At 42.9% G+C, this 288,358-nt stretch overlaps 2 protein-coding genes across 10 annotated transcripts; one reads left to right on the top strand and one right to left on the bottom strand.

Annotated features, from left to right (window-relative positions):
• The first annotated feature begins 4,656 nt into the window (after positions 1–4,656).
• Positions 4,657–216,993, top strand: lrch1 (leucine-rich repeats and calponin homology (CH) domain containing 1). Of its 8 annotated transcripts, XM_041211007.1 has the most exons (23): positions 4,657–4,992; positions 120,675–120,819; positions 129,841–129,967; positions 136,936–137,041; positions 137,128–137,264; positions 144,957–145,087; positions 148,529–148,616; positions 155,554–155,659; positions 158,255–158,364; positions 160,163–160,230; positions 164,738–164,824; positions 167,517–167,612; positions 169,143–169,191; positions 170,401–170,442; positions 179,472–179,588; positions 181,112–181,153; positions 186,464–186,548; positions 189,162–189,278; positions 196,222–196,331; positions 197,221–197,358; positions 198,859–198,936; positions 211,621–211,671; positions 216,666–216,993. In XM_041211007.1, exons 1-23 carry the CDS (start codon positions 4,758–4,760, stop codon positions 216,720–216,722), a joined length of 2,322 nt encoding a protein of 773 aa, XP_041066941.1. In that variant the 5' UTR covers positions 4,657–4,757; the 3' UTR covers positions 216,723–216,993. The 8 variants fall into 8 exon arrangements, with proteins under 8 accessions (XP_041066941.1, XP_041066940.1, XP_041066945.1 ...); XM_041211006.1 differs by having other exon boundaries at positions 211,621–216,993; XM_041211013.1 differs by lacking the exon at positions 4,657–4,992 and adding an exon at positions 77,302–77,417 and having other exon boundaries at positions 211,621–216,993.
• A 29,729-nt stretch (positions 216,994–246,722) lies between these two features.
• esd (esterase D/formylglutathione hydrolase) lies at positions 246,723–279,072 on the bottom strand. 2 transcript variants are annotated; one of them, XM_041211919.1, is made up of 9 exons: positions 278,965–279,072; positions 268,625–268,700; positions 261,081–261,169; positions 253,174–253,272; positions 252,700–252,824; positions 250,759–250,878; positions 249,210–249,308; positions 247,232–247,399; positions 246,723–247,127 (listed from the first exon to the last, which is right to left on the bottom strand). In XM_041211919.1, the coding sequence occupies exons 1-9, from the start codon at positions 279,014–279,016 to the stop codon at positions 247,047–247,049; spliced, it is 909 nt and encodes a 302-aa protein (XP_041067853.1). In that variant the 5' UTR covers positions 279,017–279,072; the 3' UTR covers positions 246,723–247,046. The 2 variants fall into 2 exon arrangements, with proteins under 2 accessions (XP_041067853.1, XP_041067855.1); XM_041211921.1 differs by lacking the exon at positions 250,759–250,878.
• Positions 279,073–288,358: the final 9,286 nt, after the last annotated feature.

The raw sequence follows: 288,358 nt of genomic DNA on the forward strand, positions 1-288,358 counted from the left end.
GTCAGAACACAGAGCGCCTAGGTTTCTACTTTGTGGCAAATGAAATAACGGTGGAGGAGAAACAGAAGGCAATTCTCCTAAGTATCTGTGGGAGAAAATCACATAACCTAACCCGTAGTCTGACGGCTTTGAACACGCCAATTTCCAGATCCTTCAATGAGCTAGTCTACCTCATGTAGGTACTTTTTCAGCCTAAACCATTGGTGATCATGCAAATATTCAAGTTCAACTCTAGATCGCAACATACATCGCAAAGTTGAAACAGTTAATGGAGCACTGTGACTTCAATGATGCTCTAAATAACATGTTGCAAGAACGCTTGGTTTGTGGCGTACTCAATGATGTCATTATGTCATTTAGCGCTGTTTACTTGCAAAAGTTAATACAGACCTGAACTGTGCCTTGTGGATAATGCTAGCAATGGAGAGTGCTGAGAGGGTCTCACAGGCTTTGCAGAGTGTGCAACATAGCGCCGTTCTGCAGATAGGGTGGGGACCTACCGCCGGGTGAGGCATGAAGACCCGGGAGGCTACCACGAAGCAGGACACAGTCCTTACTGCTCGATAAACAAAGAGAAATACTGGAAGCAGCTCACCAGTAATTCAGAAATTAAAGTGTTACCGATGTGGGGGTAATCATGTACTGGAAACCTGCAGATTTAAAGAGGCAGAATGCCATTACTGTCACAAAAAAGGCCATGTTGTAAAACACAACAGGACAAGATGAGGCAGACAGCAGGCCAAGTTAATGAAAGTGTACAATATACATGAACCAGAAACTGCTGATCCTGATATCTATTCCCTATGCAATCTTAAGGCCAGGAAAACTGAACCAATCACTGTTGCCATTCAAGTAAATGGAAAGCCTCTAGTCATGGAGGTTGACACAGGAGCATCGACTACAGTGGTGGGAGAACACATCTTTAAATACCTCAGAGAAGGTACCCAGCCTTTGGAGCAAACCATGGCTCAGCTAAATACATATATTGGAGAGACAACACAGGTGAAAGGCATCGCCTCTGTACCTGTGTCCTACAAGCAACAGACAGCCCAGCTGCCAATAATTGTTGTAATAGGTGAAGGTCCTAGCCTTCTGGGACAAGATTGGTTGAAAAAAATTAAACTCAACTGGTCGGAAATTTTTATAATCATAACAGGAGGAATTCCTGAGTTGTTAAAAACATATGACAGAGTATTCAGAGGTGAATGGGGAAAAATAAAAGGTCTACAAACTAAAATATACGTTGATTCTGGAGCAACACCCTGGATTTTTTAAGGCAACGCCCGTGCCTTATGCCCTGAAGGGAAAGGTGGGTGTGGAATTGTGCCGTTTGGAGAAGTTAGGAATAATCCGGCCAGGCCAATTTTCAGAATGAGCAGCACCCATAGTCCCTGTGATGAAACCAGATCAAACCATTCACATCTGTGGAGATTGTGAATTAACTATGAACAAGATTGCTAAATTATACAAATACCCAATCCCAAGGATTAAAGACCTGTACACTAAACTTGCAGGAGGAAGATCCTCTCACTAAACTAGACATGAGCCAGCCAATACCAACAGCTACAACTGGACAACACATCAAGCGGGTATGTCACCATAAGCACACACAAGAGCCTGTATCAATATACATGCCTACCCTTTGGTGTGTCATCTGCCTGTGCGCTTTTCCAAAGAACCATGGAAAGCCTATTGCAAGGACTTTCCTGAGTCATAGTGTACCTGGATGACGTCCTGGTCACAGGATCCATGGAAGCAGAACATATGGCCAACCTAGAAGAGGTTCTGAAGAGATTTTTAGAGCCTGTTGTTTGTTTAAAAAAGTGCACCTTCCAAGCAAAGGAAGTTATGTACCTGGGTCATCAAGTGGATACCCAAGGGTTGCATTCATTAAAGGAGAAAGTCAGAGCAATCAAGGAAGCGTCCTCTCCTACCAACGTCACACAGTTCAAGTCTTTTCTCAGCATGATAAATTATCACAGTCACTTCTTGCCCAATTTATCTGCAGTATTAGCCCCTTTACACTTATTATTGAAGAAGAACCACAGATGGTCCTGGAAGGCACAGCAAGAGGAAGCCTTCATAAAAGTCAAGAAGCTTTTACACTCATTATGTCTGCTCTTAAACTATGACCCGTCTAAGGAATTGATACTCACTTGTGATGCATATCCCTATGGAGTGGGAGTGGTATTGTCACACAAGATGGAGGATGGATCTGAAAGGCCAATAGGATATGTATCCGGAACCCTCTCTGCAGCTGAGAAGGGTTATTCACAAATTGAAAAAGCTTTATCAATCATATTTAGAGTAAAGAAGTTGCATCAATATTTGCATGGTCAACATTCACCATGGTGTCAGATCACAAGCCACTGTTGGGTTTGTTTAGTGAAGATAAAGCAAAGCTGCTGATAGCCTCTGCTAGAATTCAAAGATGGGCTTTAATTTTATCAGCACGAGTACACTTTTATGCACCGTCTGGGAGTGCATATAGCAAATGCAGACACCCTCAGTTGTCTTCCTTTCCCAAATAGCATTACACATGCTCCAGTACCTCAAGAAGTTGTACTTGTGTTGAATTTCCTGGACTCCTCACCGGTCTGTGTGAAGCAGATAAAGAATTGGATAAACCAGGATCCAATTTTAGCAAGAGTCCGAGAACAGATATTGCAAGGATGGTCAATACACAAGTCTCTGAAGAATTAAAACCATTCCATGTCCATAGATCTGAACTGAGTGGTCAAGATGGTATCTTGTTTTGGGGAGCAAGAGTCGTCATCCCTTTGTAAGGAAGGGAACCACTGTTGATGGAGCTTCTTAGCGCGCACCTTGGTATTTCGAAAATGAAGATGCTCACACAAAGTTATATCTGGTGGCCAGGTATAGACTGTGATATAGAAAAAATGGTTAAACATTGTCTCCAGTGTCAGCAACAATAGAAGTTGCTTTCTTCAGCTCCACTGCATCCGTGGGAGTGACCTGGTTGACCCTGGGTTAGACTACGTATAGACTATGTAGGTCCATTTTTAGGTACTATGTTTAGGTACACACATTTAAGGTGGATGGATGTGTATGAAGTGAGATCACCTACATCATGTGCAACTATTGAAAAACTGCACCAATATTTTAGTGTACATGGCCTACTAGAAGTTATTGTGTTGGATAAATGGTACTGCTTTCACTAGCACAGAATTCCAGAGATTCATGAACCTAAATGGGGTTAAACATGTCAAAACAGCACCATATCATCCCTCATCCAATGTGTTAGCAGAAAGAGCAGTAAAAACCTTTAAAACAGGTATGAAGAAACTAATGGAACAAACACAAATTTCAAGATTTCTTTTCAACTATTGCACAACTCCTCATGCAACCACAGGTTCAACACCTTCTGAATTGCTAATGGAGTGTTGCCTTCATACAAGATTGAGTCTAGTATTCCCGATCTTAGAGGGAAAGGTGGACAAAAACCAGAGTAGTCAGAAAGTGAATCATGATGTTCACAGTAAAGACCGAAAATTTATTGTGGGAGAGACAGTTTTTGTGTGAAATTTTGCAACTGAACTGAGGTGGGTCCCTGGTACAATCGTCTCTGAAACAGACCCTCTGTCATATTGAGTGGAAATGGAAAACAGGATTGTTAGGAAACACGGGGCTCATCTCAGAAGTCGAGAGACACCAACAACCAGTTACTCCACCTGAAATCAAAGTTGAACATTTGATCCCTGAGGTGCCAGATTGACATAGAATAGACATATGTGATGTCTCTGTTGAAGTAAATAGTTCTGAACTGCCATTGTCTAGGGATGTCCCTGATGCTGCAGTTCCTTGTCAAGTCGATCCAATGGAAGAATCTCCAGTTCTAGAGTCGTGTCACCCTACCCAATCAGAAAACCTGCTCAAAGACTAAGTTTATAATGCATGGACTGTATATATTTGTGTATGATATGAGTCAAGATATTTTCATAAATAAGAGGGTAAAACAAAATTACAAGGGGAGGAATGCAGTAATTGTCAGTTAACCCTTTCATACTATTTTGGGGATCATATGACTGTACAGACAAATCAGCCCCAAGCACAGGTAATCTTAGGGGCGGAGCGTCCTAGCCTTGGTCTCTGTACAAGTATGTAGCTTCATCAGGAGCTCTGTAATTAAAATTTACTGTTTCTAAGAAACCTGCCTGGTACACCAAGTTTATTACAAGTTTATAGTTTTCCTCCATTCTCTCCTTCAGTTACACTGTCCCCCAATGGGTGTCAGTGTCTCTCCACTCTCCCACCTGCAGTTACACTCTTCCTCCCATTGGGTGTCAGTCCCTTTCCACCCTCCCGCCTGCAGTTACACGCTTCCTCCAGTGGGTGTCAGACCCTCTCCACTCTCCCACCTGCAGTTACACTCTCCCCCCAGTGGGTGTCAGACCCTCTCCACTCTCCCACCTGCAGTTACACTCTTCCCCCAATGGGTGTCAGTCCCTCTCCACTCTCCCGCCTGCAGTTACACTCTTCCCCCAGTGGGCGTCAGTCCCTCTCCACTCTCCCACCTGCAGTTACACTCTTCCTCCAGTGGGCGTCAGTCTCTCTCCACTCTCCCACCTGCAGTACCTTTCGCCGCCTCCAGGCTCCGCCGCCGCTTCGCCGGCTCCTGGTTTCCGCCTCAGTTGCCTTGTGTTTCCCGGGCGGTTCGCAGCGGGGAATGAGAAGCGGCGGCTCGGCGGGGCCCAAGTGACGGAGGCGGTAGTGAAGCGGGCGGGCTCTGGGTGTGAATGGCGGAGGCCGAGGGGCCGGGTCCGGGCCCGGGAGCGGCCGGAGGCCCCGTGGTTGGAGCTGGAGCTGGAGCCGGGCCGGGCTCCGGGCCGGGAGCAGCGCCGCTTCCCCGCTCCCTGGAACGGGCCCTGGTGGAGGCCGCGGGCTCCGGGCTCCTCAGTCTGAGCGGCCGCAAATTGAAGGAGTTCCCGAGAAGCGCAGCCGGACTGGACCTGAGCGACACGGTGGAGGCAGGTGGGTAACAACGCTTAACTAGCCGCTAACTAGCATAACTGACATAACTAGCGTAGTTTGCCGAGGCCAGCGATCTCAGCAACTGTCCAAACAAGGTGGGTAAGTTAATATAACTAGTTAATAGCTGCAGGTGTCACTGTTAACTATTAAAGTAATTGGTGTTCACTCGTGTAACTAGTATAACCACTGATGATTTAGCCTACATCAGAAACGAGCATGGTGACAGGTGCCTCAGTCTAACCAGTGTAACTCCCACCTTAACTAAAATGACTAGTATAATACAATCTATTGGAAAGGGGTGAAAGATCACAGACTCGCTGATTCTGCTAACTTTAACTAGTATTGTGCATTTGCTGGCAATCGTTTGCAGAGAACAAAGTTGTCTTTGGGGCTACAAAACCAGTGTAACTAAAATAACTAATGGAGGTAATGATTTTTCACATGTAACTAAACAGGACCGGAGAATGTCAGTGGCCAGGAACAGGTCTGGAGTGACTTTATTATTTTCCTGTGGTTCAGTATGAGAAGGATGATAATGTTTTGTGTCTTATATCATCCCAGTAACTGCAAGAGCTGCACAATAGCAATGGTGATAAACTAGGAGCCATCCATTCAAACTGTGGGTGTCGATCAGTGGCGCACTAGCTGGCTGTTTTTGACCAAGACACTTGTCTGATCACTGCCTGTTAATGTACAGGATCCTGAATAAACTCTGTTCTGTACAACGTCTCCCCTTGCTCATATTCCATCAATCAGCAAGTTCATAAAGTTACTCATCATGGAAAGCAATTTGAGAGTTTGACCTAATGAGACGCTGTATGTGTTAGACTGAGGAGAGTAACTCATATTAGCTGCATAGACAGTGTGGGTGAGATTCCTGTCTGTCCTGTGTACAGTGTGGGTGAGATTCCTGTCTGTCCTGTGTACAGTGTGGGTGAGATTCCTGTCTGTCCTGTGTACAGTGTGTGTGAGATTCCTGTCTGTCCTGTGTACAGTGTGGGTGAGATTCTTGTCTGTCCTGTGTACAGTGTGGGTGAGATTCCTGTCTGCACTGTGTACAGTGTGGGTGAGATTCTTGTCTGTCCTGTGTACAGTGTGTGAGATTCCTGTCTGTCCTGTGTACAGTGTGGGTGAGATTCCTGTCTATCCTGTGTACAGTGTGTGTGAGATTCCTGTCTGTCCTGTGTACAGTCTGGGTGAGATTCCTGTCTGTACTGTGTACAGTCTGGGTGAGATTCCTGTCTGTCCTGTGTACAGTGTGGGTGAGATTTCTGTCTGTCCTGTGTACATTGTGGGTCAGTTCCCTATCTGTTCTGTGTACAGTTTAGGTGAGGATATAGTCTGTCTTGTGTATAGTGTGGAGAGTTTCCTGTCTGTCCTGTTTACAGTGTAGGTTAGATTCATGTCTGTCCTGTGTACAGTGTGGGTGAGATTCCTGTCTGTCATGTTTACAGTGTAGGTTAGATTCATGTCTGTCCTGTGTACAGTGTGGGTGAGATTCCTGTCTATCCTGTGTACAGTGTGGTTGAGATTCCTGTCTATCCTGTGTACAAGGTGGGTGAGGTTCCTGTCTGTCCTGTGTACAGTCTGGGTCAGTTCCCTATCAGTTCTGTGTACAGTTTAGGTGAGGATATAGTCTGTCTTGTGTATACTGTGGAGAGTTTCCTGTCTGTCTTGTGTACAGTGTAGGTTAGATTCATGTCTGTCCTGTGTACAGTATGGGTGATGTTCCTGCTCTCCTGTGTACAGTCACTGTCGAGGGTGAGGGTCTGTTGCAGGTTCATGTCTGTAAGCACTGGGCTATGATTTGGCATTGCTCTGTCCCTGTGTATACCATTTTGAATAGCCCTCTCACTGGCCAGACTGCTAAGAGATCAGGGCAAGATCAGAATATTAACAGCAAAAGAAATGCATTGGGATTGAGAAAGCGATTGGGTGAGCGATGTTAGGTGAGTGTGCAATGTACCTGCTGGCCTGAGCAATCATTTGCTCTGCCCCTGAGCCTGTACTGGCATGGAGTGCCTCTTTAGTATGGTTCCCACTACTTTTTCAGTGCTGCTGTTGGGGATGAGGGCATTGTTGTGTTGGTTTTACACAGCACTAATGGGCTCCCCATTCTCTCCATTTCAAATGCCCGAATTTGCTGCTAGCTCCAAATGCTGCTGTCTTCATCGCCACCACTTTAGTCTGCTTTGAGACATTTGAACATTAAGCACAGCACTGGGAGTTAGTTCATGGCTGTATAAAGTGTTTGGAGTGAGGCGACAGCTGTTATACACAGCGTCTGTAGTAAGGAGACAGCTGTTGTACACAGCATCTGGAGTAGGCAGACAGCTGTTGTACACAGCGTCTGTAGTAAGGAGACAGCTGTTGTACGCAGCATCTGGAGTGGGCAGACGGTTGTACGCAGCGTCTGGAGTGGGCAGACGACTTCTACGCGGTGTCTGGAGTGGGCAGATGGTTGTTGTATGCAGCATCTGAAGTGGGCAGACGGCTGTTGTACACAGCGTCTGGAGTGGGCAGATGGCTGTTGTATGCAGTGTCTGGAGTGGGCAGACGGCTGTTGTACACAACATCTGGAGTGGGCAGACGGCTGTTGTACACAGCGTCTGGAGTGGGCAGACGGCTGTTGTACACAGCGTCTGGAGTGGGCAGATGGCTGTTGTATGCAGCGTCTGAAGTGGGCAGACGGTTGTTGTACGCAGCATCTGGAGTGGGCAGACAACTGTTCTATGCGGCATCTGGAGTGGGCAGACGGTTGTTGTACACAGCGTCTGGATGGGCAGACGACTTCTACACGGTGTCTGGGGTGGGCAGATGGTTGTTGTATGTAGTGTCTGGAGTGGGCAGACGGCTGTTGTACACAGCTTCTGGAGTGGGCAGATGGCTGTTGTGTGCAGTGTCTGGAGTGGGCAGACGGCTGTTGTACACCGCGTCTGGAGTGGGCAGACGGCTGTTGTACACCGCGTCTGGAGTGGGCAGACGGCTGTTGTACACCGCATCTGGAGTGGGCAGACGGCTGTTGTACACAGTGTCTGGAGTGGGCAGATGGCTGTTGTATGCAGCGTCTGAAGTGGGCAGACGGTTGTTGTACGCAGCGTCTGGAGTGGGCAGCCAACTGTTCTATGCCGGATCTGGAGTGGGCAGATGGCTGTTGTATGCAGCGTCTGAAGTGGGCAGACAGCTGTTGTACACAGCGTCTATAGTGGGCAAACGGCTGTTGTACACAGTGTCTGTAGTGGGCAGATGGCTCCTGTACAAAGCGTCTGGAGTGGGTAGATGGCTGTTGTATGCAGTGTCTGGAGTGGGCAGACGGCTGTTGTACACAGCGTCTGGAGTGGGCAGACGGCTGTTGTACACAGCGTCTGGAGTGGGCAGATGGCTGTTGTATGCAGCGTCTGAAGTGGGCAGACGGTTGTTGTACGCAGCATCTGGAGTGGGCAGACAACTGTTCTATGCGGCATCTGGAGTGGGCAGACGGTTGTTGTACACAGCGTCTGGATGGGCAGACGACTTCTACACGGTGTCTGGGGTGGGCAGATGGTTGTTGTATGTAGTGTCTGGAGTGGGCAGACGGCTGTTGTACACAGCTTCTGGAGTGGGCAGATGGCTGTTGTGTGCAGTGTCTGGAGTGGGCAGACGGCTGTTGTACACCGCGTCTGGAGTGGGCAGACGGCTGTTGTACACCGCGTCTGGAGTGGGCAGACGGCTGTTGTACACCGCGTCTGGAGTGGGCAGACGGCTGTTGTACACAGTGTCTGGAGTGGGCAGATGGCTGTTGTATGCAGCGTCTGAAGTGGGCAGACGGTTGTTGTACGCAGCGTCTGGAGTGGGCAGCCAACTGTTCTATGCCGGATCTGGAGTGGGCAGATGGCTGTTGTATGCAGCGTCTGAAGTGGGCAGACAGCTGTTGTACACAGCGTCTATAGTGGGCAAACGGCTGTTGTACACAGTGTCTATAGTGGGCAGACGGCTCCTGTACAAAGCGTCTGGAGTGGGTAGATGGCTGTTGTATGCAGTGTCTGGAGTGGGCAGACGGCTGTTGTACACAGCGTCTGGAGTGGGCAGACGGCTGTTGTACACAGCGTCTGGAGTGGGCAGACGGCTGTTGTACACAGCGTCTGGAGTGGGCAGACAACTGTTCTATGCGGCATCTGGAGTGGGCAGACGGTTGTTGTACACAGCGTCTGGAGTGGGCAGACGACTTCTACACAGTGTCTGGAGTGGGCAGATGGCTGTTTTATGCAGCGTCTGAAGTGGGCAGACGGCTGTTGTACGCAGGGTCTAGAGTGGGCAGACGGCTGTTGTACGCAGCGTCTGGAGTGGGCAGACGACTTCTACGCGATGTTTGGAGTGGGCAGATGGTTGTTGTATGTAGCGTCTGGAGTGGGCAGATGGTTGTTGTATGTAGCGTCTGGAGTGGGCAGACGGCTGTTGTACACAGCGTCTGGAGTGGGCAGATGGCTGTTGTACGCAGCGTCTGGAGTGGGCAGACGGCTGTTGTACGCAGCGTCTGGAGTGGGCAGACGGCTGTTGTACGCAGCGTCTGGAGTGGGCAGACGGCTGTTGTACGCAGCGTCTGGAGTGGGCAGACGGCTGTTGTACGCAGCGTCTGGAGTGGGCAGACGGCTGTTGTACGCAGCGTCTGGAGTGGGCAGACGGCTGTTGTACGCAGCGTCTGGAGTGGGCAGACGGCTGTTGTACGCAGCGTCTGGAGTGGGCAGACGGCTGTTGTACGCAGCGTCTGGAGTGGGCAGACGGCTGTTGTACGCAGCGTCTGGAGTGGGCAGACGGCTGTTGTACGCAGCGTCTGGAGTGGGCAGACGGCTGTTGTACGCAGCGTCTGAAGTGGGCAGACGGCTGTTGTACACAGTGTCTATAGTGGGCAGACGGCTCCTGTACAAAGCGTCTGGAGTGGGGAGACGGCTGTGGCTTTGTCTGCTTGTAGCACATAGGAAAACATGGCCTTTTGCCCACAGGAGTCCAACCAATTAAAACAATTCTAGATTTGGACTGAGAGTGAGTGAAAATCTGTCTTTGTCACATAGTTTCCCAGGATCTTTACAGGATTAGGGAAAAGGCTTTTCTTCCCATCAGCCTATGATGAAACCAGACCCCTGGCTTGGATTATGTGGATTCCCACCGGATGTTTATGGCCAGTCAGGAACTTAATGTGTGTGGATTTATAACAGAGAAGCTGTGCTGTGGAACATGGCAACAATACCCTGGAGTGCTGTACTGTCGTGCTGTCATGGAAACAGGATTGTTGTAATACAGAGAGCTGCACCTTCCAACCCAAACCCGGCCTACACATCCCAACCCAACTCCAGCCTACCCATTCCAACCCAACCCCGGCCTACCCATTCCAACCCAACCCCGGCCTACCCATTCCAACCCAACCCCGGCCTACCCATTCCAACCCAACCCCGGCCTACCCATTCCAACCCAACCCCGGCCTACCCATTCCAACCCAACTCCGGCCTACCCATTCCAACCCAACTCCGGCCTACCCATTCCAACCCAACTCTGGCCTACCCAGCCCAACCCTGGCCTACCCAACCCAACCCAATCCCGGCCTCCCCAACCCAACTCAACCCCGGCCTACTCAACCCCGGCCTACCCATTTCAACCCAACCCCGGCCTACCCATTCCAACCCAACCCCGGCCTACCCATTCCAACCCAACCCCGGCCTACCCATTCCAACCCAACCCCGGCCTACCCATTCCAACCCAACCCGGCCTACCCATTCCAACCCAACCCCGGCCTACCCATTCCAACCCAACCCCGGCCTACCCATTCCAACCCAACCCCGGCCTACCCATTCCAACCCAACCCCGGCCTACCCATTCCAACCCAACCCCGGCCTACCCATTCCAACCCAACCCCGGCCTACCCATTCCAACCCAACCCCGGCCCACCCATTCCAACCCAACCCGCCCGGCCTACCCATTCCAACCCAACCCCGGCCTACCCATTCCAACCCAACCCCGGCCTACCCATTCCAACCCAACCCCGGCCTACCCATTCCAACCCAACCCCGGCCTACCCATTCCAACCCAACCCCGGCCTACCCATTCCAACCCAACCCCGGCCTACCCATTCCAACCCAACTCCGGCCCACCCATTCCAACCCAACTCCGGCCCACCCATTCCAACCCAACTCCGGCCCACCCATTCCAACCCAACTCCGGCCCACCCATTCCAACCCAACTCCGGCCCACCCATTCCAACCCAACTCCGGCCTACCCATTCCAACCCAACTCCGGCCTACCCATTCCAACCCAACCCCGGCCTACCCAACCCAACCGAACCCAACCCCGGCCTACGCAACCGAACCCAACCCCAGCCTACGCAACCGAACCCAACCCCGGCCTACGCAACCGAACCCAACCCCGGCCTTACCAACCGAACCCAACCCCGGCCTACGCAACCGAACCCAACCCCGGCCTTACCAACCGAACCCAACCCTGGCCTACCCAACCCAACCCAACCCCGGCCTATGCAACCCAATCCAACCCAACCCCGGCCAACCCAATCCCGGCCTACCCATTCCAACCCAACCCCGGCCTACCCATTCCAACCCAACCCCGGCCTACCCATTCCAACCCAACCCCGGCCTACCCATTCCAACCCAACCCCGGCCTACCCATTCCAACCCAACCCCGGCCTACCCATTCCAACCCAACCCCGGCCCACCCATTCCAACCCAACTCCGGCCCACCCATTCCAACCCAACTCCGGCCCACCCATTCCAACCCAACTCCGGCCCACCCATTCCAACCCAACTCCGGCCCACCCATTCCAACCCAACTCCGGCCCACCCATTCCAACCCAACTCCGGCCTACCCATTCCAACCCAACTCCGGCCTACCCATTCCAACCCAACTCCGGCCTACCCATTCCAACCGAACCCAACCCCGGCCTACGCAACCGAACCCAACCCCGGCCTACGCAACCGAACCCAACCCCGGCCTACGCAACCGAACCCAACCCCGGCCTACGCAACCGAACCCAACCCCGGCCTACGCAACCGAACCCAACCCCGGCCTACGCAACCGAACCCAACCCCGGCCTACGCAACCGAACCCAACCCCGGCCTACGCAACCGAACCCAACCCCGGCCTACGCAACCGAACCCAACCCCGGCCTACGCAACCGAACCCAACCCCGGCCTACGCAACCGAACCCAACCCCGGCCTACGCAACCGAACCCAACCCCGGCCTACGCAACCGAACCCAACCCCGGCCTTACCAACCGAACCCAACCCCGGCCTACGCAACCGAACCCAACCCCGGCCTACGCAACCGAACCCAACCCCGGCTTACGTAACCGAACCCAACCCCGGCCTACCCAACCCAACTCAACCCTGGCCTACCCAACCCAACCCAACCCAATCCAACCCCGGCCTACCCAACCCTGGCCTACCCAACCCAACCCAACCCCGGCCTACCCAACTCAACCCCAGCCTAATCCATCCAACCCAACCCTGGCCTACGCAACCCAACCCAACCCTGACCTACCCAACCAATTCCAACCAACCCCGGCCTAATCAATCCAACTCAACCCCAGCCTAATCAATCCAACTCAACCCCAGCCTAATCAATCCAACTCAACCCCAGCCTAATCAATCCAACTCAACCCCAGCCTACCCATCCAACCCAACCCCGGCCTACACAACCCAACCCAACCCCGGCCTACCCAACCCATTTCAACCCAACCCCGGCCTACCCAACCCATTTCAACCCAACCCCGGCCTACCCAACCCAATCCAACCCTGGCCTACCCAACCCAACCCCGGCCAACCCAACCCAACCCAACCCGGCCTACCCAACCCAACCCAACCCTGGCCTACTCAACCCAACTCAACCCCGGCCTACCCAACCCAATCCAACCCAACCCCAGCCTACCCAACCCAACTCCGGCCTACGCAACCGAACCCAACCCCGGCCTACGCAACCAAACCCAACCCCGGCCTACGCAACCAAACCCAACCCCGGCTTATGCAACCAAACACAACCCCGGCCTACCCAACCCAACTCAACCTCGGCCTACCCAACCCAACTCAACCCTGGCCTACCCAACCCAACCCAACCCAATCCAACCCCGGCCTACCCAACCCTGGCCTACCCAACCCAACCCAACCCAACCCCGGCCTACCCAACTCAACCCCAGCCTAATCCATCCAACCCAACCCTGGCCTACGCAACCCAACCCAACCCTGACCTACCCAATCCAACCCAACCCCGGCCAACCCAACCCTGGCCAACCCAACCCAACCCTGGCCTACCCAACCCAACCCAACCCCGGCCTATGCAACCCAATCCAACCCAACCCCGGCCAACCCAATCCCGGCCTACCCAACGCAACCCAACCCTGGCCTACTCAACCCAACTCAACCCCGGCCTACCCATTCCAACTCAACACCGGCCTACCCATTCCAACCCAACCCCGTTCTACCCATTCCAACCCAACCCCGGCCTACCCATTCCAACTCAATCCCAGCCTACCCATCCAACCCAACCCCGGCCTACACAACCCAACCCAACCCCGGCCTACCCAACCCATTTCAACCCAACCCCGGCCTACCCAACCCATTTCAACCCAACCCCGGCCTACCCAACCCAATCCAACCCTAGCCTACCCAACCCAACCCAACCCCGGCCAACCCAACCCAACCCAACCCCGGCCTACCCAACCCAACCCAACCCTGGCTTACTCAACCCAACTCAACCCCGGCCTACCCAACCCAATCCAACCCAACCCCGGCCTACCCAACCCAACCCAACCCAACCCAACCCCGGCCTACCCAACGCAACCCAACCCTGGCCTACTCAACCCAACTCAACCCCAGCCTACCCATTCCAACTCAACACCGGCCTACCCATTCCAACTCAACCCCGGCCTACCCCTTCCAACCCAACCCCGGCCTACCCATTCCAACCCAACCCCGGCCTACCCATTCCAACTCAATCCCGGCTTACCCAATCCAACTCAACCCCGGCCTACCCAATCCAACTCAACCCCGGCCTACCCAATCCAACTCAACCCCGGCCTACCCAATCCAACTCAAACCCGGCCTACCCAATCCAACTCAACCCTGGCCTACCCATTCTAACTCAACCACAGCCTACCCATTCTAACTCAACCCCGGCCTACCCAATCCAACTCAACCCCGGCCTACCCATTCTAACTCAACCACAGCCTACCCATTCTAACTCAACCACGGCCTACCCATTCCAACTCAACCCAGGCCTACCCATTACAACTCAACCCCGGTCTAGCCATTCCAACCCAATACAACCCTGGGCTACTCAATCCAACCCATTTGAATCCAACCCACCCCAGGCTTGTCCTCATTACAGGAGAGTTCACACCCTGATGATCGGTGTCAGCACCCACAGGGTGAAGAAGTTTCTCTTGCAGTTTCAGCTTTATCAAGCATATTTAAGCACCAATTTAACCCGAATTATAAACAAAAACCTTATGGTTTTGCTGTTTCTAAGTGTAAACTGCCTGTAGGTGTGGTTATATGACACTGCGCAGCGCTGGAGGGTAAAGGGTACAATTCATTTTCACCCTCAAAATGACTTTACTCTGATGAGCCTGTGCATCACCCGTGTTCCATTCTGTGATTGTTTCTATCACTCCACCTCAATGTAGCGATACATTGGTAACAGACGAATGTAAATGGAGCTGACTGTGTGTGTTCATTGAGGGCAGTGGCTCCCTGTTTAACATGTGTCAGTGGCTTCCCAGAGAATCACTCACATATTGTATTACTAGTAGTACAAACTGGGTCAGGGTGTGCCAGGATACAGCAATGAGGGTTAAGACCAGCCCAGGATACAACAATGAGGATGAAGACTGGCCCAGGATACAGCAACCAGGGTTAAAACTGGTCCAGAATACAGTAATGAGGGTGGGTTGGGTTGGATTGGATTAGGTTGGAATGGGTTGGGTTGGGTAGGCCGGGGCTGGGTTGGGTTGGGTAGGCCGGAGTTGGGTTGGGTTGGGTTGGGTAGGTTGGGTAGGATAGGCCGGGGCTGGGTTGGGATGGGTAGGCTGGGGTTGGGTTGGGTAGGCCAGGGTTGGGTTGGGTTGGGTAGGCCGGGGTTGGGTTGAGTTTGGTAGGGTAGGTTGGGTAGGATAGGCCGGGGCTGAGTTGGGTTGGGTAGGCCAGTGGTGGGTTGGGTAGGTTGGGTTGGGTAGGCTGGGGCTGGGTTGGGTTGGGTAGGTTGGGGTGGGTTGGGTTAGTTAGATGTGCATTGGGCCAGTGTAGAGTTTCCCCTGTAGGTAAATGAGTGTTCTCTCTCTCTCTCTTTCTCTGGATCTATCCTGGTGTCTGGAATATTTTGTACATGTGCCTTAAATCATGTGACCTCAAATTATACGTGATTTATTGATTTTAAATGTGCTTTTGGGTTTATTTTTAAATGAGGTCCTTCTGGTTACAAACTCTTTGTAGTAAGTATGGTTCTGGTACTGCCCTGTCAATGACATTGTTTGATGTAGAAAGTCGGGTATACATACAGTTTGCAATGTTTGTGCCACCCAGTGGGTGAGCTGTTTACACCCCTAGTGTAAACACATGATGAGCGTTCCTGCTGATGGGGGTTTTGGCCTCATCACATTCACATCTGGAACTGCCACAGTGAGCTGAAGGGATATTTAGAGTTAATAACTGAGCAGGAAGAGATGATATAGTGCTAGTGTAGAAGGCTCAGTACTACCAGGAACACTCAATCTTTCTGACTCAACACCCCCCCCCCCCCCCCCCACCAAATTCACCAAATACAATTTTGCTCTGTCCCTGTTTCCAAAACTCTTTCTTGAGGTTATACAGCCTCAGCTCATCAGCTGCTGAAACTCTCATCCATACCTTTATCACTCTAGATTTGACTATTCTAAAGTACTCCTGGCTGGCCTCTTACATTCTACCCTCCACAAGCTTGGTCATTCAAAACTTTGCTGCCTGTGTCCTAACTCACACCAAGCCCTGCTCACGCGTCACCCCTGCTCACGCGTCACCCCTGCTCACTGACCTCAGATCCCTTCATGGCCTTGCCGCTCCCAAGCTCTGTAAGTACCTTTAGCCCTACAACCCTGCCAAATCCGGCCTCTTGTACATCCGCGATTTTAATTACTCCACCGTTGGTTTGTTTTATTCATGAGTTGTGGGTACCGCTGGCTAGGCTAGCATTTATTGCCCATCTCTAATTGCTGTGGGTCTGGAGTCACATGCAGGCCAGGCCAAGTAAGGGCAGCAGATTTCCTTCCCTAAAGGACATTAATGAACCAGATGGGTTTTTACAACAATCGACAATGATTTCATGGTCACCATTAGACTTCTAATTCCAGATTTTTATTGAATTCAAATTCTACCATCTTCCCCGGGTCTCTTAATTACCAGTCCAGTGACAATACCAATGCGTCCCCACCTCCTCAGTGGCTGTGCTTTCAGTTGCCTAGGCCCCAAGCTCTGGAATTTCCTCCCTACACCTCAGTACCTGGCTTTCCTCCTTTAACACGTTTCTTAAAGCCTACCTCTGACCAAGCTTTTGGTCATCTGGTCTAATATCTCCTTATATGGCTTGGTGTCATACTTCATTCCGTAGTGCTCCTGGGGTTTGTTGTTTTACATCGGACACAGTTCTGTTTTTGTAAGTACTTCTTTCTCGTGAACAAGTTCTGATTGTTCTGACCTCCTGCAGTATGTCTGTGCTGGGACTGCTGTTTATCTCTGAGTTCAGGATGAAGTTTGCCATTTTCGCATTGACACTGCACCACAACTCTGTTTAGGAGAAGTTGATTCAAAACCAATCTCGTTCACTGCAGGGTAACCTGCTCAAACCAGGATCCCCTTTATATCTAATAATACAGACATCTGAGGAGGCTTCACAGACAGGCTATGGTCCTGAGCAAATCACATGGGGGAAGTTAGCTAATGATATTAAACAGCAGCTGTACTGTTCAGAAGGTGCTCTGAGCTGCTCAGACAGCTGCTATGACTGGAGCTTGTTCATCTCTGCAGGTAAACAATCATTCGATTGCATCTGTGTTGAACAGCAGCCCATAGGCCTGCAATTAAACTGTGAATCACACTTACTTTGAGGGAACATCTGTCAAAAGTGATTTCAGCCCACAGATGAAGATGGAAAACACCAGGGCCCTTGATTAGAATTTCCTGGTCCTGTTTGGACAACCCCACGAGTTCAGATCCTTCCTCTTCGCAGCTGGCAAAAAAAAGCAGCTAACTATTTTTAAAAAAAAAACGCAGCAACACTTTGAAATGTTTTTACAAAGAGACTCCCATTTCATTTAAGCTCCTGTTCAGGTCTCAAGGATGTGCAAAGTGTTTTAGTAAAGAATTAAAGAATTTAGTGCAGTCACCATGGAGACAAAAACAACATCCATTTTTGCATAAAGCAAGATTCCACAAACAGCAAGAAGAGAAGTGACTGGTTATCTTGTCTTTTTGGCATTTTCCTTGATTGTGCAGGGCATGTTAGCCAGGATACTGGGGAACTCCCTGCAGTTACAGTACTGTGAGATTTTTCAGTTTAACGTTATCCTCCATTACTGCACTGAGCTGCTGCCCTTGATTATGTATTCACGTTCTGGAGTGGGACTTGAACTCACGACCCTCTGTCTTGGGAAAGGCTGTTACCGTATGAGCCATAGCTGACAGGGTGCCCGAGTGTGGGGCTTGAACCTACAATCTTCTGACTCAGAAACGAGAAGGATACAGATCGAGCCCAGGCTGACAGTGTTCTTAAAAATGAAACTCCTGACAAATGGGCTATGAAATATCCAATTAAAAAGGGATTGAATTATGACCAATTAATTAGCTTTGATTTGAATGTTGAATTGCACTGATGAGACCCCCCCAGATGAAATTGGTAACTGTCCGTGTGATTAAGAAAGATTAAAGGAAGCAAGCAAAATGATTAATTCCAGCATGAATCTGTACCAGCTTGATCTCAATCTGCAACCAAATACTTTCTGTGGGCAGCGGACATTAAACCAGTGGTTATGTTGTTTATTCCAACCCTCTGGGTTCTCTCCCCCCACCACCCTCGGGGTGCTACAAACCCTTCCCTCACTCCAGTGTTTTGTCATGTGTTGTGTTGCTGCTTGTCAGTGTTGAATTAGCTGTGATAAGGCAGCTAGAGCGACATTATAATCTGACTGGTATCCTGTTCCTGCTATTCTAAAGGAGATGTTATCTTCAAGGGAAGAAAAGAATCAGCTGGTGACCTACCTCGCATGTTCAATCATTGATCTATATTGAAGGTTTGGTTGTATTTTGCGCTTTTACGTGGTATTTAAAATGTTGCATGTAGTCTGCTTGCCCACCCACCCAACCCCATGCCACACAGACACCTCCCAAATTATAGCCATGAGCCCAGGCGCTGGATGAAGGGAGTGTGGGAACAAAGGGGCAGTTTTAACATTGCAGCTAGTGACTATGAAATTAAGATGCTGTACTCCAGGGATGTTCTGGCCCCATTGACACCAATCAACAGAGCGCTGTCACACACACAACTGAGTTAGATCATTTTGAAACCGACAAAGAGGTCCCATAGCCATTGCTCAAAGATACATTGGCTTCTGAGTCACCCCATTTTACCAGGCCCAACACATCCCAAGAATACATACAGTGACATCGTTGAGCTGTTTGATTGAAGGTATACAGCAGCACTGTGCTGTACGATGGTGTACACAGCACTGTGCTGTACGATGGTGTACACAGCACTGTGCTTTATGATGGTATACACAGCACTGTGCTTTACGATGGTATACACAGCACTGTGCTTTACGATGGTATACACAGCATTGTGCTTTACGATGGTATACACAGCACTGTGCTTTACGATGGTGCACACAGCACTGTGCTTTACAATGATATACACTGCACTGTGCTTTAAGATGGTATACACTGCACTGTGCTTTACGATGGTATACACAGCACTGTGCTTTACGATGGTGCACACAGCACTGTGCTTTACGATGGTGCACACAGCACTGTGCTTTACGATGATGCACACAGCACTTTGCTTTACGATGGTGCACACAGCACTTTGCTTTACGATGGTGCACACAGCACTTTGCTTTACGATGGTGCACACAGCACTTTGCTTTACGATGGTGCACACAGCACTGCGCTTTACGATGGTGCACACAGCACTGCGCTTTACGATGGTGCACACAGCACTGCGCTTTACGATGGTGCACACAGCACTGCGCTTTACGATGGTGCACACAGCACTGCGCTTTACGATGGTGCACACAGCACTGCGCTTTACGATGGTGCACACAGCACTGCGCTTTACGCTGGTGCACACAGCACTGCGCTTTACGCTGGTGCACACAGCACTGCGCTTTACGATGGTGCACACAGCACTGCGCTTTACGATGGTGCACACAGCACTGCGCTTTACGATGGTGCACACAGCACTGCGCTTTACGATGGTGCACACAGCACTGCGCTTTTCGATGGTGCACACAGCAGTGCGCTTTTCGATGGTGCACACAGCAGTGCGCTTTACGATGGTGTACAGTAATTAAAAACAGTTTGAAGGAAGATTCATTGATGTTTCAGTCAGCTGTGTGGTTCAGGATATACTGCCCTGATGTCAACTCTGATGAGAGCTCGTTTAAATGTTTACAAAAGTAGATTTTGGTTCAAGACATGAAAGGATCAACTGATCAGGAATTGCAGTTTTAGAAGCTTTTTCTGTCCTCAGCTCAGAGAATTGCTTTGAAATCATATACATTTTAAACCTGCTGCAGCTGTGTGGGAGTGTCACAGTGTTGTGGTTGTCTTTCGCTGTTGACAGCTCTGCATGTATATCAACAGTTAAACAGAGTGCTAAGTCCAGGTCTTTATTGCACTACTGTTATTTTAAAACGTAGTAATTGTGCAGTGTCCAGTTGAAACACAGCTACAAGTGTACAGTGTCCAGTTGTCGCTCTCACAGCTGTAAGTGCACAATGTCCAGTACACTCTTACACAGCTGTAAGTGTACATTGTTCGATTGTTGCTTTCACAGCTTTAAGTGTACAATGTCCAGTTGTTGCTCTCACAGCTGTAAGTCTACAATGTCCAGTACACACACACACAGCTGTAAGTGTACAATGTCCAGTACACACTCTCACAGCTGTAAGTATACAATGTCCAGTACACACTCACAGCTGTAAATGTACAATGTTCAGTACACACTCTCACAGCTGTAAGTGTACAATGTCCAGTTATTGTTCTCACAGCTGTAAGTGTACAATGTCCAGTTGTTGCTCTCACAGCTGTAAGTGTACAATGTCCAGTACACTCCCACACAGCTGTAAGTGTACATTGTTCGATTGTTGCTTTCACAGCTGTAAGTGTACAATGTCCGGTTCTCTCTCTCTCAGCTGTAAGTGTACAATGTCCAGTTGTTGCTCTCACAGCTGTAAGTGTACAATGTCCAGTACACTCCCATACAGCTGTAAGTGTATATTGTTCAATTGTTGCTTTCACAGCTGTAAGTGTACAATGTCCGGTTCTCTCTCTCTCTCAGCTGTAAGTATACAATGTCCAGTTCTCTCTCTCACAGTTGTAAGTGTGCAATGTCTAGTTCTCTCTCACACAACTGTAAATGTGCAATGTCCAGTTCTGTCTCACACAACTGTAAATGTGCAATGTCCAGTTCTCTCTCTCAGCTGTAAGTGTACAATGTCCAGTTCTCTCAGCTGTAAGTGTACAATGTCCAGTTCTCTCTCTCTCAGCTGTAAGTGTACAATGTCCAGTTCTCTCTCTCACCTGTAAGTGTACAATGTCCAGTTCTTTCTTTCTCACCTGTAAGTGTGCAACGTCCTGTTCTCTCTCTCATACCTGTAAGTGTGCAATGTCCTGTTCTCTCTCTCATACCTGTAAGTGTGCAATGTCCTGTTCTCTCTCTCATACCTGTAAGTGTGCAATGTCCAGTTCAGACTTTATATTTGAGGACTGCACAAATAACAAGTGCAAAGTGTTGGATCGCCTGCCTAATCCTATTCAATGGAACTTTATAAAAAGCTGTTTCCATTATACACTGGTGTCCCAATGTTTCAAATTTAACATTTTCATCCTGGCATTTTGACCCCTTCATGGTTATGCCCCTCGCTATCTCTGTAGTCTTGTTGAGCTCTGCAATTCTCTCCCTGCCACCCCCAGCCCCAGAACACTGTGTCTGTCTAACCTGTGCATTGCTCCTCCATAGCTGCAGCACTGGCAGCCGTGCCCTCAGTTGTCTTGGCCCCATGCTCTGGAATTCTGTCTTTAAGCCCCTTTCCCTCTGTCTCCTCCTTTAAGATATTCCTTATAACTAACCTCTGACTAAGCTTTTGGTCACCTGTCCTAATATCCCTTTTGCCTCAGAGTCCATTTTTGTCTGTTTATATCTCCATGAAGTACTTAAGCGCACTTTTCTACACTAAAGTGGTGATATTAGTAGAAGTTGCTGTGTCAGTGCAGAGTGATGTCTTTCTCCGGGGTCTCCAAACAGAAGGAAAGTTCAAAACAAGAACTTACCCTGAGGGAAATCACTGATGTAAATCCAACCGTTGGGGAGGGAACTTTGAACATTAAACATTTTCCTGTTTAGTTAAGAAACAAATGTCTCTTTTCACCACTCCCACACAAGAGCTTTAATTTACTTACTGCAACCCTACAGTTACCTGACCTTGATATTATTATGGATGCTGTCTATATCAACTAGCAAGTTTGGTTGCAGTCTTTTGTAATTAAGGCTGTCTCTCTGTTTCCTTTTCTCCCAGTAGCCACGCTTGTGGAATCTTACATGTTGCTGATCTGTTTCCTTCGAGGTTACTCATACCCAAAATGGCTCACACCCAATACCTGGACTGATTTAACTTTGTCCCCATTACTAATTTCAATAAACGACAGGTTTCTTTTTGAGTGGGGCTCTTGCACCCAATGTATAGAGAGAAGCATTTCACCACATTTGTTTGAGCTGGATTCGAGCAGTTGATCCAAAAAGTCAAACCCACTGCTTGCTACTCGTGTTTCCTCGTCAATTTGAAAACTCTGAATGTAAGAAAAGTGAATGAGTGTCACATGCAGGGAAAGCAGGCGATTGGATTATGTTCTTGGGCCCTGATATGATAGAGTTCTAACCTGTGAGTGTGTGCACCATCTGTAATCACCTTCCATACAGATTTGATTTATTGCAATGTTCCATTTCTGTACATATTAGAGGTGAGGGTTCTTGATATTTGAGCTTTTGCTGGTAGATAGTAGTTTGAGTGCTACCCAACAGTTCAGTTTTGTGGAACAGCTCCTGTGCTGTGAAGAATTCCAACAAAAATTTGTTTTGGATAAATTGGGTTGTGGGTGAGGAATGTGACAAGATTAGCTGACAGAGTGTTGCTAAAATCTAATCCTTGGTGTGTAATTACTATTTGAGCAGACCTGCAATATTAATTGGGCATCCTAGTTATCCATCATGTTGACCCAATCAAATATAAGATTCTTTGAAGTCTGCAGAAGCTGCTTGGCTGTCATTGAAATGCTGCCATATTTGATGCGTCATTGGTGTGTGGATAAATGAAACGCCTTAAAGAAGGAAATTCATTCAGATCCAAGTGCTCCCCAACATAACAAAATCACCAGAGTTTTATGAAGCATTGAATTGATCCTGTGCCAACATCACTGTTGCATGCCACTGTTGAGTACACTCTAAATAAATGTCACTACTGATGTGCCACATATTTATCGGATAAGCAATGTTTGATTGGAAAGTGGCTGTTTGAGAAGCAGTGTGATGCTGTGGCTCCTTCTAAAGTGATGTGATATAACCTGATCAGTATGTGACGTGGGAACATATTTCGACAGTTTTTTGATGTATGAGTTGATGTGTTTAGATTGACTTCAGCCAGTATTGTGAACTCTTCCTACTCAGGAATGTCAGCAATTTCTCTTCTCCCAACTGAATTTAGACACATTAGGGTACAGGTCAGGAGGATGTTAATGGAAAACTGGATCAGGGGTATGCACTGTCTGAAGACTCAGCTCCTGTAAGAGTACGATTGGAGCACACTGTCAGCTCCTGTAACACTGTACCATAGGACCATACCATCAGCTCCTGTAACACTGTACTATAGGATCATACCGTCAGCTCCTGTAAGACTACGATAGGAGCACGCTGTCAGCTCCTGTAACATTGTACTATAGGACCATACCGTCAGCTCCTGTAACACTGTACTATAGGACCATACCATCAGCTCCTGTAACACTGTACTATAGGATCATACCGTCAGCTCCTGTAAGAATACGATAGGAGCACGCTGTCAGCTCCTGTAACACTGTACTATAGGACCATACCGTCAGCTCCTGTAACACTGTACTATAGGACCATACCATCAGCTCCTGTAACACTGTACTATAGGACCATACCATCAGCTCCTGTAACACTGTACTATAGGACCATACCGTCAGCTCCTGTAAGAGTACGATAGGAACACACCGTCAGTTCCTGTAACACTGTACTATAGGAGCATGCCATCAACTCCTGTAAGAGTATGATAGGAGCACACTATCAGCTCATGTAAGAGTACGATAGGAGCATACTGCCAGCTCCTGTAAGACTGTCCTATAGGATCACACTGTCAGCTCCTGTAAGACTATCCTTTAGGAGCACACTGTCAGCTCCCTGTAAAATGGTACTATAGGACCACACTGTTGCTCCCGTAAGACAACTGTAGGATCACACTGTCAACTCTTGTAAGACTGTCCTAAAGGAGCACAATGTCAGCTCCTGTAAGACTGCATTATAGGAGCACATGTCAGTATGTGTAAGACTGTACCAAAGGAGCTCATGTCAGTGCATGTAAGACTGTACTATAGGAGCACACTGTCAGCTCCCTGTAAGATGGTACTATATTTGCACACCGTCAACTCCAGTAAGACTGTACTATAGGAGCACACTGTCAGTACCTTTAAGACTACTATAAGGGCACACTGTCAGTACCTGTAAGACTGTACTATAGGAGCACATGTCAGTCCCTGTAAGACTGTACTATAGGAGTACAGTGTCAGTGTGTCTCAAGGGTGGACCATTCCATTCCACTTCAATCCATTTTTTTGAGAAAGTTGTTAAATCTGTTTCTGAGCTCAGGAGAATTAGTGCTACAGTACATGCAACAGGCTCAAAAGTTAATTTAGAAATGTTATACTTCATAACTTGCAAATGTTAGGGTGACCTCAGGTTATAAGTAGATTCATATACATATCTGAGAGTTTCATCTGAAACGTGTATATTATAGTGACAGCGTAGGAACAACACCTTCACACTGGAGTGAGGAATGAAGCTGCTCCATTCATCCATTCAAACTGCTCACCTTCATTTTTATGCCTCAGGTTTTCAGACCTTCTTTAATAATGTTGTTTCATATTAAATCTTATTCCAAGAGTGTTGAACTGGAATAAAATCTCCAAGTGTGGGGTTGGAGGATGCTCTGTATGATGCTGCATTCTTGGGCCAGCTTTACTTGCAGTGGCCAATGTATCCATTGACTGTGATGCCTAACTCAGCTAGCGTTGTATGTGTAGGATCAGTGTGGCTTGGGATTTCTGTCAGATTAAAATCCAGTTTAATCTCCATGCTCTCTGTTTTATGTTGAAGTCTCTTTGGTGTTGGTGGGTAATTTGAGGTAGACCGGGCACCTTTTGGCTCCAGAAATGGCAGCCTTTGGCCCATTTGTTTAATTTAGAATGTTGTGGATTTTCTCTGCTACTGTGGTGGAATTTGTCACAGCTGTCAAAATATCAGCAGAGTTTTCAGAGCAGGTTGTGGATTAACCTGAAGCATCTTCAGTGAGACGGAAGCTCTTAATAAAGAGATTTATTTTTTCAGCTTTGTAGTTCTTTTTATTCATTCATGGGATGTGGGTTTCACTGGCAAGGCCAACATTTATTGCCCATCCCTCACTGCTCTTGAGAAGGTGGTGGTGAGTTGCCTTCTTGAACTGCTGCAGTCCCTGTGGTATAGGTACACCCACAGTGTTGTTAGGGAGGCAGTTCCTGGTTTTTGACCCAGCGACAGTGACGGAACATAATACCAAGTCAGGATGGTGAGTGGCTTGAAGGAGAATTCCAGGTGGTGGTGTTCCCATGTATCTGTTGCCCTTTCCCTTCTAGATAGTAGCGGTCGTGGGTTTGGAAGGTGCTGCCTAAGGAGCCTTGGTGAGTTTCTGCATGCGTCTTGTAGATGGTAGACACTGATGCCACTGTTCATAAGTGGTGGAGGGAGTGAATGTTTGTGGATGTGGTGCCAATCAAGCGAGCAGCTTTTCCCTGGATGTTGTCAAGCTTCTTGAGTGTTGTGGGAGCTGCACTCACCCAGGCAAGTGTATTGCATCACACTCCTGACTTGTGCTTTGTAGTTGGTGGGAGTCAGAAGGTGAGCTACTCACCACAGGATTCCTAGCCTCTGACCTGCTCCTGTAGCCACAGTGTTTATATAGCTAGTCCAGTTCAATTTCTGGTCAATGTTAACCCCCAGAATGTTGATAGTGGGGGATTGAGCGATGGTAATGTCATTGAATGTCAAGGGGCAATGGTTAGATTCTCTCTTGTTGGAGATAGTCGTTGCCTGGCACTTGTGTGGTGCGAATGTTCCTTACCACTTGTCAGCCCAAGGCTGGGTATTGTCCAGGTCTTGCTGCATTTGGACATGGACTGCTTCAGTATCTGAAAAGTCAGGAATGGTGCTGAACATTGTGCAATCATCAGCGAACATCCCCACTTCTGACCTTATGATAAAAGGAAGGTTATTGATGAAACAGCTGAAGATGGTTGAGCCTAGCACACTACGCTGAAGAACTCCTGCAGTGATGTCCTGGAACTGAAATGTTTGACCTCCAACAATCACAACCATCTTCCTTTGTGCTAAGTATGACTCCAACCAGTGGAGAGTTTACTTCCTGATTCCCATTGACTCCAGTTTTCCTAGGGCTCCTTGATGTCACACTCGGTCAAATGAGGCCCTGATGTCAAGGGCAGTCGCTGTCACCTCTCCTCTGGAGTTCAGCTCTTTTGTCCATGTTTGAACCAAAGTTACAGAGCATCAGCCAGGCAGGTAAACGTCTCAAGGAAGAGCTGCCTAATTGTGCTCATGTTGAGTTAACACTGCATGGTGGAGTTACGTACTTGACTGAGTGCCCTTTTTGCTTGTTAGAAATAAAATGCTTTAGGATTTTCTGTGGTTGTGAAAAGCACTATTTCAAAGCTCTTCTTTTTGTCTTCCTCCCCTTTCTTTCTTTTGCCTCCCGTTTCTCTCTCTCTCTAAAGTCATTCATGTTTCAAAGTATAAGGTGTTTTTTTTTCTAGGCTAAAACACCTCAGCTAATTCCAGCAAGTAAACCTAATGCACTGTTGTTGCCTTCAAAGTTGCCAGTTGTCATTTTGGTGCTTCTCTGGTCAGTATTTGTTTATTTGTGCACAGTGACTGTACAGAGATTCTGTGCTGCTTCACAACAGGCTTTGATATCTCTGAATCGCTCCGTTAATTAGATGATAAATTGATGACAAACACATTGCCAAATGCAGACTTAATGCTCAGTTTCAGCATCTGGTATGTTCCAGTATTGAGCAATCTGTAAAATGGCGGAAGAACATCAACTAGATTTTACTTCAGTTATTTTATAAAAAGAATGTTTTGGGGAGGACTCTTAGCAGCTCCCAATTTTAAATTAAGCCTTCTTAAAAATTATCTCCATTTAAAAGAAGAGTCAAATCTTTAGCTGCTGCGTTGGATCTTCCCACTGCTAGACTACTCTACAGAGCCTCCAACTGGTTAAGGTCTGGAACAATTCCATGAAGCTAGCTCAAGAGCCAGTCTGGAGCCTATCAACTGCAGGAAACCATGAATGCAGATTGTGAGTGCTTTGAATAAGTGACTCCTCAAAAACACTCAGTCAAGTCAGAGAAAAGGTCAGTAGACTAGTGAAGTTTGTCCATCTTTAACTTTAACCCTCCCACACCAACATCCAAATATGTTTCTGAAAGCTCCTAATTTCCTTTAATCACAGCATTTGGAACAATCAAAGATTTTTGATATTTCCCTCTGAGTAAAAACAGATTCTACAATCTGCTTAAATTAACTTTGCTTGCTTAAATTTGCGTCTCTGGCCCTTCATGCTGACCTACTCTGAAATAATAATCTAGATTTCCTTTATCTTCACTATTTGGAGCTTTGTACTGTAAAGAACCTATTTTTTTTTAATTTTTCTTGGACTGTGGCTTTAAAATGGGACTGTGGCTTTAAAAACTACCAAGGCACTTGAAAGACATGTTCACTGGAGCAGGGTGAGGAATATCTACAATGTTGTTATCCTGGAACAGAGGGTGCCATAAAAGAACAACATGGTGCCAGAAAGGAGTCCTGGACTAAGGGGAACTGCCTGACGATAGCATTTTAATTGGCTCCTGACCAGGTGACTATGGTTTTGTATGGTAACAGTGCAGGGAGAACAGTTCCTAGCCTGCAAAGAGGGAAGACCTGAAACCCCTCTCTCCTGTGTTTGTAAGATTCCAGTAATTCTGCCATAGTAGCTAGCTGGCTATTCCTCATATCTCTGTAACCTGCTTTCTCTGAAAACCTTTGTCAAGAGGAAAAGGGGAAAAATCACCAGGAGAGACATTGAAAAGTAAATTTTTCAACCAGTGGACCACAGACTGAAAGTGCTGGGAGACCACCTCATGTTACGTAGGATAAATAAGATTAGAGAGGTAGATGTGTGGCGCAAAGATTGATGTGGGAGAAATGGATTCTGATTCATGGGGAAGGAGAGAGCTGTTCTGTTGGGAAGGGCCTTACTTGAACCATGCTGGGACCAGTGTCCTGGTGAATCGTATAACTAGGGTTGTAGATAGGACTTCAAACTAATTGGGGGGTGGGGGGGTGCAGGGTTCACTTGAAGGAAAGTTTAAAAAATCAAAAAGAAACAAGAGAGCAGAGGAGCAGGGTAGTGAAGAGATGAACGATAGTCAAAGTGTGACAGGAAGGGACAGAAAATATAAGCAGAAGAATGCAGTAGAAACCAGAATGAGCAATAATGGTAAGAAGCTAAAACTTTTAAGGCTCTTTATCTGAATGCACACAGCATTTGTAACAAAATTAGATGAGTTGATGGCACAAATAGAAATAAATGAATATGACTTTATAACTATTACAGAGACGTGGTTGCAGGGTGACCAAGGCTGGGAACTCAATATTCAAGGGTATTCGACATTCCAGAAAAATAGGCAAAAAAGAAAAGGAGGTGGGATAGCTTTGTTAATAAAGGAAGGTATCAGAGCGGTAGTGAATGGTGATATAGGTGCAATAGATTGTGATGTGGAATCAGTTTGGATCGAAATAAGAAATAGCAAGGGGAAAAAGTCACAGGTGGGAGTCGTCTATAGGCCCCCGAGGAGTTGCCTCACTGTAGGACAAAGTATAAATCGGGAAATAATAGAGGCATGTAAGAAGGATGCAACAATTATCATCGGTGATCTTAATCTGTATACTGACTGAACAAATCAGTTTGGCAGGAGTAACATGGAAGATGAATTTGTAGAGTGCATCAGGGATTGTTTCTTAGAGCAATACGTTGCAGAACCTACCTGAGAACAGGCTATTTTAGATCTATTAATGTGTAATGAGGTGGGATTAAAAGAGATATCATAGTTAAGGATCCTCTAGGGGTTGGTGATCATAACATGGTAGAATTTCAAATTCAATTTGAGGGCGAGCAACTCTGGTCTCAGACCAGTATCCTCAACTTAAATAAGGGCAATTACAGAGGTATGAAGAAAGAGTTGTCTAAAGTGGGCTGGGAAAATAGACTAAGGGGAAGGTCAGTAGATGAGCCATGGCAGACATTTAAGCAGATATTTCATAATGCTCAGCAAAAACTTATCCCGGTCAAAAAGAAGGACTTGATGAGAAGGATAAACCACCCGTGGTTAACAAAGGTGGTCAAGGAGAGTATCCAATCAAAAACTAAGGCATACAAAGTGGCGAAAACTAGTGGTTGACCAGAGGATTGGGAATTTTTTAGGAACCAGCAGCAAATGACTAAAAAGCTAATAAAGAGGGAGAAAATTGATTATGAAAGTAAATTGGCGAGAAATATAAAAACAAACAGCAAGAGCTTCTATGGATATATAAGAGAAAGAGAGTGGCTATATTGAGCATGGGACCCTTGGAAGATGCGACTGGAGAATTGATATCAGGGAACAGGGAAATGACAGATAATTTAAACCAATATTTTGCATCAGTCTTCAAGGTGGAGGACACTATAAACATCCCAAAGATATCCTAAGCGAGGAGCTAATGGGAGGAAAGATCTTGTAACAGCCTCTATCACAAGGGACAAAGTATTTGACAAACTAATGGGACTAAAGGCAGACAAGTTGCCAGGACCTGATGGCCTGCATCCAAGGGTTTTAAAGGAAGTGGCTGCAGAGATAGTGGAGGCATTGGTTGAAATATTCCAGAACACTCTGGATTCTGGGAGGGTCCCAGCGGATTGGAAAACCGCTATTGTGACGCCCCTGTTCAAGAAGGGAGGGAGACAAAAAGCAGGAAACAATAGGCCTGCCAGCTTAGCATCTGTCGTTGGGAAAATGCTAGAGTCCGTTATTAAGGAAGAAATGGGAGATTTAGAAAAGCTTTTGAATCAAAGAGTCAACTTGGTTTTGTGAAAGGGAAATCATGTTTGACAAATTTGCTAGAGTTCTTTGGGGATATAACAAGCAGAGTTGATGAAGGGGAACTGGTAGATGTGTATTTGGATTTCCAGAAGGCAATTGATAAAGTGCCGCATAAAAGGTTATCACACAAGATTGGGGCTCACGGTATTGGGGGTAATAAATTAGCTTGGATTGAGGATTGGTTAACACACAGGAGACAGAGAGTCGGGATTAATGGGCCTTTTCCAGGTTGGAAAAACATAACTACTGGAGTGCCACAAAGATCAGTCCTAGGGACTCAATTATTTACTATCTATACTAATGACTTAGAGGAGGGGGCAGAGTGTAATGTATCCAAATTTGCTGATGATACAAAAATAGATGGGCGAGCATGATGTGATGAGGACATGTGATGAGGAAATAAGGAATCTGCAAGGGGATATAGACAGGTTGAGTGAGTGGGCAAAAAACTTGGCAGATGGAGTTTAATGTAGGAAATTGTGAGGTCATGCACTTTGGTAGGAAGAATCAAAAGGCAGATTATTATTTAAATGGAAAGAGATTCCAAAAAAGTGCAGGACAGAGGGATCTGGGTGTTCTTGTGCATGAAACACAAAAAGTTAGCATGCTGGTGCAGCAAGTAATTAAAAAGGCAAATAGAATTTTGGCCTTTATTGCTAGGGGGTTGGAGTTTAAAAATAGGGAAGTCTTGTTACAACTGTACAGGGTGTTGGTGAGGCCGCACCTTGAGTATTGTGTGCAGTTTTGGTCCCTGTATTTAAGAAAGGATATACTGGCGTTGGAGGCAGTTCAAAAGAGATTCACTAGGCTGATTCCTGGGATGAAGGGGTTGACTTATCAAGAATGGCTAAGCCTTTATTCATTATAGTTTAGAAGAATGAGGGATAATCTTATTGAAACATACAAGATTCTGAGGGGGCTTGACAGAGTAGATGTTGAGAAGATGTTTCCACTAGTGGGGGAATCTCAAACTAGGGGACGTAGTTACAGAATAAGGGGACACTCATTTAAAACACATGCGAAGGAATTTATTCTCTCAGAGGCTGGTGAATGTCTGGAGTTCTCTACCATAGAATGTTGTGAAGGCTAGATCGCTGAAAGAATTTAAAGAGGAGGCAGATAGATTTTTGAAACATCGGGAAGTTGAAGGCTATGAGGAGCTGGCACGAAAGAGAAGTTGAGGCCTGGGGCATATCAGCCATGATCTTATTGAATGGCGGGGCAGGCTTGAAGGGCCGAATGGCCTACTCCTCCTATTTCTTATGTTCTTATCAATGACAAACTGCAAGGAATTTGGAAGACATTAATCAAAATCAAGCCATCTAATCCTGTACCCCAGATTGGTGCTATTGAACTGTTTCATCTCACCCTTAAAACCCTTAAAATGTTTTTGTGTTTGTGTATAATGGTTTAAGAAGGGGTTAGGGTATAGTTTAAGTTATAGAATTTAGCAGTTTATATTTCTTTCTTTTGCCATTAGCTAAGGATAGTTTGTTTAATAAACAGCTATTTACTTGTTAAGTTTACAAATCTGGCGCTCGTATTCTGTTAACCTAACTTAAACAGGTAGAATTGTGGCAATTTGGTTGATCAAACTTTTCACATTTGTCATGGATCGGGCAACAGTGGGGCTTGATATCATAGCACACTATCCCCAGTGAGTTGTGACAATTTACCTTGACAAAGTCTCACTTTAATCAATCACCAGAGTTTTGGCCTCTCTGACCTTTCATTGTAGCTCATCCCTATCACATTGGGGCCCATTCTTGTTGCTGTCCCCCACTCAATCTTCCACTCATGTGTGACTTTTTAGTAAATTGGAAACAAAAGTTGTACTCCAGATGCAGTCGCACAAATGTACGACAATGCTTTGGCATAACCTCTGCAGCCTTTTGTCCTATTGCTCTGATTGTATATCCCTTTTATGTTTGCTGTCATCATTCCCTCCTTAAAAAATGCATCCTTGACTCTTCTTTGCCTCTGACAGCTACATTTCTAACCCTACCCCTTGCCTTTTTAAGTTTCTTCGTATCTACCATTACCTTTCACAACATTCCAGGTTCAAAGTTTTTTGGCCTGAAGAAGAGCAAGAATTTCTAACGTTTATAGAGCGCTTTTCAGGACCTCCAGTCATCCCAAAGTGCTGTACAGCCAATTAGTACTCTTTTTTGTTTGAAGTGTATTGATTGTTGTAGGAAACGTAAGAAATTTACACACAGCAAAGCCTCATAAGCAACAATGAGATAGCTAGCAAATTGTATGTTTCTAGGTGTTGGTTGGAGGGGTAAATATTGGCCAGGAGACTGGGGAGAATTCCCATGCTTTTCTGGGGCAGGCTTTATGGATTACCCCCACACACACACCTTAAACCAGCTTATATTTCAACTCTTCCTTGGACTCGAATCAAGTTCTGAAAAAGGGTCATGAGGACTCGAAACGTCAACTCTTTTCTTCTCCGCCGATGCTGCCAGACCTGCTGAGTTTTTCCAGGTAATTCTGTTTTTGTTTTTGTTTATGGATTACCTGTTCTTTTCCTGCTTATTATTTTCCGATGATTGTACGAATAGTGCCATGGGATCTTTTTACATCCACCTGTGGCGGTTGATGGGCCTTTGGTTTAATGTCTCATCTAAAAGATGGCACATTCAAAGATGCAGCATGCTTCAGTACTGCACTAGAAGTGTCAGCCTAGGTTATATGCTCAAGTTTTTGAAGTGGGCTTTGAACTCACAACCTTCTGACTGAAGAGGTTAGAGTGCTACCACTGAGCCAAGGCTGATAGCTTTCACAATAACAGCACTGCCATGTTGAAGATTCTCAGTGATATCCTGTTGATTGGGACTGTGATATATTACCCCTTCACCTCTTTACCACTATGGATTTCAATGTGGTTGACTGCTCAATTAAATAACCCGGAATTTGCAGTGGAAATAACAGTAAGATTATCAGCACTCACCTTAATTAAGGAGTAAATTAAACAGCAACTTCTGACATCTGCAAATACGAGGTTAAATATTGGAAATCAGGAAGTTGGATTTATGGTATTTGATAGATCCCATTGAACATGCCAGAAAATGCTAGGGCTTGTCTTTTTTAGTAAAATTCTTTGAAAGTAAATTATTAAGACTGTGTTAAACTTTAGTTACTGCCAAATAACCTTTCTGACGCTGAAAATTAACTTTTATAAATAATGAGCATCATTCATAGGAATGTAGGACTTAGGAGCATAAGTAGGTCATTTGACCCTTCGAGCCTGTTCTGCCATTTGATAGGATCATGCCTGATCTGATGTGGTCTCAACTCCACCTTCCTGCTTGACACCCCCTAACCCTTGACTCCCTTGTCTATCTAAAATCTATCTAATTCACCTGTTATCTACCCTATCGGGTCCCCTCAGGATTTTATATGTTTCAATAAGATCACCCCTCATTCTTCTAAACTCTGATGGACATAGGCCCAAACCTGTTCAACCTTTCTTCATAAGATAAGCCCTTCATCTCAGGAATGAGTTGAGTGAACCTTCTCTAAACTGCTTCTAATGCAGTTATATCCTTTTTCAAACAAGGAGACCAAAACTATACACAGTTCTTCGGATGCTGCCTCACTAGGGCCCTGTACAACTGCAGTAAAATTACCTTATTCTAGTCCATTCCCCTTGCAATAAACACCAACTTTCCATTTGCCATAGTAATTACTTTCTGTACTTGTGTACTAACATTTTGTGATTCATATACCAGGACACCAAGGTCCCTCTGTACCACCAAGTTCTGCAATTGCTCACTATTTAAATGTTATACTGCTTTTCCTGCCAAAATGGAGAAGTTCACATTTTTCCAAATAACACTGCATCTGCCAAATTTTTTCCCACACACTTAACATATCCATATCCTTCTGAACACCCTTTAACATCTTTTGACAACTTGCTATTCTACTACCTTGGTGTCATTGGCAAATTTAGCTACTATGCATTCAGCCCCTTCATCTAGGTCATTGATGTAGATTGTAAATATAGGCCCCAACACTGAACCCTGTGGCACTCCACTAGTTACAGCTTGCCGACCTGAAAAAGACTCATTTATCCCTGCTTTCTGCTTGTTAGCCAACCAATCCTTTACCCATACACCATGAGCTTGTATTTTGTGTAGTAACTTTGATGTTGCACTTTATCAAAAGCCTTTTGGAAATCCAAATACATCACATCAACAAGTTCCCCTTTATTCACCTTTTCTGTTACTTTCTCAAAAACTCTAATATATTAGCTAAACAAAATTTTTGTTTCACAAAACCATGTTGACTTTACTTGATCCCATTATGATTTTCTAAGTATCCTGCTATAACCTCCTTGATAATGAATTCTAGCAATTTTCCTATGACAGATGTTAGACTAACTGGCTTAGTTTCCTGCTTTCTGTTTCCCTCCTTGAATAAAAACATTACGTTTTCTGTTTTCAAATCTGTTGGGACATTTTCAGAATCTAAGGAATTGTGGAAGATTATAGCCAATCCTTCTACTATCTCTGCAGCCACTTCTTTTAAGATCTGAGGACCCAGGTCATCTGGTCCTGGGTACTTGTCAGTGTTTAGGTCTAATAGTTTTCCCAGTACCTTTTCCATTGTGATGGTGATTGTGTTGTTTCTCCTTGCCTTTCACTTGATTTTCAGGTATCTGTGGAAAGCTTCTTAAGTTTTCTACAATTAAGATTCTTCAGATTTTAATTATTGTTGGAGATATTTAAAAATATCAAGTAATTTTTTAACTTATTCCTTCTGTCACTTTTCTCTCTCTCAATCACTTATTTCTTTCCTTCTCTTTATTTCACTTTCTGTATATGATTTTTCATTAAATTAAATATTCTAACTTCTATTTCCTGGCTTAGACTCTTGTTGCTTATTAACAATTCTCCAATCTGATTGGTGAAGGAGATACCCAGTTACTTGCCCTGTTCACACAAGCCCCAGATCCCATGTAGCAGCTGCTGTGCTGTTTCAGCTCTTTCATCTCAAATTCCAGTGCAAAAGTCAGCATAAGTGGAATAAATGGCTGGTGTGGTTCCTTCACCACTGACCGCACATCTGTCCCATTGGATAGTGCTGCCATTTTCACATTATAGCACGGAGAAGATTATGTTGCATTTGCTATGTGGCTGCCACTGATGGCTTCTTTGCCCCACTTTCTCTGACTCTCCTTATATGAAATGAGAGTTTGGGCCAAGCTGCCGTTTGAGTTCCAAGAGAAATATCTGTGTGCTGATCATTAACTAAATCATTTTAAAGGAAAAACCAGTTATCCTCATAACATTAAAGCTGCTCCTTCCCTTTTCTACTGCCTGACTCAAAAAACTGATCAGGGTACAATCATGTGGTCCAAGGCAGCAGAATGATAGTACGTTGGTATCTTCAGTATGGGCTGTGTCTCATTACGCAGACGTGCACTTTCAGAAGTAAATAATAGGGTACTGTGTTTGTGATGAAGTAACATAATGCACATAAAGTATTCACCTCAGTTACTTGTGAGGTTCAAGTTCCTTTTGTTTTTATACATTGTGGCTAGTTTGACAGAAATAACTAAGTGTACCTAACTGTGCAATCCTTTTGTGGCTGTGGCACTAGATCTGAAGGTTAAACAAGCTTAGGAATCTTATGAAAGAGTAACATGCCAGTCTACAGATATTCTGACTTCTCTGCTCACCTCACCCCTTGGGGGAAAAAATAATCTGTTCTCTGACCCCCCTGACTGCATAATCTGGGGAGGAGGGAGTATAATGTAACTTTCCAGTTTTCAATTAAAATGTATTTTCCAAGTGTGGAGGATGTTTAATGTTCTAAGTAGTACTTAAATATTGCCTAGTTGACTGCTTGCCTAGTACAGGGAGGGAACCATCTGACTAGAGAGATTAAAGCTGTTCCTGACAACAGGCAAGTCAGGATCTAGGTCCCTTAAGCATTAGACTGAGCTGCCTTGTGTTGATAGACTCCACCATAACAGAATAACGATACAGGTTCTTAGCAGTACAGTGAATTATTAGTGGTTTGATTTTCTCATTTGTTACTGCATTGGAATGATCCAGAATGTTTGTGTAGTTGTGTAGTTTGCTTTTTACCTTTGGGCTGACCTACCCTACTGTAATGGGGGCTGAAATTAGTCATTCAAAAGAACCAAGCTATAAAACTGGCTGTAAAGCCATATGTGTAAACTTTAACATTTGTTTAAATGTAAGAGAAATTATTGAGCACTTGGAGTATCAGAAAGATTCAAGACAGCTGCTCTTTCTTTGTTTCACTTCTCTCTCTCTCTCTCTCTCTCGTTGTTCCCCCACCCCCTCCGGTCCTGCTTTAAGATGCTGCATTCCTGGCCTGCCCTTTGCATTTTTCACATAAGTAGCTAGAGATATTTACCAGAATTGAGATCTGGAGGTAATTTGAACATAGCATAGAAAAGATCCTATTCAGAAGGAAGAAAAATGCAGTCTGACAATATTCATGGGCCATCCAAAAGCTTCACTTTGCCCAGCATGAAATCATGCTGTGTGGCAATAATGCTTGAGCTGATCATTGGTGCTGTGTAAGGACAGTGGTCAGTTGAAAGAGGAGTAGCTGAGGGCACAAGGTGTTTTTTCAATGAGTGGCAGAGCGGTACAGATCAGGGAAGTGCCAGGTTCAGACCTCAGACTGCACTGCATGAGCACTCACAGCTGAGTGGTGTTTGGGTCCTGCTGTTGACCTCAGTGAGATCAGAGTGGCTGCAATCCTCTTCTGGTTGCCATTAAGTTACCTTTTGCTAGAAAAGCACATATGTGAACGTCAGGTGAAAATGAGACCTGGTTTGGGTGTGATGCCACCAGTGCTGAATAGCCCAACATTACTTGCGGCTAGGACTGCCACCGTAAATAATGGTGCCTTAGCCCAGCAAGAAACCAACAAGGGAGGGGGACGTCATGGTGATGAAAATAAAAATTGAATCTCCACTGTCAGCCTTGAAAGGTTAGTTAGCCAAATAATATCCAGTATAAAACAAAAACAGAATTACCTGGAAAAACTCAGCAGGTCTGGCAGCATCGGCGGAGAAGAAAAGAGTTGACGTTTCGAGTCCTCATGACCCTTCGACAGAAATATCCAGTATAGATGAGATGGCACTATCGCTGCTGATGCACTCAGGCTGTGTTTCCACCACTTTCTGTTTTTTATTTTTGCTCTGAAAGTGATCAGTGTAACCTTTGCAAGAACAAGTGGGGAAATGCACCACATCCTTCAAAACACCAAAGCCATTTCCAAGTTTCTGTGGTACAGTGAATAGCTCTCCCTGAACATGGAAGTTCAGGCTGATGCTTGGAATCTGTTCAGTTTAACTTAGTACTTCACATAAGGTGACCATTTTCATTAGCTTCATCCGTTGGCAGACGTAGAATTTACTCGTAGCATGCAGGAGGAATGTAGGGAATGCCCAAATTTAGGGTAAGCTGCAGATATTGCTGCATTTACTGTGTACTGTGATTAAAATAAGTGCAAGTTGGCATTTAGTAGATAAAATTCAGTTGTGTGAGATGTGTAATACTGGCCTCTGCACAATGGGTTGTAGTGCTGATTTCCCTGGTTATTTTATTCTAAAACCTGAATAGAAACGTCAAACGGTGACAAAAACAGTAGAAGATGACTTTATACCTGCAGCATCCATCTTGAATGAATTACTAATATGCCGAAGGTTTTGAGGGTTTTATTTCCTGATGAGGCAGCAATACTTGAGAATGAAGCAATGCAAGCTTCTCAGCCATGCCTGGCATCTAGTTCTTTGAGATTATCGGAGGTCAAGGAGCAGCAGTTCTCTTGGACAGTAAACTTGGCAGAAAATTGAAGAAGAACAATGTAAAAGCCCGTCTCAGTAAGCAGAATAGAGATTAAGCACCCTGACCAGAAGTACAACTGACCATTTATCTCTCAGGTGTGAAGTGCAGTTGCTACTTGGTTACAGACTGCTCAGGTTTTCACTGATTGATGAAAACTCCAACCATCCCAGTGCAGTTCTCCAGGATGAGAACATGGACAGCCAGTTTAATGGAGTTCTACAATATGCAGCTTCCAGTGAAATATCGGAACCTCCAACACCATGTGGCACAGCTGCTCTGATTCCCCTGTCGGCCATGCTAAGTGTATATCTGTTTTAGAATACCAACAATGGGAATATTTGTGTGTGCATATGTGTCTGAAACCTCTTCTTTGACCTACCTTGTCGAACACTTTGGATGTAACTGAAAGACTTTGACTAAATCAGCATTCTGGTTCTAATAATTACACCAAGTTAGTATATTATGGTAAACAAAAACAGAATTACCTGGAAAAACTCAGCAGGTCTGGCAGCATCGGTGGAGAAGAAAAGAGTTGACGTTTCGAGTCCTCATGACCCTTCAACGGAACTGATTTTTCTTTATAATGAGAGGGGTGAAATATAAGCTGGTTTAAGGTGTGTGTGTATGTGTGTGTGTGTGTGTCTGTCTGGTGGGGGGAGAGGAGGAGGAGAAGTGGGGGGGGTGAGTGGAGGAGGAGAAGTGGTGGGGGGTGGTGTAGTTGTAGGGACAAGCAAGCAGTGATAGGAGCAGATCATCAAAAGATGTCACAGACAAAGAAACAAAAGAACACAGAGGTGTTGAAGTTGGTGACATTATCTAAACGAATGTGCTAATTAAAAATGGATGGCAGGGCACTCAAGGTATAGCTCTAGTATATTATGGTGTTGGATGAGATCTCCACCCAGGTTAAATTCAGGTTCAATTGGGGGAGGTGGTGGTGCAGTGGTTTTGTCACTGGACCAGTAATCCAGGGATCCAGGGTAATGCTCTGGGGACCTGGGTTCAAATTCATGATGGTGAAATTTGAATTCAATAAAAACCAGGAATTAAAAGTCTAATGATGACCCTGAAACCATTGTCGATTGTTGTGAAAACCCAGCTGGTTCACTAATGTCCTTGAGGGAAGGAAATCTGCAGCCTCACCTGGTCTGGAATCCATGTGACTCCAGATCCACAGTAATGTGGTTGACTCTTAAATGACCCCCCAGTTGTACCAAGCAACGACAAAGCCTAAAAGGAATGAAACTGGATGGACCACCCAGCATCAACCTAGGCATTGGAAATGACAATGAGTACCTTAGTCCTGTCGACTCTGCAAAGTCCTCCTTACTAATATCTGGGTTAACATTTGACGAGTGCCAAAATTGGGAGGGATGTCTCACAGACTAGTGAAGCAACATTCTGACATAGTCATATTCACGGAATCATAACTTACAGACAATATCCAAGACACCACCATCACCATCCTTGAGTATGTCCTGTCTCACCGGAGAGCAGAGGTGGAGGCACAGTGGTATATAGTTGGGAAGGAGTTGCCCTGGGAGTCCTCAACATTGACTGTGGACCCCATGAAGTCTCATGGCATCAGGTCAGACATAGGCAAGGAGACCTCCTGCTGCTTACCACATACCTCTACAAATCCCTCCCACACCCCACCCCCCACCTCGCACCTCCCAGCTGATAAATCAGTGCTCCTCCATGTTGATCACCATTTGGAGGAAGCACTGAGAGTGGCAAGGGCGCAGAATGTACCCTGGGTGGGGGAATTCAATGTCCATCACCAAGAGTGGCTCAGCACCACTACTGACCAAGCTGGCCAAGTCCTAAAGGACGTAGCTGCTAGACTGGGTCAGCGGCAGGTGGTGAGGGAACCAAGAAGGCGGGGGGGGGGGGGGGTGGGGGGGGGGGGGCGGGGGGGGTGGGGGGGGGGGGGGGGGGGTGGTGTGTGTGTGTGTGTGTGTGTGTGTGTGTGTTTGTGTGTTTGTGTGTGTGTGTGTGTGTGTGTGTGTGTGTGTGTGTGTGTGTGTGTGTGTGTGTGTTTTCATGGCATAGTGGTAATGTCATTGGGCTAGTAATCCAGGCTAATGGTCTCAGGACATGGATTCAAATCCCACCATGGCAACTGATGGAATTTAAATTCTGTTAATGAAACCTGGAATTGAATACTAGTCTCAGTAATGGTGACCGAGACTATCATTGTTGTCAAAACCCATCTGGTTCACTAATGCCCTTTAGGGAAGGAAATCTGTCATCCTAATCTGGTCTCGCTTGCATGTGACTCCAAACCCACAACAATGTGGTTGATTTTTAACTGCTCTCTGAAAGGGTCCAGCAAGCCACTCAGTTCAAGGGCAAGTAGGGATGGGGAACAAATGCTGGCCTTGCCAGTGATGCCCACATCTCATGAATGAATTAAAAAAAACTTGACCTCATCCTCACCAATTTGCCTGCCACAGATGCATCTATCCGTGACAGTATTGGTAGGAGTGATCTTGTGGAGACGAAGTCCCGTCTTCACAGTAAGGATATCCTCTATATGAGGATATCCTCACTCTGTGGCACCGCCGTCATGCTAAATGGGATAGATTTTAAACAGATCTAGCAAGTCAAGACTGGGCAACTATGAGGCGCTGTGGGTCATTAGCAACAGCAGAATTGTACTCAACCAGAATCTGTAATCTCATGGCCTGGCATATCCCCCACTCTATCATTACCACCAAGCCAGGGGATCAACCCTGGTTCAATGAAGAGTGCAGGAGGGCATGCCAGGAGCAGCAGCAGGCATACCTAAAAATGAAGTGTCAACCTAGTGAAACTGTAACACAGGAATACTTGCATGCCAAACAGCATAAGCAGTAAGTGATAGATAAGAGCTAAGCGATTCCACGACCAACGGATCAGATCTAAGCTCAGTCAGTCCAGTCATGAATGGCGGTGGATAATTAAACAACTCACAGGAGGAGGCAGCTCCACAAATATCCCCATCACCAATGATGGGGGAACACAGCACAATAGTGCAAAATATGAGGCTGAAGCATTTGCTCAGCCAGAAGTGCTGAGTGGATGATCCATCTCGGTCTCCTCCGGAGGTCTCCAGCATCACAGCTGCCAGTCTTCAGACAATTCGATTCACTTCACGTGTTTTCAAGAAACAGCTGAAGGCACTGGATGCTGCAAAGGCTATGGGCCCTGACAATATCCTGGCAATAGTGCTAAAGACTTTTGCTCTAGAAACAGCTGCGCCCCCTGGCCAAGCTGTTTCAATACAGTTACAACACTGGCATCTCCCCAACAATGTGGGAAATTATTCAGATATGTCCTATACACAAAAAGCAGGACAAATCCAATTACCGCCCCATCTATCATTAGTGAAGGGATGGAAGGGGTCATCAACAGTGCTATCAAACGGCACTTGCTTAGCAATAACCTGCTCACTGATGCTCAGTTTGGGTTCCACCAGAGCCACTCATTACAGCCTTGTTCAAACATGGACAAAGAAGCCGAACTCCAGAGATGAGGTGAGAGTGGCTGGCCTTGACATCAAGACAGCATTTGACTGAGTGTAGCATTAAGGAGCCCTAGCAAAACTGGAATCAGTGGGAATCGGGGGAAAACGCTCTGCTGGTTGGAGTCATACTTAGCACAAAGGAAGATGGTTGTCATTGTTGAAGGTCAATCATCTCAGCTCCAGGACATCACTGCAAGAGTTCCTCAGAGTAGTGTCCTAGGCCCAAACATCTTCAGCTGCTCCATCAGCGACCTTCCTTCCATCATAAGGTCAGAAGTGGGGATATTCACTGATGACTGTACAATGTTCAGCACTATTTGTGACTACTCAGATACTGAAGCAGTCTATGTCAAAATGCAGCAAGATCTGGACAATATCCAGGCTTGGGCTGACAAGTGGCAAGTAACACAAGTGCCAGACAATGACCATCTCCAATAATAATAAGATGAAAGCAAAATACTGCGGATGCTGGAAATCTGAAGTAAAAACAAAAACTGCTGGAAAAACTCAGCAGGGCTGGCAGCATCGGTGGAGAGAGAAACAGAGTTAACGTTTCGAGTTCGTGTGACTCTTTTTCAGAGCTGTTCTTCAGACCATCTCCAACAAGAGAGAATCTAACCATCACCCCTTGATATTCAATGGCATTATCATTGCTGAATCCCCCACTAACAACGTTCTGGGGGTTACCATTGACTAGAAACTAAACTGGACTAGCCATATAAATACTATAAATACAAGAGCAGGCTAGAGGTTAAGAATCCTGCAGTGAGTAATTCACCACCTGACTCCCCAAAGCCTGTCCACCATCAACAAAGCACAAGTCGGGAGTGTGATGGAATACTTGCTACTTGCCTGGAGGAGTGCATCTCCATCAACACTCAAGAAGCATGACACCATCCAGTACAAAGGAGCCCACTTGGTTGGCACCCCATCCACACCCTCCACCACTGATGCACAGTGGCAGCAGTGTGTACCATCTACAAGATGCACTGCAGGAACTCAACAAGCCTCCTTCGACAGCACCTTCCAAACCCATGACCACTACCGTCTAGAAGGACAAGAGTAGCAGATAGATGGGAACGCCACTAGCTGGAAGTTCCCCTCCAAGTCACTCACCATCCTGTCTTGGAAATATTATCACCGTTCCTTCACTGTCACTAGGTCAAAATCCTGGAACTCCCTTCCTAAGAGCACAGTGGGTGTACCTACACCACATGGACTGCAGCAGTTCAAGAAAGCAGCTCACCACCACCTTCTCAAGGGCAATTAGGGATGGGCAATAAATGCTGGCCTCGCCAGTGACGCCCACATCCCATGAAGAATTTTTTAAAAGTACCCTAAAGATAAAGTGTCATATTCTCACTCATGCTTTGACCCACATGTATTGCAGGACTGACCAAGTGCAGTCCTCAAAAGCACGCCTATCTGTGCTTATATTTCTTATTGCTCGTTTTCCCCATTTGAATTTTGTGTGTTGCGAGTGTTTGGAAAGAACTTCTCATTGATGGATAAACTCTTAATCAGAACATCAAACTTGAGATATCTGCAAATTATTGGGAACATGGAATTAAACTTTATATGTGGTCACCATAGCTCCATAGTGTGCACCAGTACAGCCCATGAAGTTGGTAAGCTTGAGCACCCCTCTCGTTGTGCACTAATTTGAATGTTCCCGTTTCTTGATGCCATTTCAGAATGAGATCACAGGTTTGTGGTTACATTAATGATGCGGATTTCTGAACATGCTCCCTGCGTTGTTGCTGCTGCTGCTGAAACTTACTATTGGTGGATAGAGACTTTGACCTCCTCAATCCTGCTTTGCTGAGATTAGAGGGCAGTGTACTATCCACCCGTTCCCTTAAAAGTGGTACGTTTTGCACTGATTAAATTATGACTCGGATTTCAAATCATAAGGGGAGACAGGTTTGTTGGTGGCAATATCATTAGGCTAGTAATCCAAAGACTCAGGCAAATGGCCTAGGGACAGTTTCAAATCCCATTAATGCAACTGGTGGAATTTAAATTAAATAAATAATTCTGGAACTGAAAGCTAATCTCAGTGATGGTGACTATGAAAACTCATTGATTGCCATAAAAACCCATCTGGTTCACTGGTAAATCTGCTGTCCTTACTTGGTCTGGCCTACATGTGACTCCAGCCCCACAACAATGTGGTTGTCGCGGAAAAACAGAGTGAACACTCAGACCCTGGAGGCTTGTCTAGGAAGTTTTTATTAAAATCGTGATATCACAGAGAGCCTAACGCATACAACGGAGTGAACCAGTTTCTGACTAACACCTCTTTACACACATAGATATAGCAAAAGGTTCATGACAGAAACTTGGGCAATTACAGTAGTTTCAAATGGCTTCAAAGGATAGCGATCAGTGTTAATGATTTAACATTTAGACAGGACAATGTCAGTGGTTCAGCAAATAGATAGTGTTAATGGTTACATATCCTGGGCAATGCACACACAATAGTTTTTTCTCTCTCTTAGATTTTGCCACCGTATCTGACATCCAGAGCCCCTTAGTCTGGGAAGGTAGCACTGGCCCTTTGATTTGCTAATTTATGTGCTGGTTGCGTGACTGTTTGGGGACATTCTACAGTAATTTCATTATACATGTATTTTAATTTCCTTTCCCAAGTATACGTGTAGTTTATTTCATTCACAATTATACCCGTATTTTATTTCATTCACAATTATACATTATTTTATTCCTCCACAGTCCCTCCTTGTTAATCTTTTCTTTTAGATTAACACCAGTGAGGAATAATATCTTCATCATCATATGGGGGCTCATAACCATGAGGGAAGGGCCGGTCCCTGGTGGGATAAACTTTCTCTCCCCACCAGTGGGCTTCGCTGGGGCCAGTGCACATCATTTGGGGAATGATTGGGGCATCCCCTAATCCAGTAAAGACACTATTGATAATCTGGGAGCAGCAGATCTGTAAAGTAACAGACGCACAGCACCCTATGATACATGCTACGACTATCCCGATTAAAAAGTATAACAGCCAACTTCCCCAACCAGAAAACCAACCTAATATTGTAGACCACTGAGAATCTTTTTTATAAAAATTGCTCGAACTTTCCCCAGCCTTCTTTATTTCTTGTACCTTGTCCATGACATGCTGTCCCAAGTCAGTGATATTTTCAGAGACATTGGGTACATAAGTGCAGCATTCTGAGCCTATCATAGCACAAGTGCCAACACTTTCAGCTAAAAGGAAGTCAAAGGCCACCCTGTTTTGTAATACGGTTAGGCGTAATGCTATCATTTCAGTGGTGCTAACTGAGATCTGCTTCTGTGTTTTAATCAGAGCATCAGCCGTTGAATTAGCGACTTTTTCAAGCACAGCTGCCAGGTTGATAATTTCACGTGAATTACGAGCCGATCCATAAGGGGGCAAAGCAATCATCCAGAATCGTTTGGATTCCGAGATGCCACGGCGATGTAGGCGCTGATGTGGGTGCATTCTGATTTACCTATATGGAGAAGATAGGGATTTAAGTATGCTAGGTAGCAACAGCCACTCCAGGTGGGAGTGGTTTCTGAATTTTCCTACAGGCACATTAGAGAAAAGGGATAGTTGAGGCATCCCAGGCAACCAGGGGTAAGCTTTATCTCCTCAAACCCAGTATGTACCATTAAGAGATGGTGGATGTTCAGTACCGGCAGGCTTTCGAACAGATAGCTCAAAGAGGTATGATACTGTAGTATGACAGGAGCTTCGTCCCAGATCATAAGTGCTGAGTGTAAGGTTGGAACACCAACAGGTGGCGTTTACCGGCTCCAGTGGGGGTCTAATTCTAATCCCATGTTCTGTTTGGTTCCATCCATTGGCAGGTGGAGAGCGACGGGACCAACCCCAAACATATTGTGCTACGGTGTTACAATATTAAAAGTTCGAACGTCAGCATACTCAGTGTCATTTAGAGGAACAGCACGCCAATTACTCGTCTCTCTCCCATGTTGGGGAGTCTGGGTGCATATCCAGCAGGCACCCTGTCCTACCTCTCTAGCATTGGTTGGCATAGAGACAAAAAGGTGTTTGGGTGAGGGTCCCTTGGGTATACCCCGCGGAATATAACAAAGGACAGTGTCCAATACATAATACAAGTTAAATCACTTAGTATCAGTTGCTATACTATCGCCGGACAATGTTTTTTACAGCGGGTGACGTGGATCCAGTCTTCCTTCCCTTCAACCTTCAAAGCTGTCCGAGCTATTAGCAACATGAGGTAGGGTCCTTTCCACCTAGGAGAAAGAGAGTCTTTATTTAGATTTTTTTACATACACTTGATCACCTGGCTGGAAGTTGTGTATAGGAGTATCTTCTGCGGTCACCTGAGCCTGCCTTACCCTCTCTTGCAATTCAGCTCCAGTTTTGCATAGTGCTTGGGCGTAAGCCAACGTCTGTTCATCGTTCCATACTAAGGCTAATTTTTCAGCACATACAGGGGGCTGGGCTCCGGTAGTCATAGGACGTCCCATAAGAGCTTCATGGGGCGTTATTCCAGTGACTCTATTTTTTCTATTTCACATAGCATAAAGCACTACTGGGAGTGCTTCTGGCCATGGGAGTTTATTATCCTGACAAACTTTAGACAGGGCATTTTTAAATTCCCCATTTACTCTTTCTACCATCCCTGAGGACTGTGGCTGGTAGGGAATATGCAATTTCCACTGAAATCCCATAACCTGCGCTAAGTCTTTTACTATCTTTCCGGTAAAGTGAGTCCCTTAGTCATTATTTATTCCCATAGGTATTCCATATCTAGGTATTATTTCTTTCCACAATATTTTCTCTACCGTTCGAGCATCATCTTTTCGTGTGGGATAAGCTTCTACCCATCAGGTGAACATGTCTACTATCACTAACATATACTTATATCCCAAGGCCGGGGGCATATGTACAAAATCAATTTGTAAATTTTCGAAGGGTATCTTGGGCTTCGGGAGGTGATCATACTTGGCTGCTGGTCCTTTGTTATTCTGCTGGCAAATTGAACAAGAGCGAGTGACTTTTTTTGTATGGTTGGGGTTATGCCTGGCGCAAACCATTGTTGGTTAATCGCATGTTGCATCCCTCCTTTGCCCATGTGTGCCTGTGCATGCACTAGGCGACACAGGGGCAAAAACAGACTTCGGGGACATACCACCCGCCCATCTGGATGAAACCAAACTCCTTCCTTAGTACTGCATTGTGCCCGCTCCCATATCCGCTTTTCCTGTTGAGTAGAGTTTTGTTGCGCTGTCTATAGTTCAGAAGACTCTAAAACAGGGATGGGAGGGTGGCTGGAGACGTGGAGAGCTTGCAGGAGAAGTACTTGTGCGGCAGCTATTCCCTTGGCTGCCTGGTCAGCGCAGGCATTCCCTTTGGAGACATCATCAGTTAAATTAGTGTGTGCTTCACATTTAATAATTGCCAGGCGTTTGGGCAACTGAATTGCTTCGAGGAGGTTTAATACAAGTTGGGAATGCTTGATGGACTTTCCCACTGATGTAATAAGACCCCGATTTTTCCATATCTGTCCGAAGTCATGCACAACACCAAAGGCATAGCAGGAATCGGTGTAAGTATTGGCTGCCTGATCACTGGCCAGGATGCAGGCTTGGGTGAGGGCAAAAAGTTCCGCTGCCTGTGCTGAAGTGCCGGGGGCAATGCATAGGCTTCCACAGTGCGGTGCGGGTCCACAATAACATAACCGGCGAGGAGTAAATAGTCTCTTGGTCGATCAGAAGAGCTGTCGGTGTAAAAGATAACATCTGGATCGAGCAGGGGGTCCATCCGCAGATCCTCCCTGGGGGAAGTGGTTCGTTCGACCACTGTGAGGCAGTCATGCTCCGCATTAGTTGAGGGCTCTGGCACAAAGGTGGCAGGATTAGTCGCAGGCGATCGGCAGTAAGTGTAATTGGGGTGTGATAGCAAAATTACTTCGTATCCTGTAGGTCGTGAGGCAGTAAAATGTTGTGTAGCAGCGGAGTTTAAAAGTAACATGACAGCATGGGGTACTCGCACCTTACAAGGGTGGTCGAGGACCAACGGTAAAGACTTGTTGACCATGGCAGCGGTGGCTGCGACGGCACAGAGACAAGCAGGTATTCCCAGTACTACAGCAAGGAGAGCCGTAGAATAGTAAGCAACTGACCTCCTTCCTCCTCCATGGTCGTGTGTAAGCACTCCCGTGGCAATTCCTTCCTTCTCACAGACGTGTAACTGAAAAGGGCGCACATAGTTAGGTAGCCACAAAGCTGGGGCTGTTGTTACAGCTGTCTTGAGGGCTCGGAATGCTGACTCCCGTTCTGGAGTCCATTGAACGAGTGCGGGAGCTTCTTTCAGAGTAGCAGCACGGAGGACAGCAAACGCAGGCGATAATCGGGTATCCATTTTCGACAATAGCCAACCATGCCTAGAAAAGAAAGGACTTCTTTTTTAGTCTTAGGAGGGGGTATTCGTAGGATAGCCTGTACTCGCTCAGGTCCTATTTGTCGAGTTCCAGCCTTCAAGGTGAATCCCAGGTACTGGACTTGCGACTGGCAGAACTGTAGTTTAGACCTCGATACCCTGTGGCCTCTTGTAGCTAAGAATTGGAGCAAAGTCACTTGAGTCCTCTACACAGTCTTCCAGGGTAGGTGAGGCCACTAAAAGGTCATCAGCATACTGTATCAAAGTAGAGTTTCCATTCAGACAGCATTCTTCCAAATCATATTTCACAGCAGGGCTCTCTGTATACCCTTGGGGAAGCCGTGTCCAGGTATACTCGTCCTTTATATGTAAAAGCAAACAAATACTGGCTATCAGGATGGAGAGGGATGGAAAAGAATGCAGAACACAAGTCAACCACAGTGTAGACCGCAGCTTCAGACGGGATAGAGGATAGAATCACATTTACATCGGGCACCACCGGGTTATGGGAATCACGATGTTATTTACAGCTCTCAAGTCCTGCACAAAACGCCATTCATCTGGCCGTCCAACTTTAGGTATAGGCAGCATTGATGTGTTATAGGTGCTGACAGTAGGCTTGAGAACCCCTTGTTGGAGCAGGGAGTCTGTGACTGATGCAATGCCCGCCTCGGCTTCAGGGGTCTGTTGGTGCTGTTGAACGCAGGGCAGCACAACATCCTTTCGTAGTATGACACGGTGGTCTGAGGCGGTGAACACTCGGCCTACATGAGTCTTGTGCAGGGCCCACAAATCGCTATTGATTATGTCCAATGCTGGAGGGCCAACAAGGCTGAGCTGCCCAGGGGGCTGCTGCCGCTGAAATTCAGCAAGAGGGTCGATTACCTAACAGGATATACCAGGGAGGTATATCCTACCCTCAGCAGGTCCAAACCATTCAAAAGATCCAATGCATTCAAAGGTAGAGGCCGACTGTAACCGCTTAATCATAGGACCTATGTGCTTTGCCAGGGCGCTGAATCAAGGTCCATACGGAACAGGGGCTGCTGCTCTGTGCTGAGGTGCACTGGGACGCCTATGCCCGCTTCTCCGAAATAAAGGTAGGGGTTGGGGCTGATGGAGGTTAATTGTCCTGCAAGAGCATTGTACCTTCGGTGATACTCAGGGCCATCTTTCATTGTAATCCACGCAGTACAGTGTAAGCGAGAGTAATACTGCACCACCTGTAACAGGCTTTTCAGAGTCCTAACAGGAGTTAAAAATGGCAGCTTATCAATTTTCTGTCACAAGCGGCCCATCTTTGCTGCATAAGGGTTACCCTCAAGTTGCCAGCAGTATAAGGTCGGTTCGGGCTCAGCTTCAGGGGTAAAGAGTAGGGACACTAACTGATGGGTCTGGGGTGAGGGTACCTCCATATACATGCCCTGAGGGGTGCAGTAGATAGTGGCTCCTAATTTACACAGGGTCTGGCATCCTAGTAAGGGTAAGGGAGTGGTTACTGATACTATCAGTGTCTCCTCTACACAGTTGTCTTTTAATGACAAAACAACCCGTTTTGATAGGGGCTCTGATAAAGGAACACCAGACACTCCCAAAGTCACTACCCTGTTCTGACTGAGGGCTAATCATAGGGAGGGGGGTACAGAGGACAGGGTAGCGCCAGTGTCCACCAAGGCTGGTAGATGAGTATCTCCTATTCTAAAGGTTACCATAGGTTGTGCTTCCGAGTCTTGGAAAAGGGATATAACTGCTCCCTGTACCATAACCTCCCCTGGGCCCCGCTAATCTTGCGGAAAAGGGTTATTATAAGTAAAGGAGGGAACCGCGGTTATCAGCTGCCTGTATGACATAGCAAGCTCCTTGGGGGAGTAGATTGGCAGTCCCTGGCCCAGTGCCCTTTCTTCCCGCACTTACGGCACATGTCTTGGGATTTGTTCTGTCTCGGACCCCTAGCCTGTCCCTTATGTCTGCCCTGTTCCTGACAATAGAATTGGGTCTTTTGTTGTTTGGGGCTCTCCCGGGGGCTGGCGAACAGTCCCTCACGGTCCATATTGACCAAATTAGTGGTAATTTCGGACCAGTGCATAGTTTGCCAATTTAGATTTTGCATCTTAAAGGCCTGGGCTTGTTGGGGCAGCATACAGTTCAGCAGCATCTGAATAGCCAAGGGCCTGTTGCCCTCCAAGGGAACACTTGCATACTCTTCCCAGGTATTACGGAATCTGGCAATAAAATCAGGGGCGCCCTCATCTTTCCTCTGCAAATACCGAGTTACTTCCCCCCAAGTCCCCATGTCTCTGTGCTGCCCCCATAATGGCAATTCGTCCCCTCCCTCACAACCAATGCTCTAAACTTTCATATCCCATGTCAGCTTGCTCCTCATCGGACCGCCAATCCCCATTTTCCCCAGGTGGCACTGGAATGGTATCCCTCAGTGTGGCCCAGGAGCTACCATAAGCAAATTTTAACAAGGCTTGTAAGTCGCCTGGGAGGGGTTGATAAATTGCACACGTTTGCTCCAACCAATTGAGGAAGGCTGCGGGATGTTTAATGGGGTTGGGTGCCTTGGCTACTATGGCGCGAGCCTCAGCTGGGGTCCAAGGTTTAAGTATGGCCTTTTCTCCAATCATTATTTTAGGGGCCTGAAATGCACGAGAGGCAGAGTCAGCTGTTATCTGTCCAGAGAGGCTTCGCGTGATGGCTCCATTTATCTGAGTCGCTTTCTTACCTTCGCTATCAGATTCCGACCCCCTGAATCGGGAAGGGTGTTTACACCGGTCGTCAGTCGGGACCGGATTTGATGGTCCCGGACCTGCTTCTGTCTCTGCTCCAGCTTCCACACCCGGTCTCGCCATTCTATTAGACTGTCTCCAAGCCGCTACCATCTCTATTAGTTCTTCTGTCAGGGTATCAGGGAGAGGAGGCTGACAAGGGCTGTCAGAAACAGGCAACATGAGACTAGGGAACTGACGATAAAGCCCCAGTAGTCCGCAGTTAGTGGGATAAGGCGGAGGGGCAGAGGGGTTTTCAGGCTCTGGAGCAGGAGTTTTCTCCTTTAGGGTGGTATCAGGGGTACCCCTTCAGTTGGTTGGGGTTTCATTATCAGAAGCCAAACCCTCCGGTTTATTCTTTTGTTTGGGGGGCTGATGCCACTTTGCTACCTCCTTCCATTTTTCAAAACAACCCAGCATATAATCAAAATCCCAAGTAGGATCTCCGGCCCCATTCGCAACTCCATCCCACCAGGTCTGGATGAGGGGTCATTTAAAACTGCTGCCATACGGCCATTCCCCTTGTGTCCAGCCATATAAGTCACTAATAAAAGGCACCGCATAGTGCCGGGGGGGGGGGGGCAGCGGGTCTCCTACCTTCTGCCGAGCCCTGGTTACCATTTTCATACGTTTTTCCGTTCTCTTGCCCATCTTCAAAGTTCCTGATTTGGGTTCTGGCTTCGGTCTGTTTTTGAATTCCCGTGGAGCCAGGGGTGCGGCAGATGCCTCTCTGCTGCTACGATTTCCCATTTTATCTGGAAAGGAAACACAATTAAACAGCGCAGCGCATTTTCCCTACCTATGCGTTCACCGGTGTTTAAGAGTTCCTCAACAAGTCCTCCAACTCTTTGGGACTTTCAAATCTTTTCGGTTGGTAGCTACCCTTTTTACTCGCAGTGCCCCTTTCAGCTGGGACGCTAATTCACTGCAATCCCCCTTTCAGCTAGGATGCAGTTCATACTCTCCCCAACTTAGGAGAGTCTCTCCCTTTCTCCGCGAGGGTTCTTTTTCAGAGATCCGACGGTCCAGGTTTTCAATTACCTCTCCAACTTAAGAGGTTACCTCTCCAACTTAAGAGGCCACTGGACTTCAGTCGGCTCCCACCTTTGTCGCCATCTGTCGCAGAAAAACGGAGTGAACCCTCAGACCCTGGAGGCTTGTCTAGGAAGTCTTTATTAAAGTCGTGATATCACGGAGAGCTTAGTTGCATACAACGGAGCAAACCAGTCTTTGACTAACACCTCTTTACACACATAGATATAGCAAAAGGTTCATGACAGAAACTTGGGCAATTACAATAGTTTCAAATGGCTTCAAAGGATAGCGATCAGTGTTAATGATTTAACATTTAGACAGGACAATGTCAGTGGTTCAGCAACTAAAAAAACAAAAAACTGCGGATGCTGGAAATCCAAAACAAAAACAGAATTACCTGGAAAAACTCAGCAGGTCTGGCAGCATCGGCGGAGAAGAAAAGCGTTGACGTTTCGAGTCCTCATGACCCTTCAACAGAACACTCTTTTCTTCTCCGCCGATGCTGCCAGACCTGCTGAGTTTTTCCAGGTAATTCAGATATGTTAATGGTTACATATCCTGGGCAATGCACACACAATAGTTTCTTTTCTCTCTTAGATTTTGCCACCGTATCTGACATCCGCAGCCCCTTAGTCTGGGAAGGTAGCACTGGCCCTTTGATTTGCTAATTTATGTGCTGGCTGCGTGACTGGGGACATTCTACAGTAATTTCATTATACATGTATTTTAATTTCCTTTCCCAAGTATACGTGTAGTTTATTTCATTCACAATTATACCCGTATTTTATTTCATTCACAATTATACACGTATTTTATTCCTCCACAGTGGTTGACTATTAGCTGCCATCCAAGATGGCAAGCCTGTCAGTTCAAAGGCAACTAGCCATGGCCTTGGCAGTGATGCCCATATCCCATAAAAGAATATATATTTTTTTAAAATTTGATTGAAAATCTGAGCAGCACATTCAGTGCAATAGCTGTTCTATTGTACTCATATAGCTCAATAATGCTAGAGGACTTATGGGGATATCCTGGTACTTTTTCCTATTTCACTGGGTTTGTTTGCTTCAGGAAAGCACCAGGGTTAGTTCCAAGTGTTTTTGGAACTGGCTCAATTTATGTGAGGAATTTGTCCTTGTGCAAGTTAGGTGATTTCCAGCTTTCATTATAAATAAGGAATTGAAATCAGTCTTGCCAGCAAGGCTTCAGATGGTGCAAGACATTCAATTGCGCAGAGTGAAGTGACCTCAACAATGTGACTACCCAAAGCTGCGTGTCATTGTTGGAAGTTATGTAGTAATTAACAGTGTTGTGTGTTGTGTATTCGTGTCACATATAATAGTGACACCCAATTTAACTTCTAATTACATGATCCAGTGCAGAGCTTTCAAACTGAGTCCTTTACAGTGTTTTAATTTGTAGGTTTATCCTGGTGCTTTGTACCTGGGTGCCGTGTATCCACACATCCAGTTACTGTTGTACTGTTGTGCATCAATAGAATGCCGCTGAGTTTTGCCAGCAGGCTGTTTTTAATGTGCTTTGGTTTTGGGTGGGGGGGTGGGGTGGAGGTGGTGAAGAATCTTCCTGAAGGCCTTGTGTCTGTGTGATGTAAACCATTTACATTTCTGTTGTAGAACAATGGGAGGCTGACATCCATTCCTGATGCCATTCTGGGGACATGTTGATGTTGGCCAAGGCTCTGATTATCCTGAACCATTTCTGTGCACGATTCTTCCCAATCTGCTGTGGCTTCCACTCTATTTCCTGTAACAGGTTCACAGGCAGTTAGTTAGGCACTGCTCAGAAATCTGTTTTTCTAACTTCCTCCAAATCCCAGTCATTGTAATGCAGGTGCACTACAATGAAGCTCCTAGCCTTTTGTTTTGTTCCAGGCATTATTTGCATGTATGATATGGATGGTGGGGTGTGAGGGAACAGTCTGGTTGAGAAGGTGTTTTACATAGTGAACACAGCAGCAGTGTGCCCTGCATGTTTCAGACCCTTTCCATTCAATTTCTATTTCTTCCCCACCCCCACACCCCCTCTCTTTTTCTGAGGCTGCACACATACTGGTTGCTTGTGCTGCAGGCAGGGTCAATTGGCCATTGTTTTATCCTGAGTATTTGTGGCCTGGTTAACCATGGGGTGGGAGAGGGTGAAGGACCAGGGTGCTGAGCCTGGACTTGTGTTCAAACTCTCACCCACGTTCAGTCTGACCCAGCTGGAGTGAAGTTGCCAAGTACAAACTAGGGATTCAAAGCTGGGTGTTTTCTGCTCTGAATGACTATTTCATTGGCCCACAAACAGTTTTGGGGGAGGACCTTGTTGAATCTTTCCAGACATTTCTATGATGCTGCTTAGCCCTCAGAACTATTCCTGTGCTGATACAGCAGTGTACAGAACACTGTGCAGAGGGCAGAGGTGATTGTGTTAATCTTCCCAACCACTTCTCTTCACTGTTCTCTTTGTAGACACACCACATGCTGCTGGCTCTCCTTTCACTTCTCTTTTCTGAATTACTCTTGTTTTCTTATCTGAGATTGTAAAATAATCAGCCCTCATATCAGTTTTGTCTCTTTTGAAAGGTGACATAATCAAAATATTTGCCTCAGACCAAATTGGGATTAAAACAATTCATTGATTTCCAGTGTATGGAGCACATACAAGGTTTATATGATGTATGATTGTATGATGTAGATTTTTCAAAGTAATCTTAACTGTAGTGTCTATCCTGATAGTGTGGCTGCTTGGTTCAGAGATAACATTCCTCTCTTGAGTCAGAAGGTGAATAGTTCAAGCCCCAGTCCAAGATTGGAGCACGTAATCTACCTGACTTGTTAGTGCAGCATTGAGACATAGCACATGGCAAGTATGACATGCTTGGGAGGAATAAGTTGGATCAATGGTTCTCAAAGCTTTCCACCACTGGAGTTTTCCTTGTGTCGCTTCTGAGTCAACTATGGACTAATTCATAGAATTTGATAACCATGATTAGTCAACAACAGTATTATCATTGTATCATGTGACTAGCAGAATGGTAGATGAACTAGATGGATCTAGGTGATTCTTCTCATTTAGCAATTCCTGTGAGGGTAAGCTGCATTTCTGGAGGGACTGTTCTTGTGTTAAGACGTTAAACTGAGTCTTTGCTTGCCTGTTCTATGATGAAGATTGAAGATCCCATGACACTCTTTGAAGGATATGGTGTGTTGTCCAACATTCCGCCCTCAACCACCACCATCTCCAAGGGTGACTGGCCGGTCACTTGCACTTTCCTACAGAGTAATAGTCGCTGCTCCCAAAATCAAATATTGTGTCAAGTGATTGAGAGTTTTTGTGAGAGACATAGTAAAGTGTTTTATAAATACTAATTTTCCTTTTAATTATTTGGGTGGGAATTAATTGTCCCCACATCGCTCTCAAACTCTGCCTGGAACTGCTGCATATGACTTGTTCAATTGAATCTTTTCTGATTTCTATATTGCATTGTTTACCCTGATTATTTGTAGTGGCTTCAGTAATTGGAAGATGTCCCACACAGCCTGCACCAATTCTACTCTGGTACCTTGTGCTGTCTCTGAGCTCTTCCTATCAGCAAGATGTGCTCTCAGCTCTTGCTGGTCTGTGATACCTTTTATTTTGGCTTGATGTCTCTGTGCACCACGCTGAATTACTTCTTAAATTACACAGAAATGTGCGCAACCAACTCATGTTATGTTATATTGCTTTCCCTTGCAAGAAGCTGGCTTGGACCTGGGCACTCCAAGAACCTCGATTATTATTATGACACAGTCGATGGTAAAGGCTGAGTTGTTCAAATCCCAGAGAGAAACTTGAAACAACTGTCACAACACTTTTTTGCAATTTGTTTGCTTTGAGTTACAGGCTTTGAATTCAGTAGTAATAAGACCACTGAGTCTCAAGAGGTTTTTTTGTAAAACTAAATTAAATATTTATTAATACAAGAAAGATTGTAAACACATACATTGGTCTACAAAATTACTATTATAATAACCATAAAAATCCCCTAATTAATCTGACTCTCAGTTACACCCCTGGCAAGGCAACAGTAAATCTCTCAGATTTAAAGAGACACCTGGCAAAGCACACCCTGGACAGTCACATACAAAATGAGTTTCTTTCAGCTTTGGGTCCTTGCAGCCAACAGCTTGAGGCTTACAAGCTGGTGGCTTCTCACACTTGTTGGATCTTAAAATGCCTCTATCTTACACACAATCTCCTTTCTCCTTTATACATAACTTTCTCTTTGAATAAAAACAAAAAACTGCGGATGCTGGAAATCTAGTTCTGTTGAAGGGTCGTGAGGACTCGAAACGTCAACTCTTTTCTTCTCTGCCGATGCTGCCAGACCTGCTGAGTTTTTCCAGGTAATTCTGTTTTTGTTTTTTCTTTCTCTTTGAATGTCTATTTTCCATCATATCACTAGGCTTTTAACTTTATTTCTGCTATCAATAACATCCTTTCATCCCACCAATTTTATTGGTAAGCTGAAAAAATAAACACATTGCCTAGTGTCTTCTAGCTAGGTGCAAGATTTCACCCGCAGTCTTGAATGGTTTATTTTAACAAATGCAAATTTATACTTTACTTTCCACCCTCCTTACGCTTTTTTAATTAACACCTCAAAACTACTATATATCAAAGCACCCAGACTAGCTGGCTTTAATCCAATTAAGACACACACGTAGACATAGACACAGACCTCACTAGAATTCTATTTTAAAATAATTTCCAATAACATTATTATATCTTTTTGACAATTTGCGAAGTTTGATTATTTGGTGGGATGAGTTGCAGTACTGTACTTGAGCGACTGATCGAATCCTGTTTTTGCTGAGGGAGCTCTTCGAACAGGGTAGCTGCTGGTCTTTTACCCCTCTTTCCGTGCACCCCCCCCCCTCCCCAACCCAGCATAAGCTTCATATGTGTTGTATAGTAAGCAGAAGTCACCACAGTTTTAGCCTAATGCCTTTTCACAGGCAATCTGAGATGCTGTTGTTACTTCGTCCAACATTTTCAACTCCTTTCATTTTCAAATATAAAACATTCATTTTCTGCTAATTCCATGCCCTGTCCCTTTGTGAGTGATTGCCCTTTACGTACTCATTCCTGTTACCCGTTCTTTCTTCACTTTTCATTTAGGTCTCTTCCTCTTTCATTTGTAATGAGCTTTTCTGCTCAATAATAAATAGCTGATTTTCCTGCCTTATGTACCTAGTCTTGCTGCTTAATTTCCGAACTGGAAGGTGGTCTGCAAACCGGGTTTCTGATGGCTATTCATAGCCTGACTGAAATGATCTTTGCTTATCACTCAGCACTTTCACCTCTTCCCAGTTTTTGTGACAATGAAGTGTGACAAGAAATTCTCAAGTGTTTTTCTAGGGCAATTTGAAAGAAGCAACTCAAACATGAACTGAAACCGTTCCAATCATATCACTGAAAACATTTTTTCAATTTTTTTTTAGTTGCCATTTTGGTGTTAAGGCAGAGGATACCAAAATGTTGAAAATAATGTTTCTTAATAATAGACGTTCATAGTAACTTGATTAAACTGGCCTAGAACTTGCCTTTTGGGAAACCTTCATTAAAGTTTTGGCTCCTTGACCACACGCAGCCCCTCTAGAAAGTTTGGGTTTTGAGTTGATATTCTTTCACAAACTATTACTCTGACAGTAAAAAGATTTACAGCTCCATCTATGCTTTTTTCAGCTCGCTCGAACCCGAGCACTGGCGCTACAGGGATTCCCTCGAGGAATATGTACAACACTCAAAATATGTCTTCCTTCAGACAGTAACTGTAATTATTGCTTTGTTTTTCAAATACTTTAAAACAAGCCAGAATATAATCTCTAACCTTATTTTGAGGTAACTTTGACAAGAACACTATTTTCAAATGGCTATTTTTACTTGCAAGGGGGTTGATGACCTTAGAGTGAATTCTGTATATTTTCTAATATGTTAAATGGTTACTGGAAGCACTGTACCTTCTTGTTCTTAATGAGAATTCAGTGGTGTCTGTCAGGCACTGAACTGATGATTTTTCAGGAGCCAATGAAAAAGAAATTGCTTCACCACCTCTGGATACAACTCCTACAAAATTCTTTCCAAATTCTTTAACTTGAGATGGTCATTTCCCACTTTCGTGGTAACACTGTAACTCTTGACCCACCATGAACAGGAGATGTGAATGGATATAAATAGATATTTTTGATAAAGGACTTCTTTATATTTGAAGTAGCTCATCAAGTTGAGGAATGTAAGTTTTGCTGAATGGAATTTTTTTTTCAGTTTTAACTTCCACTGTGTGCAGCACTATGATAACCAGATGCAGGGTGAAGCTTTCTCTGTTCTGCTCCTAATACTGTCACACTAACACTCCAAAAATAATTCACTGAAGCACTGTGAGGTATATTGGCAAAATGTGATGAGGTGTTATATAAATACAAGTACCTCTTCAACAGACACTGGGCAGTGAGTATATATCCCTTTTGAACAGAGTGATGTTAGAACATGTCAGTGAGCAAGAAGCAGAGTCAAAGGGGAAAAGTTCGTAATGACTGAACTGTTAAAAACTTATGAGCTGTTTTTATTAATTCAAATAAAATTAAAGGGAGGAACAAAAACGTTCTAAGTGGACCCTATTCTGCTTGCATTATGCAAAGCTGAGAAAAATTCAGGTTGCAGCTCACTAGGTTTGAAGAATTAACTTGTACGGATGTTCGAAACTGTATCTTATGACCCCTTTCTGAAGCTGATTTTCAAGCACTTGACATCCTGATTTACTGGAATTATAAGGCGGCTCGGGATAAATGATAAGAATTTGAAATGACAGTGGTTGGGGAGGGGATTCACTTTCCAGCCCTCTGTGTGATTGAGTCAGATCTTCTATTGGACTCTCAAAATGTTTGGGCACTAACTTCAGCATCAGCGTGATGCAGACCGTGTAATTGAACCCTTGGGCAAGTAACCTAGAGTTACCGTCTCCTCTCAGCATCTCAACAGACTGCTTTCGTACAAACAGGAGTCTTTGATGAATCTCACTTCACAACTGCACCTGTCACTTGCAGAGCATTATCCACTGGTTACCCTAACCCTTCATCATGTTCACTGAGAGAGCCAAAATGAACTGTTGCTTTGAAGAACACATTCAAACAGGTGCACTTGGCGTTTTATTTGGGTGATGCATTTCAGAGGCACCAGATGGAGTCTGGTCAGAGGGTTCTGTGGCATTCAGCAGATCCATTCTGCTGTTTTGTTTAAAATTGCACAGTTTAGGCAAATTGGGGATATTTGACTGTAAGGACAATGGGTAGTGTTTCCTAACCAGTTAAATAATAGAACCTGATGAGGTTCTGGGAAATCCATGCTTTGTAATCTTGTGATAATTTATTGTGCCTGGAGCTTTGTGTATTATTGCATTGTGTGGAGTTTGTGCAATTAGGAGTCTTTAAATTGCTCAATAGACTGTAAAATAGGAGGCCTTGTAGCGCAGTGGGTAGTGTCCCAATTTCTGAACCAGAAGCTCCAGTTTGAGTCCCATCTCAGGACTTGATGGCCACGGAAGGTATGTTCATTGCGTGGCCAAGCGGGTTGATTGTCAACCTGTAAATCCTTCCAATATGCCTATGGCAGGTGGTAAGAGTGGGAGAGATTCCTCGTCAGCGAGAACTGTGCAACCGCCTCGCCATGTTAAAAGACTCCACGTACAAGCTCTTGCCAAGAGCTCTGTGGCAAGAGTCTTCCTCACTTCGCGAGACTGCGAGAGAGAAAGTGAGACTGTACGATGCTTTGCAATGCCTTGTGGTATGAAAGATGCTGTATTAATACAAATTGATTAGATTGTTCTCTAAATTTGACCTATAGTGCATCCGTCCACTCCCAGCATTTCTGGCAGAGCCTCCTGCTGTGTAAATCCCACATTCCGGAATTCTTTCCCTTAACATCTCGCAATCTCCCTCTTTAAAAACTTTCTCTAAACCCATCCCTTGGTCCAAGGCTGGCCATCCAAGCTCCACCTCCCTCCTACCCACCTACCTGTGAAGTCCTTTGTATGTTGTTTATATTGAAGGCATTGTATAAAAGCAAAAGCAAAATACTGAGGATCATGAAATCTGAAATAAAAACAAAGTGCTGGAAAAGCTCAGCAGGTCTGGCAGCATCCATGGAGAGAGAAACAAACGTTCTGGAAACGTTAACATCAAATAAAAGCAGTGTGCTAAACTTTCCACCATTGGTAAAATGGGAATGTAGCAATAGCAGCTGACATGGTCTGTTTGCTGAGAGAGACAATGCTCTTATGAATGTGCTAAAAAAGGGAAGAAACATTTTGTTACTGTGAAGGTGTGACAGATTTTTGTTTTTTTTTGCTAATCTTGTTTTACTGGTTTTGATGCTGTGACAACAATCTAGCAGCAGCAAGCTGACCCAGGGACTTTCCAAGTTGAAGGCTGAAACTCTTTCTGTTTCTCTGGCTGTGTAAATCCCCTCTCCTCTACAAAAGAGCTGCAGTCATGGCAGATTTACACTGGTTATTCTCCCCCATCTTTCTCCTCATATTCCAGTATGGTGAAAACTGGTAGTCAATTAATGGGGAACTGGTTAATACTGTGGGCTAGAATAGCAGTCTCTTGCCCTGCGATCCAATTATGAATGCAGCACGTACTGATGCAGTCAAATCTTGTACTGATCATAAAGGACCAATGTAAAATTAATCATTTCCTTGTACTGACATCTCTCACTTGTAGTAGGGATATTAACATTTTATGAGGCTATTAGCGTGCAAAAAGCACAGCCTCCGATCCATTTTCAAGGATAAAATACAGCTGTAGCATTCTCCCTCGAGTGCTGAAAAAGATTGCTTGAGGTTGCTTGAGAAGTGTCCTGTCTCGTGGATGTTTGATAGATGTGGGGCTGTGTTCATACTGGTTCATTCATAACTGATTTGAGACTTTACTACATCATCGAAAATTTCTCTCCTGTACTGTGCTCGGTCAGCCCACAGCTAGAACAAGGACTTTTCAGGTTTAGCAAAGAAAGTGCTTCTTGTATTTTCTGTGCTTCTCCTGAAATGTAATTCATTCACCACAAAATTCCTCCATCTATGAAAGGCTTTACTGTAAGGGCGAAAGGATCTATTTTTATTCGTTTAGCTCTGTACCAGGTTGGAAATGAGGACCTGCAATCCACAATTCCATTTGTGTTCATGAAAAATGTTCCATTCTCTAGAAGTCAGTGCGAGTGTTTGTGTGAAGTTTCCTTCACAGATTAGTATTGATGGTCCTGTTTTAAAATGATCTATAGAGAGGCAGTGCCTCTCAATTCCTGCAGTCGTTTCCTCGAGCATCAGTATTTTTAGCCCTGCTGTAATCAGTATTGTTCCCGGGACCCACTTCCTGCCTATAGCTGTTTGTTCAAGCTCAGGCTAGACTGAAACTTAAATTGCAAAGAAAACTGTTCGGTTAATGGCTTCCATTTTGATCTGTCTGGAAGAAAAAAATGAATTGTGTTGTACTTTGGCAGCTGCTGATCTTGAAAAGGAGCTGTGTTTGAGGAGTTGCTGTTTCCCTTGAATAACCAGGAGAACTGGTGCTACTGCTGATAGGTACAACACAAAGAGAAAGCTGTGGCTAGCATTTTCAGGAGGTTAGAAAGTCGATCATAGCAATTCCCTGCTTGATTTAAAAAAAAATTTCTGACCTGAATGAACTTCACCTTCCTCTCTGCTTAAACAGTTCCTCAAACTCTGCTGGTCATTCTTGAGAAATCCTTTGCTATATCTTTGAAGGAGGCATACAAAGTAACATGAATATCCTTACTCTCAATATTTTATTTTTGAAAAGAAGTATCTGTGACAGGACTGTAAATATGAAATTCTAGTGTAAATTCTGCCTGTTATTTAAATTGGTAAGTCTTTAATGTCAGCGCTTGTCAGATGTTGCAGTAGACCAGCTGTCAACATGGCTCCCAGCTGGCCATGCTCATGCAGCAGAGGCGACAATGAAGTAAAAAGAAACCGGGCAGCCACTTGGGCTCCCATTGCCTGGAGAAAACTTACCTGTCCCCTTTTCCCTGTGAGGTGTTAGCAGCTCCCCCATGGGATGTTTGTTATGTGATAGCGTGGTTCTTGTACATTGTAGTTGTACGGTTTTAGTTAGTATTTAATGAAAATGAGTGATTCTAATCGTGATTTTGGCCCTTCTCTCCATTCAACAGAAATCAAATGATCTTGGGTGAGTTAAAGTCTATTCACCTATTCTTGACACTTATTCCTGTAATGAGAATTAAACATGCTAGACATCTTTCTAAATTGTAAATGAGCTCTATAACTGAGTTCTATCACAGCTTGGGCCCATCATTGTGGATTGTTACTTGTTGGCAGCCTCCTCCCATTCTTTCTACAGTGTGTAGTAAAGGATTAGTGGAGATAGTGTCATTGATAGGGATCTCATTCCAGGTGAGCTCAGTGGGAGAAATCTGTAAAAGTTGACCGCTTTTTCTTCCATCCCCAATGCTGCCATTCAAACTTCTAACCTGAGAAGTTGAGGCCACTCCCTGTGCCATGGACCAGCAACATTGCAACAGTGCATCAGAGTGAAGGGACTGAAGCAAGTGTGGTGTAGAGAAAAAAACAAAAAAACTGCGGATGCTGGAAATCCAAAGCAAAAACAGAATTACCTGGAAAAACTCAGCAGGTCTGGCAGCATCGGCGGAGAAGAAAAGAGTTGACGTTTTGAGTCCTCATGACCCTTCGACAGAGAGGGGTCATGAGGACTCGAAACGTCAACTCTTTTCTTCTCCGCCGATGCTGCCAGACCTGCTGAGTTTTTCCAGGTAATTCTGTTTTTGTGGTGTAGAGAACCTTGTTAAAGGAGGAAAGAGAGCAGAACACTGGCTTGAGAACCCTTTCCTCGGGGCAGCTCTTGTCCTTTCTGCCCAAAGACCTGTGGCTCCAGGATTGATCTGCTGAGACACCTGAGGACACATAAATCATAAGCCTGGCTGACATTATCTTCATTTCAAGGGACTGATGGTGACTACAGACCATGTTTGTCTGCAATTCTCATCTCCATATTATTGAAAGAATATAAAGGCACTCGAGAAGGTGCAAAAATGATTTACAAGGATGATACAGAACTGAGAGATTAGACTGGCCAGGAAAGAGTGAACAGGCTATAGCTCTTGTCTCCAGAAAGGAGAAGACAGGGGTGACCTGACAGAGGTTTTTAAAATTATGAAGGGGGGTTCGCAGGGTAGATGGAGAGAAGATGTTTCTACTTGTGGGAGAGTCCAAAACTAGGGGCCATAACTATAAGATAAACACTTATAAATCTGACAGGGCATTCAGGGGAAACCTCTTTACTCAGAGTAAAGGAGTAGTTGAGGCAAATATAGATGCATTTAAGGAGAAGCTATATAAGTACACAAGGGAGAAAGGGACAGAAGGATATATTTTATTATGATGATGTGAAGAGGGGTGCTTGGAGGCTCCTATGGAGTCTGGCTGTAAATTCAATGCAATTCTCTGAGCTGGACATGACTTTGCCTTTCTACTTACCATCTTTCCTATTCCACAATGGCACGGAGGCAGACCCATACTGGACTAATTATATTCAAGGGGACGGAAGAGACCGGTAATTCATAAGCTCTGTATAGTTCACATTCAAATGGATTTAGGTCTGAATTGTGAAATAAAGCTATATTTTGTGTTTTATGCTGCAGAGTAAATCATACATACATTACAAATATTAAACTAAATATAAGATAAACACTTATAAATCTGACAGGGAATTCAGGGGAAACTTCTTTACTCAGAGTAAAGGAGTGGGTGGCGTAGTGGTACTTTCACTGGACTGGTAATCCAGAGTAATGCTCTGGGAACCCAAGTTTGAATCCCAGATGGTGGAATTTGAATTAGGGATGTGAGCAAAACTTTTTTTACCCAGACGGTGGTGACGATCTGGAATGCGCTGCCTGGCAGGGTGGTGGAAGCGGGTTGCCTCACATCCTTTAAAAAGTACCTGGATGAGCACTCGGCACGTCATAACATTCAAGGCTATGGGCCAAGTGCTGGTAAATGGGGTTAGGTAGGTCAGGTGTTTCTGACGTGTCGGTGCAGACTCGATGGGCCGAAGGGCCTCTTCTGCACTGTGATTCTGTGAAAAAGGCAGCCAGTGATGAGATGAATTGCTCTCCCATTAAGAATTTGGTGGTAGTACACCACTGGTCTGGGTTTGTTGACACATTATTATCGAACAATTAGAAGTAACAGCGTCACACACAGCACTGTTGTGTCAGCATCACTGACTGGCAGCTGTCATCTTGACTTCATCAGAAAACTAGGATAAAGGTTGGGAAGTTTGAGGGTGGAGATGAGAACTCAATTTGCTGTTAATTCTTCCTGTGGCTTGTTGATCAGCAAGACAACAACAAAACTTGCATTTACTTAGCACCTTTCACAGGAGCATTATCAAACAAAATATGACACCAAGCCCCATACAATTTGGTTGAAGAGGTAGATTTAAGGAGTGTCTTAAAGGAGCTGAAAGTAGTAGAGACAGAGAGGTTCAGGAGGGAATTTCAGAGCTTGGGACCCAGGCAGTTGAAGGCATTACAACCAGTGGTAGAGGGATGAAAATCAGCAATGCTCAGGATGCCAGAATTGGAGGACAGGAGTAAATGGAGGCCTGTGATTGACCATTCAATCACAGAGATATTCTGCACTATGATCTTTAATTGGACAGTGCAATATACTTTATATACCGGCACAGATAGATGCTTACTAATAGGTTTATTCTTATTTTGGAACATTCAGAAGAGATTGTCATTGCTAATCTGCTCAATGCAAATAATAAGTCCACACATTGAATGAAGAAACATTTCTCCATAAGGTTTGCCATTTTCAGTAACTTCAACAGTGTTATAATCTTGGAAATTAGGATCAATTCTAGTTTTCTCTCATCTCTGCATCTTGAGTTTTGGTTACTGCAAGTAGCACATTAATTTTGAATAATTTTGATCTTATCATTTGTTCCTAAATTTTAGTCATGTTTTAGTCTGGGGAAAGAGAACTTCAGTTGAAAAAATATAGAGCTTCTGTTACCCACACCAATCAGGGTCACTCTTCTTAACTAATAAACTGAGATTCAACGAATTATTCTGAAAATTGAGCATTCACTGACTACTTTTAGCCCTAAAAATAATTGAATTGTTATTTTTCATTTCATCTCTGTCTCAAATGTTAGTTTTAATTTAGTTGTCACATTTATTTCAGCTGAATACTTTCCTCAGTTCAATTGATTAAAATATACTTTATTGGTATTTCTTGAAAAGGGCTTCCAGTCGAGCAGTGATGCTGGAAGTGAGGGAATGAATGCAGCCAATAAACATCTTCTATCTTAGTGCTAACTTTTGCCAGTTTATGATGACATAAAGCTTGGATTGTGGTACTTCACAATATACATGAGCCCAGAGGTTGGTTTAGCAAACACCGAACCCCCTGTTCACCCTCTTGAGTTTAGGCTGATGTGAGCTAAAAAAGGGAAAAACCCTGTTGTGCCTTGCTGTATAAAAAAACCCCACTCCCGATCACTTGAAAAATTCTGTATTGCATTCCTGTGCACCAGGAATGAACTGAGACCTGCGAACAACCACAACACCTGTGTGGACTTGACAGTAATGCGCAAGTTTAGACCAAGCCTGAAATTTGAAATGGAATGCTGTGTACCAGCTTGAGACTGTGTTTGCACTATGAATTCATTACAGCTCTCAAGCACAAATAAAACACTAATCAATGTAGAATTAGTGAGAAAGATGTAGAGGATTCGCAATGTAGAATCATAGAACGGTTACAGCACAGAAGGAGGCCATTCAGTCCATCGTGTCTGCGCTGTGCTGGCTTTCTGGAGGCAATTCACCTCCAGTGCCACTCTCCTGCCTTCTCTCCCCATAGGCCTGCAAATTCCCCTTTTCAGATAATCTTGAATGTTTTGAATAAACCTGCTTCCACTCTCAGGCAGTGTATCCCAGATCCTAACCACTTGCTGTGTGGAAAATCTTTCCTCATATCTCCAATGCTTCTTTTTTCAAATAACTTAAATCTGTGCCCCTGGTTCTCGATCCTTCCACCAATGGGAACAGTTTCTCCCTGTATACTCTGTCCAAACCCCTCATGATTTTGAATTCCTCTCTGAAATCTCCTCTCAACCTTATCTTCTCCAAGGAGTACAGTTCCAAATTCTCCAATCTATCTATGTAACTGAAGTTGCTCATCCCTGGAACCATCCTCGTGGATTTTTTTTCTCACCCTCTCTAATGTCTTCACATCCCTCCTAAAGTACGAAACCCAGAACTGGACACAATACTCCAGTTGAGGCCGCATCAGTGTTTTATACAAGTTTAACATACCTTCTTGGTTTATGTACTCTCTGCCCCTATTAATAAAGCTTAGGATGCTGTATGCTTTATCAACTTGCCCTGCCACCTTCAATGATTCATGCCCATATATACTCAGATTCCTCTGCTCCTGCACCCCCTTAAGAGTTGTACCCTTTATTTTATATTGTGTTTTTGTGTTCTTTCTACCATAATGAACCACTTCACACTTCTCTGCGTTCAGTTTCATCTGCCACTCGTCCACTTATTCCACCAGTCTGTTAATGTCTTTTTGAAATTCTATGCTATTCTCCTCATAGTTCACAATACTTCTAAGTTTTGTATCATCCACAAATTTTGAAATTGTGCCCATATACTAAGATCGAGGTCATTAATATAAATCAGGAAGAACAGGGGTCCTAACACTATCCCCAATCCCTGAACCTTCCTCCAGTCCGAAAAACAATCACTGCTCTCTGTTTCCTGTCACTCAGTCAATTTCGTATCCATGTTGCTACTGTCCCTTTTATTCCATGAGCTCTAACTTTGCTTTGTTGCGCGGCACTTTTATCAAATGCCTTTTGGAAGTCCATGTGCACTACATCAACAGTGTTACCCTAATCAATTCTCTTTGTTACCCCTCAAAACCTGAAGCAGGTTCGTTAAATATGATGTTCACTTAATAAATCCGTGCTGGCTTTCCCTAATTAACCTATATTTGCCCAAGTGACTATTAATTATGCCCCAAATTAGTTTTTCGAGAAACCTCCCCACTACCGAGGTTAAACTGACTGGCCTGAAGTTTGCTGGGCTTATCTTTACACCCTTTTTTGATCAAGGAGGCAACATTTGCAATTTTCAAACCCACTGGCACCAACCCTGAGTTGAAGGAAGATTGGAAAATTCTGATCAAAGCCTCTGCATTTTCCACTCTCACTTCCCTCCGTATCCTTGGATGTATCTTGTCCAGTCCTGGTGTCTTATTAACGTTAAGTACAGATAGCCTATCCAATAACTACTCCTCATCAATTTTAAACCCTTCAAGTGTCTACCTCCTCAAGAACTAGCTCCTCTTTCACCATGTCCTGTATAGTATCTTCTTCCATGGTAAAAGCCGTTGCAAAGTATTCATTTAATTGCTCAGCCATGGTCCCTGCCTCCATTTGTAAATCCTCTTTTTGGTCACTAATCAGCCCCACTCCTCCTTTTACTATTTATATATCTATAGAAGACTTTGGGATTCCCTTTTATGTCAGCTGACAGTCTCTTATTGTGCTTTCTCTTTGCTTCTCTTATTTACTTTCTTAATTTCCTTCTGAACCTTCTACATTCAGCCGGGTTCTCGGTTGTATTAACCACCTGACATCTATCAGAAGCATTTTTTGTTTCTTCATCTTAATCTCTTTTGTCGTCCACGGAGCTCTGGATTTGTTTGCCGTCCCTTTCCCCTTCATGGGAATATATCTTGACTGTGCCCAAACTATCTCTTCTTTAAAGGCAGCCAGCCGATTATTCATTTACAGCCTTGCTTGCCAACCTTTGCTTCCAATTTATCTGGGCCAGGTCTATTCTTACCCCATTGAAGAATTATCTGGCTCTCCCCCAGTTAATTACTCTTTCTCTGGATTATTCCTTGTCCTTTTCCATAGCCAACCTAAACCTTATGATACAATGATTACTGTCCCCTAAATGTTCCCCTACTGACAATTGATCCACTTGGCCCACCTCCTAAGAACCAGATCTAGCAATGCCTTGTTTCTCGTTGAACTGAAAAAACACTACTGTAGAAAATTCTCCTGAATACACCCTAGAAGCTATTGCCTCTCCCTGCCATTTACACTGCTAATATCCCAGGCTATGTTCAGATAATTAAAATCCCCCATTATAACTACTCTATAGTTCTTGCTCTCTGTACTCTCTCTGTAATTTCCTTACAAATTTGTTCCTCTACATCCTTTCCACTTGTTGATGGCCTATTGTCATGAAGCCATTAATGTATATAATATTATTGGAAAACATTTTTCTTTTAAAATAGAGGTATAGTCTGTGGATGTGTCTTAATTGGATTAAAGCCAGCTAGTCTGGGTGCTTTGATGTGTATTAGTTTTGAGATGTATGAGAGGTAGAGCATTTGTTTGAATAGAGCATTCAAGAAGTGGGTTGAAATCTGGCACCTAGCAAGCAGAGACCAAGCGATATGTTTATATTACCAATAAAATTGGTACTATGAAAGAGGTTTTATTGTTAGAAGAGGTGGAGTTCAAAGAGGCTGGTGATACAATGAGAATTTACATTCAATGAGATGTGCTGGATATAACCGATAGCAATTTTCGTGTGTGCAGGGCAGAGGCAATGTAAGATCAAAGCAGCTGTAGGCCTCCAACTGTCTCCACAGGAACCAAAGTGAAAAGAAAAGGGAAAATGCTTTGCCTGGTGTCTGTTGAAAGTCTATGGGTTGTTGTTGCTGCCTTAATGGAGATTAGTTTGGGAATTTGTTAAAAGTTATGATAGTCGTAATTTATAGCCATGTATATATATTTAACTCGTTTATATTAATAAAATTCAGTTGGTTTAATATAAAACCCCTCGAGAACTGGTGGCCTGATTCCTGAATTTACAGCTGCATCTCAAACATACAAAAATAAAATATAGATTATGACAGTTGTTTAAAGTTTCCCTCTGGGATTTTTAAAAGCTCAGCTTTACCACCTACTGGGTCATAATAATATAGACTACACAAAACAATGTAATTCCACCTTTTTTGTTCCTTAGCTCTAGCCAAATAGATTCTGTCCTTGACCCCTCTGGGATATCTTCTCTCCCCAACTCTGCAATATTCTCCTTAATTAATACTAACACCTCTCCCTGCTTTCATTTCCTATCTTTCCTGAACACCTTGTATCCAGGAATATTTAATAGTCTTGCCCTTCTTTGAGCCAGGTCTCTGTTATAGCCACGGCATCATATTCCCACATAGCTATCTGTGCCTATAACTCACCAATCTTATATCCCACACCCTCTGTATTCGCATTCATGCACATTAACCCTCATTTAGACTTTACTATTTGTCCCCTTACTCTGAACCCACCTAATAACTTATTATTTCATACTGTAGTGCTACATTGTCTCTCCCAGTATTCTGTGTACCTTGGTGGTCCTCTCTAGTATGACCTCTTGGTTCCCACACCCCTGCCAAATTAATTTAAACCCTCCCCAGCAGCTCCATCAAGTCGCCTTGCAAGAAGATTGTACAGCTCTGTTTAGGTGCAAGTTGTCTGACTCGTACAGGTCCCATCTCCCCGCAAACTGATGTCAATGTACCAGGAATCTAAAATCCTCCTCCAGCCCCTTCTCTCCAGCCACACATTCATCTGCTTTATCCTCCTATTTTTATAGTCACTTGCGCATGGCGCTGTGAATAACTCGAAGATTACTACTTTTGAGCTTCTGCTCTCCAATTTCCTACCTAGCTCCCTAAATTGCTAGACCACATCCCTCTTTCTACCTATTTTGTTGGTATCAATGTGGACCACAACTGCTGGATGTTCACCTTTCCCCACACCCCTCTCCACCCACAGGGTGCTCTGCAGCCATTCAGTGATGTAATTGACCCTCACCAGGAAAACAACATACCATCCTGGCCTCACATCTGTGGCTGTAGAAATGCCTGTCTGTTCCCCTAACTATTGAATCTCCGATCGCTATTGCTCTTCCAGTCTTCTTTGTGACTCTCTGTCTTGATTCAGATTTTTTGGTCCCTTCTACCATTGTTTTGAGTTTTTTTTTAATTTAAATGCTTTTGCCTCCAATTCCTGGCCATATTGTTGAAAGTTTAGCATTCAGTTTGCTATGTGAGCTCCTCTTGTTCCATTCCTGTGTGATCTCCATGAACAGATTAGCTGTGTGTAGTGAAGGTGGAGCTCCCCCTGATGGCCTGGCAAGTAGGTGCAGCACAAACCAAGGTCTCCTGAGCAAAGTGAGCTGACATTCACCAAACTGGCATTGTAAGCGCTACGTTTCTCTCAGCATCTTTGGAGTCATGAAGTGAAAGTAAACCCAGCTTCTTGCTCCTGGTCATCAGTCGGCCATCCTGCTGGAATGTCGACATTGGCAGTCAGGTTTAGGTTGGTCTGTGATATTGTTCTGATCAAATAGTGATCCAAAACACACAGGAACATTGAACGTTACATCACTGAAACAGGCTGTCAGCCTGTGTAGGTGTTTGTCTCCACACAAACCCCCACAAGTCTAAATGCACTTTTCTGTAAGCTCTCAATACACTTCAGTCTTCCTCCACATCAAGAGATTATCTAATTCCGTTTGAAGTTAATGGATCCTACATCGACAGCAGTTTGTGCCAGAGAACCCACATTCTAGTCACCCTCATTTCTTTTTCATAATCTCTTGGGATTATATTTGTGATGTCTGACCAACAATTTATCAGTATTTATTTATTCACCCTGTGTAACCTGTGCAGTCTGTGCACTGATAGTTACTGGCAGTTAGGCAGATCGAGCAAAGCTATTGGCAGAAAGATTCTCACATCTTTCTCCACTTTCTCTCCTATCTCCTCTTATGCCCACTCTGAGTTCATCTTGTCCATGAGACCCACCTCTACTCCCTTGACCCTATTCCCATTAAACTACTGACTGCTTAATGTCCCTCAGAGACTTCAGTGTCAGTTGATATATTGTTAATGGTGCTTTCTGCTTAGTTTCGATCCACTTTTCCTTCAGATTTGCTGTCATCAACTCTCTCGTCAAAAAAAAGTAGCCCTTGACCTTCTGTCTTTGCTAACATTTGTCACATCTCCAATCTCCCGATCCCTTTCAATGTCCTTGAATATGTTTGCGCCCTCCAGATTCATGCCCGTCTTTCTGGAATTCCATGTTTGAATCCCTCCAATCAGGTTTCTGCTTCTGCCACAGTACTGAAACAGCTCTTATCAAAGTCACAAATGACATCTTATGTGACTGTGACAAAGGTAAACTTTCCCTCTTCCTCCTCCTCGATCTATCTGCAGCCTTTGACACAGTTAACCACCCATCCTCCTCCAACGCCTTCCCACTGTCATCCAGCTGGGTGGGACTGCACTCACATGGTTCCATGCTTATCTATCTAATCAGAGCTAGAGAATCACTTGCAATGGCTTCTCTCCTTGATCCAACACAGTTACCTCTGATGTCCCCCATGGATCTGTGCCCCCCCCCCCCCGCCCCTTTCCTATTTCTCATCTACATGCTGCCCTTGGAAATATTATTCAACAGCATGGCTTCAGTTTCCACATGTATGCTGGTAACATCCAGCAATACTTCACCACTATCTCTCTTAACCCCTCCACTGTGTTGAAATTGTCAGGTAGGTTGTCTGACATTAAATACTAGATGAGCAAGAATTTCCTCCAACTAAACATTGGGAAGACTGAACCCATTGTCGTTTTTCCCCACCTTAAAGATCGTTCCCTAGCCACTAAATCCATCACTGTCCTGGCCACAGTATGAAATTGATCCAGACCTTTGCAACCTTGGTGTCATACGATATTTAGCCTTTCGATGAGATTCCGACTACATACCCATGCCATCGCTAAGATTGCCTACTTCCAATTCCACAATGTCGCCTGGCTCAGCCCCAACTCAGCTCTTCTGCTGCTGAAATTTTCATCCATATCTTTGTTACCTCTGGATTGACTGATCCAACACATTGCTTGCCAGCCCCCCCACGTTCTACCTTTCAGAAACTTGAGGTCATCCAGAACTCTGCTGTATGTATCTGAACTGGATCCTAGATCTGTTCACCCTTCATCTCTATCATATTGGCTCCCAGCTAAGTAATAACTTAGTTTTAAAATTCTCATCTTTATTTTCAAATCCCTCAATGACCTCACCCCTCCCTATTTCCTCTGAGGTATCTACACTCCTCCAATGATGCCCTAGAGATTTGGGAAATTAACACTCCTCTCTACATCTTTGCCTCCTTGAAAACACTTCTTAAAAGCCATCTCTTTGACTAAACTTTTGGTTACCTGCCCGAATAGCTCCTTACCTGGCTTGGTATCAATTTTTTGCTTTATAATGTTGCTGTGAAGCACCTTGGGATGTTTTATTATGTTGGTAGGCACTATATAAATAGCTTATAAATATATTGTTAAAGAGAGGCACAGTGGTGCATCAGGTGTAGGTAGAGTTGGTAGGACCATTGCCACACAGAATCATTGAGCTGGTAAGGATATGTAAGGAAAATTTGCTGCATTGAGAATTCATTTGGTTTGAATATGAAAAATTGCTATGATTTAAAGTGACAGATGTATGACAGAGTGTGATGGTGCTCATTATACGCAAGACTTCTAATATATTATCTGGCTGGTTTTCCATGGTGTACTCACAATGAATGAAAGGATGTGCTGTTTTATGTAATCTGACGTATATTAGAGCTGCTGCTTTATGTTAATGGACTCATTGAAAGTGCATTTCTATTGCAAACTTTTATAGGTGTGTTAAAGTCCTTGAATAAAAGGGAGATGATAAGGGAAAGGCTACATATGTTGCAGGGAAATGTAGAAACAGTGAGAGGGAAAAGGGCTTTTTTAAGGTTTAATAGGGTTGGTAGAGAAGTTAAGAGTGAGGTAGCAGTGGGAGGAGGTTTGAGGGAAGACTGGAGGAGGATTCTTGGGACAGAGTAGCTGGGGTATAGGAGGATTGGGAGATGTATCCTGGAGTGTGGAGTATTGGGAGATGTATCCTGGGGTGTGGAGTATTGGAAGGTGTATCCTGGGGGGTGGAGTATTGGGAGATGTATCCTGGGGTTTGGAGTATTGGGAGATGTATCTTGGGGTGTGGAGTATTAGGAGGTGTATCCTGGGGTGTGGAGTATTGGGAGATGTATCCTGGAGTGTGGAGTATTGGGAGATGTATCCTGGAGTGTGGAGTATTGGGAGATGTATCCTGGAGTGTAGAGTATTGGGAGATGTATCCTGCAGTGTGGAGTATTGGGAGGTGTATCCTGGGGTGTGGAGTATTGGGAGGTGTATCCTGGGGTGTGGAGTATTGGGAGATGTATCCTGGGGTGTGGAGTACTGGGAGGTGTATCCTGGAGTGTGGAGTATTGGGAGGTGTATCTTGGAGGGTGGTGTATTGGGAGGTGTATCCTGGAGGGTGGATTATTGGGAGGTGTATCCAGGATGGTGGAGTATTGGGAGGTGTATCCTGGAGGGTGGAGTATTGGGAGGTGTATCCTGGAGGGTGGAGTATTGGGAGATGTATCCTGGAGTGTGGAGTATTGGGAGGTGTATCCTGGAGGGTGGAGTATTGGGAGGTGTATCCAGGAGGGTGGAGTATTGGGAGGGGTATCCTGGGGTGTGGAGTATTGGGAGGTGTATCCTGGAGGGTGGAGTATTGGGAGATGTATCCTGGAGTGTGGAGTATTGGGAGATGTATCCTGGCGTGTGGAGTATTGGGAGATGTATCCTTGGGTGTTGAGTATTGGGAGATGTATCCTGGGGTGTGGAGCATTGGGAGATGTATCCTGGAGGGTGGAGTATTGGGAGATGTATCCTGGGGTGTGGAGTATTGGGAGATGTATCCTGGAGTGTGGAGTATTGGGAGGTGTATCCTGGGGTGTGGAGTATTGGGAGATGTATCCTGGAGTGTGGAGTATTGGGAGATGTATCCTGGCGTGTGGAGTATTGGGAGATGTATCCTGGGGTATGGAGTATTGGGAGGTGTATCCTGGAGGGTGGAGTATTGGGAGGTGTATCTTGGAGGGTGGAGTATTGGGAGGTGTATCCAGGAGGGTGGAGTATTGGGATTTGTATCCTGGAGGGTGGAGTATTGGGATTTGTATCCTGGAGGGTGGAGTATTGGGATTTGTATCCTGGAGGGTGGAGTATTGGGAGATGTATCCTGGCGTGTGGAGTATTGGGAGATGTATCCTTGGGTGTGGAGTATTGGGAGATGTATCCTGGGGTGTGGAGCATTGGGAGATGTATCCTGGAGGGTGGAGTATTGGGAGATGTATCCTGGGGTGTGGAGTATTGGGAGATGTATCCTGGAGTGTGGAGTATTGGGAGATGTATCCTGGGGTGTGGAGTATTGGGAGCTGTATCCTGGAGGGTGGAGTATTGGGAGGTGTATCTTGGAGGGTGGTGTATTGGGAGGTGTATCCTGGAGGGTGGAGTATTGGGAGGTGTATCCTGGAGGGTGGAGTATTGGGAGTTGTATCCTGGAGGGTAGAGTATTGGGAGTTGTATCCTGGAGGGTGGAGTATTGGGAGATGTATCCTGGATGGTGGAGTATTGGGAGGTGTATCTTGGAGGGTGGAGTATTGGGAGGTGTATCCTGGGATGTGGAGTATTGGGAGATGTATCCTGGGGTGTGGAGTATTGGGAGATGTATCCTGGGGTGTGGAGTATTGGGAGATGTATCCTGGAGTGTGGAGTATTGGGAGATGTATCCTGGAGTGTGGAGTATTGGGAGATGTATCCTGGAGTGTGGAGTATTGGGAGATGTATCCTGGAGTGTGGAGTATTGGGAGATGTATCCTGGGGTGTGGAGTATTGGGAGATGTATCCTGGAGGGTGGAGTATTGGGAGATGTATCCTGGGGTGTGGAGTATTGGGAGATGTATCCTGGAGTGTGGAGTATTGGGAGGTGTATCTTGGAGGGTGGAGTATTGGGAGGTGTTTCCTGGAGGGTGGGGTATTGGGAGGTGTATCCTGTTGGAGGGCGGAGTATTGGGAGATGTATCTTGGAGGGTGGAGTATTGGGAGGTGTTTCCTGGAGGGTGGAGTATTGGGAGGTGTATCCTGGAGGGTGGAGTATTGGGAGGTGTATCTTGGTGGGTGGTGTATTGGGAGGTGTATCCTGGAGGGTGGAGTATTGGGAGGTGTATCCAGGAGGGTGGAGTATTGGGAGGGGTATCCTGGAGGGTGGAGTATTGGGAGGTGTATCCTGGAGGGTGGAGTATTGGGAGATGTATCCTGGAGGGTGGAGTATTGGGAGGTGTATCTTGGAGGGTGGAGTATTGGGAGATGTATCCTGGGGTGTGGAGTATTGGGAGATGTATCCTGGGGTGTGGAGTATTGGGAGATGTATCCTGGAGTGTGGAGTATTGGGTGATGTATCCTGGAGTGTGGAGTATTGGGAGATGTATCCTGGGGTGTGGAGTATTGGGAGATGTATCCTGGGGTGTGGAGCATTGGGAGATGTATCCTGGAGTGTGGAGTATTGGGAGGTGTATCTTGGAGGGTGGAGTATTGGGAGGTGTTTCCTGGAGGGTGGAGTATTGGGAGTTGTATCCTGTTGGAGGGTGGAGTATTGGGAGTTGTATCCTGTTGGAGGGTGGAGTATTGGGAGTTGTATCCTGTTGGAGGGTGGAGTATTGGGAGGTGTATCTTGGAGGGTGGAGTATTGGGAGGTGTTTCCTGGAGGGTGGAGTATTGGGAGGTGTATCCTGGGGTGTGGAGTATTGGGAGGTGTTTCCTGGAGGGTGGAGTATTGGGAGGTGTATCTTGGGGTGTGGAGTATTGGGAGGTGTATCTTGGAGGGTGGAGTATTGGGAGGTGTTTCCTGGAGGATGGAGTATTGGGATGATGTATCCTGGGGTGTGGAGTATTGGGAGATGTATCTTGGAGGGTGGAGTATTGGGAGGTGTATCTTGGAGGGTGGAGTATTTGGAGGTGTTTCCTGGAGGGTGGAGTATTGGGAGGTATATCCTGGGGTGTGGAGTATTGGGAGGTGTTTCCTGGAGGGTGGAGTATTGGGAGGTGTATCTTGGGGTGTGGAGTATTGGGAGGTGTATCTTGGAGGCTGGTGTATTGGGAGGTGTTTCCTGGAGGATGGAGTATTGGGATGATGTATCCTGGGGTGTGGAGTATTGGGATGATGTATCCTGGGGTGTGGAGTATTGGGAGATGTATCTTGGAGGGTGGAGTATTGGGAGGTGTATCTTGGAGAGTGGCTAAGGGGATTGAAGGTGCTGTTGTGAAAAGAAGTTTAATGCAGTTTGCAGCTGTAATCTGAAACCTGGGTGCAGATTATTTCAAGTGCACACTGCATTTTGCTCTCTTAGTAAATGCGCAGTTGGAGTTTTGAATAACTTAAAATCAGTCTTGAAGTTAAGATCAGGCTTATTTTAGAGGACCTTCAATGAGTGAAGAAGTTAGAAAGGCTTGAGGCTAGGTCAAATAATTAAATCAAATGAGATGATCCACGCAATGTGGGAAAGTGCGACATGTTGTTCATTTAAATAATTACTTGGATATATATTGTCCCATTTGAACAAACTGACTCTAATCATAACTGTTGGTCCAACTGCAATAGGTGGATCACCTGGTAACCCATTTCCTCCCTCCTGCCTGCCCCCCTGCCCCCTACAGGACTGTCCAGCCACCCAAAACTCTCCAATGCCAGCCAATAAAATCTAATATACTATACATACTGCACACGGTATATAGTGAAGATCAAATGCAGATTACATGATCGCTTTGCCAAGTACCTTGTCAGTGAGACTATGATCTCCTTGTACCTCCACATACTCCTCAGTTCAAATGATCTGATCATTCAGGTATTCTTTAGCATCCTACATTACAACAGAGACCACACTTCAAAAGTATTTTGTTGGTTGTTTGGGATGTGCTGTGATTCATGAAAGGCATTGTTGAAATTCTATTGAACTCTTGATTTTGCTGTACTTTTATATTGCTTAATTCAAATCATTTAGATCATTTTTTTTGTAAAGAAAACTTATCGATCGTCAACTGTCCTAATGTCCCGTCCCGTTGATGGGACTGTGATTTGAACTCTGGCCTTGTAAGCTAGTGTACATCTCTTCACCAAATACATCTTTAAATGTTTGTCTTTTTGAAAATGCAAACAGTTTCCAAATGCTGTTTTGTTGCTTGTATACTGTGCTGGTTACAAGTGTTTTAAACTGAGTTGTGTATTTTGTAGGAAGTCTCTTGCATTAAGTTGGCATATCCTGTGTTTGTAACTGCTTTTTGGAGAGTTACTTATTCTCCAGGCTGGCAAACCTTCAACAATACACAGACTATCTTTGTTCTTTCCCACGATGTAAGAAAATCGTTGCAGCAATCAAGCAATACTGCAATCACCATGGCTACATGCAAATCATTTTTCTACTTATTAGGGGGTGTTTGTTCACAATTATAAACGTTGCATGTTATTTTTCACAGTAGAGTCTAGAATGATATGTTGTTTTTGTCTCAAGTATCTTTGCACTTGAGAAATGGAGAACAGAATTTGTGGGCAAATACTGTGGTGCAGATCTTTGGTATTCCTGAACTGTAAACATAGGAGGTTGGGAACACATGAAAACAGATTGAATCTTGCCAAGATATTGCAAAATCAAATAGAGAAGCTGTAAAGGAGCCTGGGAAGTTTTGTTTTGGCGTCACTAGATTTGATCTTTTAATAGTTAGTACAGCTCATGAGAGATATGGGAAATGTCATTTCAATGTCTTTGCCTCATATGCTGGGAGTCAAAGCACCATCAGTTGTCTGTGTAGGCTGAACTAAGAGTGCGATTGTTTCCACATCCTATGGGTTGCTTTGTGCCGTTCTGTTCATGGACACGACGTTCTGCAAGTGTTGGCTTGGTGCAGTGTTGGAACTTGTTATCAGTTGCCATTACCCACTCACTTTGGGAAAGGCTGAGCTTCTTCTGGGTGATGTAGCCTAATAACCTGGTTATCACTTTTGATGGTGGTAAGGTCGCATTACTCAGCCATTCATTATTCTTAGTTGCTGGAACAGTGTTATCAATGCAAAAATGTCATATTGGCCAAAGTGAATGGGCTACACTCATTGTGAGTTGAATTTGATGTAAGCTTATGCAAAGTTGTCTGAAGGATCAGAGTATTTGTTCAGCATTGGTTGTGGTCAATGATGTTACACTATTGGGATACCTGGAGCCTTATTTACGTTCTCTGTATACACATGTAGTGAAGTGTTCAGTCAGCACTTTAGTGATGGGATTGACTTCCTCCATCATTTCTGGTCCGTCACTTTTAGAATCCCCTTGTCCAGTGACAATCTGGGACAAGGACGAGCATTTAGCTGAGGCACCATTCATCTGTCTATTTTGATCATGAGTGATTTTTAGTCCCATCAATATAGACATTTTGTGTTCTAGGTGCGTGTCTTCACTTCATGCTTTGTGTTTTGTGTCAGGAGGAAATATTCCGGCAATTGTCTGAAGGGGAAGCTTTCATCCCAATAGATCAAGTGTCCCTTTAAAATAAAATAAACCATGTACATAGCCTGTGCTGCTCAGATTTATCTTATTATGGGATGCTATCCCAGTAACTCAAAAAATGATTTTGCATTTTACCAGACCATATGCTGCCTGGGATGAAACATTTAAGCTATGAAGAGAGGTTGGATAGACATGGGCTGTTTTCGTTGGAGCAGAGAAGACTGAGGTGTGACCTGATCGAGGTGTACAAGATTATGAGGGGCATGGACAGGGTGGATAGGGAGCAGCTTAGTTGAAGGGTCAGTCACAAGGGGGCATAAGTTCAAGGTGAGGGGCAGGAGGTTTAGGGGGGATGTGAGGAAAAACTTTTTTACCCAGAGGGTGATGACGGTCTGGAATGCACTGCCTGGGAGGGTGGTGGAGGCGGGTTGCCTCACATCCTTTAAAAAGTACCTGGATGAGCACTTGGCAGGTTATAACATTCAAGGCTATGGGCCAAGTGTTGGTAAATTTGATTAGGTAGGTAGGTCAGGCGTTTCTCACCTGTCCCTGAAGACTCGTTGGGCCGAAAGGCCTCTTCTGCTCTATGATTCTGATGGGCTGAGACTGAGGAGATTCTCAACTGGCCATTAGTACTTCCAGAGATAGTGTTTTTGAAAATAACCAGACAAGCTTTAATAATTTTGCAAGCAAGGGATTTGACCTTTTAGTAAATTTACCCCCCAGATGTCAGGAGGTCCTTGCCAGTTTATTACTTCATGCCAACCTTGATAGAGGCATTGTCCTAACGCTGTTCATATTATTCTCTGACACTCCAGCCTACTTTTCTAGCTAGTTTGACAATATTTGTAATCTGCAAAGCAAGGCCTAAAGTTTTCAAATTTGATGTTTAATAATTGGCACCTAAATTTTAACTCCCCTTTCCTGACTTGTTCTATAATAGAGTTGTTGACAGGATTGAATATATTTTGATAACAGTAAAGTCCAATTGGGTCACAGCTCAAGGTGCCATGTTCTAGTACGATAGAATATATCCCTTGTGCCATTTGATCTATTAAACATCACAATATAAAAGATATATTCTACTGAGTCCAGTTGTGCTCTCTCTGTACTTCTCAGGCTAGCAACTCATTGTTCCCATAATCCGGTTCAGTAAAGTCACAAAATTGGAAGGAAACCCAATGATGCATTTAAGGAGATGCTAGATAAACATGAGGGAGAAAAAAAACAGAAGGATAGGATGAAGCGATGGGCCAAATGGCCTGTTTCTGTGTTGTAAATTCTATCAGATCCTATGCAGAGATTTATTAGCAACATGGACTGCCTCTGAAATTCACCAATTCAGAAGTCGCTAAATTGTTTGTCTCAATTATCTGCGTGACTTCTGCAACTGTAAAGCTGCACGCAAGTGTTTTGTCCTCTCTGCTACGGCCCTTAACTTTATATCAACTTGTGGTCTGCTCTAACAGTCTTCCCATTTTAGAAATTTTTGAAGCTGCAGATTACCATTTATAAGGATGCACCCACATTAACAGGGGACTGTAGTTTCAAAATATTAAGGAGACAAATCTCATAAATGTTCATGCAGTTCTGTCTCGAGCCCTCGAGTGGGATGACATCATTTCTTGTTTTTTAAAAGAAAGGAAATCAAAAAGTGCTTCCTTGGAACTCTTAAGCTCTAATTTACGACTTTAACTTCAACGTGTTCCGATGGAGGGAATCTTCAGATTCTTTGTGTTCCTGTGTCATGATGTTGCTATTTCTTGTTCTTGGCAAAATGTGAATGATTTCTTTAATAAGGTGGCAAACTTTGAAAACTCTCTGGAAAGAATTGGCAAACCAGAAAGAAACCCATTCTGAGGGACAGAGCTTACACCTGCTGTCCTGCTAATGAAAGTAGTTTGCTTCATACCGTTGTTCAGAGCAGAGGTTTTCTTGTGCCTTGCTGTATGACGAATGCCTGCAACTATTCAAATATTTATGGGGAAAAAAGACAAAGACTTGTGTTTACATAGTGCCTTGCATAATGTTCCAAGGCACTTCACAGCCAATGAAGAACTTTTAAATATAGTCCCTGTTGTAATGCAGGAAATGCAGCAGCTAATTTGTGCAGTTAGGCCCCATTATCAGGAATTTAATAATGATCAGATCTGTTTTAGTGATGCTGGTTGAGAAAGAAATAATGGCCAGGACACCAGAAGTTGTCATCCTTCAAAATAGTGCCATGGAATCTTTTAGGCCCACCTGAGAGGGCACATGGAGCCTTGTTTTAATGTCTCATTCAAAAAAACAGAACCTCTAACAGTGCAGCACTCCTTCAGTATTGCACTGGGTTGTCATCTTAGATGATATGTTCAAGTCTAGGGAGTGTGACTTGAACCTACAACCTTCTGAGGCGAGAATACTACCACTGAGCCCAATGTCAGGCCATCTATGACTTGATATTGGAAAGGTAGCCTAATAGCACACAGATGATTGTTGGTTTGAAAGAAGTGGTGGAGAGGTACAGCTGGAAGCCATCGGCATAAAAATCTTGATTTGCTTTAAAAGTAGCTTTCTTCAGCCAGAATTGTGATTTAATTGTCTCATTTTAAATCTTTCAACTTTAAGCTCTTCGATCTAACTGGCTTGTCCAATTGAAGCCAAATGTACAGAATGCATTCAGATAAGTTTCATATGTCCCTCTGCCTGGGAACAAATGATTGACTATATGAACTTGCCTAAGGAGGCTGGCCTTTATGAACTGTTTATGAAACCAAAACACACTGGGATGGACTATGTGGAGTGCTATTTTGGTTAGTTTTAGGAAGGTAAAACTTTGAACTCGTTCAAAGGGAAGCAGTAAGGATAAGATAGTATTGCCCATTGTGAGATGTTTGCAAGTTTGGAGCTGGACCAAACATTGGCTAGGAAGAGAGCACTGTGTTGCTGATCTGAGACTCAAAGCGTAAGCTTTATGAGATGACTGACAAAATTATCTGGTAGCAAAAGAACCAATAATATAGATTCATTGAGATCTTGCCCTATGCTTTTGGAATAATCTTCAGGAATGTGCTCTTCATGACTCTGCATTAGAGTTTCAGTATGACCTGCTTCAGGTCTGGATTTCCACATAGCACCGAGAATTTTTTTGGCTTCCTTTTTAACATGATACTCTAAAGACTGAGAAATAACGATGATTTAAGATCACAAGTCGTGCTGGTAGTCCAGTAAATGTGATTACAGCATGCGATCGAGTGTTGTGTGTGTCAGACTTGTCTTTTGGAATTATACTCTGTGCGAACTTTTGATCATTGTGGATCCTGTGGCAATTTGCATAAAGTTGCTGTTTGCATTTTGATAAATGAACTTTTAAGCTGGAAATGCTGCTTTGTAATTTTTTGTGTATTTTTTCAACAATGATTCCTAGTGCAACGACTGATAAAAGGGGAGCCTTGGATTTAGCATCGAACGCAGAGCTGTGTATAACCTAGCTTGCCCCATTAACGCTATCACTGATGGAGTCACGATACTAAATAGGCACAGCCTGAGGTCAGTTGTTGAGGGGAGCTTTGTATCAGTTGCAAGCAGTTTAAATCTTTGGCTTCTTCCATGAAGGAAGGGGGAGACCAGGTTCTCAAGATGATTAAAAAAAAGTTAAAAACTTTTCTTTTTTAATGCTCTGGGGCATTGGGACATTTTCCAGAAAGTTTAACTACAAATATGATAGCTCAATTTGATAAATATGGAATGTTGTCTGGGCATTTCTAGCACCTTAAATGGCCAGGTATTTTTGATGTTAATGATTGATGTGGGTCCCAGGCACCCAGACTGTTTTAACAGATCCGGAATGCTTAATGCATTCAATTGGTGGCCTCACTATTGAATCTTTTCCTATCCAAATGTGTACACATTTAAAAAGTATATGTATTCTGAGTCTTTCACAAAAGCCTGTAATGAATTTCACTTGCATGCCATTGGTTGATGGAAGCCTGTGTGATAAAGCAGCCCTTCTTGTTGTGTTCTGTGTGAGTAATTTCATCACCCCCACTCATAGTTGTTCTTCTGGCTCACTGGTGTCTTTTTTTGTCTAAACTAAGGCACTATTTGCTATCTTAATCTTCTCAAATAAATGCAGGATCACCCATCATCGGGAAAAGCCCCATGCTTTTCAGAATGTCAGCTGTGGCTCAGTTTATGCCACATTTGTCCCTGGGTCAAAAAATTGTGGGTTCAAGTTCCACTCCAGAGACTTGAGCACAAAAGCTAGACTGCAGTCTAGGCTGCCACTCCAGTGTGGCACTGAGAGTGTGCAACACTGTTGAAGGTGTCGTCCTTCGGATGAGATGTTAAACCAAGATCCTCTCCAGTGGGCATAATAGATCCAAGGACACTGTTTTAAAGAAAAGCAGGACAGCTCTCCCAAGACCCAAGCCTAAAACAGATTTCTAGTCATTATCACATTGCTGTATGTGGGAGCTTGCTATGTGCAAAATTGACTGTTGCATTCCCTGCATTACAACAGTGATTACACATAAAATGTAAAGCAGTTTTTCCAGGTAATTCTGTTTTTGTTTTGGACTTCCAGCATCCACAGTTCTTTTGTTTTTAAAAATGTAAAGCAGTCTTTGTTCATCAGTGTAGACTGACATACTGTTTTAGTCATTTATATTTGTTTGTAGAATAAGTTCGGAAACCGATTCTACCTACCTTCAGAACCAATCAGTTTTCTAATTAGTAATGAGAGTTTGTTTAAAGGGCCAGAATTAAGCTAATTATAGGTACTTCATTATTGTCCACATCTCCTGATAGCTGCCATCTGGGAAATGTCTTCTTGCTTCCATTAAGTTGTAATCCTAAATGCACTAAAACATCTCTGGCTTAAAAGAGAGACTGTTAACTTAGTGCAGTTTAACCTGATTGTTTGCATTGCTGAAAGGCTACATATCTTGCATAGACCTGTAATCTATAATGCTTCCAGGCACGAACATTTTCCAAATGGTTAAACCTGATGCGTGGGTGGAGATTGCTTCATCCTGATCTCTGCCCATTTAATTTTCCATTCGGATTTTCAAGAAGCATCAGAAAACACCCGTCAGTTTCACAGTTGCAACTTATTAAGAGATGCCAATCATGTCATTTAAATACCCACGCAATTTCCCAGAGATTGTACTGTAGTAGTACTGAGTCACAAATCCTCCCATATAAAATAATTGGCAAGCTTGCTCAGGGCTTTGTGTTGTCCTTGAAAGTTTTTTGAAAGAAGCCAATAAGGAGACCAACTGCTGCATAAAACTTCCTTACTTTATTTATCTCCGCAGTTTTCCTGTGGATTTTGTGCCAAGTGTTTAGGCATTTCTATTTTGGTACAGTGCATAGTGTTGGCACAGTGGGTCATTCCATGGGAAATCTGCCTTATGTGCTTTGGAGCAGGCATTTGATCCAATTGCACTAGAGGCATTCTGTTCCCCTCCAGTGATACTGTCACATTAACACTTACAGGCAGAAGCACATTACCTGGATTTGCCAGAGGAGTTGTGCCACCTGCTGCCAGGACACCTGCAGCTAAAGGTCAGCTATGCCCTCAGCTTCTCTGCCTCCAATTCCTTCTACACATACTTCCTGGGTGATGGTAAGGCCTCGCTCCTCACTGTTATCTCAGGTAGCATTACCTCCAGCTTGCCAACTATCAAATGGAGGATTGGAGTCTGTCACCAGTCCATCCCTTCATCAAAGATTTGGTTTTGTCCTTCCCCATTTATTGTGCCAACCATTCTTTGTTAAGGCTACCAACCATTTTGTCTCCATTTACCCTTCCTTATAAGTTACTAAATCTCTCCAATTTTACCTACCTCATTTAGCGGGTGTTTTTATGCTCTTTTCTCTCCCTTCAGATTTGTCCCCCAAACCTGGCTAATTATGAGCCAGTTGCTCATAAAGGTTGTGGAAATTACAATTTCCAAATTAAATGGGGTCACCTCATTAAATATTAATAATAAAGCAGCTCACTAATACTTTAATCTCCCTGATGCTGCAAAGACTCCCTTTTTAAGATTCCAGAACTGTTTCTGGGGGAGTCCTACCTAAAGTGGCACATTGGTAAATTGTAAATTGTTCCTACTTGTCACCAATCTGTCCTTTCAAATGGCATAGAATAATGAAAGTTTTAATTAGATATTTTCATTTTCATTTTTGGATATAACTAGCTGCAAAGCTGCTTTTAGGGAGGTATGTACAACACTCTGTACAAAGTTCAGTATGGTGTTGAAGGTTGAGGTACAGGCGAAGGATAGAAAGTGTAACTGTAATACTTGATTCTGTGGTGCTCCTCGTATCAGGAAGACATTGAAAAGCATTTCACATTAATACAGAGAAATTGTGGATGTTAATTAGGAGGGTGAAAGGGGAAAGCTGAGAGAACAAAACGGAGGAGGAGGTTTGTGAAAATTATGGGAGGTGTCAAGGCCAAGAGGCAGAGTGTTCCACAGAACGGGAATTTTGTAGCTCAATGAGGAGCCATCATTGAAGAGGCAGGAAACAAGGAGAAGACCAGCATTAACAAAGTGAAGGATATACAGTAGCTGAAAGAATGACCTTCAGGAGGGACAGGAGATGAGGAGAAGCCTGGTATTGGCAAAAATGGTGATATTTGAAAACAAGGATAGGAGATCACCATTGAAAGTGAGGAAATTAATTTTGAAGTTGGATTTTCTGAGTGGAGTTAGACGGGGTGATGTGGGTATCGACAGAACATCAGCATTTTGAATGAGTCTTGAGATGGGGGAGAGCTTTAGAGAAGTAACTGTAATCTGCAATTAACAGTCAAAGCTTGAATTCCTTTTAGAAGTGGCTTGAATTTTTCAAAATGTACTATGAAAGTGCTGTTGCTTGCTTGTTAATGCATAATATATCGTTTCAATATTTAAATAAACTTCCACTTCTGTGATGTGGAGAGACCTTGTCTTTTGTAATACTTGCTTTGCACGTGGCTGGCTTTTCTTTTTGCGTTCTAGTTCAGTTATAGGCCCAGTTTGATGTTAAATGTAATGCTTGATTAATCTGCAGATTATATGATGCAAAGCTGAGTATTTAGAATAGTGCATTAATTGCCATGTGAGAGATGGTGCCTGGAAGAGGTGCACATAAGTAATCATAAGATAGATTTGGCTGGGGAAGGCCATTTGATCCATTTTGGCACAACCATTCAGAGAAGAGAGCAATTCCCCCTCACAGGGTACAAGTGCTCTGACTCCAATATCCTGTCTTCTTTCATGCGAAGATCACTATAAGAAAGAGCTTCTGCATTTTATTCCTGGTTATACCTTTTACCAGTTTGAACCCACCTGATAGTCCCCTTGGCCTAATTTTGTAATTTAATTTGAAGTAATGATTTGAATTTAATTTGCCCATGCTGTTTACTATCTCCTGTACCTCTGGTGGTCTTCTATGGGTCTTCGTCATCCCCTGTTGAGACTGATTCTCTTAACTCAGTGCTCTGATACTAACAGTCAGTCTTGTGGCTCTCTGAACTGCCTCCAGCACTTGAATACCTCTGCAGCTAGACTGGGCTCCAGTTGCAATCTGATAAGACATTTGAACAATTTGACTATCTGACTTGTATATTTGACTGTTCTAACTCCATCAGCATTCTGTTTGCTTTGGCGATTGTTGCCCTACAGTGATTGTATGTGTTGAGTCTCAAAAGTTTTCCTAGATTCAACATCATCCTTAATTATTTTGACATCATTCATGGAATGAAGGCCTCGATTATCCATTTTTCCATGTGCAGTCCTTAGCTGTATTAACTTCCATTTCATCTCCTGTTACCCACTTACGTGCTGAAAGCTCATTTGTGTGATCCTTGAACTCTCTTCTCAAACTCATCTGGCCCTCTTAGTTTGCTGTTGCCTGTGAATTTGACTATTTTACATTAACAACTTGGGTTTAGAAGTTTAATGTAAATTAAAAGCAGGGGTCCCAACACTGAGAACAGAGGCACCCTGCATAGCGCGGTCTCTCTCTCTCTCTCTCTCTCTCTCTCTCTCTCCCTCCCTCACTCCCTCTCTCTCTCTCTCTCTCTCTCTCTCTCCCCCCCCCTCCAATAACTAACACCTACTGCCCAACCTCAACCAATATACCTATTTCAGGGACTTAAATGTACAGTGCCATGTGTGACACTACACTATTTCAGTTGAGTTTAAATATTAGAATAATCAGCAGTTTGTGATTGTTGCAAGACTGCTAACTTGATAACATCAATAGCATTTGTTCCGGATTCTTAAACCATAAACTTGACTATGTTCATGCTGCTACAGTTTGTGTAAAGTTTTCTGAACATAAATTTCAGGGCCTTTGGAAAGGCACTACTGTACTAAGGGCATAGCAGTTAAAACAGTACACCTTAGGTTCCTTAATAGAGTAAATGTAGAGGCTGCTAACATTGACTAGAGAGATTGTTGAAGGTTGGAGGGTGATTAACATGACCCAATTATGTATAAAATATTGAGGCATATCTGGAAACTGTAAATGGGTAAGTTTAAGTTTGACTGGGGAAATGTCTTTGAAACAATCTTGAGAGATGCAGAGAGTGGAGTCTAATGAGCACAGATTCAGGAAGGTGGTGTCATGTGTAAAAAAAAAACTTGGGAGTTTCTGCCGAGTTTTTGGCAGCAAAGATAAAAAAGCATATTATCTAAATGGTGAGAGATTGCAGAGCTCTGACATTCAGAGGGTTCTGGTGTCCCAGTGCATGAATCACAAAAGGCTAGAATGCAGGTACAGCAATTAATTAGGAAAGCTAATAGAATGTTATCATTTTTTGTGAGGAGAATTAATTACAAAAGTAGGGAGGTTATGCTTTAGTCATACAGGGCACTGGTGAGACCATATCTGGAGTACTATACAGTATTAGTCTCCTTATTTAAGAAAAGGTGTAAATGAGTTAGAAGCAGTTCAGAGAAGGTTTACTAGACTATTATCAGGACAGGCTAAGCTTGTATTCATTGGAGTTTAGAAGAGTAAAAGATGACTTGATTGAAACCTTTAAGATTTTGAGGGGTCTTGACAGAGCGGATGTGGAGAGGATGTTTCCTCTTGTGGGAGAATCTAGAACTAGGAGGTCATGATTTAAAATAAGGGGTTGCTCTTTTAATACAGAGATGAAGAGAATTTTTTTCTCTCAGGGTCATGAGTCTTTGGAACTCTCTTCCTCAAAAGGCAGTGGAAGCAGGGTCTTTGAATATTTTTAAGGCAGAACTGCATGGATTCTTAATTAACAAGGGGTGGAAAGATTATTCGGGGTAGGCGAGAGGTTACAATCAGATCAGCCATGATCTTATTGAATGGTGGAGCAGGCTTGAAGGGCTGAGTGGCCTACTCCTGCTCCTAGTTCATATGTATGTTCATATAATCTCAATGGATAAAAGAAAAATAATTATTACATAGAATCAAAGAGACATACAGCACAGAGGGGGAGACCACTTGGCTCATTGTCCTCTTGTGGGCTCTTTTTTCAAAAAGAGCTACCTAATTATCCCATTTCCCTGCTATTTCACCAAAGTCCTGCATTTATTTGAATCTTCATGAAAACTTCAATGTGGTTTCATAATCAATGATCAGTGCGTTATTCACTGTAGGAGCACTTGCTGTTTTAATTTAAATGACTTGTACATGTGGACAGCATGAAAAGGTTTGTACTTGAAGGGAGGCAGTAAAAATACCGAGAAACAATGTAACTCAGTGCAGACTTTACATGCAAGCATAGAAAACGAAAATATTCAAAGACCCTGCTTTCACTGCCTTTTGAGGAAGAGAGTTCCAAAGACTCACGACCCTGAGAGTAAAAAATTCTCTTCATCTCTGTATTAAATGAGCAACTCCTTTTTTTAAATCACAATTGTTCTCTTTGCGAACAGCGCAATCTCCTGCACCTCAATTTTCCTCACAAGTAATGCTAAACTCTGAGGAATTCTTGCCTGGCTTCCTAGTGTGATCACACAAGTTCCAGCTGACCATGGTTATCCATGGTCTTGCCTAGTTAATAAAACTAAGGTTTTTCGGACAACTGGTCCAACACATGTCAGCTACAAATCAATATGATTAGTGTAAGATAATTGGTATGGCAATAGGGAACCGAGAGAGTTGTGTGCATTAAACAGATCATTGTGCTGCTCTCTGAAATGTTCGACAACTGGTTCAGTTACAGTAATCAAAACATATTTGCCACATTCGTACGGAGAGGTGTCAGCTTTGGTTAGCAGTAACACTCCTGAGATTTCAGCACGTCACCTTTCCTGACACTCACGTGCAGCGCTGAGGGAGTGCTGCACTGCCACAATTGATGTTCTTTGGATACGGTGTTATCCTCTCTGGTGGATGCAAAAGATTCTGTGGCACAACTTTGAGGAGGAGCAGGGGAGCCCTTAATGGCCTTGTCAATATTTATCCTTCAACCATTACCTAAACCAGATGGTCTTATCTTTTCTCTTGTAGGAGCTTGCTGTGCCCAAATTGGCTATTGTGTTTCAGACGTTACAACTTGACTACATTTTGAAAATAGTTCAGTGGCTGTAAAGCACTTGGACATATCCTGAGGGTGTGAAAGACCCTTAAAATGTAAAGCTAGAGAGGTTGTGGAATAAATCCCATATTTCTAGCAAGATAAGAACCAAGGCTGTGTAGAAAACAGGAGGTAACCATTTTCCTTTGAGTAATACAGTTTTTTTTTTGCACTGGGGAGAATTAGCTCTTTGAATTATGCCCAATTCAGACCATAGGAGGCAGAGGGTGATGACAGAAGGATGCTTTAGTAACTGGAAGCCAGTGTCCAGTGACGTACCACAGGGTTCTGTGCTCGGTCCCCTATTATTTGTCATTAATATAAACAACATAGATGACTATGTGGGGGGTAGGATTACTAAGTTTGCAGTTAACACAAAGATTGGCTGGGTGGTTAACAGTGAGTGTATTGGACAACAGGAAGTTATAGACGGGATGGTCAAACGGGCAGATAAGTGGCAGATGGAATTTAACCCTGAAATGTGTGAGGTGATACAATTGGAAGGAGTAATTTGACAAGGAAGTACTTAATGAACGGCATGACACTAGGAAGTTCTGAGGAACAAATTGACCTTGGCGTGTGTGTCCATAGATCTCTGAAGGCAGAGGGGTATGGTAGTGGGTTGGTGAAAAAGGCATATGGGACACTTGCCTTTATCAATCGAGGCATAGATTACAAAAGTAGGGAGGTCATGTTGGAGTTGTATAGAACCTTGGTGAGGCCACAGCTGGAGTATTGTGTACAGTTCTGGTTGCCACATTATAGGAAGGATGTGATTGCACTGGAGGGGATACAGAGGAGATTCCCCAGGATGTTGCCTGGGATGAAACATTTAAGTTATGAAAAGAGGTTGAATAGACTTGGGTTGTTTTCATTGGAGCAGAGAAGACTGAGGGGTGACCTGATCGAGGTGTACAAGATTATGAGGGGCATGGACAGGGTGGATAGGGAGCAGCTGTTCCCCTTAGTTGATGAGTCAGTCACAAGGGGGCATAAGTTCAAGGTGAGGGGCAGGAGGTTTAGTGGGGATGTGAGGAAAAACTTTTTTACCCAGAGAGTGGTGACGGTCTGGAATGCACTGCCTGGGAGGGTGGTGGAGGCGGGTTGCCTCACATCCTTTAAAAAGTACCTGGATGAGCACTTGGCACATCATAACATCCAAGGCTATGGGCCAATTGCTGGTAAATGGGATTAGGTAGGTAGGTCAGGTGTTCCTCATGTGTCGATGCGGACTCGATGTGCCAAAGGGCCTCTTCTGCACTGTGATTCTATGATTCTGCTACTTACTGAGCTGCACCATTATATTTTTGAAGAGGCAGGTGAATGAAATGTGAGGCTATCAGCTCAATCACTAGGACAGGGTGAAATGGAGTATAAAAGCAAAAAACTGCAGATGCTGGAAATCCAAAACAAAAACAAAAATACCGGGAAAAACTCAGCAGGTCTGGCAGCATCTGTGGAGAGGAACATAGTTAACGTTTTGAGTCCGCATGACTCTTCAACAGAAATGGAGTGTGCCTGCTGGAGGCTTCATTCCCACCTTGGAGGGGAAAGCAGCCCTTATGGTCACATGATCCATTTGGAGCAAAGACAAGATCCTGTCAAAAATCCCAACATCCTGAACCCCCGTCTCAAATGAGGCTCAATTTTACTGAGAAATCACGTCTGCCCCCCCTGATCAATTTGCAAGAGCTGGCAGGTATGCTTCAGGTCTATTCATCTGATCTCTAATTGGAAAGCCACTGAGAATAGAAAAATCCTGTGTTTATATACCATCAATTACAACCTAAGGATACCCCAAAACCCTTCATAGCCAGTTTAGTATTTTTACAGTGTAGTCACTGTTATAAGGTAGGAAACCTGAACTAGTGTGCTGGCATCTGCTAGTTTATTGCCTGTAGCTATTGTGTGGCTGCAGAACTGCAGTTCAAGTAACAAACATCTCAGCCAATCATGATCCTGACATTTAAGTTCCTACTATCCTAAGACATAACAACAGCCAAAATTTCTGAATCAGCTGTCCTTGCATTCAGAATGGTTTTTCCTCAGTGTTTACCTATAACTGTTCTGTGATTGTAGTCGGTAAATTTTCCATAGCAGATTACCAGCTAAATCAGTCCGTATTGGTAATGTTGAATCTTACAGTGCAGAAGGACGACATTTGCCCCATTGTGGCTGTGCTGCCTCTTTGAAAGAGCTGTGCAATTTAGCCCCTCACTCCAACTTTTTCCCCATAACCCTACAAATTAGACCCCGTCAAATTCACATCCAGTTGTCTTTTGAAAGTTCCTATGGAATCTGATTCCACCACACTTTGAGGTAGTGTGTTCCAGATCATAGCAACCCCTGTTAAAAGCTGGATGGCTTCATCAGAACGGTCTGTTCCTAGAAGTCAAAAATGATTGTGTTCTCTTATTGACCTTATATCATGTTGACAAGAGCCATAAGACATTGCTTCGTCACACTCTCTATTACTGAGCCATGATGAAACAGAGCCAAATTGTCATGATGTCTCATGAAGATAAGGTGGCACCAACAAGTTGACTTCTACACACCCCTCCACCCCCCAACGTTTTGACCATTTAGTTTCATTTATAATGCTATTGCATAATGGAAATTTTTTTAACTCTGAATGAAGTGATAAAAGATTTAATATCAATCTGATAGGTTTGGCTGAACATGTTTATGCAGTTTTCTGCAGTGTAAGTTAGTTGTTGTTTCAAGCTGTCTACTTGGCTTGTGTAGATGAGGAGCACAAGAAATTTGTTGTGATGTCCTCCTTCCTCCCCACTCCCAGTTTATTGCCGTAATATGGGCTCGTTATAATGTTTTTGTGTTTATGTTGCTGGACTAGCAATCCTGAGAAATTGAGTTCAAATCCCACTATGATGATTAGTGAATTTTAATTCAAGTTTTAAAAAAGAAGTCTGGAAGTGAAAACCTGGTATTGTTAAAAGTGTCGGATTATCTTAAAAACCCATCTGGTTCACTAATGTTAGGGAAGAAAGTCTGTTGCCCTGACTCAGTCTGTTCTATATGTGACTTCAGTCCCACATCAGTTTGACCCTTAACTCTTGAAGTGATCAAACAAGACACTCAGTTGTATCACTCTGACCACAGTGGTTCAGGAAGGCCAATCACCACCATCCTCTGAGAGTAACTGGAGATTGCTGGAGATGCTTACATCCCTAGAGTGAATAAAAACAAACTTTGATTTTAAATTTGTCGGATGGAGCAGACTTGTAAGCAGCAACTCAAATTCACGCTAATAAGATAACTTCTAATAGACTTATTTAGGTTGTGCTCTGTGTGGAAACAAAATATTTTGCTTTGATTTGGATATGTCCCTTTTGAAAGTTAAATTTATAATTTTTATTAATTGCTTGAAATTTCTCATTTTAGTAACAACACAAATTGATATTAATTGCTGTAGCTAGTTTGGTAAACGATTGTATCCTAAATTGATACCATTCAGCTATTTGACTAAAGGTATATGAGTTCCATCGTTGATATGACACTCAAGGGTACAACACTAAAATAGCTCACCTGCTGATATTAAAAATGCTAAACAATAATGTATCACTTGAGTTTTCGTTTGACCTGGCACATCCTCACAGATGTATAGTGAACCCCACAGTTAGTTATTTGCAGTGTCAATATAGATGCTCACATTTTACTGATCCAATAAATGCAAAGAAAAAAAGTCCCCATCAAGCCTTCCTGCATCAAGAAAGATGCCAAAAGCAAAATACTACGAATGTTGGAAATCTGGAAAAAAAACAAAGATGTAGGAAACATTCAGCAGGTTAGGCAACATCTGTGGAGACAGAAACAGAATTACTGTCGATGGCCTTTCATTCTGACGAAATATCACTGACCTGAAATGTAACTTTGTTTCTCTGTCTTCAAGAAAGATGGCATAGATCTCCTGGCCTCTACAATGGAAGACAGCAATGAACTGGGCAAGAGAAAGAGAGAAGTACAGTTTCTCAGGTTTTCCTTCTTGAGGTTGGAGTACTCTTCTACATGTGCTCTACTCTAATACACTTCAGGTGAAAGCCAAAGTACAAAGAGAACTGTGCTTGCGGCTACCTGGGAGAATGGTATGTGTATGACTTGATGAACAGCTTAAAGGTTTTCTTTGAATCTGTCCATACTTGGTATCAAGGTCTAGCTATGTGCTGTATAGATGATGAGAAGGTGACAGAGGCACAAAGGAGACTGGTTTTCATTTCTTTACCTTTCGAATGTGTAGTTCTGCTTTACCTGATTCTTTTCAGTTGGTCTCTGATTATTGTTCAGGCGGTGGTCACAATGCCCATATATTTGGTTGGGGATCATAGGAACTAGGAGCAGGAGTAGGCCATTTGGCCCTTCGAGCCTGCTCCCCTATTCATTATGATCATGGCTGATCATCCAACTCAATAGCCTGCTCCCGCTTTCTCTCCATATCCTTTGATCCCTTTCACCCCAAGAGCTATATCTAACTCCTTCTTGAAAACATACAATGTTTTGCCTCAACTACTTTCTGTGGTAGCGAATTCCACTGGGTCACTACTCTCTGGGTGAAGAAATTTCTCCTCATCTCAGTCCTAAATGGTCTACCCCATATCCTCAGACTGTGACCCCTGGTTCTGGACTCCCCCACCATCAGGAACATCCTTCCTGCATCTACCCTGTCTAGTCTATGAGATTCCCCCCCTCATTCTTCTGAACTCCAGCGAATATAAGCCTAATCGACTCAATTTCTCCTTATATGTCAGTCCCGCCATCTCAGGAATCAGTCGGGTGAACCTTCGCTGCACTCCCTCTTTATGCAATAGACTCTTTAAGGTCACACATACCCATGGCTTTGGACCTTGTAAATAAGTTTTTTTATAATTCATTCATAGGATGTGAGCTTTGCTGTCTGGGCCAGCATTTATTGCCCATCCCTAGTTGCCCTTGAGAAGGTGGTGGTGAGCTGCTTTCTTGAGCCGCTACAGTCTATGTGGTGTAGGCACACCCACAGTGCTGTTAGGAAGGGAGTTCCAGGATTTTGACTCAGTGACAGTGACGGAACGGCGATATATTTCCAAGTCAGGATTGGGGAGGGGGGGAAACTTCCAAGTGGTGGTGTTTTCATCTATCTGCTATTCTTGTACTTCTAGGTGGTAGTGGTCATGGGTTTGGAAGGTGCTGTCTAATGAAGCTTTGTGAGTTCCTGCAGTGCATCTTGTAGATGGCACACACTGCTGCTACTGTGGTTCGGTGGCGGAGGCAGTGAATGTTTGTGGTTGTGTTGCCAGTCAAGCAGGCTGCTTTGTCCTGGACAGTGTCAAGCTTCTTGAGTGTTTTGGGAGCTGCACTCATCCAGGTAAGTGGGTAGTATTCCATCACACTCCTGACTTATGCATTGTAGATGGCGGACAGGCTTTGGGGAGTCAGGAGGTTAGTTATTCCTAACTGGATTCCTAGCCTCTGACCTGCTCTTGTAGCCACAGTATTTATATGGCTAATCCAGTTTAGTTTTTGGTCATTAGTAACACCCAGGATGTTGATAGTGGGGGATTCAGTGCTGGTAATGCCATTGAATGTCAAGGGGAGACAGTTAAATTCTCTCTTGTTGGAGATGGTCATTGCCTGGCACTTGTGATCGTTACTTACCACTTGTCAGCCCAAGCCTAGATATTGTCCAGGTCTTGCTGCATTTGGACATGGACTGCTTCAGCATCTGAATTGTTGTGAATGGTGCTGAACATTGTGCAATCATCAGCGAACATCTCCACTTCTGACCTTATGATAGAAGGAAGGTCATTGATGAAGCAGCTGAAGATGGTTGGGCCAAGAACGTAGGTAACTTTTGCCACTCTCTATCACATATGAGGATGCTTTGGTTGTCAGCTGTGTCTCAGTGGTTGTGCTTTCGCCTCTGAGTCAGAAGATTATGAGTTCATATCCAACTTTTAGAGATTTCATCACATGATCTAGGCTGACATGCCAGTTGGTACTGGTGGATCCCCTACTTTCTGTTGTGCCATCATTCAGATGAGACATTAAGCCAAGGCTTCTTATGCCCTGTCTGGTGTACATAAGATATCTCATGGCACTATTTCAAAGAAGAACAGAGGGGCTTCTCCCTCAGGTCTGGCCAATATTTATCCCAACTAACATTGTTAAAATAAACAGATTATCTGGTCAATAAGCTGTTCATGAGAGCTTTCAGTGTCCTGATTGTCAGCCTTTGTATGCAGTCAGTTTCAGGTACTGATGGTGATCCTGTGGTATTTGTGTTCTGATACTCAATCTCACATTGGAAACTACTTTTCATCCACTATTCCTCTTGTGTCACTGTTGGTTGAAGGACTGAGCAAGAGCTAGGCGGCTCTTCTTCATGAGGAGAGGAAAGGTTCAGATGTCATTGCGTTTGAGAGCTCCCTAGTGGCCAGCTGAAGTGTTTCATTAATGTGCCTCTTGGCCACTTGAGAGAATTTGACATTCGACCTCAGAAAAGCTATGCAAAGGAAAATGAGAGTAAGTTCAAGAATCACATTTCAGATACTTCTGATACTAACACCAATACAAAGTTTTTGTAGCTGTAAATCAAGCAGGAACTTTACCTTCCAGTTCACAGGTCAGAGTTAAAGAAAGAACTTCAGCTTATATAATGCCTTTCATCTTCACAGGATGTTCTGGAGTGCATCTCAACAAATTAATTACTTTTGAAGTGTAATCACTGTTTTAGTGTAGGCTGGCATGGCAGCCAAATAGTGCACAGCAAGATGTCTCAAACAGCAATAAGGTAAATTACAAGTTTATTAGTGTTAATGCTGTTGAGTGAGGGAGGGATATTGGACAGGACATTGGGAGAACTTTTCTCCTCTTCTTTGAGTGGTGCTCCAAGAACTTGAATATTGGAAAGATGGTGCCTCCAGTAGTGCAGCGCTTCCTTTACTGCCCTGGTGTGTCAGCCGAGATTATGTCCCCAAGTGTTTGGAGTGGGGCTTGAGCCCTGATCTTCTGTCAGTAGTGACGATGCTACCACTGAGCCAAGGCTGACAGTATTCATTCTGTGGAAGCATAAAGATTCTTAATGTTTTCTGCATCTGTGGTGAGAGTTTTTTGCACCTTAAATTAACTTTATTGCCAATTCCGATAGCTCAAGGGGTAGATACATTGCTCATGTGGTTTTTTTTTAAATTCACTCATGGGATGTGGGCATCACTGGCTGGTCCAGCATTTAATGCCCATCCCTAATTGCCCTTGAGAAGTTGGTGGTGAGCTGCCTTCCTGAACCACTGCAGTCCATGTGGTGTAGGAACACCCACGGTGCTGTTAGGGAGGGAGTTCCAGGATTTTGACCCAGTGACAGTGAAGGAACAGTGATATTGTTCCAAGTCAAGATGGTGAGTTACTTGGAGGGGAACTTCCAGGTGGTGGTGTTTCCATGCGTCTGCTGCCCTTGTCCTTCTAGGTGACAGTGGTCATAGGTTTGGAATGTGCTCCCTAAGGAGGCTTGGTGAGATCCTGCAGTGCATCTTGTAAATGGTCCACACTGCTACCACTGTCCGTCGGTGGTAGGGAGTGAACGTTTGTGGCTGGGGTGCCAATCAAGCAGGCTGCTTTGTTCTGGATGGTGTCAAACTTCTTGAGTGTTGTTGGATCTGTACTCATCCCGGCAAGTGGAGAGTATTCCATCACATTCCTGACTTGTGCCTTACAGATGGTGGACGTACTTTGGGGAGACAGGAGGTGAGTTAATTACTGCAGAATTCCCAGCCTCTGACCTGTTCTTGTAGCCACAGTATTTATGTGGATAGTTCATTTAAGTTTCTGGTCAATGGTAACACCTGGGATGTTGATGGTGGGAGAATTTAGCAGTGAAAATGCTGTTGAATGTCCACAAGTTACACTTGTGTGGCATGGATGTTACCTGCCACTATCAGCCCAAGTACATGCACAGACTGCTTTAACGTCTGAGGAGTTGTGAATGTACTGAATAATGTGCAACTATCAGTGAACCTCCCCGCTCTGATCTTATTTTGGAAGGGGGGTCATTGATGAAGCAGCTGAAGATGGTTGGCCCAGGACACTCTCCTGACGAACTCCTGCAGTGATGTCCTAGGGCTGAGATGACTGACCCTCAACAACTACAGCCATCTTCCTTTGTGTCAGGTATAAGTCTAACCAATGGAGAGTTTTCCCCCTGATTCCCTTTACTTCAATTTTGCTGTGGGCTCCTTGATGCCACACTTGGTCAATTGTGGTCTTGATGTCAAGGGCACTCTCACCTCACCTCGGGAGTTCAGCTCTTTTGTCCATGTTTGAACCAAGGCTGTAATGAGGTCAGGTAACTAGTGACCCTGGTGGAACACAAACTGAGCCTCAGTGAGCAGGTTGTTTCTGAGTAAATGCTGCTTGATAGCATGATTGACAGCCCCTTCCCATCACTTTGATGATCAAGAATAGACTGATGGTGCAGAAATTGATTGGATTGGATTTGTCCTGTTTTTGTGGACAGGGCACACCTGGGCAATTTTCCACATTGCTGGATAGATGCCAGTGTTACAGCTGTACTGTAACAGCTTAGCTTGGGATGTGGCTAATTCTGGACCACAGGTCTGTTCAGTACTGCTGCTGGAATTTGTCAGGATCCATAGCCTTTGCTATATCCAGTGTCTTCAGCCAATTCTTATTATCACTTGGAGTAGATCGAATCATCTGAGCACTGGCGCGTGTGATGCTGGGGACTTCAAGAGGAGGCCTAGATGGATCACCCCCTTAGCATTTCTGGCTGAAGGTGACCAATCTTCCTTTTGTACTCAAATGCTAGGCTTTCCCATCATTGTGGATGAGGATCTTTTTGAAACTTCCTCTTTTGGTTATTTATTTAATTGTCCATTACCATTCATGACTGAATGTGGCAGGACAGGGGACCTCTGATCTGATCCACTGGTTGTGGGATCCTTAGCTCCGTCTATCACATGTAGCTTCTGCTCTTTAGCATGCAAATAGTCCTGTTTTGCAGCTTCATCAGGTCGGCACCTCATTTTTAGGTATGACTGGTACTGCTCCTGGCATGCTCTCCTGCACTCCTCGTTGAACCAGGGTTGCTCCCCGAGTTTGATGGTAATGATAAAGGTGAGGGATATGAGGTTACAGATTGTAGATGACGACAATTCTGTTGCTGCTGATGGCCACATTACCTTATAGGATCTCCATTTTCAGGTGGGAGTGCCACACAATATGATGGAGGGTATCCTCAGTGTAAAGATAGGACTTTTGTCTCCACAAGAACTGTGCGGTGGTTGTCCCTACCAATACTGTCATTGACAATACTGTCTGTGACAGGTAGATTAGTGAGGGTGAGATAAAGTGGGATTCTCCCTCTTGTTGGCTCTCTAATCACCTGCCGCAGGCCCCATCTGGCAGATACGTCCTTTAGGACTTAGCCAGCTTGGTCAATAGTGGTGCTACAAAGCCACAGCTAGTGATAGACATTGAAGTCCCCAACCATAGTGACATTCTGTGCCCTTGCTACCCTCAGTGCTTCTTCCAAGTGGTGTTCAGCACGGAGGAGTACTGATTCATCAGCTGAGCGGGGATGGGGGTGGACCTTAGGTGGTAATCAGCAGGAGTTTTCTTTCCATGTTTGACCTGATGCCTTGAGATTTTATGGGGTCCAGAGTTAATGTTGAGGGCTCCCATGGCAACTCCCTCCTGACTATGTACCACTGTGCCACCACCTCAGGTGTGTCCAATGTCAGGGACAGTACATACTTAGATGGTGATGGAGGTGGCTGGGACATTGGCTCTAAGGTATGATTTGGTGATGGAGGTGGCTGGGACATTGGCTCTAAGGTATGATTTGGTGATGGAGGTGGCTGGGACACTGGCTCTAAGGTATGATTTGGTGATGGAGGTGGCTGGGACATTGGCTCTAAGATATGATTTGGTGATTATGACTATGTGAGATTGTTGTGTGAATTGTCTTGCACAGATTTCTAGAAGTTAGTGATGAAAGCATTGCAAGGTCAACTGGTCAGTGCGTGCCTTTGTTGTTCTGGTGCCTAGGCCGATGCTAGTGGTCCATTTGTTTTTATTTTTTCAACTTTTCTGTGGTGATTTTATACAACTTAACAACTTGCTAGACTATTTCAAAGGGCACTTAAGAATCAACCTCGTTGTTGGGGCTTTGGAGTCACATGTAGACCAGGCCCGGTAAGCACAGCAGATTTCCATTCCTGAAGGGCGTCAGGGGAACCTTGTGTCTTTTACAACAATCTTATAGGTCCATGATCATTGTTAATGAGACTAGATTTTATTCCAGATTTATTAATTAATTGAATTTAAACTCCCCCTTTTACCATTTGAACTTATGTTTCTGGAGCATTAATCTGGGCCTCTGGATTACATCCAGTAACATTACTACTATGCTACCATCCCCTACTTGACCTCATTCAATGTATTTTGTCCTATTCTCTAATTACCGAGTTTCTTCGTCTAATTAAATACAGGTGTTGCTTATGAACATAGAAATAGGAGCAGAAGTAGGTCATTTAGCCCCTCGAGCCTGCTTCGCCATTCAATAGGATCATGGCTGTTCTGTTTGTGTTTCAAATTCTACATACCGATCTATCCCCGATAACCTTTGATTTCCTTGCCTAACAAGAATCTATCTACCTCTGCCTTAATAATATTCAGTAACCCTGCTTCCACTGCCTTCTGAAGCAGAGTGTTCCAAAGTCGCATAGCCCTCTGAGAGAAAATATTTCTCCTCATCTCTGTCCTGAAAGGGCAACCCCTAATTTTATAACAGTGTCACCTAGTTCTGAACTCACCCTCAAAAAGAAACATCCTTTCCACATCCACCATGCCAAGACCATTCAGGATCTTATATACTTCAATAAAGTCACCCCTCAATCTTCTAAGCTCCAGTGGAAACAAGCCCATCCTGTCCAACCTATCCTCATAAGACAACTCACTCATTCAGTGCAGGCCCCTGCAGGACTCCACTAGCCATATCCTGCCAGTCAGGAAAAGATCTCTGTTTTCTGCCAGCCAGCCTATCCTCCATCCAGGCTAATTTGTTACCCCCTACACCATGAGCTTTTATTTTCTACATTAATGTTTGATGTGACACCTTATCAAATGCCTCCTGGAAATCCAAGTACAGTACGTTTACAGGCTCCCCTTTATCCACAGCACATATTACTCCTTCAAAGAACTCTAATAAATTGGTTAAACATGTTTTCCCTTTCACAAAACCATGCTGACTCTTCCCGATTACCTTGTGTTTTTCTCAGTGCCCTAGCTATAATCTCTTTAATGATTGAATCTAACACTTTCCCCATGACAGACGGCAAGTAAACTGGCCTATGGTTCCCTGTTTTCTGTCTCCCTCTTCTTGAATAGAGGGTTTATATTTGCTAGTATCCAGTCTGATGGAACCTTTCCAGAATCTAGGGAATTTTGGAAAATTAACATCAACGCATCTACTACCTCATGAGTCACCTCTTTTTAGACTCTGGGATGAAGTACATCTGGACCCGAGATTTGTCAGCCCGCAGCTCCATCAGTTTGCTCAGTACTGCTTCCCTAGTGATTGTAATTTCACCAAGTTCCTCTCTCCCCTCCACTTCCTGATTTACAACCAATACTGGAATGTTATTTGTATCCTCTAGTGAAGACAGAGGCAAAATATTTGTTCATTTCATCTGCCATTTCCTTATTATTTACTATTAACTCTTCGTTCTCACTCTCTAGAGGACCAACACTCACTTTACCTACTCTTATCCTGTTTAAATACCTGTAGAAACTTGTGCTATCCATTTTTACATTTCTAGGTAGCTTCCTCTCATTCTCTTAATTTCTTCCATCTGATTAACCTTTTCGTCATTCTTTGCTGTTCTTTAAATTCTGACCAATTATCTGACCTGCCACTCATCTTTGTGCAGTTGTATGCTTTTTCTTTAAGTTTGATGGTTTCCCAAACTACTTTAGTTAACGAAGGAAAGCGGGTCCTCCCCATAGAATTTTTCTTTAGAATAGGGATATACTTATTCTGAGTATTCTGAAAGATCCCCTTAAATACCTGTCACTGCTTCTCTATTAATCTATCCCCTAACCCAGTATCCCAGTTAACTTCAGCTAGCTCAGCTTTCATATCCACATAGTTGTTCTTATTTAGGTTTAAAATACTAGACCCACTTGTCTCCCTTTCCTATTGGATGTAAAATTCAATCTCGTTGTGGTCACTGCAACAAAGGGTGCCTTTACCCTGAGGTCATTAACTAATCCTGTCACATTACACAACATCAAATCTAAAATAACCTGCTGTCTCTTGGTTGCTCTAAGAAACTATGTCAAAAGCATTCTATGGACTCCTTATCGAGGCTACTACTGCCAATCTGATTTTTCCAGTTTACATGTAGATTAAAATCACCCATGATTATTGTCGTTCCTTTATCACAAGCATCCAATATTTCTTCTTCTATACTTTGTCCTGCATCGTGGTTACTGTTAGGGGACCTGTAGACCACTCCCACTAGTGACTTCTTTCCCCTGCTATTCCTTGTCTCCACCCAAGCCAATTCTACATCCTGATCTCCTGAACCAAGGTCATCTCTAACTATTGCACTAATGCCATCCTTGGTTAACGCCTTCACCTAGCTTCCTATTCTTATTGAAGGTCATATACCCCTCAATATTCAGGACCCAATCCTTGTCATCCTGCAGCTACATCTCCGTAATCGGTATTGGATCATTTTTTTTACTTCAATGTACACTATCAGTTCGTTTACTTTGTTATGAATGCTATGTGCATTCAGATACAGAGCCTGTAGTTTTGTGTTTTTGTTATCATTGTGACATCTAGTCTTGATTCTTGGTGCATTCTTAGGTTTGTTCTCTCTGTCCCTTCCTGCCGTTCTCTGACCCTCATTTCCAATATTACTATTCTTCTCTCTTACCTTGTCTACTCTTTGATGCACCACATCTTTCCACAATTGATCCCTTGCCCCCACTATTTAATTTAAAACCCTCCCTACATCCCTAGTCATGCTGTTTGCAAGAACACTGGTCCCAGCATGGTTCAGGTGTAGACCCTCCCAATGGTACAGCCCCCACTTTCTCCAGTGCTGCTGCCAGTACCCAAAAACCAGAACCCACTTCTCCCACACCATCTTTGAGCCACGTGTTCACCTCTCCCAAGTTTATGTAGCCTATGCTAATTTGCACTCGTCTCAAGTAATAATCCAGAGGTTCTCACCTTTGAGGTTCTACTTTTCAATTAACTCCTCATGTTCTCTATGCAGAACCTTTTTCCTAATTCTGCCTATATCATTGGTACCTACATGGACCATGACAGCTGGATTCTCCCCTTCCCACTGCAAGTTTCTTTGAGCAGATGTCCTGAACCCTGGCACCAGGCAGGCAACACAGCCATAATCAAAAATAAAAATACCTGGAAAAACTCAGCAGGTCTGACAGCATCTGTGGAGAGGAACAAAGTTAACGTTTCGAGTCCGTATAACTCTTCAACAGAACAAAGGAAAAATAGAAAAAAGGTAAAATGTAAGCTGGTTTAAGGGGTGTGGGACAGGTAGAGCTGGATAGAGGGCCACTGATAGGTGGAGATTGCCAAAAGATGTCATAGACAAAAGGACAGAGAGGTGTTGAAGGTGGTGATATTATCTAAGGAATGTGCTAATAGGTGACATTAAGGGTAGAAAGCAGGACGAGCAAGGTACAGATAGCCCTAGTGGGGGTGGGGTGGGGGGAAGGGATCGAAATAGGCTAAAAGGTAGAGATAAAACAATGGATGGAAATACGTTTAAAAATAATGGAAATAGGTGGGAAAATAAAAATTTATATAAATTATTAAAAAAAGGGGGATCGGAAAGGGGTGGGGATGGAGGAGAGAGTTCATGATCTAAAATTGTTGAACTCAATATTCAGTCCGGAAGGCTGTAAAGTGCCTAGTCGGAAGATGAGGTGCTGTTCCTCCAGTTTGCGTTGAGCTTCACAGGCAACACAGCCATCTGGACTCTCGCTCTTTGCTGCAGAGAACTATGTCAATCCCCCTCACCATACTGTCCCCCCTACCACTTCATTCCTTTTTTCTCCCCTGCTTGATTGGCTTCCTGTACCACAGTGCCGTGGTCAGTTTGCTCATCCACCCGCATTCCCCGCTCTCATCCAAACAAGTTGAGAGAACCTCAAGCCTATTGGACAATGCTGAAGCTCACAATCCTGCCCTTAGGGGTCCCCTTAACCTGCCTCACTTGTAGTCATGCCTTCCTGATCCTGACCACTGACCAACTCGGAAGACCCTATCCCAAGTGGAGTTAATGCCTCCTGATACAAAGCATCTAGGTAACTTCCCTCTCCCTGATGTGCCGCAGAGTCTGCAGCTCAGTGACTCTGAGCTGAAGTTCCTCGAGCTGCAAACGTGTTTCCTTGGATCACGATGTTATCCAGGAGCTCCCACATGCTGTCGTCTTGATACATTACCTGTGCTGCTATCCTTAATGTGTTTTAAATAATTACTTAGTTATATTGTTCACTTATTTATGTTGCTTTTTTATATATTTTATTAATTTTACCACCAATTTCTGTACTATTTTAAACTTAGGAATAGAACAGAACTTAGCCACTCATCAAATGCTCATCAAAGAGCTAGTTCTTTTCCTGTAGTAGAGCAAGAACCAATTCCTACAGGGTGAGAAAGATAGAAAAAGGAAACAAGCACCTTCTTTCCCCTATATAAAAACAAAAAAACTGCGGATGCTGGAAATCCAAAACAAAAACAGAATTACCTGGAAAAACTCAGCAGGTCTGGCAGCATCGGCGGAGAAGAAAAGAGTTGACGTTTTGAGTCCTCATGACCCTTCGACAGAACTTGAGGTCGAGTCCAAGAAAGAGTTGAAATATAAGCTGGTTTAAGGTGTGTGTGTGGGGGGCGGAGAGATAGAGAGAGAGAGAGAGGTGGGGGGGGTGTGTGGTTGTAGGGACAAACAAGCAGTGATAGAAGCAGATCATCAAAAGATGTCAACGACAATAGTACAATAGAACACATAGGTGTTAAAGTTAAAGTTGGTGATATTATCTAAACGAATGTGCTAATTAAGAATGGAATAACCCTTTCTTCCAATCCCAACCCCAGCCGTGTATTCACTATACCCCCTGACCTTCCCCTCTCCGACGCTGAACGTTCAGTGCTCAGCAAAGGACTTAGTTTCATACCCTTACGCCCTCACCTCAATGAATTTCGGGCTCGGCATGGTACTGAACTCTTCTTCCGCCGTCTTCGTCTCCGGGCTCACTTCTTTGGGCAGGAGTCCTCTCCCAGTTCAACGGATCCTTTTACCCATCTCCAATATTCTCCCTCCACCTGGACCCCTCCCTCTGGATTCTTACCTTCTCTCGATCTTTTCATTGAGAACTGTTGGCGCGACATTAGTCGTCTCAATTTCTCTGCTCCTCTCACCCATTCTAACCTGTCTCTCTCTGAACTTACTGCACTCCATTCTCTCAGGTCCAACCCTGACATTGTCATCAAACCCGCTGACAAGGGTGGTGCTGTTGTTGTCTGGCGCACTGACCTCTACCTTGCGGAGGCTGAGCGTCAACTCGCAGACACTTCCTCCTACCTCTCCCTGGACCATGACCCCACCACTGAACATCAAGCCATTGTTTCCAGGACTGTCACTGACCTCATCTCCTCTGGGGATCTCCCTCCCACAGCTTCCAACCTGATAGTCGCCCAACCTCGGACGGCCCGCTTCTATCTCCTACCCAAAATCCACAAACAGAACTGCCCCGGTAGACCGATCATCTCAGCTTGCTCCTGTCCCACAGAACTCATTTCTCGTTATCTTGACTCCCTTCTCCCTCCCCTTGTCCAGTCCCTTCCCACCTACATCCGTGATTCCTCTGACACCTTACGTCACATCAACAATTTCCAGTTCCCTGGCCCCAACCGCTTCCTCTTCACCATGGACGTCCAATCCCTCTACACCTCCATCCCCCACCAGGATGGTCTGAGGGCCCTTAGCTTCTTCTTCGAACAGAGGCCCGAACAATCCCCATCCACCACTACTCTCCTCCGTCTGGCTGAACTTGTTCTCACGCTGAACAATTTCTCCTTCAACTCCTCTCACTTCCTCCAAATAAAAGGTGTGGCTATGGGTACCCGCATGGGCCCCAGCTATGCCTGTCTCTTTATGGGGTATGTGGAACATTCTTTGTTGCAGTCCTACTCCGGCCCCCTTCCACAACTCTTTCTCCGGTACATCGATGATTACTTCGGTGCCGCTTCATGCTCTCGTCGGGACTTGGAAAAATTTATTAATTTTGCTTCCAATCTCCACCCCTCCATCATTTTCACGTGGTCCATCTCTGACACTTCCCTTCCCTTCCTTGACCTCTCTGTCTCAATCTCTGGTGATAGGCTGTCCACCAATATCCATTACAAACCCACCGACTCCCACAGCTATCTCAACTACAGCTCCTCACACCCCGCTTCCTGTAAGGACTCCATCCCATTCTCTCAGTTCCTTCGCCTCCGTCGCATCTGTTCCGATGATGCTACATTCAAAAACAGTTCCTCTGACATGTCCTCCTTCTTCCTTAACCGAGGTTTTCCACCCACGGTCGTTGACAGGGCCCTCAACCGTGTCCGGCCCATCTCCCGCGCATCCGCCCTCACGCCTTCTCCTCCCTCCCAGAAACATGATAGGGTCCCCCTTGTCCTCACTTATCACCCCACCAGCCTCCGCATTCAAAGGATCATCCTCCGCCATTTCCGCCAACTCCAGCATGATGCCACCACTAAACACATCTTCCCTTCACCCCCCTTATCGGCATTCCGTAGGGATCGCTCCCTCCGGGACACCCTGGTCCACTCCTCCATCACCCCCTACTCCTCAACCCCCTCCTAAGGCACAACCCCATGCCCACGCAAAAGATGCAACACCTGCCCCTTCACTTCCTCTCTCCTCACCGTCCAAGGACCCAAACACTCCTTTCAAGTGAAGCAGCATTTCACTTGCATTTCCCCCAACTTAGTCTACTGCATTCGTTGCTCCCATTGTGGTCTCCTCTACATTGGAGAGACCAAACGTAAACTGGGCGACTGCTTTGCAGAACACCTGCGGTCTGTCCGCAAGAATGACCCAAACCTCCCTGTCGCTTGCCATTTTAACACTCCACCCTGCTCTCTTGCCCACATGTCTGTCCTTGGCTTGCTGCATTGTTCCAGTGAAGCCCAACGCAAACTGGAGGAACAACACCTCATCTTCCGACTAGGCACTTTACAGCCTTCCGGACTGAATATTGAATTCAACAACTTTAGGTCGTGAGCTTCCTCCCCCATCCCCACCCCCTTTCTGTTTCCCCCTTCCTTTTTTTCCCAATAAATTATAAAGATTTTCCTTTTCCCACCTATTTCCATTATTTAAAAAAAAAACCCCACTAGAGCTATACCTTGAGTGCCCTACCATCCATTCTTAATTAGCACATTCGTTTAGATAATATCACCAACTTTAACTTTAACACCTATGTGTTCTATTGTACTATTGTCGTTGACATCTTTTGATGATCTGCTTCTATCACTGCTTGTTTGTCCCTACAACCACACCACCCCCCCCCCCCACCTCTCTCTCTCTCTATCTCTCCGCCCCCCCACACACACACCTTAAACCAGCTTATATTTCAACTCTTTCTTGGACTTGAACTCAAGTTCTGTCGAAGGGTCATGAGGACTCGAAACGTCACCTCCTTTCCCCTCTTCACCAAACTCCCCCTCTCAGCAAACTCCACAAGTCTGCACTCCTTTTCTGTACTTTTCCTAAGTACAGCAAGAAGTGACTGGAGTTAAGGAATAAGATCCCATTATTTAGACTTTCTTTGGCCCTTATAGAAAACTGAGAACATTTTAAAATGTGTGTTATCCCTTTGTGGACTCTTGTAATTAGGGTGAGCTGGGAAAGCCCAAGTGACTTTGAGTGCAGGATCCATGGTGTTGTATAATATGCTGCTCAGCACTTCCTCCCTCTGTGAACGAGTGGCCTAACTGCTACTTACCCTCTGTGTCAGCCAGTAGTCACCTGTATTGTATTTGTATAATTAGAAACATGGGTTCTCAGCTTTACAAGGTAAGTACCCGTCTTGCTCTGCTGCACCTCGATTTAAACATTTCTACTCCTGAAGGATGGGTTTTGCAAGAGGCCACTCAAGAATTTCAGTGCATGAAGCTTGGAGTGTATTTCAGTTTTCTCAGCAGGGCAGTCATTCTTGATGACTCAAGAAAATACCTTCTGGAATTGCAACAGAATACCATATTTTAAATTGTCCTATGTGAAGAGGGCACTTTAACCTTTGGTGTCTTTGACAAACTTCAAGTTCCTGACACAAAGGAATAATGATTTTTTTGGTATTATTGCCAATATCTGAGGGTCTGAACCCAACAATGCACTGCTTGGCTTTCCTTCTTCCAGTTTTTTGGTACAATGTTACTTACAATGACTCTTTATACGAAGGAATCAAAAGAAAGGCAGTAAGGATGTGATGTAATCTTGACCGCCCATATCCTTCAAAGAGGGCTACAGGCTACTGCTTGCTACCTCCGCACAGTGTACACTCTAGAATTACATTATCAGATACTGTGAGCAGGAAAACAATGCTGTGTTTCCTCCTCCACCCTCTTCCTGAATCCTAAGATATATTGGTCATTAGGCCACGATCACTTTCATCTAAACACTACCTAAGAGCCACAGGCTGATAAATCATCCAATCCACTAACTATATGTCACACAATTTAAAGTTTACTCCGAAACCTATGCAGCATAGGTTTTAAAATTTGCCCACTTTACAGTAATGACTGCACTTCAAAAATAATTCACTAGCTTTTTCTTGTACATATCAGTGATTTAGACTCAAATGTCATGGGCATGATTAAGAAAACTGCAGCTGATGTACAATTTGATATTGAGGAGGAAAGCTGTAGACTATAGAAAGCTAGCAATAGACTGGTCAGATGAGCAGTAAAGTGGCAAATGAAGTTCAGTCTGGAGAAGTGTGAAGTAATGTACTTGTGGAGGACAAACAAGGCAAGGGAATACACAATAAGTGGTAGGATACCGGTTACTGTAGATCAGCAAAGAGACCTTGGAGTACATGTCCACACATCACCAAAAGTAGCAGGACAGGTAGATAAAGTAGCTAAGAAGGCATTCTGGATACTTTATGATCTAAGACATAGAATCTAACGGCGAGGAGGTTATGGTAGAACGTATAAAACAAGAGTTAGGCCACAGGTTGTTGTATTGTGTACAGTTCTGGTCGCCGTATTACAGGGAGGATGTGATCACACTAAGAGAGGGTGTGGAGGAGATTTACAAGAATGTTGTCAGGAATGGAAAATTTTTGCCAAGTGGCAAGATTGAATAGGCTGGGGCTTATTTTGGAACACAGGCTGAAAGGGAGATTTAATTGAGGTGTTACAAAATTACCAGGGTTCTAAAAAGAGTGGATAGGAAATAATTGTTTCCTTTAGCAAAGAGGTCAACAACAGAAGACATAGAGTCAAAGTATTTGGATTTGGTATTTGGTATTTAGAAGGATTAGAAAGGATTTGAGGATAAACTTTTTTCATCCAGACGGTTTGGGGGTTGGAGGTAGTCTCTGTAACTCACTGCCTGAAAAGGTGGTAGAGATAGAAATACTCATCGTATTTTAAAAAAAACTTGGATATGCTCTTGAAGTGCCATAACCCACAGGGCTAAGGGCCAAGAGTTGAAAAGTGGGATTCGGCTAGATGGCTCTTTTTCAGCTGCCGCTGACAGGTTGGGCCAAATGGCCTCCTTCTGCGCTGCAAATTTCTATTATTCTAAATGTTTTGCCATGTTCTCAGGACATAAAAGACGTTGTATAAATACGAGTTTGTTTTTCTTAAACATTCATTGCATACAGCATGAACTCCAGTTTCATTATTACCCATATGTACCGGTTACACAGTTAAATATTAGTGTTCACTGGAATATTGTTCCGACTTCAGTTGTGTTTAGTTGAGTAATAGCACTGGGCATTGTGTTCCTAATGCTGGGTTACGATTGGTCCTCAGTGAATTGCTACTCACTTACTGTCCCAGCAACTTGTCTTTATATTGCCATTGCAATTTTTCCTTGTCTTCACCTCATCAAACATTTCCATATACTCAGAGATTGATTTTCATAAGTCCATTTTGAATGTCCTGAAGCGCTCCTTCATTAAATCCCATAACTCCTAGAATGGAATATTAAGTTGTGATTATAAACTGGTGTATTGGCTGGCTTCTATTTCCCCGTGTCTCACTGTGAAACAAGACAGTATTATTTCACATTGAGATGCACGTGTTTATTAACCCTTGCTCAAATTTTTTTGTAAATTGTACTTCATTGGAAAGCCTAATTGGTCAGGTAATTGGACTTCACGGTTTTAAAAAAGTGTTTTTTTTTTTTACCTAGGTATTGCGAAACCGGTACTGGCACAAATAGATAAAAACAAAAAAATAGATAAAAACAAAAAACTGCGGATGCTGGAAATCCAAAACAAATACAGAATTACCTGGAAAAACTTAGCAGGTCTGGCAGCATCGGCGGAGAAGAAAAGAGTTGACGTTTCGAGTCCTCATGATCCTTCGACAGAACTGGGTGAATCCAAGGAGGGGGTGAAATATAAGCTGGTTTAAGGTGGGGGGTGGGGGGGTTGGTGGGGGGGGGGGGGGGGGGGGGTGGGTGGGGGTTGGGTGGGGGGAGAGAAGTGGAGGGAGGTGGTGTGGTTGTAGGGACAAGCAAGCAGTGATGGGAGCATCAAAAGATGTCACAGACAAAAGAACAAAAGAACACATAGGTGTTGAAGTTGGGGTGATATTATCTAAACGAATGTGCTAATTAAGAATGGATGGTAGGGCACTCAAGGTACAGCTCTAGTGGGGGTGGGGGGGGCATAAAAGATTTAAAAATAATGGAAATAGATGGAAAAAGAAAAATTTATATAAATTATTGGAAAAAAACAAAAGGAAGGGCGAAGAAACAGAAAGGGGATGGGGATGGAGGAGGGAGTTCAAGATCTAAAGTTGTTGAATTCAATATTCAGTCCGGAAGGCTGTAAAGTGCCTAGCCGGAAGATGAGGTGCTGTTCCTCCAGTTTGCATTGGGCTTCACTGGAACAATGCAGTAAGCCAAGGACAGACATGTGGGCAAGAGAGCAGGGTGGAGTGTTAAAATGGCAAGCGACAGGGAGGTTTGGGTCATTCTTGCGGACAGACCGCAGGTGTTCTGCAAAGCGGTCGCCCAGTTTACGTTTGGTTTCTTCAATATAGAGGAGACCGCATTGGGAGCAACGAATGCAGTAGACTAAGTTGGGGGAAATGCAAGTGAAATGCTGCTTCACTTGAAAGGAGTGTTTGGGTCCTTGGACGGTGAGGAGAGAGGAAGTGAAGGGGCAGGTGTTACATCTTTTGCGTTGGCATGGGGAGGTGCCTTAGGAGGGGGTTGAGGAGCAGGGGGTGATGGAGGAGTGGACCAGGGTGTCCCGGAGGGAACAATCCCTACGGAATGCCGACAGGGGAGTGAAGGGAAGATGTGTTTAGTGGTGGCATCATGCTGGAGTTGGCGGAAATGGCGGAAGATGATCCTTTGAATGCGGAGGCTGGTGGGGTGATAAGTGAGGACAAGGGGGACTCTATCATGTTTCTAGGAGGGAGGAGAAGGCGTGACCTATTTCCATTATTTTTAAATCTTTTATGCCCCCCCACCCCCACTAGAGCTGTACCTTGAGTGCCCTACCATCCATTCTTAATTATCACCAACTTCAACACCTCTGTGTTCTTTTGTTCTTTTGTCTGTGACATCTTTTGATTATCTGCTCCCATCACTGCTTGCTTGTCCCTACAACCACACCAGCCCCCTCCACTTCTCTCCCCCCACCCAAGCCACACACACACACACACACACACACACACACACCCCCACCACCTTAAACCAGCTTATATTCCACCCCTCTCCTTGGATTCACCCAGTTCTGTTGAAGGGTCATGAGGACTCGAAACGTCAACTCTTTTCTTCTCCGCCGATGCTGCCAGACCTGCTGAGTTTTTCCAGGTAATTCTGTTTTTGTACTGGCACAAATAGACTAGATATAGTGAGTGCTGTAATGGTTCAGAATAGATTTGATATAGTAAACGCTGTAATAGTACAGAATAAACTATATGTAGCAAACCCTGTAATGATTCAGAATAGACTAGATATAGTAAACCCTGTAATGGTTCAGAATAGACTAGGTATGGTGATCCCTGTTTTTCTGTCAAATAGCTAAGTTTTCAGGTTTAGAGAAATTGTGTGCCATTGATAATTAAAATTTTGAAAAGTCACAATCACTTCCAGATTTGGGAATAGAATTGCTCACTGGTTCCCTAATTTGCATCATTGTATTGTGGAATTCAACAGAAATGCTGTACAAAGCAACACTAATACAGCTGAACAGGCAGATATAGAATAATGTACAGAAAGAAAATGGAAAGAAAAGACCAACCTGTTCATCCAGGCATGGCACAACCTTCACAACAACAACTTATATTTATATAGCAAATTTTAAATCTCTTTCAATTCTGGCCTCTCGAGCATCTCCGATTTTAATTGTTCCACAACTAGTGGCTGTGCGTTAAGCTACCTTGGCCCTAAGCTCTGGAATTCTATCCCTAAACCTCTCTGTCTCTACCTCTCTTTTTCCATTAAGGCACTTCTTAAAACCTACCTCTTTGACCCTAATTTTGACCATTTGCCTTAATATTTGCTTAAGTGTCTCAGTGTCATATTTTGCTTTATGATGTTCCTGTGAAGTGCCTTGGAATGTTTTATTATGATAAAAGTGCTATATAAATAAAAGGTGTTGTTGTAGCAAAACATTCCAAGATGCTTCACAAGAGCATAATAAACCAAAAATTGACACAGAGCCAAAGGAGATGTTCGGACAGGTGACTAAGCGCATCCTAAAGGGGGAGAGGGACAGGCAAAGAGATTTGGGGAAGAAATCCCAGAACTTAGGGCTTAGACAACTGAAAGCAAGTTGCCAATGGTTAGGCCAAGGAAGTGAGGTACGCACCAAGGAGCAGAGTTTCATGCACTACCATCCTTCCCCAGTCACACAATCCCCTGGGAAATGCAAAAGAACGGTGACTGATATCACTCATCATAGTTAGCCCCGGTCCCTCTAAAACTCGAAGACTTCGACTAAAGAGATTAATCCAGCTCATTTTTAAAGACTCCTGGCACATGTATTCTAACCACACATTCTGGAAAGTGCTTCCATGGCTGATCTAATTTTAGTGCTTCAGTATTTTATGCTGATGTCCTCTTGCCCTTTCCTCCCTACGCAGCTCAAATAACCTTTGCACTAGAATAGAGCCTATTTCCTTTATTAATTTAAAGACATAGTCATATCTCTTCAAAGTCTTCACTTCTCCAATAAAAAAATCCCCAGATCATTGGCAACTAACAGTCCTAAGAATTTAATATAATTCTGGTGACCCTGCTCTCCAACTTCTCCAAGTCCTTGCTTTCCCCCACCATGTGAGACAACCTAAACTTGGCACAGTAGTCTAGATATAGCTGTACAAAGGCAATTATTGTTTTGTAGCTTTATGTTGAACTTACACTAACTGCACTCCCTGATCACTTACCCGAAAACCAACATCCCTTATGGATCTTGAGTTTTTTTGTAAACTATGAATCCTTCGTCCTTGTCTTCTCCCATGCCACAGCTTTAACCCTGCGTGCTGTCAATATACCTGAACTACATCAGGCTGCATTTCTTCAGACTGAAGTACATCTGCTACAGCTGGGCCCATTTTCCCCCCGCCACCCGTGCCCTGACCACTGTGTCCAGATCAGCCTTGAAATCTACTTTTTTTAACCTAAAGCCTTAACTCCTACATACATAAACGAACTGAAGAATTGTTCATCCAGTGCCTTCCTGCATTTCATTGATTATAGTGGTGAAGAACAGTGAACCCAAACAGACCTTTGCAGGGCTCCTCTAGTGAACAGACCATATCCAGAGCTGCTTTCATTCACAACCACCCTCCACATTTGCCAATGCAAGCAATTTGCTTAAGCTAACCTCACAGGACTTGTTATCAAAAGGCTTTTTGCAAATTGTGATGCACAATATCTCGCCCACCAACTTTGTGGTTGCTTCAAGAATTCCAAACAAGTTGGTGAGACAGTGTGCCATCACGAACAAATGTAAATACCCATTGTGAGCTGCCTGGCTGCCATTTCTGTTTCAAGCTGGAAGACGGCCCAATGCTCAGCTTGGTCACAAAGGCAAAGTCTGTAGATTTTGCATAGCTTGCTTACTGGACCTTTCCCAAGTATGGAGAAAGATTCCTGGCCAGAAAATAAAAGTCAGTATGAATCTGTCAACTAACAATGCAACCACTTCTTTCTCAGTTGTCAGCAATGCTTTGGAATTGTCCGCTACACATGTGTGTTCTTTTCTACGTCACAACATTCATGCTGAACTATCCTGAGAAGTTTGCAATTTGAAGAGGGCCTGAGATTTTACAGAATGTGCAATCAAAGTTTTGTATGATAAATCTATAGATTTGTGGATTGAGACTATTTTTTTTAGGTTCACTTGATGCTTGTAAATCAATTATAGTTGTCAAGGACACTCCTATCTATTCCCCTATAACCTGCTAAAGGAACTAACCTCAACATCTGGCTATGTAGATTTGAGCTGCAGTGATTTGACGGAAACATTGCCTTTGCTTTCTCTAACACAGTCAATGCAGAAAGAATTCTGAACTTCCAAGCTATGTAAACATGTTTGTATGCTCAGTTTGGAGTTTGTGGATGTAACAAGAGCATAGGAATTACACATTGTGAGCAGTCTATTCAAGGCACAATCAGTCCTTTGAACTCTGGATGTGTGAATTGGAAAACCATATTGTAATTCATTGAGTCAACAGAGCCAGAAACATCTAGACAGTTTTCTTTGGAAAATTGTGGAATTTCCTGCAATATATAGGAGTGATAAATCAGGTTTCTGCTCTACCATAGGCACTGAAATGTCACAAATGACATCCTTTGTAATTGTGTTACATGATCTCCCCTCTACCTCCTTGACATTTCTACAACCTTTGACACAGTTTACTCCACCACCCTCCTTCCACAGCACTCTGTCCAGTTCAGTAGGACTGTCCTCGCCTGGTTCCACCTTACCTAACTAACCAAAGCAGCTCCAGCTTATCATCCCTGCCCTTCTTCCCAACCCGTTATGTCCAAAATCATTAGGGGATCTGTCCTTGACCCACTCCTCTTTCTCATCTACATGGTTCCTCTTGGAGACATTATCCAAAGCCATGGAATTAACTTCCACAGAAACACCGACGACACCCAGCTCTACCTCTCCACCACCTTTTGACCGCTGCTGCCATGTTCTCAGACCACTGGTCCAATATCTGGTTTTGGATGAGCTGTAGTTTCCTCCTGTTAAGCATTGGGAAGACCAAAGCCATGGTCTTCAGCTCCTGACATAAACTCCATATTATTGCTACCAATTCAAATCCCCTCCCTGGCCACTATCTCATTTTGAACCAGACTTTGCAATTCCAGCTCCCTAAGTGAACCTGAGCTGAACCTCCAATCCCATATCCACTGTATTAGAAAGATGGTCAACTTCTAGCTCCAAAACATTGCCTACCATTACTCCTCCTTTAGCCTGCCTTCTGCTAAGACCTTCATCCCTGCCTTAAGTACCTCCAGCTATTCCAAAGCATTCTTGGCTGGCTTCTCATCAACAGTAACTCATCCGAAACCTTGTTGCTTGTAGACCATCCGGCACAAACTCCCTCTGACTGTCACATTGGTCCTTGCTGACCTACATAAGCTCCCAGCCTCCCTCAGCCTCCAATTTAAAATTCTCATTCCTCTCATCCAGATGGTCCACAAGTTGATGAAAAAGAAATACCTCAGTCTTTTCCAGGACAACACTGCATTGGTTATGGGATGTGTAGGATTCTGAAGGCGTTCAGCACTATCGGGATTAAACAATTAAATTATCTCATTAAATTGGTTTTTGCTTGAAGCAAAATTTTTAACTGAAATTAAATTTAAAAATAATGATCTTTAGCAGCTTGCAAATGGAGTTAGTTATTGGAGTAAGGCGCGTGAAGCTGATCAGAATGTAGGTCATGCAGAGTTGATCACGTTGAGTCACAAGCTGAACTTTGTGTATGTGGTGCAGATGGTGAATACTGCAAAGGAATCTGCTGAAGAATCTCACATTGCTTGTTTTACTGGAGATGGGGTTACCAAAAATACATGGACCCCATCTTTCCAGCCCGTGATTTCAACCTGACTGCCAATGACACCCAATGGCTTTATAACAAGATATGTAAATAACGCATTTCACTGTCATAAGTAGACAACTATCTTGAAGTTCCCTATCATGGAAGTTGATTGACTAAGTCAACCTGATCTGTTGACCAGAGCCGTCCCCTGATGCGTGGGGTGGGGGAGGGGTGGATGGAGATTGATTCCATCTGTCTTGATCGCATGGCTAGTTCAGAGATAGGCAGAGGCCAAGGAAAGACACCTTCTGGGCTCTCATCTTTGTGAAGAGCGAGAGCAATGTTTTATTGTTAAACATTTACAACCATTTCAGCCAAAAGTGCCTAGAGGAGCCTTCTGAGATCCCCTGCTTCATAAATGCCAGTTTTCAGTCAATTTGATTCAGTGCACATGATATCAAGAAACGGCTGAAGGCACTGGATTCGGCAAAAGGCCATGAGCCCTAACCACATCCAGACTGTAGTACTGAAGATTTGTGTGCCAAAACTAGCCACACCCGAGCCGAACTGTTCCACTACTTCTACAATCCTGGCATTTAAGCGACAATATGGAAAATTGCCCAGGTACGTCCAGCCCACAAAGAGCAGGACAAATCCAACCCGACCAATTATCTCCCATCAGTCTACTCTCAATCATCAGCAAAGGGCAAAGTGATAGAAGGTGTCATTGATAGTGCTGTCAGGCAGCACTTTCTCAGTAATAAGCTGCTCATCAATACTTAGTTTAGGTTCTGCCAGGACCAGACAGCTCCAGACATGGACAAAAGAATTGAACTCAAGAGGCGAGGAGAGAGCGACTGCCCTTGGCATCAAGGTAGCATATGACTAAGTGTGGTAGCAAGGAGCCATAGCAAAACTGAAATCAATGGGAATCGGGGAAAACTTTCCACTGGTTGGAGTCATACCTAGCACAAAGGAAGATAGATGGTTGTGCTTGCTGGAGGTCAATCTTCTTAGTCTGGGGACATTGTTGCAGGGTAGTGTCCTAGGCCCAACCACCTTCAGCTGCTTCATCAATGACCTTCCCGCCATTATAAGGTCAGAAGTGGGATGTTCGCCAATGATTGTGCAATGTTCATTACAATTTGCAGCTCCCCAGATACTGAAGCTGTCCATGCCTGCATACAGCAAGGATTTTGGCTGATAAGTGGCAAGCAATCTTCGCACCACACAAGTACCAGGCAATGACCATCTTCAACGAGAGAATCATGTCACCTTGATGCTCAACAACATACCATCAGTAGGTCCCCCACCATCTACATCCTTGGCATGCCACTGACCAAAAACTGAACTGGACCAGCCATATAAATGCTATGACTACAGGAGCAGATTAAAAGGTTGGGAATTCTGCAGAGAATAACTCACCTTCTGACTCCCCAAAGCCTGCTCACCATTTATAAGGCGCAAGTTAGGGGTGTGATGGAATACTCTCCATTTGCCTGGATGAGTGCAGCTCCAACAATACTCAAGAACTTCAACAACATTCAGCACAAAGGAGCCTGTTTGATCGGCACCTCATCCACCATCTTAGGTTCCTGGGTCAAAATCCTGGAACACCCTCACAGCACTGTGGGTGTACCTACACCAAATGGATTGCAGTGGTTCAAGAAGGCATTCATCACCACCTTCTCAAGGGCAGTTAGGATGGGCAATAGATGCAGGCCTAGCCAGTGACGCCCACATCCCATGAATGAATAAAAGAATCTTAGACATTGATCCCCTCAGCCACCAGTACACAGTGGCAGCAGTATGTACTATCTACAAGATGCACTGCAACAACTTGTCAAGCCTCTTTCGACAGCAACTTTTCAAACCCACAACCTATATCATCTAGAAGGATAAGGACAGGAGATGTGTGGGAACGCCACCACCTGCAATTTCTCCTCCAAGCCATACACCATCTAGACCTGGAACTTCATCGCTGGGTCAAAATCCTGGAACTCCCTCCCTAATAGCACTGTGGGTGTACCTACACCGCATGGACTGCAGTGGTTCAAGAAGGCAGCTCACCACTACCTTTTCAAGAGCAATTAGAGATGGGCAGTAAATGCTGGTCGTGCCAGCGATGCTCACAATCCATGAAAGAATTAAAAAAAAAATACATGTAATGTTGTGAACCATAATGCTGCTAGCTGCTTCTGTTTCTGGATTATTCTGATGTATTTTTGAGGTTACTAGTTTGAATTCAAGCTTTCGCGCATTCAGCTTTGTGTCCTCAATGGGTAAGAAAAAGAGGTCGACGTCCATTTATATCGCACCTAACATGACCACCAGACATCTTAAAGCACATTGCAGCCAATGAAGTGCTTTTAAAACGTGGTCACTGTTGTTGTGTAGAAAACGAGGTAGCCAATTTGTACATAGCAAGCTCCCACAATAGTAATGCGTAATGATCAGTTAATCTGCTTTTATGATGTTTATTGAGGGATAAATATTGGCCAGGACATTGGGATAACACCCCTGCTCTTCTTTGAAAAGTGCCATGAGATTTTTACATCCACCTGAGAGCGCAAACTTGGCCTCAGTTTAACATCTCATCCAAAGGACAGCACCTCCAACACTGCAGCACTTCCTTGATTGTGTCAGCCTTGATTTTGTGCTGAAGTCTTGGAGCTGGACTTGAGCCCACAACCTTCTGATTGAGAGGCAAGAGTGCTAGCAACTGAGCCACGGCTGACACCTAAATCTGATATCTTAATCTATTCAGTACAGTTGTATTGAATGCTTTGCAGAAAAGAACTGACATATCCGAGGAGGAAGAATGACCGTGAGAGTGGGATATTGCTGATACTGCTTTGGACTTATGTAGACATCTCCCAGTGATTCTGTCTGAGTGAACTGTCGTTGATTTGCTTGACTTGTCACACAAGGATATTCTGAATCGTGCTTTAGGATGCAATTAGGTGTGAAAAAATATTACGTGGTATAGGACACTGCAGCCAGGTTTTCGTGTGTTAATGCATGGGATATGGCTTTCAGTCACCCAACTTTATCTCTTTGCTTTGTGAGCCCTGGTTCTTGCACACAATGGTTTGGGTCATTTTCTTCTGCTGTAAACATATAATTTTTATTAACCAGAATAAGGGTGCTGTTAAGTAACATGACAAGCTTTCAAGCAATTGTGCTCAGACAGCAAAGACCCTTAAGCTTGAACCATCCATGACTGTGCAGTATGTCACCTTTCCAAATATCAGAGATTTCTACTGGTGTTTTATTCATCAAATGTAGCCAGGCTAATTGAAGACAACACCAAATTTTCCCTGAATCCCAGACAGTTGGTGGAGAGCATATGTATCATCCATTGGCCTTCGCTGAAATCTGATTGTTCAGGGTGGTGGTCTTTCATTTGGAGTGACTGAATCCCAGGTAGCTCCACAATGACATTGAATACTAATGGCTCCTTCTGGGTTAGAGCAAAGCTACTTGCATATAAAGCTATTCATTTACTTCAGTTCAGAGTCGGAAACTGTACAGGGTTCATGTCTATAAGAAGGATTGATGACAACACATGTTTAGCTGGAGGAAACCCTGCCAAGATGAAAAGGACATTGAATGTGGACTCTACCACCCTGAAGTTATACCATGAGCAGATCCAAACTCATTAGCAGCAAATGCAATATATGATCCTGAGAATTGTACAATATACCCAGAATGGAAGAGGTCCCATAAGCTATAAAGAAGTTACAAAATAGTCATGTTTCTGGACTCAACTGTATTGAACCTCTTGAATGTGGCATGGAGCTCACAAGCACAACACAACACAACTTGGACTTCTGGAAAGGTGGCAGGAAGTAGGAGGAAAGGATTATTATCTCCCTTTGAAAAGGTTCCGACTGTGCTAGTTTCGCAAGTAATGTGGCTCACAAGAAGGTTTTTGGTAATTGGTTCTAATCTTTTTCAGTTGCTGATTAATCTTTTGTGTATGTTTTCCTGTTTCTGATCGGATTTTATTGTGCCTGTTGATTAGTTTTGACCTGTAAATAAGTTTTTTTTTGTGCATCACAAGTTGTGGAGGCTGATTGTGAATGAACCTAAAGATGAGATAAAGCCATAGAGAGATCTATTGAAGCTCCTTATATTGACTCTTGGGTCATGGCCATCTAACTGTGCTTTGTATAATGAATTGTTGTGCATCATTGCCTTCCTTGGTAGCCTGGCATAAACATTCACTCTCTTCCAACAGACATTTTTCTTGATCACTCTATTTTCAATCATTACTGTTTTTGACCTCTGGTCCTGTTTCATGCTGTACTTTTAGGTTATCTGTGGTTGCTTTATCTGTGCCATTTCTTTATATTTTATATACTTGGGAGCTTCTATTTAATTACTTTTCCAGACTGTAGAGCTTGCTCTTCTCTTTCCTGAATGGTGAGCACTCAGTACTCTTGTCTGAAGAAAGGAGAGACAGTGAAAATTAGTTGAAACCATCGATTTCAATATGGGTCACATATTTATTGCACAGTACCCCAGGAGGAGAGGTTTCATACCTACTGAAATTTGCAGGAGGCGTGTAGAGGGCCACAGCAGCAGGGTGTGACATGGCTTGGGCATAGAGCATTGCCTGGCTGCTGCTTTGCTAATAAATAATTGTGCACAGAAAAATGCAGATTTAACAATAATTAGTTTGACTTAGAACTTGATCCTAATTTGCATCTTTGTGAAATAAACCTTGGAGTGAATTTTCACACCAGTATTAAGGATTCTGAGATTTTCTTTTGGGGCGGGGGTTTAAAAAAAGAAATTGTCAGAATAACAATCAGTATTCTAGGAAGATGTGACAAACATTTTTATAAACAAGCTTTCCTTTATGTTACTTGATGCTATGGCACTCGATACCTCTGATACAAATTGAACGCTGTTTTTCCAATATTACAATAGCTACATTCAGTAAGTAATTCCAGTATTTTAGGATAACCTGAAAATGAATAAGATGCTATATAAATGTGAGTTATTTTTTGCTCCTTCCCTTCTTGTAGCCACTTTCCTCCTTTATCATGAATGTGAAATCTTCATATCAAGCTTAGTTGTTTAAAGGAGTTGACTGCTTCATGAATAATGCATAAAACTCTTCTCAATTTTTCCAACACGATACATTCACATGGGGAGGTGGTGGCATATTGGTATTGGACTAGTAATGCAGAGACCCAGGGCCTGGGGACCCGGGTTCAAATTTCACAATTTGAATCCAATATATAAAAATCTGGAATTAAAAGTCTAATGATGACCATAAAACCCATCTGGTTAACTAATGCCCTTTAGGGAAGGAAATCTCCTGTCCTTACTTGGTCTGGCCTACATGTGACTCCTGACCCACAGCAATGTGGTTGACTCTTACAATGCCCTCTGAACAAGGGGCAATTAGGGATGGGCATAAATGCTGGCCTAGCCAACTGTGCCCACATCCCATGAATAAACAAAATAAGTAAAAAAATGTCCACCTACAGTGGATGTTTTCCAGTTACTAGACTCCTGAAAGCATGGCTTTCTCAAAGTACACATCAGATCACTAAAGTGTTTCTGTTAATCCAGAATGGCTTGTGCTCAATGTACAGTGCTGCAAACAAACCATTCTGTCATAGATTAATTTTGAAGTTCCCAGAAATTTAAGAGTGTTTGGTATATTGATTTTGGGGTACCAGACTTGGTATTTTAAATTTCCTTAGAAGTATTATTCCGTCGCTGAGAGCATTTCATGCAAATGCTGGAAAAATGATGTCCAGTCTTGTAACAAATCACATGGAGCAATGTATATCCAATCGTTCTGCTGTCTGGCTGTTGCTGTATGCATCATATTCATTTATTTTGCCGTGTCGCTTAAAACTTGCTTCTAAAATATGCATTATTTTTTGGCAGATCTGTCAAAGAACAGACTGAGTGAAATTCCGCTGGAACTGTGCCACTTTGTCTCCTTGGAGATGTTAAACCTGTATCACAATTGCATCAAAGTCATTCCAGACTCAATCATCAATCTACAGACGCTGACCAATTTAAACTTGAGGTGAGTTCAGTCAGTGATCAGATTGAAAGGGTCTGGAGAAATATGGTGGAATTAATATCCACAATATCAACAATTCATATTGCAGCTTTCACAGCTCATGTAGTGTAGGAGCAAGCAGCAGTTTATTCCTTTCTTGGAATAGTTTTATTGTTTCAAACCTTTTCAAAACAATCTGGACTTCTGGTGACAATGTTATTCTAGAGTTTCTACACTTTGATCTTGAGTGTTTGTCCTCCAGCCATCTTTGCCATTGATACTTTTGTATTCTTTTTCTGGACCTCTGCAGTTGGGTTTATTGTTATCCAACTTGTGTTTGGCCATATTTTTTTCATTGAGCCACTGCAGGTCTGCTCCTCAAGCTGCCAGCTGACACTCTGCTTCTCGACACTCCTACTCCAACAAGCACTACCCCCTCCTCATGTCTGTCTCCACCACTGGAGGTATATTCAAGCAAAGTGTAATTAAATCTCCAGGGCTGTTGGAGCCAGTTTTGTGTTACGTTTCTACCTGCCTTACTTCCCACTATGTAGGCTCCTCGCATGTTTCCTGTGTCTCATTAATGCTTGTAGTTAGTTGATTTTTATTCTCATTATGCCTTTACTGTTTCATACTAATATCACTTCAGACAATTAACCATCTCCTGTTTTCCACATGTACACCCTGAAAGCTGTTACTTCTCTTGTCTGTGTTTTCCTCTCTCCTCCTTTGCTCTTCTATTTTAAATTCTGTTCCTGAGCAATACCTTCCATTTCTGATGAAAGTTCCACATCTGAAATATTAACTCACCTGTTCACTCCACCAATGCTGACTTGACCTGCTGAGTGTTTCCCGGCACTTTGTGTCTCTATTTCAGATTCCCAATGTCTGTAGTTTCCTTTTTAATGAAAATAGTTCCCATCTCTCTTCATTTAAGACATTCCTTAAAATCGAACACTTTGGCCAAGTTTTTGGTTACCTGCTCTAATATCTCCTTATGTGACTTGGCATCAGATTTCCTCTGATAATGTTCCTGTGCGGTGCCTTTAGACATTTTACTATGTTGAAAGTCTATAAATGCAAGTTATTGCTGACAGTTAGAGCTACCCAACTTCAGTGTTTCACTACATCTGCATGTCTTCCGACATAATGTCCACCAAGGAGGGAGAAGTAATGAGCAAAAGGGGAAGCCAGTAAAGTGGGTCAAGGTAAAAGCAAAAGCATAATAAAAAAGGAAAAGAGGGACAGAGTAAGCCAGCAGCTTGTTTCTGCACCTGCGATCCCTGAGGGATCGATGATATCGCCAGAAGAGACTAAAACCACCTCCCCCAAGGCAGCAGAGACTATTGTTGGTTAAAAAAACACCAGCTTCTCTCAGCTCTTCCAGCTGCGGGTACTGTATCAAGGTGCTGCACAATTTCTGTTACAAGGAGAAAAACCAAAGATGAAAAACAGAGCAGAGCAGAATGGGAAGAAAGTCAGAGAGAGCAAAGGAAGGGAAAAGAGAGGAAGGAAGAGTTAAAAGTATAAGCTGTTCAGAGATGAAGGCCCAAACTTCTGTTTCCTGGGGGGGGTTGTACACCAGAAGATGTGCTGGGGGATCTCCCGGAATTCCCAGGAGGACCGCAGTGGAATTGCCTGGGAAGTTTAAGATTCTGATGGGCAATTATCCTGCACCTGGAACCATCTGATATTCTGAGTTAGTTACCCAGGGAATGTTAGAAGGATTGAAACCATTTCTACCTCCTGGGTAACTATAGTACTGAACACCCCCGAACCCCCCACTGGACCTTCCACCTACCTTCCTGACTGCCCATCCCGGATCACACCATCACCTGGACCACACACCCACTCACCCCGGACCATTCCCCCGCTCCCCACCATGTAACAACCCCCGAGTACACCCACTCCCCGACCACTGCCCCACTCCCCGACCGCCCGCCGGCCCCCCTCTGAGTACCCTGCCATGCCCACCCCCCGCCCGACTACCCTGCCACTTCATGGATGTTTGGGTCAAAGAAAATAAGGCATGATGGACCTAGGTAATGGCTGTATCTGAGTTTGTCCCCACCCCCACTCACCTGTTCACCTCACCAATGCTGACTTAACCTGCTGAGTGTTTCCCAGCACTTTGTGTCTATATTTCAGATGCCCAATGTCTATAGTTTCCTTTTTAATGAAAATAGTTCCCAACAAAACTGTCTGTCCTCACACTGTTTTTGTTCTACATTTCCTCAAGTTTCACTATAACGATGCTGGGTTTATGGAAGAAGGGAAAAGGAATGTTTCGAATCAGTTGAACACTAACAACTCCTTGTATTTCTACATGCTTCACATTCAGGGAAACTTATCAATCTTCTTAAACATCACATGAACAAAATGGTGGACCAAAAGGAAATAGGGAAAATTGGTGCCGGTTTGGATTGGGATCGAAGGCATGTATGAAGTTTTGAAAGCAAGGAGGGAGTAAGAGGAAGTTAAGTTGAGAGTCTCGATGGGGAAGAACAACATGGCTGATTGAGCAGCAAACAATGTGGGGAATGAATGCTCGAGGGCTGGGAAGCGTGTACAAGAACGCAAGACAAGAGGTCACTAAGTTGGAATCAGATGAGGTCATGGAGGACTTGAAAATAAGGACACAAATTTTCAAGTCATTTCACAGAGGCATGAAAACCAGCGAAGTCCACAGTAGAGGAGGATTGATAGACCTGAGTATTTAATCCAGTTAACGACACTGGTATCATCGCTTTGTTTGCATTGAAGGTTGTGTAAGGCTGAGACAATAACTTTAGCTTGGACAGTGTGCAGCAGGTTCATCAACAAAGGCATGCAGGTGCTTGCAGGAAGTGAGGGCTTCATTCTAACCAACATTAATCTGGAGGAAATACTGATTCATCCAGATCTTATTAACCAAACCGTTAGTCCAGCAAGAGTCTTTGGATCGATGGCGAAGGCAGAGAAGTAGGCATAGGTATCATCAATATCTGTATAGAAGTTGATCCCATTATGATCTCACAAAGGGTTAACACGCAGATTTTGAAGAGGAAGGGAACACAAATAGATCCTGGGGACACTGAAGTGATAGAGAGCAGAGGAGAAGATGTCATTGGATACAACATAGCTGTGTCACATCAAGTGTGACTGGGATTAAGATAGAGAAAGGCACTGGAAAAGAACTTTAAAGGCAATATATTGGAGGAGAATGCAGAAATGAGCAACCCTGAATGTGTCACTGTCACATTTGCACTGAGATAAAAACAAAACTGTGATTGGCCTCTAAACAGAGCTATTGCATTGCCCTCCTGGGAGGTCTCCCATCTTCCCCCTATATAAGCTTGAACTTGTACAAAACTCTGCTGCCTGTATCCTGACTTCAGGTGCTGTTCACCCATCACTTTTGTGTTTGCTGATCTAAGTTGACACCCAGTCCAGCAACACCCTGCTTTTTAAATTCCTATCCTTGTTTTCAAATCTCTTTGTGGCCTCACCCTTCCCTATCCCTCTAACTTCCTCCAGACCTACAATACTGAGATCTCAGCACTTTTTAAGTCCAGCTTCCTTGTGACATGTGCTACATAAGAGGAGGATTAGGGAATTCAGCCCCTCAAGCCTTTTGCTTCACTATTCACTTAGATCATGGCTGATCTTTATCTTAATTCCATTTACCCGCCATTATATAACTTCATGCCCTTACTCACATAAATCTTATCAGAGTCTTGAACATTTTAATTAACCAGTATCCAAGTGTAGCATGTCTACCATTGCCCAACTGAGATCAGCTAACTCAGCACAGAGCAGGAACTCAATCAATGATGTTTCTGTCTCAGTGCCAAACATCATCTGAGTCATTAGGGAACAACATTTATATTTAAATTATTTTATTGTTGCTTCCTTACTTCCTGAAGCTTTGGGATTCTCTATCCCAGAAAGCTGTGGATGCTCAATTGCTGAGATTATTCAAGACAGAGATTGATAGATTTTTGGATCATAACGGATATAGGGACAGTGCGGGAGTTGAGGTAGGAGGTCAGCCATGCATGTATTCAATGGCGGAACAGGCTTGAAGTGCCAAATGGTCTGCGCCTGCTCCCATTTCTTATGCTCCCTGCTGTGCTGTCTCCCCTGGTCTCTGATGCTCCATTTCTGGCCTTAGTCTAACCTTTTAATGATTCAAATATTTATGTCAAGACTTTTTGTTAAATCTGCAATCAAGGTTAAATAGGCAATGGAGGACTAGTAAGTATACTCATTACCTTGCTTCAGTGGTTATGCACCCCTAACCAAATAGCTCTGCTCGCGCATTGTGTATGTCTGATTTCCACCGATGCTTGCACTTTTGGCATTGATGCACCAAGTTGGCAGTAACTGTGCAGTCTAATGATGATACTTACATTGTTTATCATGATCACTGGGTCCCTGTGAATGATGTTTTCTCAACCTCTAACAAGCTCTATTGCCAGCAGATAACACACAAATAGATAAAATGGGGGGCATTTGCTGTAAATGAGAAATCCTGATTTCAAAATACACTGTTGTCTTGGTGAATCACTACAGTGCTTAGTTTGTTTGCAGTAAAACAGAACTTAGTTGTTTCAGTAATTAAAGGGAGCACTTCAGGCAAGGTTTTAACAAAAAGCATATTGCTAAATGTAGCCTGTAACTGCAAAGCCCTTTGTGTAAAAGCTGAAATTAAAAAATGATTGTGTTTGTTGCAGAAAGATTCAAAATTCCAATGGTTCCACTTATGATCTTGTCCTTGGTTATCTTCCCTCTTTAGATAGGAGTGGGTGAAAGAGAAGCCACTTAATCTCTGTATCCCTGATATCACCTTGGTGTGAGTTAATTAAAAGTAAATTTGATGTAAAAGTTTTTCTGCCAATTATTTTTTACTATTTCATGAACTATGCATTTAGAAAATTATATAACATTTGGTTTTGGTGTTTCCACTTGCCAGCTGGCGCATTTTTGAAGCTTGAATTATTTCAGCTAGCTGGCCAAGTGTTGAAGCGGTGTCCAAGGATTCAGACGTATCTTCAAGCTGGAATGGTACTAAAATGGCTGCAGGAGGATTTTAATAACTAAATTTATCTTACTGCAACAGGCAGTGTAGGGGAAAATACAGAGAAATTTATTTTTATGTTTTTACTTCAGGCGAAATTTCTCCCTGCAGCAAGCTACCTGAGTATGGAATGCTGTGCCACGGAAAGTAGAGAGTGGTTGAGATAAAGGCCACTGCATCGTATAAAGGCATCAATATTTAAACATTTGAAGCAGAGTAAGAAACAGAGCCAAGGGAGGTTAGCAAGGGGAATAATTTTGGATTGCATTAGTGAAGAGGGGACAGATACATTGATGGATGGTACTATTCAAACGGGTAATGGCTATGGTAGTGGCAGCCTTCTGTCTCTTAAAATGATGGTTTGCACCATGGTGGTCAACTCTGTGTTAAGCATCTCCTGGTGTGGTTCAGGAACCCCACTCTGGCATGGCAGTTTCTGCTGCATTTAATGCAGAGGAAGACGGTGAGCTGAAAGGATGCACGATTCACTGGCCTCTGTTTTTTCTGGGCCGCCTTCTTGGCCAGCTGAACTTTCCATTTCTGCTCGCCTCTTCCAATGCCCTTCCAAACAATCAGCCTCCAGAGGTCACGGCTGTCAGCAACTGTCTCCCAATTGTCAGCATCCGCCATCTTTGAAATGGAAGTGAAAGTGGGGAAGGAAGTCAGGAAAATTACAGTCACCAGAGAAGTGGTACTGAGTAAATTGTTGGAACTGCGGGCTAACAAGAGCCCAGGTCCTGATGGACTTCATCCTAGAATCTTAAAAGAAGTGTCTTGTGAGGTAGTTGATGCATTGGTTTTAATTTTCCAAAACTCCCCAGATTCGGGGAAGGTTCCATTAGATTGGAAGGTAGCAAATGTAACTCCATTATTCAAAATGGGAGGGAGACAGAAAGCGGGAAACACAGACCAGTTAGCTTAACATCTGTCATAGCGAAATTGTTAGAAGCTATTATTAAAGAAGTTATAGTAGGGCACATGGATAAGCTCAAGGTTATCAGGCAGAGTCAACATGGTTTTGTGAAAAGGAAATAATGTTTAACCAACGTATTGGAGTTCTTCGAGTAAGTAACGTGCTGTGGATAAAGGGGAACCGGCGGACGTACTGTACTTAGATTCCCAGAAGGCATTTGATGAAGTGCCGCATCAAAGGTTATTGTGGAAAATAAAAGGTCATGGTATAGGGGTAACGTATTGGCATGGATAGAAGATTGGCTGGCTAATAGGAAGCAGGGAGAAGGCATAAATGGGTCTTTTTCAGGTTGGCAAGATGTAACAAGTGGTGTGCCACAGGAATCACTGTTTAAAATTGATATAAATGACTTGGGTGAAGGGATGGAAGGGATGGTTGCCAAATTTTATGATGACACAAAGATAGGTAGGAAAGTAAGTTGTGAAGAGGACGTAAGGAGGCTACAAAAAGACATAGATTAAGTGAGTGGGCAAAGGTCTGGCAAATGGAGTATAACGTGGGAAAATGTGAAAATGTCCATTTTGGCAGGAAGAATAAAAGAGAAGCGTATTATCTAAATGGTGAGAGATTGCAGAGCTCTGAAGTGCAGAGGGATATGGTTGTCCTATTGCATGAATCACAAAAGCATGCAGGTGCAGCAACTAATTAGGAAAGCTAATCAAATGTTATAATTTATTGCGAGGGGAATTGAATACAAAAGTAGGGAGGTTATGCTTCACTTGCACTAGTGAGACCACATTTGGAGTACTGTGTACAGTATTGATCACCTTATTTAAAGAAGGATGTAAATGCGTTGGAAGCAGTTCCGAGGTTTACCAGCCGAATACCTGGAATGGGTGGGTTGCCTTATGAGGAAAGGTTGGACAGACTAGGCTTGTATCCGCTGGAACTTAGAAGAGTAACAGGCGACTTGATTGAAACATGAGAGATCCTGAGGGGGCTTGACAGGATGGATGTGTAGAGGATGTTTCCTCTTGTGGGAGACTCTAGAGTTAGGTGTTGCCCATTTAAAACAGAGATGAGAAGAAATCTTTTCACTCAGAGGGTAATGAGTCCTTGGAACTCTCTTCATGAAACGGTGGTGGAAGCAGAGTCTTTGAATATTTTTAAGCAGAGATGGATAGATTCTTGGTAATCAAGGGAGTGATAGGTTATCGGGGATAGGTGGGATGCAGATTTCAGGTCACTATCAGATCAGCTGTGATCTTATTAAACAGTGGAGCAGGCTCGAGGGGCTCAATGGCCTACTCCTGCTCCTTGTTCGTATCTGCATTACTTGTTTGCAGGTATCCTTGTAGTGGAGGTGTGGGCTCCCAGGAGGCCGTGACCCAGTGGCCAGTCTTTGGCTACATGGTCGTCATCTATTCGATGCACATGGCCCATCCTGCGCAGACGATGTTGGCTTAGCAGTGAGCGTATGCTGATGGAATTAACATGCTCCAGGACATTTGAGTTTGTGATCTTGTCCTGCATCTCTTCAGCAAAATCTAGTGATCAGATTAGTGAGGGGTAAAATTAAATTAAATTGCAGGACAATTTAGGTCTTAATGCGTTTGTTTTCTTTAAGAAAAGAACAATTTATGGTGAGTGGGAGGATTTTTTTATTTTATCTCTACTTGTGGCAATGATGTACAACCTATTCAACGGTTTCACCTTTGTCTTTTGTCATTTACACCCTTCTTCCTTTCACTCTACCTCATCAGATAATGTGAGATGGTCCAGCCTGTGCATTTTTCCACTGATGCTGCGCCGACCTTAAAGCACTTCTGACAGAAGCATGGAAGCGAAATTGACGCACAAGTGCTTTTTTTAACAAAAGGTTCTTCCTCTAACCACAGCATACTGTTTCATGATATATCCCTTTTCCTGTTTTAACTTTGTTACTTTTTGAACAGTTTCGAATCAATAACACCTTGTACTCTGCAGCTAAATGCTTTTCTGATCCTGACTTGCGTTACTGTATTCTTTTTATGATGGCTTGGTGGCAGGGTTGAGTGAAATTATAGGATCAAATGTTGCTGCTTAAAAACTAGAAAAGGCCCATTATGAATGGCAGTAGATCACTGGTGCATTTGATAATGGCACAACAAGTGGGAGCCTGTATTGAGTGAGAATCTCCTGCTGTAATCTATCATCTCAGCAAAGTAATAAAAACAGTATTTTTGCAAACAAAGGTTCCCACATTTGGCATTTGTGATTCCAAACTGATTTGATTTCATGGACATGTGGTTTAGTTACATAGAATGGCTGTTATGTGTTCCTCCTTCCCTCTGCACACTGCTTACTCACAACTAATTCTCAAGGAAAAAAGGTTAGGGCTGAATGAGGGTGAACTTCAGCTGTTGGAGTAAATAAAGTGAGGGAGGGAGGGAGGAAGGAATAGATTGCTGTGGTTTCAAATTGCAGTGGACCCTGTTGGGGTCCATGGCAATGAAATTAATACATCATATAAAACTGTTAAGTAGTTTAAAGTGTAAATAATTCTATATTTTGCAACATGTGTGTTAATGGCTGTACCTTAGAACATTGTCTAAACAGACACAAGGAGATAACCAATCCGAGAAACTGTCAAGACATTTTACACAAATTTGGGTTTATTTTTGGAACTAGTTTTCCAGTTTTGTTATCCCTGAGGTATATTTTTGGATGGACCTGTCAAGCTGCAGAGAGAGATGATCGGAGTTTTAATAAAATATAAAGCAAGTAATGTAGAAAACAGCGAGTGCAGTGGAAGTGAAAGTTATTCTGAAATGTAGTCATTATATTTATCCAAAAAAAGTTATACACTTTATTCATAAAATATCTGAAACAACACTACAAAACATTTCAACATGGCCATCACAAAAAGTGCAATCAGATTCAAGTTTTCCACATTGATTGTATTGAAGCACCTCATGATCTATGAACATTATAGACATTTCAACATGGTCATTACAGTCAGACAGAGCAATGGTATTCAAATGTAGTCATTATATAACAGTCTTAAGTTTGTGGCTTTGTTCTTTTGTTCCAGTCGAAATCAACTCTCCACATTACCATTGTGCCTCTGTGCTCTTCCTCTTAAAGTCTTGATAGCCAGTAACAATAAGTTAGTGTCGCTTCCAGAAGACATTGGACAGCTGAAGTGTTTAATGGAACTGGTATGTATTTTATTATGAACTATGTTTAATAAGTCTTATCTTTATGACTGCAAAGTCACCTAGAGTTCATCAGCATTGCTCTTTAATACTATATGTACATTTTAACAGTGTTGACCAATGAACAGCACTGTCACACTTCAGCTTAACTTTCTGTAAAGAGCCATGTCGACATTGTGAAGTAATATACTTGCACAAAATACAAATGCAAGACAGCCTGGTCCAAAATATTACCAGTGTTTTGAATTCTTGGTGCACCATGGTTATTTTGAATTAGGGGAGTACTTCTAAGCATTTTTCTTGAAAGTTTGACGTTTCTAGATTTCATTAATTGAGAATCCAAAGCAAAGGACCTTAGCTCATACTGTGTGACATTTATTTTAAACCATGGTGATGAGGCAGGCAACAAATCAGGAACTAAGTGACTCCAATATTGTTCTTATAAGTGCAAAGATAATAGTGAGAAGGAAGGAAGGAGGAAGGCAAGAGATTACATAGTTTTGATGTCCTAGGAAAGATGGAGTTAGTGTGGAAACGAACAGGTCTTGATTTCAACACTCAAGACATAAGAAGAACTGGAGAGGAAACCTCGAGGATGCATGTTCAATAAGATAAAGGCAGAGAGAGAGAGAGAGAGAGCGCAAGAGATTGGGCATGAGAAACAAGTTTTTCTTGTTCAGGATTACATCCTTCCACAATCTCAAAATATCCCAAATATCCTTGCAGCTAATTATGTACATTTAAATGTAATCACTGCTGCAATGTAGGGAATCAAGGCAATCAGTGTATGTACAGTAAAGTCCCACTGAGAAAAATGAAATAAATGGCCAGACAATCTGTTTTAGTGATGATGGTTGAGGGATAAATGCTGGCCCAGTTACCAGTTTGGTAACTGGCCAAACCGTTTTTGTTCTACTTTAAAGCAGTGCTATGGGATCTTACATGTCCATGAAGCCCCAGATGGGACCTCAGTTTAATGTCCCATCTAAAGGGCAGAACTTCTAACAGCGCAGCACTCCCTTAGTACCACACTGATATGTTGACCTTGGTGCTGTGCTGAAGTCTCTGGAGTGGGACTTGAATTCATGATCTACTGACTTAGAGGTGAGTGCTACCCACTGAAACAAGGCTGATTTGAATTTAGAGGAAAATGTGAAACCAGAAATATAGGTGAGTGAAGGAGGACTAAGGCAGTATCTGTGGGGAGGTAGCATGACAGAAATCATACCCTACATTAGTTGTTATAATTAATTACTGTCTGCATTGCTCTTCTAGTATGATGGCCATTGTATATTCTGGATTGAATTTATGTAGTCCAAGAAAATTTACATTATGCCATTTATATTTCATCCCACAAATTAATTGCAATGATCTTAATTTCAAGATTGCATTAAGCAGTACTATGGAAATAGAATACTATAAGCTTCATTGTTCAAGAATATAACATATGATTCAGTATAACAGCATTCTCATAATAGATCAGGCAACTATTTCTTCATATGATAATAGATTGACCTTAGTGTACTCATGGGAGGCTGTGCTGAGCTGTGTGGGATAGAGATTAGGAAAGGAGGGAAAATGGAAAGTGTCTCAGCACTGCATCTAGGACTACTTTCTAGTTTTAGTCCAACAAGAGAGGTAGCTGGATTTAGTTCTGAGACATGAAGTGGAGCAAGTAGGTAATATAAGGATAGGCCTGGATGCAGCCAGGTAACTTGGATATGAAACTTGAAAAGCTGAGGCAACAGTCAGTTAAAGATACTTGGCTGATAAAAAGGAAAATAAATCATCCCTGATAAACTGGAAAGAAAAATTGCTGGTTGAGACAGTGGAGAAATGCAATAAGAATTTGCATTATATAGAAAAAAACACAGCAAAGCTTTCAAACACAATCACTGTACAATGCTATAGGAAGTTGTGAGGAACTAGAAAAGGCTTTGAACACAAATTTTCAAACAAACCTGGGTATAGAACTTGAGAGAATTGGAGGGTTGACAAAAGTGACATTTCGGCTCAAGAAGAAAGGGATAAATTGGGCTTGGAAAGCACAATATGAACATTTCTTAAACCCATACAGATCATTGGCTTGGCTGCAGTTAGACTATTGCATCCTGTCTTAGGTGCCCTACTTTGGAAGGATATCAAGACCATTGAGATGAAGCACATGGCATTTCACAGAATCAGAATTTTAATGGCACAGAAGGTGGCCATTCGGCCCACCTTCTCTGCACCGGCTGTCCAAATGAGCATTATGACTTAGTGTCATTACCCTGCCTTTTCCCTGTACCCTTGCACAGTCACCTAATGCCCTCTTGACTGCCTCCACCACACTTCCAGGCAGTGCTTTCCAGACCCAAACCACAGAAAAGTTTTCTCACATCACATTTGCTTCTTTTGCAAATCACTAAATCTGTACCTTCTCATTCTTGATCCTTTTATGGACAGGAACAGCTTTTTCCCCCCCATCTACTCTGTCCTGCCCCCTCATTATTTTGAATATCTCTATCAAATCTTAGCCTTCTCTCCAAGGAGAACAGTCCCAATCTCTCCAATCTATCCTCATAGCTGAAGTTTCCCTGGAACCATTCTTGTAAACCTCTTCTGCATTCTCTCCAATGTGTTCGCATCCTTCCTATAATATGGTACCCAGAACTGTACACAATATTCCAGGTCTAACAAGTGTCTTATATAAATTCAGCATAACCTCCCTGCTCTTGTATTCAATGCCCCTATTAATAAAGCCCAGGAGACTATATATGCTTTATTAACTGCTCTCTCCACCTGCCCTGCCACCTTCAATGATTTATGCACATATACACCCAAGTCTTTCTGCTCCTGCACCCCCTTCAAAATTTTACCCCTTATTTTATATTGCCTCCCCATGTTCTTCCTAACAAAATGCATCACTTCACTTCTTCGCATTAAACTTCATCTGCCACTTATCTGTCCACTCCACCAACTCGTCCATGTCCTCTTGCAGTTCCACACCATCCTTCTCCAGCTCACAACACTCCCAAGCTTTATATTATCTGCAAACTTTGAAATTGTCCCCTCCACATGAAGATCTAGATCATTAATATATATCATGAAAAGCAAGGGTCCCAATACCGACCCCTGGGGAACTCCACTACCAACTTTCCTCCGGCCCGAAAAATATCCAATTGACCATTACTCCCTGCTTCCTATTTTTCAGCCAGTTTTGTATCCGCGTTGCTACTGTCCCTTCTATTCCGTGAAGGATAACTTTTCTCAAGTCTGTTGTGTGTCACTGTGTCAAATGCGTTTTGAAAGTCCATGTACACTACATCAACAGCATTATCCTCAACCTTTTCTGTTCTCTCATCAAAAAACTCCAGCTAGTTAAACACAATTTCCCCTTTAGAAACCTAAGCTGGCTCTTCCTTATCAACCCATATTTTTCCATGTGACTACTAATTCTATCCCAAATTATTTCTAGAATCTTGTCCACCACTGAAGTTAAACTGACTGGTCTGTAATTGCTGGGCTCATCCTTACAATCTTTTTTGAACAAGGGCATAATGTTTGCAATCTCCAGTCCTCTGGCATCACCCAAGTCTAGGGAAGACTTAAAAGATTATGGCCAGTGCCCCTGCATTTTCTACTCTCCCTTCAGTACCCCTGGATGCATCTCATCTTGTCTCAGTGCCTTGTCAATTTTAAGTACCGACAGTTTATTCAACACATGCTCTTGTCAATTTTGAACCCTTCTATGGCCTGGGTGGCATCTACTTCCTTGGTAAAGACAGATGCAAAGTATTTATTTAATACCTCAGCCATGGCCCTTTCGTCCACGTGTAAATTCCCTTTTAAGGTCCCTAATTGGCCCTAGTCCTCCTCTTACCACCCTTTTACTATTTATATTTCTATAGAAGACTTCGGGATTCCCCTTTATGTTGGCTGCCAGTCTTCTATAATCCCCTCTTTGCTTCTCTAATATGCTTTTTCACCTCCCCTCTGAACCTTCAGTATTCCTCTTGGTTCTCAATTGTATTTTCTCCCAGACACCTGTCATAAGCACACTTTTTCTTCTCTATCCCAATTTCAATCTCCTTTTTCTTCTCTATCTCAATTTCAATCTCCTTTTCCATCCAGGGAGCTCTGGATTTGTTTGCCCTACCTTTCCCTTTCAATGGGATATACCTTGGCGGTGCAGAATTAATTATTTTTTTAAAAAAGGTAGCAGTTTTTCCTCCCAATCTTTTGTTCCCGTCTCTGGGCCCAGCTTGCCCCATTGAAGTTGGCTCTTGTCCAATTAAATATTCTTACTCTGGATTGCCTGTCATTTTTTTCTATCATCCTAAAACATACGATGCAATGATTACTGACTCCTAAATGTTCCCCCACTGACAGTTGATCTTGGCCCAACTCATTTCCAAGAACCAGGTCCAACAGTGTGTCTTTTCTTGTTAGATTGGACACATACTGCTGTAGAAAATTCTCCTGAATACTTTTTCCCTTCTCTGCCCTTTACACTACCACTGTCCCAGTCTACATTCGGGCAATTAAAGTCCCCCATTATAATTACTCTATAATGCTTGCATTTCTAATTTCCCTGCACATTTGTTGTTCTATGTCTTTCCCACTAGTTGGCAGTCTATAGACTACACTGAGCAATTTCATTACACCCTTTTTGTTCCATAGTTCTAGCCACATTGATACTGTCCTTGAACCCTCTAGGACATCCTCTTTCTCCAACAATGCTCTCCTTAACCAATACCACCACCCCTCCTCCTTTCCTATCTCTTCTGAACACATTGTATCCAGGAATACTTAACACCCAGTTCTGCCCTTCCTTGAGCTAGGTCTGTTATCACCACAACATCATATTTCCACATGGCAATCTGCACCTGTAAACCCCCCCAGTCTTATTTACTATACTCCGTGCATTCACATACATGCGTAGTAACCCTGATTTAGATTGTTACTTTCTCTCCTCACCCCCCCCCACCCCCCACCGAGCCAGCCCCAGTGTACCAGGAATCTAAAGCCCGCCCTCCTGCACCATCTTTCCAGCCATGCCTTATTCTGCCTTATTCCCCTATTTCTGTACTCACTAGCACATGGCACTGAGTAATCCGGAGATTACTACTTTTGAGGACCTGCTTGTTAATTTTCTACCGAGCTCCCTAAATTCTGATTTCAGGACCTCATCCCCCTTCCTACCCAAGTCGTTGGTACCAATGTGGACCACGACCTCTGGCTGATCACCCTCCCCCAGAAGAACGTCCTGCAGCTGCTATGTGACATCCTTGACCCTGGCACCAGGGAGGCAACATACCACCCTGGAGTCATGTCTACAGCCACAGAAACGCCTGTCTGCTCCCCTAACCAATGAATTCCCCTATCACTGTTGCTCTTCCTTTCTTCTTCCTCCCCTCTTGTACAGCCAAGCCGCTCATGGTGCCACAAACTTGGCTCTGACTGCACTCCGAGAAACTGGTACCCTCATCAGTTTCCAAAACGGAAAACCGATTTGTGAGCAGGACCCCAGGGGACTCCTGCTATACCTGCCTGCTTCCCTTGGACTGCCTGGTGTCTCCAGGCCCTTAAGCTGCAGTGTGACCATCTCTCTCAACGTGCTATCCACATAGCTCTCAGCCTCGCGGATGCATCACAGTGACTCCAGCCGCCACTCAAGCTCTGAAACCTGGAACTCAAGTTTCTGCAGCTGACAGCACTTCCTGCACATGTGGTCATCTAGGACACTGGTAGCATCCATGACTTCGCACATATTACAGGACATGCATTCCACTCAACTGCCATATCTTAACTCTACTTCCCTTACATTAACTTTGTTCTACTTTGGATTATTTATATTACTTTATTATATTGGCCCTACATTTTCCTTATTCCTGTGCTTCTCAGTTAAATCCAAGTATAGCAACTTGTTTAAAAATATTACGCTTTTCTAATTTACTCACCAGATCCTACTTACCAAGGCTGCCACTCTTCTTTCTGAGGGAAGGTAGAACAAGAAAAGAGCACCTCCTCACTAAACTCCAGTTGAAGCTCTCTACTGCAGCCAAGACAAAGTCAACACTATAAGATAGCCTACTTTTATATTCTCTGAACTTAGCCTCTGAAAACCTGATTAAGCCAGTTATCTAATTAACTAGCTGCAGCTGCAAGCAGAGCCTGTATGAGCCCCGTTTTAAGGCTGGGCTAAAACTCACCTCTTCCAACCCTAACAGTAACTTTTAGTTAATTGTTAAATTAAAGAAAGACAAGACTTTAGATAGAATTTAACTCTTAAACACTCTCAGTCAACAAACTCCAACTGAAGCACTCACGCCTCTGAAGATTGTGATTCAAGCCACTCTTAGGAATCTAGGCTGACACTCCAGTGCAGTACTGAAGGAGTGCTGCATTGTATGAGGTGCCAAATTTCGAATGAGATATTAAACCTGCTCTCTCAGGTCCATGGCATCAAGAATCTTGAGGATCCTGTGGCATTATTTCGAAGAAGAGCAGAAGAGTCCTGGCCAATATTTATCCCTCAATCCACATCGCTAATAATACATTGACTCTACATTTCATTACTACATTGCTGTTTGTGGGATTTTGCTGTGCACAAATTGGCTGCTGCTTTTTCTACATGATAGTGACCGCACTTGAAAAATAAACATTTACTGTAAAGTGCTTTGATCTGTAAAGTCCTGAGATTGTAGACCATGAAAGGCGTTATTTACCTATATGCATTCTAGTGCATATTTCCATGCATTCTTTCTCTTGTGTGCTCTCTCTTCTGCTGTCCCTCGTGCACTCTCAGCATCTCCATCTCTTGTGCTCTCTTTTGCATTCACTCTTACTGTAATAGAAATGTTAGAGCTGTAATCTCTTTAAGTTGATTGTCGTTTCTGTACAATTCATATAGCTCTTTATGGAACCAGATTGTAATTTCAGAAATAAATCTAATGATTACTTTGTTTTTGCTCCCTTTTAATATTCAGGATGTGAGCTGCAATGAAATTACAGCTTTGCCACAACAGATGGGACAACTTCAGTCGCTCAGAGAGTTGAACATAAGGCGAAATTATCTGCAGATTTTGCCAGAGGGTGAATTTCTCAATATCTTTCTTAGTCTACAACAAACAGTGAAATAATTTTTAAAATACTAAATTCATTTGATTCTTTTCCTGCAGAGCTAGCAGACCTCCCGCTTGTGAAATTAAACTTTTCCTGTAATAAGGTTGTGTCAATACCAATCTGCTACAGGAATATGAGGCATCTACAGACAATAGAAATGGATAATAATCCACTGCAGTCTCCGCCAGCACAGGTCAGTCGTTTTTAACAGAAAAAAATCAAGAATACAGAATAAGTTCTAAATTTCCTTTGAAATGATATTAGATACAGACGTGTAACATGTTGCTGAGGCCATTCAGTGCTTGAGTGGACCTGATGGTTGGGACTGACAGGTCATTTTATCTGAGAAGAATTTGGTTTCAACTCCTGTAGTCCTACTAGTAGTAGAAATTGTATGCCAGCACCCTGAGCCTTAATGGCACCTGTTTCAGTGCTACAGTAACCTGTGCATGTGTGCATATTAGTGCATATGAGTATCTAAAAATCTGTGACCTGCATGCACTAAATCTGTTGAAGGGTCACAAACCCTATGTATTGAACTCAAGGTTGTTGTGCAGTAGTTTACGTTCTATCAAATATTCAGTGTTACCCCACAACATGAGCCAACATACATATGTGACCATGTCCCTGTGTTAATCAAGTTTAATAAATTATATTTTGAAAAGCGAAGGGAAATCTTGCACCTTGACTCCAAATGAATCATTCTTTGCCTTGGTTTGTGCCAGTGCTCAGTTTGAATATGTGTGCTATTTGTCTGAATGCTTTCCAGTGCTAGGCACCCGCCAACACAGCTCACATTATCTGGTAACTATCATCGTTTCCTGATGGTGTTCGGCTCAGCCCAGGGGTCTATCAGGAAGATCAGGAAGAAAGAAATGCTCCAATTTTATGTAGACTGCAACAGTTTTGCGCACAGATATACCTGGTGTTCTAGCTCTTCAAAGAAGTAGAACACCAACTGCAGGTAAAATTGGGAATTGTTTTCTGGTTTCAGCTTCTGTGAGACTGTAGAACCAACTGAATCACATTCCACTCAAATAAAGCATCTCATGCAACTTGAATTATGTAACTACCCGGTCCAGGAAGTTAATGATCACTTGGAGGCATGTTGAAAACCTGAAGAACAGTCGAGCAGCCTGAGACATCAAGATTATTATGCTTAATTTGTGGAGCACAAACCAACCTTTGCTGAAACCATAGTGTAGAAATCAACTCTTGTATTGGTAGCTGAGCCAACATTCAGAAGGGAATAGTGTGAAAGAATTGGATGATAAGGAGGAGAGGACGATTCCCATCTGAAGCCTGCATCTAACCAGAATGTCGTCTTGAATTTGGTGGACACTTACAGTCCAACTAATTTGGTAGGTTTTCGTATTCCTGGTTAATCCAGACATGGGTGAAAGAGTTAATTGTTAGAGGAGAAGAACCTGCTCTTGATATCGAGGCAGAACGGAGATCGACAAGGATCAAAAAAAGTGCCTCCTGTGGCTGGAGTCAAACCTGACACAAAGGAGATGGCTGTCACTATTGGAAGTGACTCACTCCTTAGGGAAACATCCTTGATTCAATCACTTTTAGCTGCTTTGTCAGTGATGAATCTTAAGTGCTCAGCTCCAGATACGACTCCAATAATAATGCTTCCTGAACCAGCCTACTGCAGAACCTCGAATAATGTCCAGGCTTGGGCTATATAAGCAATGACCATCTCAAATAAGGCAAGCAAAGGTGGCAGATCAGCCATGATCTCACCGAATGATGGAACAGGCTTGAGGGGCTAAACTTTTCTTGTAACATTACTAAGAGAAAACCCAACCAACCCTCCATAACCTTCAAGGACACCACAATCGGCAACACCCCGCCATCAATGTCTTAGGGTTACCAGATGCTTAACTGGACTTATCTTAGTAACACAGGTGCAGGGAAGAGGCTAGGTACTCTCCAATGAATGGCTCACCTCCTGATTCTCTCATAGTCTCTCATCCATCTGCATGGTTCAAAGACAAGTGTGGTGGACTATTTGCTGCTTACCTGGTTAGATGCAACTGAACACTTTAGAAGTTTGATATAATCTGGGACAGAGAGGCTCACTTGTTTAGTACCCCTGCCACTAGACTCAGTATCCATCCCTCCACTACAGATACAGTCTATGTATCTTCAGAATGCATTACAGCAATTTACCAAAGTCACTTCAACACCATTTCCCTCCTTGTGATCTCTCCCACTGAGAAGTGAAAGAGGGGTAATATTGTGGCAACATTATCACAACCTGTGTGGACAAAAATGAGGTCTGCAAGGTGGTTGAGCAGGTTGGTCATGGTACAGGAAGCAGTTCAAGCAGGGAGAGAAAACAGGAGTGTAGTGGTAGCAGAGGACAGTATAATGAGGGGGATTGATCATTTTCTGCGGCAAAGTACGAGAGTCCAGAAGGCCGTGTTGCCTGCCCAGGTCAAGGGTTCAGGACATCTGCTCAGGGCTGGAGAGGAATTTGCAGTGGGGTGGGGGTTAGGGAGGATCCAGTTGTCATGGTCCATGTAGGTACCAAGGACGTAGGCAGGACAAGGAAGGAGGTTCTGCATAGTCAGTAAGAGGGGCTAGCTACCAAATTAAGAAGCAGAGCTTCAAGGGTAATAATCTTTGGATTATTACCTGAGCCACATGCAAATTGGTATAAAGCAAATAAGATTAGAGCGATGAATGAATGGCTGAAAGCCTGGTGTAGGAGAAGTGGGTTCAGGTTCATGGGGCACTGGCATCAGTACTGGAAAAAGTAGGGGCTGTCTGTTGGGATGCTCTACACCTTACATCAAGCCATTGTTTCCAGGACTGTCACTGACTTCATCTCCTCTGGAGATCTTCCTTCCACAGCTTCCAGCCTCATAGACTCCCAACCCCAGACAGCCCACTTCTATCTCCTTCCCAAAATCCACAACCAGGACTGTCCTGGTAGAAACATCGTGTCAGCCTGTTCTTGCCCCACAGAACTAATTTCTTCCAATCATGACTCTGTTCTCTCCCCTTGACCAGCCTCTTTCACCTACGTCTGCGATTCCTCTGATGCTTTATGTCGTATCAACAATTTCTTGTTTCCTGGCCCTAACCACCTCCTCTTCACCATGGACGTCCAGTCCCTCTACACCTCCAACCCCACCAGGGTGTTCTGAGGGCTCTCCACTTCTTCCTTGAACAGAGGCCCGAACAATCCCCATTCACCACCACTCTGGCTGAACTACTTCTTTCACTGAACAATTTCTCCTCCAACTTGTCTCACTTCCTCCAAATAAAAGGTATGGCTATGGGTACCCACGTGAGCCCCAGTTATGCCTGTCTTTTTATGGGGTATGTAGAACATTCCTTGTTCCAGTCCTACGCAACCCCCCTCCCAGAACTCTTCTTTTGGCACATTGATGACTGTTTTGGTACCGCTTCATGCTCTCGCCTGGACCTGGAAAAATTTTTATTTTGCGCCCAATTCCCACCCCCTATCACCTTCACATGGTCCATCTTCGACACTTCCCTCCCCTTGACCTCTCTGTCTCAATTTCTGGTGATAGACTGTCCACCAATATTCATTACCAGCCCACCGACTCCCACAGCTACCTCGAATGCAGCTCCTCACACCCTGCTTCCTGTAAGGACTCCATCCCATTCTCTCAGTTCCTTCGCCTCCGTTGCATCTGTTCCAATGATGCCACTTTCCAAAACAGTGCTTTTGACATGTCTTCCTTCTACCTTAACTGAGGTTTCCCATCCACTGTGGTTGACAGGGCCCTCAGCTATGTCCGACCCATCTCCAGTGCCTCTACCCTCACACCTTCCTCTCCCTCCCAGAAACATGAAAGGGTCCCCCTTGTCCTCACTTTTCACCCCACCAGGCTCCGCATTCAAAGGATCATCCTCTGCCATTTCCACCAACTCCAGCATGATGCCACCACCAAACCCATCTTCCCCTTACCCCACCTGTCAGCATTCTGTAGGGACTATTCCCTCCAGGACACTCTGGTCCACTCCTCCATCACCCCCAACACCTCATTCCCTTCCCATGGCACCTTCCCATGCAATCACAGAAGGTGCAACACCTGCCCCTTTACCTCCTCCCTCCTCACCGTCCAAGGGCCCAAACACTCCTTTCAGGTGAAGCAGTGCTTCACTTGCATCTCCTTCAATTTGGTCCACTGCATTCGCTGCTCCCAATGCCGTCTGCTCTACACTGGGGAGACCAAATGCAGACTGGGTGACCGTTTTGCAGAACACCTTCGGTCTGTCCGCAAGCATGACCCAGACTTTCCTGTCGCTTGCCATTTCAACACACCACCTTGCTCTCATGCCCACATGTCCGTCCTTGGCCTGCTGCAATGTTCCAGTGAAGCCCAACACAAACTGGAGGAACAGTACCTCATTTTCCAATTAGGCACTTTGCAGCCTTCCAGACTTAACATTGAGTTCAACAACTTCAGACCATTAACTCTCTCCTCTATCTTCATCCCTTTTTTTCAAAATTCATTTTTTTTTTATCTGCTTATTTTTATTTTATTTATTTTTATACATTTATTCATTGTTTTATCCCCTTCTCCCACCAACCCCCCCCCCCCCCCAGAAGGGCCATCTGTTGTTTGTGTTGCTTTCAGAATGCTAACCCTTGTTCTGCTATTCACACATTTTGCTTTCTTACCTTTATGCCACTGTCAGCACCTTTTTTTAGCCCTAACCATTACTACTAACATTCCCTTTCCCCTTTTGTTCATGACATCTTTGTCAATCTCTCCTTTGCCCCCAACTATTGCTAGCCTTCCATCCAGCTTCACCTGCTCCACCCCCACCCTTAAACAGTATAAATTTCATCACATTTCTACTTCTCTGTAGCTCCGAAGAAAGGTCATATGGATTAGAAACATCAACTCTGTTTTTCTCTCCACAGATGCTGTCATAGTTTTTCCAGCATTTTCTGTTTTTCTTTCAGATTTCCATAATGCAGCATATTGCTTTAAACAAAAAAAGTATCACTGGCAAGGCCAGCATTTGTTGCTCATCCCTATTTGCCGCTGAACTAAGTGGTTTGCAGCCATTTCAGAGCCAACAACATTGCTGTGGATCTGGAGCCACATGTAGGCTAGGTCAGACTAGGTAATGATGGCAGATTTCCTTCCCTAACGGGACAACAATTGACAATGGTTATGTGGTTATCAGTAGACTTTTAACTCCAGATTTTTATTGAAATCAAATTCTACCATTTGTCATGGTGGGATTCGAACACAGTTCACCAGACCATTGCTCTGGATCTCTGGATTACTAGCCTAGTGACAATATCACTACGCCACCACCTCCCCCACATATGTCTTGATAAGCGGTTTCCTTTAAGCTGTAATTAGATTATGGGAAATTCCCTTCTCAGAGAAGTATCATTTTGGAGCATAGGGAGAGTGCTTGCTAGAGATTTAAAGCTCTGAAGAAGTCCTGTCCTGCACAGACTCATAGGATCTCTTTTTATTTCATGGAGGTGGTCCCAAAATTCAGAGGGCTTGTTTTCTCAGAAACTTTGCACCTCCCAAGGAACTTTTGGCCCAAGGAGTGCAGAAGTCTGCGTACTGAGAATGCTCCTTCACCTAAGATAACTTTATTTTCTACCCATGTAACTTTGCTATATCCTAAACAAAGAGAGCTTTTGATCTATCCGGCACTCAGCTGGCAACTAGTGATTCTGCTTAATCAGTATTGGGCTAAATGCTGATGCCATAAAAGTCCAGAACCCTCATCCACAACACTCGATTCGAACCAGACCGAGTGCAAGCAATAGCAACGTAGTTTTATAAGCAATTTTATATTACTGTTTGAACATATAACTGTGAGATCAGATTTTCGACACTGTGGAGCTGAAAACAAAGAAGAGGAACCAGGTGAACATGGAGCCCAACATGAGACTGAAGCTCTCCCGCTTGGAAACCGATATCACCTCTTTGGTGCCTCATCAAAAGCAGCTCCCACTCTTCCATTAATTCTAATGAGTTTTTTTGTGATGGCAAGCGAAAACTGCTGGGGTAGGAGCAGTGAGTGGTTCAGAATCTTTTGCCCTGGTTCTTGGACAAAAAAGTTTGAGAACCACTGCGATGGATGCAAGATTATCTGCAAGTTGAAGTTTTTTTGTCTGTGAAGTAAACTTTGGGTAAACCAATTACTAAATGGCATCTGACTAAATGATTTTCAGAATTCATTTAATTTTATGCTGTTTGTTAGCTAGACACAGATCATGGTAAAGGGGTGAGAGCTATTTCTGCTTGAGCTTACTCATGAACCAGTTCAGAAAGAATTATCCGGCATTACTTAAAAGGTAATTAGTGTAATTTCTAAAGCATCGCTATTATAATTTGACAGCTGAATGGAAGGCATTTTGACCTATTGCTCTCCACAGCATCAGTGATTATTTGTGTGTAGAAATTAAACATATGAGAAAGGCTGTTAGACTGCTTTGTAGATAGTTCTGCTGTGCAGCGTGATTCCCTCTCCAGATGTAAAGCTCTGTCTTTACTTGTGCTTTAGTTCTCCATATGATTTTTTAAAAAATGTAACTTTATTATGTCAACTCAGTCTTTCTGATGTTAACCTTTTTTCATTGAGCTGAGGCACAAGGCCAGATGGCAGGATGGAAGAAATCAGATGGCTTCCTAAGACACCAAGTGTGACACCAAGTTATTACAAGGACAAAGTTATAATTGGTTCCCCCTCCCTCTTCCCGCTGCCTCATGAAAAATTGTTTCACAAAGTGGAGCATAGATTCTGTTACGTGAATAGACACAGGGCTGTCTCCTCTGTTACCAAACCAAACTTCTGAAAAATCAAGTTGTGTGTCAACAAATAGAGGATCTTCTGCCCAGCAAAAATTGAGTAACATTGATAATATACTGGACACATCTGTTATAAATAAAGAATGTAACATAATTAGTGGAATTGTATTGACTACTCCTAGCAGCTAATAGGGAGAGATTTCTCCTGATAAGTTAGATTCCTGTTGAACTATACTTGGCCTTATATTTTGTTTTCCCAATGTTTCCTTTTCTTCATTGACAACCGATACTGATACCTGTGACATTTTACCTGGCAGCGTTGCTGCACTGAGTTTTAATAATAAGTTTTTGTAAATTAAACTTAAGACTAAGATTAATCCTGTATATTTCACATTGGTGTTTTGACTATTCTCCCTATATGCTGGATGATGTTGCAGTGCAGGAATACTTGGATAGCATACGCAGTTGACTCCATGAGCTTGTTGAATTTAGCTCTTTATGATGCTCTATTTTACTGGATTTTTAAGACTCCTTCCGCTTACTCCTCTGGAGTAATTAGTGAGCACTGATGTGAAAGGGTCAAGTCTTAGTAGTTGCAAAAATCTGAAGTATTACTTTTATTTTGATGTGGTCCAGGATTGCTGCTACAGTATTCTGAAGGGCAAGTGTTCTATTCAGTTTTGAAGCCTCTGACTGTTAGGTTTTTTTGGTTTTACTGTATAGTTGAATAGCCTGTCTGATGTTATGTGCAAAATACAGAAGTGTGTGTGTAAGGGTGTCGGGGTGGTAAAATACAACTGTTTTTGCTTTCTTGATGATGATTGGCTGATGTAATGCTGGGCAGCGCAGTGTGCTGCTAAAATCATATTCAGTGTATTGCAGCACCATGTCATTCGATAAAATAGCAGCACCTTCATTGTTTCGAGTTCTAGGTCACCATCAAGTTGTCTCTTCCACACTATTGTATTTGAAATATAGAGGAGTAATTTATCTACCACTTTGTGGATTATACCACTCTTTAAAACATGAAGCATTTAGGAGCATCTGATATGATTTTTTTTGGAACAACATTCTACAGATGATAAATAATCTCTCCTTTTTATGTTTAGATCTGCATGAAGGGCCGAGTGCACATATTCAAGTACCTGAACATAGAGGCTTGTAGAATTGACAAGAATGCAGAATCCCTTTACCAGCAACCTATAGAGAAGGTCCGTGTGTCACAGCCTGTTGGAGGGAGGTAAGTTTCAAAAGCATTCTTTGTCATCTTGAGATCTGTGTTTTTATATGTAATCAATAACGAGTCACTGCTTTGCAGAGTCCCAACCTGTCAACTAATGGTTGTATCGCAAGAGACACAAGTTGTTGGTAAAATTAAGCCTCTCACAATTTTGTGAGAGAGTTCAGAAGTCCCACAATTTCTTTGGGGAAACACGTTTTCTCCTTCTGAAAATATGAATAATTGCTTTCAGGTAGGAGGCTTCTTAGAAAATATTTACTTAATTTCTGGAGGCACCACTTTAAATTGAAAATTTGGGGAGCACGTTAAAACTGTTATCACTTGTTAAATCCATGATCTGTTTGGCTGACTGCAGCTCAGTCCCTGTACCTTTACATTGAGTTAGACTCGAAATGAAAACAAGCCTGTAACTGCTATATTGCGTATTCCTGCCTTTTCCTTTTGATTGCTGCTTGGCAAGCCAGGCCAGGATCAGATGGCTGACTCTCTGCTGCTCAGCAGAGAGTAGTTCTGCAAGACCCTGAAGCTGCCGCTGCGCTTTTTATATTGTGCTCATCGTCCAACTGCTTCCTACAAGACAGCACTCATCACTTTTAAGGAAGTAAGTAGCCCACTATTGTTAAATGCACAGCACACACTTACCATACAAACAATCGAAACAGTGCGTGCCATTACTGAATCGTTTTTGCATTTTCCTACACCAACTTTCACACAAAATATGCATAACATGACAGCATATGTTACATTCACATTAAATAAGAGCATATATAATGGAAGGTGTCATGGTAATTTGACTGCACCCCTGTAATTCAAAATGCTAAAATATCAAATATGATTTTCTACCAAAATATTCATCTAATTGGGTGGGCCTGCTATGATATGTAGTTTTTATATCTGAATGGCTTGCCAAATCAATTCAGAAGGCATTAAGAGTACTCTAAGGGTCTAGAGTCAGTTCCCCCAGACTGGATTTGGGGAGCAGTCTCCCTTCCTCAAAGGGCATAACTAAACCAATTGGGTTTTTACAACAAACTATTAACTTTTATGGTCAAAACTTCAGATTTCGGGAGTGCAAATTTGCCACATTGTGGGATCCCTAGTTTATGGCCCAGTGCCCGACTATGAGGCTACTGCTCCCCATGCAACAGTTCATTAAATCTGAGTTCTTTGTCCGTGCAGTAGATTTAAATGCTTGCAGTGTGGAACTTTGGTGCCTCCTTGTGGAAAATGTTGCTGATAATTTTCTTGTATTGAGCTATATTCTGTAAAATAACCTGACACATGGGATTTTCTTGTACAATAAGCAGACTTGAAAATTGGTTGCTTTTATATTCTCTCATTGCCCCAGCTTTCACATCCTGACTTGTGGATTGCTCTTAGCTTTTATATGAGAAAAGGCCATTAGGCCCTTTACTCGCTCTATTTTCTTCTGGGCTTGCCCCCATTTATGCACACTTCCTTTCCTCTTTCACCTCCTGGAAGAAGCAAAACAGAGATACAGAACCAATTCAGCAATCCTTTGTTAAAAATCCCTCCCTGACCCTTCAGCGGGGATCAGGGGGTCCAAAGAGTCATATTTATTACCAAAATCTTAGCTTCCTTCTGCCCTGATTGTGTAGTTTTCAAAAGTGCATCTAATGTTCTTGACAATGTGGTAATATTGCCTTGTTTTGAGATGTCAAAGAATGGGGCTGCAAGGGAGTTTAAAAATAGGTTTTTTAAAATGCCACATATATATTATTGATTGTTGTATTAGTTTCTCCACTGTCCATATGCTTCCAAGAGTTTCTAGATGGACCTATTCGGAACCGCCTTTGGTTCCATGTTCTTGGTTATGTCTGTTAAGTACAGGGGAAAGATATTGAAACTTTCTTGGCTAGGTGGTACTGCTGAGTGGATTTGGGCAACGCCCTCTGATGAGATCAGATTAGAGATTCTGAAGGGGATATTTATGATTTAAACGGGAGTTATATGGGGAGTAAATGGAAAACACGGGGCTGAATTTTCGGCTTGCTCGCCGAGGCGTAAAATGACTCTGGGTGATGTCGGGCATGCGTCCCGACGTCACCATGTGTCATTTAGATTTTCAGTTTTGTTGTGTGCCCGCCGAAATGTCAAAGGCCTGTTAAGGCCATTAATGAACTAATTAAGCCAATTGAGAAAGCTACCTGTCCAACCTAAAGGTTGGTGGGCAGGCAAAGAGCTCAGGCGGCCTTCGCATTTTTTATGGAACCTCATCCACAGGCGGGATGAGGTTTCATGAAGGATTTATAATTTAAATAATTTTTTTCATTATAGTTCATTGACATGTCCCAGCTCATGTGACACTGTCACAAGAGGGGATAGGTCTTAAAAATCTTTGGAACTTAAACTACTAATCTCCCTAAGATTGGCCTCAGCGATTTTGAAGTAGTTTTACTGAAATAGTGAGAGCTATGCAGTGTGGTGTAGTGTAGTGTAGACTTCATGAAGTCTACTTTCTGTCATTTTGGTGACCGATTGGTTTCTCTAGGTTTTCCCAGAAGTTTGCAATAGGGCACATAGGAAATTCTACCTCCTAATGTAATGCTGTTCACAGATGCTGGATATTACAAGACAAACACTTTGTGGCCTAATGCATTAGTGTACAGCTTAGATTGGGTAACGTACTAGTTAGCAGCTCTGGAACAGGTTCCCTGTTGCTAGCACCTCGTTTTATTTTTAGTCAAACTTTTAGCTGCCTCAGTTCCAGCCCCGTTATAAGAACTTTTTTGAGATCCTTGATTCTTTGAAGGCTCCAAGAGTAATGAGTTTGTCTTTACTGGGAATTGGGGACTGACGCACAAATCTGTAACCCAGATCTCTCCTGCACTGATCTGGCAGATTTGCTCAATTACAGTGCAAGTAATTTGAGGATGGGAATGTTACTGATGCTGCAGCTGGTGGTCTTCTCAGGGTATATTTGAATCATATTGTTACAACATAAAAGTATAAGATTGCTGACCAACAGCCATCTAGAAGCTTGCGGTGTGAGGAATGCAAAATAGAATCACCTGCTCTCCAGCGTCATCATCCTTCACCTTGACCCAGATTCTATACAATTAAAAAAAAATAATTGGGTGAAAGAGGCAGAATCGTTCGTAATTGCTAGGAAATCAAAAAGAAAATGAATCGTTCTTCTATAAATGTCAAATGGGTAACCAGCTATTCCCAGAGTTATAAATGCTGTACATTAGTGAAATTAATGTTGGATTCTTACTGAATCTGTGCCAAATAGGATAGTTATGGATAATGCAGTGTCTTCACTGGGAATTGTTAACTCCACGCACTCATTATACTAATTGTCTTCAGAGATTCAAGACTTTGATTTTTTTTTGCAGGAGCACTGGCTTAGACAGTATGATGTGGTGATAGCGATGGGTTCAGTTATTTCATTTTCAGTTTTGTTCCTCTTTTTTTAAGCATTGAAGACATTTATCCTGACAAAAAGCAAGATTTTGACTCTGGAATTGGAAGTGACAATGGTGATAAGCGCCTGTCTGCAACTGAAGTGAGTATTTCTGACATCTTGATATATCCATTTGACAGGCAAAACTGCTAAAATAACAGGATCTCTAACAGTCTCATTGATGGATTAACTGAGTGTCCAAAGCATGAAGACAATTCAGAGAAGGCACAGGCTACCTAGTGTAGTTCACATCTTCATTCCTGTGTTATCAATTTTGCAGATCCGTTTCACTATTAAAAAAACGCACTTTTGACATGAGCGTAGTGTTTATTTTTATAACAGAATCTCATCACTGTACCATCTAAACAATAATAGAATGATTATTTTGATTCTGAAGGCACCTATATTTTTCAGTAGCCACTACATAAGATTGTGTCATTTTTTCCCACATAGGGCAAAAACTCTGGTCTGATATGATACTGCTCTCTCTTGTGCTATTCAGCATTATTGTACTTTTCTGGCTTATCATTGAGATTTAGCCACTCTTCAAGGTATAAATGGAAAGCCGTATAATTTGCTGGACTGTCATGCTTTGCCTTGTCATAGAAGACTCATGTTAATTGATTCAGAGTTTAACTTCCATAAATTGATGCTAGTAATTTTAAACTTATTGTTGTAAAGTATATTGTAAATTCAGGAGCTAACACAGGAACAGAAATCTGATAATTGGCACTTTTCAGATGACTGAAAGCTGTCGGTGATTGGACAAGGTTAATTAGACTACAGTGCATTATCTTAGGAGCAGTGCAAAAAAGTCTTTATAAAAAGAAAAATAGTTGTTTGTTGAGAATACTACCAATTTAAAAACATGTATGATCTGAATCCCAGGATTTTTTTCTTTTTTTGCAGCCAAGTAGTGCAATGTCCAAGCCAGTAATTATTGTAGTGCAATGTCCAAGCCAGTAATTATTAAAATTACATGGATCTACTGTGGTGCTATTTGATTTTATACTTTCCACTACTGCCTGCTTGAATTTAGACCATAAATACAGCAACTAAGATACACAGGAAGTGGTAATACAAATCTAATTGAGCATAAAACTGCTACTGGCTTTTATCTGTTTATTTACTTGGAACATCCTTTATTTATTCACCAATTAAATAAGCCTCTGTGGTCAGGAAGCAGAAAGAGCTTGTCTAAAATATTCCATTTCAAATTTCTGTTTTTTTAGATTGCAAAGGGATGTAAAGCCTCTTATTATTTGGGGGTTAGGGAAGAGAAATTTTAATGTGCAAGCAGAGAACTTTTCCTGTCAAATCCAAAGAAATAATTGCAAAAGCTTAAAATAAAATCTGGGAGAATACATCCATATGAAGCCTGAGGGCATTAAAATGCAAACACAATGTAAGACTGGAGCCTCATACAGGCCCAGACCAAGAAGAGCTGGAAGGTTCCCTTCGCTGAAGGACATCACAGAACCAGTTGAAAAGGAAAAAAAAGACTTGCATTTATTGCTAGCTATGGTATTCTCCTTTGTCAGAAATGTTTAACCCATCACCAATACCTCAGTGCAAGAAGGAGAGGAGTACTAAGCCGCCTTCTCCTTCAGGAGCCCAGTGAGAAACGTGTGGACCCTCCGCTTGGCGTTCTGGTCCAGCCCGGGGGCCTTGAGGGCCTCGTGGCCAGGCCAGAACGCCAGTGGAAATGAATGCCACTGGTCGAAGTCTGACTGCACCCTGTCTTGGCAACTGCAATTACTTGCTAAAAAGTCCTGGAGCTCCCATACAGGGCTGAGGGGAGAATCGATGGGGGGCATCAGGGGATCCACCGCCTCACCCGACAATGCCAAGTCGCCCCCGGTGCTCACTAATGGAAACCCCCTCCTCCTGCAGGTCGTCGCTTCCAGCCCCTCCCTCATATTGAGTATGGGGGCTCCACCTCGATGCTACCCCCAGGATCAAGGGCAGAGGGGTCATCTCTGGTCTCCAATTCCAGTTCTGGGCCGCAGTGTAAAGGCAGCGCGGAACCCTGCTGCGTCCTAGGTGCTGGGGCACTTGGCAAGTCTGGGAAAAACTCCAGACCCTGGGCAGAGGTGACCAGCACTAAAGGTTGGGAGGGAGTGGGGCGGCTTTCCTCACCACCACCGCTTAATGACCCAACGCTTGGGGCCGTAAAAGTACTGCTGCAGTCCCCAGATAGCATCTCGGGGGTGCAAGGTGAATCATGGTGGGGTATCACCACAACCCTCGCCGACCCCCGAAGGCCCCTGCTCAGGGGACTGCAGCAAGGGGTCGGGGATTTGGGCCCCACCCAGAAGGCAGAATGAGGACTTGAGGTGGAGATGCCACCACCTTTTCATCAAGGGAGGAGTCACATTTGACCTCAAAAGTCACGAGGTCCTCCCTCTCCGAGGGGTGGCACCTCTTCCGGGGCTGGGGAGACCTCTGTCTGCAAGGCCTCCGCTGCCTTGTCAGGACGCTCCGCTCTCAGGGGTTTTGCTGGTCAATTCTTTTGAGGATGACCACCAGCTTGGGGTCATGTGTTCCATTGCTGATTTATATTGCCCATCATGACCACCAGATGCCTAAAAGTGTTTTACAGCTTAATTACTTTGAAGTGTAGTTACTATTTTAATGTAGGAAACATGACAACCAAATTGTGCCCAGCAACGACCCACAATCAGCAGTGAGAGAATTATTAAACAGATAGTGATATTGATTAAAGGATAAATAGTGGCCAGGACACCAGGGATAACTCTCCTGCTCTTCTTCGAAATAGTACCATGGGATCTTTTACATCCACCCGAGCAGTCAGATCAGGCTTCGGATTAATATCTCATCCAAAAGTGCAGTAGCCCCTCACTGCACTGGAGTATCAACTTTGATTTTTGTGCTCAAGCCTGGAGTGGGAGTTGAACCTGGAGCCTTGTAACTCAGAGGTGACAGGACAGTGCTATCAACTATGGCACACCTGACATAAGTTGAGTTTTTAAAGACAAGTCCTTAATTTCCTGGCACCAGCCCGCAAATTTGTCAGCTTTGTTGCCATGGTGGGATTTGATCGCCTGCCCATTACTATAACCATTAGGCTACTACATATGTTAAAAGAAAAAGGAAGAACTTGCAGCTAATCACATCCTTAGACTGTTGCAGAGTGATTCACAACCACTGTTGAGAGTATGTCAAACTTCAATTCTTTGTAATTTAGAGAGTGAATTTTTGTGACTTTGTTTTATCCCCTCTGGATTCTGTGAAGTGCAAGAGGATCTGGATGGAATTTTTGCCTTTTAATGCAAAATTATATCAACCATAAAACAGGAACAGAAAAGCTTCTCTTATTGTTATATACATGTGGAACAAAAGTTAGTGACAAAGCAAGAATTAATCGTTCAAAGTAGTAATTTTTTATTTTTTGGTAAAATGTGATTTCCTCTTTCAGTTAACCTGTATATGTTCACATAGCAGTTTGTGTTGGATACAAATTTCCTCTAATATTCAGCAATACAGTTAACAAGACCATGCAGATGGGCAGTATTTCCTATTTGTGTATGTCAATAATACATATGTTTAATCAGCCCCTTTCAGGTAGAACTAAATTGTCACAATCTTGGACTTATGCACATATCCATTATTCTGTATGGAAGGAGAATTCTTCTAATGTGGCATCTTATTGGAAGACTGTTAATTTAGTATTTAAGACCCCAAGTACTGCACCTATTCAAGTACAATAGTTTTTTAATATCTGTTATTTATGTCTCTTAGCATTTAGAGGATCGTCACCACCTCTCCCTGTCATCTTTGTAAGGTAGATAAGTTCAGCTGAGTCATGGATATCTAACCCCCAGAAATGCTATTGTTGCTATTCTCTACACCTTCGGTGCATAAAATAGCTATTGAAGTTAAATTGCTCAAGGTTGGACATAACAGGTGCAATAAGAAATAGTGATTATGTTGCAGGACTGAAAATGCAGAGACATGAGTTCAAATCCAAACAACAGTTGGGAGATTTAAATGCAGTTAATAAATTTAAATATAAAAGTGAGTCTCCATATTGGTGACCATGAAACTATTGGAATATTGTAAAAGCCCATTTGGTTCACTAATGTCTGTTAAGGAAGGAAATCTGTCCTCCTTACTCATTCTGGCCAAATGTGACTCAAGACCCACAGCAGTGTTACTCACAATAAGAGGTGGTGGAAGAATTAATCCAGGCTGGTCTCTTGGTTAAAGCTAGTTTATTTCCAAGACAATTCCTCAGTGCTCATAGCTTCCATACAAAGTATTCCAGCTGTACCTTTTTTATTCTGTTCAGTTAGGATAATTAATGCCCATCACCTGTTTAACTAGCAATTGGTTTTAACAAGGTGGTTGCCATATTAACAAGCAGTGTGGTTAACTCTTAATTGTCCTCTGAAATGGCTTAGCAAGGCACTTGGTTGTATCAAATCCCACAAAGAAATATAATGGTAATAAAACCAGATGGACGAGTCCACAACAACCTAGACACCATCAGGATGAAATACTCCCAGCCCTGTCAACCCTGCGAAGTCCTTCTCACTAACATCTGGGGACTTAGTGCCAAATAGGGAGAGTTGCCCGATGTAATAGTCAAGCAACAACCTAACATAGTCATACTCAGAATCATACCTTTCAACCAACCTCCCAGACTCTTTGATCACCACCCTTAACTATGTCCTGTCCCACTGACTGGACAGACTCACCAAATGCAGTGGCACAGTGGTGTACAGTTGGGAGGTAGTGGCCATGGGAGTTCTCAAAATTGACTCCAGACCCTGCTAACTCTTATAGCTTCAAGTCAAGGAAACCTGCTGCTGATTACCACCTACTTCCCTCCTCACCTCATGAGTCAGTATTCCTCTATGTTGAACATCACTTAGAAGAAGCACTGAGGGTAGCAAGGCACAATATACTCTCTGAAGAAGAGACTAAGTATCCATCACTCGGTAGCACTACTATTGACCAAGCACTTAAGAGCTGAACCTGTGCCAGGTGATGAAAGAACAAGTAGAAAAATCTACCTGACTTTGTCCTCACCAACCTACCTGTTGCAGTTTCCTCTGTCCCTGCTGGTATTGGTAGGTGTGATCACCGCGCAGTCCTTTTGGAGACATGGTCCCATCTTCACACTGAGGACACTCTCCATTGTGTTGTGTGACACTATCACCATGTTAATTGGGACAGATTTAAAACAGATTCATTGCGCTTCCATGAGGCACCGTGGGCCATCAGCAGCAGCAAAATTATATACCCTCAATTACCATCAAGCAAGGGGACCAATCCAAGTTCAATGAGAAGTGCAGAACAGCATGTTGGGGGCATGACCAGGAATACCTAAATATGAGGTGCCAACAAGATGAAGGTACAACACAAGACTACATGCTTGCCAAACAGCAGAAGCAGCGTGCTATAGATAGAGCTAAGCAATCTCACAACCAAGTCATCAGATCAAAACTCTGCAGTCCTGCCAAATCCAGTTGTGAATGGTGGTGAACAATTATACAACTAACTGGAGGAGGAGACTCCACTAATATCCTCATCCTCAGTGATGGTGGAGCCCAGCATGTGAGTGCAAAAGACAAGGCTGAAGCATTTACAATCATCTTCAGCCAACATGCTGAGTGGATGATCCATCTCGGCCTTCTCCGTAGGTCTGCACCATCAAAAAAGCCTGTCTTCAGCCAATTCAGTTCACTCTGAAGAGAGAACCCTCATCACAGGGACTGCAGCAGTTCAAGAAGGCAGCTCACCACCACCCTCTTGAGGGCCATGTGGAATGGGTAATAAATGCTGGCCTTGAGAGAGATGCAGTGGTTTCTGTCGAGGTTCATCCCGAGCAGTTCTGTGACACAGGACTCTGTGCTCTATGGGCTGTTCCCAGGGACACACACCGAGACAAACATCAACTGCAACTGCAGGATCATCAGCTCGGTGAAAGACGCTCTTTGGTCTGCCTGTAACTTGTTGGTCTTCCAGCGCAGAGAGTTGTCCCCGACCGAGTGTTGCAGACTGGCACATTCCAAAGTCCAGGACTACGTGCTGAGGGACGCACTAAAGCTTGGGGCAGCCGTCGCAAAGGCGCAATGGGGAAGGGTCGCTGCCTAAGACCTTTCTGCTACAGTGCACCGAGGGACTGGGAACTGTGTAGAGCCCCTTGGGATGTACAGCTCAAAATGAATGTCTGCCAATGATTGTAATATTCATTGTTTGTACTGTTTCGATCTACAATCAAATCCATAAGATTAAGGGGAAGCTGGATTATCTCATGGGAGAAAAGAATAGAAGGATGTGCTGACAGGCTGAGATGAAATAAGGTGGGAAAAGTCTCATGTCAACCAAAAACACTGGTGGAGACCTGTTAGATTAAATGGCCTGTTTCTGTGCTTTATATTCTGTATAATTCTATGCATCACATTATTTGTTTAGCCTGGTGAGCAGTCCTTAATTATTTAATCCATTTATTTTTTTCACCCTTTTGTAATTAACCTGCATTCAGTTTATGTACTTTTTTCCTCCCCTTTTCTGTTGTTTTTTGTCTTACTTGTCAGTGAATCTATTAAAATCAATGTGCCGTTCATTAGTCCCTTGGCTTAATCAGTCCAGATTGTTTTGAATGTTTTAATCTGCTTTATGTTTGTCACCCTGCCAGGTAACTATTGCATCATCAAAATGTATTAAATCATAACAGGCAGTCTGTTCCTTCTTTTGTATGAATAGAACCAACGTTACTTGCTTAGCATTTCTTGGGCATTTTATTTTCATTGATTTTATATGTAGATTCAATCACATCTCCATATACTCTTGAAGATTAAAACTTGGATGATATAGAAGCAACTAGAATAATTAACAAATTGAGGAAAAGAATTTCAATTTTTATTTTAAAGTTAATGTTCTTTTTCAGAAATCATTGTATATCTCTTGGAGTAGGGGGAAAGTGTACTTTGTGTTGGTAAAGCTTTCTGCTGTGCGATGATGCCTTTATATTTGTTTGTTGCATTTAATGTGAGATTTCCACCTTTAGCCCTCAGATGAAGATACAGGCAGTCTGACCCTTCAGATGGCGCATATTTCAGAAGAAAATCAGCTGAATAAACAAGAGGAATATTTGAATGTTAGATCAATGAAAGGTAAGTGATTTATGATTAACAACATGCCTGTTAGATTACCTAAGATGAAAGTCAGGCAATCTGACTAGTTCTGAGTCATTCACTCAACAAAGTAAATGTGAAATGGGAAAAGGAAGAAACAACTTAAATGTACTCAAAAAGATGATATCCTGAACAAAGTGGAGGAATAAAGAGATCTTGGAGTGCAGATGCATGGATCTGAAATAAAGCATTGGTTGTTCTGTTTTTTATTACAAAGGAGGTGACGGTGAATCTCTATATAAAACATTATGGAGAGGATTTTCCCCCCATTGGGGGTGTTGTGCGGGGGCGGACGCAGACCTGATCGGCACCCCTGATCGGGTCGTCAACGCCATTTTACATTGGTCCACCCAGTGTGACATGCGCCCGGAAACGCTGTGCAGAGCTCCCTGTGCGGGCGGGGGGAGGAATTCCCTGAGTCGGGGGTGCGCGGAAATCTCCCTGAGGCACAGAGGTACCTCAGGGAGATAATGTTTAAGTTTTAAAAATTTTAATAAAGAAAAAAATTTAAGACATGTCCCCTCATGTGACAGTGTCAGGCTGAAAATTCTCCCCTATAGAAAGGTAATTGAAACTTGGGAAAGGTTCAATGTCAGGTTCACTGGGATAATGCTAGAGTGAGCAACATAGCTATGAAGAGAGTGTTGAAAATTTGGACAATATTCACTGGAATACAAGGTTAAGGGAAGATTGAAAGTCTTCAAAGTTACGAATAGGTTTGAGAAAGTAAAGAGTGTAAAACCGTCTCCATGGTTAGTTGCTCTAGACCAAGGAGACATAAATTTAGGATCTTTGCTGCAGAGGGCTAAGATAATATGGAATATGTTACCATACAAGGCTGTTGAAGCAGCTAAACACTTGAAGAAAGACATTGAAGAGTTATAGAAGGAAAATGGAGCCATGCTAAATAACTTCACTGTGGAGCTAGTTTTAGCACAGGCTCCATGGGCTCATCACGCTTAAATATCAAAAAAATCTCTGATTATTTTGGTTTTACCTGAACTATTCAGATCAGATCAGATGCATAAGCTAATTATATTATCTAAGTTTATATGGTGTTCTGGAGGTGCTTATGTTTGAGAGTGTTGGGTGACTGCTGTAGTAATCTTGCTGTCTGTATATAGTCCAGTCCAGCATAGGTTATAACCCGAGCAGGTATTCGTGCTCTAGAGGTAGGTGTGCCTTCATGTGTTGATCCGGTCATGGAGAGAGTGGAAAGTAACTGCAGATCTCTAATAGCTATTGGTAGTAATCACAACAGAGTATTGGGAAATAGGTAAGCTTCACTATAAGTTTGGTATTCATTCTAAAAATTGCAATTAATAAGTCTAAGTAACCACCCCAGGAGTTGCTTCAATCTTGCTAGAGACCGATAACTTTTTAAAAGAAAAGAATCCCCACAACTCCAATGGAAAGAAACTGATTGACAAGATTTCACTTTTTAAGACTTTTACTGTAACAAACAAGCAAAAATCAAAAAGATCAGACATTAATAACGGCAACTGATACATCAAACTAAAGATAAAGCTACATTTCACGTTAACTAACAAATGCAACCAAAATATGTTAATGAAACGCTTTTACTCTGTGCCATATTTTTGGCAGATATGCAGCAATAAAGGAACGGTCTGAAAGTCACTCCCGGCTCTCAAGCAAAGGTTCACCTCTCCGTCCCATGCCAGGTCAAAACTTCCAGTGTCCTTTAACAATCATTCCACTCCGCCTGAGTTGTCCAGATACAGTTATCACCAGCAAGACACACCTCCACAAATTCCCTTTTCTAAATCTTCAAGAGCAGAATCTTCGGGTTAGTGAGCGGGGCCGATGCGTAAAATGATGTACGGTGACATTGGGCGTGTGTCCCAACCTCACCACTCATCATTCAGATATTCAGTTCAGCTGGCGTGCACCGGAGTTGGCTGCGTGCCCGCCGAACTGTCAAAGGCTGATTAAGGCCATTTAAGTTCCAATTGAAATAATTAACTCAGCCGCCCGTCCAAACTTAAGGTTGGCGGGCAGGTGAAGAGCCCAGGTCACCCTCACATTTATCATCAAACCTCATCCACAGGCGGGATGAGGGTTCATGAAGGTTTTAAAACATTAATAGAAATTTTTAATAAAACTCATAGACATGTCCTAGCTCATGTGACACTGTCACATGAGGGGACATGTCCTTAAATTATTTTTTTCCTTTACTTTCGATTTTTATGACTTGAGTTCAGTAAATCCGTGATAAGTTAAAAGGGTTGCATATGGTGTGCTTTTCCAGCAAGTATCTCACTTTCTTCTTGTCACACTTCAAAATGTCAAAATTCTCTGATTTATGATTAGCAGCACCACAGGAAGTCTACTGGTTGCACAAGTTATGACCACTCTACCAGTGATTACATAATGAAAGGATCACTGCTTCAGCATCAAATACTATATTAGGGTGCAAGGGATACTTAGTTTATTGAACCACCTCATAGGTGACTGGTCTGTGATGGTAAATTTTCTTTCAACATGCTATAATTTCTTCATGAAGTGGAATAACTTTATTTTTATATTTTTATTCCTTTAATTCTTTTTCTTCAGTGGAATCTGATCAGGAGTCGAAGGAGCTGCTGCAAAATAATGTAGAAGTAGAAGAGAGGTTGTCCGGCAGGGATGATGTCTTGAGTTCTGAGTTTAGGACTTACATGAAGGCAAGTGACGAATGCAGAGTGCTCCCTGGATCTAACTGTACATGAACATATCATGTAATATATGGCATTTACTAATGCCACTACATTCATCGATTGGGAGCTCTATCTGTTCACAATCCATTGTTCTCCTCCTCGGTCAAGGAGGTACATGCTGCATCAATCCACTCCTTTGGGGAGAATTTGGGGATTGCCACCTTTGGCCAATTATGATCGCATCCTATCAACCACCTGAGAACTTACCATCTTTGAAATTTAAACTATTGAACAAAAAATTCTTTCCGCATTCATGTCCTATTGAATGTTGCAGTCGGATCCCTTTTAGGCATTGTCCAGACATACAAATGCTAAAGATTCAGGTTTGATTGGTTAAACACCAGTTATGAAGGGCACCTAGATTGCAGGTAGAGCATAGGGTTCAGAAATTTGAATGGATATCAGATCTGCTCTGCTTTTTGTAAAATTTGTCTATTTCCGCATTTGTATCTAGTGTTATCAGCTGCAGTACAAGTTAAAATGAGAGAAAGAAACTAATTGAAATCAGCACCATAATCACCTCAATTTTTAATGTAATTTCTGCAGTGTTTTTCATGCAAACTAATGTTATTAAACAGAATAGTTATTCAGAATATGTGGTTCCACAGCTTGATGAGCAGGGAGCAAAAATCACCAAAACTAGCCTTGAAATAATTACAGGTGGAAATTTCAGAACCTCTGTCACAAATTATACTTTGGTTCCTATTGTACTTCTACTAATCTCTTAAATGGCAGCTGTTGAATCTAGTCCTAAATTGATCACCCTCTTGGGAAGCAATAATTTGCATGTCACGTTACTTTCAGCTGCCAACTTAATATTGCTTCCATCAATCAGTCCACGCACAGCTACCTATCTGAGATGTGAAAATAAAGAACATCCTTTACATTATAATCTCTGTTTTATGAAAAGTTTTGGACTTCACAGGAAACTTCAGGAAAGCTGTTGCAAATGCAGCTGAATGGGAATCCACTGTCTGGTTATGGAAGTAAAGCTCAGTAAATGTTTAAACACAAGATTGATCATTTCTCCGTCCTCAGAATCTTGCTTTCTACTAGAAGATGTAATTTCATATGATTGGCCTTAGTTAATTGAATAGAAGCCTTTAAATACCAAAGTATTAAGTGGTGTGCTGTAAAACCCACAATTGTAGATGAGCCTTTAATGTGTTGGTGCTGTCCTTATCTTGTACATCTCCTCTGCACTGGATGGACCACAAGTTCCACGGCCTCCCACAATTTGCAGTGCTGTCACATCGATGCATTCTTTTATGTCTCTTGATTTCTCCTCTCCTACACACATTAAAATATCGCTATCGAAGAAAACAGCCAAAATATCATCTCCCAGATGATCATGTTCCACACAACATAAGTAGCAGCCTAGGTCAATATATGAGTATCCCAGTTAATTAAAGCAATTTCCCTGTGGTATATGCTAAAAGTGGCTCCATAGATGTAAAGAGCACTGCTGTAATGTAATGAGAGGGACAGTGACTCATTTATATTTTATATGTAAATTACTTTGATAATACTAATTTATTCTACCTAGATCTGTTCCAAAAATTTCTGTTTGTAATTAATGTGGAGGGAGTCTTACTCCCACTAATCAGATGTTTTAATTTGTCAGCATTCATAGCCAAGATTAAAGGGTTTTTATGTGCAATTCAAGTTGGTGTTTATAACAGTATAAAATTATCAATCATTGTAGCTGTGCCTCTTAGGGATGCAACTGATTCTTTTTTTAGTAATGCTTATTACTTTTCCACAGGGTCGTGTGACGGAGCCTGAGGAGATGCTACGAATTGAGGAAGATGCAAGCTGGACAGTAGAACAAATGTCAGTAATTTTTATATATTGATCATGTTTATTTAGTGTTTCTGTCCTTCCCCTTATGGCATGAGCTCATGCTACAGTTCAGTGCCATGTGCACCTATATCTAGTACCTCACCCTCATCCTCTATTCAAATAGCTGGTGGTTCTTTTCACCTTAGGGGTCAAAGCACTGCAGCCAAGGTCAGCTCACTCAGTATACAAAAGGGATTTAACCAGGGAATATCCTGGTCGCATGGGTGAGTTGTTTGCTAGGCAGTATTTATTTTGCTTTTTTCTGTCTTATGGGCAGAGTTCCCTAGAGTGACAAACAGGACCAGCCTTCACGCTACTGCATCTTTCTGGAACACTTCCATTTTGCCAGCCATTGAGAAGGACGATATTGTGTTAGCCTTGCCAAGATTAGACCACAGACTTGGGGAGGAATTTATTTCCTGACATGTGGTCTCCTCCTTCTCCTCCTCCTCCTCCAACTCTCTCCACACACACACACACACACACACACACACACACACACACACACACACACACCCCCCCCCCCCCCCCCCCCCCCCCGAGGTGCTGGCCAATCAGAGGCCAGCAACCCTCCATTACTGGCAGCACCATCTGGACTGATGGCCACTGGGTGGGATGGGGATGGGGGGGCGACATGGGGATCAGAGGCAAGAGTAGGGGCCATAGATTGTGGGGCACAGGGGTCAGAGGCAAGGATAATGGGGAGGCTTTTGGCAGCTGTCCCTTCCCCAGTGCCAGGTCCCTAAATCGAGGACATGGGACACTCCTACGAGACCACAGACAAACCCAATAGGGATTGCTGCGTGGCCTTTGGGAGAGCATGAGAGCCCCATCAAATCCATGAGGCACATAAGTTCCAGTGGGCTCAGGGATAATTGTGCCAAGGTGGCTCGTTAATGAACCTAATCGGCATCCTGCTGTCAAGGGTCAGGATCTCTGTTTTGGAACGTTTCCACCTTCGACTTATTTGGAGACAGTTTTCCTGACGCCGGGAATCAGACATGGGTACTCCCACCTGATTCTCCCAGCACCCCACTGTCCTGCTGCTCCACTTAATTCTGCCCTTAGTTTCTTGTCTCCAATTTTATTATGTCAGTCACTGGGTTGTGCCAAACATTTCGGTTGCCGAGGCAATCATTTAAAGGCTGAAATGTAACAGCCATTGTAATTGCTATGAGAAGTTTTTGCCGTCATACCCAACCACTTACCTTTTAAAACAAAACTAAAATTAACTGGAAAAACTCAGCAGGTCTGGCAGCATCTGCGGAGAGGAACACAGTTAACGGTTAGAGTCTGTATGACTCTTACCTTTTAAATTGCCCAACTTCACCCTTGTAACCAATCCTTTAAGAGCTGTTTCAAGGAGTTTTAATGCTTCCTTTCCCAGCATTGCTGGACCAATGCCAAATGCTAGTATGCACAGGAGCATGCTCACTCCACAAAACCAGGCAAGGGCAGCTACTGAGAGTCAGGTTGATGCTAATAAATCACCCCCTGACCAGCATTCAATCAGAAGACCAAATTCCACCCACTGTGCTAAACTCCCTGCTTTTCATTGGAAACAGAGAAATAATTAAATTTTTAGATGTTGCTTGGTGCAAGCACTGATATGCTTGTGATCTTTCCTCTGTTTCAAAAGTAGAGCGTACAATGTAATTGATGTTCCCTGGCCCCTGGCAACAGATCTGCCATGCCTTTAAATGTGCAGCATGTAATACTGGCATCTGGCTAGAAGGCAAAATTCTTATTAGGTTTTAAAGACTCTTCCCCTTCCCTGACACCCACAGAAGGTGGGTAGCAACCTCCAAGCTAGATTTATTGTGTGGGTGGATGATGAATAATCAAATCTAGATTGATCACTTTAAGTACATTATTTAATCACTGCTCTCAGATCAGGTACTTGAAACATTGAATTAGCACACGAATGTGGGATCCTTTGTATTAGTACCTTGTGTCATATGAAGAACATTTCAGGTCAGTATAGTCAGTTGCCGTACGTTTTTCCCTTGCAGTGGGGCCATTTGGCCCATTGCACCTATACAGTACCTAACATTTAATCTAATTGCCCTTTCCTTATATTCTTTCGTATTCTTCCTTTTCAAATACTGGCCCAAATCCCTTTTAAATGATATGGTTGTCTCTGTCTAAACAGCCTCTTGGGCCTGAATTTTTCTCGTGTTGGGTGGGCTTGATGGGAGCGCTTGCCAATTAAGGCCCGCCCAGCCTAATACACGAGTGGTAGCGCTGAGTGCTAACTCTGCAGGCGGGGAAGGAGGGAGAGCTGGAGCCAAATCTACCTGAGGCACCGAGCTGCCTCAGGGAGTTTGAAGCATTTTTGAAAACAATAAACAAAATCAACGGGGAGAATTTTCTCCCCGTTAGGAGAGGTGGGGGCTGAGTAGGTGTGGGCGGGTGTGCACCGCCATTTTACGTGGGCAGGCCAATTAAGGCCTGCCCAGCGTGACGCGCACCCGAGAGCGCTTAGTGGGGAGGAGGCTGAGTTGGGGCCTACGCTCTTTCACGCATGCGCCTGAAGGAACAGAGAAATCTACCTGAGGCTCAGAGCTGCCTCCGGGAGATTAGTTTGACTTTGAAAAATATATAAATTTAAAAAAAAATTTAAGACATGTCCCCTCATGTGACAGTGTCACATGAGCTGGGACATGTTTATGAGTTTTGTTTAAAATTTTTATTAAAGTTTAAAAACCTTCACGAATCCTTATCCTGCCTGTGGATGAGGCTTTGTGATAAATGCAGAGGGCACCTGGACTCTTCGCCTGCCCGCTAACCTTAAGGTTGGACGGGCAACCCTGTTAATTGTTTCAATTGATATTTAAATGGCCTTAATAGGCTTTTGGGAGTTGGGCAGGCGGGCACACTGCCAACTGCAGTGCGCGCCCACCGAACTGAATATCTGAATGGCGTGCAGCGACATCGGGACGCGCACATCACTTGATGCATCGGTGAGTGGGACCTGCCCCTGCATGCTGACCCAAAGATTCTGGCCAATAAAAATTTAATGAAACATGCCTAGTCATGTGACCGTGCCACATGAGATGGGACATGTTTTTATTTTTCAGGAAATCGTTTTTATTTTTCAGGAAATCGTTTTATTTAATTCATAAAAGCTTTGGGAACCCTGTGGATGAGGTTTCCTAAAAAACGTAAAGGCCGCTTGGCTTTTTTGCCCACCAACCATGAGGTTGGATGGGCAGCGTAAACTTGACATTAATTACTTCGTTAATGGCCTCAATAGGCCCACCGAACAAAACATCGCAAGACAGCGTGATGATGTCATTTTACACGCTGACATGTTGGGCACGCCCCCCGCACAACGACTGAAAAATCCTGGCCTTGGAACATTCCATGCTCAAATAATCTTTATGAAGAAGGAAAATTAATCTAACTTGACATTTTACTCCTCGCATGACAATCCTGAGTCGATGCCCTCTTGCTCCTGTATTTATTCGCTAAGCAATTTTCACCATCTCTCTTCTCAAAACCTCTATCAATTTTGTTATTAAAAACTTATATAAAACAGGTAGGAAAAAAATGGCAGAAGACCTTGACAATCTTATTGGGGAGGGTCTAGAGGTGGCAGATGCAATTTAATGCTGTGAAATGTGAAGCTGTGTATCCTGAGGAAAGAAACACAGCATCGTCAAAATGTTAATATTTTTAACTGCTTGGGAAAAATAAATCTTGAGGTGCTGATACACAGATCTTTAAACAACTAGAGACATAAAAAAGAAAATGACGTTCTGGGTTTTATGTACATGGAACTGAATATAAAAGGGAGTGATTTTGAACTTGTACAAGACCTCAGTTGAGCCACAGTTGGGGACTGATGCAGTTCTGACCATCCGATTTTAGCGAGGGTATTAGAGTCATGAAAAGGTTCAGCAAAAATTCACTGAAATGATACCAGATTACTTGGAACATGACTGAGACACTCCACTACTCACATCCCACTAATCCAAAAAGATCCATTTACACCCTACTTTTCACTCTCTATCCTGGCCCATTAATATTGTGAGCCATAATTTTCATAACAAGCCTCTTGGCCATCTGTATATCGCTCAAATTCTCTTTATCCAAAAATTCAATTTACTTAATATTTATGGTCATATATGCATGCTGTTACTCCTGTAATTTTTATATGTTGACTCCTTTTTCTTTCATATGCTGTATATTCATGCATTTCATATAGTACAAGAAAGCATTTGAAGCTAGTCACCAAAGATACTGATGGAAACGAGCTAGGCTTGCACATTCTGCAACTGTTGTACAGTACAGGCTGCTTATTGCTAAGGGGAGAACCAAAACTGTATCCTTACGTTAATCCCTGGAGTAGCTCACAATGACCCATTAGGAGGAACTGTGCATTCTTTCCAAAAGAATTAAAACATAATACCTTTGTGAAGAGCTACAGGCTTCTATCTAATGTCGCTAATCAGAAAATGGCTTTTTCGTTTTTAATATCACAATTCTGTTGCAGACAAAACACAGATCAGCATCTGGATACAGGACCAGAAGTGACAGAAAACATGAGTTTGCCAGGAAGCACAGTCCAGGAACAGGAGAGGTACTGCTTTGTATACCTCACTGAGTTTTACTTTGTGCTTTACGATATTCCTTGCCCACCTTCCAATTTCTCCTTATCCCTTCCTCTTTCATTCATTTTGTTCAAAGAATCTCATCTGTTTCCTATAACCTAGTAGTTGATCTTTTCTAATCCTGGCCTTTTAAATACAGCCATTTTCTCTTCTACTGACTGAGCCGACCCCGAACACTTTCAGTAATTTCTAAAGACAGTTCCGTTTGACTATCTATTGATAAATCTGGCCATAAAATTTCTATGTTTGCCGAAGATTGGCCTTAATCCTGAAAACACAGCATTTACAACCCTTATCTTCAATCTCCAGTGCTTCTTCATTCTTACTTTATTTATTCTCCCAATAACAAGCACCATCTGCCTGTTTCTCATTCAATGCATACAATCCTTTGTGCCTGTAATCTTAACCCACCCCTCCCCACCTCCCCGGAGAGACTAATCACCGCCTCTCTATAAATCTAATTGTAACCCCCAGGAGAGTAATCATTACCTGTCTAATATGTAATCTTAACCTGCAGTAAACTGATTATTGCTCACCTATAAATCTCATCTTAACCCACAGTAAATGAATCACTGATCTTTTTGAAATTACTTTATCACAAAAGTGTGCAGAAATTTTTATCCTCGAATGTCTTGCCTCTGGCTTTCCATTTTCTTACCTCTAGCCTCCCTTTATCTCCTCACTTATATGTCTTGTGTCTGTGTAATGCTTTTAACTTTCCTCTATTTTCGCTTCCTTCCCGTAAAACCTTAGAGTCAAATACTGAATAATATTATTTGACACTGTTAATTTCTGTGTTATTCCTCTGCTTGTTTTCCCCAATTTACTGTGCCCAATCTCTCTCTTCTCCGCTGCCTCTCTCACATGTCCTGTACCAGCCATTTATCATCTCTGTAGCTTTATACCACAACTAAACCTTACTATCCTATCGCACTATCTTTCGCACTTTGATTTGCAGACTTGCTCACCAGCAGTAGTTATGCCTCAATTCCTCAGTTATTATAATTGTATGTGTAAACGAGTACACAAACTATTGCAGTCAGTTACAATTCCTTTTACAAGTGATGCTTGATCTTCAGTGTATTCACAATCTACTTCTAACCCTTAAGCATCTTTGATTTAACTACGAAACTGTCAACAGTTGAGGCAACTTTCCATATCCTTCAGACAGCCTTAAACAAATTAAACCTTAATAATGTATTCCACTGCTCCTTCATGCAATTTTAAGTCTTCATTCTTGAATTTTTTTATCATTCATGTGTACTTACATGTTCATTGAAAGTTACCCTCTTCTCACATTTATTTAGTACTATACCTTCCTCTGAAGTTATGAACTTCCAACCAATAAGGTGAATGTATGATGTGTATAGAAAGGTGTGATTAATAAAATGCTTATCCACATGCTACATATGTATTTTTCTGTGTGTGGGTGTTATGGTTTGGGGTTTTATGCTATATTTACAACCCAGGTTAATTGGCCTCTCTTGTAAATGAATCTCCAGCCTCTATGACCTGAGTTACACTTTTGCTGCCCAGTATCAAGATGAATGATAGCAAGACCCAGAGATCAAACAGAGACCCTTTGGCACCATATGGTGATTACTGGAATGTATCAGGTGCTACCACACGATTCTGCTCATATTCAATAGCTAGAATGAATATACACTCAATCCAACTGAGATTCAGGCTACAAAGCACTAGACCAATTTATTGACACAGACCAGGTGAATGAACAGTATTCAGTATAAGCTGTGTATTGTTTTGATGTATCGTAAACATAAACAAAGACATTTTCCCAGTTATCTTGCAACATAACCAGATGCCTGAAAATGGTTGGTTACTTATTACATGGAAGAACACTACAACAATCAGACTACCTCCAACGCTCTGACTATAGGCTGACGAGCTGAAAGAGAAATACCCCATCAGAAGCTTCTGGCTATAGAACCATCCACCTAAAAGGTGACAGGCAATCATTGCCCCGTCTGTTCTCACAGCTGTGAGACATGGATGTCAATCAAAATCCTCCCTCGCACTGAAATACATGTTCTTGTTTGTATATTGTGGCCAACAATTAATAAGAAGTAACTGATGGACTAACAGACAAAATGTGTAACTTTTCTGGAAAGTGAATGTGTATATTTAAATATGTATGCTGTAATTGTCAAGTTGCTACTATCCTGAGCAAGTTGTTCCGTTCCTTCAAAACTACCATTTCAACTTGAGTAATGTGAAATTGACCTGCATTTCCAGTGAGCTGTTTGAGTGTGACCTCCATTTTTATTATGCGCAGTGTGCAATTAAGTTGACTCATTTTGTATGTGAGAATGTCCTTCACTTTGGTTGTGAGCTGTATGAAAATATCCTCTATTTGGAGTGTGAGTATGTGAAAATATCCTCCATTTGGAATGTGAGCATGTTCCTCAGAGGTGAAGCTGGTTTCTTAAATGAACAGCTTCCGTACACTGAGGAGCACCCGGCATTGTGATATGTTGAAGAGGCTTGATGAGAGATTTTCAGTCACTTTGTTGAATATTCAAAAATAATCCAATTGATTAAAAAAATGATTTCTAAGCTGCATGAAGCAACTCGCAATTGTTGTGATGAACTAACACGACTATTAATTTATTTAAAATGTTTTTGCTTTTTTTTGCCACTCAGGTTGAACCTGAATTGTATGGACAGTAGTGAGGTGCATCTATATCCTTTGGAATTGGAAACAACAGCCCCTTTAGGACTTAAAGCATCTGCAGTGAAGTAAGTTCTATTTTCCTTTCATTAATACCAACTTATGATTTGACAGAAGGAACAAAGATTTTTTTAATTTGTATTTTCTTCTTTGCCTGCCTGTCCTGTAGGTGTTTGTTTTTTTCTTTGCAGTGAAAATTCTACAAATGCGATTCAGTATTTCACTCTGTTTCCCATTCTTCATATCTGAATAACCTTACCGAGTCTATTCTGCCATGACACTGCCACAGGGACACTGCAACTGAACCTGATCCTGTCGTCAGCTGATGACCATACGCATACTTCTAGCAGTGGGAGGGGGTCAGTTGTAATTGGAAACGGCAATGTCAATTTTCTATTACCAAACCCAGGGACAGTGAGGCCAACTGTGACTGCAGTGGCTGAAATCAGCATGGCACGAGAATGGAAGCTGGAGCCTTCCCTGTCTGTATGTCTCAGGCACTTGTTAAATAACCCAAAACAACTGGGGAACCCCAAACAAAACGTTCCATTGCAAAGTAAAAGAAATTGTATTGAATGCTTTAAATATGGAAAGGGAAAAAAAAATCTCCTCAAATGAAAAGAATAGTCCAAATCTTTTATGTCTCTCCTAAAAATGATACGCAGAAAGAGACCTGGTCCATCCAGCTTGTGTCTCACATTTGTGATGTCTTATTCAGCACAATACAGACATTTCTCAGCCTGTCTGGGCCCATGGAATCTCCTGAGAGAGGCCAGTGGATAAACAGATTAAAAACAAAGGCCAATTAAAAAACAAAACTGGAAAATCCCATTAGCTGTTTAAAACTAGCCCAGAGTTCTTGTTGGTCCTGATTTATGTTACACAACTCCTACAGGATTCTTATGTAAGGTGACCCAACTGGAAACTATTTGTTTTTGGGCATGGCCAGTCAGCCACATTAGTGTCTTCTTACCATACTCTCTCGTTTTTAATTGGGGGCATGCATGGCTTTAATGTTTTAGTTTATTATTTGGCATCTTTAAAGTTTGAGCGCTAAATTTAATAATGACCATTTCTATTCAGATCTTGCTTTGTTTGTTGGTGTTTGTAGAAGTGTCCAAAGTTGATCATTTGGAATATTTGTTTTAAACTGTTGAGCTATTCCCTTTAGTTTCTGCTTTTTGCTCTGGATGTGACCATCTGCTGAGGCTTAGCTGAATGTGACTGTAGTACAGAAACTGCTGTATGCACCAGTGATGTCTCAGTATAACTCTTCAGTTATGTTCAAGAGATTGACTCCAATATGATACCGTCAAATTATTTAAGACCTCAGGCTTGTTTTAAATTTTATCGGCCGAAATTCATTTTAAATTTAAATTAGATTAATATGGTGAGAACTGAGTTATGTTTCTTGAGGTATAAATGCTTATGTAATAAATGATTATTCACTCTAGAATTTGATTGCTTTTCACTTTTTAAGTTCTTAAAAGGTAGTATCTATTTATCATTTTGCTTCTGCGTATTATCCGTTTGGAGAGTAATGCACAAGCCATGGCTGACACTATAGCTAAATATGCTTCTTCTTCCATTCATTCCAGTGGGCAGACACCAAAAATTAACTCCACAGTGAAGTTCTCCAGTTACCAGGTGAGGAAGAAGAATGTAGGATATCTATTGATGGATAAAAGGAGTTCATAAGTTTGTAACATTCAGAATTAATAGGGAGAAATAACAGCAAAATTATACAAGCAGGACTGGAATAATTTAACAGTACATGTAGCAATCAAAACCTTTGTTCTTCTCTGCTGGCTCAGCTAGTGTCCCAGTGAGAAGCTTAGCCATTATTACTGGGCTGTTCCAGGTCTGGACTGGGTTAGTGAATCTCAGTACGAGTGGCTGTAGGGCTTGTTACTGAAGGCATTAGTTTATCTGGGTTAGGAAAGGAAAATCATCCAGTGTACCAGCTTGAACATGTCATCCACCCTTGTGTTCTGGTTGTGAGGACAGACCTGATGTAGCTATGATGCCTAGTGCGGTAGAATAGTCTGTTAACAAGTTGCTGTCAAAATCATTAATGATCACTTGGGCAAATGGTGTTAAAGGAGCTTTGAAGAGACAGCTTGCATAGACCCTTGAGTACAGAAGATTAGGAGTTGATCTCAATGAGGTGTTTAAAGTGAGTAAAGGATTTGTTGATGTAGATAGAGAGAAGCTACTTCTTCTGGTGCGGTTGTCAAGAACAAAGGAGCCATAAACTTAAAATAGGAGCCAGGCAGTTCAGGGGTGATGCCAATAAGCACTTCTGTATATGCAGGGTAGGGGAAATCTGCAACACTCTTTCCCAAAATGCTGTTGAGGCTGGGGGGAGTCAGTTGAAAGTTTCAAAACTGATAGATTTTTGTCAGTTAAGTGTAATGAGGGTCATGAAATCAAGGTGGATCAAGGGGTTAAGATCAGCCATGAGTGGCAGAGCAGGCTGGAGGGGTTGAAATAACGACCAGCCAAGCATCACTGGAAACATGGGAACATGTTCATGCAGAGCAAAATTGAGAAAGGGCTAATACGTCCAGAAAAAAGGGAAAAATTAACAAGGGTCAGTGTGGAGGAGTATTTTGTAGTTTATAATTGAGATGTCATCAACTTCAGTACAGGGACTGGATACAATGCCGAAAGTGAGAATAAGCATTCAAACAGTGCACTGTATGTTTGTTCAAACTATATATTGCAATGATTATAAATCTAATTATTGTCAGTGATGTGCTGTAAGTATGGATTTACCTCCACTGTGAATGAGAGCAGTGTAATGCAGATTTTAATTTTCATGCTAAAGCAGCTTTCTTCTGTTCTCACTTCCAGGCTCTTGCTCCATTTTGTGTAGATGAAGATTCTTCACCTGAGGTCATTCATTCTATTCCATAATAATTTCTAACCTTGTTAACTTTGATTCATCTGTTTCTCTATATTACTAACCTTTTCCAAAAGGAATACTACCACTGTATGAAAGTAGGTGCAATATAAGATAGTGAAGACCTTTCTCTCCAATTGCATCACTTGTGAGCTTCAGAAAGATAAAAAATTATTGTGAATAATAATATATGATCGCTTAACACATCTCTGCTATCTAATGGCATTTTAATTCAATGCACTGATTAACAGGGAGAGGGGAACTTGATACAAGCAAGTTAGGCAGTGGCACAATGATGCCGTTAAAATGATTACTATATATTTATAGTTGAAGGCTATTCTCTTTATGATACCAAGTGGACTCAAATTTATGACAAAGAATTAAGAGGGAGGTTACTTTGATCAAACAGTGGTTAGTATGTGGAGTTTTCTGCCACGACCCGCTTTCTAAAGCAAAGTCTATAAATGGTTTTAAAAGAAAATTCATTGCTTGATAAAGAGGGGTATTAAACACAATGGGGAGTGAACAGCAGAGTAGGATGAGATCCCTGTTGATAAAGGTATAGCATAGACATGGGGCTGAATTTTTTTGCCTGTTGGGCGGACGGTCCGACCCAATCTCCGGTGGTCGGGGAGCCGATCCCTGCTGGAGAAGTGGGCCCCGCTGCCATTTTAAGTGGGCAGGCCAAATAAGTCTGCCAGGAAGTGCTGTGCGTTTCCTGTGTGGGCAGGGGGGATTCCCCAAAAGCGAGAGTGTGCTCTTTCGCACATGCGCATGAAAGAGCGCACATCTCCCTGAGGCAAAGTGCTGCATCAGGGAGATCGCTGAAAGGTTTTAAAACTTTAAAAATAGAAAAATAAATCATTAACATGTCCCCCTCATGTGACAATGAGATGGGACATGTTAATAAAGTGCACAAAAACTTTAATAAACTTTTTAAAAACCGACATGAAACCTCATCCCGCCGGTGGATGAGGTTTCATGTTTTTTCAGAAGCCCGCTAGGGCTCCTGGCCTGCCTGCCAGCCTTAAAGTTGGACGGGCAGGTCCTTTAATTGTTTTAATTATCCTGTCAATGGCCTCAATTGGCCATTGACAGGTCGGCAGGCGGACAGCTGATTGTGCTGTGCCCCTGCCTTCCTGAATATTTAAATGGGGTGGGATGATGTCGGGGATTCCCCCCAACGTCATCCCGCGTCACTTTCATGTCAGCGAGCGGGCCCCGCCCCCCCTCTCGCCAACGGAAAAATTCAGCCCATGATGTCTGTGGGGGAATGTGACTCAATAGCTTATGTGGTAGGTGATCTGCACACCATTGCCCTGGATAATGTGTGTTACTTTGAAATGGTCAGCCATTGAGTCACAAGGTGCTGCACGATAAAGGAATATTAGTGCTACCTACCCATAATATTTTTAAAATCATATGTCTATGTTTTCTTTATTCTCCATGGGGTCTGGGTGTCATTGGTAAAGCCAGCATTTGTTGCCCATCCCTAATTGCCCTTGAACTGAGTGACTTGTTAGGCCATTTCAAAGGGCAGTTAAGAGTCAACCACATTGCTGTAGGTCTGAAGTCACATGTAGGCCGGACCAGGTAAGGATGGCAGATTTCCTTCCCTAAAGGACATTAGTGAATCAGTTGTTATGATAATTGATGATAGTTTCATGGTCACCATTAATGAGACTAGCTTTCAATTCCAGATTTATTAATTGAATTTAAATTCCACCAGCTTCCATTGTAGGATTTGAACCCATGCCCCAAAAGCATTAGGCTGTTCCTCTGGATTACTAGTCCAGCAACATTACCACAATGCTACTGTCTGCCTGAACATTTCACATCCTGTCAACTTCCTACTTGAGGTGGGGCAGGTTTTGACTATAGTGTGACAAGTTTACCTGTGCGATTTCCATAAAATGCTGGTTTAAAAATAAGGACGGAATATAAAGCATTAAAATTGGAATGAGATTGCAACATCACACCCTGGCCCATTTATTCCTCTGATCTCTAACCCCCCCTTATCTGAACTCTACACTTGTCCTTGACTGTCCAACAGGTTGTATTGTAAGATGTTACATATTGAATTTCTCCAGATTTATACAACAGGCAGTAGATTATGTTGGTGATTAAGTTCTTCTGTTGATTATATTTTCAGTGTGCAGATTTCTTTGTGCAGTCTCTCTTTATCTGGTTATGTGCTGGGAAAAGATTTTCTCAGCACAGCTGTTCATGTAGGTATTAACGTGTAAATTATTTAAATTGAGTTTAAGGGTTTAAGCTAGAGTGGCAGGGAGATGGGATCCTGAGCGGGGAGACACATGAGGGAAACAAAAATAGAAATGAAAGATAGAAAAGTAGAAAGCAAAAGTGGAAGGCTGAGGAAACAAGGGCTAGCAGCAAATAGGGCCATAGTACAAAAAAAATGTGTAAAAATGTTAAAAACACAAGTCTAATGCACTGTATCTGAATGCACGGAGCATTCTCAATAAAGTAGACACATTAACAGCTCAAATAGATGTAAATGGGTACGATATGACTGAGATTACAGAAACATGGTTGCGGGGTGATCAAGACTGGAAACTGAACATCCAAGGGTATATGATATTTAGGAAGGACAGGCAAAAAGGAAAAGGAGGTGGGGCAGCATTGTTGGTTAAAGATGAAATCAGTGCAACAATGAGAAAGGATATTGGCTCAGAAAATCTAGATGTAGAATCAGTCTGGGTGGAGTTAAGAAGCAACAAGGGCCGGAAAACATTAGTGGGAGTTGTCTGTGGGCCTCCAACAGTAGTGGGAAGGTATAGGATGGCATTAAACAGGAAATTAAAGATGCATGTAACAAAGGTGCCACAGTAATCCTGGGTGACTTTAATCTGCATATTGACTAGGAAAACCAAATTAGCAATAATATTGTGGCGGATGAATTCCTGGAGTGTGTACGAGATGTTTTTTTTTAGACCAGTAGGTCAAAGAACCAACTAGGGAACCGGCTACCCTAGATTTGGCATTGTGCAGTGAGAAGGGTTTAATTAATAATCTTATTGTGCAGGGTATTTTAGGAAAGGGTGACCATAACAAGCTAGAATTCTTCATTAGGATGGAAAGTGAAGTAGTCCAATCCGAAACTAGCGCTGTAAATCTAAGCAAAGGAAACTATGAAGGTCTGAGGGGTGAATTGGCTACGATAGGTTGGGGAGCTTCATTAAAAGGAATGACGGTGGATAGACAATGGCTAATATTTAAAGAACTAATGCATGCATTGCAATAGTTATACATTATTTTCTGCACAAAAACACAGCAGGTAAAGTGGCCCAACCATGGCTAACAAAAGAAATTAAGGATAGTATTAGGTCCAAAGAGGAGTCATAAAAAATAGCCAGCCTGAGGATTGGGAGCAGTTTAGAATTCAGCAAAGGAGGACCAAGAGATTGATTGAGAGGGGAAAAATAGAGTCTGAAAGTAAACGTGCAAGGAACATAAAAGCAGAAATGGGAGAATTTATAATAGAAAACAAGAAAATGGAAGAACAATTAAACAACTACTTTAGTTCTGTTTTCACGGAAGAAGACACAAATGACTTCCCAGAAATGCGAGGGAACCAAAGGTCTAGTGAGAAAGAGGAATTGAAGAAAATTAGCATAACCAAAAAAATAGTGCTGATGAAATTAATGGGACTGAAAGCCAATAAGTCCCCGATAATCTACATCCCAGGGTGCTAAAGAAAGTGGCCGTGGAAATAGTAGATGGGTTGGATGTCATCTTCCAAAATTCTGGAGTAGTGCCGGAAGATTGAAGAGTGGCAAATGTAACCCCACTATTTAAAAAAGGAGGGAGGGAGGAAACAGGGAATTAGCGTAAAATCAGTCGTAGGGAAAATGCTAGAGTCTATTATAAAGGATGTGATTACAGGCCACTTAGAAAATATCAGCGGGATTAGACATGGATTTATGAAAGGGAAATCATGGGCAGAATTTTGCCCTGGGCGGGCGGGAAGCCGACTGCCACCCGCAATCGGCAGCAGACCGTGATTTCATGCTGGCGCGCCAATTTAGGCCCACCAAGCATGATAGGCGAGTGGCAGCTCTGAGCACTGCTTGTACGGGCAAAGGGAGGAAGGCAGTCAGGCCTAGCACGAACTTCGCACATGCGTGCGAGAGAGTGCTGAATAATCTACCTGAGGCAGCTCCGTGCCTCAGGGAGATGAAAAGAGATTTTTAAAAATCATAAACACCAGAAAAATGTAATAAAACATGTACCCCAATGTGACTCTGTCACATGAGCAGGGACATGCTTTTAAGTAAAAAAAAATAAGGCTTTTATTTGTATTTGCTTTTGGAAACCTCATCCTGCCCATGGATGAGGTTTCCAAAAAAATGCAAAGGCAGCTTGGCCTTTTCGCCTGCCGCCAACCGTTAGGTTGAACAGGCAGTGAAAAATTAACGTCATTTGATAACTTAATGGCCTCAACAGGCCTTTTAATTGTCAGAGGGAGTGCTGCCTTCTCCAGTGTGCACCTGCCAACCGAACTACTGCGCGACCACACGTTGATGTCGGCATGCTCAGCCAACGTCATCACACATCACTTCATGCTCGGTCGGTTGCGCATCCACCCGCCAAGCTAAAAATTCTGGCCCATGTTTGACAAACCTACTGGAGTTTTTTGAGGATGTAAATAGCATTATACATAAGGGAGAACCAGTGGACGTGCTGCATTTCAAATCTCAGAAAGCTTTTAATAAAGTCCCACATAAGAGGTTAGTGTGAAAATGGGATTGGGGGTGATATATTGGCATGGACTGAGAATTGTTAAGAGACAGGAAGCAGAGAGTAGGAAGAAATGGCTCTTTTTCAGAGTGGCAGGTGGTAACCGGTAGGGTACGGCAGGGATCAGTGCTTGGGCCCCAGTTATTCAGAATATATATATCAATGATTTGGATGAGGGAACCAAATGCAATATTTCCAAGTTTGCTGATGACACAAGACGAGGTGGGAGTGTGAATAGTCAGGCAGGCGTAAAGAGGCTTCAAAACGATTTAGACAAGTTGAATGAGTGGGCAAATATATGGCAGATGCAGTATAATGTGGATAGTGTGAAGTTATCCACTTCGGTAGGAAAAACAGAATGGCAGTGTATTATTTAAATGGTGTTAGATTGGGAAACATAGAAACAGAAAATAGAAGCAGGAGTAGGTCATTCGGCCCTTCGAGCCTGCTCTGCCATTCAGTATGATCATGGCTGATCGTCTATCTCAACGCCATACTCCTGCTCTCTCCCCATACCCCTTGATGCCTTTAGGGTCCAGAAAACTATTTCCTTTTTAAATATATTCAGTGACTTGGCCTCCACAGAATGCTACAGATTCACCACCATCTGAGTGAAGAAGTTTCTCCTCATCTCAGCCCTAAATGGCCTACCCCATATCCTGAGGATTTGACTCCTTGTTCTAGACCCCCCCAGCCAGAGGAAACATCATCCCAGCATCCAGTCTGTCCAAATCTGTCAGCATTTTATACGTTTTAATGAGATCCCCTCTCATTCTTCTAAACTTAAGTAAATACAGGCCTAGTCAGCCCAATCTCTCCTCATAAGGTAATCCTACCATCCCAGGAGTCAGTTTGGTGAACCTTCGCTGCGCTCCCTCTATAGCAGGTGTGCGCTTTCTTAGGTAAGGAGACCAAAGCTGCACACGATACTCCAGAGGCGGGGCCCGCTCGCTGACGTGTAAAATGAACTGGGGTGATTTCAGGCGTGCGTCCCGACATCACCCCGCGTCATTTAGATTTTCAGCCAAATCGGCTGCGCGCCTGCCAAACTGTCAAAGGCCTATTAAGGCCATTAAAAAAAGTAATTAAACTGATTAATGGACCTGCCTGTCCAACCTTAAGGTTGGTGGGCAGGTGAAGAGCCAAGGCGGCCCTCAGGAAAAGCATGAAACCTCATCCACAGGCAGGATGAGGTTTCATGAGGGTATTAAAATTTGTATGAAATGTCTAAATAAAGGAAATTGACATGTCCCATATCATGTGACTGTGTCACATGAAGGGACATGTCAGGAATATTTTTTTCTGCCTTTGATGAAATTTTGAATCTTGAGCCGATCTCCCTAAGGCAGTACTGAGATCTGTGTGCTCTTTCGCGCTCACACGCTACCTGCTTGCGCCTGCTCCTGCACAACCCCCCCAACAAGGGGGAAAATGCTGCCCCAGGTGTGGTCTCAGCAAGGCCCTGTATAGCTGAAGTAAGACATCCTTGCTCTTGTACTGAACTCCTCTTGCAACGAAGGCCAATATATCATTTGCCTTCTTAACTGCTTGCTGTACCTACATGCTTGCTTTCAGTGATTGGTGTACAAGGACACCCAGGCCCCTCTGTACATCAACATTTCCCAATCTATCGCCATTTAAATAATACTCCAGCATTCTGTTATTCCTACCAAAGTGGATAACTTCACACTATCCACATTATACTGCATCAGCCTTGTATTTGCCTGTCACTAAAATTGTCTAAATCACCTTGAAGCCTCTTAACATCCTCCTCACCACTCATATTTCCACCTAGTTTCGTATTGTCAACAAACTTGGAAATATTACATTTGGTTCCCTCGTCCAAATCATTGATATATATTGTGAACAGCTGGGGCCCAAGCACTGATCCCTGCGGCGCCCCACTAGTCACCATGTGCCATTCCAAAAAAAAATCCATTTATTCCTACTCTCTGTTTCCTGTCTGCTAACCAATTCTCAATCCATGCCAATATATTACCCGTAATCCCATGTGCTTTAATTCTGCACACTAACCTCTTATGTGGATCTTTATCAGAAGTTTTCTGAAAATCCAATTACGCCACATCCACTGGTTCTCCCTTATCTATCCTGCTAGTTAGGTCCTCAAAAAAACACCAGCAGGTTTGTCAAACATGATTTCCCTTTCATAAATCCATGTTGACTCTGCCTAATTCCATGGATATTTTCTAAGTGCCTGTTATCACATCCTTTATAATAGACTCTAACATTTTCTCTACTATTGATGTTAGGCTAACTGGTCTGTGATTCGCTGTTTTCTCCCTCCTTTTTTAAATGTGTGGTTACATTTCCCACTCTCCAATCTGCCAGAACTGTTCCAGAATCTACAGAATTTTGGAAGATGACAGCCAACACATCCACTATTCCCATGGCCACCTCCCTTAGTACCCTGTGATGTAGGTTATTAGGCTCTGGGGATTTATCGGCTTTCAGTCCCATTAATTTCTCCAGCCCTGTTTTTTTAGTAATACTAATTTCCTTCAATTCCTCCTCCTCATTAGTTCCTTAATTACCTAGTGTTTCTGGGAAATTATTTGTGTCTTCCTCTGTGAAGACAGAACTAAAGTAGTTGTTTAATTGCTCTGCCATTTCCTTGTTCTCTATTATAAATTCTCCTGTTTTGGACTGTTTTGCTTTCAGACAGGATGATCTTAATTCAACTATTAACACATTCTGCTATTTTGCTTTCAGACAGCAATGATCTTTATTCTGCTACTAAGCTTTCAGATGGCACTGATCTTTATTCTGCTTTCAACACCTACTCTGGACCAATGCTCCGTTCCTTTACGACTACCATTCCCACTCTCCTTGCCCCTTGTTCCATGACACCCTCAAGATTCAATCTCATTTGTCTTCACCTGTCGTTTTCTTCTTACAAACTTCTAGAAGCTTTTACAGTCTTCTTTTGTGTTCCTGGCAAGTTTACTATCATACTTGATTTTTCCCCACTTAATCAATTCTTGGTCCTCCTTTGCTGAATTCTTAACTGCTCCCAATCCTCAGGCTTACTACTTTTTCTACCAACTTTACATGACTCCTCTTTGGATCTAATACTATCCCTAATTTCTTTTGTTAGCCACAATTGGGCCCCCTTTCCTGTTGTGTTTTTGCGCCATGTTGGTGTACAGTGGGACATGGGTGTCCGTGTAGACCAGTCACTGAGAGCAAGCATGCAGATGCAGAGATCAATTAAGAAGGCAAATTGTATGTTCATTGCAAGAGGATTTCAGAACAGGAGCAAGCATGTCTTACTGCAGCTGTACAGGGCCCAGGTGAGACCACACCTGGAGTATTATGTGCAGTTTTGGTCTCCTTACCTACGAAAGGATATACTTGCCATAGAGGGAGTGCAGACTGATTTGTTTAATGGCAGGATTGTTGCATGAGGGGAGATTGGGTCGACTAGGCTTGTATTCACTGGAGTTCAGAAGAATGTGAGGGGATCTCATTGAAATGTTTAAAATTCTGACAGGTTTGGACAGACTGGATGCAGGGATGATTTTTCCTCTGGTGGGGCGGGGTGGGGGGGGTCTATAACAAGAAGTCACAGTCTCAGGATACGGGTAGGCCATTCAGAACTCAGATGAGGAGAAATTTCTTCACTCAGATGGTAGTGAACCTGTGGAATTCTCTATCACAGAAGCCTGTGGAGGCCAAGTCACTGAATATATTTAAGAAGGAAATAGATTTCTGGACACTAAAGGCCTCAGGTATGAGGAGAAGTGGGAATATGGTGTTGAGATAAAGCATCAGCCATGATGATATTGAACGGCAGAGCAGGCTCGAAGGGCCGAATAACCTATTCTGGCTCCTACTTTCTATATTTCTATGTAATTTATTTGTGATTGTTTGTGTCCTTTGTGGATAGAGGTGGCATTTCTAAAAAAGAGTTTTGTTTGGATCACATTTAAGAGGATTCCTCTTCATCTAAGTCTCAAACCAGCACCCTTTATTGTACCAGTATGAATTGTTTTCCTCATGCATTCCAATTTCCAAGTGAGATTGCCAAGTTACTAAAGTTTGGTGTTCTAGTCAAGCCCCTTCCAAGGAATGAACTGAAAATGCCCAAGGATAAAGCAGTCAGCCAGGAGAGGAAGCTGGTGTCTTATTGTTCTGGTTTGAGGACCAGAAGATCCTCCTTAGCTTTTGACTCTTTCAAATTGAACAATATATCCATAAGAATGAAACCTGTTTTAAGGGTGAGTGTTCCCTTTTATTACAGACGGAAAGCTCTGCCTTGGAGCTAGAGTTTCAGAGGAAACGTGAAATCATGCTAGAGAGAGCAAGGCTTGAAGCTGAGGTGACATCTCAACGGTTGGAATGGCAGAAGTCCAAGCAGGTGCTACAGTCATTTGATACCTATATGTTATTGAAAGCTCCAGAAAAGGCCATTTAACCCATCAGCCCATTCATCTAGTGCCCATGTATGATTTATCCCACTGCAGTACATCAAACCCATGTGTTGAAGCTCTACTCCCAGTACCTCCATTCCAAAATAATTAAGCTGTGCTATTGGTGCCCGTATATGTTAATCATTTCCTCAACAGAAATAAAATACAGCTTGTTACTTGACACTAAACCTTTGCCAGGAGGCTGGCCCACATAGAGACTATTCTCTCTAGCTTTGCTTGAGACTTGTTACAGTAGAGCTTCTGTTCTTCAGTCCTATATTTATTGTCCAGATCAGGTAACTTGCTTACTGCAGTTATATCTGAAACTTTCATTGTTTTAGTACTCCAATGGATGTCTGGGCTCTTAGCCAAGAATACATAATCAGGCCTGGCTGAGAGCACAGAAATTCATTAACTTGTTGAAATAGCTGCACCCCAGGGACAACACTGCTTGATTGACATCTCTGGCTCTCTGAGCTATGCTGTCAATTTCGCAATGTTTATTTACATAAGATAAGGAGGTTTCAGATGTTTGCAATTTCAGCCATTGATACTTTAAAGGGTCTGGATGATTGATACTTCTATTGATCTGTAGTAAAAAGGAGATTTTTTTAAGAAAGTGGAAAGTTATCAATGAAAGACATTTTAAAAAACTTTTTTAAACACATACTACTGTCATTATAGGGTTCATTGGTTCTATACAGTATAGTGGATGAATGGGCATGGAAGTGCCACAGTTTGGCATGGGGGAATGAGGGTCCATAGGGTTTATTTAGGAGGCATAACTTGGCATGAGGAGGATCTCTTAAACTTACCTTTCAAAAGGTTCCCTTGTGCAGACTGTGGTTCATGACACCTTTGAAGTGCTGTGAACCACAACTCTTTGAAAAGCTGGCCTGACTCTGAAAATTGTGGAGTACTAGGACATACCTATCCCTGCACTGGAGCTGGCCAGGTCTGGACTGCAGGTGTGGGCTTGTGATCCAAACCACTCCACGCCCTTAAAAGGCACTCCTGAAAATCAGAAACCCCGGGAATCCCAGAATCAGGACCCACCCACTGTTTTTAGACGTCTCCTAAGTCACCCCAACCCTGTAAAAACTCAACACCAAAAATCTGTTCATCTCAGCCTTGGATATCAATGATGGAGCATCCACAACGCTCTGGGATGGAGAATTCCAAAGATTCACAACCCTTTGAGTGAAGAAATTTCTCACCTCAGCCCAAAATGATTAGTCCCTTATTCTGAGACTATGCCTCCATTGCTGAGGCATCCGGTTTCCCTTAAGAGAGAAAAATACTAAAGTCAAATGTTTCTCTTTCCATTGTTTATTTTTTAGCTGACTGGATTTCCTTAGAATTGATTTTGTCTTTCATTTTCCCCCAGTGCAGCATAATTTGGCAATGTGTTATTTTTACGATTGAATGTTCTAAATGCTGTGCTTTTTTAACATGCATCAAACTCTTCCAGAATACGAATCAGAGCCTGGAGAAGAATGATTCTCAAAATGAGGTAATTGTCACAAGGGAAAGCCAGTGTTGAAGGTTATTTCCCTCCTGTTTGAACTATGCATCCCATACGTCCTGGGGAAGCTCAGAACCAAATCTGGAGCAGTAGAGCAACAGTATAAAATGAGTTGGTGCAATCAAAAAAATACTGTGTTTAAGCATCCCATCCGAGAATAAAGCTGTTATGGATATCAGTATCCCCTGCTGATATGTTGTGTTCCCAGACTGCATTTGTTTGGTTGAGGTAGCTGTTATAGTTTGGTCATTTCCCAGCAATATTTCTTTACTTCATGACTGAGCAGCAGTGGTTTTATAAGCAGATCAAGCCTCCTATGAGCCAAGACCTGTACCAGATTCATACCTTGTGCTTTTTAGTATGTCTAGGCTTTATTGTGGCTTCTTGCACATTGTGGGGTTCCCACTACCTTTGTTTTTTTACACTAATAGAGAAACATGTCCAGTCACCAGCTCAATGCTTGCAGCCCAAGATTACATGGTCAGTGTTGTTTAAAAGAAGCAAACGGATACGAGATATGAAAGTGCGGTAACTAGACTTGCACAATATGTAAACTATTTTAAGATAGAAAAGCCATAAATCTTTATATTACTTTTTAATTATCTGCTGAACAAGCGACCCTGAAGGAAAATGTGGGTTTGGGGGCAAGGGGTTGGTGGGGAAATGCGCTGTGAACCTCACAAACCATTCTTAAACTGCTTCAAGCATAGGAGAGCGAAGCAGGGAACAAAAAACACTCTGACTTTAAAAGCCAAGGGCAGAATTTTACATTCGGTGTGTGGGCGTGGACTCGATACGTAAAATGAGGTCCCGACGTCACTGCGTATCATCGCGATATTTCAGTAGGCGGGCACGCAATGAGGACAGAGATGCGCCCGCCATTAATTAACAGGCCAGTTAAGGCCCTTGAGGCACCAATTGTGGAGTCTCATAATCAGCTGTCCGCTGTTGTGTCCAGTTGGAGACAGGAGCTCTGTTCAGGCGTGCATTGACTTTCATTCAATACCGCACTGACGAGGCCAGCCAGGCAGAGCGAGCCAGAGGCTTCGCAGTGATTGCTGGGTTTCCCTGCTTCCAGGGTGCAATTGACTACACGTGTGTGGCCGTCAAGGCACCAGCGGGTGAGCCGGGTGCCTTCGTCAACAGGAAGGGATTCCACTCCATAGTGTGTGACCACAGGATGCAGATTCTGTAAGTCTGTGCAAGGTACCCAGGCAGCTCCCATGACGCTTACATCCTGAGACAGCCCGGCTGGATGGATGGCTGCTGGGTGACGAGGGCTAACCCCTCAAAAGGTGGTTCATGAAGCCTCTCCACCATCCAAGAACAGAGGCTGAGCAATGGTACAATAGGAGCCATGCCTCCACAAGGGCTGTGGTAGAGAGAACCGTTGGTCTTCTCAAGATGCACTTCCGATGCCTGGACTGTTCAGGGGGCGCACTGCAATACCTTCCAGATCGTGTGTCATTGATAGTGGTTGCATGCTGTGCTCTCCACAATCTGGCGCTGGAAAGGGGGGATGCAGTGGAGGAAGGAAGATGCTGATGTAGTCCAGTAGTCCATGAGTCCAGTAGTGAGTCAGGAGAACGCTGAGGGGATAGACGCTGACCTGGGCAACCTCCAGGGAGGCAGGGACACTCGGGAGGCTTTGGTCCAACACTCCTTCAGCTAGCCTGCCAAAGATGAACCACCACCACATGCCAGGGCTGCAGGCTCCATACTCGATACCTGACAGGAACATTTGTTTGGTGAACAACATGCACTATGTGCCATTTCAATAAAGCTCAATGACAAACAAGTCACTCATAACATATGGGTTACCCTTCAGCTGCAGAACTAATGAAGCACCCAGAGGCTTGTTGAATACAAACATATTTAATGCTGTGGTACCTGGCATACATAAAACAAATTAAATGGAAAGGTGTTCTCCATCACACCTACTAATAACTAACTTAAAAGTGGGGGATAAAATTATCACCAGTGATAAGCCCGTGTTGTGCTTAAGGTGCTTTACGTTTGCATTTGTGGGTGCTACGTCTTGGTGCTTCCCCCTCGCTGACACCAGCATTGGAGACAACCTGCTCACCCTGCTGTCCTGTTGGCCTTGATGACCTTGGAGCCTGGGCTGGCCCCACCTGGGAGGGAGCGGCCAGTGGCACGGCTGGCATCGACAAGCAGCTCATGCGCCAACGTCAGGTCGTTTTGGACCTCTCTGTTCACCATTGAAGGATGGGCACCTAGCTGGGATACTGGGTGGCCAACCCATCTCCCACACTGACAGTGACCGCCTGAAATTATTGCCGGTGTGAGGGCTTGCAGGTCCAAATGCATCCCCAGGAAGCCCTGATTGAGCTCCTTGAGCAGCCTCTCCATGAGAGTCGCCATGAGGGTCATTGCATTGCTCTTGCTCCGCATGGACTCCTCCATAACAGAGACCGTGGCATGCATTGCCTCATGTATCTCCGCCAGATCCTCCCGCACACCCTGCTGGACTTCCAGCATCTACCGTTTTAGGGACGCCTCCAGAGGCACATCCTCAGCCATCAACTGAGCAACGCCCTGGTCCCCAGCAGTCCTCTGACTGCTGGTGCCCTGGGCACTCTTTGCCTCCGTCTGCACCTCAAGCGAATGTGAAGTACCCTCACCACTGTGCACCATCTGCTGATCTAATGCTCACCAAGGAACTGGTAACTGCGGTGGTGCCTGCCTGGCTGAGAGAGTATGACGCTGATGTATTTCTATCATCTGTGTCCTCTGGGGTTAGCAGTGGGCCTTCAGGCTCCTGAGCCTGAAAGGAAGAACAAGGACATGTCGTTAGTTGAAGTCATTACACTGTTACTGTGCATGCCTGGCACCCGGTTCAGGTGGAATGGTCGCTGTGACAGACATTCTGACCTCAGTGCACTGCACTCTTATCTCCCTGTGGCACCCCAACCTCACCACGGCCAGCGGATCTATGCACTTGGCGCCTCTCCAGCTCCAGTGCCTCCTGCTCGTATCTGGCCAAGATTAGAAGATGGAGCAGCCCTCCGTCAGTCCACAACCTTTCAGCGTTGTTGTGGGATGTCTTCTCTTGAAAGGAGAGATTAGTCCTGTTCCTATATTTCCATGCAGTCTGGCCAACCCCATCTTCAGCCGAGTCTTGACCCTGGAGCCACAAGACACTCATTCCAAGCAGCCAGGGCTCACCCCTTTGCCCAGAAGCAGCCTCATTGACATTTGTCACTCACTCACTCTAAGAACTCTGAGGTCCGGGGAGGAGAAAGCAGGGGGCCACTCCTAACTGCTGTGCTAAGTGACCCATGCCAACATGGTACTCACCCTTCCCCATCGCAGGAGGTCTTTGAAGCACTTACGGCACTGCACCCATGTACGTCTCACCACTTCATGGGAGCTGACGCTGGATGCCACCTCCTCCCAAGCATTTTTGGTGAGGTGTGTGGGGCCTCCTCCTCCCTTCCCTGGGGACAAGTATATCCCGGTGCGCTGTCACCTCCTCCAGAAGGGCAGCAAGACACTCGTCGGAAAACTGCAGGGCCGACCGCCCCGCCAACCTGCCCTCCCGCCTGCTGTGTTCAGCGCTGACGTTCTCCATGACTACGGTCCTCCGACTCAATGGCAGCCTTCGTATGGCCGCTGCAGCCGCTTTTGAATCGGCCACCAGGTCGCCATTGGACCCGGCGGACATTGAGCCCACGCTCCCGCCCGCCCCTTCTCGCTGATGCCAGAGTCACGTATTAGGCTGGGCGGGCCTTAATTGGCCCGCCTGTGTAAAACAGCAGTGCAGATCCAATCACGGGCAGTGGTTGAATTCCCGACCGTCCGCTCCTGTCAAGCCTGCCTGACCAATATAACATCCTAGCCTATATTTTCCTTAGGAAAGCGCAGATCATTTTGACCTGCAGCAAGTATGCACATCAGGCCATAGATTAATAGTCCATTACATGAGTATCAGCCTGCGGCATTCACAGCTTTCTAGTGTTGGTTTTCAATGTCCAGTGGAGAGATTATATTATGTGAAAGCCATCACTAAGAGCAGTTCACATATGGCAATAATGCAGTGAAGCCCAAAGCACACAAATTATGAACTTTATTCCATGTAAAGCTAACATGCATTAAAAATGATTTGGGACATTTCGATTCAGGTTATATACAATGACTAGCTCTGACTGTTTGCAGTCAGCTACATGTATTGGTCAATAATAATAATATAAAAACAAAAAAACTGCGGATGCTGGAAATCCAAAACAAAAACAGAATTACCTGGAAAAACTCAGCAGGTCTGGCAGCATCGGCGGAGAAGAAAAGAGTTGACGTTTCGAGTCCTCATGACCCTTCGACAGTTCTGTCGAAGGGTCATGAGGACTCGAAACGTCAACACATGTATTGGTCACCTGCATCCCAGCTTTGCCACAGAACAATGGGTCCTCACAGATCTCCAAGAACATGGCCGACTGAACTTGTGTTTGTAAATTATTAAAAATCTTAACATCCAATTGCACCTCCTGTCAACCTTTTCCCTTATAAATTCCTGTGTCACATTTATAAAACAAAAGCTTACATAAACTTGTGTAATTCCAAACTGCTGCCAGTGGAGGCTGTGATTTTAGTGTGATGTGACATCGATAAATCAGAAATGAGGATGTAGGAATTTGCAATGAAAATATAAAAACAACCATGTGTGACTTTAAAATTGGATCTAACATACCTCTCTATGCCCTGGTTCAATTAACCTCTAGTCTCTAACCCTGTTTATCTGCAGATTGCATACGGATCCCCATGTTCAGCACGATAGGAAATGGACTAGTTTCTTTTTAAAAAGATGGATATAAAATCACATCAAAGAGTCAAAAATCTCTGCTCCCATAGGGATGTCCTGCTGAGAACTGGGGCAAATGACCGGCCCTAATGAGATCAGAATTAGGAGTGTGATCCCTCGAAGCTAGATTGCTGAACTTAACTTTACTGTATTTCTGTTAAGATAAATGATTTAAAGACATAAATTACCTTTGATAATATAACTTTTTTAATTGAACAGCTGGATACATTATTTAAAGGAAGATCAAAGTTCAAAATTAATCTTAGCACATATAAAAATCAGTACTACTGCATCCTAAACCAAGGAAAAATTGATTTTCAAAGAAAGCTGTAATCTGTTCATTAGCACAGTAATATCAATGAATCAGTGAACAAGCCACACATCAAGCATATGCTATAGAGAGAATTTAAGGTACCAGCTGTCATTGTGGTGACTGAGCTGAGTATTTTTTAAAGCTAATTTTAATTAAAATTCTATAGGACGAAGACAAGACTCCCACAGTGACTCCCACAATGTCTCCTGTAGCATCCCCCACAACTCCATTTGGACTGAAGCCACGATCTGGTAAGTGAATCTTTTAAGCTGGCTCACAATAAGAGGCAGCCATCATCCTACTCCATGCATTGTAAAGTGAAATTCAAAGGGTTCCTCAAAGAATAGCCATCTTTAGATATGACTCTTAAAAAGAAACATTTGAGGTGTTGTTGAGAATTGTGGAGGATCTCTTTTCAATGTAAAAGTTGAAAGCGTTGAGGAATTCTTTCAGTGGAAATGAGGTAAAAAGATTGCAGCTCTTTGGAACGCATACAATGACATATTGGTATGGAATCCATTTGTATAACATATTAATATGGTTATTAGCTTGGTATCTGTTTGCAGTGCTACAGCATTAAGTTTAAACTGCTTTGGGACTATTTGTAAAAGTTTTCTACCAGTTTGCTAAGGGTTATGCAGAGGTGTTTCCGAGTTGTACATTCATATTTTGATCAGGTTGCCAATGTGGGCGCCAGTGTCTAAAATCTTGGTTATCTTCTGAACAAATGGCACCCAATACATCATCATAAACCTGCATGGACTGTTCAGCTCCATCTGGGATTTCTGTCAATAGATTGCGTGACCTCAGAAACAAGTTACAATCTTGAGTAAGCTTATTTGTATCTTAGTTTGCAATAATTTTCACATTAACATAGTTTGTTAGATTGTGTGTAGTGGGCAACATTTGCTGTTCCTGAAGATGTTTGAATTCAAGTAAATGAAGAATAGATGTGTGATATATGTTAAAGTTGTTATGTTGGCTATCTAAGTTTTTCAGTAGCCTGTGTGACACAGTTACATAACTATCACAATAGAGCCTAGACTGGGGTTGCATTCTGATATGGCATTGATCAATATTATTTTCTTTTAGATTTTCTCCATGTTCTAAGAGTGGTGATGATGTGCACATCTCACATTTACATAGATTTTGCTTAGCTTGTCCATAGAAGATTGAAGCTGTGCAATATATTTCAGTTTGTGATGGTTATGCCTGTTGTTTTATAAATACCAATCCAGTAAATAGTGACTTAATTGGAAACATCTGAGACAGAAGTTTCTTTGTATAGGAATATGACATCATTTATTTTGGTTGCACACTAGCCTCACAATTTAATTTAAAAATGTGTTTTCCACTGTTATCCTTTTTAAGGCAATGAGGAAAAGGAAGGATGCTCACTTGGTCTTGTCCCCTATACCAAACAGCCTATTGTCCAATGAGTGGGAGGTTTCATTTTGAAGTGTAAATTATCCATAGTTATTTCTACTTGTGGATCTTTTTTAATTATGAATTTACATTTTTAGCAGTGACTCATTGATGGTTCATTAAGCAATAAAATCCACATTGACACAAGGATGTATATTGTTATAAATCTGATAGTGTGTCTTTGAATGCAGAGGAAACTAGAAATGAGCTAATATCCTGGGTATCAGCTTGCCTTTGCCATCCAAGTGGCTTTGATTTGTTTTTGTTGCCTTCATGATGGGAGTTCAGGAGCTGTGGCATGGAATACTTATCACTATAGGCTGTGTCAATCAACAGTAAAGACCCCCTCTAATCTACTCCCAAGACCAGTCTCAGAAAAATACCTTCTCCTGCATCAGTGTGACAAATCTTACAGCCACTCTGAATGAAGTGAGGGAAATGTAGCCACCCAGAATGCAGTGAGGGAAATGTCAAACTCTCGTCCTACCAGTCTAAATGGGTCAGATAATTTCCCAAAAGTAAAAGGATGGTTTAGAAATATGACTTTCTTAAGACTTGACTCAAATTATGTGTTTTGAAAGCAGGTTGCTGGAGGTACCTGTGCCTTATAAACTAGTAATGCACACAATTAATGCCTTATGAAACCATAACCAATTTCATGAAAATAATTGCAATTAAGTTAACTGCTGTTGTGAGGCTTTTGGAGTGATTGAGGCAGAGATCATTGCATCTTTTAAAGAAAAAAATTGGATAGTAGAGAAGAAAGCTATGGAGAGAGGATGGGGTCAATGGTAAAGAGTCAACAGACATGATGGGGCAAATGGCTCTAAGTATCTGTGGTTTACAGATCAATACAGCCCCTCATTAAAACCTTCCAATATTCATTGGTGTTTAATGACCATCATACACACAGTTGTGGTAGATTTCACTTGCTGGGTTTCAGCATATTCTGACCTTCAACCAAGGAGGAATTAAGTTTGTGTACTTACAGTCTGTACTTGTCCAGTATAAATAATCCACACTTTAGAGCTTTTAGTCTCTAATTATTTGATCAGCAGTTAATGTCTAATATTTAATCTATAAGATATGTAAGAATTGATCAGTTTTTACAGCAGTTTCTGTGTAACTGTTCTCATGTTTGCATTGTATGACTTTGTGGAGATTAGTAGTGGCAGAAAGTTAACTGCATGATTTGATTTGTATTCAATAGCTAACAGTTTTTTTTCTTCATTTGTTTTGTGTTGTGTGTTTCTTCACACTTTTTTTTGTCCTTTTTAATCTTGAATTTCCCGGTTCAATCTTGCATCGATTCACATTAAACTTGCAATGGCTGCTACTGGTTCATAAATCCTGATCTTTGACTTTCCTGGTCCACTTGGCATTTGCCTAATGCCTCTTGGACCTGCTTTGTATCTACTTTATGTCCTTGCCACTTTCAGTCCAAGCCAACTCTCCTCCTTTGGACTCCCCTCCTCCCTCCTTCAGAGAGTTGACACAGACACACATAGAGGAACTCAACACCGTCACTACCCCACAGGAAGAAGACAGAAGTCATGGTATGTGTGTTGGTAGTCCATGCCTAAGTTTATGTATTGGTGCACTTAATGAATTAACTCCATTTTAACATATTTGATTTGAACACAGACATAATCTTAGACAATTCTAGAATAGTTCCAAAGTAGTTTAGGCTTAAATTCATTCCTATTTATTGGACTTTGTGTGTAAGGAGTGTCGCCATAGTTTATGGGTTTAAATGATGTGATCTGTCCTTTGATTAACAGATTGAAGTTGGAGAGTAAAGCTATTGACCCACCTTCACTTCAAAACTCATCCAACAGTTTAAAGTTATCAGTGTTTCAGGGAAGCTGTTTAGAATATTTTTTTTAAACTACTGGCATGTTTACAGATTGGGGATTAATTGGAATATGTGTTATAGGATAGCTGTGAAACTGAGCACAATGAAACACTTCCTAACATTAGGTGGGTGCCAGATAGTTTTAACTTTCAAGCCACATTTAGCTCAATTATTGTGGGATTACATTAGGAAACAACTTTTTATTTGACTGTTGTTGTGCCAGAGAAAAATATAGGTATACATTGGGGTAGGATTATTATTGAGTAAATTGTTTTAGGACCGAGAATCTCTGCCTTGGGCAGGGAAAGGGAAATCTGTCCTTCCAATCCAGAGAAGCTTTTGGTTTGCTTGATCATGGAGCTTAGAAAAACCTGAGTTAGGATGACTTTAGGGCATCTTGAAATATTGAATAGAATATTTTCCTTTGGAAAAGCAAAATATTGCAGAAGATGAAAATCTGAAATTAAAGCAGAAAATGCTGGAAACATTCAGTAAGTCAGACAGCATCCATAGAGAAAGAAGAACAATTATTATCGTTTCATGTTGGGATGACCTTTCAACAGAACTGGAGAACATTAGGTTTTAAGTAAGTGAAAGGAGACATTGTTATTGCATTTCTAACTTTTCCCAGTTCTGATGAGAGGTCATTAACTCTGGTTGTCTCACCACAGATGCTGAGTGCCTTTTGAGCTTTTCCAACATCTTCTGGGTTTTTTTTTGGAGTTAGTGATGGTGATCTGAGTACATGGTTTAATATATTGCAGTAAAGATTTTGGCTTGCCCTTCTTATGGGATGGGAATGTGTGATTAAAAGCTTGTCGGTTTCTGAAGTTTATGAATGTACTTGGAGCTCAGCCAGTTTGTTGTTCCTTTCCGCTGTGATCCACAGTTTGAATGCATAATGTTCCATTGACCTTTCCTTGTACTCTGTTTGCTAACACGACTCAAAATCACTGATTACTAGTATGTCAAAAATGAATGGATAACATTTATATGTAGAAGATGTGAGATTTATACGTGTGATAAAGGCCTTTGTGCGCAGTGAATAATTTGGTAGAAAAGTTCTGTTTTTCTGTTCATCTTTGAAAGGAAAAGCAGATTAATATTTAAAGCAAAGGAGGTTACAAGGAGAGAACAGGCCAACGGGATTCATTTAGGAATTTTCTAGCACATCATTCTGAATGGCCCACTCCAGTTCCTAATTTCCTACCGCTTAGCAGTTCCTATCTAGCCTCACATGAAGCACGGCATTCTTTGGCGAAGTGCTAGAGAGCTGCTGGTTCTCTCTTAATGGCAATCATTGTTAGTCACTCTGTCCAGAAAAGTGTCAGAAATTAGAAAAAAAGGACTATAAATAAAATCATTTGTTGTAAAAAAGGAAATGTAAGTGCAGTGGGAAGCTATTCAGTGGTTAAGGATGTGGCAGTGGAATTCAACCTTTACTCTCTGTCACTGCTGACCTTTCTTCTCTCTGTCCAATTGCCTGCCATTATATTCTTTCCAGCCAGTAACAAAGACATTTTGCTTTGTTTAGTTCTGGATGGAGCTTCTCCTTCAGGTTTTCTTGTTGATCTGACCTCCCGTATAGTACTCTCATGTTACTGGTATTCCTGTCTTTTTCCACTCAGTTTGTTGAGATTGCAAAAATTGGATTTACCACAGCCTTTGAACACTTTTAGCTGTCCAGCCTGAATCAAAGAATCTTTCCCCTCTTCGTCACAGGTCTTTGCTCTTTCACTCAGTTCTCAGCATTACATAACCAGTCTCATAAGAACATAAGCCATAGGAATAGGAGTAGACCATTCGGCCCCTCGAGCCTGCTCCACCATCCAGTAAGATCATGGCTGATCTTCTTGTGTCTCGATTTCCACATTCTCATCTAACCCCGATAACCTTTGATTCCCTTGTCTAACAAGAATCTATCTGCCTTTGCCTTAAAAGTATTCAATGATCCCACCTCCACCATCTTCTGAGGTAGGGAGCTCCAAAGTTGCACAGCCCTCTGAGAGAAAAAAATTCTCCTCATCTCTGTCCTAAAAGGGGGACCCCTAATTTTAAAACAGTGCCTCCTAGTTCTGAACTCACCCACAAGAGGAAACATCCTTTCAATGTCCACCTTGTCAAGGCCGTTCGGAATCTTGTGTACTTCAGTCAAATCACCCCTCACTCTTCTAAACTCCAGTGGAAACAAGCCCAGTCTGTACAACCTTTCCTCATAAGAAAATCCACTCATTCCAGATATCAATCTAGTAAACCTTTGAACCGTCTCCAATGCATTTACATCCTTCCTTAAATAAGGAGTCCAAATCTGCACACAGTATTGGAGGTGCTGTCTCACCAATGCCTTGTATAACCGAAGCATAACATCCTTACTTTTATGTTCAATCTCTCTTGTAATAAAGGATAGCATTCCATTAGCCTTCTTAAATTACTTGCTGTACCTGTATACTAACTTTTTGTGTCTCATGTACTAGAACACCTAGTTCCTCTGCACCTCAGAATTATGTAGCCATTCTCTATTTAATTAATACTCTGCTTTTATGTTCTTCCTGCCAAAGTGAACAGCTTCACATTTTCCCACATTAGACTCCATTTGCCAGATCTTTATCCACTCACTCAACCTATCTATATCCATCTGCAACCTTCTCATGTCCTCTTCATAATATACTTTCCTACCTATCTTTGTGTTATCTGCAAATTTAGCTGCCATGTCTTCACTCCCCTCATGTAAGTCATTGATGTAAATCGTAAAAAAACGTTGAGGCTCCAGTACAAACCCCTGTGGGACTCCACTCGTCACATCCTGCCAATCGGAAAAAGACCCATTTATGCATACTCTCTGCTTTCTGCCAGCCAGCCAATCCTCTATCTATGCTAATATGTTACCTCCTACACCATGCGCTTTTATTTTCTGTAATAATCCTTGATATGGCACCTTATCAAATGCCTTCTGGACATCCAAGCACAGTACATCTACAGGCTCCCCTTTATCCATTGCGCATGTTACTCCTTCAAAAACTTCCAATAAATTGGTTAACCATGATTTTCCTTTCACAAAACCATGCTGACTCTTTCCGGTTGCCTTGAGCTCTTCTAAGTGCCCAGCTATAACCTCCTTAATGATTGGTTCTAATAACTTCCCCACGACAGATGTCAAGCTAACTGGCCTATAGTTTCCTGTTTTCTGCCCCCTCCTTTCTTGAATAGAGGGGTTATATTTGCTACTTTCCAATCTGATGGAACCTTTCCAGAATCTAGCGAATTTTGGAAAAATAACACCAGCGCATCGACGCCCTCATTAGCCACCTCTTTTACAACCTTAGGATGTAGTCCATCGTGACCAGGAGACTTGCCAGCCTGCAGTTCCATCAATTTGCTCAGTACCATTTCCCTAGTGATTTCAATTTCACCAAGTTCCTTTCTCCCCACCTGATTTGCAGCTATTACTGGAATGTTTTTTGTATCCATTCAATAGATATTACCTTTCCACTTTGTAGTTTCAAGTATAAGCTTGTGTCCTGTTGCCTTGAGTATTTAATAGGATGCTGGGAAGGGCAGCTATTAAAGTCAGGTTTTGACACTCAAGACTTATGAAATTTCAGAATTGCCGGTAATTATCTCCAGTTCAAAATCCAATACCTTTGTCTTCATTGATTTGCCCACCCTAAGCATTATGTTTGCATATTCTTAACTGGCTGTAGAAGTTAATATTTCAACATATTGCACCATCTTGACTAGCCTTTGAAGTTTTACTGGTTATAAGCCATTTTTAGAGAAAACCAGTTGTTCCTTTTGTCTGTTCTCATTCATCATGAGTAATACATTCCCCTCTTTGTCATAGAGTAGGTTAGAGGCAGATAACAGTAGGGATTTTATATTTGAGGATGGCAAAGTTACCTTCAGATTTCTCAGCTTGAAATTTTCCTGCCAGATGTATTTCTTACTATGACTTGGGTATCCTATTTTAAACGTTTGTGCATACAAACATGTGAAATTGACAGGTAGGAAAAGATCAGCTGGTCTATCAAACATGCGTCACACTGTGAGGGCAAAAAAAATCATGACTAAACACTTCTTCCTCTCTGACTCACTTTCTCGTGCAACCTCTTGAGAAAGAAAGAAAATAGAGCCAATAAGGGCCAAGTGCTCTGGAAAATTCCTCACTGATATTGGTGATGGACCTTCAGTGAAAGCTGTTTTTCTCTCTCAACCTCTTTCAGTATTGTTGGAAATGCTATGTGTATCCTGTGTTGGCCCTACAAACAGGCATGACACGATACTTAACTAAATTAACAGTCATTTGCAAATGTTTGAACCACTGCTCCAGTGCACCTAAATCTTTTTCAATTTGATTGCACTCCTCTCCTGTCTTAAGCTTTGCACAAATTATAGAGTCACCTGTAAACTAACTAACCGCACTCCCAACATCACTGCCTGGATCATTAATTAAGACCATGAAGAGTAGCAAGCCTGGGTGTGATCCCTGGGTGACACCAACAGTGACGTTCCTCCAGACTAAACCATATCCACTAATTACAACTTTCTAGTTCCGGAATTGGAGTCAGTTCCTAATCAGGCTTTTCAATTTCCTACTGATACCACCTTGCAAAGTAACCGAGAATGAGATACTTTCGCAAAGGCTTTCTGAAAATCCAGGTCGATGATATCTACTGGATTTCCATCATCCCACTAACCTAGTGACTTCCTCAAAGAACTCTATCCAATTTGTAGGGCATGGCCTATTTTTTAAGAAGCAAGCCAGAGAAACATGTTAAATAAAGAGAGGTGTAAAAGAATTCTTCACAATTGACCTTTAAACCAATGTTTAGGAAGATTATAGCATTGGAAATATCTTCCTTTGGTGCATCACACAGCCTATTTTAAATATATTTATTTCTTCCTTTTTATTCTTTCCTTTTCCCTTCCACTTGACTCAATTGTTCCATGTCCCATTCTTCCTGACCTCCAAATGAGCTAGGTTGCCAGAAGGCCCTTCTGGCAGCTCTCTCACAAGAGAGGTACAACTAAGGTGTAGGATTATCCGAATTGCCCAGTCTGGTCACTTTGTAGGGAAGTTTTTTTTTTAGCTGGGAGAGCCTGAGATAGCCCATCTTGTATCTCACTCTTTTGTGTGCATTCTGGTGTGTCACAATCCATTACTGTCATTCCTGCAGTTTGAAATGATTAAAAACTTTGAACAGAGAAGCACGATTGTGGAGAGTGACTAATCAGGAGCAGATGCTGAGATGTGGGATCAGAGAGTGCAGCATCAGGAGCTGAGGAAGGACAGCGTGAACTGGGCCAAGGATATGCATGCAACCTAGAAAAGTACAAATGACTGCCACATCTTCAAGGAAGCTAACAGCTTTATATTTATACCTATTCCTGGGTCGTCTTTTAAAGAATAAGTAGATGAATATTTGAAAAAGGAAAATTTAACAGGGAATGAGAATAAATGGATTGCTCTCTCAAAGATGGCACAGAATGGACCGAATAGCCTCCTTTGCAATCTGATTCTGTGATTTGTTGGACTCTAGCTGATGCTGTGCCATTGGAACAACACACAGGCGGATGTTAATTTGCGACTCGCTCACTTATTATGCTTTCCTACTGTTAAAATCAAACTTGTGGCTCAGAAGGGAAAAATTATATCACTCACCTTAACATGTTTTAAAACTAATCAAGGCCTTTAGTTAGAGCTTCTCTTTTGTCCATCTCCACATTGAGCCATGACTGATCCTGATCCACATGATATTAACATGTGGTTATGTTCAAAGCTGAGCCATAGGATGTCCTGTAGGCTGAAGAAAGCTGTTAGTTTGACAGGACTGCTGAGATCTGGCTCTCTGCTGAATTTGAAATGAAGGACATTAGGTCCAAGTGTTAACCATACAAAATGTGGAACAGTTGTTATGTAGAAATAACATTTTATTAATTGCTTCTTCATTTGAGGTATAAAAGGATAAAAGGAAAGAGCTGTATAACATCTGTAGTGACCTCAGGGCATCCCAAATGAAATACATTTAAAATGTAGTCATGGTTAAAATGTAGAAAATGCAACCAATTTGCACACAGCAAAGACCCATGAACAGGAATATGACAGTGACCAGAAGATTTGTTTTAATGATGTTGGTTGAAGGATAAATATTGGCCAGAAATCCTTTGCCCACCCTCACCTTTAAAATAGTACCGTGGGATCTTTAACATCCAGCTGAAAGGTCAGACAGAGCCTTGATTTAACATCTCATCTGAAACACAGCACTCCCTCAGTCTTGCATCGGAGTGTCAGCCTGGGTTTTGTCCTCGAATTTCTGGAGAAAGATGTAGACCCCAGATCTTCTTTCAAACAAGGGTCTGCTGCCACAGAGCCACGATTTCCTTTCACCCCTTGATTGATAAGACAGAAATATATTCAGACTTTTAATGTAGAAAGGGTCTAACTAAAAATACTCATTGTGTACTGGCTGTCCTACTGTACGGGTTGTTTCTGCTGGTTCTATAAGAAGCGCACTTTTGTGGGATGCTTAATGGTAAATTGTACTGGACTCAGAGCATCTAAAGTGAAGTAGAGGAATTAGTAGGAAAAGAAGATTGTGGCAGATCCTTTATAACTTGAAAAGTTTTACCTCCTCTGTTTTCAACAGTTTTCTTTCGGTCAGTGCGGCACTTTGATTCCATGGATCCTCAATTTACAATCCGTAGAAAAATGGAACAAATGAGAGAGGAGAAAGAACATATAGAACAACTGCGGGAGGTGAGGCGTTGACATGGCTGCACATAATAGGTGTTTGAGTCAAGATAGATACTGATATCTTAACCTTGATTTATTTTCATATCCATATTTGGTGCCAGTTTTGAAATGTAAAATATGGCTTTGTAGGCTATTATCATCATATTATAGTTTGGAAAAGAAAATGCTTAAAATGTTGCCACATAAACTTACTAGTCACTTTATTTGCATTGGATGATACATCCATGGCATCATTTTGATAGGAAATAAATCATTAATGTGTTATGTGCCAAGATGTCTACTTAGATGACCCACAATCATACCTTGGGTCAGACCTGATACATTCCAATGTATGCATTAAGCTCAGCGCACTAAAAATATTAACTAAGTATCTGTTAAGATTATCCTAAGCGTCAGAAAAGCATCCTCCTTTCCCCAGTTTTTTTCCCTCCTCCCTGCAATCAAAAAGCTTAAGAGTAAGTGTTGTCAGTTATCCGATAGTGCGGGCATTGTAGTTAAGTCAGATCCTGCCTCAACCGAATGTTCACGTTTGAACAGACAACAAGAATCATTGGACAGCATTCAGGAAAAGGGGCTTTGATGGACTCCATAATAAAGTCAGGCTGAGACTGTTTGTAGTTGCCTTTACTTGGGATTTAGCCCTGAGCAGAAAAGCAGTTGGGCCCTGTAGTTATTATGGCACAGCTACTCTAGCTAAGCTGGATGACCCATGAGGTAGCTGCTAACAATATAGTTCCTTACAGATGAAATGTTATACAGTCATGATGAAGTGTGGTGTCTTCAGAATGGGCTCTCTGGATATCTGAATAGAAATCTATGGGGCACACATCTGTACTTGCATTATGTTAAAGCCAGGGGTTACCCACAAATCTAACTGAATTTTGTTCAACAGAATATTGAAACGAGACTGAAAGTTACTTTGCCAGAAGAAATTGGAGCAGCTTTGATGGATGGAGTGGTTCTGTGTCATTTAGTCAATCATATCCGTCCACGATCAGTACTCAGTATACATGTACCATCACCGGCAGTGGTAAGTCTTTCACTTTGAGTAAGGGAACAGCCACCGCTTTTTTTGCTTGAAGTCTTTGTTGCATGCAACACTATTAGATCATGGTCTGCAATAGCTGGCCTGCAGGTAAACTGGTTCTCATTAATAGTTTCTACTTGATCTTTCATGAAACAGGTAATGTGGAATAATGGGAATCTAGAGACTGATTTCCATCTTGTTTTAGTGTTTCCTGTGCCATGTAGCAGTCTTGGTCAAAATAAGGAGCTGATAGGCCTGTCAGAAACGTCGGAATTGCAAAACCAGAAACATCAAAGTCCATCTCGTTTGCCTTCTCCCATCACAGTAGTTGCATGATACAATGATAATGGAGTTGTTGACAAATCATAGCAATCAATCTCTATCAGTTAGTCCTTGACTTATCCTGACATGGCACAAAGAAGACTCTGGTTGGAGAGAGATCTGGGAAACATAGGCCCAAAGTTGCCTGTTCCTCTCAAGCATGCTACAGTCATCATATGTCACATCTCAAATTACTCCTATACTGTAACCCCCAAATGTTTTTTTTCTGGAACTCTCTCAGAATCAGTGGTTGAATAGCCCAGTTTGGATCATCATCTCCCATGGGTCTGTGGAGGACGGCAGCACCATCATTCAGCACCAATTTAAATATTGTCGCTAAGATTGGGTGCTCACCTTATGTAAAAGCTCATCTGCAGTTCATTGCTGCGAGTTCTTATGCAGCGTATTCCTGATCTCAGCTGTGAAGAAAGAAACCTTCATTTTATATAGTGCTCGTACTGTCCTCAGGACATCCTGCAGTGCCCCACAGCCAGTATATTACTTTAGAAGGATAGTCTCTTGAGTAATTTGCACACCACAAGAAACAACAATGGAATGAATGACCAGTTAATCTACTTACTTATTGATTGAGGGTGGGGTTTTAGCCAGAAGTCTGCGTTGACTCTCTGTGCTGTTCTCTGAGTAATACCATGGGCTATTTAATGTCAATTTGACCAAGTAGATGGGACTTCGGTGTAATATCTTATCCATACTGCTCCTTCAGTACAACACTGAAGTGTTAGCCTGGATTATGTTTTCAATTCCTGCAGTGGGGCTTGAACCTGCAAACTTCTGGCTAATAGGTAAGTGTGCTACTACTGAGCTAAGTTTACACACACACATGATTAGGGTGGTGGAGTAGTGGCAGGAGAAACAACCAAAATCAGGTACGCTCCTACTAGAAGGAATATCAGAGAGAACGTGTCTCCCTGGACACTCTCACTTAACTCTTTGCGCCTAGAGAGAGAGAGAACTTGCCAGAGTCCTGGGAGATGCTTGGCTGCCAACAGCATGGGGACATAATGCAAGGTCAAAAGATCCATCTTATTAAAACATGGCCCTCATCTTGTATGTATAAATGGTTCTAAGCCTTATTTTTCTGAAGTAATCAATATATTGTGTAATCTGAGTAAATACTTCTAAAAATGTGAACTTTAAAAAGGTTGTGTACTTGTCTTACAGCCTAAACTGAGCATGGCAAAATGCAGGAGAAATGTGGAAAACTTTCTAGATGCCTGCAGGAAAATGGGAGTCCCTGAGGTAATTTCATAAATGATTTTTAATTCAAAATCTTTATTTGGATTCAGGGTTGGAATGAAAACAGGCAAATATCGAACAGTTTTGAAAAATAAATTTGAACGATGCCAATTTTTTAAAAAAGCAGTGGAAGCAGGGGACTTCTGAAACTCTTCACATTGTCACCAAGTAAATAGGAAAATTAAACTTTGCAATTATCTGTATTATCAAATAGAAAACTCTTGAAGCAATTAGAGCAAGTGCCCGCTTGTTTCATTCCAACCCAAGCTGATTTGTTCTTGTACATGCTCTGAAGAGAGAGCTGTAATTCTTCAGTGGTTTCATTTCACAAATCATGACATTGCTGTCGCTGGCACATGTTAACTACTAATCTGTGAGACTTGGAGCTCACAGATTTGTTAAAGAGAAGCGCTGTGCAAACATGTTCCACAATAAAACAGTATTGGATTAAACTGTTAATATGTTGAGCTGCGGTATAGGATTTGCAATCGTGTCTTCTCTAAATTTTCATTTTGTTCTTATGTTTTCTTGTGAAGAGGTTCAGGGAGTGGAGATGATTGAGTTGAGATAGAAGATCAGTGTTGCTCTTATTGAGTAGCAGAGGAGGTTTGAGAGGCCGCATGTCCTACTCCTGCTCATGTTTCTTATTGTCTTATGGCCTCTCAACTGGAAATGAATAAAATAAAGTTGAATATGGTGTTGCTAGGAGAAATTATATCCCTGAGTCTAGTTGCCATGTTAACTTTTTCCTGTATTTGTTATGCTTATTGTTTGAGTTCTTTAGACAAGGATTTGTTCATTTAAAACAGATGGTTGTGGCTGAGATGGTCTACATGGCTAAGAAACCATCAGGTTCGAGTTCTGAACCTGAGAGTGAGGGGATTATGGGACACTCTTAATAGACTTAGCTGCTGTTTTGTTAGCAGTAAAGTGGATCGTGGGTGTTGTGGAATCCATTCATTAGTTTCAACATTTTAACGATGATCAAAATAAAGTCATAAGAAATAGGAGCACGATTGGGCCATTCAGTCCATCGAGCCTACTGCACCATTCAATAAGATCATCATTGATCTGATTGTGGCCTTAACTCCATTTCCTGCCTGTTCCCCATAACCTTTGGCTACTACTAAACTACTTCAAATCAAAATGGGAGTACTGGGTCATATCACAAAGATTTTGATGAATTAATAACTCCTTGTTTCTCTACCTTCCTTACCAGTTTTCTCCTCTGCTCTCCTTTCCTGAAGGCCCTGTGAGTGTTGGCCATCCTTACTCCTTTTGTCAACGTGACCATTATTAAGATGTGAGCCTACATGGCAGATGTCAGCAGCTTATTGGGCAATAGAGCTAAGCTCAGTTTGGTCCTCACTTGGGTCCACAAATACTTCTAACAAGAATTGCAGGATAACAGACAAAAGCTGCAACTTCACCTCTGCTATGTCTCCTCTAATGTAACTATTTCTTAATTCTTTGGCCAGGCCAGCATTTATTGTCCATCCTGAGTTGCCCTTGACAAGGTATTGGTGAGTTACCTCCTTGAACCGCTGCTAAAGATATTCCCACAGTGCTGTTCAGCAGGGAGCTCCAGGATTGTGTTTTGGTGATAATGAAGGAATAGTGATAGGTGGCCAATTATACTTTGAGGGGAGCTTGGATGTAATGATGTTCCCATGTATCATGTCCTTCTAGATGGTAGCAGTCACAGGCTTGGAAGGTAATGCCAAAGAAGTCTTAGGGGAAAATCCCCCCCCCCCCCACCACCCCCCACCATTGGGGGGGAAGTGCGGGCACAGGTGGGCGTGCCGCTGTTTTACTTGGGCAGGCCAATTAAGGCATGCCCAGCGTGCCATCTGCTGGGAAGCGCTATGCACTCTCTGTGTGGGCTGGGGAGGGATTCCCTCAGCCAGGAGTGCACTCTTTCGCCCATGTGAAAGAGCGCACAGATCTCCCTGAGGCTAAGTGCTGCCTCAGGGAGATCGGCTCAGAATTAAGATTTTTAATACAAATGATAAAAAAAATTTCCCTGACATGTGCCCTCAGGTGACACTGTCACGAGTTGGGACAAGTTCATAATTTTTAGTGAAAGACTGGATAAAAATTTAGATATGCTCATGAAACCTCATCCCACCTGCAGAAGAGGTTTCATGCTTTTTCCTAAGCCCGCCAGGGCTCCCGGCTTTAAGGTTGGACGGGCAGATCCATTAATGACTTTAATTAGTTTTTCAAGGCACTCAATGGGCCATTGATAGGTCGGCGGGTGCGCAGCTGACTTGGCCGCGCCCTCGCTGACCTGAAAATGGAAATGACGCGGGATGACATCGGGAGTTCCAGCCAACATCACCCCGTGTCAATTTACGGGATGGCGAGCGGACCCTGCCCCCGCTCGCCGACCGGAAGATCCTGCCCTTAGTGAGTTGCTGCAGTGCATCCTGCAGATAGTGCACACTTCAGTCATGGTGCACCCGTGAATAAAGTGGATGTTTGCCCACATTTGGATAAATTGGAGAAATAGACATGCAACAGCGATCACAAGAGGATGATATTGTTCAATCCTTGGGTTTAGCTAATATTATGACACAACCAATGGTAAAGGCTGAATTGTTCAACTCCCAGAGGGAAACTTGAAACGACTGTCATAACCCATTTTTGCAATTTATATGTTTCAAGATGCAGGCTTTGAATTCAGTAGTAATGAGACCACCAAGTCTCAAGAGGTTTTTTTATAAAACTAAATTAAACATTTATTAATACAAGTAAGATTGTAAACACATATGAAATTACTACTATAATAACTACAAAAATCTCCTAATTAATCCGACTCTTAGTTACATCCCTGGCAAGGCAACAGTAAATCTCATAGATTTAAACAGACATCTGGTAAAGCACACCCTGGACAGTCACTTTCAAAATGAATTTCTTTCAGTTCTGGGTCCTTGCAGACAGCAACTTGAGGCTTTCAGGCTGGAGGCTTCTCACACTTGTTGGATTTTAAAATGCTTGTACCTGACACACAATCTCCTTTATACATATCTTTCTCTTTGAATGTAAATTTTCCATGGTATCACTAGGCTTTTAACTTCACCTCTTCACAATAACATCCTTTCATCCCACCAATTTTATTAGTAAGCTGAAAAAAATAAACACATTGCTTAACATCTTCTAGCTAGGTGCAAGACTTCATCCGCAGTCTTGAGTGGTTTCTTTTTAAATGCAAAGTTACACTTTACCTTCTACTCTCCTTACATTTGTTAATTAACATCTCAAAACTACTATACATCAAAGCACCCAGACTAGCTGGCTTTAATCCAATTAAGACACACATAGACACAGACCCCACTAGAACTCTATTTTTAAAAATAATTTCCAATAACATATAGACAATATCTCTTCATGACATATTCGACAAGTACATATAAGCCAGTAAATTCTTGTTAAAATAGATGCTGAAACCACTTAAGGGAATGTCTGCTGCCACTGAACCTGAAGAACTATCTACAGCAGATCCAAATAGATAAAACCCTTCTTAATCTAGGGAAGCAAAGGCCAACAGGAGACATTGCTCACTTCTTCTCCGTGCCATTGAAATGTTTACCTGTGCTTTTATCACTTAAGTTCTCTTTGATCTTCAATCGGACTTTCATTCTTCACCCTCTGGAAATTCCAAAGGGCCCAAATTGCAGGCACTCATATTCTGTCCAGCATTCTGCTCCATCCCTCATCCTCACTGATTTACATTAGCTTCAAGTCCCCAATAAAATAAATGTAAAATCCTCTATTGCCAATAACTACCCTATCACTCCAATCTCTTTACAGCCCCTCAGCTCTGGCCTTCCTGTGCTTCCTGCTTCCCTCCCTTCTCCCCATTTTTGGTGACAGAGCCTCCAGCTGACTCATCCTTACTCCCTGGAACTCCCTTTGCCTCGAGTTGCCTACTTTTAAAACCCATTCTCTTATCTATTTAGTTTTATCCCTCCATAAAGTGTCCTGAATTTTTTTTGTGTTAAAGGCGTTGTATAAGTGGAAGTTATTGTACTTTTAACTGTGAGCATCTGTGAGCAACCATCGGTTGGAAGGAATATTTTATATTTTCTGCAGTCCGTGGTACATTTATAGGCATGTGATAGTTTGTTCATTGATATTGTTTCACAAAGAGAGCTGGAATACCCAAAAGTAAATGCCCAGTGGGCTTTGCCTCAATCTTGTCATTGGGCAGCTGGGGGAGTTGCTTCCATTTCCTATTCACTCAGGTGATAGAAATAATTGATATTAGATGCCTGCCTTTTGAGAAAGTGCTTTGTGTTTCTTCAAAGAAACATGCTTAATGAGGAAATATTTGATCTGAGATGTGAGAAGCTGTCTCAATGTGTTTGCTTCAGTTCATGTTCCCAATCCATTTAGTTAAACATCACAGCAATGGGACGGAAATTTATGTTATAGGTTTGTAAGAAAGTAAGACTTTTGAAAAGATTTGCAATTTTTGTCTTAGAAAATGGTTTGATGTATCAGGACTAGTTAAATGCCATGTTACTATTTTAATGCTGATTCATTTGGCTTTCTGTCTAATTTTATGTCTTATTATGAGACAATTTTGTAGTTAAGCCAGAAATATATAGTAGACAAAGCTGCTGTTTGCGGTATAATTCATTAATGAAAGGATAAATTGTAAACCTTGAGGTTTACAGGACATTTACGAAGTGTAAGCTTAAGATTTAAGGAGTATTAGTAAGTCCGGACACATTATAGAAAGTTAATTCTGCAGTGAGTGAGTTACATGGCCATCTCATCCCAAACACATCCTCAGGAAAGTAGAGTATCTTCACTTTGCTTCAAAGGTGTCAGCGGATTGAGGTGTTTAAAATATTAAAAGGATTCAATAAAACACAGACATTATAATATCACCAACTTTAATTTTAACACCTATGTGTTCTATTGTACTATTGTCGTTGACATCTTTTGATGATCTGCTTCTATCACTGCTTGTTTGTCCCTACAACCACACACCTCCACCCCCCCTCCACCTCTTTGTCTCTCTATCTCTCCGCCCCCCACACACACACCTTAAACTAGCTTATATTTCAACTCTTTCTTGGACTCGAACGCAAGTTCAGCGGCGGGATGAGGTTTCCTGCAGGGTTTTAAACATTTTAATAAAGTTATTCTGTAAATTATGAACATGTCCCATCTCATGTAACATTGTCACACGAGGGGGACATGTTAGGGATTTTTTTTTCTCTTTTTAATATTTTTAGAAGTGTAAGCGATCTCCCTGAGGCAGCACTTAGCCTCGGGGAGATGTGCGCTCTTTCGTACGCATACGCGAAAGAGCGCACTCTTGCTTTCAGGGAATCCACCCCCCCCCCACACAGGAAGCACATAGCGCTTCCCGCCCACCCACGTAAAATGGCAGCGGGACCACTTTGCTGGCGGGGATCGGCTCCTCGCCCGCCGGAGATTGGGTCGGGCCCACCCACCCGACAGGCAGAAAACTCTGCCCAGGGAGTTTATTTTCACACAAGTAAGGGAAATCTCGAATTCTCTGCCCCCTGTTAAACTGTTACGGGTAAATGGTTCTGAGGTACAAACCAGGCCCGATATAGCTGAATGGTGGAACAGGCTTGAGGGCTGAATGGCCCTTTTTCAGTGTTCCTCCCTGTGTTGCAGATTTAATGTAATTGGCCAATGCGGAAACAGTATTAATTAGTTTGTCCAAAATACGTTTAAGATCTTGTCGCTCTCAAGAATTTCTTGCTGGTGTTTTCCATTTATAACTTTCCTTGCATTATTTATAACAGCAACTGTTAAAGTGTGTAAACTGTCATGTTACAATCGCCTGTGAGGTGATTCAACCACATGGTGTGATAGGTTTATATAGACAGTTTCCTGTAGAAATGTGAGTGTAGAAATTTATATTGCAAATATAAAAATAAAGACAGGATATAGAACTTAAAATGAAGACTGAATTCCGGATTCAGTCCTGGTCCAATAATCCCCACCTAACCCTCCTTCACCAGGAGTGTACACTTGATCGTAACTCCTTGGTTGCACGGGAGATAGACTAATATATTTAATTACTCAAATGTTTCATTTACCAAATTTAAGATCATGAAATTGTAGATAGCTCAGACATTTTTGTTTGCCCAGATGGATCCCATGTAGGGCCCTTTTCACTTGCTGTATCTGAGTGAAAAGAGGGAGTCCTTTGGCTCTGGGTTCTGTTTCACTGAGCAGCATGTCAGCTTTCTCTTAGTGTTTATCAAAACTCTATTTGTGTAATGCTCTACACACAATGTAAATACTTGACACATAAGAACATATTTTAAACTTGTGAGGTTTGACCAAATCTAGTTCTGATCCCTGTAACATGCTTGGCTTATTTCTGGTTTTGAGTTCACGTAAAGCTTTTAATCTCCATTTGTTTGTTGAAAGGAAATGTACCATTTCATCTTAAAGAAGGCTGCTTTCAACCAGTGAGACAGCTACTGATTCAAGTCTTTGTGGTCTTGTATATTACAGGAATAAGATGCAAATGAATTAACATCTATGTCTTCCATTTTCTTGTTGAACTAATTGTTACAATTTATAATGATTTAAGTTATTTGGCTGCCCTGTAACTCTCTGTAAAGCCGCGTGTTATTGTATTTTAAGACATGAAGTGAATTGATTGTGATCGTAGGGCATGCTTCAGTGGGGGTTTCAAATAGAACTTAAGGCAGAATTTTTCATATGGCAGGAGGGGGGTGCGCACAGAGCTGATCGCCACCTGTGATCGGCTCTGTGTCGCCATTCTATGCGGGCAGGCCAATTAAGGCTCACCCAGCGTAAGGCCCGACTGGTAGTGCTCAGCGCTACCTCCGCGGGAGGAGGGAGAGTCCAGGCCCGCACTCGCATGCTTCAACCTCCCTGAGGCACAGAGCTGCCTCAGGGAGATTGAATCGATATTAAAATTAAATAAAAGGTTTAAAAATTTATTTAAACATGTCCCCTCATGTGACTGTGTCACGCGAGTTGGGACATGTTTTTGTATTTATGAAAATTTAAAAATTTATTCAATAAAAGCTTTAGGGAACCTCATCCCACTCGTGGGAACGAAATATCACGGGACTGCGCAATGACGTTGGGATGGACATCATTTTATGTGTCGGGCCTGCCCCCGCATGCTGACTGAAAAATTCTGCCCTAAGTCTTATTTTCTCTTCCAAAACAAAAATTGAAGTAATGGCAACAAGAGTTCTATTCTATTCTCTGTTGTATATTTTGATGATATAATAAGATGAAATAGCTAGAAATCAAATTGTTTCCAAATCTGTCAGCAGTCTCAGCTCTGGGCAGTGCAGGTCTCAGATAATGACAGCCCTCTGGTACCCTTATAGCAGACTCTTCCATGTGGATCCATTGTATCTGATGGTTATTTTAATTAGACAGCTCTAGACCAGCTGATTTGAAAGTGTGACTACAAAAGGTAGTTTAGGTGCAGTTTTTCCCATCACATTAATAATTCTAATCCTCCATATGTTTAATTCAGTGAGAGCAGTCTGTCCAGTTTAACTGATTGATTGTTCAGCGCACTGTACCTCACTCAAATGGCCACTCTTCATCCATAGACCTAAGCAGTGAGAACAAGAGCCAAACTGGGTTTTTCTAGTTGTTGGAAAGGCTAAAACGAGTAGGGCTGAAGGGTACAAGGATTAAGATGTATTGGACAAATATGATGGGAAGGGAAACTCAGGGAGCAGGTGCAGATGTGCAGGTGAAGGACAGAGCAGCCCCTGAGCCTAAGCCCCCTGTTTGATTGTTGCTGATGTTGAATGGTTTTGAGGACATGGTTGTGTTTGCCACTCCACATGTGTTCATCATTATCAGGCCAGGAAAGGGATAGAGAGAGACAGGGTTGAGGCTGAATGGTTCTGTCATTGGCAATGTCAGCCCCATATTGCCTGCTAGCAGATTGTGTATAACAGATGACACAGCCTGGCACCTAGCTGTGTGGTGACCTAGATCCGATCCGAGGCAGTTTCCCACAGTTATTGCCAGGTTGGGGCATCAGTGTCTACAGATAATGGTTGGTATATTGTGGGCAGGTTCTGCTGGCTGGTGGTCACCCTGGCACACTTTCGTTCATGCAGCAACACTGAAAGCATTGTAGTGTCTGTTGGGCTGCTTCCGAATAACAGAGTTGGTCTGACCTTCACATCTGTGCCATTAGGCCTAAGTTTACAGCCTGCCTCCATAAACGCCAAGAAAAGACACAAGGAGTTACAGGGGCACATCTGTATCTATCTCATGGGCATTGGAATACTTCAGTGAAGAAGTGTTGCCTGCGTTGGATAGAATCACAGTCGGACCCGATCTAGTGTACTGCTTTCAGTTTTCGCCACTGAACCTCAGGAAGGATATATTGCCCTTGGAGGGGGTACAGTACTTGTTCACAAAAATGATACCAGGGTTTAAAGAGTTATATTAAGAGCATAGATTGCATAAATCTGCCTTGTATTCCTGTAAAGATTGACGGTGAATTGATTTGAGGTATTTAAAATTGATAAAGGGATTCAATTGGGTAGAGATAGAGAAACCACTTACTTTGCTGGGGAGGCTCAGCACAAGGGAACATAATGTTAAAACTGAGCTAGGCCATTTATGAATGAATTCAGGAAGCACTTGTTTACACACAGACTACTGGGAACCTGGAATTGTGGATGTTGAGTGAATTGAAATTTTCAGGCCTGAGATCTATAGGTTTTGTTCGGTATGGATATCAAGCACATAATTTACTAAGGCGAGTAAATGGAGTTCAGGTACAGGCCAGTCATGATCTGATTGAATGGTTTAACAGGCTCTAGGGGAATGAATGACCTACTCCTATTTCTATGTCGTTTGAACATTATTATAAAGCTCTTGCCTTAACCAGGCAGTAGTTTCTGGAGCCCATGCAAAATCTGGCAGAATAATTTTCATTTCATGTAAAGTAACTTAGATCAATTTTCTTTTAAAAAGAAAAAGTGAATCCATTAGGCAATCTTTTGTTGTTAAATGGGAGCACATTATCACTGGACAAGTTGTCTCGTCCATAGCACCAACAGTGCATTGCCAGTACAGGTAAGGTTAGGGCAGTCAATACTTCATATCCCTAGATGTGAGTAAATTATCATCTTAGAATTCACTGCCAACCATCCATAATCCTATGAATGCCAATTTAAAACACAAAGTTTCAGTTTGGGTCCATGTTTGCACAGCCAACAGGTTGAATGAAACTTAATATGCATGAAATAAGGAGTGTCTCAAAATAGTCTTTGGCCGAGACTCCATTAGATGAATAGTTTTCTACATTAGCCACTTTCATCCATAGTTGCTTCTACTGGGGCACCTACCTTAGCATAACTTGGACGTGCCTTTCAGCATCATAAGGCTGAAGCAGCAGATGATTTAAGATGTTGGCAGCCAGATGTACTATAAATATCTCAATGTCTCTGGCTTCACATCTTCCTAAGAACTATGCAGCAGCTTCATGTCTGGTTGGAACAAAAGCTTATTTTCCCTGCAGACCTCTTGCTTTTCCTTCTATGTGTCATGTTCAAACAATGTCCAGTTTTCAATTACAATTCTTGTGCAGAATGATTATCTTTGGATTTGAGTGTAAAACACCACAGATAAAGTAAACCAGGATTCTGCAGTTTCTGTATCTGTGCTGTCTGTGAAGTAGAACACATTGACCAAACAGAATCTTAAGTTATATTAGACCTTACTGCTGCAAAATGTAATTTTTTTTTGACTTGATTGCTATTTTATTCCAGACCTCAGCCAGTACCACTCTGTCTAGTTAGTTGATGGACAAGAGCTGCCTGGGATGTTTCTGTGAGATGGCACCTGATGTCCTCTCAATGGTGTCCCATCCCCCACTGCCTCGCTCATAGACACAGTGATGATTGGGACCTCAGAACCTGGGGAGCCACAGGCCTGAATGTATGGCTCTATGTCTTCATGGAGCTACTGTGGGAACAGCTGCTGTGTAAACCAGATTTGCCACAGCCTGGTTTATTTCATGGATAGTCCAATAGTAATTGACTGATTAGCACGTCATGGCCCACAATGAGCTGTAAGCGTCACTGGAACTAAGTGTACTTAGCTTGTCCTTTCTATTTAAAATCTAAACAATACACTCCTCCAAGGAAGTGGGAGAATGTAGGTGTTTTGATCTCGAAATCAATTACAAGCTATGTTCATCTTTTATTTTTGAACAAAATTTTCCTTGCCATTTTCAAGCTTCAGGCTGTTAAATCAAATCTTAGGATGGTGGGTGAGGGTGCAGGCAACCACTTTTCTTTGCATTGTTTCTGTGAGAATCAAGAGGTTTGACTGATCGGCACCAAGGCTGGCATAATTCTGCAGTTTCAGTTCTTTGAATGGCTGCAATCCTGTAGTAAGTAGATAGATGAGTTTGTGGATGATCGCTTCTTCCCTGCCTCCCTCTCTCAGCTGCCATATGTGAACTGGCTTTAACCTAGCAGAGCAGCTTTTGAAATGCTCCCAAGTCTGCTCCTGTCCACAACATGCTTTAACACATTGAGAAAAGCATCTATCTTACTGTTTTTGTCCCCAGAAACCCGCTTAGCAACTGCATCTGTCTTCCCATAGCAATAAAAACACCTATTTCCACTGGCTGCTTTCGTAGATAGAAGGCAATGCAAGGCAACACGGTCCTCCCATGCATGCTACTAATCCAGCCTGTTTAGTTCTTGTTTATACAGACTCTTGCTAAGTTTTGTATTTGTAATATCATGCACTGTTCTTCTGTCCTGGCCGCTGCCCCTCGGATAGGCTGACATCTGCTCTCCGTATGACATCCTGCAGTCGGACGTCCAGAACATTCAAAAGACAGTTGGCACACTGCTGGCACGCACGGAGAAAGTCCAACAGCCAACACCAGCCTTTCTTACTTGGGATCTCTTTGGCTTTTGCCTTTTCCACGCTTGCTTTTTAGTGTTCCTATATATTACATACAACTGGAGTTCATTGATATAGAACATTGCATGTGCAGATATCCTTGCACTGTGTGTATAATACGATTACAGGTATTTGTATTCTTATTAATACCCACTCTTCTCTTTGCTACTGTTACACTAACTCTTTTACCAAGGAGCACAGAGTATCCCTGAAAAGCTACTTTTGTAGTTCCCTGGATCCCTGATAGATAAATACAATTTGCTGCTGGGTTCTCCTAAGATCAGTTAAATGGCGTCACAAGGTTTACAAATCTACTTTGCTCATGTGGCCCTGTTACTAACACACACTATGAGGGATGCTGTGAAGTAAGTCTGAAGAAACATAACATATAACACCTTTAACATATTTAAGAGATAAATGTACTTCTTGCTGTGAATTACTCTGTACATTATGGCAGCTTAAAGATTAAGTGATCAGTTATACCCTTACAATCCTGTCACTACCTACAGCATTTGGGTAAGTCTACATAGCATTTAAGAAAGAGTGTGCCAATTCTGTTTGATTTTTGGGCTTGCCCTTCAAAAGAGAACATTTCCTCCTGATGAAACTGAATTATTGACTTGCAGTGCCACCCAGTGGTAAGACACAGTCTAATCCCATGACTTCAGGTTCAGTGATACTGCTCATTTATGCTTCCTACTGGCTGGTAGGTTTGTATCTACCTTCTGGTTGGAAGTGGACTTACACCAGGAAGAAAATGTTTTGGTTAAAATACACTGCGGGGATTTATCCTGTAAAAGAGTGAGTAAAATCTTACTTATTTTCCACAAGTAAACTGAAGCCCTGTTTTCACTAAAGCACAAAGTGTGCAGATGATGTGAAGTACAGGTTATCCCAAGTAAAATCCACAGAGCAACAGCAAACTGCCACTTGTGCTAAGCTGGTCAGGATGTTCCCTGCAGATTTCCCACCATCTGTCCTTTGTGCATCAAATAGTTGGACATTTGTTTTAAGCTGTTAGATTAATGTCATGCAGCACATGATCTGGACCTGACTATAGGTAAGTGATGAGTGTTAGTTTGGGTCGCCTTGATACAAAATGAATTTGATCTTGTGCAAATGTAGCTCAGGATCTTTGTTGTTCTTCTCAGCAACACAAGTGTTTGTGAAGTGAAGGGGGTGTGGTATTCATTGTTTGTTTGAGCCGCTCACCACTGTCTTCTTGAACTGTTTAGCGATGGGCAATAAATGCTGGCCTTGCCAGCGATGCCAATATCCCATGTACAGATGAAAAATCTATGGGCCCTCCCTGGTTAGGGAGCTGTCAGTCGCTGTTATTGATTGGACTCTGCAAGCTTCAAGATCCAGGCTACCTCTCATTTTTATCCACTTGCCACTGTGGGTCTGATTTTACTTATTCTTGAGTTGGTTGCACAGGTTGACCCACCCACAGTAGTAATGCATTCCACTTCAAGGTGTTAGTGGGCTTGTTGGTTGAGGGAACAAATGACCTGCTGAGCTGTTTAGTCTCAGTTGCTCCTCTTGATAATCACAGGGAACCAGCCCAACCCAGCTTTTTGTTTCCTCCAACCCACCACAGTTCAGGTGTCTGATGGTGTAACAGCAGCATCTGAGGGTTTAACAGCAGCGTGTGTATTTGCAACTCTATTTATATAAACATTTGTGGCTTGTACTATTTCTATAGGAATCATTAGTGACACTCTACTTTTTTATGCTACCTTTCCTTAGGAAAAGTTATGTCTGCCCCATCACATACTAGAAGGAAAAGGGTTGATGAAAGTAAGTATGACCGTTCAAGCACTGCTAGACTGGGCCATAACCAAATCCCCGTTATTTTCGTGAATCCAGAATTACATTGCTGCCAGCCCCAGAACTTTCAACATGTGCGACAAGCTGAGGGCCCAGAGTGGGGACAAGACATACGAGAAAAAGGACACTTTTCATCAGTTGACAGGTGGAATATTTTCTGTCCATTAAAACACTAGCATTATTTGTTTTGAAAATATAATGGAAAGCTACATATGTTAGAGTATTTAATCAGTATGTTAACTTCGCAGATATTTACAGCTTTGCGGCAGTGAGGCAAAGCTAGGGTTTTAAGTATGTTTTAATATATTTAAAAAAAAACTCCCTTTTGGTGTGCTATTTGTTTAGTTGCTATGATATTCCAATGGCTTTTAAGATTCAATGTGAGAAAGTTTAGAACATTTTCTTAAGTTATTTATATTATTTATTCAGGAGATGTCCATTTGGATGAAGTTGTAAATTTGACAGACTTACAGCTAAATCTGCTTTTTAAAAATGATAGGAACAATTTTCTTGTACTGCAACAATTTGTGCATTTTAGTTAATGCTTAGTTTCACCTGTTAAGTGATCCTTAGGCTTCCTGAAATGTGATGGTGATCTTTATTTATGTGAAATGATTTGCTGACAGTGATGATCAAGTCACTAATCTGAATCAGTGTATCAAAAGCAGCTTATCTGGATTGTGTCTCAGGGTGGTCACTGCAACACAGTAAAATTACCAGTGAATAATTCAGTACAGTTTACAAAAGAAAATGACAAAAAGTCTCTCTCAATTGATGATTGGCATCTTCCACGAGCTTCATTCCATTAATACATTCCAGATTATGTATACCTGGTTCATTCAGACCAGTTAGTTGATTTGAGGTGAAACCAATTTGAATTGGATTCTCCAAAAGGTTATGGAAAATGAAGGAGATTACTCTCATGACACACAGATCAGATGAGTGGTTTTGGTTAAACAGGAGTTGTCCCTCAAACAGCAAAAGTTGGAATAGTGACAGTGCTTCTATGCGCAGGGAATGAATGGAGGGTTTTATAATCAATGTACTTTGTTGCACTCATATGTGTGATTGACCTGGCTTGATTTAGTAATTAACTCACTTAAAATGTTTACACAAAGAAGCCATTTTACACCATTGTAAGATAAATATTAGTGTACTTAAAATTGCAATGATACCAAAAACTCAGCTAAAACTAGAAGTACTGTCAAAAAACGTATGGTTTGTTCTGGGTATGAAGCGAGGCTCTAGACTTTACTACATTTAGTTCCTTACATTGAGCTGCAATGCACAATTCAATGTAATTTATTCAACTGACCAATCTCGCATTCCCAGTGTACCTGATGGTGGGTGAAACATGTAACTGCACAACGTACTGCTTGAATTTCACTTTGTGTTGACAAGCTAGCAAATGCCAACTATTGACTTATTAGCCAAACCTAAATGTTAGTAACCAAATCACATTGAAATCCTGTTGCCTAGAATGGAGACCACTACAAACTGTAATAGTGCCCAGGGTATCATACCCTAGCCATATTGCCACCAAAAGATGTCAAGTCACAGGTACTTTGCCTGCCAGTGTTTTGGAAGTGCTTTAACATTGTTTTATACACTGCAAAGTGCAGCAAAGCCGAATACACCACAAATTACATTTGTCAAACTCGCAGACTGCTTAAAGGTAACGTGAATGAAGCTTGCTGTCCATGGCTGCCAGGTCAATTAGGTTTACTAACCAGAAGTGGATAAGATTTCAACACAAAAGGGAATGGCTAGAACTTATGGTATAAAGAATGGGTTAAATAAGCACCATTTCAAAATTAAACTAGTTTTAACCAAGAAGCTTATTTTTCTGTAAAGTACTGGCTGCCAGAAACAGTGACTGATTTGATTGTTAATTAGATACGAAGGAATGATGGGTGTTAGAGAACTGTGCAGGTACATGTTAAGCTACAGGAGAAGGGAGCTTGCCCTTGCACAATCTCCATGAAGAGAAAAAAAATTGCAGAGCTCTAGAGAAAAGACAGGGGTGTGGGAGTAGCTGAGTAGCTCTTACAGAGAGCCGGCATGGAGACAATGGGCAGAATGGCCTCCTGTGCAGTAAACATTCTATGATTCTATGTACAAAGAGTGAACACATGGGGCAGAAATTTTTGCTTAGTGGGCGGGTGCGTGCCCGACCCTATCAAGTGTGAAATGATGCGCGTTGACGTTGGCTGAGCGTGTCGACATCAACGTGACAGTTTGTTGGCACCCGCCGACAACTAAAAGGCCTGTTAAGGCCATCGAGTAATCAATTAACATAGGTTGGACGGCAGCAAAAAGTTTAACAGTTGTTGGGCAGGCAAAAAGGTTTTGGAAACCTCATCCATGAGTTTTCCAAAAGCAAATAAAAATAAAATAGAAACTTTAATTTTTCATTATTAACATGTCTCTGCTTATGTGACAGAGTCACGAGAGGGGACATGTTTTATTATGTTTTTATTTTCTTTATTTTTTTATAATCTCTTCACCTCTCTGAGGCAGCTTCGTGCCTCAGGGAGATTATGAAGCGCTCACACGCATGTGTGAAGTTCGCACTCAGCCCGCTCACACTCTCTCTCCACCCCCCCCTCCCCCCCAGGCGCAGGCAGCGCTCAGCACTACCGTTTGCGTTTCACGCTGGGCGGGCCTTAATCAGCCTGGCAGGGTGAAATCGTGATGCAGCAGGCAGCTTCCCAACCTCCCCCGCCGAGCCCGCCCTCCAATGGCAAAATCCTGCCCATGGTGTCAGAACCAAATCTCTGCTTCTTTTGAAATACTTTTGGGTTTTTTCCACCTGGACATTTCTGAAAAATATTTAGAAAGAAGGTAAAAGCCGAACACCTCTGTTCCAGTAAAAACTCACCAGAGAAACACACACAGTCAGTAACATATCACGACATTTTTATATTTTGGGAGATAAATTATATTGTCAGATACATGTAGTTTATATAATTATTTTACTATCAATTTTTGTTATTGTTATCATCTTTTGAGACATGCAGGTAGGCTGTGGGATGATGCTGCCAGAGCAATGTTTCACAGGGAAGAACAGGGTGGGTGTGGAGGAGGGGTTCAGTGTACTGAGCACCATTACATAGGAAGAACATTATTGATTTTCAACCATCATGTCTAGTTAGAAAAAGAAAATTATTGAACTTAAGTTTTATGACACATTAAATCAGACAGACAACGGAACGAGGCAACTTGAAAGAAAGAGTAACATGATAATTACTTCTTTTGTCTTAAAGATTGGTCTTGATAATAGTGATGGACTGTGGAAGATTCAACTTTTTGTTGGAGGGGTGCAGTGAAAAGCTTTGATGGGGGCCAGGACCGTAAGGAGAAGGATGGGGCAGTGAAGAGCAGGGCAGAGCTACAAAGAATAAAGTGGGGCTGTAAAGAGCTGTGGCAAGTGTGGCAGGGCTGTAAGGTGGTTGGGAGAGTGGGACGGGTTGTAAGAGGCAGGCAGGGCTGTCAGGGACTGAGAGAGTAGGATGGGATTGGAGGGAGAAGGACAGGGCTACAGGGAGATTTGAAGAGTAAGCAGCTGCAGCGTGTTGTAGGGAGCTCTGGAGAGTGGGGCAGGGGCACAGAGTGCTGTACGATATGAATCTGGCACTGGAAAGGAACTTGACTAATTCAATTTATGTCTGCCACTTTGAACAAACGTAGCCACGTGGACTGCAGCGGTTCAAGGAGGCAGCACACCACCACCTTTTCTGGGGCAATTAGGGATGGGCAACAAATGCTGGCCTAGCCAGTGACACCCACATCCCATGAATGAATAAAAAAAACATTGTGGATTGTGGATTATATTCATTCTTCTCAGAGATTTAGAGTAATTTTTTTTAAAATCTATATTTTTCTTGAGATCACTTCTGTTGTTGAGTGAAATAGTGCAAGAGGACCAAAACCCTGTTGGATGTGTAGGTATCAAATAAAATGAATCAGAGTGACATTATGACCATGTAATTCACAAGGGATTAGGTAGTAATTATTTTTTAGTAAACTCACCCACTGATTGTGCCACCTGTTTGTATAGCATTGAAACAGTAACTACACTTTTACTTTATGTGATGCCCTTGAGCTCAGTTGGATTGTGGGTTTTGTGACATGATGAAAATCTCTTCCCAATGGGATATGAATCCCTGCTTTGCACAGGGGAGGCGTGGTGCAGGTCAAGCATTTTATTTGCTGATGGTAATTGGCTAACTATTGTAATGGGTTGTCGAGGGGAATGGTTAACTGGAAATAAATGGGAAGGGGAATGCTGCAAAAACAAGGATATCCAGCAGTACTCTATGAATTATCCTAAAGCATGAAATCAGAAAACAGCCTTCTGATCCCAGAGAACACAAAACGGAAACACAAACTCTTAAAAAAACAGCTTAACAGCGAAAGCTTGAGGTACATTTGTGACATGGTCACATCATTGAAATCTGAGGAAAAGGTGTTATCAAGCTTAAAGATTTATGTGTTCATTATTATCATGATGAGTATTTTAAAATATGCAGAAAGTAATGTATTTATAAAAGGAACAGAGTGGGAGTGGTGTTCCAGCAATTATATCAATTACTTTCTAATGAGCCGATTTATTGTATTCATGAAATATAATTCCCGATTCCAAGGCCAGCCACGAGCTAGAATTGTTTACTATTGATTTTGGCGTGTTTAAGTAAGACTAAAAAGCAGAGCACTGCAGTGGGACTATGCACTTAATTGGATATTTATTATCTGATAGAATAGAGGATGGAAAGAGAAACTTGTTTAAAATGTATGGCTATTTTATACTACAGAAATACAAAGCCTAATCAAAGCACAATTGGTAGATGAGGAGAAATCCTGACTCTCACATCTTAGAGGTGACAAGTGCTGTGAAAATGCAATTTACAGAAAGTGATGTATTTAAATGTATATAGATGACCACAGTGCTTTTTTATTTACAGATTTTGAGTATTTGCTGTTGGAATGGCACATTGTGTAATCAATCAGGTTTTCATTGATCACAGCTGGCTTTCAGCATGTATTATATAAAAAAAGAGTATTGTTCTATCTTTTAATATTTTGTAAAATTGCTGTTTCTATCAAGTCATCGAATTCTGGAGCACCCAGTTCTACTTCTATGGCCAAAAGATCTTCTGGTGTTTGTATATAATTTGCGCAATATATTTTGCATGTGTGGCCTGATAGATATCTAAGCCATTGTATATAATGTATATTATGTAGAAATCACTTTTATTGTAACATCAATAATAAAGCCATGTTATTTACAAATGTTCTGTCTTCTAGTACAATATATTTCTTGCTTTTCCTATCCTTAAGGTGGAAAAATAGCCGCTGAAGGCTGAGGGGTAAGAATATGGGCATAGTTTGCACTGATACAGTCATTGGTCAGACTGTGCTGTGGTACCCCACACAAATGGCATCAAAGGGAAACCAAATTACTTGAAGTAACTAATACTTTCACTATCTCTTGAGGGCACTGGTTGCTGACAATGTTGTTTCAAAAAAAAAATGAAGCAGTCTAATGGTACTCGCTTGTCTGGAATTTTCCCTGACCCAAAATGTTGCCCTTTATATTTTTACACATTAAATGTTCCATGACGCAAGTGTCACTGTCAGTTATCGCACAAAACTATTAACTAACTTAAACTTGAAAAAATCATAGCTCTCAATTCTGTTTCTCCACAAATTCTGCCTGATCTGCTGACGGTTTTCCAGCATTTTCTATTTTTAATCAACTTAAGCTATTGTTTTTGAACTGATCATGTGATCACTGCTTGTGTGATAAAATATTGATTGGGCCAAATGGGCTGTTACTGTGCTGTATATCCTATGTAAGAAGCCCATCTCTAATGAACACAGCAGGGGAGCTTGTCTGATTCTTTGGCCAGGATTTTCCCTCCGTCGGGGGTGGGGTGGGGGATTTGAAGAGCGGGTGCGCTGAGGTGCGCCTCTGATCGGCGCCCTGATTGGGGATGCACCGCCATTTTACATGGGTGGGCCAATCACGCCCAGCTATGCGCTCCCTGTGCGGGCGGGGGGAATCCCTAAACCTGAGAGTGCGCTCTTTCATGCGTGCGCAAGAAAGAGTGTATTCATCTCCCTGAGGCTAAGCGCTGCCTCAGGGAGATCGGCTCTACTGTAAAAAAATATTAAAAATAGAAGAAAAAATTTTCCCTGACTTATCCCCTCATGTTACACTATCACATGAGTTGGGACATGGCCATAACTTTTGAAAACACTTTAATTAAATTTTAAAAACCTGCATGAAACCTCATCCCACCCATGGATGAGGTTTCATGCATTTTCTAATGCCCGCCAGGGCTCTTGGCCTGCCCACCAACCTTAAGGTTGGACGGGTAGGTCCATTAATTACTTAAATGACTCTGTCAACGGCCTCAATTGGCCATTGACAGGTTGGCAGGTGCACAGCTGATTTTGCTGAGCCCCCGCCCACCAGAAAATTTAAATGGGGCGCGGTGACGTCGAGAGTTCCGCCCAATGTCACCGCACGTCATATTACATGTTGGCGAACAGGCCCCACCCCCCCACTCACCGTCGGGAAAATCCTGCTGGCCTTTGTGTTGCATCAAGGAGCCAATGGAATGCATATTCATCAGTGATACTGATAGGGATGGTCAAGAGACCTGAATTAGAGGAAAGCCAATATCTGAGTGATTTTCGGCGAACAAGCCCCGCCCCCCCATTCACCGTCAGGAAAATCCTGGCTTTTGTGTTGCATCAAGGAGCCAATGGAATGCATATTCATCAGTGATACTGATAGGGATGGTCAAGAGACCTGAATTAGAGGAAAGCCAATATCTTAGTGATTTTGATCACTCTACAATGACTACCATATGCCTTCATCTGCCTAGGCCCTAAGTTCTGGAATTCCTCTGTAAATCCCTCAGCCTCTCATTCCCCCTTTAAAACACATCTTAAAACCTAACTCTTTGACCAAGCTTTTACCCATTTGTCCTAATATGCTTATGTGCTTCAGTGTCACACTTTATTTGATAACGTTCCTGAAAGTACAATGGGATGTTGTACTACACTAAAGACGCTATATAAATATAAGTTGCTCTTCCTTCCACATCAATTAGAGCTGACTGACCAACCAGCTTTTAACCGACTCCTGTAGGTGACTCCCTTCCCTCCCCATATCTGAAGAAGACTGCTGCTGTCTTCTTGTCATTTATTTTTCAATATGTGGCAATGGATAAAAATATTTCCGGCCATAAGCTTCATAGGTCATTTCTGATCGTTCTCTAGATCCATTTTGTTGAATGAAAATGATTTCTTTTTTAAAAAAAATTCTAGACTTTCTAAATAGTGGAACTAAGTTGTACAACTGCAAAAAATACAAGGACGAAGGGTAAGTTTTGAAGAGATATACTGAGTATCCACAACAAGCAATGATTATCTCTGGATGAAGGCCAATAAGATTAATCTCGCAAAAGAAACAAGAAACAGGATCCTGTGGTCAGAATAAGTTGTTTAGACAATCTGTAGATTAAAAACAGCGAACACAAAGGATAATAAACAAGGGAATAAGACTGGGTAAGGAAGGCTGAAAAGCAAACCTGAGGGACGTTTAGTACCACTGAAGCCATATATGGCCCTTATGTAGAAATGGTGAATTCCACAGTGTGTGACAAGCTTTAAATAATTTAATACAAGGTTGGAGAGTATCTTTTTCAACTAATTTGAAGACTGAACAACTTAACTGTCCATTTTGTACTTTTCAATAATGTAGAATCTCTTAAGATATGTTAGAATTGTCTTTTTGAATGTCTATTGATTTATATTATAAATTAAATTTGGACATATATAATTAATCCATTGTAGTTTCCTTACATTCCAACCCAACCCAACCCAACCCCACCTTCCCCACTACCATTTTGTATTATAGTCACAAGTAAGATCTGCACTGAGATTGCAGTAATATGTCTGCCTTTCAGTTGAATAATGCATGTTGGTGTTGAGGTACAGTATGCCCTAGCATGAGCAGAACTTATTAAATATATTTTGTTGCTATTTTCTACCTCTCCTCTTTGCAGTTTCCTTTCTTTTTGGGGCTTACTCTAATTTCTGCAGTGAGGTCTGACTGCTTCGTTAATGAGGGGTTAGGGAACGGCTGCTGGAGATTCTGTCACAACAGATTGGTTCCTGTGGCCTGTTTTTTAAAAGGTCATAAGTTCACCTTGGAACTGTCAACAAGTAGGCCTCTTCCAAGAAATCACCTGACCTTTATGGTACTTGAGAAGGAGTTTGTTTGTGTTGAACTGCATAGCACTATTGAATGAAAAGCTGGGAGACAAAAGGGTAATACATGGGAGAGAGGAAAAAACTTAAGTTGTGAACCTGCTTGTTTTGAAGGCATTCTTATTGGAAAACAAGCTGCGGAAGGAAGGCTACCTTGACTGATAATAGCGCAGCATTTGAAACTGGAAGGGATACCAGAGAGACCACTTTCTCCAGGGGGTGAGTCAGTTGAGTTAGCTAATATCCAGTTGTGAATGAAGCAACTTGAACATGAAACGGAACTGAAGAAACTTGAATTAGAGGCAAAAGAAAAGGAAAGTGAAAGGGCAGAAAAAGAAAGAGAGCATTAGGAAGCTAGAGCTGGAATTTCAGGCAAGGGAAAAGAATAAAAAAGAAAGGCAAAGGAAAGCAAGAAGTAATGAGAAAGGGAATACCACTTAAAGGCTGGACATTAAAAAAGAGGCCTCAGATGCTGAGAAAGGTTCTGATGATGAAAAAAATCTCCAACCCAAAGCCTAGTTTGGGTTTAAGCAAGATCTTATTTAAGTTTGAGAAAAGGGATACAGAGGCATTCTTTTTCATTTGAGAAGGTAGCTAGGCGAATGAAGTGGCCAAACGAAATCTGGACATTGCTCTTACTGAGTTGGTTGGTGGCTAGAGATCATGAGGTTTATGCTTCACTTTTAGAAGAGGTATCGGTGGATTATGATGCAGTAAAAAAAGGCTATTCTTAGTGCATATTAGTTGGTTCCTGAGGCATACAGGCAGAAATGTCAGAAAATAAGGAAACAGCCTGGGCAGACCTATATTGAGTTTGAGAGGGTAAAGCAAAATAATTTTCACAGTTGGATATGGGCATTAAAAGTAGAGACCACATATGAACGAGAACAAAGAACAAAGAAAAGCACAGCACAGGAACAGGCCGTTTGGCCCTCCAAGCCTGCGCCAATCATATTGCCTGTCAAACTAAAACATTTTGCACTTCCGGGGTCCGTATCCCTCTATTCCCATCCTATTCATGTATTTGTCAAGCTGCCTCTTAAACACCACTATCATACTTGCTTCCACCACCTCCTCTGGCAGCAAATTCCAGACATTCACTACCCTCTGCGTAAAAAACTTGCCCCGCACATCTCCTCTAAAGTTTTCTCCTCTCACCTTAAATCTATGTCCCCTAGTAATTGACTCTTCCACCCTGGGAAAAAGCTTCTGACTACCTACTCTGTCCATGCCACTCAATTTTGTAAACTTCTATCAAGTCGCCCCTCAATCTCCGTCGCTCTAGTGAGAACAATCCAAGTTTCTCCAACCTCTCCTCATAGCTAATAACCTCCAGACCAGGCAGCATCCTGGTAAACCTCCTCCGCACCCTCTCCAGCACCTCCATATCCTTCTGGTAATGTGACAACCAGAATTGCATGCAATATTCCAAGTGTGGCCTAACCAAGGTTCTATACAGCTGCAGCACAACTTCCCAGCTTTTATACTCAATACCTCTGCCAATGAAGGCAAGCATGCCATATGCCTTCCTGACTACCTTATCCACCCGCGTTGCCACTTTCAGTGACCTGTGGACCTGATCCCTTGTCCGTCAATGCACTTAAGGGTTCTGCCATTTACTGTATAATTCCTGCCTGTATTAGACCTTCCAAAATGCGTTACCTCGCATTTGTCCGGATTAAACTCCATCTGCCATTTCTCCCCCCAAGTCTCCAACCGATCTATATCCCGTTGTATCCTTTGACAATCCTCTTCACTATCTGCAACTCCTCCAACCTTAGTGTCATCTGCAAACTTACTAATTAGCCCAGTTACTTTTTCCTCCAAATCATTTATGTATACTACAAACAAGCAAAGGTCCCAGCACTGATCCCTGCAGAACACCACTAGTCACAGCTTTCCATTCAGAAAAGCGCTCTTCCACTGCTACCCTCTGTCTTCTATGACCAATTCTGTATCCATCTTGCCAGCTCACCTCTGATCCCGTGCGACTTTGAATGAAACTCTTAGAGAAATAATTCTCTTGGGAAGAATTTAAAAATTCACTTCCGCCACTAGTTAGAACCCATGTTAAAGACCAGAGAGTTAAAACAGCTAGACAGGCAGCGGAGATGCCTGATGATTATGAGCTGGTCAATATATCTAAACCCTTTTTCCGTCATCCCAACAAACCTGAGAAGGACAGAAGGTGGGAAGGTGAAAGGAGGGCAAGTAGCCAGGGAAGAGAGACAGCTGGGAATACCCTGGAAACTCTTCCTCAGGCTAGAGAGAAAAGTGCTGATGGTGGAAGTGATATTCGAAGGCCTAAGTGTTTCCATTGTAACAAGCTGGGACATATTGGTGCCAATTGCTGGAAATTGCTGGGAAATCCATGGAACTTATTGGGGTATGTAAGGGTGATTCAGGAAAAGGTGCCCTGACTGAAAGCACAACAAATCGAGTTGTAGCTTTAACTGCAGCTGTGAAATGGTGTGTGAACACTGCTGTGAGTTCAGGAGAGGTGAATGAGATACATGAGAGTTATAAAGAATTTTTGTCAAGGGGAAAAGTAACCCTTTATCCCTCAAATGAGATAGCTAAACCTATGATCATACTTACAGATACAGGAGCCACTCAAACACTTTTGCTGGGGAAAGGCATAACTTTTCCATCAGAAAGCATATTAAAAGCCAAAGTTTTATTCAATGGTATTGGTGGGGAATATATGCCTGTACCTTTGTACTGGGTGCACTTGGAATGTGACCTGTTATTGATGGTAGGGGTTGTTCAGTAGTACCCATAGGTAGAGTTGATTTACTCCTAGGAAATGACTTAGCTGGAGCAAAGGTAGTAGCTTCCCCCATTATGACAGAAAGCCCAAGTGAGGTTAAAGAGACAGAGCAGTCACAGGAAAAGGCTGCAGGAATTTTTCCTTTGTGTGATGACCCAAGCAATGGCTAAACAAAGTCCATTATCAAAGCGATACCACAAACAGATAATCAGTTAGCTGAAACTTTGTTTACAGACTTAGATAATCCAAAAGAGATATTTAACAAATCTTCTCTAGTTGAGGCTCAACAAGCTGATCCAGAGTTAAGCACAATCAGCCCAAACTGAAGCTGAGGCTAAGGTGGTTCCAGAATGTTGTTATATTAGAAATGGAACATTAATGAGAAAGTGGAGACCTCCTCACAGACCTGCAGATGAGGAGTGGACACTTGTTTATCAGGTAGTGGTACCACCCAAATATTGTAAAGAGATATTATGAATAGCACATGAAATTCCTATGGCAGGACATGTAGTGATGCAGAAAACTCAAGCACAGATAAACTGGCAGTTTTACTGGCTAGATCTTCGTAAGGACGTGGTGCAGTGTTGTATGTGCCAGATGGTAGGAAAACCACAACATGCAATCAAACCAGCATTCTTAATTCCTGTACCAGTTTTTGAAGAACCATTCAGTAGGGTGTTAATGGACTATGTGGGACCATTACCAAAAACGAAAGTAGAACACCACTATATCCTTACTATTGTAGATGTGGCCATTCGATTTCCAGAGGCCATCCCTTTAAGGACCATCACGGCTAAAGTAGTGGTAGAGAAGTAACCCAATATTTTTTACTCGATATGGATTACCGGTGGAGATCCAGTCAGACCAAGGTTCTAATTTTATGTCTAAAATTTTTCAGAACATAATGAGTAGTTTGGGTATAAAACAGTTAAAGTTCACAGCATATCATCTTCAAACACGGGGAGCTTTAGAGAGGGAGCATCAAACTCTCAAAACAATGATTAAAGCATATCGCCGTGAATATCTGCATGATTGGGACAAAGGACTGGATTTTCTTTTATTTGCTACCCGAGATTTACCAACGAATCTACTGATTTTAGCCCTTTTGAATTAATTTACAAACATGAGATGAGGTCCTCTTAAATTAATCAAATGGAAGTTTTTAGGAGAGAAAGATGAATCCTCTATGTTAGGTTATGTGTCTGTGTTCCAGGAACGGCTCATGGGAGCCTGCAAAATGGCTCAAGAATATCTTAGTTTCTCAAACAAAGATGAAAGAATGGGCAGATAAGCAAGTGGTGACATGAATATTACATCCAGGGAGAACCTCTGAAAGCACAGTTCAATGTCCATACAAGGTAATTAAGAGGGTTAGTAAAGCAAATTATTTGATAAATATCCTAGGTTGTAGGAAAAAGAATCGACTGTGTCATATCAATATATTAAAACGATATTATGGTAGGGAGGAAAATAGGAAAGAGAAGCTATGTCAGGTTGTAAATATAGTGGAGGATGAAAGAGAGAGTGACGTAGAAGGAGACTTAGACAGTTCACAAATTGAATCTCCTACTATCCAGTTAGCTAACACTGAAATATTAGAACAGTTAGATATCATATTTTCATACTTCGAGTTAGGACAATGAGAGGATCTTGTGAAGTTACTTACATAATTTAAAAGGATCTGTAGGGATAAACCAGGATCTACAACTTTAGCCATATATAATGTGGATGTAGGGAATTTTCTCCTAAAAAGCAACATCTGTATTGGTTAAGTTCAGAGAAACAAGCAGAAGTGGCAGCATAAATTCAGTATACGTTAGAAATCACTTAATTGAGCCTAGTCAAAGCAGTTGGAGGTCTCCAGTAGTGTTAGTGCCTAAACCTGACAGGTCAACCAGATTCTGCATAGACTATAGAAAGTTTAATGCAGTAACAAAATGGATTCTTACCCAATCCCTTGTATAAAAGATTATATTGAGACAGTTGGCAGTGCCACATTCCTTACTAAAATAGATTTGTTGAAAGGATGCTGGTAAGTACCTTTAGCGCCATGAGCTAAGGAGATATCAGCTTTTGTCACACCAAATGGGCTATACCAATGTCGGGAAATGCCATTTAGACTAAAAAATACTCCAGCCACTTGCCAAAGACTAATGAATCAGGTAATCACTAATATTCCTAACTGTGTGGTTTACATGGGTGATGTATTGGTTTATAGCAACACATGGAAAGATCATTTAAAACAACTGGAAGTCTTATTTAAACAATTACAGTCTCCAGACTTAGTAATAAACCTTGCAAAATGAGAGTTCGCGAAAGCGTGGGCACATCGTAGAGCAGGGACAAGTCTTGCCAAGAACAATGAAGGTACTGGATTTGATGGAATTCCCTGTCCCTAAAGTTAGATGGGAAATCATGAGATTTTTAGGAATGTGCAGTTTCTATTGTAAATTTTTGCCAAACTTTAGCAAAATAGTGGCTCCACTAATGGATTTATTGCAAAAGAAAGCAAAGTTGGTTTGGCCAGATAACTTTTGAGAAACTGAAGGCTAATCTAACTGATGAACCAGTATTAGCCGATCCTAGTTTCACTAAACCGTTCAAGCTGGCAATCGATGCTAGTGACTTGGGGGTGGCTGCAGTCTTATTGCAAGGAGATGAATTGGACATAGAGAAGCCAGTGGGTTACTTTTCTAAAAAAAATAAATCGACATCAAAAGAGATATTCTATGGTAGAAAAGAAAACCATGAGATTGTTACTGGCTCTAAAGCATTTTGAGGAATATCTCCATCATGGCTGTAATGAAACATTAGTATATACTGACAATAATCTTTTGGCCTTTGTGGTAAAATGAAGACTCAGAGTGACAGACTGTTCCAATGGAGGTTGCTAATACAACCTTATAACTTAAAAATTGTTCATCTTGCTGGGAAGGTTAATATAATTGCTGATGCATTATCAAGAATGTAAAGTTTTTATAATTGTCTGGAAAGCAGAAAGTCAGAAAACTGAATAGATTCTCTATAAGGTTGAGTGAGTGCATGTTTGAATTCTGTTTATATGTTATACATATCGTTTTCTGTATACTTTGCAATGAAACACATTTGGAAATGGTGCTTCATCTCCTAAGGGCGGAGGCATGTTAGAATCACATCTCTCAAGACTGAAGTTTTCTTTTACAAAATGGAAGGACCTGGCATGACCTGAACATCTGGATGCTAACCTGGAATTTTTTTTAAAAGGTCATAAGTTCACCTTGGAACTGTCAACAAGCAGACCTTGAATCACCTGACCTGTATGGTACTTGAGAAGGAGTTGTTTGTTTGTGTTGAACTGCACAGCACTTTAATTAATGAAAAGCTGGGAGACAAAAAGGCAATCACGGGGAGAGAGGGAAAAAAAACTTAAGTTGTGAACCTGCTTGTTTTGAAGGCAGTCTTGTTGGAGAACAAGCTGAGACAGGAATGCTACCTTGACTGGCTCCCTCTCTCTCCCTTACCTAAAATTGTGTGTAGCCATCAACCTGTAGCCAGGGAATCCTCATCTAAGTTTAACTAGTCTGCATTTGGACCAGCAAAGCTGGACCAGTTGGTGGGAACTTCCAGGCATCCACCAGGACCAGCGGCCTGTCTTCACACGAGAGAACTGTAGGTCGGCAGCATCAAGAGCCTGTGAGCATTATTCTTTATTTCATAATGCCCATCCTCCAAAGCCTATCTCTGTAGAGAGACTCTATCTGTTTGTCCTTTGTTTGGGGGGGTGTGTGTGTGCGCTGGGGGAATTCTTTAGGAAGAGATAGATAGTTATACTTCCCGATTAAAATGGTGTGTTAACCAGTACTTGCAACTTGTTAAAAGAAGTTTTGTTTTGAAATAATCACTCTGAGATTTTGAAACAAACCTGGTCAAAGTCTCTTTTCTTCTGGGTACTAGAGATATAGGTACACATTTGGCCATTTTGGTGAGAAGATTAAACATTTAAATTAATGGTATGGCCTGTGGAGTACTGGGGCCTGATAATTCATGCATCCTGGTCGCAACAAGTTGGAAAGTGCCTAAATGAAAGTTTCCATAGAAACGTGGAGGCTGAAGGACTCCATCAGGGCACATGGAGGTCCATCCAGTACCCCACAGATCGTGTGTTGCTGATAGTGGTTGCATGCTGCACTCTCCACAATCTTACGCTGGAAAGGGGCGACGCAGTGGACGAGGAAGTCGTAGTTGCTCTGGATGCACACAATGAGTCGAGCAGTGAGTCCGAGGATGAGCACACATAGGAGAATGCTGAGAGGGCAGACGCAGACCCGGGCATACTCCAGGGAGGCAGAGACACCCAGGAGGCTTTAATCCAAAGAACCTTGAGCTAGCACACCACAGATGGACCTTCAACACACGTCATGGCTACAGGCTCAATACCTGAGTGCTAAATCAGCCTGAATACTAACATCAACTAAGGCCCTTGTCAATAAAACTCAGTGTCAAACAACTCACTCAGCATCATGGCTTCCCGTATGCATGCAGAAGTAAGGAATCACCTTGAGGCATGGCAACATGCCAAAATTTATTGAGTGAACAAATGTAACTTCATAAAGCAAAACAAAAACGGTGTTGGACATCAAACCTAGTCTTCCACAAAGTACTATGGGCCAACGTAAATCACCAGTGAGAAACCCATGGTGTACCTAAGGTGCCTTAAATTTATGCTTACGGGTGCTATGTCTAGGTGCTGTCCCCTCGCTGGCACTGGTGTCGAATTGCAACATAACTTCGAGAACACTGACTTGTTAGAAGCAAAACTATATTTATTCAAGCATGCTGGGGAGTCGGCTGCTCAGGACACCACACGTGGTTCCAGGTCAGTCTAACACCCCGAACAGAGAATCCAGCATCGTTTATACCCCTCATAACAGGAAATTCATACCATATAAGGTCCGTACATCAGGAAACCACAGTTATGTCATAGTTAGCACGATCAAAGGGAGAACGCAGTAATACAATTACAGGCAGATGGTACATTTCACAATTAGACAGGAGACAGTTTAACTACAACTATGTAGATAAAGATGACATAAATTACCATACCAGCAGATTTAATCAGGGCACCATTGTTTCGTTTAGCATATAAGAGGATACAGTTGTAACCACAAACTTTTCAAAGATGCTCCTCGTGATTAGTTTACACTGCTTGATTAGTAAAGATTACATAAATTATCATACTACAATATAATCACTTTTAGACCATTTAACCCGTTAGACAATTTAGCTGACTAAAGCTCTATTCCACACTGGCATCTGAGACAGCCTGCTCACTGTGCTGACCTGTTGGCCTCGATGACCTTCGTGGACGTCCTCTGGCCCTCGGAGCATTCGAGGGCCCCCCCGCCTGGGAGGGAACGGCTAGTTCCACAGCTGGCTTCTCCCCGGTCGTCGCAGCCTCACCGGATACAATGGTCACTGGCAGAGGGGCGGAGGAGCTGCCGCCTTCATCCGGAGCGTCCTGAGAGGAGCTCACAGGGATGACAGCTGCTGCGCTGACGTGAGGTCACTTCAGACCTCCCTACTCACTGCAGTTGAATGGGCACCAAGCTGGGATACTTGGTGCCCAATCCATCTCCCACACGGGCACTGACCAGCTGAGGACAATGCCACTGTAAGGGCTTGCAGGTCCGAGTGCAATGCCAGGAGTCCCTGAATGTTCTCCTGGCGGAGTCTCTCTATGAGATTCGCCACTCTCTCCATGGGAGAAGCATGGCACTCAGCCATGAGGCTCATTGCATCAGTGATTCTCCGCTTGGACTCCTTCAGCATAGGCACTGTGCCATGCATAGCCTCATGTATCTCCACTAGATCGTCCCGCATACTCTGCTGCACTTCCGGTGTTCGTTGCCTCACGGACGACTCCAGAGGCACACCATCAGCCACTAACCGAGCATGTACCTGATCCCCAGCAGTCCTCCGACTGCTGGCGCCCTGGGCACTCTCTGTCTCTGCCCGCATCTCAAACAAGTGTGAAGTGCCCTCACCGCCATGCCCTGGGACACTAGCCGAAGATCTAATTCCCACTGAGGTGCTAGTATCTGCACTGGTGCCTGCCTGGCTGAGATGGTGTGATGCTGGTGAGTGCATTTGCTCAGGGGCTTCAGGTGTGGCCCTCTGCCTCCCCCTTTTACCCCTGCTCCGGTGATGCTGAAAGGAAGAAAGATGATGTTTGATTTGGTACAGTGCAGACAATGTCAACTTGCATGCTGCTCCCCTGGAGCTTTATGCACTCACCCTTCCATAATCAATGGTCAACCCATATTGCTAAATTCAATCACTGAGCATTCAGCTGGGACACACATGGTGACCTGAGTGCTCGCCAAACATACCTCCCCGTAGGACCCCAGCCTCACCGCCACCGGTGGACCTGAGAGCATGGTGCCTCTCCAGATCCATGGCCTGCTGCTCAAAAGCCGTTAGGATGGTCAATTGGGCCTGCCCTCCGCCAGTCCACATTTGTTCCGACACATTGTGCGCAGTCTTTTCCTGAATAGGAGAGAGGAGCATTGTCCAGCCTGCACCTGAATTCCCATCGCATCCCCGCCAACCCAGCCAGAGTGGGACATTGCAGGACTCCAGTTCTTCATCATCCCGCAGCTGCTGCACACTCACCCAAACAAGCCAGGGCTGACCCCATCCCCCCCCTCCCTCCCCACCCCCACCATTGCCCAAATGCTGCCTCCTTCACATGTGGCACCACAAGGTGTCACTTTGCTAAGCAGGGAGGCACAAGCACGTGGAGCACAAACACCAGCAGCTGGATTGGTGCCCCGCCACCTGGAAGCTCCCCTCCCAGCATGTTAGCGCCCTGACTTCGACATGCTTCCCAGTTCCAGCTCTCTGCCTAGGTGCAGACCCTTGACTTTCAACCCCATTCTATAGTCTGGGTGTCAGTGTCACACATGCTGTGGGTGCAGAACACATCCTAGCTCAACCCTCTCAGGGTGAACTGGGCAAGGGCAATCTCTGCTGTCACACCCAGCCTGGGATACATGCCATGAGGGATTCAATGCCATTACTGTAGTCAGAGTTGCTGTGGAGTGGGGTGGAGGTTGGAGGAAGGGGTGACAGCTGCACTAAGTGACTTGAGGCAACATGGTACTCACCCTTCCCGAGCGCAAGAGTTCATCAAATCTTTTGCAGCACTGGAGCCATGTGCACCGCGCCACATCATGGGAGCTAGCACTCTCGGCCACCTGCTCCCACGCATGTTTGCTCAGGTGAGGAGGCCTCTGCCTCCCATCCCTCGGAAGAAGGACCTCCCGCTGTGCTGCCACCTCCTCCAAGAGGGCAGCTGGGCACTCGTCGGAAAAACGAGGCGCACACTGCCCCGCTGGCCTACCCTCCGGCCTGGCCTGTCCCGATAGCCTGCCCTCCAGACTTGCATCATGATCATTGTCCCTCTGCTGAGCCCTTCTCCCAGCCATTGTGAGCAGCCTTTTCAAGGCTGCCAGGTCTTCATTTATACAGGCCTCCAGGCCCAGCGGTCTGAGCATGCCCTCCCACTCCCACTATGCATGGGAGTCGTGAACTACACTGGACAGGGCTTCATTGGCCTGCCCATGTAAAATGGTGGTGCGGGCAGTGATCGGGTCTGTGCCTGCCCACGCCTGCTCCTGCATGACATAGGGAAAATTCTCCCCAAGGTAAAACTTCGCTGGAGACAGACCTGGCCAACAGTAAAACCAAAATGAAGGACAAAGGCAAAGTGCAGCTGCAGACAGAGAAGAAAAAACAGAAATAAGATCAGAAAATGTAAGTCCGATGCTGAAGCTCAAGGAACTAGAAGATAAAACACTGGATGCCTCAAAGGTATTGAGAACCATTGAGTTGCTGAAATATGAAGTGGCTGAAATTGTGAAACAAGTGGAAATGAAGGTTCCATTTTAGAAACATCAATGTCCAGCATGAACATGACAGGCTCCATGGAAAAAGAAAATCCGAGTCCACCCTAGGATCGAATGGAGTGCATGTTCCCTTCGGTAGGAATGGGACAAACCCAAGAGAATTGCACCTCGAAGGAGTGCATAAAGCGAATCAAATGCAGACAACCAAGTACCAGAAACACAGAGTACTACAATTTCAACGTCAAACCAACAAAAGTCAACCCAAAGCAACTGAGACTGCCATCCCTCCAAATGTGACAGAACAAGATCTGGAAGAATTGTCATACCTTCAGACCATCTGAATTTATAAACTCAGAGACTTGAGTGGTGGAGAAAGGGTAGCAAGTAACGATTGTATTGTAAATGTATTTGGGTAAGGACTTGGGGGGTGGTGTAGCATAAGGGTATTTGACAGAGTAAGGGTTAATGTGGGACCGGAGAACAATAGTGACGTAGACTGTGGAGTAGAGTCTGGAAGGAGCAGGCATGGAGACAGCACCCATGCAGTACCTTGAATACATGCATAGTTATGGGTTAACAATAAACGGTTTATGTTCACCCTCCAGACCTCTCTGTGAAGCACCAAACAACCTTTACAACAGCAAATAATTGGCAGAATCAGATATCCAAAATAACAAAGGAAGTCATCATATCTGAGCTGAAGTGATTCAGGTAATGGAAGCACAGGTACAGTTAAATGAACCATTGTTACAAGGGATTTCAAATGAAAGTCACCAGCTTCAACACCTCTTTGTAACCTTTTGTCTATGACATCTTTTGGTTATCTCCACCTATTACTGGCCCTCTATCCAGCTCTACCTGTCCCACCCACCCCCCTTAAACCAGCTTATATTTTATCTCTTTTCTATTTTACTTAGTTCCGTTGAGGAATCATATGGACTTGAAACATTAACTGTGTTCCTTTCTGCAGATGCTGCCAGACCTGCTGAGTTTTTGCAGGTATTTTTATTTTTGTTTTGGATTTCCAACATCTGCAATTTTTTGCTTTTATCTTAGTGTTTAATTGACTGCCACTTCTCTTCAAAGAATGCCTACCTTGAAGAAGTATTGCTCTTCTGTCCGACAGGATTTCCGTATCTCTCTTTTGCCTTGTTCACCTTCGTTGCTTTCCATTTCTCTCCTGGTGTTTGACAAGGTGTTTACTAAAACTCGCTTTCACAGCCATATCTCCTTCCAAAGTGACTGTCTCCGTCTCCGACTTACCCCACGTGGATTTCAACTGAAGTTCACCACCTTCAACAGCTCTTTGTCCTTTTGTCTATGACATCTTTTGGTTATCTCCACCTATTACTGGCCCTCTATCCAGCTCTACCTGTCCCACCCACCCCCCTTAAACCAGCTTATATTTTATCTCTTTTCTATTTTACTTAGTTCCGTTGAGGAATCATATGGACTTGAAACATTAACTGTGTTCCTTTCTGCAGATGCTGCCAGACCTGCTGAGTTTTTGCAGGTATTTTTATTTTTGTTTTGGATTTCCAACATCTGCAATTTTTTGCTTTTATCTTAGTGTTTAATTGACTGCCACTTCTCTTCAAAGAATGCCTACCTTGAAGAAGTATTGCTCTTCTGTCCGACAGGATTTCCGTATCTCTCTTTTGCCTTGTTCACCTTCGTTGCTTTCCATTTCTCTCCTGGTGTTTGACAAGGTGTTTACTAAAACTCGCTTTCACAGCCATATCTCCTTCCAAAGTGACTGTCTCCGTCTCCGACTTACCCCACGTGGATTTCAACTGAAGTTCACCACCTTCAACAGCTCTTTGTCCTTTTGTCTATGACATCTTTTGGTTATCTCCACCTATCACTGGCCCTCTATCCAGCTCTACCTGTCCCACCACGCACCCCCCCCCCACCTTAAACCAACTTATATTTCACCTCTTTTCTATTTTTCCTTAGTTCTGTTGAAGAGTCATATGGACTCGAAACGTTAACTGTGCTCCTCTCCACAGAAGCTGCCAGACCTGCTGAGTTTTTCCAGGTATTTTTATTTTTGTTTTGTTTTCCAGCATCTGCAGTTTTTTGCTTTTATCATTGTTACAAGGGTCTTAGTGGGCTTTGAACTGTTTGTTTGTTTGCTATATTAATAGGCTGCTTTCATTATATAAATGCAAATTCTTTATTTAACACCTTTCATGACCTTGGATCATTCCAAACAACTTCACAGCCAATGAAATACTTCTGAAATGTGGTCACTGCAGTAGGGAAACGCAGCAGCTGACGGTAGTGGTATTGTTTGTGGTGAGAAATATGTCAGGCATGTGTTTAAAAGGAATCAAATATAAAAATACGATGATAACTTTAAAGTTAAGGATCAAAGATATTGTGGGAACAAGTTTGTTCACAGGAGGGAATGAACTTTATTGATCACTACGGGGATGAACTGCTACAAATAGGAAGCTATGCCATTCAGGCAAAACTGTAATGGGGATGCCAGTAAATAAATGGGCATGTGGAAATCACTAACAAAACAATAACAGGAAATATCCTTTATGATAAAGCAAGGAATATTTAACACAAAACAAAACCAGCAACCAGCTCGTCATTTTCCAGGATAAAACAGCTCACTCCTTCTACCACCGATGCACAATGGCAGCAGTGTGTACCGTCCACGAGATGTACTGCAACAGCTCATGAAAGTTCCTTCGACAGCACCTTCCAAATCCACAGCCTTTAGAAAATGAAAGGCAGCAGATGCATGGGAACGCCACTCTCCATGTTCCCCCCCCACCAAGTCACACAGACTTGGAACTACCTCTCCCTGCACTGTTGATGGGTCAAAAACTGAGAACTCCCTTCCTAACAGCACCTCAGGTGTACCTAGACCAGATAGGCAGCTGTGGTTCAAGATCATTCAATACCACCTTAAAAGCAATTAGGGATAGGCAATAAATGTTGGCCTTGCTGACAACGCTCATATCCGAGAAAGAATAATTTTTTAAAAAGACAATTGTTCTTGTGTGCTGAGTTAGCTGATCTTGACCAAGCTGGTGGTAGGTTGACAACTGGATTTGGTTTTCCCATTGGTGTGAAGTTGATCCCAGTGCAGTGTGGAGCCTGCTAAATACTCAATGTCCAGGTCCACACATGAAGTATGGCAGCTTTTGGCCATGTAACAATTTTCATGAAGGGGAGAGAAAATGGTGCCAGGAGGATTAATATATATATATATATTTTAAACCCAATGAAGATAAGACATTGAAGAATCACATAACTTTTAATAATAAAGCATTATTAAACTTCTGCACTTAAGAGTTCTACCCAGCCAAGGCAAATACTAACATAATTGGTATGAAATATATTGGCCTTTCAGCAGAAACTAAGCTCAGAGGGTTATAGCATGTTTCTCAAAGTTAAGCATGTTACACTGGTGGCTCGATGTCCAAGGAACTATACAATGAGAATAGAAGAAGCAACTGTATAGATATTAGATTAATAAAAAGATTTTTAAAAAAGCTTGCAGTTACTGATTATCAGCTCAACCCAAATATTTGGATAATAGCCCAGTAAAACAGCAAGAGAGTCTGCAGAAAATCATAATCATCATAAATCATACCAGAGTATCTCAAGATAATGCAGACAGAACAGAGGCATCCATAAGGAATGGTGAAATTACATGAAATTTTGGAGGTAATTAGAAGCTGCTTGTGAAACCAACTAGAATGATGAAACTATTAATTGAAGGAAGCATCACTCCTGCTTGGAAAATGAGCAGTCAGCTGCCCGAACCTCGTGTTGGTCAATGACCATCTGAACGGTGGTGGAGGTTGGGATGGGGGAGAGGTGGGGAGGCTTTTGCTAATCATGAAGGTCCTGAGGATGTTTAGAATGACCACAAAGGTGGCATCACCATCACTGGAGTTTGGAGAATCGCTGCTCAGATAATTTGCTACATCTTCCTATTGTGCTTGCTGGCAGTTTACCATGAGGAATGTGAAGAATGTACTTAACATGACAAGAAACCCATTGGTGACCTACTTGATGGAAGTGTGCATAGCCGTTTCACTGACGCTGTCATTAAAAACAGAAAAACTGGAAATAGCAGATCAGGCAGCATCTGTGGTGAAAGAAACAAAGTTAACGTTTCAGGTCGATGACTTTTCATCAGAACATTCTGCTATGACCACTAATGCTGTCCCCTGGAATGAGCCTGAAGTTCAGTTCTGTGGTGATGACTGCCACTGACTGTGCCAAGTTTCTGAATACTTGTCATGTTCTGGAGTAGACATGATGGGTCAAATGGTTTTCTGATTTTATGATTCTATACCTTGCAGTAGAGTGCTTCTCTGATGATGACAGGGTGAAAACACAATTGTCCTCAGCGATTCCAAAATAAATGCACCTCAATCTGCAGGCACAGCTATGTGGGTAAAGGAACATGCAGGTAGTCTTCCTTTTAGGCTCCTCTTCCATTTCCAAAACATTCAAAAGTGAAAAACTTAATTCCTTACCCATCTTAAGAAATGAAATATCCAGCCATACTCCTTCAACGCCTCAGGACGTGCCTTCCTTTCATCACCTATTTGGGGTGGGCAAGCTAAGTTATCTCCTTCGAATATCAGTGGCACACATAATAGTAAAATCTTAGACAGAATGGAGCACAGTCAGCCAGCAGAGTCAGTTTAGCGCTATTCATGTAGGGACCAATCTCCAGGTTGTTCACACCAGTGGGACTAAGCATAAGGTAGACATTTATCATGAGAGACGTGACTTGTTAGTAAAATTAAGCCTCTTTCGTGAGCCTCTCTTCACAACCCAGTTTGAGTCTCGCATTTTCCTTGGGATACATGTTGTCTGTTTACACAAATACGAATAATTGCTCTAGGAGAGCAGAGGGACACTTCAGAAAATTTAACTTCTACAGGGAACATGTTAATTATCTTGCCTATCAGAAGACAGGCAGAGTCAGGAAAAATTATAATGAGGAATAGAGAAATGGCAGAGAAGCTAACTGATTACTTTGTGTTCTGTCTTCGCTGAGGAAGATACAAGAAATCTCCCAGAATTAGAGATCCAAGAGACTAGGGAGAATGAGGAATTGAAGGAAATTAGTATGAGTAGGAAGGTTGTGTTGGAGAAATTAATGGGACTGAAGATTGATAAGTCCCTGGGACCTGATATTCAACATCCCAGAGAGTTGAAACAGGTTGCTATGGAGATAATAGATGCATTGGTGATCATCTTCCAAATTTTTATAGATTCTGGAATGGTTCCTGCAGATTGGAAGGTAGCAAATGTCACCCCACTATTTAAGGGAGGGAGAGAGAAAACAGGGAAATACAGACCTGTTAGCCTTACATCAGTAGTAGGGAAAATGCTAGAATCTATTTTTATAACAGGCAGTTATAACAGCCTGTTAACCAATCCTTAACCCATGCCAGTATATTACTTCTTTTCTCATGTACTTTAATTTTGTTAACTAACATCCTATGGAGGACTTTATGAAAAGCCTTCTGAAAATTCAATATACTATGTACACTGACTCCCCCCTCCTTTATAAATTCTGTTCATAACATCCTCAAAAAACTTCAACAGGTTTGTGAAACATTGATTTCCCATTCATAAATCCATGTTGATTATGCCCAGTCAGATCATTATTATCCAAGTGTCAATTTATCACACTAAGCTACTTAGGACCGAGATGAGGAGAAATTTCTTTACTCAGAGGGTTGTGAATCTTTGGAATTCTCTACTCCAGAGTGGAAGCTTTGTCATTGAGTATGTTTAAAGCAGAGATTGACAGATTTCTAAATACCTGTGACATATTGGGATATGGGAATAGTGCGGGGAAAAAGGCATTGAAGTTTATGATCATACTGAATGGCAGGGCAGGCTCAATGGGTTGAATGGCCTTCTCCTGTTCCTATGACTGCTGAAGGCAGGTGCTCTGTTGTGAAGGAGTCAAGGGTGGTTGCTCTCATCGGGAGGTGGAGATGTGTGAGATAATACATTTGGGGAAGACTAACAAGGCAAGTGAATACTCAATAAAGATAGAATATTGAGAAGTGCAGAGGAACAGAGGACTTTGGAGTAGACCCAAAGAGAGAAATCATGAGCCCCAGTCTCCTATTTCCGGGCCCCTTATTCCTTCCCTGCACTCACTTTAACCTTCCCCCTCAATCATGTGTGATATTTTTCTCCACTTTCAAGATTCACCAATCACAGAAATGTCCTCGTAAAATGATAACTTATATTGTCATCTGGTTACAAATATCATCTGATATATATGCATCATGGATCATTATTAAGAGTAGCAGTGATATAATGCAATATTAGTTTGTATCCTATAGGTGATCCCACCATTAATATTAAACAGAAACAGAAAGTTCAAATATTACTTTAACAACATCATGCAATATTGTTAATTTGAGGAGAAAATTGGTTATTGATAACACTGTGCAGGTGATAACATTGATTTTGGTGACTGCCTCAGCCCTTATTAACATGTTCCGCATATTGCACCATATGGACACAGTGACAGTATTTGGTGGAAAGATTCAATACTTGCACCCCAGATAAACTGCACAAGATCTTTTCCATTCTGTAGAAGTAGAAGAAGATTTTCTTCTGCCTGGGTGCATGATATAATTCAATATAATTATTTCATACAAGTGGTGTAATTAGATTCTATTTTATCAGTAATCTCGCAAGATAGAAAGATCAAATGACTCCTGAGCAACAAAGTGGAATGATTGATCAACATAGGTTCTCTCTGCTTGTGACACCAACAGGTGTCTCTGTGCAACACAACTTTTAAGAAGCCAAAGGACAAAGACTGGATGGGTTCACTATTGTTTGTGTTTTCTTGATCAGCAAGTTTGAAGACTCTACTGATTGCTGCTCCTCACTACAATATATTTTCAATATCTGCTATGCAACACAACTTCACCATAATATTTCAATACCTCAAAAAACATAAAAAGCACCAAGACAAAGTGAAATGATAGGTAAGAAAACAAAAAGGACAAGATTGAAATCAATGGAAAAAACTCAAGAATCATATGCAGATGAATCGGCAACCCGTTTCACTATGAGCCCATTACACTCTTCTGACCTGGCAATCTCACCTCACAAACCCAGCTTACAGTAAACTTTCATTAGCAACAAAATAAACAAAACTCCAGCCATGATTCCACCCTCTATTCATAAGATAATTATGGATGACAAAGGCCATCTAACCTAGTTCATCTCATCCATCCCAGAATGACATACAAATATACATATTAGGGGCAGGAATAGGCTTTTCAGCCCCTCAAGCCTGCTCTGCCATTTGATAACATTGCCTACTTTATATTAGTGACAACAACTCAAAAGTACTTAATTGGCTGTAAAGCAATTAGACACATCGTGAAAGATACTGTATAAATGTAGGTTTTGTCATTCCTTCATTACATCTGCATGCAGTAGGCAGAGTGACTGTAGAAATGGTGAAAGGAGAAGTGGTGGCATAGTGGCATTGTCACTGGATTGGTGGCTCAGGGTAGTGCTCTGGGTTCAAATCCCACCATGGCAGATGGTAGAATGTGAACTCAATAAAAATCTGGAATTAAAAGTATGATGATGACCAGAAAACCATTGCTGATTATTATAAAAACCCACCTGGTTCATTTATGTCCTTCAGAGAAGGAAATCTACTGTCCTTAGCTGATCTAGCCTACATATGACTCCAGACCTGCTCTTAATTGCCCTCTAAACAAGGGTAATTAGGGATGGGTTAGCCAGTGACAACCATATCACATGAACAAATTTTAAAAAATTGGACGCCCAATGATGATTCTCTCAGGATAATTATCACAGAGCAATCAATTGTTAGGAAGGTGCCTATAAAGAAATCACTATATTTACAATTCTGTAGCTAACCTTCCCACCCAACTCCCCTCTCATGAACCTCCCTCCATCCCCCAAACTAACTATTTAGTTTAAAACTCTTACTATAGCCCTGGTTTTAAAATTCACCAGGTCACTGGCAAAGTGGGATGACCACCCAGGATTGATCTAGGCACCAGAAACGACAATGGCAAAATTAGCCCTGTCAACCCTGCAATGTCCTCCTTACTAACATCTGGGGTCTTGTGCCAAAATTGGGAGAGCTGTCTCACAGACTAGTGAAACAACAGCCTGACATAGTCATCCTCACAAAATCATACTTTACAGATAATGTCCCAGACACCTTCATCAACATCCCTGAGTATGTCCTGTCCCACCAGCAGGACAGACCCAGCAGAGGTGGTGGTACAGTAGTATGCAGTCAGGAGGGAGTTGCCCTGGGAATCCTCAACATTGTCTCCGGACCCCATGAAGACTCATAGCATCAGGTCAAACATGGGCAAGGAAACTTTGTGCTGATTACCACGTACCACCCTCCCTCAGCTGATGAATCAGTGCTCCTCCATGTTGAACACCACTTGAAGAAAGCACTGAGGGTGGTAAGGTCGCAGAATGTGCTCTGGGTGAGGGACTTCAATGTCCATCACCAAGAGTGGCTCAGTAGCACCACTACTGACCGAGCTGGCCGAGTCCTAAAGGACATAGTTGCTAGACTGGGTCTGCGGCAGGTGGTGAGGGAACCAACAAGAGGGAAAAACATACTTGACCTCATCCCCACCAACCTGCCTGTCGCAGAGGCATCTGTCCATGACAGAATTGATAGGAGTGACCACCGCACAGTCATTGTGGAGATGAAGTCCCACATTCACACTGAGGATTCCCTCCACCGTGTTGTGTGGCACTATCACCGCGCTAAATGGGATAGATTTTGAACAGATCTAGAAACTCAAGACTGGGCATCCATGAGGTGCTGTGGGCCATCAGCAGCAGCAGAACTGTACTCAAACACAATCTGTAACCTCATGGCCCAGCATATCCCCCACTCTACAATTACCATCAAGCCAGGGAATCAATCCTGGTTCAATGAAGTGTGCAGGAGGGTATACCAGGAGCAGCACCAGGTATACCTAAAAATGAAGTGTCAACCTGGTGAAGCTATAATACAGGACTACTTGCGTGCCAAACAGCATAAGCAGCAAGTGATAGACAGGGCTAAGTGATCCCACAACCAACAGATCAAATCTAAGCTCAGCAGTCCTGCTACATCCAGTCATGAATTGTGGTGAACAATTAAACAGCTCACTGGGGGAGGATGTTCCACAAATATCCCAATTCCAAATGCTGTGGAAGCCCAGCACATGAGTGCAAAAGACAAAGCTGAAATATCTGCTAAATTCTTAACCAGAAGTGCCGAGCGGATGCTCCATTTTGGCCTCCTCCAGAGGTCCCCAGCATCACAGATACCAGTGAACCATGACAACTGGATCCTTCCCCTCCCACCACAAGTTCATTTCCACCACCAAGGAAATGCTATTAACCATGGCACTGGGCAGGCAACACAGCCTTCGGGACTCAAGCTCTCAGGTGCAGAGAACTATACCTATCCCCATAATTATATTGTCCCCTACTACAACTACATTCCTTTTAACTCCCCCCACTTGAATGGCTGCCTGCATCATGTTGCCATGGTCAGTCTGCTCGTCCTCCCTGCAGTCTTTGCTCTTGTCTGCATAGGCTGGAAGAACCTGTTGGACAATTGCAAGGACTATGGCTCCTCCAATGCTACCTTCTGGATCCCTAACCTGCCTCGCTTGTCATTATACCGTCCTGTGCCTGATCATGGACCAAATTCGAAGTAACTGATCTAAGGGGTGTGATTGCCTCCTGGAACAAAGAGTCCAGGCAACTTGCCCCTGTCCCTGATGCATTGCAGTATCTGAAGCTCAGACTGCTCATCAACTCTGAGCTGAAATTCCTCAAGTTGCACATACTTACTGCAGATGTGGATCACACAGGTGTCCATCAGCTCCCACATGCTACAGCTGCTACACATCACCTGCCCTGCCATCTTTCCTGTGTTTTATTTAACAAATTAGTTAGAGGGATATAACTCAATGATTAGCAGCTATTTCAAGTGGCTTAATTAGTTAAGCTTTAAATGTAATGCAATACTTATATCTCCCCATTACCCAGTTTAAACTAATGCCTCTGTCTTTGGGGGGGAAAAAAACTTAAAACTCACCAACCACTCACCTGCCTGCTCAGCATATAATGCTTCTGGCCTTCAGCTTTCATGACCCGTTGTTCTGGTTCCCTCTGACAGATCACTCCTTTTTTGTAAAAGGACACAGCAGCACCTGCTCCTTCACTGCATCAAATTTCCAAGCTATCATTCAGTTATTAGCTGCCAACTTTGTGCTTGCTTTTTAAAATTCATTCACAGGATATGCATTTATTGTCCATCTATAATTAGAACATAAGAACTAGGAGCCGGAGTAGGCAATTCAGCCCCTCGAGCCTGCGCCCCCCCCCATTCATTACGATCATGGCTGATCTCATTTCGGCTTCAATTCCAATTTCCCGCCCTCTCCCCATAATCTTTCAACCCATTACTAATTAAAAATCTGTCTATCTCCTCCTTAAATTTAATCAGTGTCCCAGCATCCACTGCACTCTGAGGTAGTGAATTCCACAGATTTGAGAAAAGTAATTCCTCCTCATCTCTGATTTAAATCTACCACCCCTTAGCCTAAAACTATGGCCTCTCATTCTAGAATTCCCCAGAAGGGGAAACATTGTCTACTTTGTCTATCCCCCTTTAGCATCTTATGTACCTCAATTAGATCTCCTCTCATCCTTCTAAACTCTAATGAGTACTGTCCTAAACTGCTCAGTCTCTCCTCATAAGACAAGCCCTGCATCTCTGGAATCAATCTAGTGAACCTCCTCTGAATCCCCTCCAGTGCAACTACATCCTTCCTCAAGTAAGGGGACCAAAACTGTGCACAGTACTCCAGGTGCGGTCTCACCAATGACTTGTACAGTTGCAACAACACTTCCCTATTTTTATACTCTATTCCTTTAGCAATAAATGCCAAAATTCCATTTGTCTTCCTTATTACCTGCTGCACCTGCATTCTAGCTTTCAGCGATTCATGCACGAGGACACCCAGATCCTTCTGCACTGAAGCATTCTGAAGTTTCCCTCCATTTAAATATAAGATGCCTTTTTATTCTTCTAAGACGGATAACCTCACAATTATCCACATTAAACTCCATCTGCCAAATCTTGGCCCATTCACCTAACCTGTCCATTTGCAAATTTCTTAGTTCTTCATTGCAACTTACTTTCCCACCTATTTTGGTGTCATCTGCAAATTTAGCTGTAGTAACTTCTATCCCTGAATCCAAGTTATTAATATAGATTGTAAATAGTTAGGGCCCAAGGACTGAACCCTGTGGCACCCCAGTAGTTACAGTTTGCCATCCAGAAAAAGACCCATTTATCCTGACTCTCTGCTTTCTGTTGGTTAGCCAATCCTCTATCCAAGCTAATATATTACCCCTAACTCTGTGTGATCTTATCTTGTATGTTAATCTTTTGTGTGGCACCTTATCAAAGGCCTTGTGGAAGTCCAGATATACTACATCTACAGGATCCCTATTATCCACTTTGCTTGTCACATCTTCAAAGAACTCTAGCAAATTAGTCAAACACGATTTACTCTTCATAAAACCATGCTGATTCTGATGGATTGCATTTTGACTTTCCAAATGCCCCATTACTACTTCCTTAATAACGGATTCCAACAATTTCCCAACAAATGTTAAACTAACTGGTCTTTAGTTTCCTACTTTCTGCCTCCCCTGCTTTTTGAATAATTGCCCTTGAGAAAGTGGTGGTGAGCTGTCTTCTTGAACCGCTGCAATCCGTGTGGTGTAGGTAGCCCCACAGTGCTGTTATGGAGGGAGTTCCAGGATTTTGACCCAGCAACAGTGAAAGAACAGCAATATATTTCCAAGTCAGGGTGGTGTGTGGCTTTGAGGGGAATTTGTAGGTAGTGGTGTTCCCATGTGTCTGCTGCCCTTGTCCTTCTAGATGGCAGTGGTCGTAGGTTTTGAAGGTGCTCTCTGAGGCTTGATGAATTCCTGCAGTGCATCTTGTAGACACTGCTGCTACTGTGTGTTGGTGGTGGAGGGAGTGAATATCTGTGGATGGGGTGTCAATCAAGTGAGCTGATTGTCCTGGATGGTGTCAAGCTTCTTGAGTGTTGTTGGAGTTACACTCATCCAGGCGAGTGGGAAGTACTCCATCACACTCCTGACTTTTGCCTTGTAGATGGTGAACAGGCTTTGGGGAGTCAGGAGGTGGGTTACTTGTCGCATGTCTCCTAGCCCCTGACCTGCTCTTGTAGCCACAGTATTTATATGGCTAGCCCAGTTCAGTTTCTGGTCAATGTTGCTTGCTTACCTAGTTTGGCCTGAGGCTTGATGTAGTAAGGAATAAGCATGATGAGGCACTAGTCTTTTATGAATCTCATTCCAAATCCAATGAAGTGAGGAGCTTGGTGAGATGTTGGCAGGATACACTTGCAATATTCCTGATTTAAGTCTGGTATTTATGAGATGGAAGCAAGTATAGTTCATCATGCTTACTCATTTTCTAATTGCTGCTTACAAAACAGTAAGTAACATGGTACTTGCTCTTCTAGGAACATAGTAACAGGGCTAACCTGTTCTTCCCTTTAATCAGATCATGACTGCTTTGTGTCAAAATTCCATCAACCCCATCCTGGTTCTGTATCCCTAATACCCTTGCCTCACAAGGATCTATCAATCTCATTTTTGACCTTTTTTCAATTGATCTCAAAAGCCTGAACAATGTTTTGGGGACAGAGTCCCAGATTTGCCCTATCCTTTGTGTGAAGAAGTGCTTCACATATTACACCCTTGATTTAACAGTACATCATCCCCAAACCAGATGTTAATTCTGAGCACAATGGGTGGGGTGAGGAGTGGAAGATAATATGGAAAAACACGTGATTGGGATATGTATTCAGCTGAGAGACACCTGTCTATATGACTTTTTACAATAAGTTTGTCAGAGTCCGCTGATTAAGTAAACCTGCTGGGGACTGTGGTAGGAAATTTCCACTGTGCCATCCAAACAGCAGTCACTGTCATATGGACCAACCCAGGCTATAATGGAAGGGGCTAATCATTGAAGGGGGCAGGGGGAACGGTAGAGATGGATGAAAAATATTTTGGGCCACCAAAGCAGATGGTTTTAGTCTTTGTTGCTTGTTGCATGCAATGCACTACTGGCTGCCTGCTTCCATAATTCCACGCAATTCTTCCACAATCTTGGAATTCTGAGGGCCCAGCCACCACCTCCAGGGATCTGGAGGCAGCCACAGAGGAAGGGGAGGAGGAAGAGGCAAAGAAAAGATTACATCCATCACATGCAATTGGAGACAATGAGAGGGACCACATTGTGAGGTTTTGCTTCAGTTAAATGGAACCTGCCCAACCCAACATGGACTCACTGGGCTGAATTTTAACTGAAAAGAACGAACGGACAAGTGGTTAAGGACCTGAATGCACTGCCTGCGAGCATGATGGAGGCAGGTTCAATCGAAACATTCAAAAGAGAATTAGACTGTTATCTGAAAAGGAAGATTGTGCAGGGTTACGGAGAGAAGGCAGGAGAATGGCACTAAGTTCCATGCTCATTCAGCAAGCCAGTGTAGACACGATGGGCTGAATGGCCTCCATTCTGTGAAACAGTGATCAACAGCACAACTGTCAAAAAGTGCAAATTGAGCAACCTAAAGGAGTCCAAGAACTTAAGTCTGAAAAATCTGTTCAAAACATGAAGCTGACAAATTACTCTGGAAGCCAGTTCTAACATTGTGTGTAGGGTGCAAGAGAACCACAGATGAGAAAATAAGACAGCAGTACAGATACCCTGACTCCTTAAAGTAGTATCCAACGTGACAGATATGATAGATGACACACAAATTAAATGCATTAAGTATCTTTGCCAATTATCCGCTTCTATGTACCCATCTCATCTATTTATATTAAACACTATCATATCACCCTATTACCCATGTTGTTCAAAAGCTTCCCTTTTCCACCATGAACACTTTCACTTTGATGAGCACAAAAATAACTTAGTTTATATTAAAAGAAACATATCCGCGATCTGCTGTTGCATTGGATTCTATCTTCATGTTCTCTTTGGTAGAATATTTCAGGGTAAGACCTCTTCACTTTCATTAATCACAAGGTGGTGTCTCACCATCACCTTCTCAAAATCAAATGAGATGAACAATAAATGTTGGCCTAGCCAGCCATGCCCACATCCAGTGAAAGGACAAAAAAAAGTTTAGTGCCTATTTTCATCCTCAACTATTCCATCTTCACCTCAATTGTCAGCATTCACCAAGGTCCTGGAAATCTCAGCGAATTGCAGAGGGGATTTCACATTGTTGTTATTCCACACCGAGGGTTACAGCACAGATCTGCCATCACTGCCTCCCCACCACCACCCCCCCGCCACCTCCCCACTCCCTCCTAAACCCCCCACCCAAACCCCCACCCACCCCAAATCTGGCATGAGTGCCATGCAAGAAAATTGATTTGACTGTGCCCATCAATCCCGGCTTTCCAATTGGGATTCAGGGATAGCCCAGTCAACCTGGTGTCCATTTGCTAATCTTTCCCTTTTGAAATAGCTAAATTGTGATGATGGTCCTTACACCAAGTGGGTTGAGAAGCCAGAAAGAGACAGTGAGAAATAAAAAGCAGAGGAAAAGAAAGTGAAGAAAAAAAGAAAGGCAAAAAGTAGGGAAAAAAATGGTAAGACAAGTACATTAGTGTCACATTTTTAATGTGCAGTATTAAGAACATAAGCAATAAGAGCAGGAGCAGGGCAAACAGCCTTCAAGCCTGCTCCGTCATTCAATAAGATCATGGCTGATCCCTCGATTCCCCTGGTACCCAAAAATTTATTGATCTCAGCTTTGAATATACTCAATGTCCAAGCATCCATGCTGTCTAGGATAAAGATAACCCAAAATTCACAACCTCCTGAGTGAAGAAATTTCTCCTCATTCCAGTCTGAAATGGCCAACCCCTTATCCTGAGGCTATGATCCCTTGTTCTAGCCAGGTGAAACAGACTCTCAGCATCTACCCTTATCAAAGCACCTCAGAATTTTATGTTTCAATGAGATCACCTCTCATTCTTCTAAACTCCAGAGTATAGGTCCATTCTACTCAATCTCTCCTCAGAGTATAGACCTAAGCATGAATGAATCCAGTGAACCTCGATCTGCTGCACCTCACCACCACTTCCCAAGGCAACTAAATCCTTCCTTAGGTAAGGAGAACAAAACTGTACACAGTTGTAGTCTCCCCAAATTTTTGCAGCAAGACATCTTTGATCTTAAACTGCAAACCCCTAGCAATAAAGGCTAACATAATACTTGCTCTGCTTTCATAGCAAGGAAGACAAGAGTCACACTTTCTCTACCCGTTCATATTGTGAAGTCAGGCTCCAAGCTTGGGATTCAAAGGTCATTTCTCACTAGCCACCTAGCCCAGAACGCGGTTCAATCATTAAATATGATTGGCAAGGTAGTTCTTTTCAATCACTGAAATCAGAAAGCAGGTCCAGGATTTCTTTTTTGCTTCTTTTTACTACAGCCAATGTTTCTCAGAATGAGATTACCTTACCCCATTAATATCTGATCGCTGACTGGCCCTTCCTCTAGTTACCAGGGAATACAATTCAGTCACTTTGACAATGACTGAAGAGAATCAGTCCCTTGGAGCAGCTGTATTGACAGCAACAAAAAGGTTGATTTACATTCAAGCACCGTACCCTGTGGCTTGTGTGATGTACCCTGCTCACCAATTTCAATCATGTATTTGTATGTACAGCCTGTGTCAACACTTCAAGTACGTAGCTAGCTTGTGAACCAACCTTGGCAGTTCTGAGTATTCCAGTTCAAGTTCTTTTTGAAAACTCATTACAGGTTACTCAACTGAAAATGAAAGTAATTTAAGCTGTCAACCATCTGAACTTCAGCCAATTCTGAAAGTGTGCTGCCTTAAGTGCAAGGGGTGAACACTGCTTGTCTACTGAAATGATGGCAGTGTGCTGTTACAAAGATACATCGATTCAACTTGCTGCTTAATTGACTTTATTCAAAGGTTGTGCTCACAGGTTGATTTCCTTGGGTTGAAGTGGGCAGGATGACCTTGATTTCAAAAACAAATCAAGTGCAATGATTTCAGATGGGCACAGATCTGTTTCCAGGATGAACTGCACAATGCAGGCCAACAAACTCTCAAAAACCTGCCAGCCACCACATGGGGGAAAGGGAGAAGATGACAGTTCATCATTCTGGAACATCATGTCAATAGCTAGTTTCTCATAGGGAGATTATTTTCTTTGATTTCTACATGATTAAAAGGCATAGTTGAGATGTTCATTACTGCTGGTGACTCTTAGGCATTTAGGTACTTTGCATGGTGCTTGATGTGGTCTCCAACAAACGTAGCGATGAAGTAGTAGCTGTGGTCATACCCCTGCAGAAAGCAAAATGTGAAACTGTTAAAATCATAGAGAGATGCTGATATGGGATTAAGATCCCATTTATTTTTTGGCTAATCTAAATGCTGGACACACTTGCCTCCTGAAGACGAAAAACAACAGGTATCTTCTTGTGAGTACATGCTGCAATGAAGTTTTCAGGGAGTAATTGTCCTGCAGCCAGGAACTGATCGTCCTTCCCTTGGTCAATAAGTATATCGAGGGGAGGTCCTGAATAGGTTCTTGCCAGGCAAGTAGCATCATAAGTCTACAGGAATAAAGAAGTTTCACAATTTACACAGTCTAAGACGGAACTATAATTGGTTTATCTGCTTGTTTACAAACACCTTTGATATTTGCTCACAGCTTTTAATATGGGAAATATATTCATCTGTACAGTTTGCTAACCAAAGGGAATTCAAACATATGGCATGATGGTTTTAAAAACTATTTCCTAGATTATCTTAAAATCCTAACAGCACCTTAGCTATAGGAAGCAATGTAGTTTCTACGTGTTTAATAAGACCCGAGTCTTTCAAGGAGTGACAATCACCATCGGATTGCCGTTGTGCTCTTACTTTCCCATGTCACGCTGGAGCTCTGCATTTCTGGCTGGAACTTCCGATCCTGGCTTCTGCAGAAATGCATAGCATTTCTGAAATGGAACTGCTTCTCCGATTGTTGGTGGAAGACAAGCCACGTCCCTTTTTTACAGCATTAGCTACTGTATTCTGGGAGGAGTTCACTCATATACTGAAAAGCTGGGATATTTAAACAGCTTTTCAGTGTGTTAATGTCTGAGTGTATGGGTGAATGTGTAGTTAGGTAAGGGGGTAGGGTGGGTGCAGTATGTGGGTAAGGGTATAGGGTGGGTGAGGTAAATGAGTGAGGTGGCAGGTAGGGTAGGGGGCAGAGCAGCAAGCAAACAGGATGAAAGGGAGGCAGGGGGCAAGTTGGTGAGGTTTGGTCAGGGAGGAATCGGGTGGGGGAGGGTGGAGTTGGGTGATGAGGCCAGGTCGTGGGGAGGCAGTTGGAGGCTCTGGGGGGAGTTGGGTGCAAGTTGGGTCAGGTCAACTTGTGGGGAGGTGGGGGGCCTTGGCAGCAGCACAACAGTGTTAGTTAAATAGTTATCCAGGTGTTAGACCAGGATTTTTCTGTCTAACATTCCCTGGGTGACTATCCAGCTAAGAGAGTCGGAATTGTTTCAAGCCTCCGACTCTAACTCAGTGTTGGAGACTTTTTCAGAGGATCCTGGGGAGCAGAGGAATTGTCCAATGGAAGTTCGAACTTCCCAGGTAATTTCCACAGACTCAGCGCATCAGGACTTCTGATGGGTCCCAATGCATATCTTGGGGAATATGTCTGGTCTCCGACGATCAGGAGACCTGAAGATCTGAGCCATTGTAACTCATGGTGCAGCCTGGTCAATAGTGAACTGAGAGTGCTCATCTAGCATCTCTGGTAGGGCCCACAAAATGCATTACTATAGCAAGGTCTTGTGTCAGTCAGCCCTGAGCCAGAATTGGGGTTTTTCCATTGAGAACAGTTTTGGGAGCTTTGGATCTCTCACAGCTTAAAATCTTGCTTGAAAAAAAAACTCAACAAAGAATTAAAAAATATACATAACAAGAACTGGGTGCTGAGAGTTTAACAGAAAAGCTGCTACAGATTTTCAATACAAGTTAAAAACGGGTCAAGGTGGTTCACACCAAGGGTCCTGGATTTTAATCAGCTCCAGATAGGTTACTTGGCTCCTCACTCCAGTGATGAGTCCTACATGTTGAGTTTGAACAGTATCACCCACCCATTATTACACACAGAAGCAAACAGTTCAGTACAAATTGTCCATCTCACCCACACAAGCTACAAGGATGTGGGAGTGAAAAATATTGCCTTCGCATGAATTGATTCAAGGAAGTTAGTATTATGGACTGTACATTTAAAAAAAAAGTGGAGAGTACACTCAGGATGCCAAAGGGTAAAAGTCCTAGTAAAGAATTACCTTTACCTAATAAGAACAAAAATTTGCAACTTAATTTAAAAATACATCTAATTTCCTACTAACATTATAACCTTACCTCCCATTTGCTTTTATCAGAGCCCAGGTATCCAGTAAATGCTTTCTGACCCCAAGGGCACAGCACAGGGTTGCAGATAGGAGCAAGTGCTGACACAGACTATACAGATGTTATCAGGGATCAAAAGCAGAAATACAAATTAATATCTCATCTAACTTTTCAACATTGCTGCATGTACATCTTAAGAAAGCGCAGACTATAATTCAGTCTAAATTTCAATGCTGGATTACCAAACATTTTATTGCTTTTTAAATTAACATATAAATATACATTTTTCGGACATAAATCAGCATTTAATAAAAATAAAGGTGCATGGAAATATTTCGAAATTTGAGAGAATGGTTAAACAAGGCTGACATGAATAGGGAATAAGAAATTTTTTTTACACGAGTTTTAATTATTGATATCAGCATTTCTCCAGAATACTGTGCAGGGAAGGGTAATATTAAAATACATTAGAAAATGACGCCATGTGTTTTTAGCTTATTTTGTATAGTTTAGGTGCAACCAAAAAAAATTGTTTTCTCAAGCAAGCAAGAGGTGCTGTGGAAGGAAATTTCGTAAACATACTCCAACCATTCCAAGGTAGCCTATGCCAGCCTGCAGCAGAATGGGACCATACCCAGGCCTAGAATCACAATGGCTGGTAACATTCATGCCACTTAAGTGAATGTTACCAGAAGAAAGCCGAACCATCAATGGCACCAAACAGCTCACCTTCAACATCTTCGTTACAGTACCATCACTGGTGAGAGGATGCAATTACAGCATGACAAGTTTACATAGGAAATTTCCATTCTAAATGTGGACATTAGAATTTATAATGGAAATGCAGAAAAATAAAGACTGAATGTTTGACTTTAAAATGGATACTAAATTGTGTTTGCACCCTGGTCCAATTATTCTCTCTTTTCATAAAGAACCTCCTCCTTTCACTAGTCTGAACGTATACCAGCTTATCCTACTGACATTTTAATTTGCTGCTGGTTAGGGAGTCCCAAGAGATCGTCACTTTAAAGTGATTACAGAGAGAGGGGAGAGAAGTGAGGAGTTTTTTTATGCAGTGTGTTAAGACTGGAGAATACTTTGCCACAGAGATTGATTGAACAGAGATCATTGCAGCTTGTAAGAGAGAAGTTAATATTGTTTAAAGTAGAGGAAAATATAGGGCTGTAGCGAGCAAGCAGGGCAGTGGTATTGGGTCGTTCTAGCAAAATATCGTTGAATAGTCATCTGCAGCCTTTGGTTCTACAGATTCCAAATTAAACTCAGGGAAGTCAGCAATCTTTCAAATATTGGACCATTTAGTTCAGTAGATATATAACTCACGCTATGTTTTCCTACAATAGGTAATGCACTATTTGCAATGAAGTCAGAAGCATGACTGAAAATAATACTTAAAATTACTCTCACATAGTATAATATAGCAGCAGCCCTGCCATATGCCTAGGGTAAGCAGGCATATCACAGTATCAAACTGCAGAAGTTATGATGCTATTATGTTGTATGACATTTTAACCCAGCTACTAGTGTCCAGGAGTGTATGTACCTTATATTTTCCAGGGTTTCTTAAAGTACAAATAAGAGCCCCATGACCACCCATCGAGTGGCCAAAGATGGACATCTTTTCAGGATTAACAGAGAAATTGGCATTTATCAGATGAGGCAACTGAGGAGGAAAAAAAACAGTAATTAGCAAATTTAATTGCATTAATCAAGATATGGGTCATACAAGCAAAAACAGAAATATATCACAGAGGAAAAACTGACACACATATCCTCTCTTTTAGTGCTGGAATCCACATTACATGAAGGATGTGTTTGCACTAGAGAGAGTGCAAAGGAGATTTACCAGAATGTTGCCTGGGCTGGAGAGTTTTAGTTATGAGGAGAGATTGGATCTACTGGGGTTACTTTCCTTGGAGCAGAGGAGATTGAGGGGGGACATGACTGAGGTGTATATAATTATGAGGGGCATAGATAGGATAGACAGGAAGGAGATTTTTCCCTTGGTGGAGGGATCAATAACCGGGGGCATAGATTTAAGGTAAGGGGCAGGAGGTTTAGAGGGGATGTGAGGAAGAATTTTTTCACCCAGAGGGTGGTGGGAATCTGGAACTCACTGCCTGAAAGGGTGGTAGAGGCAGAAACTCTCATAACATTTAAGAAGTATTTGGATGTGCACTTGTGATGCCATGGTATATAAGACTATGGGCCTAGTGCTGGAAAACGGGATTAGAATTGTTAGGTACTTGTTTGACCGGCATAGACTCGATGGGCTGAAGGGCCTTTTTCTGTGCTGTAGACCTCTATGACTCCAAAAGGATATTTTAATATTTGACTTCTATTAATATAGAAATCTTTAGTTTTCAAGCACAACATAAGCATGTAAGGGAGCTTTGAGTTCCCAATCCCTGGCTCATTTTATAGATTTTACGAAAGGCAAGGCGATACAGTCTTGAGAAAAGCTATAAATCAGACATTAACTGGCAGCAAGAAAAGAGATACACTTCAATGCTGCACATTATTGAAATAAAAAACAGAAAATGCTGGAAATACTCAGCAGGTCAGGCAATGTCTGTGGAGGCTGAAACAGAATTAATGTTTCATGTTAACCACCTTTTGCCAGAACACAATATTGTTTAGTTTTATTATTACTTGTGTACCACTTGCTCTTTGGAGACTGAATGCTCATCTGACACTGCAGTATTGTGAGATCAAATTTGCCCATGATAGCACACGGGACTCAGATGTGCTACAGCTGGCACTGCCCTGATTATAACTGTTAGTATGGAGCAGTCCTGATATATGAGAGATCAAAACCCCATGTGTAATAACACCTGTTTACCACACTGAGATACACTAGGCAGAAAAAAGCTAGGCAGAAGTTCACTCAAAACTTACAGTATTAAATAAATCTCTCAGTTTCAGCCCAATCTTTCTGTAAAGAAGCTAGAATATTTCAGGTAGAATCAGCAGGGGTTGGTTTGAAACAAAAATTGCATTGAATCAAAAGCTGGATGCCTGAAAGTCCACAAACAAATAAAAGTGAAATTGATAATTTGCGAGATAAGGGTATAAAGGAATATGAAGCAAAGGCAAGTAAATAGAGCTCAGGTACAGGTCAGCCATAGTGCAATGGAATGGCAGAAGAGATCTGAGGGGGCTGAATGGCTTACTCTTGTCCCTATGTTCCTCATATTTAATACTCAAGATTCAGCACCAAAGGGAGGTGTGTTTCAGCTTGAACAGCCTTTCCTTCCTCAGAACGCGAGTGCTTTGATGCCTAGCCATCAGCTACCAACGCATCTGAGAACCTCGAAAAGCTATGCATTATGGTCTGAGCATGTAACCATGACTGGGAGCCAGCCTGTAGTTAGCTGCATAATACTCTTGATTAATCAAACAACTTCAAGAGAAATGTTCACCTCATTTCAAAATTAAACATTACATTTTTAATTCTGAAAACTGCAGCCACAGATCAGAGTACCTCCTCTGTAATGTATGCGTGCATCCTGTAGTTCATCTTCCAAGGGTCCTCTGTGGCATTTAAGTAAAATCCAGCCCCTGTACCAAAGTCCCAGCTTTCGTCTTCACCTTGAATATTGCAGCCACCTGGAGTGACAAAACACATCAGCGACCCACAAAGCCACTCAGAACATAAAGTGGATTAAATGAATTATAAAAAGTTGCTACTGCTTTCACCTCTACCGATCTATCACCATTAGGATGATGTATTTTCTGACCTAGTTCATTGGCAAAGGCGATTCTCAATATTCAATTCACCATAACTAGCAGAAACTCAAACTGCTTAATACTTAATTGCTTCTTTTTGTCCTTGAAAGCATATTATATAAAACAGCTCAATTTACTTTACCACAACTTTTTTAATTACTTGAAGTGCATCTTAATTTTGGGTGGACAAGTGGAATTGAATGGAATGATTTGAAGATTAAGTACTCACGAGGACTGGTGTCTGGGGCTACAATGACAATGCCATGTTCAGCTGCTGCTTGCTGACTTGCTGCTTTGGTTATGAAGTTTTGTTCAGTGCATGTTAAGCCTACAGAAAACCCAGAAAGGATTCAGCTTAGAAGACTGAATTTTCACATTTGTTTGTACTTCAACAAATAGCTTAGTACAGTTTAAAGAGAGTACCCCTAAACAACAAGGTCCCTGTTGGAGGAACACAGAGATCCAGGGATGCAGATAAAAAGATCTTCCAAGACAGGGGACTGGTTAGAAAAGGCCATAAAAAAAGCTAATAGGATGCTGAATTTCTGATGTTAGGGCAAGGATAAATTCATGTTAAATTCACATAAAACATTGGCCAGACTACAAATGGAATATTGCATATAATTCTGGGCAGCCTATTATAATAATTGAACCAAAGAAAGAGTGCAGTAAACATCTACTAAAATGGTATCTGGAATGAGATTATAGTTATGAAAAAAAACTGGAAATTTTAACTGAAACAGACACGTTAGAAGGGGTCTGATAAAGGTCTTCAAAATGATAGGTGAGGTTGAGAGAATAAACAGTGAAACATTATATCCACTGGGTCAGTAAATTGGTAAGAAAGGGCCACAGACTGAAGATCATCAGTAGAAGAGTGGAGGAGGAAGATACGGTTACACATGGAAGGTTATTAGAACGTGGAATGCTTTATCATAGGTTGCTAAAGCAGAAACAACAGCAGCATTTAAAAGGGAACTGGAAAATTATTTCAAAAGAAATAGGAAAGGATAAGTAGCAGGAAAATGGATTAAGGGTAGATAACTCCAAGGTAGCTGAACAACTGACATCAAAATGAGTGTAATGGGCCAAATGGTCTCCCATGATTTCTATGATACAGTCAGGACTTTATTTCTAAAAGATGCAAAGATATTTTCTGATGGAAAGTTTTTTTGAACATAAAAGCCTTCTTCCTTACTATACTTTAACCTATCTTTCTGTAACCTACCTTGAATGCTAAATATTTATCAAGAGATTCTGCATACCGCCTGGGTGAAAGAGGAATCTGCGTTGTACACACAAAAATACACTACTTGACCACAAGGATGCAGCAATAAATCCTGGGATTCAATAGCAATGAGAGAATAGAGTATAACCTTTGGGATTCAGCAACAGGTCTAACCAAATTGGTGGAAAACTAAAGCAGCTGTGGAAAAATTGCACTGAACTATGAAAAAGAAATCAAAGTTGCTACCAGACATGATGGTGAACGGTTATTTTCCAGTGACAGCATTAGATTCTTTGAGGCTCAAATTATGTAAAGCCATGATGTAAAATACAAGATGGATAAAGCAACTTCAAAATTGGTATTAATATAAATGGATGGAGGTTTTTGTTTTTGGCCAATTTAAGGGACCGCCAAATCTAAAACACGTGGGCAATGTACTCGATTGCCACAGATGTCGTGATGAAGAAAAGAATGGCACTAGTGTTAAAGCAAAGGTTAAAAAGTCATTCACGGCAACAACTGATCTGGGGACACTGTGAATGAGGGGATAACTTCTGAGTAAACCCACAGCTCTCCCATGACGGACACACATACACATTGTTAACGGATGGGAGCAAGTTTTGAGGATGATACTGCTTTCCACGTTACCTACTCCTCTCTGAAGTATTTATGCTGAATGCATATCATAGTCTGTGTTTTTCCGGTTTTAAGGGACTGACCTAGTTTTCTCTATGTGACAGTGGGGCCATCTTTGCAGATATTTGAACAGTTTAGCTGCGCACTTGTGTTAAGAAATAACCAACACAGACTAAGGACAATGCTGGGTGCAAGGAATGAGTGCAAAATTCTATTCAAGATCCCACACTGAATTTAATGAGCTGGTTTTATAAATCCTACTGGAAGATTTTATTAGTATTTTTGTGCTCTTTAAGGAAGTCAATATTAGGCATTAAAACATTTTTAATGTTTGGGTTTGGACAAAATGCAACTTCCCCAATCCCCTGACTGACCATCTGATCCACCCTCCCCAACATGGACCATCCTCCCTTCCTTCCGGCCCATTTTATGTCCTCCCCAACCCAACTTACCGTGACCTGACCCATTCTCCTCACCCCGACCCATCCTAACCCCCAACCGATTCTCCCCAATCCAACCCATCCTATCCCCACTTCGACCCATTCTATGCCCCCTGACCCATCCTACCCTAACCCCAGATCCATCCTACCCTAACCCCAGATCCATCCTACCCTAACCCCAGATCCATCCTACCCTAACCCCAGATCCATCCTACCCTAACCCCAGATCCATCCTACCCTAACCCCAGATCCATCCTACCCTAACCCCAGATCCATCCTACCCTAACTCCAGATCCATCCTACCCTAACTCCAGATCCATCCTACCCTAACTCCAGATCCATCCTACCCTAACCCCAGACCCATCTTACTCCAATACCACCCAGTGACCTTATACACCTACATTCTCCCTGCAAAATGCATTTAAACACTGGGAGCTTTAAACTTACCTGATTTACAGCAGCTAGTGCCATAAAAAGGGGGTGTGACTTCACTTCCCCCAACATTGCTGCCCTGTACTGGAAGGCGTCAGGAACCAGGTATGCTGGATATTTCTCATCAGGCCCTGGTCAGAAAAGCAAGTGAGAAATGTGCAGCTGACCTGGGTATGTGAAAAAGAGCGGAGTGGCAATCCAATTGCGATTTGCACTTCTTGGAAGTTCTGACTCCTATATCTCAATGCATTTCAACTTCAAAACAGCAATACCTACCCCTGTGAGTATTCCACTGTCAACAGTCATTATCCTTATAACCTTGGAGGGAGTTGCCAATTTACACTGAATTATTGGATATTTTGTTGTGAATCTTTAAGCACCAGAACTTGGATTCAGGCTGTGCAAACTTAGGAATAAAGTCATTTCAAGATTTCTATTATTGTAAACTGCAGTCTAACTTGAACATTGGGTCCAAAAGACGAGTATTGTAATCCTTCATATCAATGAATTTCATTTTGGCCTTAAACCAGCAACAAGAAATTCTGTGAGGCTTCTGTGTAGTTTGGAGAGGGGATTTCTTTACTGGTTTAAAAGGAAACTTACTTTGGTACTCTTAATTACAACATGGCTGTTGATATTAAAAACATCCTGCCCACAGCAAATTTCTTTCCTCGAGTTCCTTCTCTATTATTTTTTTAAGAATGGCACACTTTTCCTTCATCTGTCCATAGCTTTGATGTAATGCTGAATGCAGCCAGAGTTTATTATGATTACTAATGAACATTTTGTCAAATGGAAATTAGCTTGACAATGTCCAGCTTTAGAAATAACACCAGTAGAAAAACAAACTATGTACCAGAATCTATGCTGATGCAAGGCATACTGTGCCAGTGGAAGAAATGGGCTTGACCAGCTAAACATGTTTCCACACAATCAGAAATATTGCAAAATTTAAAAACATAAGTTAACTCTAATTTTAGCCATTCCACAGAAGTTTTCTTAGTGTATGTGATACAAAAACAATGCTAGACATTTAAAAAGTATAAAGATGCACACTGTATTCACCATTGTATTATACAGATGCCCATCATAATGTTTGCACTTGATAAATTTGCCAGCTATTTGGTGCAATATCATGAATTAACATCCCTAAAGCTTATAAACTATTAAAGCAGATCAATAATTTATATAATAAAAACAGAAATTGCTGGAAATACTCAGAAGTCTGACAGCATCGGTGAAGAGAGAAACAGAGTTAATGTTTCAGATGACCTTTCATCAAGAAAAAATTATAAATAAGGTGGTAAAAATGTTCCAAGTACTTCAAAGAGGTGCAAGAATTAGATGCCAATCCAAAGGAGGAGACATTTGAAGGATTTATGAAAAACTACCGTTGAACAGTGACAGCTGCTATAGCAGACCGGGGCGGACAGAATCTGCCAAAAACTGCATAGTGACAATGAATGCCAAAAGTTCAACCTGTAATATTATAAATGAACTAAAATCAGAGTGTGTGAATCCCACTATTTTCTCCTGAGCCGCAGGTTGATTGCTATCTAGATCCTTGTTCTGAACAAGCCATTGGGTTGCTCACAAGTTGGCATAGGGAAACATTCACAGTTTTCCAACCCTCATACAAACTCCTCCGCACCTCCCCACAGTATGGAAGGGATTCATTAGCCCTTTATTGATGCATCCAGTTTACCAGGAAAACTGAAGGAGGTGGCATTAGAAGTAGGAACAGAATTATTGCCACAGAATTACTACCCATCAGCCTTTCATTCCACCTCCCTCTTGGGAAGAATGAACTGTAAGGTTTACTGTAATTCCAAGTTTTCCTCAAATTTTAACAATTACTTTCTTGCATTGTTTTTAGCATTTCACAATTCCCTATTCACTTACAATGCTAGGCAAGGATACTGCCAATTTCGCAATGTTATTCAAAGATCAAAACATCAAACGCATTTGTAGCCCCATCTGAGAGAAGCTATGCTCAATGAATTACAGCACCAGAGATAAAATTCATTTACTCTTTAAAAGCACTGATCCCAACAGAATGGCTCCTTAAAACTGCAACCTGTCCAAAATACAGCTACTTATGTCCTGCCTCACACTAAGCCATGTTCATCCACCAGTTCTATTATTACCTACCTCCACTGATCTCCTGGTCCCCAAACATTAAGCTTAAACTTAAAATTCTCATCTTCAAATCCTTCCATAGCCTCGCTCCATTCTACCTCCAAAACCTTCCCTATTATTGTACTCCCTTCAGACCCTGGCCTCCTGAGCACCTCTCCCACTGCTAGTGTTATGGCCTTCAACTAACTAAAACCTGCTTTGTGTTCAGTACCAGGACAACTGCTGTTTCGGATATATATTAATGACTTGGGCTTGCGGGTAATGGGCACATTTTCAAAATCTGCAAATGGTGTGAAACTTGAAAGCATAGTAAAAGGCAAGAAAGTTAGTAATAAAATTCAGGACGATATAGACATGTGAACAAATGGCAATTGAACTTCAACAGAGACAAGTTTCAGTAGAAGAATGAGGAGAGACAATACAAGTTAACTGGTACTATCTAGAAGGAGTGCAAGATTAGGGAGAGCTGGGCTATTTGTGCACAAATCTTTTAGGGTGGCAGGACAGGTTAACAAAGCAGCTAATAAAATATATCAGTTCCCAGGCTTTATAGAGGCATAAAAGTATAAAATCCAGGATGGATGTGAAGGCATCGGGGAGGCTACAAAAGAGATTTACTAGAATGTAAATCATCCCTGGAAGCAGTGATGTAGACAGGCTGAAGAAGCTGGGGCTGTTCTCCATAGAATAGAGAAGGCAAACAGGAGATTTGATAAAGCTGTTTCAAATCATAAAGGATTTAGATAGAGTAAATAAAGAGAAATTGTTTACAAGGGCTGAAGGGTTGATAACCAGTGCGCACAGATTTAAGGTGATTGACAAAAGAATCAGGTGACATGAGGAAAAGCTTTTTTTCTTAAAGACTACTGTGGTTAGGATTTGGAATGTACTGCCAGCGAGGGTGGCGAATACATATTCAATAGTAGCTTTCTAAAGGGAATTGGATAAATAATTGATGGAAAAAAATTGCAGGGATTTGGGGAAAGAGGGCTAACTAGATTACTCTTCGAAAAGACCCAACGCGAGCTTGATGGGCCAAATAGTTTCCTTCAGTGCTGTGCTATTTAATGATTCTGGAATTCTCTAAGACCTTTGTCTCCTCCTTTAAATTTCATTCTCAAAACTTATCTTTTCTTCCAAGCATTCAATAACTCCCCTTAATTTCTCTTTGGATGTTTTCATCCTCTTGTTCCTTGTAATGAGTCATGGGTATATCAATATATTAAAGGTATTACATAAATGTGAATTAATATTTAGAGGCAAGAATTGCAAAATGCAGTATTTTTGACACACCAGGCAGAGTTTAATGCTCCCCTGGGAGTGAACTGGGAGGCGGGGGGTTGTATAATGGGGCAGAAAGATGCAGGGTGGAGATCCCGTCACATTCCCGGCTCCCCCCACCTTCCAAACCCATGAACAAAGCCATGTAGAACGACAAGGGCAGCAGATAGATGGAGAACACCACCACCTGGAAGTTCCCCTCCAAGTGACTCACCACCCTGACTTGGAAATATATCGCTCTTCATTCACTGTCACTGCGTCAAAATCCTGGAACTCCCTTCCTAACAACACTGTGGGTGTACCTACAACACATGGACTGCAGTGGTTCAAGAAGGCAGCTCACCACCACCTTCTCAAGGGCAACTAGGGATGGGCAATAAATGCTGGCCCAGCCAGAGAAGCCCACATCCCGTGAACGAATAAAAAAAAGTCCAGAGCAGCAAGGACCGAGGACTGCCCTCCCACCTGGAGGTCAATTGAGGCTTTTAATTGTGGTGGGGAGAGATTTGGGAATCCCTACCTGCATGGGCAGCCTGTGCCCAATAGGGAGGCCCACTGGCAGCAAGGGACACACACACGGGAAGAGACCCGTCTGCCCTTTATGTTGACCCCCCAACTTCACTGGGGCCTCTGTGACTGCTGCAATTGCACTTCGCTTACCTTCCTCCAGGGCTTCAATGAAGATCCTGTTCCTAGGTCCTACAGCAGTGGGCACCACTTCCAGTGGCGCTGCTGGTACTGAAGAACTCCCAGCCTCTGATTGGCTGGCAGCTTTTGGAGGCAGGCTATCTGCTCTGAAGACATCAAGGACTCTGCCACCAACCAGCCAAGTGCCCAACTGTCATTAAGTCTGGTCGGGATGTTCGGAATGGCAGTGGCTGGGTTGCCACCAGCTCTCCAACTGGTGGAATGGCCCACTGCCACAATCATTAAATCCTACCCAAGAGTCATTATTGTTGCTCAAACCTGTAAACTGCCTTACATTGCATCCAGAAAGAACTCTCATTCCATCCACTGCATTTAATAAATATTTATTTACAAGGCTGGACAATGACTAAAGTTCAGTGGATGTTCAGCCACACCAACACAGGTTGTATCTGCCAAGTTTCATACCAAAACGCTCATGGCACATGTTATCCTACGCTAGGCAAATCAGTGGTCATACTTTTTTTTTACTATTCATTCATTCAGTACTTTCCTCACATCCACACCATTTTAGACAAAAGAAATACGAATAGTTCGTCACTCGATGCAAATTGTAACATCAACTTTGCATGACAAAAAATGAGACAACTGCAAACATCACAATTGACAACTTTTGAAACCGTACATGTACATGGCTGAGGAATGGGGGAGGAATGAGGATGCCAAGGAGTGTCTGGGATTGGGGAGGAATGAGGTGGGAATGGGGAAGGAATGAGGAGGCCCTGGCTCTCCACTGCCTATCTGGACACCTATGGAGAATACACCCTGTCCACATCCCATCCCATGGCCTTGCCCTAACAGGGCCCCAAATCCACCTTTCTCACTTCATCCCTCTGCCAGGCAATAGGTTGAGCCCCATCAATCTCTGACACCTGTATAGTACACTGCAGAATCCTTGGTACCTCAACAGGGTCTACAATATGTGATGTGTTGTACCTCGGGGAATTGTATCAATTTAATAAAGCTTTACTTTTTAAGGAAAGCAAAAAATATAAGACATCAGACATTAAGCTCACCTTATCTTCCTAGCAGCAATCCTTACAAGCAACCTCATTTCAAAATGGTTTCCCTGTTTCTCTGGTGAATCTCCAAATATATAAGTAAGTTACAATGAAATACCAAAGGGATATGACAGTTTATTTTCTCGTGATCAACTTACTGGGTCAGTTACAAATTGTTGAAGTTACACTATGCCCATAAGGAAAAGGCATCTTTTTAGGACCACATTAAATTATTGTGGAATGTAGGAAGTCTCAGAGATAAGAGATAAGTTACCTGAAAGCCAGTATAATGCAGGGCAGTTCACGTGCTGTGTTTTTGGAGGCAAATAAATTCCAAACCGCATCTTGCATTTTAACTCTGAACTGTCATTCAAAACAAAAATTAAATATATTTTAATCGGTAACACAACCTATCAATGTGGAAAATATAAAAATGGTGAATCTAACGCTCCAGGGCAAGGTTTCTGATCTTCGCCACACTGTTCTCACCTACCTTGATTGAGTAGTGGTCAGAGATGAGCAACAAATTCCAAACCAGCCACTCAAGACCATGCTCCACAAAAACCAGGGATGATTGGATGAAGTCCAGGATGCTGGACAGGTCCAATGGGCACAACCCTTTCAGCCAAGAATTGATTTATGGTGTGAAGGGACATTTAAAAAGGATTTTTTTTTTTTTAAATGTTTCAAAATGAGAAATAATTATATGTAATTATATAAATAATTATATGTAAGGCCTAGTATTATCTTTTGGTCACCTGGTCACTCTCAGTTCAGAATAGTCAATTCACATACATCACAACCCACTTAAAAACAATGATTACAACTCATTTCACAAAAGGCTCCACTGAGTCATATCTGAACTTATGCAATTCTGGATCAATTAAAGTGTCAAAAACAAAAAGAGGGAGTAAAATCAGACAAATCCCAAGGACATGATGAACCACATCCTAGATTCTGTGGAGATAGTGGATTTGCTGGTTATGATTTTCTAAAATTATCAAGATTCTGGAACAGTCCCAGCAGATTGGAAGTTAGCAAATACAACTCCGCTATTCAGGAAAGAAGGGAGAGAAAACAGGGAATTACAGGCCAGTTAGCCTAACATTAGTCATCAGGAAAGTGCTAGAATCTATTATTAAGGAAATCTCAACAATGCTCTTGGAAGATGACAGTATGAGCAGACAAAGTCAACAAGGATTTACGAAAGGGAAATCCTCTGACAAATTTATAAGGGTTTTTTGAGGATGTAACAAGGATAGATAAAGGGGAACTAGTACATGTAGTATACCTGCATTTCCAAAACACATTTGATAAGGTGCTACACAAAAAGTTAATAGACAAAATAAGGGCTCATGGAGTTTGGGGTAATATATTATCATGGATAGTGCACTAGCTAACGGACAGAAGCTAAGAATTAGGCATAAATAGGGCAGTTTCAAGTTCACAGGCTATGAATAGTGGAGTGGTGTTGCAAAACAGATCATAGCAGCCTGTTTAAGATTCCACCAAAATTTCTTCCCTATTGACTTCTTTGAGAAAGTTTGGATGAAGTTTAAAATGGGTTACAGATTTGCTACTGCCTGTTTTATTCTAGCAACCCCACCCACCACTCTGCCCAGACCAATTTCAACCCCATTGCTCCGTTGATTCATTTTATGACATTTATTGTTTAAGGGTTGTTCAGTTGGATTGGCTCAAACTGACAGGTTAGTTTAGCCTGGCTATGAGCTGTCTTTGCATTGTCCTGCAAGTGAAAATTATTGAGTGGAGGAAGCACTCAAAGCAATTGAAAGATTGTGAATGGCTGGTAATCTAATAGGATTACAAAAGATGCAGAGCTCTGTAGTTTTTTTTTGTTTCAGTTGAACGTCAATGGATTTGGGATTGTATTTCTGTGGGAAACTTGTGTTACCAAGGTGGTCAATGTCAGCCTCTCAGCCTGCAGCTACAAGCTCAGTGTTTATGTTGATTCTGGCCCAGCAGTTAGCTTAATGCTGCAGGAAGTTTCACAGTGGAGAAATCAGTTCCTGTTTTAAAATCTATGTAAAGACTAACAGGAGTTAGTCATTCAGCTCCTCAAGCCTGTTTCACCATTCAGTTAAATCATTGTCAATCTGTACCTTAACTCTAATTACCTGCCCTTGTTCCACAATCCTTAATATCCTTGCCTAAAAGTAAAGCCATCAATCTCTGATCTGCAATTTTCAATGGATCCCCTGCCTCACCAGCTTTTTGGGAGAGAGGGTTGCAGATTTCCATCACCCCTTGTATGAAGAAGTGCTTCCTGATATCACCCTGAACAGGCTAACTCTAATTTTAAGGTTGAACCTCCTATTCTGAACTACCCACAGAGGAAATAATTTCTCGCTATCTTCTCTAACAAATCCTTTAATCATCCTAATCACCTCAATTAGATCACCCCTTAATCTTCTGTATTCAAGGGAATACAAGCCAAGTCTATCCAACTATTACCTCATAAATTAACCCTTTTGACCCTGGTATCATTCTGGTGAATCTGTGCTGAAAACTCTCCAAGGCCAAGACCTTCCTAAGGTTTGGTGCCCACATCTGAACGCAATACCCCAAAGACTGTTTAACCAAAGCTTTACATAACTGTAGAAACGCTTTCACCCCTTTGTCTTCCAGCCCCGCCTCGAGATAAGGCGAGGATTCCCTTAACCCTTTATTTTTGTGCATGCCCACTAGCTATTACTGATTTCTGTGTATGGAATCCTAAAAGGTGTGAAACTTGTAAATGTTGATGTTCAGTAAGATTTGGCTGCGCTCGTAGACGGAGCTCAGAAAGTTAGCATGCAGATACATCAAGCAATTACAAAGGCCAATATATGTTGGCCTTTATTGCAAGGGAATTGGGGTACAGGGATGAAGAATTGTACAGAGCTATGGTGAGACCATGCCTGGAATAGTGTGTGCAATGTTAGTCTCCATATTTAAGGAAATGGAAATTGATCCCTGGAATAATAGGGTTGTCCTATGATGGAAAGCTGAGTAAATTGGGCCTATATTCGCTGAAGTTCAGAAGAATTGACCTAATTGAAACACACAAGATTCTGAAGGGGCTTGACAGGGTAGACACAGAGGTTGTTTCCGCTAGCTGGGGAAATCCTGAACAGGAGGACACAGTCTCAGGATAAGGGAATGATCATTTACAGCTGAGAGATGGAGGAATTTTTCACTCAAAGGGTTGTGAATCTTTGGAATTTTCTATCCTAGAGGGCTGTGGATGCTCCATCATTGACTATATTTAAAGCCAAGATAGACAGATGTTTGGTCCTTCAGGGAATTAAGAGGTATGGGAATGGGTGGGAAAGTGGAGTTGAAACGCAAGTTCAGCATGATCATACTGAATGGCAGTGCAGGCTCAACAGGCTACAGGGTCTACTCCTGCTCCTGTTTCTTGTGTTCTTTTGTTCAATAGCCGCATAGAGGGCTGAGACTTTAGCTGCATAAAACTCTCGCTACAGCTAAATCAAATGATTTGCTGCCCAGTCAAATTTTGCTGAAATTCTGTTAAATACTCCTCATATAGTATGCTGAAAATGCTCTATTGTAACCGCTAAGGTCATTTTCTTAAACAAACTTTGAGCCCAGGAGTCAATCTAAAGGTTCTTATTTATACTGCAATATCATGCACCATTAGCAGTGATGGAGACTGTGATACTGGTCAGAGAGAAGACAGCACATTAGATTTATAGTCAAATTAAAATTATCTCTCCACTGCATCTGTATCATATCTATTGATCACTCAACTTGTAAACAAATGATGAGGACATTGTCCTACAGTTGACTATGAAAGATTAAAATGGAGACAATATTTTGCAAGCAATTATTAAAATGACAATATATTAACAATATTCGGTACTAAGGATGTTGTAGACTGAGAAACAGAGCTACATAATAGAATTTAAATTTTGCGGAAAACATCAGGTCCAAGAAAAATGAGTCTTCCAGAGGATTGTACTGTCAAAGTCCAATGTTGGATGGGGTGGTGAGGCCAGGGAGCATTCATAAGATAGGGAGTTCAGGACAGGGACAATGCAAGATTTATATCTGAAGCCTAGATACGGTTTTGCTGGTTCTAAAATATTTTAAATTCAGAGCTATTATGTAGCAGAAGAATAAGTTCCACTGTCTGCCCCTCCAGGCTGGATGGTTGATGAAAATAATGACTATGATTCAATTTGTTCCAATGCATTGAGCTGATTTAGTATGTCAAATTTGTAGTTTCTACAGGCAAGGATTGTCTAAACATTTGTTCTGGAAATGGATTGAAAAGGTATATCCTGGCTAGATATACTCAAGGTTATATAATCACATATGTAAAACAAAAACCCCCAATTAATAATTTAAAAAATGTTTTAATCTGACTTTGGAGCATCCAAGTAGACTTAGAAGTATCTGTTCTCCATACACTGGGGAATTGAAACACCCATTCTGAAAATGTCTCAGGTGTTACTATATTTAGAAAAGGGAAACATGATCCTTGATAATACCGGTGACTCCGTGTTCTGAATACGGTCAGGTGGATTAGAGACATACCTACGTTACAACAGTGACTACACTTCAAAAATTTAATTGGCTGTAAAGTTTTTGGGTTATCTTGAGGCTGTGACAGGCTTTATAGCAATGGAAGTTTTTCTTTCTCTACATACATACATATCGCATAGCCACATTTTTGGCCATGGACTTGATCTGATATCAATGATGTACCAAAACAAGCCAATGTCACAGCCAGGACAAAATAAAACAAATAGAAGCCGTTCTTGTCCAATGTCGATGTGCACTGCCAGTAGGATTGTGGTCAGTGTAAAAATCCCAGCCGATCTTTTTCTTCCCTCCACAACCCCAAAGGCACTGAAATGAACTCATCCCTACACCTCCCCCCGGCCCTCCCCCTCCCCCATCCACTGACTTTGATCAGCAACCTCAGAGGATTGAATGTGGGACCTCCTTGGTCTGTGTGGCTTGGCTGGTTACGACATAAGTCTGCAAAGCCATCAAGAGAGCTGTAATAACCTTTGGAAGTGCATTCTTCCTTGCTGGGCTACAATTATTCAATATCAAAGTATATTTAGATAATTTTTATGAACATACATACGAATTAGGAGCAGGAGTAGTCTGTTTGGCCCCTCAAGCCTGCTCCACCATTCAATAAGATCATGGCTGATGATATTGTGACCTTAACTCCACATTCCACCTAATCCCAATAACCTTTGACTCCCTTGTTAGTCAAGAACCTATCTCCAACTGCCTTAAAAATATTCATTGACTCTGCTCCACCACTTTCTGGGGAAGAGAATTCCAAAGATTCACAGCCCTCAGAAAAAATGTTATTCTCATCTCCAGCTTAAATGGGAGGCCTCTAATTGAGAAACTGTGTTCCTTAGTTCTAGTCTCTCCCACAAGGGGAAACATCCTTTCAGCATCCACCCTGTCAAGTCCCCTCAGGATCTCATACGTTTCAATAAGATCACCACTCAAACTTTAAAACTCCAATGGACACATGCCCAGCCTGCCCAACCTTTCCTCATGAGATAATGCCCCCCGCCCCGCATTCCAGGTACCAGTCGAGTGAACCTTCTCTGAACTGCTTCTAATGGATTTATATCCTTTCTTAAATAAGGAGACCAAAACGTACACAGTACTCTAGATTTGGTCTCACTAGCGTCTTGTACAACTGGAACAAAACATGCCTACTTTTATATCCCATTCTCCTTACAATAAATGACATTTCATTTGCCTTCCTAATCACTTGTTGTACCTGCATACTAACTTTTCCTGATTCACTTACCAGGACACCCAGATCCCGCTGTACCTCCCAGTTCTACAACATCTCTCTATTTAAATAATATGCTGTTTTTCATTTTTTTCCCGCCAAAATGGAGAACTTCACATTTTCCCCACATTATACTCCATCTGCCATTTTTTTGCCCACTAACTTAACCTATGTCCCTTTGTAGACTCCTTATGTTCTTTTCACAACTTAGTTTCTTACCTATCATTGTGTCATCAACAAACTTAGCAATCATACATTCCAACCCTTCATTCTAGTCATTGGTATAAATTGTAAATAGTTGAGGCCCCAGTACTGTGGCACTCCATTCATTATACCTTGCCAACCTGAAAATGATCCATTTATCCCTACTCTCTGCTTCCTGTTAGATAACCAATCCTCCATCCATATTAATATGTTACCCCCTACACTATAAGCTCTTATATAGTGTAGTATCCTTTGATGTGGCACCTTGTCAAATGCCTTTTGGAAATCTAAGTACAGCAGATCCACAGGCTCCCCTTTATCCATGCTGCTTGTTACTTCCTCAAAGAACTCCAATAAATTAGTCAAACATGATTTCCCTTTCACAAAAACATGTTGATTATGCTTGATTGAGATTTTCTAAGCGACCTGCCAAAACCTCCTTAATAATAGATTCCAGCAATTTCCAACAACAGATGTTAAGCTAACTGGCCTGTGGTTTCCTGCTTTCTGTCTCCTTCCTTTCTTGAATAGAGGCATTAAATGAATCAATAAGAACGTTTAAAATCTATTTTAGCATTCTAAGATAGAAAAATGTTATTGGGCAACTGGCGTACTTTAATTTAGTGGCTACTTCAAAATTTTCCAATGAGATCAAATTGGGAGGTACAGTTAATATTGAAGACTGGGACAAAATACAAGACAGACAAAATTAATAAACTTGTAGAATGGGTGTTGTGTAAATGACGAATGAATTTCAGTACAGATAAATGTGAGGTGGTGCATTTGAGTAAAAAGAACATGGAGGACTCTACTCCTTGGAAAAGAATAATCTGTATGCAGTAGGGGAGCACAAGGATCTAGGAGTGCACAGGAGTACACAAATCATCTGGAGTAGCAACACAAATGACCAAGATAATAAAAAAATGCAAACAAAAAAACGGGTTTATTTCTGGAGAATAAAATTGAAAAGCAGAGAAGTTATATTAAACCTGTATCGAACCATGGTTAAACCACACTGAGTACTATGCACAGTTCTGGTCTCCACATTACAAAAAGGATATAGAGGCACTGAGAAGGTATACGAAAGTTTCACAAGGGTGATACCAGAACTGAAAGGTTATAACTAACAGGAAAGACTCAATAGGCTGGGGCTCTTTTCCGTGGAAAAGGGAAGGCTGTGTGATGACCTAATGCTGATCTTCACAAGAATGAAGGATTTGACAGGGTAAATGTGGAAAAAAAATACTTGAGTGTAGGTGTGGGGAATCCAAAACTGTGGGCCATCAATATAAAATTGTCACTAATAAATTCAGTAAAGAATTCAGGAGAAACCTCTTTACCCAGAGAGTGATTAGAATGCGGAACGCTCGTCCACATGGAGTAGCTGAGGCAAACATCATAGATTAATTTAAATGGAAGCTAGATAAGATGGAGAAATGAAGAGGATTTGGCGATAGGGTTAGGTGAAGTAAGGTGGGATTAGAAAGGGTGTCTTTGGGCTGGCATGGACAATATGGGCCGAATGGCCTCCTTCTGTGCTGAAACTTTTCTATGGTGGTATGGAGACACATCTGGACCATAAACGCCAGTCACATAGCCCAATATTCAGTCACTAGCTAGATCGGCTGACATGCCTGTTTCTGAGCTGTAAATTCTATGTAATTCTATTTTTTGGGTCATAATATTACCACTGCTTACCTTAACCAACATTGAAATAAAATACTTGCTACCTTATATAACAGAAAGGAATCCGGATAAATGGACTTAACAGGAAAAAAAAAAGTTTGTTGCTGTGGCTGATTATACTCACTCACCTTTCATGTTCATACACTTTCTGATATCCTTCAAAGCACTTGGCGCTTGAAATTTGAGTCAGCGTCATTTTCTTCACTAATAAAACAAAGTTTTTTTTTAAAAAGAAAGACAACTAAACTTTTGCACAAATATAAATGCAGCTTACACAATGACAACGCACTAATACTTAACTGGTAGCACTTTCAGTTCTGGGTCAGGAGGGTTTTGAGTTTATAATCGAGGCTAACACTTGGGTGCAGTATTGAAGCAGGTGCTGACCATGATTTGAGATGGTAAGCTGAGGTTTGGTGTGTGTATTAATAGTTCAGATGGATATTCCAAATCGCATGGCAATAGCTGATTGCAATTTTCAACCATAAAGAACAAAATCCTCTCTCAACCTCAGGAAGCCCCGAAGTATTTTATAGCCAATGAAGTGTCAGATCATCAACCAACACCACCAGTAATCACAGCCACTGGTCAGTCCTCATTGTTTTTATGCTTCTTTCAGTTGAAACAGTGCTCAGGCTAGAGAAGGATTGCATGTGATGTACCGCAGTGCTGGATCCACATTAAAAAAATATGATTTGGACTTGGACACTGGGAACAGAATCACAAACATGTGCTGATGACACATGCTGCTAAAGACTTCAGAAGAACACAAAGGTTAGTGGAATGCAAATACTGTGGAAGCTGGAAATATGAAATAAAAACAGAAAATGCTGGAATTACTCAGCAGGTCAGGCAGCATCTGTAGAGAAAGATAAAAAAAAGTTACCCCTTCAAGTCGTTGAACTTTCATCAGAACTGAGAAAAGTTAAAGATGTAACAGGTTTTAACCAAGTGAAAGGGCAGGGGGGAGGTGGAAAAATAACAAAAAGGAAGGCCTGTGATTGGATGGAAGATAGGAGAGATGAAATGGCAAAGGGTTGGTGGTGTAAGATGAAAGGGACTGGTAATAGAACAAGCAAAGGAACAAAGGATATGTCTAGAGGAGGTGTGAATGGCAGAATCATTTCAAAACAAAGAAGAGAAAAAAAGTGTAAACCAAAGCCAGCAAAAAGATCGGAAACAAAATGGGGGTAGAGATTATGGTCTGAAATTGTTGAACCCAATCTCGCATCCAGAAGGCTGCAAAGTGCCTAACTGAAAGATGACGAGGAGCTTTTCCTCAAGCTTACGTTGAGCTCTAATGGAACACTGCAAGAGGCAGAGGACAGAGAGGTCAGAGTGGGAGCAAGTGAAGAATTAAAATAACAGGCAACTGGAAAAATCAGGGCCAGAATGAATGGAAGTGCTCTGTGAAGCAGTCGCCCAATCTGCAATTTGGTCTCCTGAGCGTACAGCAGACCACACTGTGAGCAGCGAATACAGTATACTGAACTAAAAGTACACATAAATCATTGTTTCACCTGGAGGGAGTGTTTGGGGCCTTGTTGAGTGAAGGGAAGGGATAAAAGGGTATGTTTTACTTCTCCTGTGCTTGCATGGAAAGGTGCCGTGGGAAAGGGAGAGGATGTTGGGGGTGACTGAGGAGTGGATTAGGAAGTCAGGGAGGGAATAGGCCTTCGGAATCCTGAAAGAGGACGGGAAGGGAAGGTGTATTTGGTGGTGGCATCATGCTGGAGGTGACAGAAATGGCAGAGGATGGTCAGTTGAATACAAGGACTGGCTGCAAGATGGTCTGGTTTTTGAGTGGGCAACCGAAAATTTTAAAGCTGACATCAGATATTTTCGAAACAGAAGTCCACATAATTCTGTGCCTTTGTTGCCTATATAATTAATTTCTACATTCAATTATTAATTTATTTTTAAAAAATCAACCACATATCCAGAAATCAAAACCACCCTCAGTCAGCTTGAACTTGGCAAAAGGTAACAATTTATTATTTAAACTGAGAGAAACTTCAGAATGCTTCAGTGCAGAGGGATCTGGGTGTCCTCATGCATGAATCGCTGAAAGCTAGTATACAGGTACAGCAGGTAATAAGGAAGGCAAATGGAATTTTGGCATTTATTGCTAAAGGAATAGAGTATAAAAATAGGGAAGTGTTGTTGCAACTGTACAAGGCATTGGTGAGACCGCACCTTGGTGTACTGTGCACAGTTTTGGTCCCCTTACTTGAGGAAGGATGTAGTTGCATTGGAGGTGGTTCAGAGGAAGTTCACTAGATTGATTCCAAAGATGCGGGACTTGTCTTATGAGGAGAGATTGAGTAGTTTGGGCCTATACACGCTAGAGTTTAGAAGGATGAGAGGAGATCTAATTGAGGTGTATAAAATGCTAGAGGGGATAGACAAAGTAGACGTGGAGCAGATGTTTCCTCTTGTGGGGCATTCTAGAACGAAAGGCCATAGTTTTAGGCTAAGGGGCAGTAGATTTAAATCAGAGATGAGGAGGAACTACTTTTCTCAAAGGGTCATGAATCTGTGGAATTCACTACCTCAGAGTGCAGTGGATGCTGGGACACTGAATAAATTTAAGGAGGAGACAGACAGATCTTTAATTAGTAACAAGTTGAAAGGTTATGGGGAGAGGGCAGGAAATTGGGGTTGAGGCCAAAATGAGATCAGCCATGATTGTATTGAATGGTGGGGCAGGCTCGAGGGGCTGAATTGCCTACCCCTACTCCTAGTTCTTATGTCCAACTGACCTGGTGGGGTGAAGGGGTGGGGATGAAGGGGTAGGGGTGGGAAGCAGGATTTGTGGGATGGTGGTAGGGGAGATGTGCTAACTTTTATGAACAGCAAGAACGATCAACAGAAATTCAGATCTTCCAATGCCTGCAAACGGTTTTTAAGTAGGTTGATCAACACTTAAAGGATGATTGTTGCCAGTAATATACAGTATAAACCAATGTTATCTCCATCTTGTACATCTAAGAATGGATTCAAAACTTTCTAATCAATTCAAGGCAATCAGCTGCACCTTAAATCTACATGCACCTATCTTATCACCTTGCTCCTTGGTTGATTGTGCATCAAACAGAACAATGAGGCTGGGGTTGTCAACTTTGGCTGGACATAGTTCTGGAGATGTCACATGATCTAACGACAACCATCCCACTTCTGCTATTGGTCATCTGACAGATCCATGCCATGACCTTGACAGGTCAACTGGAAAACAAATAGTCCATTACCTGATTGAGAGCGAAGGATCATCCAAATTGCCTTTTTCCGTCTGCCATCAGTATTTTTATGACTAATGTAGCAATTTATGATAATATGCCAAAAATGTCTCAGTAATGATGGCCATGAAACCATTGTTGATTGTTGTAAAAATCCATCTGGTTCACTGATGTCCTTTAGCAAGGAAATCTCCTGTTATTACGTGGTCTGGCCTACGTATGACTCCAGGCCCACTGCAATGATTAACCCACCTAAACAAAACTATTTTCAGGTATTGGAAGATCTGAATTTCTGTTGGTCATTCTTGCTCTTCACAGAAGTTAGCACATCTCTCCCATCCCCAAGGTCACCTTTTGCCAAGTTCAAGCTGGTCCAGGGTGGTTTTGAGTTCTGGATATGTGCTTAGTTGCTTTTTTAAAAAATACATTGAAATGGCCTAGCAAGTCACTCAGTTGTATCAAACCGCTACAGAGAAGTAAAAAAGGAATGAAAATAGACATGGAATCGACGTAGGCACCAGAAATGACAATGGCAAACCCAACCGTGTCAATCCTACAAAGTTCTCCTTACTAACATCTGGGGGCTAGTGCCAAAAGTGGGAGACCTGTCCCAAGATTAGTCAAGCAACAGCCTTGTAGTAACATTCATGGAATCATACCTTACAATGTACCTGACACCACCATCCATAAGACCATAAGACATAGGAGCAAAAGTAGGCCATTCGGCCCGTTGAATCTGCTCCGCCATTCAATGAGATCATCGCTGATCTTATGATCCTCAACTTCATTTTCCTGCCTTTTCCCCATACCCCTTGATTCCCTTACTGATTAAAAATCTGTCCACCTCAACCTTGAATATACTTAACAACCCAGCTTCTACATCCCTCTGCAGTAAAGAATTCCAAAGATTCATTACCCTCAGAGAAGAAATTCCTCCCCATCTCTTTCCTAAATGGGCGACCCCATTCTCTGAGATTATGCCCTCTGGTCCTAGACCCTCCCACAAGAGGAAACAACCTTTCAGCATCTACCCTGTCAAGCCTCCTAAGAATCTTATATGTTTCAATACAGTTGCCTCTCATTCTTCTAAACTCCAATGAATACAGGTCCAACCTACTCAACCTCTCCCCATAAGAAAATCCCTCCATACCCAAGGATCAACCTGGTGAACCTTCTTTGGACTGCCTCCAATGCCAGTACATCTCTCCTTAGATAAGGGGACCAAGACTGTTCACAGTATTCTAGGTGTGATCTAACTCGTGCCTTGTATAGTTTTAGCAAGACTTCCCTATTTTTATACTCCATTCCCTTTGAAATAAAGGCCAACATTCCATTTGCCTTCCCTATTACCTGCTAAACTTGTATGCTCACCATTCCTGGGTGCGTCCTGTCCCATCTACAGGGCAGGCCCACCAGAGGTAGCAGCATAGTGGTATACGGTTGGGAGGGAGTTGCTCTGGGAGTCCTCAAAATCAACTCCAGACCCCGTGAAGTCCATGGCTTGAAGTCAAACATGGGCAAGGAAACATCCTGCTGATTAACACCTTCCACCCCCTCAGCTGATGAATCAATACTCCTCCACGTTGAACACCCCTTGGAGGAAGTACTGAGGGTGGCAAGGGCACAGAATGTACTCTAGGTGGGGAACTTCAATCTTCATCACCAAGATTGCTTTGGCAGCACCACTACAGACCAAGCTGGGCGAGTCCTAAAGGGCTTAGCTGCTAGACTGTGTCTGTGGCAAGTGGTGAGGGAACCAACAAAAGGGAAAAAACGACTTGATCGAGTCCTCACCAGTCTAGCTGTCGCAAATGCATCGCAGTATTGGTAGGAGTGAAGACCACACAGTCCTTGTGCAGACAAAGTTCCATCTTCACATTGAGGATACCCTTTTTTGTGTTGCGTGGCACTACCACCATGCTAAATTGGATAGATTTCGAACAGATATAGCAACTCAAAACTGGGCATCCATGAGGCGCTGTGGGCTATCAGCAGCAGCAGCAGAGCTGTACTTGAACATAATCTGTAACCTCATGGTCCAGCATATTCCCCACTCTACCATTACCATCAAGGAGGGGCATCAACCCTGTTTCAATGAAGAATACAGGAGGGCATGCCAGCAGCACCACGCATACCTAAAAATGAGCTGTCAACCTGGTGAAGCTACGACACAGAACAACTTGCGTGCCAAACAGCATAAGTGGCAAGTGATAGACAGAACTAAGCGATTCCACAACCAATGGGTCAGAACTAAGTTCTGCAGTCCTGCCGCATCTAGTTGTGAATAGTGGTGGTGGACAATCAAACAACTAACTGGAGAAGGAGGCGGCTCCACAATATCCCCAACCTCAATGGTGGGGGAGCCCAGCACAACAGTGAAAAAGATAAGGCTGAAGCATTTGCAACAATCTTCAGCCTGAAGTGCTGAGTAGATGATTAACTTCGGCCTTCTTCCAAGGACCCCAGCATCACAGATGCCAGTCTTCAGCCAATTTGATTGATTCCATGTGATATTAAAAAGTGGCTGAAGGCACTGGATAGTACAAAGGCTATGGGCCCTAACAATATTCCGGCAATAGTACTGAAGACTTGTACTCCAGAACTTGCTATTCCCCTAGCCAAGCTGTTCCAAACAGCTACAACACTGGCATCTACCCAACAATGTGGAGAATTACTCAGGTTATATCCTGTCCACAAAAAGCCAACCCAGCCAATTACCGGCCCATCAGTCTACTCTCGATCATCAGCAAATTGATGGAAGGTGTCATCGACAGGGTTATCAAGCGGAACTTACTCAGCAATGACCTTCTCACTGACTCTCAGTTTGGGTTCCGTCAGGGCCACACAGCTCCTGACCTCATTACAGCCTTGGTTTGAACATGAACAAAAGAGTTGAACTCAAGAGGTGAGGTGGGAGTGATTGCCTTTGAGATCAAGACAGCATTTGACCGAGTGTGGTATCAAGGAGCCCTAGCATAACTGGAATCAATGGGAATCAGGGGTAAAACTCTCCATAGGTTGGAATCATATGTAGCACAAAGGAAGACGGCTGTGGTTGTAGGAGGTCAAACATCCCAGTTCCATGTCATCACTATAAGAGTTCCTCAGCTGCTTCATCAATGACCTTCCTTCCATTGTAAGGTCAGAAGTGGGAATGTTTGCTGATGATTGCACAATGTTCAGCACCATTCATGACTCCTCAGATGCTGAAGTAGTCTGTGTCCACATGCAGCAAGGCCTGGACAACATTCAGGCTTGGGCTGATAAGTGGCAAGTAACATTCACGCTAACAAGTGCCAGGCAATGACCATCTCCAAAAGAAAGAATCTAACCATCTCCCCTTGACAGTCAACAGCATTATCATTGCTAAATCTCCCACTATCAACATGCTGGGGGTTGACCAGAACCTTAACTGGACCAGACATATAAATACTGTGGCTACAAGAGCTGGTTAGAGGCTGGGAATTCTGTGGCGAGTAACTTACCTCTTGACTCCCCAAAGCCTGTCCACCATCTACAAGGCACAACTTAGTAATGTAATACTCTCCACTTGCCTGGATGAGTGCAGCTCCAACAACAGTCAAGAAGCTTGACACCATCCAGGACAAAGCAGCCTGTTTGACTGGCACCCCATCCATCACCTTAAAACATTCACTCCCTTCACCACCAATATACAGTGGCAGTATTCTGTACCATTTACAAGATGCAATATAGTAACTCATCAAGGACTCTTCTCTAAAGTAATTTCGAAAACCACCAAGAAGGACAAGGGTAGCAGATGTATGGCAACATCACCTACAAGTTTCCCTCCAAGCCACACACCACCCTGACTTGGAACTATATCACTGTTCCTTCATTATCACTGGGTCAAAATCCTGCAACTCCCTTCTTAACAGCATTGTGGGTGTACCTATACTACCTCAACTGCAGTGGTTCACCACCACCTTTTCACTGGCACTTAGAAATGGGCAATAAAAGGTTGTCTAGCCAGTGACACCCATATGCTGTGTAAAAATAATTTTTTAAAAATTCTCCTGGGATGTTTGCAGAAGATTAATGTTTAGTTCCAGGAAGATTGGCAACACTACCCGGATGGGAGGTTATGGGTTTAGGTCTCACTCAAAAGATTTGAGAATAAAACACAGCAGACTCTTCAGTGCAGTACTGAGGAAGCCCTGCCTTTTGGATGTGATATTAAACTGAGGATTACTTCTTTCCCAGTTGGACACAAAAGATCCAATGCTACAGTTTTGAGGAAAAGCAGGGACTTCTCTTCCTTCCTCAATCAACACAGAAACAGATTAACATTAGTGGTCTCAATTTCTCTGCTCCTCTCACCCATTCTAATCTGTCTACTGCACTCCGTTCTCTCAGGTCCAACCCTAACATTGTCATCAAACCCGCTGACAAGGGTGGTGCTGTTGTTGTCTGGCGCACTGACCTCTACCTTGCGGAGGCTGAGCGTCTACTCGCAGACACTTCCTCCTACCTCTCCCTGGACCATGACCCCACCACTGAACATCAAGCCATTGTTTCCAGGACTGTCACTGACCTCATCTCCTCTGGAGATCTTCCTCCCACAGCTTCCAACCTGATAGTCGCCCGCTTCTACCTCCTACCCAAAATCCACAAACAGGACTGTCCCAGCAGACCGATCGTGTCAGCCTGTTCCTGTCCAAAGGAACTCATTTCTCGTTATCTTGACTCCCTTCTCTCTCCCCTTGTCCAGTCCCTTCCCACCTACAACCGTGATTCCTCTGACACCTTACGTTACATCAACAATTTCCAGTTCCCTGGCCCCAACCGTCTTTTCTTCACCATGGACATCCAATCCCTCTACACCTCCATCCACCACCAGGATGGTCTGAGGGCCCTTAGCTTCTTCCTCGAACAGAGGCCTGAACAATCCCCATCCACCACTTCTCTCCTCCGTCTGGCTGAACTTGTTCTCACACTGAACAATTTCTCCTTTAACTCCTTTCACTTCCTCCAAATAAAAGGTGTGGCTATGGGAACCCGCATGAGCCCCAGCTATGCCTGTATCTTTATGGGGTATGTGGAACATTCCTTGTTCCAGTCCTACTCCGGCCCCCTCGACGATTACTTCGGTGCTGCTTCATGCTCCCGTCGGGACCTGGAAACATTTATTAATTTTGCTTCCAATCTCCACCCCTCCATCATTTTCACATGGTCCATCTCTGACACTTCCCTTCCCTTCCTTGACCTCTCTGTCTCAATCTCTGGTGATAGATTGTCCACCAATATCCATTACAAGCCTACAGACTCCCACAGCTACTTCGACTACAGCTCCTCACACCCCGCTTCCTGTAAGGACTCCATCCCATTCTCTCAGTTCCTTCGCTTCCATCACATCTGTTCTGATGATGCTACCTTCAAAAACAAGTTCCTCTGACATGTCCTCCTTCTTCCTTAACCGAGGTTTTCCACCCACAGTCGTTGACAAGGCCCTCAACTGTGTCCGGCCCATCTCCCGCGCATCCGCCCTCACGCCTTCTCCTCCCTCCCAGAAACATGATAGGGTCCCCCTTGTCCTCACTTATCACCCCACCAGCCTCCCCATTCAAAGGATTATCTTCCGCCATTTCCGCCAACTCCAGCATGATGCCACCACCAAACACATCTTCCCTTCACCCCCCCCCCCCCACCCCACCACCCCTGGCGACATTCCGTAGGGATCGTTCCCTCCGGGATGCCCTGGTCCACTCCTCCATCACTCCCTACTCCTCAACCCCCACTTACAACACCTCCCGATGCATATGCAAAAGATGCAACACCTGCCCCTTCACTTCCTCTCTCCACACCGTCCAAGGGCCCAAACACTCCTTTCAAATGAAGCAGCATTTCACTTGCATTTCCCCCAACTTAGTCTACTGCATTCGTTGCTCCCAATGCGGTCTCCTCTACATTGGAGAGACATAACGCAAACTGGGCGACTGCTTTGCAGAACACCTGTGGTCTGTCCGCAAGAATGACTCAAACCTCCCTGTCGCTTGCCATTTTAACACTCCACCCTGCTCTCTCGCCCACGTCTGTCCTTGGCTTGCTGCATTGTTCCAATGAAGCTCAACGCAAACTGGAGGAACAAGAGCTCATCTTCCGACTAGGCAGTTTACAGCTTTCTGGACTGAATACTGAATTCAACAACTTTAGATCTTGAACTCCCTCCTCCATCCCCACCCTCTTTCTGTTTCTTCCCCCTCCCTTTTGTTTTTTTCCAATAATTTATATAGATCTTTCTTTTCCCACCTATTTCCATTATTTTTAAATCTATAACTCTTATGCCCTGTTAGTCTCATTTCACCCCACTAGAGCTGTACCTTGTGTGTCCTGCTATCCATTCTTAATTAGCACATTCTCTTAGATAATATCACCACCTTCAACACCTGTGTTCTTTTGTCTGTGACATCTTTTGATTAACTGCTCCTATCACTGCTTGCTTGTTCCTACAACCACTCCCCCCAACCTTAAACCAGCTTATATTTCACCCCTCCTAATTTTACTCAGTTCTGTTGAAGGGTCTTGAGGACGCAAAACGTCAACTTTGCTCTTCTCCGCCGACGCTGCCAGAACTGCTGAGTTTTTCCAGGTAATTCTGTTTTTGTTACAGAAACAGATTCTCTGGTCATTATCACTTTGCTGTTTGGAGGAGTTTGCTGTGTGAAAATGGGCTGCAGCGTTTTCTACATTGACTGCACTTCAAAAAGCCTCTCATGGCTTGCTTTTGGACCAATTTTATCTGAAAGGCGCTATATAAATGCAAGTCATTCTGTCTAATCAAAATCCCTGAATTGTTGGCCAAGCGGGGCCCTCGTCCTCAGAAACCTTTCCTCAACATTGGAAGCACAAAGTAAACTAACCAGGATCAGACCGGGGGGGGGGGGGGGGTGGGCAGGAGGGTCACTCCTTCCCCCACCCCAGGGATATCTCTCTCCACCCCCGCCCCCCCCACGAAGGGTATAACTCAGTCTCCCCCCACTTCCCCCAACAAACTCGGTTCAGGATTCCGGCCTGAGACTCAGGCCACTCCGCCACCGAAGCCTAAAGCTGTCCTCGCTCCACTCCTCAGCGGCAGGGCCGAGTATCCCGGCTGCCCCCTCCCCTCCTTCCCCTTTCCCCCCTCCCCTCCTTCCCCTTTCCTCCCCTCCCCTCCTTCCCCTTTCCTCCCCTCCCCTCCTTCCCCTTTCCTCCCTCCCCTCCTTCCCGATACCTACCGGGGAATCGGGCACGGGCAGCGGCGGCTTTTGTCCACAGAAAACGGAACATAAAGTGTGCGCGTAGGCGCCGGGGAAGGGGAGGGAGAGCGGACTGTGTCCCAGGGCGGGGAGGGAAGTAGTGGTAACTCCTCCTGGGCGGGGCTTTGATTTATATATTCATCTTTTCAATGTCTACACTTTAATGAGTATATTAAAGTCTCTAAAATCACCGTTTTAAAATCTGTATCGTTTAGTTTCCTGGTAAACATCTTAATGACTGAAAATCTGCTTTGATGTCTTTTACAGACACGGTTAATTTAAACTGCAGCAAGGCAGTTGGCAGGGTCCAAGGATCAATCTACAGAGAGATCAATAAACTGATATGAAACTTTCATAACCTGTCCCAAACTCAACAGTATTGACCCAAGTCATTGAAAATACACCAACCATGGGTAAGGTCATGACTTCCTCGCCTAGCTGTAAGCCCCTTGGGAAATCTAATGTGTAATAAGAAACATAGCAATTATAAATTATTTGAATATTTCACATTAAAAATTAGTGTAAACATTGTGCAACTTTCTAGTATTTCTACGGCATTTATCCACATTTTTCAGTCACTCGATCATTTAACTTGACAACCTGTGTATTTTTGTAAAGGTCACTGTTAAGATTACATGATATCTAATATATATCCTTGGTTCTAAGTCTATTTCAGGCCTGTAAATTGTTCTGAAAAGTGCAATATAATTAGAAGAGGTTTTGCATCCATTGCATATCCATAGGCTAAAATACTCAAAACAAAAACAGAATTACCTGGAAAAACTCAGCAGGTCTGGCAGCATCGGCGGAGAAGAAAAGAGTTGACATTTCGAGTCCTCATGACCCTTCGACAGAACTTGAGTTCGAGTCCAGGAAAGAGCTGAAATATAAGCTGGTTTAAGGTGTGTGTGTGGGGGGCGGAGAGATAGAGAGACAGAGAGGTGGAGGGGGTTGGTGTGGTTGTAGGGACAAACAAGCAGTGATAGAAGCAGATCATCAAAAGATGTCAACGACAATAGTACAATAGAACACATAGGTGTTAAAGTTAAAGTTGGTGATATTATCTAAACGAATGTGCTAATTAAGAATGGATGGTAGGGCACTCAATGTATAGCTCTAGTGGGTTTTTTTTTAATAATGGAAATAGGTGGGAAAAGGAAAATCTTTATAATTTATTGGAAAAAAAAGAAGGGGGAAACAGAAAGGGGGTGGGGATGGGGGAGGGAGCTCACGACCTAAAGTTGTTGAATTCAATATTCAGTCCGGAAGGCTGTAAAGTCCCTAGTCGGAAGATGAGGTGTTGTTCCTCCAGTTTGCGTTGGGCTTCACTGGAACAATGCAGCAAGCCAAGGACAGACATGTGGGCAAGAGAGCAGGGTGGAGTGTTAAAATGGCAAGCGACAGGGAGGTTTGGGTCATTCTTGCGGACAGACCGCAGGTGTTCTGCAAAGCGGTCGCCCAGCTTACTACTCTATCAGGCAGGACATGCCTGTTCACTCAAATGTCCAAAACAAAAACAGAATTACCTGGAAAAACTCAGCAGGTCTGGCAGCATCGGCGGAGAAGAAAAGATTTGACATTTCGAGTCCTCATGACCCTTCGACAGAACTTGAGTTCGAGTCCAAGAAAGAGTTGAAATATAAGCTGGTTTAAGGTGTGTGTGTGGGGGGCGGAGAGATAGAGAGAGAGAGAGATGTGGGGGGGGTGTGGTTGTAGGGACAATCAAGCAGTGATAGAAGCAGATCATCAAAAGATGTCAACGACAACAGTACAATAGAACACATAGGTGTTAAAGTTGGTGATATTATCTAAACGAATATGCTAATTAAGAATGGATGGTAGGGCACTCAAGGTATAGCTCTAGTGGGGTTTTTTTTATAATGGAAATAGGTGGGAAAAGGAAAATCTTTATAATTTATTGGAAAAAAAAAAAGGAAGGGGGAAACAGAAAGGGGGTGGGGATGGGGGAGGGAGCTCACGACCTAAAGTTGTTGAATTCAATATTCAGTCCGGAAGGCTGTAAAGTCCCTAGTCAGAAGATGAGGTGTTGTTCCTCCAGTTTGCGTTGGGCTTCACTGGAACAATGCAGCAAGCCAAGGACAGACATGTGGGCAAGAGAGCAGGGTGGAGTGTTAAAATGGCAAGCGACAGGGAGGTTTGGGTCATTCTTGCGGACAGACCGCAGGTGTTCTGCAAAGTGGTCACCCAGTTTACGTTTGGTCTCTCCAATGTAGAGGAGACCGCATTGGGAGCAACGAATGCAGTAGACTAAGTTGGGGGAAATGCAAGTGAAATGCTGCTTCACTTGAAAGGAGTGTTTGGGTCCTTGGACGGTGAGGAGAGAGGAAGTGAAGGGGCAGGTGTTGCATCTTTTGCGTGGGCATGGGGTGGTGCCATAGGAGGGGGTTGAGGAGTAGGGGGTGATGGAGGAGTGGACCAGGGTGTCCCTCAAATGTCCAACTGACCAGAAACTTAAAAAAACAGAAAAAAAGACAATTTTCTGTATAAAATTTTCCATTCACAAAAATGCATTGAAGACCGAATCGGCTGTAGAAATGGGAAGCAGAGTGTAGTAGTTTTTTTTTTTTTGGAGAGATATTTGCATTTGGGCTCCCCAAATACACTGCTTTTCTTGTTATATATAAATAGCCTGGGTTTGGGGACATTAAGTTAAATTTTTTTATTCATTCAGAGGATATGAACATCACTGACAGGGCCAGCGTTTATTGCCCATCCCAATTGCCCTTGAGGTGTTGGTGAGCCACCTTTTGGAACCACTGCAGCCTACCTGGTGCTTATTATGCTTTGTTGTTGTCGTTTAGTATAACTGATGGACTTGCTAGACCATTTCAGAGGCACTTAAGAGTCAAACACATTGCTGTGGACCAGAGGTTACATATAGGCCAGACCAGGTAAGAGCAGCAATTTCCTTCCCAAAAGGACATTAGTGGACTAAATGGGTTCTTAGAAAAATCTGGTGGTTTCGTGGGAAATCTAACTGAGGTATTCAAAATCATGAGGAATTTAGATAGAGCAAGTAGGGAAAAACTGTTTCAACAGGCATTTGGGTTGGTAACTAGATTTAAAATAAGTGGCAGAGAACTAGAGGGAGTTGTTAAGATTTGCAACACTAATTGAAAATTTGGTGGAGTCAGATTCCATTACAACTTTCATAAGGCAATTAGGTATATATTTGAAGAGAACTCATTTGCAGAGTTATGGAGAAACAGCTGGCATTGGGACTAAATTGGAAAGCACAAAGAGCTGGCACAAGCACAACTAGTTGAATGGCCTCTTTCTATGCTGTAAGATTCTATAATTATGAGTCCTGTGAATTTTTAAAAGCAGTTTTTCACCGGCATTATGAAACGGGCTAGAATTTGCTGCCAAAATAACAATTTAATGCGTGCACATAGGTATTAATGTGCATATTGTGCAGCAATTGCAGCATCAAAGAATTGTGAACCACCATAAGTTGCTGTACGATTTATGCCATCCCATCATTTTTCTTTTTAGGCCGGTCCTCGGGTTCGAGGATGACTTGCTTCCACATTAAAAATGGGTTCTCAGGTGACTGAATAGTCCAACGCATGACCTACAGTCTCTGTCACAGTTGGGGTAGATGGCGATGGGGGGAAACGAGTGGGTGGGGTGCCTGGGTTGCACATGCTCCTTTTGCCGTTGATGCTTGGCTTCAGCTGGCCCTTGGCGATGAGACTCGAGATGTTCAACTCCTTCCAGGTTGCTTTCCCCCATTTCAGGCGGCCTTGGGCCAGGGATTTCCAGATGTCGGTGGGGATATTGCACTTTTTCAAGGAGGTTTTGAGGGTGTCCTTGAAGTGTTTCCTCTGCCCTCCTGGGGCTCGCTTGCCGTGTCGAAGCTCTGAGTAGAGCGCTTGTTTCAGGAGTCTAGTGTCAGGCATGCGGACGATATGGCCCGCCCAGTGGAGCTGATCGAGCATGGTCAGTGCTTCGATGCTGGAGATGTTGGCCTGAGCGAGAACACTGATGTTGGTGAGCCTATCCTACCAATGGATTTGCAGGATCTTGTGGATGCAGCGCTGGTGGTACTTCTCCAGAGTTTTGAGGTGCCTGCTGTACATAGTCCACGTCTCTGAGCCACATAGGAGGGCGGATATCACTACTCCTCTGTAGGCCATGAGCTTGGTGCCGGGTTTGAGGTCCTGGTCTTCAAACAGTCTCTTCCTCAGGTGGCTGAAAGCTGTGCTGGCACACTGGAGACGGTGTTGAACCTTGTCATCAATGTCTGCCCTCGTGCACAGTAGGCTCCCAAGGTATGGAAAGTGGTCTACATTGTCCAAGGCCTTGTCATGGATTTTGATAACCGGGGCCAGTGTGGTGTGAAGGGGGCAGATTAGCAGAGGACCTTTGTCTTATGGATGTTTAGTGTAAGGCCCATGCTCTCATACACCTCAGTGAAAGTGCTGATGATTTCTTGGAGCTCGGCTTCCAAGTGTGCGCAGATGCTGAATACTGTAGTTCAATGTCAGAGGATGGGATGACCTTGGACCTGGCCTGAATGTGGCAGAGGTTGAACAGGCTCCCGTTTGTTCTGTAGTTTAGCTCCACTCCAGAGGGGAGTTTGCTGAGGGTGAGCACTGACTGCTGACGTGACCTCCTGAAATCGGCTGCTCGCCATCAACTGCCTCTTGAATTTCAAGAAATTGCTTATTTGCAGATTAACCATCCATTATCACAGAAAGTCAGGGATGGTAGTTAACAGCATAAGTATCTTTTATTTATGTTCCTCCAATGGCATTAAACCTCTCTGGTTCAGAAAGGGAACAATTTAAACTGTGGTATCAATCTCCCAGGTGATAAAGTTGGAGATCTTTAAAATTTTACTTTATTTTGTTTTCTTTTTATTCTTTGTCTTCTTTTCCCTTTGTCAATCTAATTTTTCTTTCTCTTCCTTTAATGCTCTTTCCTTACCTGATTTAACTCTAATTCAGCCTATTTCCTCCTCCATCGTTCCTGTTTCTTTCTCAATCCTTAAATCTTATTGGTTAAGGAGATCGTGTTCTTCACCATGGTCCCAGATGCCCTATTACCCTTGCTATTAGCTTACACTTCCAATAATTTGCATTGCAAAAAAAAATTTCAAACTGAAAGATATGGGAAAAAGTCTAACTAAGCGGGCACCTTATGAGATATCCTGCTCTAGAAATCCTGGGCCACTGGTTAAGTAAGTTGTATGGAGTAGATTACAAGGTAAGAAGGAACTTGCATTCATATATTGCCACTCATGACAGCAGGATATTCTAAAATGCTTTACAGCCATTGAAGTACTTTTTGAATTGTAGCCATTGTTATCATGTGCAAAACTCAGCAGCCAATTTATGCTCAGGAGTATCCCACAAAGCAACGAGATAAATAAACAGATACCTGTTTCAGTGATGTTGGTGAGAGGATAAATGTTAGCCAGGTTACCAGGAAGAACTCCACTGCTCTTCTTCAAAATATGGGATAGAGTCTTTTGCACCTATCTGAGAGGGCAGTCAGGGTTTTGGATTAATGTCTCATCAGAAAGTTAGCACCTCACACAGTGCAGTACTCCATCAGTGTTGGTTGCAGATTTATCAGTTGGGTTTGCTATGAAGTTTTGGCAGCCTGGATTATTTAGTCAAGTTTCTGGACTGTGACTTGAACTCACAACTTTCAGACTTTGAGACAAGAGTGCTACCACTGAACCGAGGACCTGTCATAAAAATTATCACATTATCGTGTAATGATAGAACCAGATTTATTTTTGCAAATTGCAACTAAAATTCCAAAAACCAGCTGCAAAGGAAAGTAGACAAATTCTAAATCTGGGTCTGCATAACGACCCTGAAATTTCAGAGATTTCTAAATATCTCTTTGAAGCATAAATATACCATCATATATTTTGTGTGGGAATTTTGTGTAGTATCGCAACATGTCATTCGAATCAACCCAGATACTGCAGATGTAAAATCAAGGTTATCTTGATGTATAAATATTGTGAAGATAAGTGGAAAGTAATTTACCTGTAACAAGTTCAATAATTAATCAGCTGTCCTGCAGGCCTTCACAATATATTCTGTTTGTACCAGGCATTACAAATTAATTAGGTAAAGCCAAATGTGTTTAAAGATCTGTTTAATGATTATACATGCCTTGGGAAATTGAAATGTATGTCTCTGCCAGCTGGAAGCAGAATGAGTAACTAGTCTGTTGCTCTGTGAGGTGCAATGAGCATGTACATTTTTGGAATATTGCTGTTTTGTTCCTTTGCTCAATTATAGTATTTCAGTTGAATTCTCTAAAGGAAACCAGCCCAGTAACAAGAACAGGATGGAATCAGATTAGCACACAAAAATGATATCATCACTTTTGGTTGCATGAATCTATACTATTAAAAGTTTGATGCCAAAAGGCTACCAGGCTGTAAATTTTATGGTTCTATGATTTCTAAGAACAGGAATTCTGTCTTTAAAAACTCTAAGGAATTAAGATATACAGTACAATGGCTTCCAGGTAGGCCATCTCTAAACAGAACCGAAAGCACCAGAGCTTGCTGCATGCTGGAGATCTGCATTCTCAATTGTTCTTTTCAAGGATAGACATCAGAATTTGTTTCAGTGTAAATCCAATTTCTTGCACCTTAATCCCCAAAGTAAATAATTAATTAATGAACATTTCACAATATTTACAAGTTAATTCCTCACAGTTTATTTTCTTTAGACACGTGTTTGTATTTCACTTATTCCATCATAGAAACATAGAAAATAGGAGTAGGAGTAGGCCATTCAGCCCCCCAATCCTGCTCCGACAATCAATATGATCATGGCTGATCCTCTATCTCAAAGCCATAATTCCACTTTCTCCCCTTACCTCTTGACGCCTTTAGTGTCTAGAAATCTATCTATTTCCTTCTTAATATATTCAGTGACTTGGCCTCCGCAGCCTTCTGTGGTAGAGAATTCCACAGGTTCACCACCCTCTGAGTGAATAAATTTCTCCTCATCTCAGTCCTAAATGGCCTACCCGTATCCTGAGACTGTGACCACTTGTTCTAGTTCCCCAGCCAGGGGAAATATCATCCCTGCATCCAGTCTGCCCAGCCCTGTCAGAATTTGATACGTTTCAATGAGATCCGCTCTCATTCTTCTAAGCTCCAGTGAATACAGGCCTAGTTGACAAATCTCTCCTCTTATGACAATCCTGCCATTCCAGGAATCAGTCTGGTGAGCCTTTGCTGCACTCCTTCTATGGCAAGTATATCCTTTCTTATGTAAGGAGACCAAAACTGCACACAATACTCCAGGTGTGGTCTCAGCAAGGCCCTGTACAGCTGCAGTAAGTAATCCTTGCTCCTGTACTCAAATCCTCTTGCAATGAAGGCCAATATACCATTTGCCTTCCTAACTGCGTGATGCACTGCATGCTTGTTTTCAGTGACTGATGTACAAGGACACCCAGATCCCTTTGTACATCAATATTTCCCAATTATCACCATTTAAATAATACTCTGCCATTTTGTTTTTCCTATGGAAGTGGATAACTTCACACTTATCCACGTTATACTGCATTTGCCATGTATTTGCCCACTCACTCAACATGTCTAAATCACCTTCAAGCCTCTTTACATCCTCCTCACCACTCATTCCCACCTAGCTTTGTGTTGTCAGCAAACTTGGAAATATTATATTTGGTTCCCTCATCCAAATCATTGATACATTTTGTGAATAACTGGGCTCAAGCACTGAATCCTCCAACACCCCATTAGTCACCGTCTGCCACTCCAAAAAAGACCCATTAATTGCAACTCTGTTTCCTGTCTGCTAACCAATTCTCAATCCACGTCAATATATTACCCCCAATTCCATGTGTTTTAATTTTGCACACTAACCTTTTATGTGGGACTTTATCAAAAGTTTTCTGAAAATTCAAATACACCACACCCACTGGTTCTCCCTTATCTATTCTACTAGTTACGTCCTCAAAAAAACTCCAGTAGGTTTGTTAAACATAATTTCCCTTTCATAAATCCTTGTTGACTTTGTCTAGTTCGGTTGATATTTTCTAAGTGTCCTGTTACCATATCCTTTATAATGATCTCTAGCATTTTCCTTACTACTGATGTGGGCCTAACAAGTCTGTAATTCACTGTTTTCTCCCTCTCTCCTTTTTTAAATGTGGGGTTATATTTGCCACCCTCCAATAAGCTGGGATTGTTTCAGAATCTACAGAATTTTGGAAGATGATAATCAACACATCTACTATTTCTATAGACACCTGCTTTAATACCCTGGGATATAGATTATCAAGCCCAGGGGATTTTTTTGTTATTTATTCATGGGATGTGGGCTTCGCTGCCTGGGTCAGCATTTGTTGCCCATCCCTAGCTGCCCTTGAGAAGATGGTGGTGAGCTGCCTTCTTGAACTGCTGCAGTGCATGTGGTGTATGTACATCAACAGTGCTATTAGGAAGGGAGTTCCAAGATTTTGACCCAGTGACAATGAAGAAATGGGGATATGTTTCGCAGTCAGGATGGTGTCAGTCTTGGAGAGGAACTTCCAGGTGGTGGTGTTCATATCTATCTGCAGTCCTTGTCCTTCTAAATGCTAGTGGTCATGGGTTTGGAAGGTGCTGTCTAAGGAGCCTTGGTGAATTCCTGCAGTGCATCTTGTAGATGGTATACATTGCTGCTACTGTGTGTCAGTGGTGGAGGGAGCGAATGTTTGTGGATGTGGTGCCAATCAAACGAGCAGCTTTGTCCTGGTTGGTGTCAAGCTTCTTGAGTGTTGTGGGAGCTGCACTCATCCAGGCAAGTGGGGAGTATCCCATCACACTCCTGACTTGTGCCATGTAGATGGTGGACAGGCTTTGGGAGTCAGCAGGTGAGTTACTCATTGCAGGATTCCTAGCCTCTGACCTGCCCTTGTAGCCACAGTATTTATATGGCCAGTCCAGTTCAGTTTCTGGTCAATGGTAACCCCCAGGATGTTGATAGTCAGGGATTCAATCATAGTAATGCCATTGAATGTCAAGGGGCAATGGGGAGATTCTCTCTTGTTGGAGATGCTCAATGCTTGCCACTTGTGCAGCATGAATGTTACTTGTCAACTCAAGCCTGGATATTGTCCAGGTCTTTCTGCATTTGGACATGGATTGCTTCAGCATCTGAGGAGTCATGAATGGTGCTGAACATTGTGCAATCAACAGCGAACATCCCCACTTTTGACCTTATGATGGGAGGAAGGTCATTGATGAAGCAGCTAAAGATGGTTGGGCTGAGGACACTACCCTTGGAGCTGAGATGACTGACCTCCAACAACCACAACCATCTTCCTTTGTGCTAGGTATCACTCCAACCAGTGGAGAATT

The sequence above is a fragment of the Carcharodon carcharias genome, chromosome 18, assembly GCF_017639515.1.
Source record: "Carcharodon carcharias isolate sCarCar2 chromosome 18, sCarCar2.pri, whole genome shotgun sequence".
In the NCBI taxonomy this organism is placed as follows: Eukaryota; Metazoa; Chordata; class Chondrichthyes; order Lamniformes; family Lamnidae; genus Carcharodon; species Carcharodon carcharias.

Bases quoted from the DNA above. Each gene is read 5' to 3' on its own strand.
- lrch1 (XM_041211006.1), top strand. From the start codon at position 4,758: ATGGCGGAGGCCGAGGGGCCGGGTCCGGGCCCGGGAGCGGCCGGAGGC. The intron at 155,660-158,254 runs GTAAGTGATTTA...CTTTTTCTTCAG, and splicing joins GAATGTTAGATCAATGAAAG to TGGAATCTGATCAGGAGTCG. The intron at 186,549-189,161 runs GTAAGTGAATCT...TGCCACTTTCAG, and splicing joins TGGACTGAAGCCACGATCTG to TCCAAGCCAACTCTCCTCCT.
- esd (XM_041211919.1), bottom strand. From the start codon at position 279,016: ATGTTCCGTTTTCTGTGGACAAAAGCCGCCGCTGCCCGTGCCCGATTC. The intron at 268,701-278,964 runs GTAGGTATCGGG...TTGTTTTATTAG, and splicing joins TGCCCGTGCCCGATTCCCCG to TGAAGAAAATGACGCTGACT. The intron at 261,170-268,624 runs GTGAGTGAGTAT...TTTGAATGACAG, and splicing joins AAAGTGTATGAACATGAAAG to TTCAGAGTTAAAATGCAAGA.